Genomic DNA, 288,358 nt, shown 5'->3' with positions numbered 1-288,358 from the left:
TAGAGCACACGATCTGTGAGGGGCCCCGTGGGATGCGTCTTTCTGTTCCCATCATACGCAGCTGAGGGTCCCATCAGACCTGGCATTTCAATCCATCTTTGTTAACTGAACTCTACCTACATTCCTGCCTACAGTCATGGGCTGGGTACAAGGACCTCTGAGAGGACACTCAGTGGCAGCCACATGCCAGCCTCCATACCAGTATGAGAGAGTTCATGAGGGTCCTTCCCAGGTCTTACTTCATATCTGTAATTCAGCTCGCTTCCTCTGGCGCTGGTGGTCTCTGCTCTCTCCGAAGAACGACACTGCCATCTGCTGGCAGAACACACAGGAGGCCTCAGATGCAGCTGTGCCCACCCTGCAGGGGTTTGCTGGAAAGTCCCAATGCCTGACTCCCAGAGTAACGCCCTCCTAACCCCTGGCATGTGACAGTGTCAGCTGTGGGAAGACTAGGATCTCTCCATTGTGGTTTCTCAAGCATCTCCCTGCATTCATCATTCTTGTCTTCAAAAATCTGTCTCTTGTTCAGAAACACATGTCTTCCACCACCGTACCTGGGCATATTGCAGACTCTTCTGACCCTCAGAGGAAAGAAAAAGAGCATGGGATGGTGGAGAGAGCCAGACCCCTTCCACTCAGTCCTTCTCCAAGGAGCCTCACTGCAGCCCCAGACCACAACACCCAAGCTGGTTTGGTCAGTTTTTCTGTAACAAGGTAGGTTTCACATTTTACTGACTCAGAAATGAAGATGCTTCTTAGAGTCGTAATGTCTCTGTGTGAAAACCTTTGACACCTTCTGGAGAGATCAAGAAAGCACCAGCATCAACGTGTCTCACTTTAAATAGATGAATGGTATGGTATATGAATTATATCTTAATAAAGCTGCAATTTAAAAAACAAGCATCCCAGGTTGGGTTGGAAGACATGGGCATACGTGCCGAGCTAATGTTCAGGGACACACTCTGCAGGAGCTGTCTCATTCGGTCGTCATGACCAGATGGCAGGGAGAGGCCACTACTAACCTCACTTTACAGAGAGCGAAACAAGGGCTCGGAAAGGTTGTAATCTTGCCCAAGGACTCACAGCTAGTACACAGTGCCATCTGCTTTGGAACGATGTTCCTAACCACTACAGTACCCTGCCTTTCACGTGCTACTTCTATAAATAAAAACAAAATTTTCCTTAGAAAAAAAAGTTCCTATTTAAAAAAAATTATGATACGAAGCAACCAAGATGTCTTTCAATAGGAGAATGGGCAAACAAACTGGTGAGTCTATACAATGGAATATTATTCAGTGATAAAAAGAAATAAGCTAGCAAGCCACAAAAAGACATGGACAAATCTTTTTGTTGTTCTTTTTTTAAGGTTTAGTTTTTTCCTTTTCTCCCCAACGCCCCCTGGTACATAGCTGTATATTCCTACTTGTGGGTCCTTCTAGTTGTGGCATGTGGGACGCCGCCTCAGCATGGCCCGATGAGTGGTGCTATGTCTGTGCCCAGGATCCGAACCGGTGAAACCCTGAGCCACCGAAGTGGAGCACGAACTTAACCACTTGGCCACGGGGCCGGCCCCAGACATGGACAAATCTTAAATACATATTGCTAAGTTAGAGAAGACAGTCTGAAAAACCTAGATACTCTATGATTCCAATTATTTAACATTCTAGAAAAGGCAAAGCTTTATAAGAGACAATAAAAAGGTAAGCATTGCCAGGAGCTTGGGGCAGAGGAGGGAAGTCCGAACAGGTGAAGCACAGGGCATCTCTTCCAGGGTGGTGGAGCGATTCTGTATGATACTGTAAATGTGGATACCCGACACTGTGCACTCCACCTTACAGGACAGAGGGAACCTTAACATATGCAAATTGAAAAAACCCATTTAGGAGTTCAGGGAATCCCAGGAGGGAATGCAGAATGTGACAAAACAATCTAACTGCATTAAAATGTACGAAGCGACCTCACTGAAGGGAGTGGGAGGAAAGGGCGCTGACTTAAGTAACTTTGGAAATGAGTGGAGTCTCTGAAACCAAAGCAAAAGGAACTGCACGTAAACATTGTACTGGAATTGACGCAGTCGTTTCCCCCTGGGGTACAGGTTAACAGTCCTAATACTGCTACACATGGGCACCGCAACTGAACAACTAAGGGAACGGAGGGGGATGGTGGGAGCCGGGTTTCTCACTAGTGGAGTGGGAGATAAGCAGGGGGAAGGGAAAATGGATTCCAGTTGGAGACATCAGTATGAACTCATGTTTAGCTTAATATAGATACAGATGGTTACATAGAGAAATACATATATGTTAGTATACATACATATACTTCCTTGCTCTCAGCTGAGAGGGCCTAGGAGCAATGGCAATCCAGTAACAAAGAACACACGTAATGCCCAAATAGTGGTTTTAAATACCTTTCTCCAATAAAAGCAACTAAAGCTCCTTGGAGAAATGGCTCATTCCAGAACTGGGGCAAGGTATATACAAAATGAGCCTGGAGCATCTTCTAGTGCCAGAAAGTAAAGAAGTGCTTAACACACACACACTCACACACACGATGATACATAGGAGTGTGTCAAAGGGACACAGAAGTCAACTGAAAGAGTTCCCAATGGCCAAAGCTCGAACAATTTGAGCAACAAAATACATAAAATGGTATTAATTATACTGCAAACTCTAAGATAAATATCTCTAAGTCTATACAGACATAAAGAAATGATTGAATAAATAAACAAATGTGGGAAGAGAGAGACGTCTCCTGTGCAAGAGAATTCCAAATAATTTCTGTACACAGTCCACCCTCGAGAAAATTGAGCATAGCTTCCCACTCCTTAAGTGTGGGTACACACGGTGACTTCCTTCCAAAGACTACGCTTTGCAAATGGAGGATTAAAAGAGTAACTTTACAGTACAGAGACCTGACGAACACCACCTCAGCCGGGTCACCAAGGTCAACAGCAGGAGGAAAAATCATGTTGATAGTCTGTACCCTTGATAAGATGTAATGAAAACGACACTTTCCCTCTGTAATCTTCCTCTTCAAAACTTATAACTGTACTCAAAGCATGAGAAAAATTCCAATAAAGAGAAATTCCACAAAATATTTGACCAGTACTCCTCAAAAACTATCAAGTTACCAAAGACAAAAAGCCCAAAAGCTGTCACAGCTAAGAGGAGCCTAAGGAGACATGACAACCAAATGTGATGTGACATCCTGGATGGGCTCCTGGAACAGAAAAAGGACATTAGGTAAAAACTAAGGAAATCTGAATGAAGTATGGCCTTTTTAGTTACTAATAATGCATCAGCATTTGTTCAGTATCGTGACAAACGTACCATACCAGTATGAGATGTTAATACTAGAGGAAACTAGGTGCAGGGTATAAAGGAACTCTCTATACTCTCTTCACAGTAAATCTAAAACTGTTCTAAACAATAAAGTTTATTTTAACCAATAACGATATGGGATAATTGGGGAGTATTTGGGAAGGAAGAAATTAAGGGACAATAATTAAGAAATTCGGGGACAATAAGCAGAGAATTTAAAACAGAATGGGCACCCTTCCTTCCTGTTTAAAAATATAGGTGCCCCATCATAAGAAGAAACAGCTAATTGAGTGCTTCCTACTTGTCCGGAAGTGGGCTGAGAAATTTGTGTACATCTTTTCATTTAACCCTCACAAATATGCTATCAGTAGATATCATTATTACACTTATTTTACAGATGATGAAACTGGAGGTCAGAGAATATAAGCAACTTGTCCAAGGTCACCAGCTAATAAGTGATGGGACTGGATTCAATTCTGCCCGCATTATCCACTCTGCTGTAAACGTGTTTGGAATGCCTTCATCCATTATATCAATCAATAAATGTTTATTTAGTACCTACTGTGTGCCCAGTCCTGAGCAATAGCTAGTGTTGGACCACAAGGAGCTACAAGTCTAGTAGGAGAGACACGGGAAAAGTTCACTTTTAAGAAGGGAATATCTATCACGGTTGGTGAAGAAAGTAAAGGCAAAAGAAATTTAGAGCAAGGACTTTCAGTTGGAGCAATTGGGAAACACTTCATGGAGAAACATGGGAACTTGAACTAGACTCTAAGAAGGGAAGGAATTAGAAGGATGAAGGACAGGAGGGGACCCTCAGGCAGGGAGGTTGGAGCCAGGGGCTCTCCCTGCTCCTGGGGCTGGCACTGGGGAAGAAGCCCTCCCTGGGGGAAAGAGCCCTGGCCTGAGAGCCAGGAGACCAGGAAATGGTGCACGTCGGTCTGGGCCTTCAATCTGGACCTCACTTTCCTCATATGGTCCCTTCCAAATCTTTAAACACACACACACACACACACACAAGTCCTCCCTAACAATTAGAATACAGAGCATTCTGGACTGAGAAAGAGATTCTCAACTATGTGACCTGGTGTGTCTTTTGCAGCATCTCCTTTCAAAGAGAGCACAGTGGGCACACCTAAGCCTTAGGTGTCTGAGTGCTGCTGGCAGTCGTCCCTTCATTCAGCAGCAGACACCTGGCCTCAAGGCTGCTGGGAGAGGGTGGTGGCTACGTGCCTGCCCTCAAGGAGCTTACGTTCCAATGAGACACAACTGCTGCCCAAGAACCAATTTCAGGTCACACATGTGTTTTGTTGGACCCACACATGTTTTTGTTTTGTTCAGTGTTAAACTGGCTGGAAATGTTTAAAAACGGGGATATGTCCCACACAAGGAGTTTCAGCTCCTCTTTAAAATCACGTTTTTATGCTTCTCCTGTGAGCCCTCTTCATCACATCGTTACACATTTGCCTCACTCCTGTGGGACTCTGACCCACATTGGGAGAGGCTCCGAGGAGGGGCCCACAGGCACGCCTCAGACCCACCATCTGCCCCTTCCTCAGAGTGTTCTTTCGGGTTCAGTGTCACAGAGTTGAAATGAAACCGAAGCGGAGTGTCCACCAGCACGAGCTTTATTAAATGGCCAAAGAATGGAGAAGCGGCAACAAAGGTCACAAATCAACCTCTCAGCTCTTGGGGCAATCAAGCAGCTGTTATAAGGGGTCAAGGTAATGAAGGAGAGGAATATTCATAGCTATTCAGGGAACTGGGCAGGCTTTTTGGGGGAATAGGATGCCACCTCTTTTCCTTCCTTATTTGGGCTGGTGTTTCCTGCCATGGCCATGAGTAGGTGTGTCATTTAGTATGGTAGTGTATTACAATGAACACATAATGAGCTGGGGTCCACATCAGGTCAAGTCAGACCACCGTGTTGCCTTCAACTGGTTTAAACTGGTCCTGACCATAGGTCTCAGCCATCTTCTTCTTCCTCCCTTTGTGGTTTCCCATAAGCCGAAGGTAAGACGTAAGGCTCGTTCTGAGCAGGTGGTGGTTAGTATCTTCTGGGGCCGGGTCTGGACTAACAACATGGCAAATCAGCTGCACATGGGCAGCTCCCGCCTCCTTCACACAGGGCACTTGCTGTCTCCTCCATCACACCCAATCTCACCGGCTCTAACTCAGTTAACTTGCCCACCTGAACACCATTGGTATTTTAACTTTGTTTTGTTAAATTTAGCACAAAGAACCGCAAAACAAATGTGAGGCTTAACAAATTATAATGAACACCCTTGTAACCACAACCCACATTATTTCATTTTCTTCTGACCTAAAATGTTGCTGTGAAAAATTCCAAGGGCAGTCTAGTATTTTTTCTACCGTAAGTTACTGGATCATTTGTCTGAATACTAAAGGATTTTTTCTTTTTCAAGTACAATAATTTTATCATATGTTCTGTTGGTCACTCTGGGCTTATTTATTCAGTTACATGGTGTTTCCCTTCAATGAGTAGTTTCAAACTGTTTCTTGTTTTTTTAGTCTCACAAATATTTTCTAGAATTACCGTTTTTAATATTTGTTCTATTTCCTTGCTTTAGTTTTCTTCCTTGAGGAAACCTACTATATAAATGTTAAATTTTTATCTATCTGTCACTTTCTCTTAAATCTTTTACTCATTTTGTTTTGATTTTTTTCAATGTTCCTCTTATTCATCTTCTATTTAAGACATTGTCTCGTGTTTATTTGTTCTCGTGTTTCTTCCGGTTTAGTCCTCATATTTACAATGATTGCTGTTTTCTAATTCTTTCCTAAGTTCACTCACTTAATTTCTCAGCTTTTCTAATTGTTTTATGTCATTCTTGTATATATTATCTTTAAATTTGTAAATGTGTTTTGGAATATTGTTTTCATCTGTTTTATGGGCACGTCTTTATGATGTGCTTTCATTGTGGGCGTGTCATTCTGCACCTTATTTTCCTCAAGTTTGTATAGCATTTTATCTCTTTTTCTGTTACTTATTTTTATGTGAAATTAATTTTCCTGACCTTCTGAAAGAGAGACTCGAACCAGGATATTTTTTCTTATAGGGTTCTAGAACCCCTTTTCTGTTGAGTTTGTAAAGTGTTCAGAAACACAGCACTTACTTTCTGCAATCTCCTGGCTCTGTTCCCTCTGACTGAACATCCTCTTTCCTTTGTGTCTACTGCACCTGCCCTGCTCCCGCTTGGATCCTATTCCCAGCAGCTTGTCCTCAGTTTGTCCTAGGAGTTCCTGGGACATTGACTGCTCCAGCCCCTGCGCGTCTTACCACACATCTTTCCCACTCACCTACTGGAGAAGGCAAACCATTCCCAGTTTCAGTTGCCATATCAAATTGGCTCACTGAGATTTTGAGTTCCTGATGGTTATTTTGGGGTTCTCAGGTCCATCACACACCCCATTGCTTCCTTTGACTTCCTCCTGCACAGACGCTAACACGCTTGTTACCCTGCACCTGCTCATATTAAGGGTTTTAGGGGATACTTGTCACCTGTGTTTGGGGTAGATCTCATCCATGAGTTTTAGTTTTGCTATCCCAGTTTCTCTGTGGTTTTGGTTTTGGTGAGGAAGATTGGCCCTGAGCTAACATCTATTGCCAATCTTCCTCCTTTTGCCCAAGGAAGACTGTCCCCAAGCTAACATGCGTGCCAAACTGCCTCCATTTTGCATGTGGGATGCCACCACAGCATGGCTTGATGAGCAGTGTGTAGGTCTGTTCCCAGGATCTGAACCTGTGAACCCTGGGCCACCAATGGGAGCTCACAAACCCAACCACTATGCCACCAGGCTGGCCCCTTCTCTGTGTTTTTGTAGTGATTAGGAGAAATTCAAAAAACTATGACACAACTGCCACCACCTTGCCAGAATCTGCAATTTTGTTTTTAAACTCTGATCCTATGAATTTAATTCTGCTGTGTTCCAACTACTTTCAGTAACTAGCAACCAGCGCAAACATTAAAATTGCCATGCTTCCCTCCTCCACTCTCCCATCTTCCTATTGCTCCCTGCCATCTCCCCCTAGAAGCCAAGTGTGCTCCAGCTGTTGCCTGAAAGGTGTCACAAAGTGCTGCATGTTGAGTCTCCATGTCACTGCAGGTATAAATCTCCCAGCTGTTGGGAAACACCAAGGGCAAAACTTCCCTCATGGCTGCAAGTATAGCCTTGGTTCCTTTCACAATAGGCACTCCTATCTGATGAGAAATGACTGTTAGTGCCGGACAGCTAGATGCCAGGATGGACCCCAGGGAGACAAGTGCTGAGAGCTGGCATGGTGGGGCAGGCCACTCTCCCAGCACAAGCGTCACAAATGGATTTTTTACGAGAAGGTGAACAAGCTTCCGGAAGTCAGCCCCTCAGTGTTCACAGCCAGGGCCCCTCATCTTATACTCTTCCTTGAATCCTATCTTGCACATAAAATGTCTCGAAGGGATAAAGTGAGCAAGACAAAGAAACAAGATCCACTTCCCTGGAGTTACTTCATAAATTTAGCATAACGCCTATTTTGCACCCCAATTTTTTTTTATCATTTATTTAAAACAGTGATTCTTTTGATCCACATTTTTATCTCCCCATCTTCCCACTGCACTCTTGCACACTAGTCTTATTCTAGTCCTCAATCTTTCTGGGGCGATCTCACCTGGTGTACGTCTCTTGGACGTAAGGCCCAGACATGCAGGTCTGAGCAGGAAGCTCCAGGCACCAGGAGACTTCGCTTCTTGGGCTTGAGCCAATTAAAACTTGGCTCAGAGGCTGCCTGGGGAAGTGACAGGCTTAACAGCCTGATGAACAAACAGTGGAGTTGCCATCACACTTAAGTCACGGTCTGTTTAAACTTCAAATCAACTGAAATTCACGGCTCCCACTTCCTGAGAGGGAAACCTTCAAGCTATCACAGGAGAGACTGCGGTCTGAGTCCGAAAGGGGAGGACTTCTGACTTTTAGAGGGATAAGAGATGAGAAACATGACTAATATAGCCTATCATTTGGGGAGAAACGTCTCTTTTCAGGCCTATCTTATGAAACATGTTAGAAATGGGAGCAAGCGTGAACCAAAGGCATTCAAGAATTGATCTATCTTCAGTGGATCAAAATATATCCCGTTATTGTGAGGCTGCGTTACAAATATAACCTGAGAACCAGCCATGTATCTTGCTTTCTCCTGCAGAGCAAGTTGGAATCAATGATCCTTGAGCAAAAAGGAGGCAGGAAGGGCAGTGGAAATGTTGGCAAGTTTGTTTTTAAGCTGACAATTTAGACTCACTCTATTAGTAAAATTTTCTTTGCTGCCATCCTGGTTCTGTATGGTAAATATGGATTGGTTCATTTTGTGCTTCCCCACTGGAGAAAGCAATGGACGCTGCCAGCCATGCTTTGGTGAATGGCCAAAGTCTGCTTATATTTATTCATCTTTCAAAGCCATCCAAATCCAAGAGATAGCTTATGATTTAATGAGACTAGTTTTAAAAACATAGCCATACAACAGAACAGTCTACAGTCAGTAAAAAATAATTACATCTATATGTACCAATATGGAAAAACAAGTTGGATATATTGCCAAGAAAGCATACTGCATATACATAAAATGACCCAATGTTTATGCAAGTGATGTGTGTGCGTGCATATATATTCTTTTATACACACACATACATACTCATTCTATGTTACCGAATATTGAATATGAAGAAAGAAATCAGCAAAAATAGATAGCAGATAATAGTGGTTATATCTACAGGGTATGTCTCAGGTTGTGTTCCTAAAGAAACAGACCCTATAAGACAAAGATTTGCATGTAAACGGTTTATTGGGAGATGGCACCAGGAAATACTGGTAGGAGAAAGGGAAAGTGGGACACAAAAGGGTAGGAAGAAAATAAAGGGTGTGTTATTGAACGAGTTACGAGGTGGGCAAGTGGGGCTCAGTACCCCTGGGAAACCCTGGGACACAATGCAGATCACACCTCAGACATCCCAGCCAAGAGGTGAGGAAGTGTTGTCCCCTCTCCAACCATGATGGTCTGAAGTCACAGGGACACTAGCTTTGCTGACCCCTGGTGTTGCCCAACATGCAAGCAGAGAGAAAGGCCCAGGACAGGGAGTCGCAGGCACGCGCCGTTCCTAGCAGGTTGTCTACAGTAGGGAAACGGTGAGTGCTGTGGTGCGGGTGCGACATCTGCAAGGTCTACGGTGCGGTGGATCACGGAGGACTGTCACTTTCAACATTTATGACTTTTTGTTGTTTTTAGTACATCAATGACATTTTAAAATCAGAAAAAAACACTCACCAAAATATTAGGTTTTCTAGAGAAAAGCAAAAAAGGCCTACAACTGATTCAGAAAATAGGGAGGGAGGGCAGGGATCTCTTCTCAAAGGGGGCCTTCCACCCAAAAAACGTCTCCCCCAAGGCCACCTGCCCTGGAGACGAGCATGCCTGACCCGCACGGTGGGCAGGGCCATGAGGAAAGACGCTGAGACAATGCTGCTTCGACACTTTATTCACTGAGCATAAATACAGTCCCATGAGCATGAAGGCGAGCATGAATAATGCACTAGCACCTGGAACCTGACCGTCACAGAGCGCTCACTGTTCCATCACTGGCCAGAGTCACTGCAGCTGCCTGGGGCGTCGCCCCGACCGAGTGCTCAGCTTTGCGGGGACCTTCCTTCCGGTACAGCAATTTTATTCTTGGCTTGTTCTCAACAATTAAAAAAAAATCATAAAAGATCAAGTGTTTGCAAGAAAATATCAAAGAGGATGAGAAGATTGTCAGTTCTTCTTAGAGTCTAAAAGTAAAAAGGGGAGGTAAGAAAGGAGGAGAGAAAAGGGGCAAGATGTCAGGGGTCTGCCAGGCTTCTGCCTCTCCCCAGAGCATTTTACAAAAACAAAAACCAGGGAGGCATTAATGCTGTCTGGAGATGGGCTGCGTCTCTCTGATGAGCCACTCGAGAGCTTCCTGGCGGCCCTGCTTCTGTAGCTCCTTCCCAACCACGTCCCTGCAGGTGAGGTGGTAGTTGTTGAGCCAGTCGCACTGCAAGAGGGAAGACAGACGGATGGGTATCCAGCACCACATCTTCACCAGAGGCTACACAGGCCAACGGGGAGGGCCCCACACGCTGAGACCACAAGATGAGAGCAAAGGAGCACAAAACCCTTTCTCCCTGCTCATGGACAAGTGACTTCCTTGTGTTCTATTCCCCTGGAAACAGCTGGGACCAGGCCACATCACTTATGGTGACAATGCTCCCAGAACAGTCTACTGCATGTGGGCTGGCGATGACTATGAGGGAACTGAAATACCTGACAGCAAGCCAGGGCTTTGGGCTTCCCTGAGGGCAGAGTAACTCGTAACCAGGTGTTCTCCTTGACAGGACATATCAAGAGAGATGGGGCAGGGGGTCTCAGAGTGACTGCACCTACCCGTGTGGCTCATCTGCTGTGAAGACTCCTGCTGAGAGACACGTCTGAAGCTGTCCTGCCAATGCGCTGAGTTTCCTACCCCATATCCACTAACAAAGCTAAGTAAACCAAGATGTGGGTCCTGTGAGTGTGGCTGTCTAAATGAATCCAAAACCTTTGGTGGTCAAGGACTGTGGCCCTGCAGAGATGGGTAGGGAGTAAGCTTGACTTTCAGACCCTCAACTGAATGCGGCCACCACACCAAGAGAGAAAAAGGAAGGAAGCCTGACAGGACTTGGTGCCTGGGGTGGGCACTGATCTATTGGACCTGATGGTGAAAGTCCTGCAGTCATAAAAGGGTGAAATCTCCCCCTTGGGTTTGGGAGCTGAAGGATGGAGTGAAGTGAGTTCTACCAAGAGGACAACCCACTCCCTTTACTGTCTATGAAGTAGGCCTGACCAGACACCCAGCTGCAGCAAAGCTGGCAACACTGACACACAGTCTGGACCAGGTAACAAAGGCGAGATGGGCACAGAGGGCAAACAGATGGTGTGGTGTTGCCAACCAGCTTTGACACAGCCAGGGCTCCACTCCCCACTGGTAAGAGCCTACTAGCCCCTGTGGGGCTTCGGGGACAGGGACAGAGTCAAAAGGACAGCAAAAGGCCTTGCTATGGATCAGCAGCAAGGCCAGGCAGGGCCACAAGGCAGGCTGCCGTTCAAAGCAGCTCAACAGTGAGGGTGACAGCAGCAGCTAACCCTGGGGTCAGAGTGAAATTCCCAAGGCCCTTTTGGGTTGGGGGAGCAGAGGTGGGGGCAGCCTCAGGGAGCCTGAGCAAAATCCCAAAGGCGCTGACAGTCGACTTGGAGCTGCCCATGTTCACATCCGACCAAAGTCCTCTGCTGCCATCTGGTGACAAATGATGGGAATGCTGACCCAACCCAAAAAGTCCCTGAAGCGACTGATGAGAGTCTGTCTGAGATGGTAAAAGGCAATGACCAGGCATTTTAAAAGCCCAATGAACAGAATCTTGTTGTGGGTTATTACTGTGCCTTCAGACAGAATGAAGCCCCAGATTTATTAAGTGGTATTTGGAAAGGGACCATTTCACTAAAAGAGATAATAAATTTACTCTACTTGGTATATTAAATACTGTCATCTACTGTTATTTGTGGAAAATGTTTATGATCCCCAGGGTAAGAAGATATTATCTGCCCTATAAAAACTAATTGGCCAGAAGAATAGTTGAGTGATTTGGGTATGCAAAGAACAGTAATGAACCGCTGCATACAACAGAGCCCACTGGTCTACAGCCAATGCCCTGGGATGGACTGTGGGTCCACAGGTTAACCAAACTCTTTCTCCCTCAAGGAAAAATGGCTTCACTTAATCTTCCTCATGCACTGTTTCCCTGGATAAAGTGAAATGTCATACGGGAGAAATGCCTCCTGATAGTACACTTTATGTGGACAGCAAGGACCATGTGACCTAGAATTATTTGGTAGGAAGCCTTAACCTTGGGCTTTCAAGAATGTGGAATGACTTATTGCTGGAGAGCCCCTTGCCAAGACCCTGGAACTGTGCCCAAGGGCCATTACAAAAGATACTGGTTCCTGTGGAGCACAAGGCTTCTAAGCAGGGTGGCCCCCATGCCCACTTACGTGTTCCTGTCCCCTTCACCTAAGCCATCCCCTACAGGCACTGGAGAGAAGCCCTGGGAGCCCTGGAGGGACTCTTCCCATTGAAGAGACACACCTGGCACTGTGCTGCTGACAGGCTGAACTTCCTGTGCTGTGTCCATCTACAAGCTGAATAAACCCACACTGGCGGGGCCCGTTTAAGTCCTGTGAGTGGGGATGTTGAGCTGAGCCAAGGGCACTGATGGTCAAGAAGAAGTGCCCAAGCAGAGAGGAAAGCTAAGCAGGAAGTGGATAACCTTCTTCTGTCACCCATCTGCGAGCTGGGTAAGGTGGAAGAGGCTTCTAGCTGGGAGAATCCTGTTCCACAGTCCTGTAGAAGGGGGCTCCATCAGGCCTGAGAGGCTCTTTCCATTAGCGCCAAGCACGAGGCCCAAGTGGGCCCCACTGAGGATGCATTCCTGCCTCAAGAGGGCCCTGGGATGAAGCCAGCAGCTGCCTCAGGTAACAGAAACTTCTTATTCCTCAAGTAACCACCACGACTCTCCTGCTTTTGGCTCCTGCCAATCATCTGCTTTTTGCTGGGACTTCTGACCACCTGCCTTGCTCTGGAATTTGTGTCCCTCTGGCCTCTGTCCTCCTGGCTCGGGGACTATTTTGTCTGTCCAGTGCTATTACTGCCCTGTTTCTGACTCTTGTCTCTGCTCTGACCTTGATCACCTGCCTGATCCTCAAAGCCTTACTCCAGGTCCCCAGGCCTGCCACCTCACCTGGCCTCATGAGCCTGGGGACCCACCCTAGAATTTACAGGGGTTTCAAGACCTGTAACGCTCTGTGCTTGACAGGTGAGCACTGTTGTGCTCCCGCTTTGTGAAGGCTTTCACAGCCCGGAGTGATCAGAACAGCAGGGACTACCTCTCTCCTTGTCTGTTTGAAAACTAGGCATATGATAATAGATTTTCCTTCTCATTTCCTTAATGTTTCATGCAACACAAGAAACAATCTGGCATGTGCAATGGCCAACAGGCCCCACCACCCATCTGGCTTTCCGTAGGGAAGACACATGGCCCATTGTTTGCTAAACGCGCCTCAGTACAGCTATGACTCCTGCCCTCCTGGAAAGCAATGGCACACTGTTCCCACCCATGAAACCCCACAGCCCCACCATGGCAGCGGGGACAGGACTATCTCTAGGCGGAGGCCCAGCGAATACAGGACAAGCGCCTACAGTCCTCAGGAGACCTAGGATATTCAGACTAGGCTAGCCCAGACCTCCAGCTCAAAAAGTGAGAATGGAGTGGAGAACATGGGGTAGCTCTCCACACAGCCCCCTACACACACACATGCTTCTGCCTCCCCCTAGACTCCCTCTTTACCTCTTTGTCTGTAAGAGAATCCACATCTATCATTTTGGTCTGTATTGGAACTAAAGTTAGAGGTTCAAAGGTCAGGCTTCCCCGGTTATTGAAGTTATACTGTGGGAGAAGAAAGAAAACTAAGTTTTCACTCTCTTTACCACAATGAACCACCACGAGGTCACTCCCACCAGACATGATCACCCCTCAGAGACAGGTGTAACTAGGAATCAAGAAGTGGTTAGCTGGTCACCATTTTTAATAGGCAGAGGAGGCACAATGAACACAGCTGGTGTCACTTTCCAAGAGCTGCTCTGCTGTGAAAACAGCCCATGCCATCAGAAAACCCAAACAAAGGCTGCTGAGGGGCTCCGAGCAGCAGGTCCACAAAGCTGACATTTACTGTGATGAAGAGGAAGTAGGGGCAGGGCATGGATGTATCTGGGCTCAGCGGCATCTCTGGTTTTGGTCTTTAAGACTCTGCTGGGTATAAGTCCCAAAAATCACTTTAACAGTCAATTATGTGGCCTGCCTTGACCCAGCCAGGCCCATCAAGTGACAGATAACAGGTCTGTCCACTCTATGCAGTATAGAACGGCCAGGGCACACAACAGCATGTTGGGTCCTTGTTCTTGGCGGGGCCTTTGGGAATGAGGTGAGAGGCCACTCTCAAGAACAGTGATTTCAATATGGGAACAGAGAGCAGACTCCCCCGCAGTCAATCGGTTTGCAAGCTTAGGGAGCCACTGCCCTCCAACTGCAATTTCCATAATCCCCAGTGGAGGGGAAGGAAACAGGTCTTTCTCGGTAAAGCCCAGCACCTACAGCTCTGCAAACTCTTGGCAATAAGACAGGTGGTTCAGCCTCTCCCTCATAGGATAACTCGGGATTCCTTAGCTTTACCTGACAAAAATCACCTGGGGTATTTGTAGAAAATACGGTCTCCAGGTTCCAGCCTTAGAGATTCTGCTTCAGGGTCTCGGAGGAGCATTTAAGAGGTGTCAGGACAAGAAGCTGCCTCTAGTAAACTCAGAGCCCCAAAGCACAGCGAGCAAGGGCCTGTCTGTGGCTCCGTGAGGTCCAGCTCTGGGTTCCGGTTCATTAAGGATTTTCCTTCTGGCTTTACAGAGAGTGAACTCCAGGAAAGTCCCTGATAACAGGGGAAGGAGGCTCCATTTTGGCCCCAGAAAGGCACAGTCTTGGGTCCAAACACAAAAGTCTTCATCTTACCCCATTAAAGAATAAGGAAATTTTTTAAATAAATAAATAGAAAATTACTGACCTTGGTCTTCACAGGAACCACCAGGACAACATTCTCAATGCGAATTCCAAAAGCCCCGTCTTCATAATACCCTGGCTCTAAAACAAACCAGATCCCCAATGAGAAGCCACCAACAATGAGGATGTTTGCACAGAGAGCTTTCACTCAAGGGATGACAGCCCTGCCTCCTACCGCCAGATGAAGGGCCTACGCAATCCGGGTGCAAGAGTCAGAGATGCCTCCTCCTCCCACATGGCCACATTTAACAGGCACTTGAGGTACAGAGAGAAAGGCTCTAAAGTTCCTGAAAGTTGGCTGCAGGGTAGGGAGGCCAACAACAGGGGACCCACATGGTGCCTATCCCTAAGTCATGATGATGCAGGCATTAAAATATATTCACGAGGACTTGGTAATAGCATAGGAAAGGGCAATACATTAAGAAAGAATATAGACAATATGTCCAGTATGATCTCAGTGATAAGAAAAAGATGCATACATATATGACAGACCAAAAGCTAACAAATCAAAATATTAAGTCATGTTTCCCCTGGGTGGTTGGATTACAAATGATTTTCATTTTCTTCTTTATACTGTTCTATAGTCTCACTTTTTCCACAATGAGCATGTATTACATTTATAATTATAAAAGGTTGTTGTTGTTGTTTAATTCCAGGTGACAGGAGGAGGAAATTATTTCCAATTTACTTTAAAAATACAAAATAAGAAACAAAGAGCTTTCAAAACAGCAGGAGGATCTATGCACACCCTCTATGTGAGGGACACCAACCGTCAGTGACAATCATGCCCGCCTCCAAGGGCTCATCAGAGAACGTCTTATAACTGATGCCGCAAGGACCCTCGTGAACATTCAGAAAAGACCCAACACCGTGTCCTGTTCCATGTAGGTAATCCAGGCCTGAATCCCATAAAGCTGAGCGGGCAAAAGAGTCAAGAAGGTGGCCTGAAAGACATATAAAGAACCACTTGATGATGTTTGCACAGTCCTTTTCAATTTGCAAAGCACTTTAGAGATTAGATTTGTTATGTTTGGCTCCAGAGGTGAAACAGAAACCAGTGGGTAAAAGTTACTGGAGGGTTGAGATTTCAGCGGGCACAAGGAAGAACTTTCCAACAATCAGAGCTCCTGAGGAGGGCAGCTCAGAGCTCACTCTGAAACTGGAGGATCATTTGTCCAGGATGCCAGTGAGGGGCTGGTCACCTACAGCAGGGAAAGCCTGCATTAGATGACGTGGACATTCCTTTCCCAGCTCTGGGATCCTATGGTTTCAGAATTACAAAGATGAGACTCTAACCAGACTGCAAGCAGGCAGACAGGCATGAGAGGTGAGGAAACTGATGCCCAGAAAGATGAGTGCAGGCCCCATCTAAGCAGATTCAAGGCTCGGATCTTGTCAACTCCCTGCCTGATGCCCCATCCACCAGTCCTCAAAGAGGTACATACCTGAAGTCAGGTTTCCAGTAAAATAAATTCCAAGGGTCCTGAAAGGAGACACTGGCCAAGCGCTTAAGGGCAGACAGGAGGTTGCACCAACTTCACTCAGGCCCTAAAGACTTCACGCCCTGCTGCCCTCTCCTCAGAGCCACCCACATGTGTCATCCAACACCATAAGTGGTCAGGAGAGAGGCATGCAGCCAACACGGGGCCCCATCCTAAGCCTGGCTCCCTGGGAGGCCCTCTGAGCTCAGTCAGCGGGTCCAGGAGACTCACTCCATGCAGCACCCTCGCTTGCCCAGGCTGGGAAGGACATGTTCCTCCACTCAGACTTACACATGTTTGATGCCTGATCAAGAAAAAGCCTGCCATATGACAGGAGGAACCACCTACCTTTGGTTCCGGTCGGGAAAACGGCTGCGCTCACAGCTATGTGGCCCTTGAGCACATATGTGAAGCATTCCTGCCAAAAAAAACCCAGGGGGCATGTTGCAGAACAGGCACAGATGCTCCAATCCTGTAGTTTTCTGGTAGTTCAGAAAACCTTGCCTCTGAAGGCTTCTTAGCAATGCCACTGAGAAAATCGGAGTAAAAAGAAAAAAACTCTGGTGGGAAACAAGCTTGGCCTTGGGGCCAATTTTCCAGAAAATCTTGAAATTAACGTTAGCAAAAGAGAACTGTCAGAGAGACGACCCCACAGGTGTCTCCCTTGTAATGAACATTCTGACACATTCGATGTCCTCTGAGCCCCAGAAAGGAAAGAGTGGGGAAAGCAAGAGTACTGATGACACTGGCCAGCATTTACTGAGCCACTCTGTGCCGGGAACACTAAGCCCTGTACGCTTCACCCCACACTGCATGACGGAGGCACTCCCGTCACCCTCACTGTACAGAGACATGAAGGGGCGCTCCGGCTCACACAGTGCTTCAGTGGCAGCATCTGACCTGGGAGCCAGCAGTCCTCCTTCACCCTCTGTGCTCCTCGCCACCATGCTACACTCAGAGGCTATCCCTACTGCTCAGACAAGAAAAGTGCTGTTTGGAAGGTTAGTGGCTTGCCAGTAAGGTGCAGAGTCAGGACTAAACTCCACACTCTTCACTCCGGTCTGGGGCTCTTTCCACAGCCCAAAAAGAGTCCCACACCAAAGGTATCCGGACCCAAAGTCAAAACTCTTCTAAGGTGCTGGCACCTACAAATGGACGAGGCAAGAGACCAAAACTATGAAATCTGCCACCTGCACTGCATAAAATCCTCTCCCTTGGATAAACTTGCTGAAGGCACTCCCTGGAAAAACAGATTCAGAGACTCAACCACCATTCACTGGGCAGCGTCTATGCCTGGGAGCTTGCTGGTTCACGGAACCTTCACAACCAGCCTTGGAGACGGGTATTTTTATCCTTGTTTTCACGGAGGGTCTCAGTGCTTCACTCAAGGTCATGGAGCCAGTAAACGGCAAAAAAGAAGCCCAGTCTCCAGACTCCTGGTACACATCTCTCTATCTCACAGCTGTTTCCTCCTTTCCATGCCAGAGAGACTGGAAACTGAGCAGGGTATGTCATTTCAGAGGGCTCCTAGAGAGTTGAGCCTATAAATAGGACACTGAACTTGAAAAAGGAAGGGAAGTGGCTTTCAGAATCAAATCTAGACATTGTTTGCAAAAAGCATACATTTCACTACCCGACTCCCATCCCCAAAGAGACTTCCTGACTCAAGAGAAGGCCAACTGTTTAAATTTGAATCTGAGCTGCTTTGACCTTAGCAGACAGAATGCTTTTAAATTTCTCCAATAATTAATTACATGGATGTCACAAAGCAGATAAGCCTGCCTCCACAGTAACGAGCTATTTTACTATCCCACATATAATTTTTACTTATTTATACAATCCCTTTTCAAAAAGCAATGCTGTTCTTAACAAAGTAGAGAGGGCATCTCGAGTTTTCTGCTCCTACCTTCTCGTAGGCCTTAGGGGTCCCAAAATGCATGGTCCGGGTCACATCTGTGGTTCCATCTCTTTCCAAAAGAAAAGACAAATTAGTTTTCAGTCAAAATAAGCTTTTGCTGAAATACGAGATAGGCAAGGATGTGGAGAAATCAGAACCCTCATACACTACTGGTGAACATGTAAAACAGTGCAGTCATTTTGGAAACAGTTTGCAGTTCCTTAAAAGGTTAAACATTGAGTCACCCTATGACCTACCGTTCCACACCTAGGTCAATACCCAAGAGAACTGAAAACATATGTCCACACAAAAACTTGTACATGGATGTTCATAGCAGCATTATTCATAATACCCAAAAGGTAGAAACAACCTCAATGTCCATCAACTGATGAAAGGATAAACAAAATGTGGTATTATCCATACAATGGAATATTATCCAGCAAAGGAACAAAGCACTCATACATGCTACAACATGGATGAACCCTGAAAACATGCTAAGTGATAGAAGCCAGATACAGAAGGCCATATAATTCCACTTATGTGAAATGTCCAGAATAGGAAAATCCATAGAGCTAGAAAGTATAGCAATGGTTCCTAGGTAGGGGAAAAGGGGAAGTGACTGCTACTGGCACTGGAGTTTGTTTTTTGGGGTGATGAAAATGTTCTAAAATTGGCTATGGTAATGGCAGCACAACTCTGTGAAGATACTAAAAACCATTCATCGTACACTTTAAGTGAGTAAATTATATGGTATGTGAATTATATCTCAGTGAAGTTGTTATAAAAAATAAAATGAGACAAAGTGTAAATGCAAGGATGGTCCAATGTAGTGGGAGTGAACTCAGGCCCTGACACACACACTCTTGGTCTACCACATGAGGACTGTTTCACAAGAGACACTATCACTGGGGTTAAGAACGAGAGAGAGGAGGACAAAGGAAACAACAAAACAGAGCCAAGCTCCAATTCCTCCTGTCAGGATGGCAAGAAGTTTACTAGACCCTAAAAATACCCAGGCAAATCTCTTAGAACACCTTAATCCACACCCAATATAGAAAGGATAACTTCCAGAATCCTGATAAAATTTAGAAGTGACCCAAAGTTTATACCATTCCCCAAGCAATCCTGATACCCTTAGCTCTAGGTTGTTATTATTAACTCCCACGGCTAGGTTGTGGTTTCCTACTTGGCTGAGCTCATCTAATAATTAGGTTCTCCATCAGCCCCAGACCCAACTGCAGAGGGGAATGGAGCATTAAAAGGCCTTGCTCCTGCCCTCTTAATGCAGAAAACACCTATTTCAGCTCCTTCCATGAGTTTCACATCAAGACCCAATGAAATCTGGGGTTCTCCTCTGAGGAAACTATTCTAGAGGTTGATTGTGAAAGCAGGAAGACATGAAGAAGGAAATTCGGATATTCAGGGGCATCTCTCGTTTCTCATTCATTCATTCAAAATTAAGCCCTCCCTTCACAAGGCCCTGGGGTCGCTACAAGTTCAGGGAGTGAGCAGGCAGTTTACGGGCTGAGGCAGAAGACTTTCCAATGGTTCTAAAAGCTTACTTTCAGTTATTTATTTAGTATTTGAAACTTCCGGCCAAGGTCTAAACATTTCTGTCAAAGAGTCTTTTGTGGGAATAGTCACAACTGGGCTATTTCAACTAGGGGTGAAAAAAAGGACAAGACACGAGAATGATTCTATTAGTAGCAGGCGCAGAATGAGATCACCAGCTGAGCGCTCCTGGCTGCAGCCTGGCTGGTCCACCTACTCAACTGTCTTGACTCAACGGAGTCAAGTTCCGTGGCAGCCCAAGCTCACTTACTTGTATTGAGCACCCGAGTCAATGAGGTACACCTCATCTAGCGACAAGGTCCTATTCGTCTCAGGGACTGGCCTAAGGAAGTAATTAAAAATTAATTATTCCACAAATGTAAACACTTGCTGAATCCAGAAGGAGGGCACACAAGAGTTTTTTGTACTATTCTTATGTAAGTCTGAAATAATACCAAAATAAAGTCACCCAATAAGTTAATTATTTCAACTAATATTGACCTACTACTAAAGAGCTCAAGAGAAGGAAGAATAACATATTTCTTTATACTTCCATTTGTATCTGGAACAAAACACGTGTTCATGAGATCATTGTAAGAGCTACAAAAGTAATAATCAACAGAAGCAATAGGACCAAGCTAGAGCTCTGGGAATTGGGAAGAGCAGCCTGGAGTCACTTGTCTTCTGAAGGGGGCTCCCAGGCCCCTGCCTTAGCCTCCACATCCCTCCCACAGTCCTGACCCCATCAGGTGTCTCCCCACTTGATTCCCAGAACACCAGATAGCCAGGAGGTGAATGTCTCAATTTGGGAAAAAAACTAAAGGGATTTTTGCTGGGAAAAGGAGTAGATTATGATGCTCTTATACTACAGCACTTTTTTCAAATGAACATGAGGTATTTTTATAAAGTGATCTGATCTCCCCATGCCTTTTTCCAGACTTTATCACTGTGCTGTGAAATGTTACAAGGGATGAGAGCATTCCACGTCTCTGTTCTGCAGCTGAGAGAGGTTCTCCTTCATTTCCAGGCACCACCCCCTCTTCAGCAACAGGACGACCAGTGGGCACTCAAGCCGAATGATTGAACTGACAACCAGGCATGGCCCAGCTCCAGCGCCCTGCCTCTCAACAGGCTTCCAACAGCCACAATGAAGAAACACCAAAGAGAAGCAAATTTCTCCCCTCTTGGTCTGAAATTATTCAATGTGTTAATTATATGCAAAATTCTAGGATAGTATCCAGCCAGGAAATTCATCACCTGAGTTAAATATAAGACAAAAACTGAAGTCCTTTTGCTGTTCTAATGTTGGAACAGAAGCATTAATGTAAAAGAACTGTACAGTGACATCTGTGACTGTCTCCCACACACGGCTTCAAAATTTGCCCCAAGACTGAAAACTCCAAAAGCAATTATTTAAAAAGGGAGAAAAATATGTGTGTCCAAGCACAGCACAGTGAGATAGACCACATGTTCTTTTACTGTGCACATCACAGATGGGAGCAAAGAACTCAAAATGCCCAACACAAGGCAAAACCATTTGAGTTGGGTGAAGCTGAAGCCCAATGGCCAAGCCTAGCTTCATTTCCCGCTATCTCCACAGGCAGATCTATCAGTACTAAACTTATCAGTGCCCCTTTTGTTTCACAGGGCAGGGATGCTTGGCTGTGTGGGTCCATGGGCTCTTCTAGGTCATCTGGTAAAAATCCCCATAAACTAAGGTGCCAGGCTTCAAGCCTATGGGGAGGTTAAGATAGGGTGCCAATCATCTTCCTAACCATAACAGGGTGCTCTACAACCTAGTGATAAGTTTTTTTGGCATGGAGGTGATGGAGTTCACAAGATGTTTGGACTAGTGCATCAAGAAGGCTGCCATTATCAGGAAAGAAAATCACTAAAAATTTCTAATCATCAAGATTCAAGGGTTCTAAATACAAATACTGCAACCTCAGAAGGAAAGAGAGACAACCCATTTGACTACATCATGGAGAATGTCAATGCCACACATCTGACCCTAAGAGGAGGCTCCCAAAAGGCAGAGACTTGAGAATTTAGAGAAAACAAGACCTCAAAGGTCTCATTTCCCATATAAGAACAATCTCAACAGATACATGGAGGTGGTGCTGGGGCCTCTGGCAAAATAATGTCTCTCCCCTGCTCAGGCTCCTGTGCAGAAGCAGCAGCAAAGCCAGGTGTTCCTCCGCATGCCTTACGCGTAGTGAATGATGGCGCCGTTGGGTCCCATACTGGAAATTGTTGGGAAGCTCAGATCCACAAAGTCAGCCTGTTGCCTGGAACAGAAAGACACACAGAGCAGAGTGGCTTAAAGGGTCTTCTTGTGCTGAGAATCAGGGCCCTTCCAGCCTCGTTTAACTCACCACGGAAATGAGTACAAGGTTCATGGGCCCCCAGATGGATCTTTACCTGCGGAATTCCTCAGCTTTGTCAGCAGCTGAGATCTCCGTCACACCACCTTTGGGGACCTGTAAGAAAGTTGCTTATAAATCATCTGGTGTGATGAATTCATGTGTCTCCTACATGTTAAAGAAAGTACATTAAAAGCTGACTTTTTCCTCAATTCCCATGTCCCAACTGTCCAACCTACAGGACACAGCTTACGTCTCATCTTTAACATGTAGGGAATTTCCAAAGGCTCTCACCAAAGTTATCTAAAGTACAAGAGTTTCTATCTATTTAATTTTTCACTCAACTATTTTGCCTCAGTATTATATCCTGAGACGTCCCAAACTTAATAAATCTAAGCTTAAACAGTCAAAAGCATCCCCTCCTAGGATATCATCCTAAGAAAGTCATCCTAAATAAATAAAAAAGATAAATGCAAAAATATTATTACAGGGTTACTGATAAGTGGAAAAAAATTAAAAACAATCTAAAAATTTCCAAATAGGAGAAATGAGTAAATAAATCAGTCTAGCCACTAAACATAGTCTGCATTTGGATCATTTTTTTAAGGCCTCAAAGCACACAGAGAATGCTCACACTATGACACTAAGTGAATAAAATAAACAAAATACAAAATCCTATCTGTACACTGAAAGACATGTAACAATTAAAAAAATCATTGAAAACATGATTTACACAAATGGGAAACATATATCTCAGATGAATAATAGCCAGAGGGGAAAATATCATTACACTGATGGGAATAAGTGTGATATTTTCTTTTTCCAATTTAAGCTACTTTTAAAGAGTTGTTTACATAACATTTAAAGGGAATATAATGTTGTTTACTAACAGCACAAAGAAATCACCCTGCTGTCAGATACAAGAAATGAAAGGGCAAGAAACTAATGACCAAGAGTCAATGTAATATAAAAAGTTTTATGCCTTAAATTGAAGTTCAAAATGTACACAAAGATCTTTTTCTCTTAATACAATCAGCTTGCCTATAATATCATGAAAATAATTTTTTCCTTATAATGACATTACACTTAGTTACAATTCTTTAACCCAAAAAGGATCTACTCTGTTAAGGAATTCCTTCATCCATGTTACTATTTTCCAAATTAAAAAATTTTTAAATGCATGCACACCAAATTTCCACAAAGAACTATTAAACAGAGAATAGTAAAATTAGATCAAGATCTTGGACCTCGTGGTTATCAGAGCACGGAAGATGCCATGGTTAGAATCACATGTAGATAATTTCTGAATCATCTATTTCCATGTGTTAAAGACTAAGAACCAACCTCTTTTTCCAGCCAGTTAAAGAGTTCACAGAGGGCAACGGCATCTTTAATCTGTGCAAACAATGGAGACATTTTTTAAAGTTATTACTGAAAATCAGGTGGACAGACTCAGAACCCATTCCTACCTAGTGTGATACTGAGAGGGCTGCACCTATAGGGCATCAGCAATCAGGGCTTCACCATCCAGGCGTTTCCTGCAAACAAGTCTGCAGCAATTCCCATAACAGAGAAAGGGCTCCTCTGCTGTTTAGTCATTCAAGCATGATCAGAAAGGGGCCCGCCATGGAGCACACACAGCTCCCTCAAAGGGTTTATGCCTACCCTACAGCAGCAGGAAAACAGGCCAATATCAAAACCTCTCTCTGGGCCCCAAATCTTTCTAGATCCACTGCTTGCCTTGAAACACAATCTGGGCTTCTAAGAGGCTTCATCTTCGTCATTTTCATCATTATCAACATCATCACCCTCATCTACACTATCATCATCAATATCTCTTTTGGTGTTGTATGTCATATTTTGTAAAGATCTAGCCCATTGAGTACATTATTTCATTCTCATTAACTCTCTCCAGAAGGCTCAGAGAGGTTCCGACGTTGTGCCAGGCTTAAGGGCACACAGCAGGTGAGCAACCCAGGCCTCCCGACCACCATACATCCCCCTCTTCTGCACAGGCTGCTTTACTCACGTGAGCTCGCCTCATGCCTTCTGATTCAGCAGAATTTTTCACAGCTTTGGCAATGCAGATGGGGGTGTAAGGCATACAGCAGCGATGATCCTAGGGCAAAGGGCAGTAGCATGAGAAAGAAAGCCTGGCCCCACTCGCAATCACCTCTTCACTCAGCTTACCATCACACTTAGGACAAATCATTTGAAGAGCTCCCACTCAGGACACACCCAGCTGTCCCCTGGGGCCTGAAGATCTGCCCCTTTTGTTGATAACTCTGAACATGAGAAAAAGAGTTTGAGCTCATCCAAAAAGATAAAGTACATTAAACAAGGTATTTCTCTTCTAACCCCATCCCGTTAGCTCTTTGAGACTGCTGGCTGCCAGCCATCAGCAAGATATTGTTTTTCAAGCCTTCATGGTCATGGTTAGAGTTCACTAACGGATCAAAGCTTGACCGAAATAACCCCGTTCTTGCTACACAAAGGAGGCTTTTTCCCACCGTATGGGGATGCACATGACTGATGAGGCAGGGCTCCTGCTCCTTCCCCCGTCTCGCTCAGGACTCACGCATCAGCTACTATTTATTAACGGTCTCATCTGCAAGGGCTGGGGAAGACCCTTCCCAATCTGAGAACAGTCAGAATCCAGCCCTGCATACAGGGAGGGGGATTTAGCACCATCCTGCACTTGTACAGAGCTTCTCAAAGGGCTCATCCTCTCTCCACCCTCCCTATTCTCTCTCTCACATAAGAAACAAAGGCAGCAAACATAATCCCCACTCAGGTCACGGAAGTAAAGCTCTGAGTAACTGAGTGTCACACAGTGTGACAGTCACAGGGGTGCAATGGTAAGCCAGGTCTAGAGGGCCAGGCCGGGGCTCCTCCCAGGATGGTCCACTGCTTAGTGGAGTAGACAACGATGGCCTTGCCAAAAGTCAGTTGGCAGCCAGAGGCCCAGGGCAGGACAGTTGAAAAGGTTACATCTAGGGTGGTTGGATTCCAGCCCTGCCTGAAGCCCTAATTAATACGAGGGGACAGGTGTCAGCTGCTTAGCACCACCTGGTAGGGGCTCAGTCAAGGGCAGGGCTATCACTACCATTTGACCTTTGACAAATCCCCTACTCCCGAAGCCTTTTCTGGGCCTCAGGTCTCCTTAGCTATAAAATGTGGTGAGGGAGGTGGGTGTGGAGCAGCGTTTCCCAGACTTCAGACATCCTCTTACCAGCTCCTACCTAGCTGCCTACCCCTGGACCCTTATTTACTTAATACTTTTCTTTAGGCTATCTTTAAATCAACTTAGTGTATTAAATTCAACTTCTTCTTAAGAAACAATTTTTATAATATATGGTTTCATATGCTAGTTGTATTGTTTCTTGTATACACAAACACTTTTAAAATAGATATATTTAAATAAACCTGGTTATTAATGTGTACCACCTAAAATCGTCTCTCATGCCACATTTTGCAAAACACAGGACTCAATGGGTTCTCAGAGTCCCTCAGACTCTCAATACGGCTCCAGCCCAAAGGGCTTATCCAGGGAGACAACATCTCTGATACAACAGCCATCCTGGAGATCTGCCTGAACAAGATCTGCCTTTAAGACGAAGCTGAAGAGCCTGGCAGCTGGAGGGCGCCAGGGTTTAGATGGGCCTCAGTGGGGATACCAACCTTGGGGATGGCTTCACTCACAGCATAGCTGGCCTTGTCGCTGACCCACACCTTCTCCCTCGGGGAGAGGTCAGCACATAGGGCCTTGAGCTTGCTCAGGATGGACTTGTAGGGAAGCACTTGGATTCTGTATTCGGCTTCCAGGCCCAAGTCCAGAAGCAGGTGTTCCTTCACACTGGGGGTGTCTATGCGGTCACCATCAATGAAGAGCCTGCAGAGGGGCCAGAGGTGAGGTGACAGAAAAAGGAAGGCAGGAGTGAGAGGGTGAGAACATGGACCCACACATACACAACAGGCTCTATCTTCTGGCAATCAAAACCAAGCAGCTTTTCCTTCTTTCCCATTTATTTCCCAAATCCTGCTCTCCAAACTGGGTTCCCTGTCCCTGTGTATGCTGTCAACAGCACCCAATCCCCCAAGCCAGGACCTGGACACTGTCCTCCTTGATGGCCCTTCTTCCCTCCTTCATTAAGATCTTTGGACTGATAGCCTAAATCCCCCTCAAATCTCTCCAGCTTTAGCGGTAGCCTTGCCCAGGTTCAAGCCACTACCATCTCAGACGTAGATTAGTGCCACAACCTCCTAACTGGCCTCCCTGCCTCCAGTCTTCCCTAGCCATCCTTTTATTCACAACCATAACATTCTTTATGACTCACAAACCTGATCATATGGTTCCCTGTGAAAAATTCATTCAATAGCTCCCCAGTATCCTTAGGATAAGCCCAAGCTCCTGAACCTGGCTCACAAGGCCTTCCTTTAGATGGCCTCAGCTCATATTCTGGCCTCAGACTCCATGTCCCGACCACACTGAACCATTCCGGGTTCTCCAGACACACTGTGCTCGCTCCTGCCCAGAGCCTCTGAAAATGCTGTACCCTCCGCTGAGATCACCATTCCCCCGCCTCCTCATCCCCCATTCACCTAGCTGACTCATACGCACCCTTAATCTCTAGTTCAATGTTACTTTCCCTGAGAGGCTCCTATGACCAAGTCTAGGGAGGCCCCTCCTATAACCCAGTACCCATCCCACTGACACTTAGTGCCCACTTATGTGTCCGAATCCCCCGAGGAGACACTCATCTCCCCAACTCTAACCTGGAACCCTGTCTGTCTCATTCACATCAACACCCAACAGAGACCCTAGCACACAACAGGCACTCAATAAATGCGTTGTCTGAATGCAGAAAGCCACCCAAATAGAATAACAATGACAGAAAGGCCCCAAGCAACACTTTAAAAGATAAAGTGACAGTTCAATAAGGCATGACTCGGGGTTTTCCTGTGTAATTTCCAACGACCTTTGAAACAACTGGGTTTATTTGCATTGTGAACCCAAGACTGAATAACTGAACCTATATACCCCTCTGCACTGGCTGCTAGAAAACTTGGAATCAAATGTGTGACCTGAACAAGGCTTTGCAGCAGGAATTTTGTGAACTAACCTCACTTTCTCCTCTTTTGTTCTGATGTCCTCACCTACTTATTGTTTTATCTTATAGAACTATAGACACTTTCATAGATTTCATATAATTTGGGGGATCAAAAGAGAAACAGGATATAAATAAATACCTACTGTTAAGGAAGACAAGAAGGGGAAGGAAAAAAGGCAGGAAAGGGAAAGAGCAGGAAGAGAGCAGCACATCAGTCAGGCAGTGACTGGCAGACCTGGACCAGAAAGGGGAGCCCAGGGCCCCGAGGAGCTATGGGCAAGGACTTTTAGGTGTGGGGCGAACACTCACATGATCGTCTCTAGTCCTATGACTGCGTAGGAGAAAAATACTGGATTGTGCTCGACATCTGATCCTCGGAGATTGAACAGCCCTAAAATAAAAAAACAAACAAGAAAAAAACAAGTCCTTGTCACCTGCCTGACTTGAGATTTTAAGGGGTACCTGGTAGGGGGAGGGATGAGCTTGCTATGGAAAGATCTGGTGTCATCTCTCAGAAGAGCAGGGAGCCTTACTTCATGGTTCCACCTCTGAGCTGCAGTTGCTCATGTCGGCCAAATGATGGCATCAGAACTGTTTCTTTTGCCTCCATATCACTGTCCCAAGAAGGGAATGGGAGAGTTATTAGTCAGAAAACACCAGAAACGCTCTCCAAACAAAGAGTTGAAATGGTCCGCCTGGTGGTGACCTGCCAGGCCTGAGCTTGCAGCAGAAAAACCTCTGGTGCTCCCAAATAAAGGGAAAGGAGCCAAGCACTCTCTCTTCTGAGACAAATGATCCAGAGTAGAAAAACGGAGACCCACCCACGAGGGAGGCCAAATGAGGCCCTCTCAGTAAGAGTCAAAGCGCCCACGGAGGCGGAGCTTCCCGGCAGAGGAACAAAAGCCGTGAGTCAGTGGAGCTTTGGCCCATGAATGAAACTCGAGCCTGCGGCCCACCCTTGGGTCGGCTGTGGTACCAGGGCTGGGTGGAGGACCCACCTACAGCCAGTGTCAGGGCCTCTGGTGAGGTCACTGTATGTTTGAGAAAGTAGAGGGGCCAGCAGAGAGCACAGCTCTGGTCCCAGGGCTTCCAGCTGCCTAACGCTTGCTCTCCAGTGAGGATCAGAGTGTGAAAAAGACCCTGGTGTAAAAAGTACAAGCTCTATTTTCAAATAATGGCTTCTCAAAGTAAAGCAATGAGGCAACATCTTTAACCCATCAGACTAGCACTTTTTTAAAAATGATAGTACCTGGGGTTGGTGGCGGTGTGGCAAGATGGGCACATTCATATACCACTGAACAACTTTTCTGGCAGGTAAATGGCAAGAAGGTCAAAACCCCTACTACATTCATACCCTTTAACTCATAATACCACCCCTAAAAACCAACAAGAAATAGGAAGAAGAAAATCATCAGAAACTAAGACACAGATTTTGATGCACCAAGATTTGTAACAAAATCATGAGAAAATTGGAAATGACCCAAAAGTCATCCTCAGGGGAATGGTTAAGTAAATTTTGGCATAACCATATGATGGGATTTTTACTATTCACTTTAAATTATGCTTATATATGTTTAGAGTATACTAATACATTTAAAAAAATCAAACTACAAAATTATATATGCACAGAACATTAACAGTGGGTAACAGGATTATAGGTGATTTTTTTTCTTCTTACTACTTCCTCTGCATTTTACAGATTTTCCACGATGGAAATGTGTTTTTTCAATAATCAAAGAGAGAAATTAACTTTATATGTTATTTTCTCTGATGCTGAGGTTATTAAGTTAATTAGGGATATAAATCACTGACATATGTGACAAAGCTTTGGGGCTGGAGATTGGAGAAATAGGACACTGTGTGGTAGAGTCTCTTTCTCCAGTGAGAAAATAAAAAGATAAGGCAGTCCCTCTTCTCAGTAACCCTGCGTCAAACCCGGTCAGAAACAGTAAACAGAATAGGAAGGTTCAACCAGATTCCTTTAGATTCTAGAAGATGACAAAAGGTACTGAATAACTGCATGAGGGTGGTTTAAGGTCTAAAGATTGAGAAACTGCTATTGTATCAAAAGGCTTGGTGAAGAACTTCCAGTTGCTGAGTTTTCTGTGGTAGAAATATTTCTAGAACATTCTCACTGTGAAGAACTTGGGGAAAGGTATAAAGAAAAAGAATAAAGAAAGAAAAAGAATCTCCTATGATCCCACTTCTACATCTATAGACAAGAATGCTGACAGACACAAAATAGAGGAAATGTCCTTCCTCAGAGATGTCACAGTCCTGAAGAGACTGGCTAGAGGAAGACATCACCACAGATTTAACATCAACTACTCCAGGCCAGGCTACATTCCCTTCCCCTTTTCCCCAAAATTCTGTCTCTATCCTCTATCTATATATCGTATACCTATTTGGTGCCACAGTCTTTGGCTTATTCTCTGGCCACTCAAAAAGCTGAATGGCACGACCACACAGATTCCCAGAGCACCAAAAGAGAGACTGGGTAACATGCCCAAACAGAGAAACCAGAGCACTCACACGCAATCTCATCCAGGGCAGTGACCACAAACCACACGACATTCCTCTCGGCCATTTTCAACCGAAGGTCTGCAACCTTGTCCTTCCAGGAGATGCCTGCAAGAAACAAATGTGCTTGTGACTCCAGCCCTGGGTCTCAGGGGCCTGCGGGAGCCAAGTGAAAGAACCCATCCCAAACATTCTTAACCAGCACCACATCTTAAAAGAAACATGCTACTTGAGCAGACAGGAGGCCTGGATTCAAACCCTACACAAGAGGTGTGACTCTCCCTAAGCCAGTTGACTTTTGAGAGTCCTGACTGCCTCACCAGAAAAATTAATTCATTTGTTCACCCAACAAATATCTATGAAGCATCTAGACTTCGCAGGCAGAGATATCTGCCAGGCACTGTGCTGGTCACTGCAATTACAGCTCTGAGTGATACCCAGTCCCTGCTCTCATGGGGCTTACTATCTAGAAAGGAAGACAGACAATTAAACCAACAATTGTTTACACTTTTATATAAAGACTGATGCAACAGAGGAAGCACAGGGAGCTTTGAGAACATACTACCCAGAAGAGAAAACTCACCTGGCCTTAGAGGTCAGGGGAATATCACTTACTACTTTACATTCTGGGAGTCATAAGACTCCTCTTTCAGTGCTAAGACCTAGGAATTCCCAGCAGTCTGACTCACTGTGACTACTACTTCCAAATCACACTTGCCCTGTCAGACACAGCTGGGCCTCCCTGCTGCTCCCCAGGATGAAATTGTGGCCCTAGAGCAGCTCACCCCAACACCATCCCAGCCCACCACGAAATAGCACCTGTGATTCAGGTTATAGCCACCCGTGAACAGGGTAGGCATCTATCTTATTCACCCAGCACCTAGCACGGTATCCTGCATGTAGCAGGCGCTCAAGTGTTTGCCGAACAGAAGTCTTACCAGCAATATGTGCTCGCCTCTCTCCTACAAACAATAGGTCAGAGCCTCTGCTTCAGTTAAAAAGAATTCAAAACATGGTGATGGAAAATGTGTAGCTGACCCTGGGCCACTCACTGGACCTACCCCCCTAATTTGCGATACCCTCCAGTGAGGGTGCCACAAGGAAGGCAAGCTGGGGACTGCCCTGACAAGCAAATGCTGCTTTGAAGATCAGCTCAGGAATGCTGTTTCAAACTTGGCTGAGAGTCTGGGCTGTAATGCTTTCTTCCCAGGATCCCTCCGGGCAATCTGCCTACATTCCAGACATCCCCATCCACCTCTCCTCTTCTGTTTCTACAGCAAGGCTCCCTCCCCTGCAGCCCCATCTCCCAGGCCTCTCTCTGCACCCCTCACTGTTCCATAAATCCTCACTTTGGTCTCCTGCAAATGGGTCACAGAACTTGCTCCTCACCTACCACTATCACACAGGCCAAAGAAACCCACCCACGCCCCAAAGCCTCTAAAGCAGAACGTACAAAAGGGAGGGCAGGACGCCTCGGAAGGTAAACCTACAAAAACTTGCAGAAGAAAATGAAATGCAACCTAGAAAACTCTAGGCTCTGTTTCCATACCAGACATGTCACAGGGGCAGTTAGCAACTAAGTGGTAAAAAAGCCTCTCAGCAGCACTAAAGGTCTGCCCGAAAGAACAGTGCAACAATCAACTATGCCAACGGCAGTGGAGAAGTGGCCTGCTTTCATCAAATGCCCCACCTTGCCGGGGGGGGGGGGGGGGGGGGGCGGAATGGGGGGCAGGGAGGTGCATGGCAAAATCCTCCCATCAGCTCAAGCATGGCTGACTCACAGGTCTGGGATGGAGACCATGGCGACAGGTGGAGGGGACGATGGCTGGGGGCCCCACTGGGTGCAGCACAGTTCTGACCTGTGTAATCCAGGCCCAGCGTAAGGAGGGGCTTGCATGGGCGCTCAGGACGGTCTGTCCAGATTTTGTCCACAAGATTCTCCTTGACAGGAATGAGGTGGTGGCCGGCGCTTCTCAGAACCTTGGCCATCTTCTTCCAGTAATCTGGGAAGAAACACGTGGCCCAGCCACACATGAACTGAATGCCCATTTCAGCTGAGGCAGGCAGCAGAGCCTTGAGAGCCTGGCGCCTTCTGAAAGCATCCTCCTGTGGCCCAGAGCTGGCTGTGCAGGATGAGTAACTGTAAAAGGACATCACCACCAACGACCTTCTCCGGCCTCTAGGTCAGAACTCTTCTCCTCACTTTGACCTTTATCGTGACATCAAGTCATGCTGAGCCCCCAAATGTTTCACACCCCACAAGCAAACAAGGAGGATGGAAAGGTGTCTAGAAGCCATTTCCTCACCCAAGCTGGAAGGACCCAAGCTCACTCACCTGTAGGAATGATCAGTGGGTCCACACCAACCCTGGATCCTTCAGGAAGTACACTCACCAGCCAGTCTTCCTGAGTTGGTGTGTCCTTCAGACCTACGGAGGGAGGAACTGATAAGAAACAACTCCCAGAGGGCCCAAGCTCCTTGTCCTGCCCAGGAAGAAGCAATTCACTGAGATCCTGATAGTGGGGTCTTTATTAAGCACCTTCTTTAAGGTAGACTGGCAGCACCTGGAAAGACTGAATCTCCCTTAATCCTGGAAGGCTCCAAGAACTGTAAAACGGTGTATAAGGAAAGCATAAGGTAAAGGTTAAGACAGAAGAAAAAAAAAAAGGAAAGATTTTCATTTGACTCCTGATAAAAACGACATCCTACGAATCAACGAAGCATAGGTACATGGTGTCATCTCGAAGATCATCTCACCAGCCTTTGGTCACTTTACTACTACTCACTTGACGACAATTTCGGGGGTGATTTGGTGAAGGCTGGAATTGGGGGCCTCCCTCACATCTCACACCAGGTAAGGGGAACACACGCCAGGGTACCCTCCCCTCATTGAAAGGCACAGCAGCAGAGAGAAGGCCCCTGCCCCACCACCAGCCTGTCTGGAAGACTCAACAGAAGTCTTGGCGGCAAAGAAATCTTCCCAAAGATTTTAAGGACACACAGGCAGCCGCAATTACCATCTTTAACATGGCTCCCTGCACTCCCCAACTCCCAAGAGCAAACAGCCCTTCTGTTTCTAAGAGCCTAGTCATAGGACACCAAACAAGCTTCAAGGAAGGAACTCAAGTTATTTTTTATATTCCAGTTTTTTCTTTAATCTAAGCCAACATCTTCTATGTTTGGGATATATACTTTTTACCTAATCAGATTTTTACTAAACAATTAATATCTTGGTGTGGGGGCTGGCCCTGAGGCCAAGTGGTTAAGTTTGTGTACTGTGCTTTGGAGGCCCGGGGTTCACCGGTTCAGATCCTGGACGCGGACCTAGCACTACTCATGAAGCCATGCTGAGGCAGCATCCCACATAGAGGAAGTAGAAGAACCTGCAACTGGGATATATAGGTATGTACCGGGGTGCTTTGAAAAAGAGGAAGACTGGTAACAGATGTTAGCTCGGGGCCAATCTTCACACACACACACACACACAAAAATTCCTCCTTAGCAATACTTGGTGTTGGCCAATGCCATGGGTTCTTTAAAAAAGAAAAAAATCCTGGTGAAATACATGTATATTTAGAGTGAAAGTTCAAATATTCTAAAATAGTACTTATCATTACTATTTTCTCTACTGACTACTACTGATAACCACATAACCAGAGAAGGGAAGTGCCAAGGTTTATAAAGAAATGATCTCATGAATCTCAGTTCTAAAAACCTGCCCAAAAGCTGGCACTGAGTTGTTATTTTGCTATTTGATTCTTTCATCTTTTTTTTCAAACCACTAAATAAAGCCATTTATTAATGATGCTTCTCTTAATGTCCCTTGTACAACTTTCACAGGTTGAAGTCATGTCTTTTCCTCGCAGACAGATATTTGGCTGTCAACCCCAGGGATGAATCACTCACCAACCAAACCCACCAGAATCTCCCCACACAGGAGAGATGCCTGAAGAAAGGCGGGCCTAGGGAAGAGACAGCAAACTAGGGAGGGGCTTCAAGGGAGGAGGACTCACCCTCCGGGGCTGCCACATACCACTTTAGGGAACAGGCTGACTGACAGTATTTGCTCCTCTGACGCTCTGACCCCCAAAGAGCAAACAGACCTGACAGCCAGAGATGTGGGCCCCAAAGAGGGACTCCGACACCCCAGGGGCACACTAAATGATCCACTGGGGTACAAGCAGAAAGCATTAGAACATTTATCTGTATTTATTTTTTCTTTGTTCATATTTGAAATACAGATGGACACTAGCACATATATATAACATATAAACAAATATACATATATGTTGAGGATGTATAGGCCATTAACAGAGGCATGCAATCAAAAAGTTTAAAGGCCACAAGCCTATCCATTTATAACAGCCCCACAGCCCCAAATGCCTCTGCATGTATGTGTGTGTGTGTGTGTGTGTGTGTGAGACAGTGAGTGAGCAAGTAGGGGGGACAATTTAGTTGTGGCAATAATCCACCTGTAGCTTTGGTATTTTGTATTTCTAAAAAGATTTTTGAGAAATAAAAATTTAAAATCAGTCCACTGCCAGGACAAAAACATTCCAAATTCCTCCCTGAGACAAACAACAGATATCTACGTATACGGAGAGTGTGGGGTGCACACACACCCTGTCGGCTAGCTGCTTGCATCTCCGTCTCAATTCATCTCAGTGTCAACAGTCCTCTGTCCCCGAACTGAGAGTCTAGTGACAACCTGCTTTCCTCATTACTTCCTACAACAAAGAAGACACATGAGGTGCTTTGCCTCATCTCCTCTTCCTCCCTCAGCCTAGTAGCCCCCTTTTTTCCCTCCTCATCTTCTGTTCCTCAAGTTCAAAATTCAGGAAGAAGAGACCTTTGTACAATCACTAAAACCAAGTATCTAAAGACTATCTTAAAGACAAGGAAAAATACACACAGCACAAAATTAAACGAAAAACCAGAGTACACACACACACTTATTAGTTTATAAACACTGAGCTCTATGCTTTCCAAATATTACTTCTTTAATCCTCACCACTTTATGTGCTACTTACTGTTATCACCTCATTTTATAGATGAGGAAACTGAAGCACTGAAAGTGAAGTAACTTACCCAAGAAAGTTCCAGACCCCTGCTCTTGTCCTGCGCACTGCTCTTCGCCAAAGCTGAGCTGCCAGAAGCGAGTCCTGACCTCACAGAGATCCTCAGGGGGACAAGTTCCTAGCTTCTGTTGCCAGTGGCCCCTCATTTTTATCTAACTCGGAAACGAGGCAGGAAAGAGCAGTGGAAAGGCCCCCAGCGCACAAGTCAAATGCCCTCCAAACTGTGCGACCTGCAGCACATCAACTGTCCTCTCTGGCCCTAGGCTTCCCCTCACTAAAATGAGTATCTTGAACCAGGACCTTCCAAAATTGAACACACAGTGGTGTGTATATACAAGCATGCACACCATTTTCTTGGTTTTCCTTGTGCCACGAACTGCCTCGTGTCCCCTCAAAATTCATATGTTGAAATTCTAATCCCCAAAGTGACTCTCTTTGGAAACAAGGGTTTTGGGAGATAAAGTTAAACGAAGTCACAAGGTCGAGTTCTAATTCCACATGACTGGTGGCCTTCTAAAAAGAGAAAGAGAGATCCCTCTCTCTCTCTGCAACGTAAGGACACAGTGAGAAGGCAGCTGTCTGCAAGCCAGAAAGAAAACTCTCACCAGAACCTGATGATGGGAGCACCTTGATCTTGGACTTCAGCCTCCAGAACTGAGAAAATAAATTTCTGTTGTTTAAGCCACCCAGCCAGTGTTATTTTGTTATGGCAGCCCAAGCACACTAAGACACCTTGGATTCTTAAAAGGGTCCATGACCTCACACAAGGGTTACGATCCAGACACCCTGAGGAGCTCTAGGGTCCCTTCCTAAAGCTGCCCAACTAAGGTTGGGCTGGCCATGCCTCTACACACCCATCTTCATGAGCGTCCAGTTGCTGTCCATCTGCTTGGCAGCCTGGAGAAAGTAGCGTCCATCAGTCCACATGGCTGCATGCTCTTCTGTGATGATGGCCGTGCCTGGAGCAGGGGACCAAAAAAAAAGAGAAAAGTTTCAGACAATCACCCAGAAGCTGCACAAAATGGCAGCAGGCGGGCAAGCACAGTGAGAGGCACCAGGTCCTGTGTGGTTCCAAGCCTCCTACCACTACTCTAGTGGGGCAGATGGGGCCTTGACTCCAAGGAAACCTCCAGGCAAGAAAAGACACCACCACTGAGAACCGGGTGTGGGTCAAGCTCTGAAGAAAACAGTCCTGAGACAGCCTAGTACCCAACTTGTACAGCATGAGTCAAGGCCAGAACAGAGGACTGCAGACGTATGGCCAAAATGGCCTCATAATCAGCAAGACAGAGGTGGAAATGGTTCCTGTGCAGTGATCACAGTGATCTGCTCCACCAGACACCCTAAAGGGGCTCTTTCGCCTTTCCCAAAACAGACCAACCAGACCCTGTGAGAGTTCACGGTGAGTCTGCAGTCACCAGCAGGAAGTTCATGCCTCCCACATCTGCCTGCCTTCAGTTCCCAGGGACCTGGCAGAACTCAGGGCTCTCAGCAGAGGTGTCAGGCAAAACCAATCCTGACGGGCCAACCAACAAAACCACTTACATCAAAGGAAGCAGTGGGCTAACTGTGAGAGAGAGGAGCACTCACCAAGCCTACCTAGCTTCAGGGATGGGAGTCTGAGGGGAGAAAGTGACCCTAAATCTCAAGGGCACAAGAGTTTTGGAAAAGTTAGGATGGGGCACCAGTGTAGGCCAACGTTAACCTTTGTCATCTAAACTGAAAGTGAAACCAGAAAAACCAAAGCCAAGCACTTGGAGAATTACACAGGACCAGTAAGCTAAGGTGGGTGTTACGGGGTGCTGCTAGTGTCCCATTTCTTATTTGGAATGCTAGTTACACAGGTATATTCAGTTTATTTGATATGATTTTCTGTATGTATGTTATATCCAACAAAAAGTTCAAAAACATTTTTTTAAATAAAAATTTTTTAAAACCTTAAAAGCAAAGGCATAGAGAAAAGAGTCACTAAAAGGTGACCTTAGGGAGATGGGGGATGCTGGGAACTCACACCTTTCTGCAGAGGCTCAATGGGGAACGTCTCGTTTGCATTTTCTTTTCGGTTCAAATCACAGGCTGAAACTCAGGACAGTTATTTTTGGGAGTTGAACAAAAGTATATAAAGAACAGAGAGCGAATTTAGCGACTCACCCGCAGAGCCATCAAATCCGGAAACGAAGGCCCGTCGACAGTCACACGGAGCAATGTACTCACTCTGGAAAACAAACAGGACGACAAATTGGACCTTAATCAGTCACGTGTCAACTATAGGCCCAGGAGGGACTAAGAAGGCTGGTGAATCCTTGGCACCTGCCTTCAAGGAACTGACAGTCTAGCTGAAAAGGCAAGCTGAACATTTAGAAAACAAAAATTAGTGCACACAGCAGAAGACCCTATTAATTACAAGCTAAAAGAGCTGAGCCTTTAGCCTCTATTTCCTCACTGGGATCTTACTCAAAAAACAAACCAAGAGCCTTCTCCCTTCTTTGCCACTGACATTTAGGCATCTGTTATTTTTCTGAAAAGTAAGGCTGTATTTCTGTTTTAAGTGTCAATAATTCTCTAATCAGGTATTAGCTTGTTTCTGAACTTCCTGTTTGTCTCCATCCAAAGCAGCATCACCAATTGCTCCCACACTGATCCTGTCCCTTCCTGTTAGGGAACCAGGGGAAACACTTCCTCCAACCCAGGAGGCTTCAGCAAAATTAAACGTCATGTCCAAATCCAGGTCCTTCCCAGCTGATAATCCCTGGCCTCTGAATGGAAGGGGGTTAGGGACTAAAGAAAGTAGGAGGTTCTCATTCCTGGGCAGAGGTAGGAGGCCCAGGCGTGCAGCTTTTGGTAACAGCCAGTGAGGCACAGCAAGTTGAGTAACTTGCCCAAAGTCATAAGCTAGTAAGCAGCAGAGGCAGGATTTGGATCTGGGCAGTTAGCTCCAAAGCCTCGAGTCTGAAGCCCTAGGCCATGCTGCCCCCATGTGACAAATCATCTCTCATTGTCATAACGCCTCTCCAGGACAATGAGAAAACCAAGGTGTGAAGACAGAATCAGTAAGTAACTTGCCCTCTGACAGGCGAATAGCAGGGCCAGGATCTGGTCTGATTAGACCAGAGCCACTGCTCTTTCTACTGTTAGCAGGTTTCTCCCGAGCTATAAGATTAAGAATGTTTCATAGAGAATGACACTGCTATAGACCCCAAGGCATTTGGCCAACATGATATAGGAATACAAAGGTGCCCAAGTTTCATTCCTGCCGTGTAGGTGAGAAATGCCCCTTTTACCAAGGCAGCTGCAATCACAGCCTCACACCAGCCACAGGACCAGTAACCTTGGAGATGCTAAAAGAGCCAGGAAAGAATCTTGACAGGGCTCTGGACCACACCTGCCCTCTAGGAGCCCAGCTATGTGGTCTGAAACAACTCTCATTACCTCTCTCAGCCTCAGTTCCTCGTTTCTAAAACAGGTCATTTCAGATTGCTAAAAGCAACAGCAGGTACACGTTTTATCCCCAAAACATACAGGGACATTTAATGGACAGCACTAAGGACACAGAAAGAAATGGTCACCAGCATCATTTATGAACTGTAGAATCCTCATTTGGTTATTAACCCAAGAATCACTGGGAGCAAGACTGAAAAAAAAGGCAAAAATGGGCGGGAGGAGGGTTCTCACCCTTCTCTTAGGATAGTTGTGAGGAACAGTAGGTTAATGTTTAAAACAGCTCACCAGAAACCTGAAAGTGCTGTGTACACGCAATGGAAGAGAGCTTATTAACCTCTCCTTCCCGAATGGTGAAAAAGCATCAAAGAGGCTGGGAAAAAACAAGTAAAAATAAGTCTTGTGCTAAAAATCATAGTGCACAATGGGAAAGACACAGAGATAACACTCGCAACCAACAAGGAGGTTGCTCCCCTGGCTTGGGGCTCTCCCACCTGTGACACACAGCAAGGACGCTGGCAAACGGCCAGCAGAGAAGATACTGCTGATCTTGGCCCAGTTGGACTCTTCCACTCAGGGACACAGTTCTTGGGGAATGCCCCACCCCTATCTGGGCAAGCCTGAGCAGAGGCAAAGGGCACCCACAGGGATTTACCTAGAGCTGCCCATCAGCAAAGGCAGGAGGCGGGTTTCTCCAAAGGGAGGTGGAATTAACAGCAGGTGGACATGTCTGGTTTGGGATCAAGATGAGGTCAGGGGCAAGAATGTCTAGACATGACCTAAAGTGGTCAACATGCCAGAAAGACATCGCTGACTGAAGCTGTCACCTCCACACCAACAGGCTCAGCAGAAGCCAAACAAGCACTGGGCCCAGGCCTCCCACTCTTCTTCCCCCAGCCATGAAGCTGGCAAAGCCCAGGAATATTCTCTCTAAAGAAGAGCAAAAGGTCTAAAATGAACCAAAGTTGTAGCATGACAGGAAAAAGGCATAAAGAAGCACAGCTGTTGGCTTTTTCTCCAAAACCATCCATTTCTCTCCATCTCTAATACCAGCACTCAGTCCAAGCTTCCACATCTCTACCTGGACCACTGCCCCTACAATCCATTCTTCACATTCACTCAGAGGGAGCTTTTCAAAATATCTGTCTCTCTCATATCATGTTAGCATTCTGCTCAAAACCCACCAATGGCTTCCCATCATATTTAGGATAAAATCCAAACCCCACTCCAGTCTCCAAGGCACCACTTGATCTGGCCTTGCTGTCCTCTCAGAACTCTCCTCCCACTCTCCTGCCACTCCCAATGCTCCAGCTACACCACCCACTTTCCAAGTTCATTCCTGCTTCAGGGCCTTTGCACATCTCTTCCTGTGCCTATAAAAGTCTCTCTTGGAACGTGGCATGGCTCCTTCTCAACATTACATTTCAGATCAAATATCAACTTTGCAGTGAGATATGCCTGGACTACCCAACCAAGTAGCCACCTGGCCTCTTTCACCTCTCTGTATAGCATATTTTTCTAGATGCTTCTCTTCTTGATGAACTTTTTGACATTGTTATTGTATTGCCCTGCCTCCTCCCACTCCCCAGAATGTAAGTTCCATGAGATCAGGGTGTTTGTCTGTCTTGTTTGTCACTGTCCCTGTACACAGCACAGTTAACACAAAGTAGGTCCTCGACCAATATTTGCTGAATAAATGAACAAGCAGAAGGAGAGATGAGCCTTTTTCCTGCAACCTAGTTAAAACCTTAGCCATCTCTTTGAAGATGGAGGACAGGCTACAAGCCTAGAAACCACAAAAGGGAAGGAAATGGCTTCTCCCCCTGGAGCCTTCAGAAGTAACGAAGCCCTGCTGACCCACTGTAGACTCCAAGCCTCCAGAACCATAAGATGATAAACTTGTGCTGTCATAAGCCACTAAGTTTATTACAGCAGCAATAAGAAACTAATACATTATCCAATAGGAAAGGACCAGAAGGGATTATAACCGAGGTTTCAAACTTAAATGACTTAGCATACAGGCAGGTAAACCGAACAAGCAAAGCAGGACAAGGGGGTATCTTTCCTAGAGAGCTGCTCCTACTCAGCTATGATTCCTGTCATGCTGGAATGCAGGCCACACACTGCCAACCTTCAGTATTTCAGGAGCAGCTAAAAATATGTGTGTTATGAGAGATGACCCAGCTTTTAAATGCTGGCATCTAATTCAAACAATCAATAATACACAGCCAAATAAAGCACATCTGTAAACTTTGGGGGGAAAGAAAAGCCTTAGCTACCTCTCAAAACCCAGCTCAAACGCGCCCTCTTCCACAAAGCTTTCTAACCCACTCCAGCTTTCAGAGACATCCCACATCTCTGAATTTTACAGGGCCATCCACACTGGCACTTATCCATGCCCTGCCTTCGATGATGATAACCAATTATATTGGCTAAGATGTGTTAAACATCTATGAGTTGCCAGTAACTATATTCATTTCCTCTAATTCTAATCCTAACAGCAGATCTGGAAGGTATCATCCTCCCCACTTACAGATTGAAAAAAAATGAAGCTCAGAGTAAATTACTTACTTCCCCAAGGCACCAGTGCTCCAAGTGGCAGAGTCGAGATTTGATCTCTCAGGTCTGACTTTCAAAAGCCCAGGCCCTTGCCATGCTGCCAAGCAACCTGTTATTCTGTACAGAGACTGTGCACATCTGGTCTGCACAACTGGATTATGAACTCTGAGAGAACAAGCAACACAAGTATGCTCCGTATCTACCTCTACCTGCGTCAACCACAAAATAGACTCTCCTAGACTCAAGAGTCAAACCTATGTTCAAGCCTGGCTCCCCCCATTACCAGCTGGGTAAATCTAGGGCTCAACTTCCTCATCTGTAAAATGGGGATGATAATAATGCCCACGTTGGAGGGTTGAGTTGTGACATAAAGCAATTAGCACACACTAAGCTTTTGATAAACTGCAGCACTTATTAGTAATGCACCAGGCAATGAGTTAGATTCCACAGGAAACATAAGAAAGTTTTCTTCTCAGAGTAGACAATCAGCCAGCAAAATAAGTCAGATATCCATGAAACGTTAGCCCTAATAAAGAGTCACATAAACTATGCTGAATATGCAATACGGTATTTGCTATCGTTTCAAGGATGCTCAGATCTGCCTTGAATCCATGGATAGGCTGAGCTCAGAGCTTTGACCTGGGCCACCACAGATAGGAGAGGAGAAGCAGGAGGCAATCCAGAGAAGGGAAAGGTGTGAGAAAGTGCAGAAGCAAGAGGTCTGTAGGGAGACAGGGAGCTAATAAGCCTGATTACTGGGGCAGAAAGTTGAAGGGAGTGGCCGCAGAGATTCTTGCCAAAGGCAGGCTGAAGACAATGGTCAAGGACCTCACACATCACAACTAAGAGGCTTGAACTTTATCCTGCAAGTTCTAGAGACAGAATAAAACTTCAAGAGGGGGTGATGACACGACCAGAGCTGGATTTTAAGAAGAGTGGGCCAACATGGCCACACGCAGATGGAATAGGGCAAGCAAGGATGATGGCTGAGTGTCAAAATAAGCGTGTCTAAAGTTATTAGGGCCCATGCTGGCGTGACATCTTTCCACCTCTCCAACCCTTCACCCCTGTAAGCCATGAGCCTGGCACAGGGCCTCAGACATATTGGGTTCTTAACAAAAACAAAACCAAATGACTAAATGGCTGTGTGTCCACAGGAAGTCCCAGAGGTTAGACTGTGAATGAAGACAAGGGCTACCTGTTTCTAAATATCAGGTAACTCCCAGTCTTTGGTATTTTCTTCTGTCTTAAATGAAACCTAGTCAAGGTATGTGGGAAAAACAGACAGCTGTCCAAACATTCACACCAAACATTTCCTTAGTGTACAGTTACTAGAAAATGGTTTCCCATCCAGAACTTCATTTCCCAGGCTTCCTTACATCTAGCTGAGGTCACACGACTCATTCTGACCAATGGAATGTGGGTGGGAGATGATTTCTGAGTCACGGCAAGTTAAAAATGGGTATGCCCTCTCCATACTCCTTCCCCTTCCTCCTGCTGGAATGGTGGCACCAAAGGATGGAAAGAGCCTGGATCCCTGAATCACCTTCTTCCTAGTAGAAGAAAGTCACCCACCAATCAGGAACACCTACTCTAGACTGCTACATGAACAAGAAATAAGGCTCCATGATACCAGGCCACTGAAACTTTGAGCTGTGTTAACACACTTAGCATTACTCTAATTAATACAATAGATAAAATCACTCTGGGATAAAAATCACTACTCTACCCCAGGAGAGAGCCTGTTAAAGAAATACAAAACAAAACAGGAAGCCGACTCCAGGAGGAATGGGAGTAGGATCCAAAGAGTTTGGGAAAATCTGACTCATGTCTTCCAGTAGGAGGAACCATAAACAGCCAAAAACTCAAGTTGGCAGAGTCACCCCTGACAGAGCGTGACCCTTTGACTAAGCTGAGCCTAAGAGTGGAAATATGGGGCCTTACAGATGGGAGGATGAAGAATTCAGATTTCTGCAAGTTGGTGCTGGCAAAGCTCTAGCCCCAACCAACGATTCTCCTGGTTTGAGGCCAGTGGTACCCACACATCTCAACATTTGATTTAGATGATATATGAAAGTATCCAGATTCCCAGAGAGAATGGACAAATCCTCACTGTAAAAGTCCCCCTGGGCCCAGACTCATTAATACCACAACACTTGTGCTGAGTTTACAAAGAAAAAACCCTTAGAGTTGCAGAGGACAAAGAGAAGCAGACCCCTGAAGTGCCAAGTCATTGCGCAATTATGCATTTGGGGTGCGTTTTCTCTGTAGCATGGAACACTGTGTGGGTGTGTGTATTTGTGTTTTGGAAAGTACACAAAGGAAAGAATTCAAGATTCCCCTTCATTTCTCCAACTCCCTCCCTCCCCTATCCATAGGAGAAATTCCATCAGCCCTGAATCTAGCCTGAAATGAAACAATTAGGAACAAGAGCCACAGAGAACAGCAGCCTCTCTATTACTGAGGAGGCTGCTGTGGCAGGTCACACATGAAGCCTTCCTCTTTGTCCTCAGAGTACTGGCAGAAACTCACTTAACAGTCACCCCAACTATGCCCCTCCTCTCCACAGGAATCAAAACAAGGAATGGAGACTTCTCATTCCTTTCTGTAGACGGCAGCACAAACACTCTCAGGTTCCAAACCTCCCAATCCCCTCTGCCATCTGCCTGCAGGATCCACACTCCATCTGTGTTCTACTGCTTCTCCTCCAAACCCTTCTCTTCTTCTCTGCTCCTTAGGTCAGCACCCAAGTCCAGGCCCTCTGTACCCTGACTCTGGGACCCCAAAATGGTCTCCTAAAGGTTTCTCAGTTCCCAGTGTCTCCCTTCCCCAAGCCATACTAAACACTGCTCCCTCTGACTGATCATGTCACTCTCTTGTTCCAAGACCCTCAATGAGTCCCTACTATCTGACAAAAACCTAAACTCCTGACTCCGGTGGTCAAGGCCACCCATGACCAGTCACGGGTCACTCATGAGTGGCCTTAACCAGGCCCTTATTTTTCTTTCTTTTTCAAGGTATCATTATTCCTATTCTCCTATTACCATGGATTTGCTCATGGTATTTCTTGTACCTTTCTATCTACAAGCATCTAACTTCTACCTTTCCACATTCAGTTTAAACAGAGTTCTTCCATGAAGCCTTCCTTGATCCTGCCAGCTTAAAATGTGCCCTCTCACCTATGAATTCTGTCCACACATTAACTAAATCTGTGCTGTCCGTTACAGAAGCTACCAACCACGTGGCTACTCAACACTCAAAATGTGGGTAATGTGACCAAGAAATTGAATGTTTAATTTTATTTTAATTAATTTAAATGTGAATTTTAAAACTGTGCTCAAATTCAGTTATTAGAAAAGTTTTAAGTATGTTTAGAACACCTTGGGTATGTAAGTCCATTTTTTCAACTATAAATTTTGTGAAATCTAAATACAGATCAAATATTTCCAATGAACATTTCATATTTAACTTGAGATGTGTAAATGCAAAATATACATCAGATTTAAAGACCTAGTATAAAAAAGAAGAAAGTAGGGGCTGGCCTCAAGACCAAGTGGTTAAGTTCACGCACTCAGCTTCACCAGTGTTTGTCAATTCAGACCCTGGGCGTGGACCTACACACCACTCATCAAGCCATGCTGTGGCGGCATCCCACACAGAAGAACTGCAACGACCTACAACTAGGATATACAACTATGTACTGGGGCTTTGGGGAGAAAAAAAAAGAATGTAAAATCTCTCATTAATTTTTTATATTGATGATATATTAAAACGATAATTTTGGACATATTGGGGTAAATAAGATATATTACGAAAATTAACTACACTGTTTCTTTTTGCTTTTTTTAATACGGCTATGAGAATATTTAAAATCACATGTGTGCCTCACGTATTTCTACTGGACAGCGCTGATCTAGTCCTTTCCTATGACAATTACCAGTTTCCATTTTGTATTAGAATTTGTGACGTGGCTTATCTACTCTTTAATCTCTTTAAGGGGATGCTTTCCCTCATTCACCTCTATAATAGTAATAATAACTATAATAGCGGCTAATATAATGAGCTTTATTCGGTAAAAGACATGCTTTAAGCATTTACATCTATTAACTCATTTAACCTGACAAAAGCCCAAGGGGGTGGATATGTCACTATCTCCTTTTTGCAGATGAGAAAAGGAGACTCAGAGAGTTTAACCGTCACTTAGGAATTTGAGATAACTTGCCTGAGGTCAAGCAGCTAGTTAAGCAGCAAATCTGGCATCTGAACCCAGAGAGTCTTCAGAGCACATGTTTACCTATATGCTAACCGCCTGCCCTCTGCATTTGCCCCAGTACTTAGCCCGGAGCAGGTAGTCATGAAACACGCGCCAGTCAAACACAACACAACTTCTCCTACCTTGCAAGGCAGATGGCTAAACTACACCAATAGAAATGACAGTTAAAGATTAAAAAGAAAAATGATGGGGGTGAAGGGATGGAGGACAGCAAGAGTACAATAATATAAGTTTGTGAAGCCTAAACAGTGACTTCTGCTATAAGAGTGACAGCTAATATGAAGCAAGCTTAACTTTTTGTGTTTTCAGGATGTTGCTGGAAAAGATTTTTCTGGGATTAGAGCCTCAGTTTCCTCGTCTAGGGAGGAGCCATCCAACTCTGATATTCCAGGATCATTACCAGGAGATGAAGCACTGAGGGAAAGCCTGGAACATCACCTGTGGTTTGGCCAGCCTCACTGCCATTCCCAAAGTTTAACAAGGAACTGCTGTGGGTGGGTGTATTAGGCCCCACCCGAATGTCAAAGACAGGGAATTCTTAAAAATCAATCAGGAGATTGGACCAAAAACCAGTCTTATGATGAGGAAAAAAACGTTGGCTCAGGAACAGCACCCAGGACCAATATCAAGATAAGCTTGGCTTGGCTTGGCTTGGGTACAAGAACTCCCCTACTAGTAAACAGATAGACTGTAGCCTGACTCCTCACAAAAGAAAACTGAAACTGAAATTCAACACTACAAAGCTTCTAACACACCCTTAACGGGAAACCTTTAACTTATAATTCAAGCAATACTCACAGGTCAAATCTTCCTGTACAATGAGGCCTCCGCTGGAGGTGAAGGGTCATAAGTAAAGCAGAACTATGAGGAATCTTTGGCTGGGGCTCCAAGACAGCCTGTGAGACCCCTTTCAGAGGAGAGACTCAATTTCAGTCAACAGTGTGCTAGCGGGCTGTGATGGTTAATTTTAAGTGTCAACTTGACTGGACTGAGGGATTCCCCAGATAGCTAGCTGGTAAAACATTATTTCTGGACGTGTCTGTGAGGTTGTTTCTGGAAGAGATTAACATTTGAATGGGTAGACTGAGTAAAAGTCACCTTTACCACCTGGGTAGAAATGATTCAATCCACTGAGGGCCTAAATAGAACAAAAAGACGCTGGAAGAGCGAATTTGTTCTCTCCTGTTTGAGCTGCGACATCCATCTTCTCCTGCCCTCGGTTATCAGCATTCTTGGTTCTCAAGCCTTCAGACTCAGATGGAGACTTACATCACTGGCACCATCTGCAAGCTGGAGAACCAGGAGAGCCAGCGGTGTAGTTCCAGTCCAAACCCCAAGGCCTGAGAACCAGGGCAACTGATGCTGCAGTGGCCAATACCTCAGAATAAATCTCTCTCTATATATAGATATCCATCTGTATATCCTATTGGTTCTGTCTCTCTGGAGAACCATGACCAATCAGGGACTAGGAGAAGACCCCAAACCAACTGCTCCATAAGGTGCTCCAGCCACAGGAACCACCATTCTGCTCAATAATGAGATAGGACAGCTGCAATCAAATCAGCCCAGGGCAACTGCCTGATGCTTGAAAAGCGAAAAATGAAAAGCACCACTGGTGAATCCAACAGAGAATCCACGTAACATGGAGCACAAGTCCAAAGACTGAGGCCTGGGACTGACAGGAGGTGGGGAAGAGCCCATCAGAGGGGCTCAGGCAGGAGAAGAAAAATGGAGTTCCTTGAGGACAAGGCCAGGGTCTGCCCTTCTTAAATGGGGGGTAGGCAGGGGTGCCCAGCTCCTCTGCTACCTATGCCTCCTACTACGACTCAGGCCCAAGTTGTGTGGGCCAACCTACTTACTCATCCAGTCCTTAATGGAGGTGAAATTTTGTTCCTATGAAGATGGTGAACCTTGTTCGTTTATTCTAGAGAATAGAGGTGAACGAAAGAATTCCATTATCAGCTTGACCCTAAACCTCACCAGTCTCTCCTCACCTTCCCCCTGCCTACTAAATCTAATATTAATGTACTCAGCCCTCACAGCTTCTTCATGTGCCACAAACCTCTTTTCCAGCTCAATCTTCTAATTCTCCTATACCCACACCTCATACTCTCTCACCTCCCCCTTCACCCACTTTTATAAGCAAAACCCTCATTTCTAGTGGTCTGTCCTCTCCACACACTGATCACTCCTTCCTCTCACCTCTTTGAGGAGCAAGTTCTAACCCATCATGATATGAAAAGCACAATTGTGGATCAATAGACCAAGGAATTCCATGGAACACTGAGTCCCCTAGACGACCTCTGAGATGACTACGGAATTCTATGGACATTTGAGTCTGGAAAATGCTGAATACTACATCCTCTCCTTGGAGTTGTACAGAGCACTTTAGTATATTAAAGGTCCTGAGAAGTCCCGCAGTTAAGAAACTGTTCAAATGAGCAAAGAATAGACATTTGAATAGTCCTATCTCCAAAGATATACAAATGGCCAAGAAACATATAAAACATGTTCAACATCACTAATCATCAGGGAAATGCAAATCAAAACCACAATGAGCTACTACCTCATACCTGTTAGGATGGCACTATCAAAAACAAAAACAAAAAAAACAGAAAATAAGCGTTGGCAAGGATGTGAAGAAGTTCGAACCCTTGTGCAATGTTGGTGGGAAAACAGCATGGTGATTCCTCAAAAAATTAAAAATAGAATTATTATATGATCCAGCAATTCCACTTCTGGGTAAATATTCAAAAGAATCAAAAACAGGATCTCAAAGAGATATTTACACACCCATCTTCACTGCATCATTATTCACAAGAGCTAAGAGGTGGAAGCAACCTAAATGTTCTCAACAGATGAATGGATAAAGAGAATGTAGTATATACACACAATGAAATATTATTCAGCCTTAAAAAAGAAGGAAATCCAGAGGCCAGCCTGGTGGTGTAGCGGTTAAGTTAGCATGCTCACTTCAGTAGCCCAGGGTTTGCCAGTCTGGATCCCAGGCATGGACCTATGCACCACTTATAAGGCCATGCTGTGGCAGGCGTCCTACATATAAAATAGAGAGAGAAGGGCACAGATTTTAGCTCAGGGCCAATCTTCCTCAGCAAAAAGAGGAGGATTGGCCGCAGACGTTAGCTCAGGGCTAATCTTCTTCCAAAAAGAAAAAAAGAGGGGCTGGCTCCGTGGTCGAGTGGTTAAGTTCATGCGCTCTGCTGCGGCAGTCCAGGGTTCAGATCCTGGGCACGGACACGGCACCGCTTGTCAGGCCACGTTGAGGCGGCGTCCCACATCCCACAACTAGAAGGACCTGCAACTAAGATACACAACTATGTGGGGGGGGGGGGGGCAGGGAAATAAAGAAAAAAAAAAGATTGGCCACAGTTGTTAGCCCAGGTGCCAATCCTTAAAAAGAAAGAAAAGGAAGATTGGCAACAGTTGTTAGCCTAGATGCCAATCTTTAAAAAAAAAAAAAAGAAAAAAAGAAAGTAAAAGAAGGAAATTCTATCATAAGCTAAAACATAGATGAAGCTTGAGGACATTATGTTCAGTGAAATAAGCCAGTCACAAAAAGACAATACTACATGATTTCACTTACATGAGGTACCCAAAGTAGTCAAATTTTTAGAAATAGAAAGTAGAATGGTGATTGGCCGGGGAGGTGGGGGGGGGGGGTTGTTCAATGGGTACAGGGTTTCCATTTTGTGAAATGAAAAAGTTCTAGAGATCTGTTACACAACAACATGGATACAGTTTACTGTACTAAACACTTAAAATAGTTAAGATAATAAATTTTATGTTAAACTTTCTTACCACACAAAAAAAGGGCTCAACTCATTTCACTATTTTCTTGACTACTGAATACATTTTTTGCAAAAGAGCTTACAAGACCCAACAGGAATGCTGTAGAATACAATTTGGGGAACATCGTTCTAAACATCATAGCATCCTGAACTTCATGCTGTTGACTCAAATCACCCAATCCCTTTGGTTATCCATTTTGGCCCTTCATTTGCCCTTAAGGCCAGGCAATCTCATGTCTCCAGGCAGGAGTCCAATCTTGATGCTGTCCCCAGGTTAACAATAGCCTGATATTGTCACTACCATGTGGTCTGGCACCTTTAGGGAAGGGCAGAAAGGAGGCCAAGTGAAGTGGACATCTTTTGGGAACTTCGCTCAACTTATAGTGATACTCTTATCTGCTACCCTCTTCATCAGGGTGGACCCTCATCAGTCACATCTGCGCCACAGGCTATCTCATATACCGTATGCACAGACACACAGACACACACACACATGCTAACCAGGACCAAGGGTAAACACCAAGCTAGTATGCCAATCAAGTCCTCATCCAGGCCTCTGGATTTGGGATTAAGGTTCTAGCTCAACCTAGTATCTTGAAAGTAAGAAATAAAGAGATATACATGTGGGAACTGTTGGGTGGCCAGCAATTTACAATCTACCTTGTTGCCTGAGAAAGAGAGAAACTGATCTGCAGCAAAAGATGAAACTCCTCCCATCCAAGTTCTTCATAAGAGCCAGCTGCACTCCAGCCCTCGGGTTCCATGAGACACCCTATCTGAGGCCCTGACATTGCACAACTCAAGGGACCACCATTCACAACCTAGAGTTGTGCCAGTGCAGTGGCCCTGCCCCTAAACCCTCATAAACCATTTTTATTGCTCAAAGTACCTTCAGGTGGTTTCTGTTACCTGCAACTAAAGAATCCTAGAACACCAACCATATTTCCCACTATTGCTCTTTATTTCCCGGGCTTTTGCCAGGGGAACTTGCCATGTTGTTTCTGAAAAGCACTCCAAGCTTCCCTGCTTCTCTGCCTTTGCCCTTACTAATCCTCCTGTCTAGAATCCCTTCCCCCTCCTCTAATTATCAACTCTACTCATCCTTCAAGGTCCAGTTCAAATGCCTCTCCTGCCCATGGAGCCCTCATCATCCTCCGCTCTCACCCTCGAAGTTTCACACCTCTGTCCAGATTTCACTGATCCCATTTCCACATTCCACTTTGCAATAGAGACGTGTTTGCACATCTTAACTGCATTACTACACTGTACGCTTTGAGACCAGGACCATTTTCATCTTTGTGTCATGTACCATATCTAAGGCATACGCAAAGGCTGTAAAAAAAAAATACATGTACAGATGATGACTCTTTGGAAGAACAGCACTTCGTATACTGTCTCATCTCTCTACTAAACATAAGCACAGTGAAGGCAGAATTCAATCTTAAATTCATCTTTGTAACCCTGCAGTACCATGACCATGGTGTAGGCATTCAAACACCTGCTGACACAACATCCTAAAAGAGTAGACTAGAATTCTTTCATCCTTCTGCCCCTCAGCCCCATCACATGCAGTCTCCACCTCTCCAAACCCAACTCTCCCACATTTCGATCACTAGTGTTCTCAGAGGTAAAAAGGCACTTACTGAGTTGCTTCCATCAAAGGTGGCAGTTGGGGGAAAGGTGGGAGTGATACACAGAATCATCCCTAAATCCTGCTAGGATGGAGATCCATGATGACTTTCTGGCTGCTCTTCTGGCCATGTCCCAGAGGGATGAGACAGTAGGGATGGGGAGAAGGGAAGCAGGACAGACAATTCTGCTGGGGGTAGGATGTGACAGAAAAGATGAGGTAAAGTATGTCAACGACAGAAAGGTCCAGACTTCTGTCCCTTTATTTGTCCATTAATTCTCCCACAATTTACTGAAAGCTGGCTATATTTACTGGAAACAAGGAAGCCAGGGCCAAATCAACAAGTACTGTGTGAGAATCTACCAGACAAGGTCCCTGTGCCAAGCCCTGGAGGACATGCTTAGTTGTGGACTGACAACTAGAATCCTATGAACACACTGGGGCTGGAGGAAAAGAATGAAAAGAGAGGAGAGGACGATGAGTTCCATAAGTGACCCATCTCCACTCAGTACCTGGTGGGCATCTCCAGATGGGATGATGTAGGCCTGGATAGGTTCTGTCACATACTCCAAGTTTCTCATAGCTTGTCTCAGTTGCCGAAGCAGCTCCGAAGTTACCTTTGGAGCCATTCTGCTGTCTGAAACAACAGGAAAGTTTATTCCAAAACCAGCCTGCCCCATGCAACTCAATGACTACTTTAAAGGGAGCCCTAGAGAAGCATCTGCGATGTTCTACACCACCCCCAGCTGGGTCTTCAAACTGACCACGCCACCACCAGACCAAAAGCAAAGCTGCCAGAAACTCTGAAGTTCACAGTTCTTAAATATCACTTCCAAACAGCCATTTGTGGCAAGAAAAGTTGAGCTATTAATAATCATTTCCAAATATCAGTTACCTCTTTCACTTCTAGGATTTTATCTAAGGAGATAAACAGATGCACAAAGGTATGTGTTCATCTTTGTTTATAGTAATAAAAAATGGGGAAAAACACATAAATTGGTTAAATGAACTACAATACAAGCAAGAGTACACTATGAAAACATTAAAAATTACACAGACCTCTATTTAACTAGCAAGAAAACCAAAACACTGGTGGGTGATTAAAAACAGATTACAAAAGAACATGCATAGATTGTTCTTACTTACTGAAAATTCTGTATGTGTATACGCAGAGGGAACTTTCTGAAGGCCAGTCACCCAAGTGTTAATTAGTGGTTACCTTTGGTTACAGGGATTTGGAGTGATTTTTATTTTCTTCTTGTGCTTTACTGCTTCAGTTTGACTGCTTTAAAAAATGTTTTATATTTTTTGTTAAACAGCTAACCACAGATTAGTGATTAGCAGAAAGGTCAGTCTACTAGAAGTCAAAAGTCTAAGTCATGTGCTCTAGTGAATACCTACTATCAATGGGCTGTGCAACCTCATGGAGAAGGGGACCAGGTCCTCAGTGCTCTGTGTTCTCCTCTAAAATTCACTAAGAGCAGAGGAGATCCAGGGTTTTCAAACTGAGCCCCCAAGAAGTCCCAGGGGTCCCAAGGAGCCTATCATCCCAATAAAACTAGCGCTGGAGTCACCAGCTCTAGAAAATACAAAATAGGAACAGAAATACAAAAATCATTAAAAAGAAAATGTTAGGGACATTAATGTAGTCCTACTAGAAATCCTTAAACTTTTACTAATTTCTAAGTAGTCAAAATCAAAAGAGAAAAAGTACAAAAGACAGCTTCTAGGTGATGAAGGCACAGATGATGCAAGCTGACTATCAAATCACTTTAGCTGGTTCTTCCAAAAAAACCAGTTCTCAAAAAATATTGATATCAGTGAACATTTCCAGTAAATCATACTATGTGATAACTACAGATATATGACATAGATAGGTAGGTAGATAGATGACTAGATCATAGCTATAGTCCCATGGGTACATAACAACTTCACAAAAAGCCAATTATAGAACAATGATCATACATATTTTACTACATCTCATATACTATTAGAATTCAAGTAGAACGAGCTTTTCCAGCTCATTTTTCTAATAGATTTTATTTTTTACAGCAGTTATAGGTTCACAGCAAAAGTGAGCAGAAAGTGTCAAGCGTTCCCACATACCCCTCTGTACACACAGCCGCCCCTACTATCAAGATTCCCCACCAGACTGCTACCTTTGTTATAATCTACATGAACCTACGTTAACACATCATTATCCCCCATGGTTTATATTAGGGTTCACTCTTGGTGCTGTACATTCTACGGGTTTTGATGAATGTATAATGACATGTATCCATCATTGTGGTATCATACAGAACAGTTTAACAGTTTTTATTGTCCTAAAAATCCTCTCTGCTCAGCCTATTTATCTCTCCTCCCACCACCTCAACCCCCAGCAATGACGAATCTTTTTTACTGTCTCCACAGTTTTGCCTTTCCAGAAAACCATACAGTTGGAATCATATGGTATACAGCCTCTTCAGACCAGCTTCTTTCACTTAGCAATGTGCATTTAATGTTCCTCCATGTCTTTTCAGGGCTCAATAGCTCAATTTTTTAGTGCTGAATAATATTGCACTGTCTGGATGTATCCAAGTTTATTTATCCAGTCACCTACTGAAGAGCATTTTGGTTGCTTCCAAGCTTTGGCCATTATGAATAAAGCTGCTATAAACATCCATGTGCAGGTTTTTGTGTGGACGCAAGTTTTCAACTCCTTTGGGTAAATTCCAAGGAGCATGATTGCTGGATCATATGGTAAAAGTATATTTAGTTTTGTAAGAAACTGCCAAACTGTCTTCCAAAGTGGCTGTACCATTTTGCATTGCCAGCATTAATGAATGAAAGTTCCTATTGGTCCACATCCTCACCAGTATTTGGTGTTATCAGTGTTTTGAATTTGCCAGCCCATTTTTTAAACAAATAAATAATACTTTTCTTAACCAAAAACATCCTAATGCACAATGCTGTAAGAAATGGAGAGTTACATTGAGACCATTATACTACAAGTTATCTTCAAGGACTGACACCCTGACTCACTGTGGCTTGTACTCTGTTAGGTACAGATCCTTTTTTGGTTCTTTTTCTTTAACATTTTCATCTGCTGCTTCTCCATCACCACCAGCACCTTAAGCTACAGAAGCCTCAGTCATTATGGTTATCTCCAACAGATTCCCCTATAAGGTACCATACTGATCCTAGGACTCATTGAAAAAGTGCCCCAATCATAATCTGCAAGAGCAGCTGTAGCTGCCAGCCTCAGGGCCCTACCTCAGGAGTCTCTGAAGGATAGAAGTACTCAAAGAGAGAGTCACTGGAAACGGTCCTATTCACAACTCAAACGCGTCCATGTTCCTTGCATTACAGCTGCTGCTGAATACTTTTCAGAGGGGCACCCTTTCCTTTTGTCTGATCTACTGAACCTGTAATTTCTTGCCTATTTTAGAAAGAGGGATCAGAAGTATCTGATCTGACTGAAGTTTGTAGGTCAACATCTCCAGTGGGTTCAAAATGAAGCCTATTGTGACCTCATAAGCTTGCCAGCATCTGAAAACTTTATTATGACATCTTTCAGGAGCTTCAGAATAGACTTGTATTTCCAAACCACATTTCTGAGCAAGTTAACATTAAAAAGAATCAAGCCAAAATGTAGACGCACTTTGGAGCAGTATTTCAACCTTGACTGCACATTAGAACTACCTGGGGAACTTATGATTTAATTAGTCTGGAGTGCAGCCTGAGCATCTGGAATTTTCAAAAGCAAATATATGGTAGAAGCCAATATATTTTCTTTCAAGATCATTAATTTCCTTATAGAATTTGGCTTCTATTTGAGCACATTCTGACTTAAGGATTTTGATGGCACTGACTGGGTGTTTACAGCACTGACTGTAGTATGTATCAACATTATCAGTCACTGACTTCATCAATACAGTCAACAGAACCAATGGCAAGCACAAAACCTTCAATTACAAACGGAAAACCACCAAACGCAAACAGAGCCAGGCAAAGACATCCTCTGCCTCCTGGTCACCATAACCTGCCTCCTCATCACCACATTCCGACCTTCGTCACCATCTCCTGCCTCATTATCACATTCCTCCTCTTGACTGGCCTCCTCAGAATCACCAGCATCATCAGCTTCACTCTACTACAGTGGCATTTTCACACTTCCCTCCACAATGCGACGTGACCCAATCAACACTCTTAACACTTTCCCTGGCTCCTTCTGCCTCATCTCATGCTCTTCACATTTGGTCGGTGACCTTGGTCAAATGCAGCCACTTCTTTGTCATCATTATCAGATACAATGAAAGAACTCCCAATACCACAACCAACAGCTAGGATGTGGTAAGGGGCAGTGGCAGCAACAGCAAAGGCAGAGAAGACAGCAACAGGCAGTGGCTGAGGCAATGGGCTGTGGCAGTGGAGACAACTACTAGTGAGGTGGATATAATGGGCAAAAGTGGCTGAGGCAGCTGTAGCCACAAGGACAACAAGCCTTGAAAATGACTGAATGGGTGGGCAGCAAGCGCTGAGGAGGGGACAACGTGGAAGCAATTACAAGACCCAGTCATTGAGGTAGCGGTGGTTGAAAAGGCAGCCAAGATGGAGAAGATGAAAGCTGAAGCTGGCAACCCTCAGTAGGGTAATTTTTATGAGGATTAAATAAGTTATTATATGTAAAGAACTTAGAAACAGTAAACACAAATTAAATGTTATATGCTTGCAATTATTAGAGTTAGATATACAATCAACTAACCATGAAAGCAATGTGATAAATAGTGCAACAGGTGTATATATTGCTTTTCCTTAAGACAGGGACCATGTCATCCTCATCTCTAAATCCACGTATGTAGCCCAGCACCTGACACACATATGCTCATACAAAGACGGCTGAATGAATGTCACAATTTTATGTCTATGACCTTTTCAGACTCAACATAATAAACTGTAATGACTCTTCAGTGAAAGAAGCAAGCTAGAATTTTAGAAGATGCCATATTATAGCATCTGCTCATTCCCATTACTTTCCAGATACGTTAGAAGCAGCCAAGAGCTAATCAGGGTGTGCAGGAAAATGGGAAGCCAAGAGCAACAAGCCTAGTCCATGATGTAACATTAGCCCATACACTGCCAGGTATTTTTAAATCATGCTTTAAAGAGAATGACTCATTTAAAAGTCTCTTGCATATGTGGGTCTGCTTTTAGAAATAAGTTCCTAAACTTCCTAAACAATAAAGATTTTTTTCACTGCTTAAAAGTACATGAAAAGCACACCCTATTTACCTCATTGGGTGGGCTAGGAAAATTTAACATGACAACATGTGAAAGCACCAGACACAGCATCTAGCACTTTGGAGGAGCTCAAGAAATAGTCTTTGAATCTGGATCTGAAGCACCAGCTGAGATTCCTACATGCCTTGCTATAAGAATAGAAGGGGCTGGTTTACTCCAATTTCAGCATCTTAACACATGCACAGATGCCAAGCTGCTCTTCCAGCAACAATAGCTTTAGTGGTGGTGAGCAAGTGCCAAAAGCTTTATATATATTAGTGGTTAATTCTCACAATAATCCTCCAAAGGAAGTTTCACCATTCCCATTTTACAGACAAAGGAACAGGAGTTAAATACTCGCCCAAGTCAACTGGATCATCAGGAACCAGGACCCAAAGTCTATCCAATTCCCAAGTCCATGCTCTATCACACCTTACTATCTAGGGGACATAACATAAAGGGGACATAACACTCTCTTAAAGGCTTCTAAGGTCTATGGAATCAAAATAAGTGGGCTCCAGTTTCTGGCTAGGATGCAATCTCAGACAGCTGAAGCTCCCCGAACCTCTATTTCTTCATATATAATAAAAAGAAAGAGAAGTTCTCTTCAAACTCTAAATGTAACGATTCTACTACTTTTGCCTTTTCCTTACTTTCTCTTTTTCCCACTCCTTCTTCCTTCTTCTTCTCCTCCCACCTAATATGGCCCAAAATGTGTTGGATACATCTATAATTTTAAGGGAAAAGGACCTAAAATTGCATGTAATGATAGCACTGATCTTCCAAAGGGAGATCAGTCATGGCTTCTTATGTGCTTCAAGGGATCAATTTTTTCAGTCAGCTAAAAGGAAACGCTGTGGTTCTCCTGTGTAATCCATAGAAAAGCACTGGCTTAAGAGGGGTAGAAATACAGTAATACACCACTTTTCAGAATTCAGGTTTCTGGCAACCCAATGAGACAACTAACCAGTTCTGGGAAAAGGGTATGATTCCAGAAAGGTCCCCCAAAAAGATTTTCCTGAATGCACATTCAACTTACAAAGCACAATAATACATTATAAACTTTTCTCATTTCATAATCTTATGATGCAAATTGAAAGCTAATCTCTAAGGTAGCCAATAAAAGGATTATATTAGAGATTTAAAAAGCTGGAATAGGACTTTTTCAATAATAACCTATTGCCACCACCACCACCCCAGGAGTAGGAAGTGCAAAAAGTATAATTCTCTAACATACCACCTAAAAAAAGTGGTAAATATACAGAAATGGTAACCAACTACCCAGGAAGCCAAAGGACAAAATAGTTTTTAATTCCAGATATACCCCTAGCCATGATCAATTATTAATCCCTTACCCTCTTTTCTCTTCCAGTTTGGGGTTGGGTGGGGGGACCTACAATCCTTTTGAGATGTTCCATCTAATTAATAGGCAAAATTATTACCTGTTTCCACACCTGGGTCTCCTGTATGTGTCACCTCGTTAGGTTCAATTATTCTTAAATTTTTCAGCAGAAAATCCTGGTGATTCGCCCTTAAGAAGAGGAAAAAACAGGATATTGCAGACTTTGACCACAGCAAACGTGGCAAGATTTAGTCAGAGAGGACATCGACTTGACTTAGCAGTTTTCCTTGTGAGTCGGAAGACCTCTCACCCCAGCGTCAGTAACAAAATAAAAAAAAAACGTTTCACATAAAACATCAGCATGGCACATAAATCCTCTCAGGCCTAGTCTCTAATTCATGAATTAGCTATGCCTAATCTCCTGTTTAGTCTAAAAAGATTTTATTTGCAATGACTACAGTTTCCACATGTACAAGTTCTATTTGGTCCTTTTTCAAACTAGTCTCTTCTTTCTTCCTGGTGTCCTATTCTTTCACTATGGCTCCCATTCCTTCTCTTAGCTTTAATTATTTGAGGCCCTTATTTTATAATTCATTTCAGAGTTTCCATTAGAAGGTCTTGGGATAGTAATCCTCAACTTTGCTCGGTCTGCTGGCTCCATCTTGGTGGGTCATTCCTTGTGTTCTGTAATCTTTTATTAAAAGCTTATCTTTAGTAGAGACTTTTACCTATGAGAATGAGATGCGTCCTGGAATGTACAAGAACTAGTGTCACTACTATTTGTTTCTGAGACTAATTTTCACTTTAATTTCTTAGCTAGGAGATTTGCCCACAAATTTCTTGTCCTCATACGGGGATAATCTGATGTCCTGGACCCAGGTATGAAGACCTATAGTGTCTGATAACCTCCCCAGGCTCAGCTTACCAGCTACCAATTAGGCTTTAAGTTCCCCTAAATTTCTGGCACAAACCTGTCTTTCTTTCAGGTCCATTCAGTCAACAAATATTTATTGAGAATCTTCTATAATCCAGGCCCCATTCTAGACAAAACAGGGAACAAAACCTCAAGAGGTTTACGTTGGGGAGGGCAGGGAGGGATGCTGGGAGGGAAGGATACAGGAAGAGAGGCAAGAGACACAAAACAAGAATACAGTCTGTCAGAGAGTGAGTATGTGCTCCATGAAATGAAGTAAAGCAGGGCAAGGGGAAGAGAGTGTCAGAGAGGTAAGGGGAAAGGTTATTTTATATGAGGTTGCCAGGCAGAGACCTTAAAAAAACTGAAGGACCAAGCCATATGGATGTCTAGGGGAAGAACATTCCAGAAAAGAGGAAGAGCAAGTGCAAAGGCCCAAAGGCAGGAGTATGTGTGGTATACCTGAGGGAAAGCAAAGAGGCCAGTGTGACACAGTTGCATGTATTGGGAGATGTGAAGGTAAGTGGTTAGGAGACAAAATTAGAGAGATAATAAGGAGCCTGTTGTAGGCTACAGAAAGGGTCTTGGATTTTATTCAGCCATGAACTTAAAGATAATTTTGTTATAATTTTACCACATTGTTATGAGTTAGTAGGTGGTGAGGGGTCCACATTAGCTCAGTCTACCACATAGCCAAAACCAGAATACGAGACATTTTCACCAATCACTCCAGTCCTGCTCTCAGAAGGCTGCTACTTTAATTTCACTGGACAGAAGAAGATATTCTTTACTAGGGGAATCACATATTCTTTCATTGAAAAGCAAAACACTTTAATATCTCTTATAAATATAAATGCATATATCCTCAACAAAATACTAGCAAACTGAATCCAGTAATATATAAAAAGGATCATACACCATCACTATGTGGCATTTATCCCAGGAACGAAAGATTGGTTTAATATACAAAAATTAATGTAACACACAATACCAAGAGAATAAAGAACAAAAACTACACAATCTTCTCAACAGGCACAGAAAAAGCATTTGACAAAATCCAACATCTCTTCATGACAAAAGTACTCAAACTATAAGAAGAGAAATTCCTCAATCTGACCAAGAATATGACAAAACCCATAGCAAACATCATCCTTAAAGCTTTCCCCCTAAGATCAGGAACAAGACAGAGATGTCCACTCTTGCTACTTCTAGTCAACATTGTACTGGAGGTTCTATTCAGGGCAATTAGGCAAGAAAGTGAAATAAAAGGCATCCAGATTAGAAAAGAAGCAGTAAAACTATATCAATTACAAATGGCATTATCTTGAATACAGATAATCCCAAAGAAGCCACACAAAAAAATTTCAACTAACAAACAAGCTCATCAAGAATGCAGGATACAAAATCAATATACAAAAATCAACTGTATTTCTATAAACTTGCAATGAACAACCCAAAAGTGAAATTAAGAAAAGTTCATTTACAATAGCATCAAAACAACAAACACCTAGGGATAAATTTAACAAAAGAAGTATAAAACTTACACTCTAAAAACTACAAAAAATTGTTGAAAGAAATTAAAGAAGACCTAAATAAACGGAAGGACATTCCATGTTCATGGATTAAAGGACTTAACATTGCTAAAATGGCAATACTCTCCAAAATAATCTACAAATTCAATAGGATCCCTACCAAATTCCAGCTAGTTTCTCCGCAGAAGTTGACAGGGAGATCCTAAAATTCATATGGAAATGCAAGGAATCCAGAATGGCCAAAACAATCTTGAAAAAGAACAGTTGGAGGATTCACGCTTCCTGATTTTAAAACTAATAAAACTACAGTAATCAAAAGAGTGTGGTACTGGCATAAGGAAAGACTTATAGATCAATAAAAGAGAATTGACAGTTCAGAGATAAACCTTCAGATCTGCTGTCAACTAATTTTTGACAAAGCTGCCAAAACCCTTCAGTGGAGGAAAAAATAGTCTCTTCAACAAGCGATGCTGGGACAAATGAATAACCACATGCAAAAGAATGAAGTTGAACCTCTATCCTCCACCATATATAAAAATTAACTCATGGATCATAGACATAAATATTTCTTAGAAGAAAACATAGGCATAAAACTGCCTGACCTTGGATTAGGCAACGATTTCTTAAACATGACATCGAAAGCACAAGCAACAAAAGAAAATAGATACACTGGACTGCATTAAATTAAAGACTTGTGCTTCAAAGGATATCATTAAGAAAGAGAAAAAACCCAGAAAATGAGAGAAAAGGGGCCGGCCCGGTGGCACAGCGGTTAAGTTTGCACGTTCCGCTTCTTGGCGGCCCGGGGTTCGCCGGTTCGGATCCCGGATGCGGACATGGCACGACTTGGCACACCATGCTGTGGTAGGCGTCCCACATATAAAGTGGAGGAAGATGGGCACGATCTTAGCTCAGGGCCAGGCTTCCTCAGCAAAAAGAGGACTGGCAGTAGTTAGCTCAGGACTAATCTTCCTCAAAAAAATTTAAAAAAACACAATAACAAGTATGGGCAAGGATGTGGAAAAATGGAACCCTCAGACATTGCTGGTGGGAATATAAAATGGTGTAGTGGCTTTGGAAAACAGTCCAGTGTTCCTCAAAACATTAAATATAGAGTTACCATATGACCTAGCAATTCTACTCCTAGGTATGGAAAACTGAAAACATAAGTCCACATAGAAACTTGTACACAAATGTTTATAGCAGCATTATTCACAATATCCAAAAAGTAGAAACAATCCAAATGTTCATCAACTGATGGAAGGATAAATAAAAGTGGTCTATCCAAACAATGGAAAATTATTTGGCAACAAAAAGAAATCAAGTACTGATACATGCTACAACATGTTATGCTAAGTAAAAAAAAGCCAGCCACAAAGGACCATATATTCTATGATTCCATATGGAATGTCCAGAATAGGCAAATCCACAGAGACAGAAAGTAGATTAGTGGTTGCCCAGAGCTGAGGTGGTGTAGGGGGAAATGAGGAGTGACTGCTAATGCGCACAGTGTTCCCTTGTGGGTAATGAGAATGTTCTAATATTGACTGTGGTCATGGTTGTACAACTCTGTGAATATTCTAAAAACCCCTGGATTGCATATTTTAATAGGTGAATCGTGTGATATATAAACTGTATCTCAATAAAGCTGTTACAACATTTTACAAAATGAGAAAACTTTTTCTTGGACAGAGAAACAAATCACATTTTCACCTGATTTCCCTCAACTTCATATGCACGTTTATAAGCCAAGGAAGTCATTTTCTGTATATATTCAAATTTAACTGGCCCCAGTGACTAGTTCAGACATAGGACAAGAGAGCTGGAGGGAGATTATTCAGACGTAGCTCTATTTGTTCCCTTTACAAGAGAAGAAATAAAGATAACTTGCCACAGCCCATACTCCTCAGTAGCTGCAAAGTCAAGACCAGAAATCAGGGCTGACAGGTGATGCTCCCAGAGAATGTGAGTTCAAGCTCTCTCTGCAAGCATCACCACCTTCCCCTCCTGTCAGGATCAAAGGAGCCAGGAAGCAGCTAAACATCAGCTGTCCTGCCTCTGTCATAACCTAGTCTCTAGAGTCCAAGATCCATCCACCCTTCACTTACTTGGACAGATACATTCTCAGGCTCTCAGTTGAAGCAGAGCTGTCATAAAATGTTAGCGCTAGAATGTACCTCAGGGACCATCCAACTCAGCTCCCTCCTTTAGACAAAGAAACTGAGATCAAACAACTTGCTCAAGGCCTCACAGCTATTTGGTGACAGAGCTGGTCTAGAACTAGAGTCTAGGCCTCCCAACGGCCAGCTCCGTGCTCTTCCCCTTCCCAGGGCCTCTCTAGCCTATACCTTCTCAAGGTCATGATGTGCCATGAGGTGGTGAAGAGGAAAGAAGTGTGCAGAGAACCTCCTGTTCAATCTTTGCATAAAACAGTTAAGGCGTATTTTTCTCCCTCTCTCTTTTTTAAAGAAATCCCATGAGGGTTCTGGTTATCCTCTACCCTCCCCCAGTCCAAGATGAGAATCACACATGTCTATTGCTCCAGATGGGGCAAAACAAGGACTAAGATGTTCAATCACACCTCATGAGGTGAGACAAGGGTAGAATGGAACAAGTTCTAAGGTGGGGAAGTGGGCGATGTTGTATTTGCCTAGCCAGAATACATCCCTCCTCCTTTTGATCAGTTTGCCTTTTGAGAATGTCTCTTCTCCATTTTCAGTCCACAGAGTTGAGATGAGTCTCACGCATTCACCCATCAAGTTCTGGGACCCAGACCTGGTCAATCCATCCCTCCAGCCACAATGACTGGCTCAGGGATAGACATAAGGATCAAGTCAGCCCAGTGAGAATGAAATGTGGGATTTCTGCTCCAACCACTAGGTAAGAAGGCTCTATTTCTGCTGGGGCTGTCAGCCTAGAACTATCATAACCTGCCATGAGGAGAAAGTCTGTCTGAGAATGAAGCCAACACTAAAGAAATCACAGCCAAGAGAGGCCAAATCTGATGCCAATGTCAGTCTCCTGGACTCAGCTGCACTAGCCAGCTCAACCCCTTTTTACTTGTCAATTTTGAGTTCAGTTCCCATCACCTAAACTGAGTCATTTTACATTGAATAGCACTCAAAGTCCGCCACTAGGGGAGATGCCTGGGGCAAACAGGCTCTCTTCTCTCAGTCTTTCAGGGGGCTGTTGTGTGAGGTTAGGGAGGCTCTACCTGCTGATGTTGAAGGACCCTTCTGCCCCTAAAATGTTGTGATTCTATAAATCCAGCAAAGATCACCTTGGTCCTCAAAGGGTTCATCTCCACCTAGGGCCTAACTCATCATTATCCACATGCCTGGCTCCATTTCCAGCATTTAACATACAGGCAGCTCCTTCTACATGCAGGTTTGCCATACTTCACACCCTTCCACAGGGCAGGTTTGGTTCTGTACTCATCCCTAACATGTGTAGCAAGGTCAAGTCCAGGTCAAGGTCAGCTTGGGATCTGTCCACTCACAAACAAAGGGACAAGCCATGGTCTGTGTTCAGTAAGTGAGCTGGCCATGCTGCCAAGCGTGTTCATTCAAGTCTGAAGCGGTCAGAGGATGGCTGAGCCCGTGTGGATCACCGGGGAGTTTGGCTTCTGGCCTTTGTAAACTCAGAACGTCTCTCTCAGTCTCCCACTTTGTTAGCTGCTCTGATAAGTATATCGTGGTTGTGGGGGTTGAAGAGACTGAAACGTGTTTAAATGTGAGGCCGGGCATTATCCTTTTGACCTCTCTGTAGCCAGGGAGAACCCAGGACAGGTTACCGGGGAGATTTTCCTGGAGATTATGCCCAAGTATTTCTTTACACAGCCTCTGAAACCATTTGAGTACGGAGAGGCCCGCGGTTGCCTGGTTCTGTGGCGGTAACAGATGAGTAAAGCAAATTGCACGTGTCAGTACTGTCCGGGTCGCAATGTGAGGGTTAGATTCCCGGGGAAGTGGAGCGAGGGCAAGGGCTCACCCACCTCCCCGGACCCCGGCACTTGCGAGCAGGGGCCGACTTCCTGCAACGGCAGGGCCTTCCAGCCGGGCCGGGGGCGGCGACGGCCGCTCCGCGGACACTCGCCCGGGAGGCGGGCTCTGGCTGCCGGGGGTGCCCGCGGCCCCGCCGGAAACGCACCGGAACTTGCCGGGCTGCGTGGCTCCCTTCCCTGCTCCCGCTCCGGGGGCTCGGGCAAGCAGGGGCCCTCGCCCAACAGCTGGCGGCCGCCCGCCGCTCCTCACCCGCTCGTCCCTACCCTCCGGGGTGCAACACGCGCGCCCGGGCCGGGAGCCGCGCGCTGCCCGGAAGCCGGCTCCCCGGCAGAGTCCCCTCACCTTACTCGCGGTGCCTTTCTGGAGGCTGCCATTCGGCGGTGACGTGCAGAGGCTCACGTCAGGGGAGCACAGACCAGCTGATCACCGCGGAGGGGCAGGAGGGAGGGAGCCGCTGCGCAGGGAGCATGCGCTCGAGGAGCCGGCCACGCCCCCCTCTGTAGCGCGCGCTCGAGCCGCAGCCCCGCCCCCATCAGGCCCCGCCCACCGCCCGAGCTAGTGCGGCGCGGGGCGGGAGGCAGGGAGTCGGTTTCCCCTTCGACCCTAACGGGCGTCGTTTCCCTACAGCGAGTTGGGGGGTGGCCTTGCTGCGGCACGTCGTTTCTGTTCATTTTTCTCGCCATTCCCTAAAGAGGAAAATGAAGGGCTTTGCCGGCTGAAGGGGATGCTGCCCGACGAGCTGCCCTCCAGGGATGTTCTGTCCTTGGGGAGAGCGGAAGGGAGGGGAACGTGGCTACTTCTAGAAGTACCTCCGCAGGGTCTCACTTTCTGAGGCTTTAGAGATGTGCACAAAGTCACTTCTCCAGGCAGCTTCGAAAAACGGCTGCCCACCCCACCTGGATAACTAATAAGCACCGCAAACTTTAACATGTCCCAACCGGGCTCCCGGTCCAACGTAAAACAAAACAAAAGCATGCTCCACCAAACAGTGTTCGCCATCTCATTAAGGGTCTACCCCGTGCTTTGAGATGCTCAGGCCAAAATCCCGGAGTCATCCTTGCCTCTTCTTTCACACCCTATATTCAGTGTGTCAAAAAATCGTGTTGGCCTTGGCGTCAGAATCCATCCCTAGTCCTATGGCTTCTCACCACCCGACCTGTCCTCACTGTGGTCTGCAGTCACTACTGCCTTACCCGCGTGATTGATTACACTGGCCTCCCTGCTGCCCCTTGGCACTTCACAGTCTAGCCTGAATACACTTCGCTCCTTTGAAGTCTGAGATCACGTCCCTGCTGTTTAGCACTTTCCAATGGTTCATTTCACTCAGGCTAAAAGCGCTACTTGATCTGCCCCTAACCCATTTCCTTCTGTTGCTCACTCTGCTCCAGCTAAACTGGTCTCCTTGCTGTCCTTGAAAAAGCTGGGCATGCTCATGCCCCAAGGCCTTTGGACTTGCTCTACCGCCAAATATCCCAGCTCCCTTGTTCACCTTTCCCTCACCTTGCCTTGAAGTCTTTGCTCAAGCATCACCTTCTCAATGAAACCTATCCTGACCACCCTATCTAAAATTGTAAATCTCCAAGAATATACAGGGGAGAAAGGAAAGTCTCTCCAATAAATAATGTTGGGAAAATTGGATAGCCACATGACAAAAGATGAAAACAGACTGCTATCTGACACAATACACAAAAATTAACTCAAAATGAATTAAAGACTTGAATGTAAGACCGGAAACCATCAAACTCCTAGAAGAAAACATAGGATGTATGGTTTTTAACATCAGTCTTAGCAGTATTTTTTTGACTATGTCTCCTCAGGCAGAGGAAACAAGAAAAAAATAAACAAATGAGATTACATCAAACTAAACGGCTTCTGCACAGCAAAAGAAACCATCAACAAAACAAAAAGACAACCTACCAATTGGGAGAAGATATTTGCAAATCATATATCCGATAAGAGGTTAGTATCTAAAATACATAAAGAATTCATACAACTCAACAACAACAAAAAAAACCCAATTAAAAAATGAGAAGAGGATCTGAACAGATGTTTTTCCAAAGAAGATATAAAGATGGCCAACGGGCACACGAAAAGATGTTCAGCATCACTAATTGTTAGGGAAATGCAAATCAAAACCACAATGAGATATCACCTCACACCTGCCAGAATGGCTATTATTAAAAGGACAAGAAATAACAAGTGTCAGAGAGGATGTGGAGAAAAGTGAACCCTCTTACATTGCTGGTGCTAATGTAAATTGGTGCAGCCACTATGGAAAACAGTATGGAGATTCCTCAAAAAATTAAAAAAGCAACTACCATATGATCCAGCAATTTCACTTCTGTGTATTTATTCAAAGAACAAGAAAACACTAATTCAAAAACAATCTATGCACCCCTACATTCATTGCAGCATTATTCACAATAGCCAAGACTTGGAAACAACCTAAGTGCCTATTGACAGAGGAATGGATAAAGAAGATGTAATATATATGTATACACACACACACGGTGGAATACTACTCAGCTGTTAAAAAAAAAAAAACAGACGAAATCTTGCCATTAGCAACAACATAGATGGACCTTGAGGCCATTATGCTAAGTGAAATAAGTCAGAGAAAGCCAAATACTATATGATTTCACTCATATGTGGAAGATAAAACAACAACAACAACAAACAAACACATACGTACAGAAGATAGATTGGTGGTTACCAGAGGGGAAGGGGGGTCAGGAGGAGGGTGAAAGAGGTAAAGGGGCACATTTGTGTGGTGACAGATGGCAACCAGACTTTTGGTGGTGGACACATGCAGTTGATACATAAGTTGAAATATAATGATGTACACTTGAAATTTACATAATGTTATAAACCAATGTGACCTCAATAACAAATAAAGTTAGAAACAAAAAAATTTGTAAACCTCTGCCAACATTCCTAATCCCTCTTACCTTCTTTATTCTTTTCATAGCACTTATCACCTTTTAACGTGATAAAAATTTATTTATATGTATTGTATTCTGCACCCCCCCACACGCACACACACAACATGGCCATCAGTGCAGGAATTGTGTCTGTTTTGTTTAATGATGAACAATACTTGACATGTAGTAAGTGCTCATTATATATTTTCTGCATGAATGAATGTCCAGAATGTGCAGTCCTCGAGGGTAGGGACAGTGATTCTCTTGTTCATTGTTATGTCCCTGGTGCTTAGAACAGCACCTGGCAGGGTCAGCACTGAAGAAATATTTGCTAATGAAAATGAGCACATTTTTAAAGGTGACCTACAGCTCTCGCTTTGACTTTGGTGAATGTCTAATACACCTGTATCAAATACATTCTGTTGCCTCGAAGAGCTCAAAGTTCTGGTTGTTATTCAATAAGCATTTGGACAAGCTAAATTAGGCCTGGTAGAAAAAGTATGGAAGAACTAAAAGATGTGGTGCCTTGGAAAGCAGGAGACGTCTGTTTCATTTCCTCAAATTTATGGAGCCAAAAAGAGAGGTTGTAAATAAAATGATTGGTTCCAGCCCACAACTTGATGGGAAAGATCAAGTTGTAAGAGAAAAAAGGAGATGTCAGACAGATAGATAAAGTGGGACCTAAAGGGAACAGGTATTTCGTAATCACACTGCTTGGGAGGAGTCTCAGAATTTATAGCATCTGGCTTTAGGAGAGAAAGAGAAATACTCTGTGTTCCCTGAACCGGATTTGAATTCCTGTTTGCAGGATGACAAAGCACTTCTCCCCGTCTTGAACTTCTTTCTGCAGAACCTCGGGGAGAAGTTGAGTTGAATTATCACCAGAGAGTGAGAACACCGGGGTTATGTCAGGCTCTTCTCCTGGCTCTGCAGCCCTCACGTGTTTGAGAAAGTGGAGCAGCACGTTGACTAATAGTTACTGAGCACCATGTGCCTAGCCCACAACAACCCGATGAGTGAAGGACTAGTATCCTCATTTTACTATTTGAGACGATGGGTTTGCAGAGGGTAAGTGAATTGCCCAAAGTCGACAAGCTAGTGAGTGGTGGGACTGTGGTGGACACTCAGGCAGCAGGATGGATTCCCAGCCCCAAACACTTAATCACTAAGTCATAAGGAAAGAACGCCAAAGGTCACGTCATCCATGCAGTGGAAAGAGGGAGGCAACCTGATTCATCATTCAAACTCAGACTGGATGGGTTTTAAATGTAGCCAGAAATATTAAGTGTGTGAAAACATGTTATGGGTATAATTATGTCCTCCCAAAATTCATATGGTGAAACCCCAACCCCCAGTACCTCAAAACATGGTCTTATTTTGAAATAGGGTTGTTTAGATGTAATTATTTAAGATGAGGTCATACTAGTGTAGGATGGACCCCTAATGCAATATGACGGGTGTACTTATAAAAAAGAGAGATTTGGAAACAGAGAAAAGGCCATGTGAAGATGAAAGCAGAGATCAGTGTGATGCATCTGCAAGCCAAGGAATGCGAAAGATTGCCAGCAACCACAGGAAGCTAGGAGAGAGGTGTGGAACAGATTTCCCTTCATGGCCCTTACAAGGAACCAAATCTGAGGATCCCTTGATTTTGGATGTCAGCCTCCAGAGCTGTGAGACAATAAATTTCAGTTTAAGCTACCCAGTTTGCGGTATTTTTTACGAAAGCCCTAGGAAACACTGTAAAATGAGTTCTAAATGTCCAAGTATTTGAATTGTGGAACTGTTATTTTGGTCACACAACATTCATCCATTCTCCTTCTGGTAACCATCCTCCTATTTCCATCAGAGGACCCATCTTCTCCTCCTTCCCTCTCGCCCTCATTTTCAGTCTATGTTGTCTTGGTGAAACACTTGGATTCCAGGAATCTATTGTGACCCAGGCATAAGCCACAGTGATAGGCTCAGAGATTGCTATGGGACCAGTACAGTGAAATTTTCACAGTGAGTGCTGGAACAGAGGCTTGCTTCCCTCTGCCAGGCAAGAACTTGGATGCATATATTCTGGAATAGCTGCCTCTACATGCAACATGTTGATGGCACCAAAACAGCAGACGGCAGAGCAAAAAGAAAGGAAGAGAAGCAGGAATCTCAGAACATTATTTGAACCCTGAATCCTGCCATGCCTAAAACCAGATCTCCCGCTGGACTTTTCAGATGTCAGCCAAAAAATTTCCTTTTGTGTTTAAGTCAGTTTGACACGGATTTTCTGTCACTTGCAATCAAAAGACTCCCAATGAATCATTTAAGTAAGTTATGTTCCATCTGTACAACTGAATTTCATGCATGAAGTAGATATAAATTTATTAATATTGATAATTAATCATGAACTAAGAAATGGAAAAGTAGATTATGAAACAATGTAATATTCTATTTTTGTAATTATATATATATATACATACCTATACTGATAGATACAGTTTTTAGAATAAAAGGAAAATGATCCACAAAAGATTAACAATGCTTATCTCAAGGTGGCAGAATTTAAGGCGATCTTAATTTTGCTCTGCATTGTTGGCTTTTTTCAAGATTTGTTTTGTTTACTTAAAGGAAACTCAAAGTACTAATCATTTCTCTGACCCTTTCTCCTTTGAAGACAGAATGAAGGACCTGTTCCATCCTCCAAATGTGAGCACCACGAGCAATAGTAGTCTTCCAGTATTCAACTTGCTAACTGGTTGATGGCCTGACCATTGATTGGGAGAGGGGCAACATCTCTTGATAAACCTCTAGATGAGAAGACTTAAAAAGCACAAATTCTCGTTGGATAGCAAACAAAACTACAACTTCAGGGGAGACTTTTAACCTTTTCAAACATTTTCATTTGTTCTAATAAAATTGATAGCTATAGAAACAGTGATGAGTGAGGCTCTCATAAATTGTTAAATATGGCCATATTTTTTGTAAAGTTAACTGAAAGATAGGCTTGTGGTTACACCCTAGAAAGGAATGGGAGAAGAAAAGCCAACTTTCAGGATTGTAGAGTCTGCCAAAACAATGTACTGTAAATTAAGGGTGGGAGAATGCATTTGGCTCAGTTCAGAATCCACTCACCCTTTGTATTCAATGAAAACTGAACTCAGACCTTTTGATATCTGAGTTCCATTTACTCTTGGCAAAGTTCAGTTCTCTGATTCAAATTTTTGAAAAACCTTAAAGAGGCCCAGAGGGTTTCTTGGACATCAAATGATTCTTGCACAAACAACATACTGATGAGCTGAGTGTAAATGAATAAGAAACATACAAAGTGACTCTGAAACACAAAGACCCTCCCATGCTATAGGAAGAAAGACTCAGGGAAGCCCTATGTTTGTCTCTTCCTTTAAGGAATATTCCTTTTTACCATATTTTATCCTTTTCTCAAGAAGTCTTTGAAGGACCTTTGTAAAATGTGGGAAAGGGAAGAGAGTGTATCCAGCTGTTCCTGATGTTGACTTCTCACAATCCCTTCCTGATTATGTCTTAAAAGCTGGGCTTTGGATAGAGGTAGCATGGCCTAGAGGTCAAGGTCAACAAGCAAGTTCCAGGGGCCGGCCCGGTGGCGCAGCGGTTAAGTTCGCACGTTCCGCTCCTCGGCGGCCCGGGGTTCGCTGGTTCGGATCCCGGGTGCGGACATGGCACTGCTTGGCAGCCATTCTGTGGTAGGCGTCCCACGTATAAACTAGAGGAAGATAGGCACGGATGTTAGCTCAGAGCCAGGCTTTCTCAGCAAAAAGAGGAGGACTGGCAGTAGTTAGCTGAGGGCTAATCTTCCTCAAAAAAAAAAAAAAAATAGACAAGTTCCAGCCCTGGCTCTATCACTAAATAGACACGTGACTTTAGAACCTGCATATCACCCTTTTCTCTGGTTTCCTAAGAATTCAGCTTTGATCAGCCCCTTCCAGACCTCGCATGCATTTGATCAAGTCCTCATCAGAGAACCTGAAGTTGGCAACCTCACAGATATATTTTGTGTGGCCCTTACTATATTCTTTTTTCATAACAGCTTTATTGGGATATAATTCACATACCATTACAATTCACTCCTTTAAAGTATGCAATTCAATGGTATTTAGTATATTCACAGAATTGTGAATTGTGCAACCATTACCTGAATCAATTTTAGAACATTTTCATCACCCCAAAAAGAAACCCACAACCTTTAGCAGTCACTTCTCATTTCCCTCCATCCTCCTCACTCTAGGCAACCACTAATCTATTCTCTATCACCACAGATTTGCCTCTTCTGGACATGTCATATAAATGGAATCAAAATACGTGGTCTTTAGTGACTTGCCTCTTTCACTTAGCATAACATTTTCAAGGCTTATCCATGTTGGAGCATGTATCAGTACTTGATTCCTTTTTTTTTTTTTTTTTGAGCAAGATTAGCCCTGAGCTAACATCTGCTGCCAATCCTCCTCTTTTTTCTGAGGAAGCCTAGCCCTGAACTAACATCCGCGCCCATCTTCCTCTACTTTATACATGGGATGCCTACCACAGCATGGCTTGCCAAGTGGTGCCATGTCCGCACCCGGGATCCGAACCAGCAAACCCCGGGCCACCAAAGCAGAATGTGCGCACTTAACCGCTGCACCACCGGGCTGGCCCCACTTGATTCCATTTTACTGCCACTAATTCCATTATGTGGAATATTATTTTGTTTATTCATTCATCGGTTGATGGACATTTGTGTTATTTCCACTTTTGGATATTGTGATTAATGCTGCTTTGAACATTCTTGTATAGGTTCTTATGTGGACATATGTTTTCATTTCTCTTGAATGTGTACCTAGGCATGGAAATCTTGAGTCATGCAGACACTCTATGTTTAATCTTTTGAGGAACTGCTGAACTGTTTTCCAAAGTGGCTGCACCATTTCACATTCCCACCAGCAGTGTATGAGGTTCAATTTCTCCACATCCTCTCCACCACTTGTTATTATCTTCCTTTTTGATTCTAGTCATCCTAGTGAATATGAAATGGTACCTCATTGTGGTTTTGATTTGCATTTCCCTGATAACTAAAGGTATTGAGCTTCTTTTCACGTCGTTATTTGCCATTTGTATATCTTCATTGGAGAAATGTCTATTCAGATCCTTTGCCCATTTTAAAATTGAGAGGTTTTTTTAATTATTGGATTGTAAGCATTCTTTATATATTTTAGATGCAAGTCCCTCATCAAATATATGATTTGCAAATATTTTCTCCCATTCTGTGGGTGGTTGTATTTTTTATTCTAATTAGATAGAAACACTTAGAAAGGAAAAGTTAGTTATTTAAAAATGCATGTCTTCAGCTTCCTTTGGAAAATCAGAAGGTTGGTTGGGCAACCCTAGTCCTTCCTTATATGCTGCAAGAAGCAACATGAATGGAGCAGACGCTGCTCCCCCTTCATGTGGGACAGGGAGTCCTCCATTTGACCAGGTAGGCTCCTCTATTTTACCTGCCAGACCTCTGTAGACGTCCCAGTTTGCGACTCCTCCTCCTAGAGAATTTGACAAAGCATGGCCTGGATTTGGGTTCCACTGAAATTGCCCTTACAATTGAATTAAATCAACTGCTTCTGGCCAGAATATTTTCACCTTTGGCACTTGAACACAGAATCCCCCAAACGGAGCACCAGCTAGCAAGTCCTCCACTCTTCCTGTTTTGCGATTTGGATTTTGCAAGGCATGGGGCAACTCACTGGGGCTTGGCAAGGCCTCCGGAATTTTGACAGCCCTGTTGGTACTGATGTCATGAGTGTCCCTTGCCATAATGCATCCTCATTACTAACTCAAATCAGCCAAACTCAAACAAATGGAGTTGAAAAACAGAGTATCAGGCTGCTTGAGCTTCAAAACACTGCCTAAAAATACTCAGAAAAACAATGCTGTGTGCAGGAGCATAGCCAAGAATGAAAGTCACAATTTCTGATTGCTAACCATCCCTTTCCCTAATCATAATTTGCCTGCTAAAAGCAGCCTCTTCTCAGAATAAAATGAGGCTCTCTAAAAAGATATATTACTAACTTAACCTGGTTATATAACATTCTTTTCTCCTGTTTCTAATTAATCTTTGTTTAACTTTTTATTCATCCATCGCTTCATTTAAATCTCTTTTAGCTTTATTATTCTTTTTAAAAACAACTTTATTGAGAGATAATTTACATACCATACAACTCATCCATGTAAAGTGGACAAGTAAGCGGTTTTTAGTATATTCACAGAGTTGTGCTATCGTCACCACTATCTAATTTCATAATTTTTTTTTTTAAAGATTGGCACCTGAGCTAACATCTGTTGCTAATCTCCTTTTTTTCTTCTTCTTCTTCTTCTCCCTAAAGCCCCCCCCCGTAAGTAGTTGTATATTCTAGTTGTAGGTCCTTTGGGTTGTGCTGTGTGGGACGCCGCCTCAGTATGGCTTGATGAGCGGTCCCACATCCGCGCCCAGGATCCGAACCTGCGAAATCCTGGGCCACCAAAGCGGAGTGCGCGAACTTAACCACTCGGCCATGGGGCAGGCCCCCAGAATATTTTCATCAGCCCTAAAAGAAAGCTCATCTCTCTTAGCATCACTTGTCATTTCCCCCATCCTCCCCAGCCCTAGGAAATCACTAATCTGTTTTCTGTCCCTATAGAATTGCCTCTTCTGACATTTCATATAAATAAAATCATACAATACGTCACCTTTTGTGTCTGGCTTCTTTCACTTAACATAATATTTTCAAGGTTCATCCATGTTGTAGCGTGTATGAGGGTTTCATTCCTTTTAATTGGAGAATAATATTCCATTGTATGGCTATGCTACATTTTTTATTTATCCACTCAAATGGATATTTAGGGTATATAAGGAACTCATATATATATCAATAGCAAAAAACAAAATCCGATTAAAAAATGGGCAACATTTTTCCAAGGAAGACATGCAAATAGCCAACAGCTATGTGAAAAGGTACTCAGCATCACTAATCATCGGGGGAATGCAAAACAAAACTACACTGAGGTATCACCTCACACCTATTAGGATGGTTATTATTTGAAAAAAGGTAAGTGTTGGCTAGGATGTGGTGAAAATGGAATTCTGTTCGCTGTTGGTGGGAATATAATTGGTGCAGTCATTATGGAAAACAGTATGGAGGTTCCTCAAAAAATTAAAAATAGAACTATTATATGATCCAGCAATCCCACTTCTGGGTAGATATCCAAAGGAAATGAAATCACTATCTCAAAGAGATATCTGCTCTCCTATGTTCATTGCAGCTTTATTCACGATGACCAAAATATAGAAACAACCTAGTATTCATCAATGGGTGGATGGATAAAGAAAATGTGATATATACACATAATGGAATATTATTCAACCTTTAAAAAAAGAAAATCCTGCTATTTGAGACAAGATGGGAGAACTTGGAGGACATTAGGCTAAGTGAAATAAGCCAGACACAGAAGGACAAATACTGCGTGATCTCACTTATATGTGGAATCTCAAAAAAAGGTTGAACTCATAGTAATATAGAGTAGAATGGTGGTTATCAGAGGCTGGGAGGTGGAAGAAAAGAGAAGTTATTGATCAAAGAGTACAAACTTTCAGTTATAAGATAAATAAGTTCTGGAGACCTAATGCACAGCATGATGAACATAGTTAATAATGTATTATATACTTGAAATTTACTGAAAGAGTAGATCTCAAGTGTTCTCACCACACACAAGAAAAAGTAACCATGGGATGTGATGGATATGTTAATTAGTTTGATTGTGATAATCATTTCACAATGTATACATATATCAAAACATCACATTACACACCTTAAATATATATAATTTTTATTTGTCAAAAATAAATTTTAAAAATTTTTAATGGACATTTGGATTATTTCCACTTTGGGGCTATTATAAATAATGTTGCTATGAACATTCATGTATAAGTGTTTTTGTGGATATCTGTTTTCATTTCTCGTGGATGTATACCTAGGAATGAAATTGCTGGGTCCTATGGTAACTCTATGTCTAATATTTTGAGGAACTGCCAAACTAGTTTCTAAAGGGACTGCACCATTTTACATGCCCACCAGCAATGAATCCGGGCTCTAATTCCTTCGCATCCTTACTCCTTACCTGTTCTTACTATTCTTTATTGATACATTTGTCCTTCTTCCTCCATCGGCTCTCCCCAGATTTCAAATGAAATTCGCAATTAATTTTGCAACAGGGGAAGTGAGGTGGCACTTCATTGTAGAGTGAACTCTTTCTTAGCCTCTCCTTTTAGGGGAGCCATTTGAAAAAATTGTACTTTAAAGTTCCCCCTTACTCTAATAAATCAGATTTTTCTCCATAGTGCACCATAAACCTGAGTCTCTAAGCACCTATTCTGGATATTTTAGATACAAACAAAAGGAAGTAATTCAATCACTGAAATTAAAGTCATAGATGCATGGAATTTTGGAGCTGGAAGGAACCTAAGGATCCCTTCACCAATGCTTCCTTTTTATAAGTGAGGATGCTCAAACCAAGAGATTCAGGTGAGTGAGGCCACACAACTGGTTTCTTGCAAAATAAGCCTGGAACCCAGGTCTTGGGATACCCCTCTATCGCTCTTGTCAATTCAACCCAGCTTACCAAACACTGGGCAGTTATAATTTGAAGAGCAAGGTCTGCATCCATACACACACCAAGTGAAGTGAAGAATTGAGTGATTCCCTGGATAATTCCTACCGCTAAAACCCACACAAGTGAAAACCTCTGTCACAGGTTGTGAATCGGGTGTCCGAGGGCTGAGTCTAGCCCGCAGTTATGTTTAGCTTATCCTACATGGTATTTTACAATTTTCTTAAAATAGTTGCCAACTCGTAAAAATGAAGAGATTTCTCCCAAAAAAAAATCAATTACCATTGGGCCAGTGGTTCCTGCTTAAATTTTACAAACACAGACTAGAGTTGAGCAGTACCACCCAGGGCCCACCCGGTGGGTCTCGCTCATCACGCTACCTGGTTAGTTCCTTAAAGTATCTGAATTTAGGACTCTCAGTCCAGATAACTGAGACATATGTGAGGTGGTGGTGCATTTGCTGTCTGCAGGAGTACTCCTACTCTAGATGGCCCTGGTTAAAAGAGAGAAAAACAGGTACCAGACAGACAGACAAATGCTGGTCCACAACTGGGCTTTTGCAGGCTTGGAGGGCTTGTCAGGAGAGCAGATGATCAAAACAGGAACACCAGGGTGCTGCAAAAAGTAGAGTGAGGAGGAGGCTGTGGGGCCTCTGTGGGGCCTCCCTTTGGCCTAAGTTCACAGAATAAGCAGCAGATGCTGCAAGTCCTCTGCAGATTTCAAAGAGAAATAAAGACAGTGTGTTGCCTCAGAGCACAAGTCCCCACAAGGAAAGGTCTGGGAACAGCATGTAGTCTTGTGAGCTGGGGCCCTTCACCCCTCCAGGTGCAAGGAGCTGAGTTTTGGTCCTTTCCAGAAAGTACCGTCTACTGTGCTCCGCGGTGCAGCACATCAGCTCTTCTAATCAATTGCTAACTGGTGACTCTAAAGCTTATTCTGAAGACTAAACAAAAGAACACAAGAAAAGCATTTTGCACTGTGTCTGGAGCCCAGAATGAATACAATAAATGTTAGCTCTGTTATTACTGGTGAGCTCCCACAGCGCGTTTTACAAATCTGATATCTACACATCTTCAGAAACTCATGACTGTCAAAACTGGAGGAGCCCTTGGAGACCATCTAGTTCACTAGGCTTATGAGAAAAGCAGTTTCCTCCTCCATAAGATGTGGTGGTGACCCTGACCAGTGTGTGGTCCCATCAGTCTAGGGTTTTGTCAATGCCCTTATTGTCTAAAGCAAGGCACACCTGTAGACACTAGCGTAGATTTGCCCATGGGGTAGCCCTTACTGTTATGCTAGAGTCACCTTTCCTGGCAATTTCTGCTCACTGCTTAATAGTCAGAACTTAAGAGGCCCCTGGGTGAGGCTCAGAGACAAATGAGCTCAGAACACGTGTGGGAGGGCGTGATTTACATCCTTTCGCTCTTCACTGGAGTTGCCCAAGTGTGTGAGGAGTGGGATGGACAGCTCTCGGGTTGGAGTTCAGCGCAGCTGTAAAAACAGCCTGTCCCCAGGGCTTCCCTCACCTCTCTGGCACAAAGAAGCCATGGAGTGGCTTCAGGAAGTAAGAGCAGAGGAGGAACTGCTCTTAAATGGAGAGAGAGTAAAACAAAACGTTTCTATTGAATGACCTCATCACCACCAGGTCTTTCTTCCTTTCTTTGAAGTTAGGTGGAATTGGAATCATGTGGGTGTTAAGCAATAAAAAAAAATGTAATAGATTAAAAATCTCTAAAGCAGATTTTGTTATTTGCCATGATCACCAGTTCTCAGGGCCTGTCAATGGCAAAAAGGCTTTAAACATCTAAAAGCCTTAAGCTGCTGTGCTGGGCAAGGCTCTGGCCAACCCTCCACCTCATCAGTGCCCCTCTGTCTAGGCTCCAGCCTCACCTGCCAGTTGCTCAAAGGGACCTTCCTTTGTGCCTCAAGACCTTTGCATATTGTAAGTGCCCTAAGGGCCTGCAGTTTCGCTGGAATGGGAATGGGGGCGGGGGAGACTGGCACAGAGCTTAAAGAAAAGCAGGTCCAGCCCATCTCTCAGAGAAGCAGTAGGATGAACTGGAAGGAGAAGGAATCCTGGCTTTTAGGAGATCTGGTTCTGCTAACTGCTGAGCTGTGTGACCTTGGGGTCACTGTCCCCATTGGGCCATAATCCCTTTATCTGTAATAGGGAAGACTGGATGTGCTCCAAGCTCTGTTCTGCTCTAGTATTTGGTGATTCTAATATCGAGTGAAGAAAGACCAGGTCCAGATTCCCATCCTAGTCCATCCCCAGCAGTGTTTTCAAACAGAGCAAATAACTAGTTATGATGCCAAGCTGCCGCTCCCCTGAGATGAGGAGCCCAAGGTCCAGTCGGAACTCTCTCCTCCCCATGGGGTAGAGTAAGTATGAAGGATGGGATGTGGGACTGAGAAGTGAGAGGAAGAGGATGGGCTTCTCCCTTTTACTGCCTGCGCCTGTTAGCAGAGTGATGATGGCTTTCACAGTTCCTCAGAAGGAACTCTGCTCCAGCTAGTCCTCTCCCTGGGTGTGGCCCCAACATTCCAGGTTCATCCCAACCTCTGAACATCATTTCACAGTTTCTCCCCTTGGAAGACCATTCCCCTCCTCTTCCATCTAATTCTACTATCTTTCCAGGCCCAGCCAGAGCCATAGCTGTTCTCTGAGTCGGCCTCTGTCACTCTAGGCTAGCGGTACCCAATAGAACTTTCTGCAAAGTAAAAACATTAATTTTACACTGTCCTATATGGTGGCCACTAGCCACATGTGGCCAGAGAGCACTTACTACGGCTAATATGACTGAGAAACTGAGTTTTAAATTTTATTTAATTTTACTTAATTTGCATTTGAATAGCCATTTGTGGGTAGTGGCTGCCATATTGGATAGCACAGCTCTAGACTATGCTGACTCCCTGTATTGCCTTGATTTTATTCGTCCCAGAACTGAATACAAAGTTGATTGGTTCTCTAAATATTTTATTTGCTAAGTCTTGCCTTTGGAGCTGGACTATTACCCTCAGGAGGGAGGTAAAGGTAGGAAAAAATCTACTTTTGTGTCCCTACTGTTGGGACACAGTGCTGAGCACAGAGCAAGCTCGTCTCATGCTAAAATCAGTTGTTACTCAGAACAGGCAGAGGTGGAATGCAAAGCCTGGAGCACTTGGAACCCGAGGTAGCTGATGCTTCACTATAGAGAGGAGATGTGGGGTGGGATATGACTCCACAGAAGAAGCTCATAGCTCCCGTGTTGCAGAAGCCAGTGCCTGGCACCCAGATGAGGGCAGCTTTAGCCCCAGCCAAGGGCTTAAACTCCTCCGAGGCCTCCCGCATTTCCTGGAATCCTCCTCTGGCACCTCAGAAGTGGTTCACGCTTCCAGTGAATGCCCAGGTCTGAGGCAGAGTGATGAGACAATTACAGTGCACAGGCCAAAGGGAGCTGGAGCGCCTCTGGGTGCTAATTAGAGGCGTTAATTAGAGCATTCCTGTGAAGCCGTGAACTCTCCCTTCCCTTCTCCAAGCCTCGGAAACACCCTCATTGAGATTTCCTCTCTGAGGTGCTGACTAAACAGCAGAGGTAGAAAGAGAAGGATCTAGGCTGGGGACAACTTGGCATGGGCCCAGTCACGGCAGCTTGTCCTTAGGCTCTGCCCATCAGTATAGGGTGTTTCCCAAGGGGACAGGTAGAGAGGGAGGGGGTCAGCAGGGACACTATCAGCAAGAGATAGAAAGGAGAAGGGTCTGTGAGTCCATTGAGGCAGAAAGATGGAAGACAGAAAGGGGCTAACGCCTCGTAAAGAATGTTCTTCCATCCTCCCAAGGCACAGGTGCTCCCGCAGGTCAAATAGGGATTTTGAAACAGATGAAGACTGAGTTGCAAGATGAGGACAGGAGTGAAAGGGAGAGGACTTGGAGAGCCTGGATGTTGTGGCATGGAGTCTGCAGATTAGGCAGTCTGGGGCATCCTTGTATGAAGTTTGAAGGGGACCCAGTACCTTCCTTTTTAGGGTGAAGTGGGAAGTGGAGAGGAGTGGAGATACTCGCCATCACTCAGAGTGCCCAAGCTACCCTGGAAGATGCCCTTGGGCTGGCCCAGGTAGAGGAGCAGAGCAAGAAGGTACCTGGGTACCTGGGTGCATTATAGATGGGGGCCCTGGGGTGCCATCAGTCCTTACTAGTCTAGGGGAAGGAAGAATTTGGGGTTTATATGCTGTGGTTCACAATCTGTAGTAGACCCCAGCCCCTACCTGCTATGCCCGCATCTTCCCTCCCCATCCAGGGAAAGGAGCGTCAACCAGTTAAACACCCCAATACAAAAATGACTTAACCTCTTTCAGGCCCTGTCGAGAAAGAGAGCCTTCTCTTTCTTCTCTGAATTCTGCTCTCTCTCCCCTTGACCTGGAGAGACAGGCTCTGCGGGGTGAGGTCCCCTGTCACTGCCTCCACCACCTCACTTCACCTCTTTCCTCACTGACTCTCCTTCACCCACTGCATCCCTCCGCAGGGGCCACCAGTGACCTCCCGGCTGCCGGACTGAACAGATTCTGCTGAGGCCTCATGTCACTTGGCCTCTGAGACAACCCCTCCGTCATGAGCTGCTCTTCCTGTCGGCCTTCTTGACACAGTGTTCTCCTCACTTTCTCCAGCCCCCTAAGCCCCCTTCCTTTTCCCACTTTTGTAGGAGTCAGGGCTCCTTCTCACTCACCCTGCACTGCCCCTGGGACTCACCCTGAATCTACTTATCTCCACTGTCACGTCTTTAACTACCACATCCATGTCTCCAGCCCAAAACTGATTTCCATTGAGGCAAAACCTCTGCCCCCCACATCCAGCCCATGTGCATCTAGGGAAGATGGTGCAGGTATGGTCCTTGTTTACCAGCATATTCCATCCTCCTGGCCACAAAGTTAGGTCTAGGAATAGGCTGTACATGGCCCAGTTTGAGCTAGTGAGATATGAGAAGATATTCTCTGGGAAAAAACTGCCTCACCCTCATACACTCATTGGACAACTGCTTTTCTCCTGATGGATGTAAATAAGGAAGCATGTAGCTCTCAGAACATTCTGGCAGCCATCCTGTGATCATAAGGCAACCAGTCTTAGGATGAAGCAGACAGCCTGAAAATCTGAGAAGAAAGAGAGAAGAAACTGGGTCTTTGGTGAACTTCCAGATCAAGCCTCACCTGAGGGCCACCTTACCACTGGGCTTGTCAATAAATTCCTTTTATATTTTAAGACTGTTGGAACTGGATTTTCTGTTACTTGCAAACAAAATCACCCTACATGATACAACTAGTAATAAGTACTCAATAACGATTTGTTAAATTGAACTGACCCCTAAAAATGCATTAATTATGTGTTGGCCTCCAGCCAACATAACGTCTTGATGCAGTTAAACTACACACCTCTCATTAAGAAAGCATTTCAATGGCAGAGACTGTTTTAGAGCTTTCCAGAAATAGTAAGCCTTGTGAAGCTCCTCAAGTCATATCAAGGAGGTAGCTAGTCATGCTGCCTACACGTGAGCCTGGTTTTCTTTCTCTATTTCAATTTCCTTGCCTCTAAATCCAGGTGATAAAACTTGCACTTCCCTCTACTACCCCTGAGTCATGAAAAAGTTAGGAAATCAGAGGTGTTAAATTTTGTAAGTTTGTTTTCTACAGAAAGAAGTACGGATGCTATCTATATAAAGCAGGCCTTAGAAATCTCCTTACCTTTGGAGTGGCAATTTCTTTCTTGGAAGACTCATGAGAAGAGCCCTTAGGCTGGCTCCTGACATTTAGAAAACCTCTAATGAGGTACCAAAATTACAAACAAAACTTCAACTCGTTATGCCCAAAACAAACTCATCAAGCTCCAAGGAAATCTGGAAAATGAGAGGGTTGAAAGGTTTCAATCACACTGTTCTAACACACTGGCAAATCACAACCCATTTGCAATGTGTGTTGTAAGTAATTTCTTACTAATAATTGTCTAAGTATCTTGTTCACTGTAGTGAACATCTGTTGGTTTTGCCCACCCAGCTTCCATTCTCCTAGTTTTTGTAACAGCCCTTCAATTTTCCTTTGGGAAATACTCCACACCCACTCTTAGTGTATATGGTTCAGATGAGGCTGACCACACCTCCATTCTCCATTTCCCCCATGGTGCAGAGAGAGAGAGAAAACACAGTCCTAGCCAATTAGCATACCTCATTAACCCAAACCCGGTGGCTGATTCAAGGATAGCAGACAGTGCTTCCAAGTCCGTCCAATGAGTCTTAATCTTAAGATGTATGCTGGAACTATGGGGAAAATAAAGTTCTTTTTTCATGAAGGGTGCTTGGCTTTGAGGATACAAGCCTAAGGCTGCCACAAGCCATTTATCCCTCATGAAGACACTCTGTCTGAAACTGTCAATACAAAGAAAAGCAGAACCTAGAGATGGATAAATAGTCTAGGTCTTGATGAAACCATATGAGCTCCTGGATCCAACCATGACTGAAGCATCTGCCCCTGGATGTTCTTTTATTACACAAGTGAGTAAATTTTATCCTTTGCTCAAGTCAGTTTGGGTCAGCATTTTTTTACCTATAAGGATCCTGAGTTTGCATTTTTGGAAAATAAATTGAGTGAAATCAAGTTTACCCTTACAATAATATCTCTCTCACTTGCAGCCTGATATGCTTTCTTGTGTGAGAGAGAAGGGGGTGGAGAAAGAGCCAACACTAACAATGGCATTCAAACTACAGTTTAAATGTCTCTTGAAAGGACAGACCAAAAATCTGAGCCTCCCAAAGTCGTATGTCGTGTCCATGCCTATGATCATCTGTGGGTCTTCACAAAATAAAGGTTGAAAACCTTTTTTTCTCCTGATGGATGTAAATAAGGAAGCATGTAGCTCTCAGAACATTCTGGCAGCCATCCTGTGATCATAAGGCAACCAGTCTTAGGATGAAACAGACAGCCTGAAAATCTGAGTTTCTTAAGTTCCTTTCAGTTCTTCAAGGTCCAGAGTATGTAAATGACTTTTATTATCACAGCACATTTCTGTCTACAGCTTTTTGGATTTCCCAAAGTACTTCCCCGCTCAGCTCACGGGCACACTTGCATTATACAACCATGAGCACCCAACAGCAATTACAATACAGATGGAGAAACTGAACCTAAGAAAGGTGAAGCGACTTGCTGAGCCCCAAAGCAGGGGAAACTCAGGTTTGCTCATCCGAACCAGTTCCCTTTCCTCCTCCTGTGAGGGCAAAATGAGATCATAAATAGGAAAGCACTTTGAAAAGAAGGAAACTCTATCGATGCCAGATGTATTATTATAAAGCCAAACCTAAGTACAGAGTGACCTTGTTATCACCCCTGGAGTGAGGATGCTTACAGATCAGGCCTGCTTAATCTCCTGGTACCCTGGGGAGAGCATCTGGGGCTTTTTCCAGCAGAGTTAAGTCTTGTGTGTTCCTGAGATCACTTTCTCCAGGGGAGACGAAACAGGAAGAAAAGAGTGACATCCCCTTCATTCTTTAAAAACATCGCCCCCCAATTATGCCCAACTCAGGCCAATCCAAACGTCAGAGGGTAACAGCATAGATGTCAGGATTCAGAATTTACAGACAGTGTGGACATACGCGATGGTTCGTTTGGGGAAATAGATTCGTCATGTGCAAGATATATGGCACCAGATAAAACATCCTGACAATATTACACACTTGGGGGTGGGGGTGCATGAGCATATTATTTTGAAAGCACACTGTTATGACATTTTAAAAATTCCAGAGTGAATGCTGAGCAGAACCAGAGGCTAATGCGACGCGGGAACATGCAGCTGTGCAGGACCGTGCAAAATCATCCATTTTACATCACAATGTGCATTTTTCATTTTCTTCTCTCACAAATCATTGAGTTTGGTGCATTTTAAGCAAATTTGATTGGGGTATATTTAAAAATGTGTAATATAAAAGTAATAATAAAGACATTTTTTGAAATTTTGAAAATACAAACACTCTAAAATTTAAAATTTGTTCAAAATTGCAAAATTTTCAACCTGAGAGCCCAGTGAATTGGAAACTCTGCTTATTCTCTTGCCAGCTGGCCAACATAAATGGCTGCCCTCCTTTGCCAGGAGGAGTCTGGCATTGTGACATTTGTTTGTTTTTTACTTACATGAGGTCTTATAAAGCGCAACCTTCATATAAAATGTGACTTTCCGTACTCAGATGCACTAAATGTTTTCAGAGGGCTTATTCTGTATAGGCTTTCACACATCTGCTGTTTTAAACTTCACAGCAGCCTAAGAGTTAGATAATACCACCCTCACTGTACAGAAGAGAACATGGAGGCTTCGAGGACTCAAGTGACTTGCCCAAGGTTACGTAGACAGGAGGATGCAGAGCCAGAACTGAGGCAGAGCTTCTAACTCCTTATACCACAACCACCTCAACCCGAAAGACGTGGCCGACATTCATGCATGCATCCATTCACCTCCAGGCATGTGCCAGGCACTGTGCTAGAACTAGGTCAATGAGGATGAGAAGATGCTGGAATGGGGATTTCGGAGGGGCAGGCAGTGGCACAAGATACAGGCTGCGAAGTTCCAGGCTGGTTCCAGAAGGCTCCAGTGTCTGGAGATTCGCATGGCAGCAAGAGATGGGAGGCGGGGGGGTGCTCCTCCTACCAACTGACTCTCTCACTTTCTCTTACTGAGGTCAAAGCCCTGAGAGGCCAGCCCGGTGGCACAGCACTTAAGTTCATACGTTATACTTCGGCAGCCCAGGGTTCGCTGGTTCGGATCCCGGGTGTGGACAAGGCACTGCTTGGCAAGCCATGGTGTGGTAGGTGTCCCACATATAAAGTAGAGGAAGATGGGCACAGATGTTAGCTAAGGGCCAGTCTTCCTCAGCAAAAAAGAGGAGGATTGGCAGCAGATGTTAGCTCAGTGCTAATCTTCATCAAAAAAAAAAAAAAGCCCTGAGAGAGAACATCTGATTGGTTCACTTGATCACTATTAACCCTCTTGTGCAAAACCTTTTTGTACAAGTCTACCTTGTAGCTTCAGGCCAGCCTATGGACTAGCTGCCCTTAAGACAAGTGCTCATCCCTGATCCACTCAGCTACAACTTTGGGGTGGAGTACAGCTGGGGTCCTATGGTACAGAATCACCCACCTGCGCTTAAGGAAGAACTTAAGATCACTCCTTCAGCAAGGAACTGTAGGTGTAGGGTTGCCAAATAAAATACAAGACGCACAGCTAGATTTGAATTTCAGATAAACAATGAATAAATTTTTGGTATGTCCCCAATATTACAAGGGACTTGCAAATATTATTCATTGCTTATCTGAAATTTAAATTTAACAGGATACCCTGTATTCTTGTTTGTTAAATCTGGCAACTCAATGTGAGGAGGACCATTGAAAGAGTGGTGGATGTCCTTCCAAGGCTTCCAGTTCAAAAGACAGAGGAAAGGGGCCGGCCCTGTAGCCGAGTGGTTAAGTTCGTGCACTCCGCTTCAGCGGTCCGGGGTTTCACCCATTCGAATCCTGGGTGTGAACGTGACATCGCTCATGAGGCCATGCTAAGGCAGCATCCCACATGCCACAAAGAAGGACCCACAAGTAAAATATACAACTATGTACCAGGGAGCTTTGGGGAGAAAAAGGAAAAATAAAATCTTTAAAAAAAAAAAAAAAAAGACAAAGGAGATAAGCGAGCTAAGGCCACAGATGTAGAGAAGGACCTCCAAACTAGTAATGAAATCAAAGATCAGAAGGCAGGGATCAGGGATTGTAAGCTCAAGACTCCAGAGAAGAAATCTACAAGTGGGCGAAGTCGTAGGAGGGTAGTCCTGGGTACATACATGATGTAGAAAACTGTTGTCCTCAGCTGGCTTCTAAGTGACTTCCTTGGGCAGTGTGAGGGAAGAGACACTGGAAGACAGGCAGGCAATAGGGTTGTGATCCTGGTGATCAGTTCACTCAGACAGAGGGCCCAACCAGTGCCTATCAATAGGAAGAGGGAGATGTTAGGGATATTGTCCAGTTCCAAGGACAAGTTAGCTTACAAGATCCAGGCAGCATGCAGAACCCCAGCACAGAGAGTACAGAGCAAAAAGTTTAAGCAAAGCCCCATTGTTTCAATTAGGCAAAGGTAGCCATGGGCTGCAGTTCAGGGAACAAGTGAGTCTCTGGGATTTACCCCCTGCCATTGGGTACTGGCCCCTGATGAGCACAACTAACTAGAAGCCCTATGTCTGCAGGATAAAGATTCTGACCAACTGTCTGCCAAGATAACAGTGGGTTCAGGAACCAAAGAATGCTTGGAGCTACTGGTAAGTGGACCAGAGACGGCTGGGCTTGGAGACTCTGACTGCTGTCATTTGTCCAACTTTCCTTTCCTGGGGATGCAAGGGAGTCTAACCAGGCTGGAGTCCCAGAACTGGGCCTGGGCATGGAGCTGAGAGGAAGAAAGTCTGAGACCTGGATGGATGGAGATCAAGAACCAGATATAAAACAGGGGGCCGGCCTGGTGGCGCAGTGCAGAGTTCGCACACTCTGCTTCACTGGCCCGAGGATCACAGGTTCAGATCCCAGGCGTGGACCTATGTAGTGCTTATCAAGCCATGCTGAGGCAGGCATCCCACATATAAAATAGAGGAAGATGGGCATGGATGTTACCTCAGGGCCAGTCTTCCTCAAAAAAATAAAAGAGACAAAACAAAGGATCAGCTAAGAAGTTCAGATGAGATGGCTGGAGCATCTGGGGAAGAAGGCCCAGAGATACCTCCTGAGATAAATGTCCCCAGGGTGCCTGCATCCAATCTGTGGGCTGGCAGGTGGGAGAGAGTGTCACTGTCTGGTCTGGACTTTGATTTGGTTTTTGATCTTTTTGCACCACAATCCTCACTCCATATACTGATCCAGTACATACAAATAAATAACTAAAACATAATTTCACAAAACAATGTTTATCTTTATTAGCTGCCTCATATACTGATATTTTCTAATCTCTTTTGTTTCATTTTTATGTCTTTAAAAAGTATGACCCACTAAATTGATTTCACAGCTCATTAATGGGTCACAGCTCACAGTTTAAAAACATTGGCTTGATTATATTTATGTGCATCCTCTGGCTATTCATCTTATCTATCACTGGCCCTTGGCAATGCCAATGCCAAATTCTTTCAGTAGATGCCATTTTTGGAGATGTCTACCCTTCCCATACAACCCGTTCTCTCAGAATCGTTGCCCATACTCTCCATATAACCTCCTAAAAAAAGAGTGGAACTCTGGATCCATGTGTCTTTAACATGTTTCCAACCTGGGCATATCTGATTGGGCAGGAATGGACAACTGACCCAAAATGGATGTCCATTTCTCCCAGGAATTTGAAATTAGGCCATTGAGATAATAGCCAGTTATGTGGTGGGTGGTCCTTAAGGGAAGGCTGTAACATATGGTTGTACAGGTTGTGGACTACATAACTCTAGCAATTACCAATCACACAGACTATAGTATAAAAGGTACTCTTAGAGTTGCTTGGCGTACAACCCATAAAATTATACATGACTACTCTGCTGGAGCTGGAAGTTAATTAAGTTCCAGGGCTAAAATGGCCACATTCCATCATGTCCATGTAAAACAAAATGAAAAACATTTTTATGATATCGCCAGCTGGAACCATAATTCATTGTAGGAAAAGAATTATCTTTGTTTGGGAAGGTACCTTGATAAGTTACTTAGGAAATCCTTCAACAACAAACATCAGTTGGTGCTGAGACATCAGAGGAGTGGGGAAGTCACACTGCTTGAGACAAAGGGAAATATTTCTTGGTTTTTCTCCTAAAATGGAGAGAGAATAGTTGAGCAATGCTGTATCAGGAGGAAGCTAGTAGGCCACTGTCTGGAATGCCAATCTGTAAGCAGCACTGAAACCTCACTAGGATAATAAAAACGCCACTGGAAACATGAAGGAAATGGGAAATTTGAGTTTACCAAAACTTCTCTCAGAAAGAGAAGGGCCAGTAACAGATAGTTGTAACAGATAGTTTCATATGCTGCATGGACTGGCATGAGCCACCAGGGACATGATTGGGCAAAATCAGATAATTGGTTTTAAAACAACAACTTCCTAGGAGGGTGGGTTGAGCTAAACAATTCTCCTATTTAACTCAGTGAGCTGTGCACGTTTGGGGCCAGAGCTGAATTGCTCAGGATAACAGAGCAGAGGCTCACTGAGACGCTCCCATGCACCCCAAGCAGGGCACTGCCTCCCCTCAAATATTGATTTGAAAAGACATCTGGTTATTAGTCTTCCCAGGGCCCAAACCGTTAATCTGTACATAGTGTCCAAGAGCTTTTGTCGGCCTCTTGGTATAAGCAAAGAGGAAAGAGAGAGATAGAGGGAGAGATGAGTAAACAACAAGAAGATAATTTCAGACTAGGTGAAATGAAGGGCCAGCGAACCTCACCAGTGGTGGATGTTTTAAGAATGGTAACACCTACTGTTTCATTTAAGATTTGCACTACCATGATTATAAGCTCTTCCTCCATTTCTTCCTCACCCATTTCTCAGTACAATCTCTTATGCTCATAAATAATTAGTGTGAGTGAGAGGGGTGTGTGTGTGTGAGTCAGAAGTGTTTGAGTTTCATGTCTGGTCCCTGTGGAACAGAGACCATATGAGCTGAAGAACTCAAGAGGGAAAGCAATCCATAAGAACAGAAGCTCCACTGGGAATTCAGAGACGTCTTGGAAACAGCTTTGGAAACCCATAGTGATGCAGGGTCAGTGAGCCGAGGAGTCGAATGAAAGATTTCTTGGACTCTCAAGATCTGGCAGTAGTGCTCTTTTATTTAGAGAATAGTGTGGAATAGCATGGGGACAGGACCCATGGGCAGTCAGAGCTGCTGCTGCCAGCATGGGGACAGGACTCATGGGCAGTCAGGCTGCTGCGTGGGGACAGGGCCCACGGGCAAGAGGAGCCACTGCTGCTGCCAGCATGGGGACAGGACCCATGGGCAGGCAGAGCTGGTGCCGGCATGCTGCTGCTACTGCTGCAAACATGGGTGGAGAGTAAAGCTAAATTTAAGGCATAGGTATGTGAGCCATCTCTTTACAAGACAAAGGAAAGAACATGTAAAAAAGTTAAAATGGTATCAGTGCAGGTGGGGTCTGGCCATTGGGTGGTCCCACAACTTTCAGATAAGAATCAAATCGGATTAAGTAAAGGCCAGAAGCCACCACCCTAAATCAGTTACATGAGGTTGCCAGACAGTAACCAACTTAAGTCCTTGCCATCCCCATTAAGAGTTTCCAGAGATAAGGCCATCCCCCTTTCCTCCTGGGGCAGAGAGGGAGGCATGGAGATTTCCTTCACAAATGCAAATGTCTCTCAAAGGGCAAGCAAACTGTGCTCCTTGGAGCCTGCTGCTCATCTGCAGTTTTAGAATTAACCGGCCTAAAATCCCCATCAATAGGACAAGGAATTGAGAGTTCACTCAAGTTTCACCTAGAACTCAAGGAAAAGGGAAGCTCCAGCTAAGATCTGGGTTATACTCAGAGGAGCAATGAAATCCAGTCTTTAGAGAGAGAAAAGGGTAAGCAGACACAGGGACAGACCATGTTGCTTCTTGTCTTGATTAAGCAGGCTGAGCTGTGGTAAGAAGTACAGAAGTACAAAGAAATTTTATAATTACTTAAAAACAGTAAGAGTTTATTTTTTGATTACTCAACAGTCTGAAGACAGCTCTTTTCCATGGGATGATTCAGAATCCCAGGCTCCTTCCAGCTTGCTGCTGCACTATCCCCTAGGGTCTAGGACCTCATCATTGTCCGTATCCAGCCAGCAGAAGGGGAATGAAGCAAGGAGAAGACACATGACCTTCCTGGCCTGGAAATGGCCTGTATCACTTCCACTCACATTCTGTTGGCTAGTACTCACTCATGTAGCCACATCTAACTACATGTGTAGCCTGGGAAGTATGGTCCAGCTGTGCATTCAAGAAGAGCGGGGACCGGCCCTGTGGCTGAGTGGTTAAGTTTGCGCTCCGCTTCAGCGGCCCAGGGTTTCGTTCGTTTGGATCCTGGGTGTGGACATGGCACCACTCATCATGCCATGTTGAGGAGGCGTCCTACATGCCACAACTAGAAGGACCCACAACTAAAAAATATATGCATACAACTATATACTGGGGGGATTTGGGAAGAAAAAGCAGGAAACAAAAAAAGATTGGCAACAACAGTTGTTAGCTCAGGTGCCAATCTTTAAAAAAAAAAAAGAAGAGGAAGAAGAAGAGGAAATGGATTCCTAGTAAATAGCTGACAATCTATCACAGTCAACCCTTTCAGACACTAACTATCGGTTTGCACTCTTCTTCCCACATAGAGAGCCAACATTCATGCCTTCCTCCAAGAAGACAAGTCAAAGCTCCATTTAGTCACTATATCCACCTCAAAGCCTGGGATTCTTGAGGATGCACCATCTTCTCAGCTAGGTGTATATGTGGTTCCTCATGGTCCAACCATTTGTTAACTAAAAAACCAGTTATCTGCCCCTCTAATACACATCCACTGTACCATGGTAGGATAGGGAGTTGATAACTGCATTGACTCCTGTTCAGAAAAAAGAAGAATGGGAAAAACAAAATCCTTGGTTAACAGCATGATGGAACCCTTCTAGGCGGGCAGTGTGAAGACCCTCTGCTTGATAAGAGGGGTAAATTCCTTGCTCAGTCTCTTAATCTGCTCTCTGGGAAAAATTTCTTGTCTATTTTTTTCTAAGGCCCCTTATTCCACCCTCTTAGACATCCTTCCTTGTCCATTATCCTTTTTGGCCTCTTCTGAATTGCCCTCCTCGAAGACTCTACAGCCTTCATAGTCTACTTTCTGCTGGTGCAAATTTAGGACCAAAGGGTAAGGCTTGACTAATCAAAGATTATTTCATCCAGGCTTGTGACTTCCCTGCTAACAAAATTCCCTCAAAAATTTTGTAAGCTTCTCATTCATTTGCTTCCAGTAAATTCCAAGTGCCAGTAACCACACGCAAAATTCTTTCCTGGACATAGTTCTGAAGCCTAATTATTTGCTTCCTTGTCTCCATAGCTTTCTCTTAAGTTAATGGCAGCTACCTTGAGGCCATCTGAACAATAGACTTGTGTGGAAAGGCTACACCCTTAATCTGATCTTTGCTGCAGGGGTTGAGTTGCTATATTTAACCGAGAATTCCTAATGGGGTTTTGTCCTTTCCAAGTCTGGGGTTTTAATTTTTTTTCTTCCAGTCTTATCTCTTACCAGTTGGGATCCAGAGTCAACAGGCTTTTCCACATTTGGGGGCTCTCTTCATTCCCTTTTATTTCTGCTTATAAACTAGTCAATTAGTGCCAGGGATCATATTTTTCTAGTAATAACTTGTTATAAGTAGCAAGGAACTCAACTCTAACACACACTAACATTCTGTCTCTTTCTATTGGCTTCCCCTGGAGCTACAGGTTCGTCTTGGTCTGCCTTTCAAATGACCGCTGGTAACAGTTTTAACAAATACTTTGCTACTGCATAACATGGACCGACGTTTTCACAGCCTACTCTACTTTCTTGTCTCTCATTGCACAACTACGTATTTTAGGTGTTTCTTACATTAGCACTTCCTTTCTGACACCAATTTCTGTATTACTTAAGGTACATGAATGCTGTTAAAAATAGACCCAGAATGTATAATGAGTCGAGAAAAATAGAAATTTATTTCCCACTCACCTAACAATCCAAGGTAGCTGTTCCTTGTCATTGGGTGACTCCCCTCCCCTCCACATGGTGATTCAGGAATCGGACTCCTTTATCCCGTGGCTCTACCACTTCTAAAACTTCCTCATCAGCTGCATCCAGTCTCAGAAGCTAAAGAGAGCGTGAAGGAGCATACGTGCTTATTAAAAGCTTTGACCCAGAAATGGTCCATATAGCTTCCACTCATGTTCCATTAGCTAGAACTCAGTCATATGGCCATACCTAACTGCTAAGGAAGCTGGGAGATTAGTCCCTGCCTGGGCAGCCATTTTCCAACAATAGCTCTGTAGTTCCAATCATCTGCAAAGTATAGCCCACAGACCAAATTCAGCCCACTGCCTTCTTATTTATTTATTTTTTTAAGATTTTATTTTTCCTTTTTCTCCCAAAGCCCCCCGGTACATAGTTGTGTATTTTTAGTTGTGGGTCCTTCTAGTTGTGGCATGTGGGATGCCGCCTCAGCATGGCTTGATGAGCAGTGCCATCTCCTCACCCAGGATTCCAACTGGTGAAACCCTGGGCTGCCGAAGTGGAGCACACAAACCTAACCACTCGGCCACAGGGCTGGCACCACCCCCCCACTGCCTTTTTAAATAAAACTTTTTAAATAAAGTTTTATTGGAACACAGTCATTCTCATTAATTTACATATATGTGTCTGCTTTTGCACTCTAACAGCACAGTTGAGTAGCTGCAACAGGAATTGTATGGCCCATAATGTCTAAAGTATTTCCTATCGGGCACCTTTACAGAAAAAGTTTGCTGACCTCTGCTTTATACTCTAGAGGCTGAAACTATTGTAGCCATCTTGCTACCACAAGGGGGAGTCTGGAACTGCTGGGGCCCACCACCTGACAGCTGAAAATGAAGCCAATCAAACAGAAGGCAGAGCCTAGAGATGGAGAGAAACCAAGTCCTGATGACCTCATTTGACCATGAAGCCAGCCACTCCTGAAGCCAGCCCAGCCTTGGCCATTTCAGTCAGTCGATCCAATACATTTCATTTCACCTAAACCAATTTGAATTGAGTTTCTATCTCAACAGAAAGGGCTCTAACTGATAACCTCTCCCACCCTAGCAGTGGCAGGCAATGGAGGAGAGAGTGGTGCTTATCCTGAACTTAATAATAGTGACAAAACTTCATTCTGACTTAGCACACCAATGGGTCAGACTTGAACTGTGGACAAGTGCTACTGAGGCGTAACCAACATGTGACACTTTCCCATTTTAACCCTGCAGGCTATCAAGACACTGATTGCTGGGAGCTTCCTTTGCATATTTCATGTCTCTGTCTGAGTTGATCAAATTTCTCAAAGCAGGTGAAGTGAAAGGCAGGGGTTCAGCAAGGCAGCTGCTTAATGAGCCCTCAGCCCTAGGAGACCTTGGATAAAACCTGGCCAAGAAACAAAGCAGAAATTTTTTCAGCCCAGCCTGTCCTAGAAAGGCCCTGTGTCATCTACACAATGAAACATAATAAGCAGTCTCTCTTCCAGGCCGAGCCCTCAGAGCTCTCTGCAGGTGCACTGGCAGAGCATGGAGGAGTTGGCAAAGGGCAGGTGGCTTTGTTCCCCCTGCTGCCTCCTCCTTAGAAGTTGCTAGTTACACAGTGAAACGGTGGTGTTATATAACACGAACTCAGCCTGATTCCACTAGAGTCCAAGGGAGAGCAAAATATCTAAATGTCTTCAACACATAGCAGACTGAGACCATGTATAGGACCCTTTAGACCGCAACAGATGGGCAATGCATTGAAGTCATAATATGCCCTAGACTTCCTGTGAGGTGCCCCTTATGAAAGCAAACACTTAGTATGTGATAAGAGTCTTCTAGAGTAAGGTCAATAATAGCAAAGCCTGTGCTTCTAATAATTCTTGGCATTGGCCAAGCAACCTCCCTCCATGGATCTCCAAGAGCTTTGCAAACATTTGCTGTAAAATAACTTTACACACTCACCCACAACTATACTTACTCTTAAAAATCTCCCTGACGGATGAGCAAAAAGTAATTATACACACTCCCTTTTAATTAACAAACAAGTCCTCCTATAACCACATATCTCCTGTGACATGAATAAGAAATACAACACCCAGGAGACGGAAATGAGTCCAGCTGCTTTTTAACCCTTCGTAAAAATATGAGAACACTGTGTAAAGAATGTGGTTTCCGAGCAGGAGTACGTGGAGCAAAAGTGCTATAAGCCGCTGAAGCACGAAAAGCCGTGGAGGCGGTGGGTGTGTGGAGAGTTGGGTGTGTTCAGTCATACCTGTCCAGGTCCCTCAGGGTCAGTCTGTGAGGCCTCAGGGTTGGAGGCAGATCAAAGGAAGTTTGATTTCAGGAAATAAACAGTAACTGGGGCCAAAAAGAAAGTTTAAATCATGGTCATCTAGGAGAGAAACACAAGATTGAAGCTAGAAATGTAGAAGTGAGGGGTGAGGCAAGTTCATGCGTAGAAAAATAATCCAGAAACGGAGAAGGTCAGGTAGGAAGGTCAAGTGCAAGATGAGTCAGGGCAGATGGTCCAGCAGGAAACATATATATTGAGAAAAAGAGAAGAGAGAGAGATTTATTTTCAGAAATTGGCTGATGCGATTACGGGAGCTGGCAACTCTGAAATCCATAGGGAAAGCCAGCAGGCTGGAAATTCAAGTAAGAGCTGGTGTTGCAGGCTTGAGTATGAAATATGTAGGGCAGGCCAACAGGATTTCAACTCAGACAAGATTTCTATGTTACCGTCTTGAGGCAAAATTCTTTCTTTTCCAGGAAACCTCAGTCTTTGCTCTTAAGACCTTCAACTGATTGAACAAGGCCCACTCACGTTATGGAGGGTACTCTGCTTTACTTAAAATCAACTGATTGTAAATGTTGACCATGTCTACAAAGTACCTTCACAGCAACATCTAGCCTAGTAGTCAACCAAAGGTCTGGGCACCGTAGGCTAGCCAGTTAACACATAAAATTAACCGTCATGTGGTGTTTAAAGGTGCTCAACAGAACCAAGCTCCTTTCATTATAGAGATTTAAGGCTAAGAGAGACTCTATAGATGAAGACTCTAAGAACCAGACAACGGTGAAGAGCAAACCTTGGGTCATCCAAAAGAGAGGCCAGGACTTAGGTCCCCTAAACCCCAGCCCAGTGCTTTTTCTCAAACTCTGGAGTCAGGCATCCTAAGCCTCAGAGCCAACTTCCACATAGTTTCTTTTTTTGATCAAACTTGGTTGGGTGTAAAAACAGACGTGTGCCTTTAAATTAGTGCCAGCTAGATTACATTCTAATCATCCAAGTATCTGTTTCTTCAATGACCTCAGGAAGAAGTTAGGAATAGCAGAAGGCTAAGGACAACAACAAAATGCAAGAGTTTCCAAGAGTCTGGAAAACATATGTGGACTTGGAGCCCTGCCCTTCTGGGGTTTAACTCTGAGTCAACTACACTGGAGCGGCAACTGCTTTGGGAACTCTCATCTGCACCTATGTTCATTTATTTGCAAAAATGGTTTACATCAACATGGGCCTATATATCATGATACAGTTGTTCACTTTTCCATTTGTTAGGGCCAAAATGGCGAAATCAGCTTGTTTCTGACTTTTTGTGAATGAAGGAACAGTGCTTGCTGTGTGGAACCATCTGGCCCAGGCAGACCACGAATTGTTTGCATCAAACCCTGTCTGGCATCCCTCTGAGGTCGGAATCCTCCTATGACTGAGGTGCCTCCAGGAAGTGCTTGGAGCAACAAAAAACTTGGCAAAAGGAATCCACAAGAGCATCATGAATGCAGAAACTGTTCCCACAGCCGAACAATTACCAGACAAGCCAGGCGCTTTTTCTGTGGGAACCAGGGTGTACTTGAAGAAATCACCCAGAGACCACGGCAGAGAGGAACGATCTGTTACCATTCTCTCAATTTGGCCTGCTTTTATTTCTCTAAGATCTCAGTTTGCAATGCGGGGGTGTTACCCTGCTGTTTTTCCCCCTGGCAGAAATGACAGCCATGAAAATCTCCAGGCTGCATTTGAGCAGGTATTTGTCAATTTGAGCAGCATATATTGAATAATAATGATAGTTAATTCAGTGCTAATTATGTGCCAAGGAACATTCTGAGTATTTTACAGGAATCAACTCACTGAATCCTCACAACAACCCTATGAGGTAGGTGCCATTATTATTTTCACTTTTTAAGTGGGAAGATGAAACAGAGAGAGGTTCAGTTAGAGAAAGATTAAATTTCCTAAACAAGTGCCAAAATTCACCAATTATAAGACAAATTTTTGTCACAGTTTGATGTCACTGAAATTAGGATATACCCTAGAATCAATGGCATATCAGCATTGTGTCATAATTTAGTAGGTAGCTTTTTTTTCCTTCTTAGTGATGCTTAAAATAATGATGTGTTTTACAGTCAGTGGCATCTTGAATTTGATGAGACACAGAAGGTGGGAGAGCCGGGGTAGAAACCAGACAGTTGGTCCTGGTGTCTATGTTCTCAGGCCACGCTGTGAGAAATTGCCGCTGCCCCAGTGAGACGGGACGGGAAAAACAGGCTTTGATTTCAACCATGAGTTCAGAAAGTGCTGTGAATAGGATTTCCAAGAAGGCCACACTATTTACCTAGTTCTTAAATTGGTCATTAAAAAGCAAAACTTTACTTACTTGGATTTGAAATGGAAAAAAAGGCTAAGGCGGCCTAAGCCAGTATCTCAGTCTTTTTTTTTTAATCTTCAATGCTTTTTGATAAACAAAAATCTCATCCTGGTTCCCTCCCTCTGACACCCCTAGGAATTCTGATATGCTGACCGTACCATCACCCCATTCAGAGTGAGAATAGCCCAAGATTCTCTTGTTCTGAGTACAATTATGCATGGGATTTGATCTGCCTTTCTCTTTCCCTATCTTCTCAAACACAATAATATTCACACAGCAGTAAACTTAAAATTTTTAAAAAGAGTGAGGCTGAGTCAAAAGATGAAGAAGGAGAGTTTAGTTTGTGTGTGTGGGTGTGGGTGTGTGCACACGTGTGCTGTGTGTGTTGTTTGAATTTTTTGTTTGCTTTTTGTTTTGTTTTATATTTTGGTTGGTGGGAAGAAAATCTTTATTTTTAAAAAAAAAAGGAAAGAAAATCTGTTATTTAAACCAATTTATTATTCCCTGTTTCTCTATGCAACAACACATTGATTTTGTTGCCCAGGAAACCGGAAGGAGTTTCTGGAGAATTAATTACCTCATTCCAAACCAAGGGATCACTAAACACTCTTTTCAACTCTGTTTTCGTAGGAAACAAAGGCCGTTCCTTGTAGCTCACCTGAGTCTCTCAGAGCCTGAAACCTGAGCCTCTGCTCATTCCTGGGATTTCGCACTTCCTGCTGCAAACCATATGTTAGGTTACAACGGGAAAACCCTATAGTTACAGTTGAGGGGGGTGGGGGAGAAGGGATGAGGTCACAAATCCCTGCAGGAGGCAATCACAGCTCTAACTCGTAGCTGCTAGAAAAACATGTTCCAATAAATTAGAGAGATTGTTTTCATAGCCCTTCAACTTCAACATTTGGCTCTTAATGGTTGGAAGTTTCTTTCCCTCTACTTCGTGTCATAAGTGGGCCCTTTCTAGACATCTGCAAAAGCTAGTGGTTAGCCTGCCCTGGCCTGGAATCTGCCTGGATTTTGTTCCCTGCACCTGGAAAGTTATTTTAATTAGATGCATTTTTATTCCTCTCCTTTCTTTGGTGGAGACACCGTATAGAGAGAGTCTCGGGGGAGGTGGGGCTTCCAGAGTCACTAACTCAGATTGAGGCCTCTTAGGGGGCTTCAGAGGTGTGGAGGATCCGCCTAGGACTCCAGGAGAAGATGCCTGAGGGATCTGAATGACGGCACTCGAGGAGAATTTTCTCTCCCAAGGGCACAAGGATGGGAATGAAGGCTCACCCACATGCACCACTGTTGGAAGGAAAACCTGAGTCCGCAGGAGGACGCTGGTTACCAATCTGAGCCCAAAGAAACGCACCACCAGGGGTAACAACATAGTCATTGTCCCGTAAGTGGAAGACAACAGGAGTTTTTCCTTAAAAATGGCTGGCAGAAAACTGACTCACGTCAGGGTAGTGGAGGAGAAAGGGAATAGGATTTGAAATCTGGCAGACTTAAATTTGAACCCTGGCTCTGCCGCTTGCCAGCTGGGTGATCTGCAGTGAATTATCTGAGCACTCTGAACCTCTGTTTCCTCCTCCATGCAATGAGGATTACAATATAAAATAGGATTCTTACGAGAATTATATCATGTATTTCCAGTGCGCGACACCTAAAGGCACTGAACCCAGCTCTGCAGCTGCACAATGCATCATCCGGATCTTTATAACTGTGCGTCTGCACATGGGATGATTAGGGCAGCCCCTTTGCTTCTGAGGGAGTGTCTCTAAGATAGTAGTTATGCTCTTTTGTCTTTTCCCCAACAAAGTTCAGACTCTCCCATTTCTTTTCTTTTTTTTTTTTCTTTTGAGGAAGATTAGCCCTGAGCTAACATCTGCCAATCCTCCTCTTTTCTCTGAGGAAGACTGGCCCTGGGCTAACATCCGTGCCCATCTTCCTCTACTTTATATGTGGGATGCCTACCACAGCATGGCGTGCCATGCGGTGCCGTGTCTGCACCCGGGATCTGAACCAGTGATCCCCAGGCCACCAAAGCAGAACGTGCACACTTGACCACTGCGCCACCGGGCCAGCTGCCAGACTCTCCCACTTCTTAGCACATCTCAACTGCCTTTCTCTGGGGCCTAGTGGGTCTCAGAAGTAGATCTGTGTTTCTTCCACTTCTCCTAACGAGAGAGCAGGAATGCGGATACCTCAGGCCTTTCAGGAACTGTGCTGCTCAGACCCATCTGGGTTAACGTCTTGGACAACTTACTGTCTCATGCACTTTCAAAAGCACCTTAAAGGGGTATCCTCGCTTTCTTCCAGCTCTGTTTTGTGAATTTACCTCCATAATAGACACATTTTAGAAGCCACTTTGTCTATTGCTGCTTCCATTAATCCTTTCTACGGCCTAGAAGCCTTTAAAATCCCCCATTCTGCCTGATTCAAGAGCCCCACCTCCTCTGTGAAGCCCTCTCTGGTTGCCCAGCGCCCCTCACTGTGCCCTCCCTTCTCAGAACTCCTGCAACAAAGTTAATCAGCACCATATGGCTGAGCAGAGAACGCCCCTCTTGCTCAGTAGTGCTGTGGTCATCTCTCTTGATGCTGTTAAGTCCCTCAGCTAGGGCTGCCAGATAAAATACAGGATGCTCAGTTAAATTTGAATTTCAGAGAAGCAACAAATAACTTCTTAGTATGAGTGTGTCCCAAGAATTGCAGCCTACATTTTTATTTGCTACATCTGGCGACAATAAGGCCAGACGCTTATGCTTCTGCATCTACAACAGCACTCAGCATGGAAATGAGACTGTTCTGGGCCACACAGCAAAAAATTGCGGGTAACAACAATGATAATAGCTAACATTTATCAAGATTAAGCAGCTATATTTGCCAGATACTGTGCTAATGATTTTACATAGACTACGTCAAGGAGACGGCACATACGCATAAACATGTTGTTGACAACCCAGGTAGAAGATGACTTCTTCAAAGGCAATACAGCTAAAAGATTGATGGGAGGTCCTCTGAGCCTTATAACCCAGTTCTGTCATTTATTGTCCCTGCGACCTTCGGTATTTACCTAATCTTTCCTTATTCTTCTCAGTTATAAAATTATGTCTCTCCTCCTGGAGCTGTTTAATTGAGATAATACACTAGGAGGTAAATGAGATAGTGCACTAAGGACAAAACGCATTGCCCAGCACATAGTAAGTTCTCAGGAAGTGTTAAAGGCGTCGTGGTGATGGAGATGGTGTCACTCTTGTTGGAATTTAGAGAAGGAAGCTCTTTAACCTGAATAGTCAACAGAGCCTTCAAGGACTGGGAACTTTGACAAGTCAGGTGCGATTCCCAGGACAGGAAAAAAGTGGGAGGCAATTTCAGAAATTGGCAAGTAAACTTATTTGCTAGAAATCAGCAACCTAGTTTTTCGGTTTGCATGGGATTGATTAAAAACTCTCATTACCATCAAAAATGCTCTGTTAATCTAAATAACGTTTAAGTCCTCATAGCTAAAAAATTTGCTGTCTTGACTGGAGAGATCTATCTTTAGGTCTAAAGATGCAAGTTGAATATTCAATGATATGATGGATTAAAAAAAAGGAACCACCAGGTACAGTTCTAACACTTGATTTCTAAGTTTATCATTGTGAGGTGACATTCTCCAAGGCACTGAGAAATTTATTGACTGTGAACCTATCAGTTGACAATGGAGAGATTTGTACTCTTTTGGTAATGAACCTTGAAAATCCTCTCCAAAAATACCTTTTGCCTCCTTCTTTCCTGCAGGGAAACTAGGGTACAGAAGCCTGGGTCCAGTGCTCAGGACCTTTTGCAGGATCTGGGCTTCCGCTGAGGTCTTCGCTCAGAGCCGGGGCTGTGGGAATGAAACCAGAGAGGGTGCCAGATGGCAGAGTGTGGGAAGTCTCGGGCTGGAAAGGGATGGCCAAGATAAACAAGCGACTGGAGGTCTGAAAAATGAATGGATAAACATCCAGACCAAAGTCAACAGTGCCGGAGAATCCAAGCCGGTCTCTGCAGCCGGGGAGGTTTTGACACATGAGTTCAGTCTCAAGTCCTTGAAAGAACTTTTGTGCATCTGATTCTTAAGCATCCCTGCCTTGGGGCATTAGGTGGGAGGAGATCCACAGTTCCTGTAGAAAGGCGGGAATTGTGAGATTTTCATCAGTATGACTTTCTGTAAGATTTCTGCTTAAAAATCAGTGGAGGACTGGATACTGGTTGATATTAAAGAGATAATATTAATTTTTAAAGGATGATGATGGCATTGTGTTTATGTTTTTAAAAGAACCTTTATCTTTTAGAGCTACATGCTGAACATTGACAGATGAAATGATATGATGTGTATTTGCTTCAAAATACTCTAGAGGTAGAAGCAGGGATTGGCCGTAAATTGATAAATGTTTAAACTTGGAGAACATTTTATTATTCTCTCTACTTTTATATATGATCTTTGAAACTTTCCATAATACAAAGGTTTAAATAAAAGTTGTCAAAGACACATTTATTTTGTATCATAAAAAAAATCCAAACCGGAAGCTAATAGAAAATATTTCTGGTTTTTTTTTTTTAGCATGAAGGACATTGGTTTCAGGTCTACACAGAACAAAATGTAATGGCACACTGGCAAAACTGAGCCACTTGGAGCTATGGAATAAACATCTTACATATCTGAATATTTCACAGCAGAATGCCTACACTTTGCTGTAAATTCACGGATAACGTGTATAGGACTGTTGGTATTCTCACTTTTCTGAATAACTGGAATGTGCAGACTTAATCTTGGAGGAACAGTGAATTTAAGGAGTAGACTTTATGGCGTGAATCTAAGAGGTGCTCCAGACTGGCCGTTGTTACTTGGTTGGCTTGTGGCCCATGTGCAGTTCAGCGGGGTCTTGACACAGACTGGGGCAAAAAGAGGAAATAACTACTTGAAAGTAAGGATTCTAACCCACTGACCAAAAAGTCCCCGCTGGAATTCTTCTCTGACTCAACTCATTTCCTCCCAGCTTTCTGGTACGATGGGTTTTTTTGTTTATTTGGTTTTGCCTTTCAATCTCTGATAAATCTGAATTATAGTCACTCTGTGATGTGTGCTATAGAAAAAAACAAAAAAGTAGATTGTTTAGAATCCTTGTTTAAACTGGAATAACTGATTCAGCTTTGAAAGTAATACATGATCATTTCCTGACCGGCAAAAGACCCCAAATCCTGTGTGACCAGCGTTCGCATTTATGCAACTAAAATGCCTCGAGTTTGTTTGCTGTCGTTGGGGGCTGGATAGAAACGCCCTGCTGATTGTCTAAAATACGGTTGGCAGAGTCACTGACTAGATAATCTTACTTAGCTTGCAAACGTTGTTAGAAAACCAGCACATGTCATATCATATTGTTTTTAATGCAGTAAAGAGTCAGATGATACTGCACAGCTTGCACTGCGCGGGAAGGCCATGTGCAGGCCTGGCTGCTCTGCTCGCCAAGTCCAAATCAATTATGCTCTAATCAAGACTGTTTCCGGAACTGGTCGGATGGAAGTTCAGAGTGAAAAGGAAAAATTGCTATTTCTCTCCAGATCCTGTTTGCATCAGCAGACTCCATCTGAGACACATCCTGTGTGACCCCTGGCGTAGTGGGGGAGGGAGACTCTTCTGTTTGACTTTTGACTGTCACTAATCTGAAGGCCTTCACTTTTTTTTTTTTCAGGAAAAGTTTGAATTAGTATTAAAACCCAGTCATCATCCTCAGTCCATAAGGATACAGAGTCTGGGCTATTCATTTTCTCAAATAGTGCATCAGAATCCCCAGGAAACTTATTTAACATGCAGATTTCCAGCCCTACTTTGAGACACACTCTCTAGGAAGGTGCTGTTCTTGCAAACTACCCAGATGACTCTGAAGTGCAATCAAATTCAAGAACTTGCATCAGGACGAGGACTGCTCAAATCCAGCTTCCTAATCTTACGCCGTGGAGCCCAGCCGGGCCCAACTTCCCCACTGATGCTCTATTCCTGGGAAAATTGTTTTGAATTTGGGACACTTAAAAGGGACCTCCAAGATATGGCCCTGCCTGTGTGTGCAGGAAGACTTCAGGACATCACCTGCATGCATTCCCAGGGAGGGGTGAGTGAGCCTGTCGTAAGGGGGGGTCTCCCATCCGACTCTCACCAAATTTTCACCAACACATGTCAAAAAGAAAAATAAGGGTAGAGGTAAATTTATTCAAATTATTTTGTGATTCATTAGCCATATCTTTCTGGAGATGTTAAAATGCCTGTCTTACTCTGTTCGGGCTGCTATAACAAAATACCACAGACTGGGTAGCTATGAACAGAAATTTATTCTTCACAGTTCTGGAGACTAGGAAGTCCAAGATGAAGGTTCCAGCATGGGCAGTGGCTGCTGAGGAGCCCCTTCCTGATTCATCGCCACCACCTTCCCCTGTTCCTCACATGGGGCAAGGAGCTAGGAATCCAGAGGGAGCCTCTTTTATAAATCCCTAGTCCCATTGTTCAGCACCTCCCAAAGGCCCCACCTCCTAATATCATCGCCTTTTGGGCTAGGGTTTCAACATACGAATTTCGAGGGGACACAAACATTTAGACCCTAGCAACATCTGTTCTTTTAGAGATTTATTTTCAATTTACTTACTTATGTTTTGAATCATTGATATATGATGCCCCTTGCACAAAATTCAAAATGTACAAAAATTTCCTACATTGACAATATGGGAAATCTCCCTCCTACCCCAGAATTCTTGTTCCCAAACCCAGAAGCAGCGACTGTTACCAATTTCTCATTCTTCAAGAAATGCTCTATGCATATACAAGCAGATAGATTTACAGAAACTTTTTTTTTTTTTTGGTTAGGAAGATTGGCCCTCAGCTAAGATCTGTGCCAATCTTCCTCTATTTTGTATGTGGGTTGCTGTCACAGCATGGCTTGATGAGCAGTGTATATGTTTGTGCCCAGAACCCAAACCTGGGAACCCTGGGCTGCTGAAATGTGTGTGAGTGTGTGAATTTAACCACTACACCACTGGGCCAGCAGGGAAACTCATTTTTAATACATCAGGTAGCATCTTGCATCTTGCTTTATTCACTTAACAATATATTTTGGAGATACTTCCATGTCAGTACATTTGGGGAATCTTTTTTTTAATTAAATGATAGTGATGATATATTGTAGCTAGGCATTTTTTAAATGTCCTAAAGACTATACACACACACACACACACACATATTTGGAGCCCCTAAAAGGTTTTTAAATTTTTTCTAGTTAGTGAAATCTGAAAGCTGAAGCCAGTGGCATAATACTAATAAATAACAATAATTTAATAATTACAGTATTATAATTAACATTATATAATAAAATATTTATATAATAATGATTTATTAAACCATTTATTAAATAATAATAATAACAAACATTTCAGAGTTAAATAATTCTGGACTCAAGTTCTACTTCTCTTATCTTCTAGCTCTAAGAACTTAGATAAGTTACTAATTTCTCTGAGCCAGCTTCCTCATTTAGCAAAACTGAGGGTGGGGTGGGAAATAAACCTCCCTCCTAAAGTCGTGAAGATTAAGTAAATAATGACTAGAAAGCACCTGGAGCCTTGAACCCAAGGGATTATCATCAGTTCACAGGACATGGCTATAGAGGGTTGGCAACCAACAAATGTTGCAGAGAGGTTACGTAAGCAAGGGCTGGAAGTGTGCATTGACTTGGTGGTTGGAAGATCTATGAAGACTCAGGCAGAGCTCAGCAGAGTATTACCTGCAGAAATCAGAGCTGGCGGAAGGGGAGTGGCGGCTGGTGGGGAGAGAAGGAGGTTGGTGGTGAGTACATGCATCCTTGTTGAAGCTGGGCACTATTTGGTCCAGTCTCAGAGCAGGCAGGGACTTGGCCAAAGAAAGACTGTCTGGCAACCAAAAAGAAAGTCCAGCCCTCTGGTCCTTTATCTGCATTTTGCTGAATACCTAGAAGGAAAAAACAGTGTCAAGTGATATTTCTTTTCTTTATTTTTTTTTCCCCACCCAAATCCTGTCTTTGAATGGGAAGAAATGGAGAATGGGTCCCTTATGCAACTCTGCTAAGACTAAAAAGTTGGATAAGTACTACTGAAATAAGTTTTAAGAAGTGGCTTATACCATCTTGAAAAGTGAGACGTGGGTTTTTTTAAACAACAGTGACAGAAGTGATGTTCTCTTGTTTAGTTCGTATTTTATGGAGAATTTCAAACATACTAAAGTAGAAAGCACCATGAGCCCTGTGATCATCTTCAACACTTACGTCGTGGTCAATTTCCCTGCAGATTCCCTGCACCTTCCCCTGATATTATTTGAAACAAATACTGGAAACCATATCATTTCATCTCTAACTATTTCAGCATGTATCTCCAAAAGATAAAGATTCTTTTAAAAACAAAACTGCAATACAGTTATCACCCCTAAAAAATTAATAGGAATCCTTTAACATCGTCAGATATCCAATAAGTGTTCAAATTACCAATGGTCTCATGAATGTCTACGTTCTTGTAATAGATTGTTTGAATTGGGATCCAGATAAGATCCACACATGGCAATAACAGCCTTTTTAAAAAGTCAATAGGATCTCCCTCCATTTTCCTTTTTTCCCCCATGCAACTTTTTTATTGAAGAAACGTCTTTCTTTCCTTCAGAGTTTCCTCGGTCTGGATTTCGCTGATTGCAGCCCTGTGGCATGGTGTGAAGTATTCCTCTCACTGCTTCCTAACTCCCATATTTCCTAAAAATTGGAACTTACCATTGAAGGCTTAGTCAGATTCGGGTTTTATTTTTTTTTAGTCAAAACTATTTCATAGTGTTTGCTTCCATCAGAGGAGACTTAATGCCTAGTTTTCTCTTTTTTGTGCTGTTAGCAGCCATTGATGTTCAATGCCAAGTCTCTCAACGTTTTTAGTTTTCCCATTTCTTTTGTTCACTGTCATCCTGTGAGCTCTTGCTTCTGGGCAAGGTCGAGTCACAGGTTAAGGGCTCCCAGCATTGGACCACTAAGAATTTTCAGAGATCCATCATCCCCGAGTTATCCTGTTTCAGAATGATTTTTTTTTCACTTTTATTGAGAGATAATCGACATATAACATTGTATTAGTTTAAAGTGTACAACATAATTATTTGATATATGTATATATTTGGAAACCATCACCACAGTAAGTTTTGTGAACATTCATCACCTAACATAGTTACAATATTTTTTCCTATCATGAGAACTTTTACAATCTACTCTCTCAGCAACTTTCAAATATACAATATAGTATTGTTAACTATAATCACCATACTGTGCATTACATCCCCAGAATTTATTTTTCTTACAACTGGAAGTTTGTACCTTTTGACCACCTTCACCCATTTCCCACCCACCGCCCATCCCCTGCCTCTGGCAACTGCTGATCTATTCTCTCTTTCTATGAGTTCAGTTTTTTTAGAATCCACACATAAGTGAGATCATTTAGTATTTGTCTTTCTCTGTCTGACTTATCTCACTTAGCAGAATGCCCTCAAGGTCCATCCATGTTGTCACAGGCAGAATTTCCTTCTTTTTTATGGCTGAATAATATTTCATTATATATACATATATCCATTCATCTGTCAATGGACACTTAGGTTGTTTCTATGTCTTGGCTATTGTAAATAATGCTGCAATCAACATGAGGGTGCAGACATCTTTTCTAGATAGTGATTTCATTTCCTTCAAATATATATACAGAAGTAAAATTGCCAGATCATATGGTAGTTCTATTTTTAATTTTTTTGAGGAACCTCCATACTGTTTTCCACAACAGCTGCACCATTTTACGTTCCTATCAACAGTTCACAAGGGTTCCCTTAACTCTGCATCCTTGCCATCACTTGTTATTTCTTGTCTTTTTGATAGTAGCCATTCTAATAATAGGTGTGAGGTGATATCTCATTGTGGTTTTGATTTGAATTTCTCCGATGATTAGCGATGTTGAGCACCTTTTCATGTACCTGTTGGCCATCTGTATGTCTTCTTTGGAAAAGTGTCTATTTAGTTCCTCTGTCCATTTTTTAATTGGATTACTTGATTTTTTGTTATTGAGTTGTACGAGTTCTTTATATATTTTGGATATTAACCTGTTATCAGCTATATCATTTGCAAATATTTTCTCCTATTCCGTAGGTTGCCTTTTCATTTTGTTGGTTTCCTTTGCTGTGCAGAAGCTTTTTAATTTGATGTAGTCCTACTTGTTTATTTTTACTTTTGTTGCTTTTTGTTGTGGTGTCAAATCCAAAAAATCATTGCCAAGACCAACGTCAAGGAGCTTACTGCCTGTGTTTTCTTCTAAGAGTTTTATAGTTTCAGGTATGTTCAAGTCTTTAATCCTTTCAAGACTTGTTCTTTATCTACATTTTTCTGAATATCTAGATGAGAAAAATAGTGTAGAGTGACATTCCTTTAAGCTCCACTTCTCCTTATGGACCTCGCCCTGTTCTTGTGTTTCTTTCACTAAAACTGCCCCCACCCCACAATCTTCTCCAAAAGATATCCTGCTGGTTAATGTGTCTCTTCCCCTTCTCCTGCTTCCCTTCTGATTCTGTATCAAGAAAGCCCAAAGAGGGGCTGGCCCTGTGGCTGAGTGGTTAAGTTCACGCGCTCCGCTGCAGGCGGCCCAGTGTTTTGTTGGTTCGAATCCTGGGCGCGGACATGGCACTGCTCATCAAACCACGCTGAGGCAGCGTCCCACATGCCACAACTAGAAGGACCCACAACAAAGAATATACAACTATGTACTGGGGGGCTTTGGGGTGAAAAAGGAAAAAAATAAAATCTTTAAAAAAAAAAAAAAAAGAAAGAAAGCCAGAAGAACCATTTGTCTGGCAATGACAAAATCCTTCTCAAAGGGCAAAATGATTCACGAATATGCGATCCTCTTTGGCTGTCAAGAGGGGGAAAGAGTGGGAACTCTGACGTGTAATCATTTTTGTCCTTTCACAAATGAATGAATGATGGATTAAGCCAGGCCAAACTCCCCCTAGGAGACAGAGACCCGTGGAATGTGCCAAGGGGTGTACCTGGGCAAAACCAGGAGGTGCTGTGAGAAGAATCTATGTCCATGACAAATGGTGCACTGCATTTAACACGAATTGGTTAATCACAGGCACCTTGCTAGACCAGGAGTGATATTTGGAGACAGAGGCCATTCTAGCGCATCTCCAGTAACTGTGTTAAGGGAGCCAGTTATTGTCTCTACATACAGAGCTGGCATGCTTGACCCTGGACAACATACTGTGCCATGGCATGCTACATTTTTCCATTTCTGAGCAAGCCATCCATGGCCAAAGCCCGACTGGAAATTGCTGGGAGAATCCTGGGCATTGGGCCCAGCATCCCAAGGTGAGCACGTGATGGGCAAAAGAAGACAGGAGCCATGGGGGAAGAGCCAGTTGCCTGGCTCCGAAAGCCTTCCAAGCTCCTTGGAAGAGATGCCTCTTTCAGCCTCTCCTCCCTGCTCCCTGCTCCAGGAAACTTAGAGCCCAGTTTAACAAAGCAGAAAGGTAAAGGACTTGACCTTGTGTTAAACTTGGTTACTTTCAAAATGATACTCTTCTTAAAGATGCAGAGCAGATCATTGTGTTTCACCAATTCAATTAAAAGATGAGTGTGAATGTGAATAAGTGATAACTCTCTTTTACACAGAGAAATTCAAACTAGGAGAGGCACAACAGTGGAGTTGTGGAGTTGCTGAGAGCCCAGGCTTTGGGATCACACAGAACTTGTCATATCCCAGCTCCATCAATTTTTATCTGTGGGTCTTTGGGCAAGTTGCTCAATCTCTCTGAACAGTTTTCCTTACCTGTAAAATGAGGATAACTAACAATACCTACTTTACAACGTTGTTGTGAGCACATGTGTAGGGCACTTGGCACTGTGCCAACCAGAGTATGGGTTCAATAAATAGTTTCTGTTGTTGCTACTAGGAGTTCTTAAAGAATCAGACTTCATGAATGTGCAAGACTTTTTTTAATAAATTTTAAATTTTGGAATAATTTTATATTTATGGAAAATTTGTAAAGATAGTCTAGAGAATTCCCATATACGCTTCGCTCAGATTTTTTTGTATCTTTTTATTGAGATCATGATAGTTTACAAACTTGTGAAATTTTCAGTTGTACATTATTGTTTGTCAGTCATGTTGTAGGTGCACCACTTCACCCTTTGTGCCCACCCTCAACCCCCTTTCCCCGGTAGTCACTAATCTGTTCTCTTTGTCTACATGTTTAACTTCCACATGTGAGTGAAGTCGTACAGAGATTGTCTTTCTCTATCTGGTTCATTTCACATAACATAATATTCTCAAGGTCCATCCATGTTGTTGTGAATAGGACGATTTTATCCTTTTTTATGGCTGAGTAGTATTCCATTGTGTGTGTGTACATATATACCATATCTTCTTTATCCAATCATCAGTTGATGGGCACTTAGGTTGCTTCCATGTCTTGGCTATTGTAAGTAACGCTGCAAAGAACGTAGGGGTGCATGGGACTTTTGGAATTGCTGATTTCAAGTTCTTTAGATAGATAGCTAGTAGTAGGATGGCTGGGTCATATGGTATTTCTATTTTTAATTTTTTGAGAAATCTCCATACTGTTTTCCATAGTGGCTGCACCAGTTTGCATTCCTACCAGCAGTGTATGAGAGTTCCTTTTTCTCCACAACCTCTCCAACACTTGTTACTTTTTGTTTTGGTTATTTTTGCCCTTCTAATGGAGATAAGGTGATATCTTAGTGTAGTTTTGATTTGCATTTCCCTGATGATCCGTGATGATGAACATCTTTTCATGTGCCTATTGGCCATTCATTCACCCAGATTTTTTAATGTTAACGTTTTACATTACTATGGTACATTTGCCAAAACTGAGAAGCCTACATTGGCACATTACTATTACTATTAACTATTAATATTAATATTACTATTATTATTAAACTTGACACTTCATCCAGATTTCATAGTTTCTTATTCCAGGATATAAGCTAGGATATCACATTATATTTAGAAGAATGCTTTTAATTAGCACAACAATCCACATTATTAATCAATTAGTGACTCTATGGTTAAAATCTATTAAAAATCAGTTATTCTCTTAGTTTTTTGCAAACTTATTGACCTATTAATTGGCATAATAAATACTTTTTGCATGGTTAATGAAAAAATAGTCAAATGTAGTTAGCATCTGCCCAAATTATCACAATATTCAATTTATTCAGATTTGAAATTAGTAAGATTTCACTATGAACATGATCATGGCATGCAAAGAGATACCATGTCTGGCACTTAGTAGGTGTTCAAAAAGTGTGGGTTGCTAAATGTGAAAGGGAATTCGGGTCTCTTGACAGCTTGATCTACTTTCAGCACAGTTAAGTGTACTTTGCCTTAAGCTGGGTCTTGTTTTGAATGAGCCCTTAGAGCTTGACTTTGCCCGTAAACCTGTTTGTGCAAGACTATACAGAATCTGAGCAAATAAGACTTACTGTTTGGCAAACCATGAATTTCTCTACCATCTTTCACTCAGCAAGGATTATCCCTTGGGGGATCAATTCTGATGCTGAAGATAAATTTTCAGTTTTACTTTTCTCTCTGAAGAACAAAATATATTCATGTGTGTGAATTCAGTTTTGGCTGGGGATAGTTGTGGTAGTTGCCGTTTTTAATAAACGGCATTAACCAGGGTTGATGAGAATCACCAAGCTTGCTCTGGCAATGAGAAAGACAAGGATAAGGACGTCCAGCCGGCTGTGAGCTTCATGGTATGACCAGGTGGGCTGCTGCAGCCACACTGGGACCTCAGGGGTAAGTTATTACAAGACAAGTGTGGCAAGGGCACGCTTCCTTCACCAATGTTGACAAATGCAGCATTGCATCTGAGCCATTCATTTAAGCATTCTTTTATTCAACTTAAAATACCTATCAAATGACAACTGTAGACCACCTATTAGATTTCTGCTACTGAAAGTGTGGCCTGTGGAGCATCCATTTACTTGGGGGGCTTGTTAGAAATGCAGACTATCAGGGCCCATCCCAGTTCTCTGAATCAGAATCTGCATTTGAACAAGATTTGTAGGTGATTCTCACGTGAGAAGCACTGGACCAGATGACAGATGTAAGAGCCAGGATCCCGTTAGGGACTATCAGTAAAAGTTCAGGGGCCAGCCCCGTGGTCTAGTTGTTCAAGTTCCGCATGATCCACTTTGGCAGTGTAGGTTTGCAGGTTCAGAACCTGGGCATGGACCTACACCACTTGTCGGCTATGCTGTGGCAGCGGCTCACGTACAAAATAAAGGAAGATTGGCACAGATGTGAGCTCAGGGCTAATTTTCCTCAAGCGGAAAAAAAAAAAAAAGGAAGATTGGCAGTGGGTGTTAGCTCAGGGCGAATCTTCCTGCACAAAAAAAAAAAGTTCAGTTACAGAACAGAAATAAAGAATGGTGAAGCACCCTGGAACCAGTACTAGCAGAGAGCTAGTACTCTACATCCTAGCAAGACCTGTAGCTGTACGAGAGAGCTGCTCAACAGAACCAATGGTCTTTGGTAGAGGGAAGCAAACACTACCAACAGTGCCTTAGCAAGGAGTGAGCTAGGGAATAAATACCCCAAGCTTTCTCTCATTCTGCTGGTGCCACCCAACCCAACACAAAGCCAGAGGGCAAGAGAGGCTGGCTGGTGTGGTCTGTAAAAGCCACGTGTCCTGGGCAGAGAGCACAGTTGGAAAGGCTGGGAAGTGTCTCTAGTGGCCAACAGAGAACATCCATCACAGCATGAAACACAGCCTCTGTTCTCAACAAGTTTGGTCTCTATAAGACTTTAGGTATCTGCAGGTTGAGGTCAGGATAGCCTCTGTTTTTCTAACTTAAAAACGATATTTTCAAAGTGGCCTTGAATTTGATACTCTAAGGGTCTCCTAGATCACTCTTTAACAAGCTAACTATATTTCTGAGTAACTATTATGTGAAAGGCACTCAACTGGACACTAAGAAGGAGATAGAGGTGTTAGATATGGTCCCTGCCTTCAAGAAGTTTGTGATTTTAGATAATCAATGCTTCCTACATAAAACTTTGCAAAGAGGTTCAAACAATCAGCAGAATCCAGTGAAGCCATATATGGAGTTGAGACTCTTGAACCAGACTGCTGGGTTCAAACCTCAGTCCTGACGCTTCCTGGCTGTGGGTCTGTGGACTTGCTGCCTAAATTCTCCGTGTCTCCATTTCTTCCTCGGTGAACTTGGGATGATAAAAATACTTGCTGTGATGGTGGCAGTGAGGTTTAAGTGAGTTAGTACATGAAAAGCATTTTCAGTGGTGCCTAGCACATGGTCAACACTCTATGTGTTAGTTATTGAAAGCTAAGAATAACCATGTCCCCAGTGGCAGAGAGTCTAGAAGACTAGAGTAGCAGGTCCATGATATAAAGTTCCCTTCTAAATTTATGTATTTAAATAAGTCAATTAAAGGAGAAAAACAATAAGTAAATAATTGTACAGTTGGCACAAGGAAAAGGAAGGAAGTATTGAAATAAGTAAGTTTGAGGAACCCTGACCCCCGGTTACTTGTCGCCCCTTAGCTCCATGCAGTGTCTTGTCTGAGTGTCCTTAGGGGATTAAGAGACTTTCTAATGGCACAGGTTGCTACAAAACTTTCTGGTTTAGAGAAAAATGAAATTCAAGTATAAAAAAATTCTAGGCTGGTCTGGTGGCATAGTGGTTAAGGTCATGCACTTCGCTTCAGTGGCTCAGGGTTTGCAGGTTCAGATCCTGGGCGTGGACCTGGCACCATTCATCAAGCCAAGCTGTGGTGGCATCCCACATAAAATAGAGGAAGATTGGCACAGATGTTAGCTCATGCCCAATCTTCCTCAAAAAACAAAAACAAACAAATCTAAATACGTAAGGGGTACAGCTACTCGGGTTATCAAATATTCCAGTGGAAGTCACATACATACATCCGAGGGCAGAAGTCAGCTCTTGAGAGTTTGTTTAGTTGTCTCTTTGTCAGGAATCCCAAAATTGCAGGCTCCTTTTGTTAGATCCAGCACTGGTCTTCTTTGCTTTTTGATGAACTTTTGACCTAAATTGTATTTCCAATCTCCAGTCATTTAGTGGAAGGCCATTAGTGACTGGTTAAACACACAAGTGCACGCACACACGCACACATTCGTATATTACATTTTCAGACCAATCGAATTTACAGAAGGAACCAATTTGAAAAGTTATTGAATTAAAACCCCAGAAGAGAGAGATGGGTATTATTGTTAGCGGTTGGCACGACAACTAGATATGCTAAAGAGTAGTATGTGCTGAATTCACGTCGTTGGAGACTCTGACAAGTTCAGGGCTGGGCCTTTGCCTCTAAATCTTGTTGCCAAGGTAATGCAGCATGAGGCCAGAGTCCACCGAAATGAATACCCCTGACAGCTCATGCCAGCAGGAGCTATCTGATTAAAAGGGATCTTTTTAAAAAAGAAACAGTATTTTAATAAGAGCAGGAGGAGAATGCAAAGGCGGGATATTGAAATTTGGGGAACAGAAAATCTGAAAGGAAAGCAGATAGTGTATGCCAAGAAGTAACTAAATAAAAGGGTCTGTTTCATAGCAAGCGGGTGGTGAAGTGTGAAGGTCTGAAAGCAGGGACTCCGGGCCATTTTGTAAGTGAAATGACACTGCCCCAGTTTGGTTCCATGGCTCAAGTTCAGCAGAATGATTTCACTTGATTTGCGGCACTGCAGATTTTAATTTGACAGATTTTCTTCTCTGATAATACATTAAAGAAAATGGTTTCTGAGGGACTTTATAGGTCACACATACGTCCCAAGATGAAAAGGGAATCCACAAAAACCTCAATCCAGAATAGAGGCCACCAAAATGACACAGCCTTCAGCCACTTGTATGGCCTTTCGGATATTTGCTGGATTCAAGTCCCAGTGATTCGTTAGTTGATGATTTACAGAATAACATTCTTAGGTTCATGATCTTATCGGATCCTCATTTCCCCAGCTTTATGTGCCAGTTAATCTTGGATTTGTTCATGATGAAACTGTGGTCCCTGGAGTTTCTTATGCTCTAAGAATGGAGAAGAAGAAAGAATCCTCAAGTTCATGATCATAATTCCCATAGGGATTTGATCCAGGCGCCACATGAGCTGTCTCTCCTTGACACTTCCAGGGATTTAAAGGGAATGATCAGTAAACGGGGATGTGAGGGTAAGAGGGGAAAAGATGGAATCGGAATCCCAGATCAGCAGTTCTAATTTAAAGTTCCTATGAATCCAGATCAGACTACTATTTCATAAGCAAATGAGGGACTGAAAATGTACCATGCCTATCCCGCCCTGTACCAGTAACGTCTACAGTGAGAGATGTAATGGAGAGGATATTACTGGCCTTAGAATTACTGACCAAAATCCAACTCCTGCCTCTGTGAATGATTTGCTGAGTGACCTTGGCATTGGTATTTAACATGTTTAAGTCTCTGTTTCTTAAGCTGTAAAACGAGGTGGATTACCTTTGCCTTCACCTAAAACAGTAATTCTCTACCTGGAATGTACAATCAAATCACAGAGAGAACTTTTTAGAAATTCAGACTCCCTGGGCCCCACCTAATCTCTACTGAGTCAAAATCTGTACTTTACAAGAGCTCTACACGTGGTTCTGATTTGCATCTCTGTTTAAGAATCACTGAAGATTATACGTAACTTGTAAAGATGAACGAGCTAATAGATGTGATTATCTTAAGCTCCTCAATCAGTCAAAGAGAAGGGTACTGCTAAATTCAGCTTATTTTTTTTTTCAGCTTATATTTTTAATATCTAAAACAGGGCAAAGAAATTAAGATGTAGGAAACTTGGGGTACATAAAGTGGTTACATTTCCCTCTACCATTTGAAGTATTTGGAGATGTCCAAGCTTTAAATGAAAAGCTCTTTGAAGTAACTCTCTTTGTTCACGGTTTGCAATATTCCCCTCAGTTTTTATTGATCTGGACGGAATGATAACTGATGTTTATCTAATGCTGACTGACACTATTCTGAGTGTTTCCTAAGTGTTCACTCATTTCATCTTACTCCCTCTTACACAGATTCTGTGGAGAGATTAAGTAACCTCTCTCAGATCTCATGGGTAATAGGAGGCGGAGGTGGGCTTTGAACCCAGGAACTCCACTCCAGAGCCCTACTCTTTATCACTGTGCTATTCAACCACTTGGTAGGGCAAACATTTCCAATGAGTACGTAAATTGTTCTGCTTTCCCAGTGAAAACAAAAGCCCACATATGAGTTTTTCTAAGCCTAGATCATCATTTCTTAAAGTGTGGTCCTTAGATTTCCTGCCTTAGTTACCTGAGGTTCTTATTCAAAATGTAGTTTCCAGGGACCATTCCCAGACCTATTATACTAGAATCTCAGGTATGAGTACAGGCTGGGAACTGGCATTTAGAAAATATACCACTTAGGTGATTCTTTTTTTTTTCCAGCTTCATTGAGGTATGATTGACAAGTAAAAATTGTATATATTTAGGTTGTACAATGTGATAGTTTGATGATTTATTGTACATATACATTGTGAAATGATTACTACAATCACATTAACACATCCATCACTTCACATAGTTACCTTTTGTGTGTGTGTCTGTGGGTGTGTGGTGAGAACTCTTACTCTTTTAGCAAGTTCGGTGATTCTTGAGCCCAGTAAAGTTCAAAAACCCCTGGCTTGGCTCAACACTTGTGGGCCATCATTGTTGGGAACGAGTGTGGCTAGACTATCTTGGGAGCCACTGAACTGAAGCTGTTTTCCAGAATGAGACAGAGGGTGCTTCCTGGGATGGAACGTTCAGTATTGTGGCTAATGGATAGTTTGGGTAAGGAACAGCTTCTGCCCAGGAATAACTGGTTGTTGTCTTTCACAGAGGGAAGCCAGCAAACTGACAGTAGGAATCTGCCTTCAGGGCCCAGATCTCATTTCCCCTCAAGGGGTTCCCGCTAACACTGGCCTGGAACTTTGATGTTTTCCTTTTCGACAACCAAATGCCGGGAGGCTCCGTGTCACTGCACACACCCTCTCGGGCACAATGGCAGAGTCAGGGAGCGGACTGTTTGGAATGTGGTCTGGCCCTGTTGGGGCTTTGAATTGAGCTGGAACTTGCAGACTCTCGCAAGAGTTCATCGTGGTATCTTTTTCAGATGAGTGAAGAAAAAGAGGCCAAGAGGCTGACCCAGAAGGGTTGAGGCTTTATACTTGGGAAGAAGCCCATGGTGATTCTTTAAGGAATTGAAAACATTTTATGTGAGGCTTCTTGAGGGATAATTTATATTCAGTAAATTTCACCTCTTTTGGGGGTACAGTTTGATGCCTTTGGGAAGGGAGCTATAGTAAACATCATACCACCAATGGCAGATCTGTGAGTTTTGACTAATAGGTACAGTCAGGTAACCAACAACAAATAAGATATAAACATTTTCATCTCCCCAGAAAGCTCCCTTGGACCTCTTTGCAGCCAATCTCACCTCCCTTTCCCCCAGCCCTTGGCTACTATTGATCTGATTTGTGCCAGTATTCCAGAATGTCACATAAATGGAATCTTGTAACATGCAGCCCTTTGTTGGTACATATGGCCGTAGTTCTTTCCTGTTTATTGCTAAGTAATATTCCATTGTATGGATTACCACAATTTACTGAGTCACCAGATGATGGGCATTTGGATTATTTCCACTTTTTGTCAGGAATTGAGATTTAAATGAACACCAATTCAGCAAGCAATTTTGAACACACGTATAAGTAGATTCCAGAAAATGAGATCGTTTATGCCTACAGCCTCTGATAAAAATAATTGTCACACTGAAAATTTGAACAAACACCTAAAAAAGAAGGAGCTTCATTTGTGGACTTGGAAACAAATGGGAAGGAAGGGCATGCCATTAAATGGTGGCAGAGTGATTAGAAGAGCACTTTATGCCCTTTGAAAGCCCTAAAATGATACTGCCACGCTGAGAACACATGAGGGCGCTCTAACCAGCCAGCATTAGCAAACACTTTTTTTCATTCTAACAAAGGTTGTTTGTTTTTTAATTTATTAGAATGCTTTGTTGAAAACCCTGGTGAATTCTCACTCCCACCCTTGGTCTCATTGGCCACTCTTGGATGACAGAAAAGAATTTGGCATCAAGTGAATCCGTCTTTGACTAGTCCTCAGGGGTTTATTGTACCCAACCACAGTTTTATGGTGAGGCTCCAGTTGCCTTCCCCACTTAAACTCACATGGAAAGCCTTCCAAAGGAACTCTAGATTAGAATACCCCATAAATCACAAAGAGAATTGAGATTGTCCCTAAAGTTCCTTTTTTATTATTGTTGTTTTCAGGCCGTCCCGGAACGCAGCACGCAAGTGTTAAAAAATAATTGCTGGGCAACATTTTAGAAAGACTTGTGAGACACACATTTGGCTGGCTGAGAGTTGTTCATTCTTGTCAAAGGAACCACTGTGATCCATATAGAGGAAAGCTATCTTTATAGCAAAGCAGCAGCGAGAGAGGACAGGGTTACTGGTTTTGGCTGAGTGGTTGTTCAAAACAAAAACCAAAAAAAAAGGTTCTGGATACATTTAAAAATTTTTGAAAATCAATGACTCATTTATTACAGAGGAACCAAGTACAAAATAAAAGACACTTCATAAAAATTGCATTAGAGTGCTCTGGGACTCTAAATGGGAGTCTAAACGAATTTAATGCTGTGGGTGCACGATTTTGTTGCAAGGTATAGGAAGTCTTAGGAATCCCTGTCTTAGGGGAAGGGTTTTATTCCATCATTTGCAAAGAGATCTCTGTAAGAGCTTTCTACAATTAACAGAATAAAATGCTCACTTGAAGAAAGAAGTCTTTTACTCAGTCAAACCCATCCAATATAAAATATGATGATTGTTCCAAGCAGAAAATTATCTTTGGCTATTATATCCAAATTATATAATAGCATTGCCTTAAAATTAGGAAGAAGATAGTAAAGAGATGATTCTAAGGACAAGGTGTGGCCCTGCCCTGGATCTATGGATGCTCGGCATCAATCAGGAGGAGTACCCTGGGGTGCTCTCTCTCCCATTTGGGTAAAATCCTGAACGACTCAACCAGACCTGGGCCTGCCACACAGTCGCACTGCAGATCTTCTCAATCGTCCCTTCAAAAGGCATTCTCCCAGGGGCTGGCCCCGTGGCCGAGTGGTTAAGTTCGCGAGCTTCGCTGCAGGCGGCCCAGTGTTTCGTCAGTTCGAATCCTGGGCGCGGACATGGCACTGCTCATCAGACCACGCTGAGGCAGCGTCCCACATGCCACAACTAGAAGAACCCACAACGAAGAATATACAACTATGTACCGGGGGGCTTTGGGGAGAAAAAGGAAAAAATAAAAATCTTAAAAAAAAAAAACAAAAACAAAAAAAAAAACAAAAGGCATTCTCCCATTCTATCCTTACGTAACCCTTGGATCCGAAGCTCACTGTGAGCATGGTGGTTAAAAGGATGGACCAGTGAGTCATAGTTGGCTATGTGATCTTAAGTAAACTGCTTCTCTAAGCCTCAATTTCCTCCACTATAAAATGGAGATTGTAATAGTATCTATTTCAGGTCTCCATAATAGTACCTATGTGAAGTTGTTGAGAAGATTAAATAAGATAATTCATACCAAGCAATATAATCCAGTGTCTCATATGTAGAAAGCCCTCAATAGAGATTCATATTATTATCATCATCATCATCAACGTTATTATTATTATTTCTAGTGTGGCCCCTCTCAACTATGATCCAACCTCTCCATTCTAGTAATCCATCTTCAGACTCCCAGAATCTTCCTGGCCAACCAAGCCCTTAACCTCTCCTGTCCTTGCATCTCCCATGAGGATTATCCTCCCCTCCCATGAGGGCTCACAAACAAAATGCCTCCAATGCTAACAATCTTGTCCCATCACATATCAGAGTTGTGCTAAGAATGCCAGGAATGTCAAATGGCCTTCACTTTAGCTAACCATCAATTTGTGATGGATGTACCTTAAAGGTGACACACATTCCATTCTCTTATAAATTCCTACACCATTCATCCATCCAAGGGAGAAACGCGACTTCAAGAGCATATTCTGCCCATCAACAACCATCTTTTCATAAATGAGATGTAGAAAGAGTACAATGGGAGTGGAAAGGTGTTCTGTTTAAGGAGGGGAAATACTATTTTCTATCATTCCAATTATGTCCCATCAAGCAATAGAGTCAAGACCCAAGCTGACAATTCTATCTCCAAGTTTTGCAAGAAAAATGGAAGAGAGGATAAGAAAATCCAAAGAGATGGTGATCCCAGTTTTACAAAACTGCCTCTGGTAAGAGAGGAATGAGGAGAAGAAAAGTGCTTCAAAACAGATCTGTTAATATTTCTTTTGAAGAATAGGAGGGGGAGTTTCTTACATGTAATTCAGAATAACTTAGAGACAACTAGTATTTTAAACAAGGTTTCTTGATTAGATAGTGTAAGAGGATCTAGATCTTTCTGGCCAGCCCTCGTGGTCTCGTGGTTAAGATTCGGTGTTCTCACCACGACGGCCCTGGTTCTTTCCTATTCAGAGAACCACACCACCCATCTATCTGTCAGTTGTCACACTGTGGTGGCTGCATGTTGCTGTGATGCTGAAAGCTATGCTACCAGTATTTCAAGCATCAGCAGGGGCACCCATCGTGGACAGGTTTCAAAGGAGCTTCCAGACTAAGACAGACTAAAAAGAACAATCTTATCATTCACTTCCAAAAAAATTAGTCATGAAAACCCTATGAATAGCAGCAGAGTATTGTCTAATATAGCACCAGAAGGTGAGAGGATGGCGTGAAAAGACCAGGCAGGGTTCTGCTTTGCTGTACATAGGGAGTCAACTTGATGGCACTAACGACAACTGACTAGCTGGATCGAAATTCTTCCTCTGGCCCCCTCAACCTCCCTAAGGGTTTCCCCATATGTAAAATGGGGAGAACACCCTACCTTATTGCATTAGAATTAATACAATAGATCATTTACCACCTGGAAATGAGAAAGGGTGAGAAACGGGATAAGAGATGAAGGAGAAGAAAATAATTAAATGATAGATTTTATATAATAAATGATAAATAATAGATATAAATAATACATATAATAATAAATATAACAAATAATAGATAGATAATAAGATTAAGCTGAGAAGGGCCTTGTCCAGACAAGTGATAAAAGACTATGTGGATCCACAAGTGTGATTAACCCAACCCCCTGCACCTGAGGTCTCAGGAAAGCAATAAGGTGAAGGAGCTTTAGCACATGGACTTTGACGTTGTGTTTGTCTGTTCAGCACCTTTTGGCTTTTTTCCTCATTTTCCACTGTCTGATTAGGTGAATTTACTGGATAGCCAAGTTCCAGAGAAAATGAGTAGCAAACAAAAAGGACCTGAAGCAATTATATACATATGCATACAAGTAAATCCACAAACTGAAGGTACTCTAAGAGGCTCTTTAGGTCGACCCTCTGAGATTGGAGAAGTTAAGTGGCCTGCTCAAAGTCATGCAGCTAAGGAGTAGCCAAGCCTGGAGTAGACTCTGACGATGTCTTGGGGTTCTCCCTAGTACATCAGACTGCAAGAGAAATGGGCATAAGAATAATAATGCTATTTTATTTCATATCACATGTCCAATGAAAAATGAAAAAGAAGCTTCTATACAGGCATCTTTTGAAGTCCAACTTACAATAGTCCTTACACTTTAAATGGGTCACTCTGTATCACCATGGTGATTCTTCCAAGTTTTCCTGGAACCATCAGCTGTTTTCTAATGGAGGCACACCCCAGAACTTGCAGATCCACCAAACAGATAAATATCTCCCAGTAGAAAATACTTAGCTCCTTAAGCAGCTTGGTCAGCAATTGCTTTTCCTTTTCCACTTCTCAGGGAAACAGCCTAAAGCATGCTCCTGCATTGGCTTTAGATGTCATAAAGTTCTTTAAAAAAACCTCTTGATTCTACTAGGGGTAAGGTGACCTCCCTGGGTTTTTTGTGGTTTATATATTGAGAAACAACCATTTTCTTGCTTTCTGTTTTTCTAACCAAGCAGTAAGTAATTCGAAAGCCTTGTAACAGTATAGCTGCTCCTCAAAAAATTAAAAAAGAATTACAAATGATTCAGCAATTCCACTTCTGGGTACATATCCAAAAGAACTGAAAGCAGAGTCTTGAACAGATATTTGTACACCCACGATCATAGTAGCGATATTCACAATAGCAAAAAGCTGAAAGCAACTCAAGCTTCCGTTGATGGATGAATGGACAAACAAAATGTGAGAGAGATAGATATACATACAAAGTAGAATGTTATTCAGCCTTAAAAAGGAAGGAAATTCTGACACGTGCCACAACATGGATGAATCTTGAAGACATTATGCTAAGCGAAATAAGCCAGGCACAAAATAACAAATACTGTGTGATTCCACTTAGATGAGGTGTTTAGAGTAGTCAAATTCAGAGAGACGGAAAGTAGAACGGCGGTTGCCAGGGGCTGGGTGGAGGGGGAAACGGGGAGTTGTTGTTTGATGGGTGCCCAGTTTCAGTTTCGCAACATGAAAAAGCTCTGGAGCTTGGTTGCGAACAATGTGAATATTCTGAACAATACTGAACTGTACACTTAAACAAAGGTTAAAATGGTAAATGTTATGTAATATGTATTTTACCGCAGTTAAAAAATTTTAAAAATAAAAAAAATAAGAGAGGAGAGAGAGAGATGGGAAGTGGCGAAGTCCTGTACAGTTTGTTATAAGCATAGGTACAGTTATTTTAAATAGTCTCATTCGTCTCATTATACTTCTCAGTCCTGATTGTGACAGTTCACTGGTAAAATCTCAGGGCATTGAGGCAGCCAAAACCATCAGCTTAAAGCAGCATAAGTAGACAGCAAATGAGGGGCTGGCCTGGTGGTTAAGTGCACACATTCTGCTTTGGCAGCCCGGGGTTCACCAGCTCAGATCCCGGGTGTGGACATGGCATCGCTTGGCAAGCCATGCTGTAGTAGGCGTCCCACGTATAAAAGTAGAGGAAGATGGGCACAGATGTTAGTTCAGGGCCAGTCTTCCTCAGGAAAAAAAAAAAGAAAGAGGAGGATTGGCAGATGGTAGCTCAGGGCTAATCTTCCTTAAAAGAAAAAAAGTAAACAGCAAATGAAAGAACAACCAAGACCAAGTATTTATGTACTGTTCGTCTGAATTTCTCAACTTCCACTCAGCTCATACTGATCTCCAGTCAGCTAGAGATACCTCTTCTTCCAGTCCTGTCAATATTCCCAGAGTTCCTTTGCAGAAAATATGATTTTCACCAAAACTTAGAAATTAGTACATTGATTATTTCATGGGAAATATTTGGTTTATCTCTAAATAGACAAACCAAAAATCCTGAACTTCAAGTCTTTGCACATGACACAGTTCACAAAAATTTTTACACCTACTTTTATAGGTTGAATTGTGTCTTCTCCCCACCCAAGAGAAAAAATTTATATGTTGAAGTCCTAACCCCCAGTACCTCGGAACACGACCTTATTCGGGAATAGGATCTTTGCAGATATAATTCATTAAGATGAGCTCATAGTGGAGCAGGGCAGGTCTCCAATCCAAAATGACGGGTGTCCTTATAAAAAGGGGAAATTTAGACACAGACAGACACACATGGAGAACACCATGTAAACACAAAGGCAGAGATTTACAAGCCAAGGAATGCCAAAGATTGCCAGCAAACCATCAGAAGATGGGGCAGAGGCATGGAACAGAGTCTTCCTCACAGCCCCGAGAAGAAACAAACCCTACTGACACCTTGATCTTGGACCCCAGAACTGTGAGACAATTGATTTCTGTTGTGTAAGCCAATAACAAATAAAAATAAAGCCTTGGCATGAGCTTCACTAACATCACCATTTCCCTTTACCTTGATTCTTTTGCCTCTTAGCTCCTTCTGCATTTTTTAAACTCTCTTCCCTCCAGTTTCTCTGCCTCTTGGAGCTTTTACTTACTCCATGCATCATGGTGTGTTAAAAAATGCCCAGGCTGTATTTTTATTTAACTTTATTAACTTGTTTCCTTTTATTATAAAAGTAATACATAGTCATGTTTAAAATTTTACTTTCACGTAATTCATGAAGGAAATAAAGTGAAAAGAGACCTCTTTCTTCATCCCCACCTGAGCAGAGCTCCTCATCACCAATCCGGAAGTAATCTCTGTTAAAGTTGAGTATGTAGTCCGCTAGAATTTTTGGTGCCTATACATGCATACAGACATGATTTATGCATCTGTTTTTATTTTTTTTATTTATTCATTTTTAAAGATTTTATTTTTCCTTTTTCTCCCCAAAGCCCCCTGGTACATAGTTGTATATATATATATTTTTTAGTTGTGGGTCCTTCTAGTTGTGGCATGTGGGATGCCACCTCAGCATGGCTTGATGAGCGGTGCCATGTCCAAGCCCAGGATCCAAACCAGCGAAACCCTGGGCCGCCGAAGCGGAGGGCGAGAACTTGACCACTCGGCCACGGGGCCGGCCCCTATGAATCTGTTTTTAAAAAGATAACATGTAATTAAATAATATATGCTACTCTACAACTTGCTTTTCTTCAATTAACAATATATCCTGGAACAGCTTTCCATATCAGTATACATAGGTATGCCTCTTTCTGTACAGATGTTCCTTAAGTTTTTTAACTAATTCTCCAATAAAGTATATTTTGATTATTTCTACTTCACTGCTATTGTAATCAGCAATGAAATGAACATTCTGTTGTTTGTATCTTTGAGCACGTTTTTGAGTATATCTACAGGATTGATGATTCTGCACCCAATTTATAATGCAGGGGTGGTTTTCCCCACACCACCAAGCAATTCTTTGACACCAGCTGGATGGCCTATAATTCAACTCAATTCTGACACCATCTACTCTGAGATAATGTCAGATCCCACAGGTTAAGAGCTCAGTCCTACAAGACTGCCCATCACTTCCAACACCAATCACAATCCCAGGTTATCACCTGTGCTTCTGACCAACTGGCTATAGATCCAAGGTTCCAACAACTCCCTCCTTGGGTTCGATTAATGTACTAAAGCAGCTCACAGAACTCAGAGAAACACTTACTTACTAGATTACCAGTTTATTATAAAAGGCTATAACTCAGGAACAGCCAGATGGAAGAGATGCACAGGGCAAGGTATGGTGAGGAGTTTCCACGTTCTTGGAGCACACCACTTTCCCCAAATCTCCACATGTTCACCAACCCAGAAGCTCTCTGAATCCATGCTTGTGAGTTTTTATGGAGGCTTCATTACATGGGCGTGATTGATTAAATCATTGACCATTGGTAATTGAACTCAGTCTTCAGTTTCTCTCCTGTCCCAGGAGATCAGGGCATGGGACTGAAAGTTCCAACTCTCTAATCACGAGGTTGGCTCCACTGGCAACCATTCCCGTCATTGAGCACTGTCCAAAAACCACCTCATTAACATAACAAAAGACGCCTTTATCTCTCTCATCGCTTAGGAAATCCCAAGAGTTTTAGGAGCTCTGCCAGAACGGGGATAAAGACTAAATATATATTTCTTAAAATAAATCACAATAGCACAAGGATAAATACCTAAAAGTAGAATTACTGGGTCAGAGGTATATGCATCTTACATTTCCATAGATATTCTCCATGGACCTTAGTATCAGACAAAGCTGGGACTGAATTTGTGCTCTGTCACTTACTAGCTGTGTTCCTTCAAACAAGTTACTTTATTCATTCTCAACCTCAATTTCCTTAGCTATAAAATGGATATAATTTAAAGTCTATTCAGAGTTGTTTGTGGATGAAACAATATATTTAATTTATAATGGCTAGCAGTAGCTCACATACATTCATCTCTTTTTTCCTCTCCTTTATTATCCCTTGCCTAAATCCTCCTTGGGTTTTGGGGTTTTTTGTTTGTTTGTTTGTTTGTTTGTTTTTGGTGAGGAAGATTGGCCCTGAGCTAACAACTGCGCCAATCTTCCTCTATGTTGCATGTGGGACACCACCACAGCAGGGTTTGATGAGCGATATGTAGGTCCATGGCCAGGATCCCAGCCTGCAAACCCCAGGCCACTGAAGCGGAGTGCTTGAACTTAACCACTATGCCCCTGGACCAGCCCCCTCCTTGGGTTTTTGCAAAGTTTCCATTTCATTTCATGTCAACAAATATTTATAGAATATCTAATACATGCAAGGTTTGACAAATGCTCAGGGGATTCTGAATTTTCTTTTTTTCCAAAGCACAGCCCTTTTTGGAGCTTATAATACCAAACACGAGAAAAAGATCTCTCAGTTCCTAGTATATGGTAGGCCCTTACTTAATATTGTTGGAATGAATAAGCAAAGGAAGGAATGAATGTTGTTGAATGAGCAACACCACCCAGTCTGGAAAGGAGCACAGCAGAGGCTCTAGCATCATAGAGTGGCACATGGAGTCAGGAGTAATTGAGATGAAGCTTCTCAAAACTTTTCCTCTGAATTTCACCCAGCGGCAAGGGAGGCACTGGAGCTGAAGGCCAAACCATTTGGCTAGAAAAATATTTGAAGTCTTGTGTCTTATCTTGTATTATCACATAAAATTTGTATCCTACTCCGTAACACATTGTTTGCTTCCATTATAAACAGCATCCTTCTCCCTAATCCTAGGATAAAATGGACACTCCAGTAAGATGTACCATATTTATCAGGCGACTCAAGTTCCTCCTGACATGCTCTCAGGGGTGTACATACCTGAGTTTGAGAAGCATGAAATTAAGATGGATGCTGAATGAGCTCTCACTTCATGCTCCACCAACTATCTCCCATCTGTCTGCTCTACACACCCATCTCACACCCTCAGCAGCCTCATTCCTCCCAACTTTCTGCTAAAACTCTCCCCTACTCCTGTTGTCTCTTCAATCCTGGTTTAGTTTTTCTAACTAATCTAAATTTTATTTTGAAACTCCATTACTCAAAAAATATTTAAGAAAAATAACTCAACTGCAAAACTCCTCCAACAACCATTTGAGGTCATTAAAGTCTCATGGAACACTCTTTGTTTATCCACATTGTGTTGGCTTTTTGGTCTGTCTCATCCCTGTCATCTATGACCATAGACTCTTAGCAGGATGTAGCTCATTTCATTTAAATCTTGAAAAGCACCCAAACTAATGCCATAGTCAATTAAGGTTGTTCTGATTCTGAGCACCCATTTAAGTACTCTCCTCTGTGTTTGAAGGACACAGTAAATGGAACATATGTTTTAAATTGCTTCTCCAGAGCTCAGGGTGACTCTGATCTCTTCGCCCACTGCCTGGGCTCTGGGTCAGGCCGTCATCATTTCTCACTTAGATTATTGCTCTAGCTCCCTGCATTAGACTTCTTGTCCTTCCACTCCACAGCTCCCGAAAGCTGGTAGAGTGATTTTTCTAACACAGAGGTCAGCTCATGTCATTCCCCTGCTTAAAATTTAGGTGGCAATGATCTACAACTACATGCAATGACATTGTTTCACTTATCCACATGAGTGAAAAAGCCAAAGGCAAAACAGTACATATGTTAAATAAAGCACGAAACCCGGCAAAACCAACCTATGGTGTTAGAAGTCAGGAGAGTGGCCAACAGGTACATGAAAAGGTGCTTAACCTAACTAATCATCAGGGAAATGCAAATCAAAACCACAGTGAGATATCATCTCATCCCTGTTAGGATGGATATTACTAAAAAAACAAAAGATAACAAATGTTGGTGAGGATGTGGAGAAAAGGGAGCCCTGAAACACTAATGGTGGGAAGGTAAATTGGTGCAGCCACTATGGAAAACAGTATGACGCTTCTTCAAAAAATTAAAAATAGAACTACCATATCCCACTTCTAAGTATTTATCCAAAGGAATTGAAATCAGGATCTTGAAGAGTACTGCACTCCCATGTTCATTATAGCGTTATTCGCAATAGCTGAGATACAGAAACAACCTCAGTGCCTGTGGACAGATGAATGGATAAATAAAATATGGTATTTACATACCACGGTATATTGTCCAGCCTTAAAAAAGAAGAAAGTCTTGCCATTTGCGACAACATGGAGGGACCTGGAGAACATTGTGCTAAATGAAATAAGCTAGACGCAGAAAGATAAATACTGCATGACCTCACTTATATGTAGAAGATAAAATAAACTCATAGAAGCAGAGAGCAGAATGGTGGTTGTCGGGGAAGGGGAGGTGGGGAGGTGATGGTCAAAGGGTACAAACATTCAGTTTTGGAAGATATATAAGTTCTGGAGTTCTACTGTACAGCATGGTGACTATAGCTAACAATACTGTATTGCATACTTAAAATTTGTTGAGGGTATATATTATGGTGTCTTTACCACACACACACACACAAACGATAATTATAATACAGGAGGTGAAAGGAAAATTTGGGAGGTGATGGATATGCCTATGGCCTTGGTGGTGATGGTTTCATGGGTGTATACTTATCCCCCAAACTCATCAAGTTGTATAGATTAAATACGTACAACTTTTTACATGTCAATCATACCTCAATAAAGTGGTTAAAAGAAAAAAGTCAGGATAGCACTTACACTTGGCAGGGGTGGAGAGCAGTAGTGATTGGTAGGGATCATGAAAGGGGTTTCTGCGATGTTGTTAGTGTCCCATTTCTTGATCTGGATGCTAGTAAAATAGATGTGCTCAGTTCGTGAAAATCCGTCAAGCTGTACACTCATGTTCTGGGCATTCTTCTCTACGTCTCTTCCTTCAATAAAAAGTAAAAACAAACAAACAGGACTGTTTGCTTCCCTTTAGCATGACACATAGCCTTTCACATATCTCCCTCTTGTCCACCCCGCCTATCATCTTCCCTGATCAAGCCACACCAGATGACTCAATGTTCTCTAAACACAGCATGCTGCCTATTTTTTCTGATGCTGCTCACTTTGAAGGAAGCCCTTCATTGAAAGTCGATCTACCATTTGAGGCTACACTCAAATATCGTCTCCTCCATGAAATTTCCTCTTGACCACCCTTGGCAAAATTAATGGTTTCCTTCTCTGTGCATTCACAGTAATTCCTTTCCTATGGCTGCAGTGACCATACTTTCAATATAAAAGAAACAGGATTCTTGGTCATAAAAGTATGAGTTATACTTAAGGAGTCATTAGGATAGAATACTGGGATCAGGAATGGCCTGGAAAATCCAAGCTGGTATAACACATTGTATTGTATTATATTATAATAATTGTAATTACATTGTATTGTATTATAGTAATTTCTCTGGATTTGTGTTTCCACCTAGACCAGGGGTTCTTAATCTTTCCTGTGCCATAAATCCCTTTGGCAGACTGGTAAAGCCTATGGACCCCTCTTTTTATTTTAATTTTATTTTATTTCATTTTTTTAAGATTGGCACCTGAGCTAACATCTGTTGCCAATCTTCTTTTTTTTTCCCCCCCTTTTCTCCCCAAAGCCCCCCAGTCCACAGTTGTATATTCTAGTTGTAGGTCCTTCTGGTTGTGCTATATAGGACACCACCTCATCATGGCTTGATGAGTGGTGCCATGTCCATGCCCAGGATCCAAACTGGTGAAACCCTGGGCCGCTGAGGCTGAGCGCACGAACTTAACCACTTGGCCCCGGGGCCAGCCCCCTGGACTCCTTTGTTTAAAGTAAATTTTTACTGAAGTGAAACAACTATAGGTGCACAAAATATAGATGGATAGCTCAATGAATTTGTACAAAGTGAACACATTCATATTACTAGAATCTTGATCGATAAGTAACCCAAAAGCTCCACACACCTTTGTCAGCCTCCACCCGACAAAAGGGTAAATACCATCCTGACTTCTAACACCAGAGATTAGTTAGCCTGTCGTTAAACTTTATATAAACCGAATCATACAGTATGTTCCCTTTTGTGTCTGTTTTTTTTGTCTGAATCTTATGTTTGTGAAATTCACTCATGTTACTCAATGTAGCGATTGTTTATTCATTCTCTTTGCTGGGTGGTATTTCGTTGTATGAATATACCATTACTGATCTATCCATTCTTCTATTGATGAGTATGTAGTTTGTTTTCAGTTTTTCATTGCAATGAATAGTGCTCGTGTGGATATCCTCATACACGGTAAATACATGTTATGTACTCATTTCAGAACACTATATTTAAATGTGTAAAATAAAATACATTACGAACACAAAAGAAATAATTAATATACAGTTTTAAAACTATAAAACAAAATTTGAGATGTAGTTCTATATGTGTTTCTTTATTAACCCAATTCCAAGATCTTGCAGTGGGTCTAATAACTATTATAATTTTGAAGTAATGTTGTACGTTAATGAAATTTCAGAATTTCTGCAAAACTGCAATTTGCTATGAAACTGTCTGTGATTTCTGTTGGTGACAAATTCGCATATATTGTGAATACCTCTGTGATTTGTTGTGTACATTCATAATTGAAGGAACGTTAAATCTCAGTTAGAGGTTAGTGGAAAATAGAGATGTGATTCCCCCTCCCAGTTCAGGAAGTCCCTGAATTTACCTCTGATCTAAACTTAACCGCCTTAAAAGCAAGGATCATATCCTAATCATGTTGAAAATTTGGAATCTGACACAAAAATTGGCAAAAATAAGTGCTCGGTAAGTGATTTTTTTTTACATGACAAACTCGTGAATGGCAATAGCAGACTGTGACTGGGCACGTATTCTGTGCCAGGCACTGTGCTAGGCTCTTTAAATGTTCTTCTGGAAATCCTCACAGGAACTTTTTAATTACCGCCCCCATTTTACAGATGAGGAATGGAGGCTTGGATAGTTTATGTAACTTTTCAAGATTTTACAACCAGTAAGTGGCAGGCCAGGAATTCAAACTCAAGTGTTTCTGACCCAAAGCCCCCCAGCTGACTGCTAACTTCTATGTTTTACCACTGACAGTTGAATGAAGAGCTGGATGAATAAGTGAATGAACAAATGGATGAACTTAGCCAATCACACTCTCTCCTCCCCCAATCCTTACAACCAGTGGAACAATTTCAAGAAGCAACTGGCTGGAAATAGTGATGCAGTCTGGTTGCTGAAGAACATTTTATTGTGTGAGACAGTTTGGCCACTTGAAAAAATCAAACCCAAGTGCTCATCAACATCGTTCTTTAATCAACTGAACTGGCGCCTGTCAAATGTTAGATGACAGACGTGTACAGTGCTGGGCTCTAGAAGGCAAGCTCCTGGCCACAGAGCTTTCTTCACAGAATCAGCACTTAACCCCAAGTGCACATATCAGGTTGTTTGTGGAAAATTATCTGGTGACAAAATCCCATCTCTTTTCAAGGAAAGAGCTCATAACAGTCACTCTCCACTTAAAACAAGTCCAAAGGAAGCAGTGGGGTGGTATGAAGGAACCCTGGGTTGCCAGGAGTTCCAGATTCTCCCCTTGTCTTGAGGGCTTGGATAGGTGGGTGTCTTTCTAGGGAATTAAACAAGATGGTCTTTCAATTCTGAGATTCTTTTTATCCAAGGGAAACAAATTAACTTTATTCATTTCTCTTGAAAAGGTATTCTCCAAGTGTGAATTTAGGAAAAGGTAACTAAGTGCTTAAACGTGTGTTTCTGAACTTAGATATTCTCATTTCATTGTTCTTAAAAATTATACAAATAATATTTACACATGTAAAAGCATTCAAATACACAAGCATTTAAAGTAAAAAAATCAAAGCATCCCTCCCCTTCTCATGCCACTTCTCTAAAGAAAATACTGTTAACATTCACAGTTTCGTGTATAGATTTACAAACTTTTTTCTACATACATACAACATATGTATATCTATATATGCACACACAAATATATATGCATATATATAGACAAATATGGCATTACCTTCGCACATTGTTCTACATCCTACTTTCTTCCTAAACAATGTATCACAGACGTATGCCAGGTTAGCATATCAAAGTCAGCAGCATGTTCCATTAAGGCTGCATAGTGTTCTATTTTATGGATCCATTTTAATTGTTTTTATTATTCTTCTATTAAAAGATTTAGATAGTTGTTTCTTTTGTTGCTATTGCAAATCACATGGCAGTGAACATCCCTGTAGCTATCTTGTTTAACTGCTCATACAAGGATTTTTATAAAGTAGCTTCTCTTAAGTAGATTTGGCTTGATCAAAGGGTCACATGTTTAATTTTTGAAAGTTACGGTCAATTCAAGAGGAGACACTTTCAAGCTTCCGTTCCTAAGGAAACTTTCTATGAGGTTCCAGCTGACTGTGAGATCGGCAGCTGTGGGTTACCTCATTCCTAAACTCACAGAATTCCTTTCACTCCAGTAAAGTTAACATGTTCTCTGAATTGCCAAAATCTCTCCTCTCAGTGCACATTTCAGCTCCTACCCAAACTATCCTTTATTTCAGAAGCAAATGATTTCTTTGTAGCAAAACTCAGAAGCTTCTCATGCTTCAGGGTAAAGAGTAAAATCAATCTCCACTGTGGACTTTTTCCTAATTGGTCAGCATGCAGTCACCTACTTCATTCAGTTCATGTGCAAGCTTCCTCCTCCTTTTCTAATTGTACAAGCAAAAGAATATGTGAATTTATTGGGAAGGGAAATGCAGGGAAGTATATAGGAAGCAATTATTTAGGACAGGAACAATGGGAAAAGATAAGAAAATTTCAGAAAAAAATCATTGTAACAAGAAACTGAAATCATGCCATAAACTCCTCAGGCCTCAAAAATATCGATTTTATTATACTCTAAGAAAAAGAATCCTCTTAACAGTCTTTTCATTAAGCAATCTCTACATGAAAGCATTTTACATAAATTATTTCTAACTCTCCTAACAAACTTGCGGGGTAGGTCACAATTTCTCCATTAGACAGATAAGGAAACTGAGCCTGATCGAACTGACACAATTTGGTGAAGATTTCACAGCTAGTTAAGTGCTTGAGATAGAGTCCAGATTCAGATTCACCTGATTCTCTTTCCACTGTACTATATTATCTCTCTTGCCATCCACGTTGCTAACTCAGAACTTCATAGGAAAGAAGCAAAACCAATGAATGGAGGTCCTGAGTTAGAGAATTTAGCTCAGGATAAGGAGCTTAAAGAAATAATGAATGCTCTTTCATCAGAGGTTGGGTGATTGGTTATCTGTCAGGAATATTGTAAACAAAATTCCGGTGGTGGATCAGAGGCTGGATCAAACGACTTCCAAGTCCCCTTCCAAGTCTACAAACATGTAATTTGTCTCCCACATCCATTTTATAGGTAGGGAAACAGAAGGTCACTATCTTTTGAGACATTTGCTCAAGTTCATAGCTAACTAGTGCAGAACCCAAGCATTGTGGTGACTCTTCCACTGACCTTTCCTCTAGAACACACCTACTTCCAAGATGGAAGACTTCCTAGCACTGCGTCTACATAATTTTGAATCCCTTTTCTCATTAGTTTGTGACTTTGGCTAACCTGGGTTCCATACCTTGAAACCCTACAACAAACACATGATGAGGGCCAGGGAGAGTCATGCCTTTGCTTTCCCTTACGGTCTCTTCTAAGAGCAAAGGCACAAGGGGCAGCATCATTTGGTGTCACCCTACATTCTCTTTTCTTTTTATGCCTTGGATTCCTAATCCAGTGACAAAAGTATTAATGTTGTATATAAAAAACTAATGGCATGAGAGAAAAGGGGCTGGCGTACTCCCAGAAAATACAAAAGCCAAGCCCAACCAGAGGTATATCCTAAAAAACTGGCAATCTTTTGAAAAGCAGTCAGGGTTGGATCAATTCTACACTCCATTTCACAGAAAAGAAAAAGAAAAAAGACTAAGAAGAGTCTTCAAGAAACGCCCACCTTCTGGGCTGAAGCCTATTGTGTCACAGCCAGATCGCGGGGAGACTGGCTCAGAAAATCCACACGGTATTTGAGGAGTCCCTGAATGTTTGAGAACAGGCTGTTTGAGGCATGTGCCATTCTCTCTCCATACACAGGTTGCTCCGGGATGCCAGTCCCAGACTAGTCTTTCAATTTCCTCCTTGGCAAAGTAAAAACCACCTGTCAGAAAAAGAACCCGCTTTTCCGTGGGTTCCACTCATGCTCCCATCCCAAATCCAGTGGAACAAAGTATAAATCCTTCAAGGGAATTTGAAAACCAACGGACTTGCTCATGCATTTGGAGACTTGACTCAGATTAGATCCCTAAATTCTTACTACTTTACTTAATGTAAAATCTGGGTGAGTAAATTTCTGTTAAGGCTGCTCGAAAGGCTCACTGTTTAGTTAACAATTAACGTCCAAGCAATTTGGTTTCAGGAAAGCTTATTTATTTTGATTACCTGGTTCAGGTGTTTTTCAAAATGCAGTTTTAAACATTCAAAGTGAGCATTAGAAGGGCCTCAAGACCAGGCAGAAAGAAAACCCAAGTGCTGTTTCATTAATTTTCCAAGCAATGTTGGAAGGTGGTAGGAGAATGGGTTGAGAGCCCAGATTCTCGAGCCATTTTATCACCTGGATTAAAAACCCAACCTCAGCCATTTACCAGCTCTTTGGGCAAATTACTTAATTTCTCAGTGCCTCAGTTTCCTTGTTCCTAAACAGAGAAAATAGGATAATACCACACAGGGCTGTTGTAAAGATTAAATGAGATATTTACATGATAAAGCACTTTGAACAGTGCCAGGCACCCAGTAAGAGCTCAGCAAATGTTAGTAATACTGTTTTATATTTTATTGATGAGAATGACCCCCTCACATTTGAAATGAAAATGATTGGCCATGCAAACTCTATATAGATTTATATCCACATTTTGTTGTTTAATTTTCACAAATAGCAACCACATTAAGAATAAAAAATTTAAAAATTAACTAGACTGGTTTTTACAGTCGATCTCCATTTATACTGCATATGATCTGCAAATGATTAGATTTCATTTTTATTACTCCTGTTAAACTATAACGTGCTCCTTATCTCTCCCTGGGTGTGGTTCACACTCAGTGTACTATCTGTTGTGACTTAATTTCAGTAATCACTATGAATGAGATTGTGAGAAACTGGTCTTGTTCAAAGAATATCGCCTATAAGGCATGGATTAAGTCACTAATTTCTCAGAGTCTTAAAGAGTTATAGGTCTTTTTTAAAATGGGGGGAAGGAAGAGGTCAACAAATGACTAGGATTTAACCCAAATGATTAAAAGGACAGGATGTTCTTTTTTCCCCTAGGGGCCACAGAAGGAAATGAGAACTAAATTTAATATTATGAGTTCTCATGCTCATAAATTGATGTCTTAGGTTTATGTGTCCCAGTAATTACGCCCTGCTTTGGAAAGGCTTACCCTGAACGTTTTGTCTGAAGATAGAAATTCAGGAGCTGGGAGTGCTAAGTAGAAACTATGAAATAAGTGTTGAGAGTTTTCATCAAGGTATTTATCTCATGTGTAAACTCAGGTCAAATTTGTGAAGTGGGATTTATGTGTCATGTCCCAGTCACCCTTTTACTTCCTACCTCAGTGGTGAAATTGATGTCAAGGCATGGAATGGAGCCCTTTCACTCTCCTCTGCCTGATGAAGTGTGCTGTTCAGGCTTTGCTATCAGACATTTACACTTTCGTGAAAACTTAGGTTACTGTGTTACTGCTCCCAGGAAGGATTTGTTTTGAAAGCTTTACCTCTAATTATAGATTGCAAGGTTTTTATTGCTATGTCATAGATTATATTGCAAGCAACTGAGACCACTCCAATTAACTTAAGCAAAACAGGGACTTATTGGAAGAATAAGGTTCACAGCTCATAGAACTGAAGGAAAAGATGAAGAATCAGATCTTGGAAAGGACAGGAGCCAAGTCAGTTCTGTGAGATCCTTTCAGCAGTATCTAATCACATACTCCTCAGGGACCTCCCTCAAGATGAACTCTGATCTTCTTAAGTCTTTGTGTCACCCCATCAAGATTCAAATGCTAGGGAGAGAACAAATGTTTGGTCCAGCTAGGGGCCAACCTCATTCACTGGGAGAGCGGAACACCAAGACTGCAGCCATGGGGTGAAAAAAGAATCCACAAAGGAATACTGAAGCACTCTTACAAGAAAAGGAATGCTGCTCAAACTAGAACAGACATTTACATTTACTATAATCAGCAAGTAAAGAATTTCACACACCTATAAACACGTGCGGGACACATACACTTTGGAGATGTGGAAAGAGGGGGACTGTCCCAGCACTTAGGTAGCCATCTTTCTTCACATTAAGCATCCTTCTAAGAGACCTCTTCCTGGTCTCCAATGATAGCATGTGTCAAATGAGATAGGAGGGATGCCAGGATTCTTTCAATGGTTTTCTCTCAAAAGCTTTTAAATCAACACCTGATGATTTGACTGTATTTGAAGCTACTAGAATTCTTAAAGCCACACTTTGCAGTCTTTTGGGATGGTGCTGAAATGTGGCTTCTAAGGTAAATATTTGAATGAACACTAATAGATCTAAACCAGTGGTTTAGACTGTAGACCACTGCCCATCTACAGTGCCCGCTAAAAATGCAGTTTCCTGAGTGCAACCCCAGACCCACTAAAGCAGAGTTCTGGTGGGGAGGAGTTTGGGTGGCAGCTGATTCTAAACTGAATAATTTGCCCAGGTGCTTTTGATGTACACTTAAGTTTGAGACCCACTGAATCAGACACAGCAAATCTCAATATTTTTTGAGCACACACTCTGTGCCAGTCGGTGTTCTAGACTCTGGGGATACAACAATGAACAAGACAAACAAAGTTTCTTGCTCTTTTGAAGATTCTTAGGGGGAAGAAATTGATGAACAAGTACAAAAACATAAATTAGCAAGATAGAGTGGACTAAGTACTCTGGAGAAAAAAAAGAAAGTAATCTCAAGCTTAATATGACCAAACAGAAGTGTTCACTTCTACCTGCCATTCTATTTCTTCTCAAGTCTTCTCTGTCTCAGATAATTGTGTCCCCTTTCACCCAGATGTTCAGACCAAAGGCCTGGAGATCATTCTAGGTTGATTTCACTCTTTCTCTCCTTTCCCTTACCTTCCATGTGTACTCTGTCAGTAAGTCATGTCAGCTCTCCCTCCAAAATATACCCCAAGTCCATTCACTTCTCCTTTCCACAGCCACGCCCACAGCAAGAGCTGTGATGGATGACTTTAATGGCTTCCTGACTGGCTTCTCTGTCTCTGACCCCATCTCTCTAGAGCTCATTCTCCACACAGCAGCCAGAATAAAATTTCAAAAATAGAAATGAGACCCTCCCCCTCCTTTGCTTAAAACCTCCCCAAATCAAGGTCTCACCCTGATCTACCAGACCTCCCTGATTTAGCCCCCACCCTGCTCTCTAGCAAATCGAGGGCCTCTCTGTCCCTTGCTTTCAGTGCTCAACCACCATGCCCTTCTGTTAGGCCCTCAGACATACCAAGCTTGTCCCTGCCTCATGACCTTTGAACTTGCTTTTCTCTCCAGCTAATGACTTCAGATCATTCAGATCTCAGCTCAAATGTCACCTCCTCAAAGAGGCCTTCTTTGTCCATCCTAACTAAAGTAGCACCTCACCCCCACCCTAGTCACTGTCAATGGGCTGTTTTATTTTCTTCATAGCTCTTAGCATCTGAAATAATCTTATTTATTGTTTGTTTATATATGTTAACATCTGTGTTTTCCCAGTACAATAAAAGCCTCATGAGTGTGAGGATTTTTGTCGGTTTTATTCACTGCGCTGTCGCTAGCACCCAGAACAGTGGCTGGCACATGGTAGCAGTTCAATAAATACCGTTGTCTCAGTGAATGAAAATAAGTAAGTGAATTAATGGAAAGTAACTGGAGGTGGGGCTACTTAAACAAGCTATCAGTAAATGAAAGCTGAATTTTCAGAGTTATGGGTTTGGGAACTATATAAATTCTAACTTTGCCGTTCACAAACTCTGCATTCCATGCAAAAAGGTCTACTTGCTTTTCTACCAACACACCTCATACTTTGCTGTCTCTGTTCATTGAAGAGACCTAGGTCATCCACTCACCATGAGCACAGCCCTGAGCAAAGTGCTGAGGGACCTGTCTCAGAAACTCACATAGATACTTTTGCTTCTGCCACTTCCATCATCAAAGACCTTCTCTGTCTTTCCTCATCACAATTTTGCTCTTCCTACTCAGAGATGTCATCTTTGTTTTCTCCAGCAGAAGTTGACCTCTCTCTTCCCTGACTCCTTTTGGACTCTTTGTATATACTATTTACCCTGACTCTGGTGTACTTATTAAATGTGTGGCTTGGGAAAGTTATTTAACCTCTTTGAGCCTTAGTTTCTTCATTTGAAAAATAGTTTTAATAACTATTAAACTATTCAACAGGATTGATAAGATAATTAAAGATAATATATATAAAATGCCAACCACAATGCTTGGCACATAATCACTCATTAAACGGTAGCTATAACAACTACTATTTCTTCTTATTGTTAATAAAATAATAATTATTAAAATAGAAAATAATATTATTGATTATAAGGTAGATATTTATTGAACGTTTACCATTTACTAGGAGCTTCACACTTATTATCTCATATGTGGTGATTTTGCAATCCAATTGCTTCATACATTTGTGTTTTATTTCCCAACCAGATGTTTAGGGCATAGGCTACATCTTAAGGCTTTTTTAATAATCTTCTCAGTGCCAGACTAGTTCATGATTCATAGCAAGCGCCTAAGAACTATTTGTTGCAAATGATACGATGATCTGTAGCTCTGAAATTTAGTGACTTGCGTTATGTCAGAATATAAGCTGATCTGGAAAATCAGATCAATTTGGTTTGCAATTTAAAACTTGGGTTTAGATATGTCAGCTGGTGAAAGCTCTGCCTTGCGTTCAATCAATAAATACTTTTGAACACCTACTATGTGCCACATTCTCTTTTAGGCAACTAGCAAAGTCCCCTAAGATAGGGAAATGATGGCATTCATTTGTGTGTATTTCTGGCATGTTTATAATCTCCATTTTTGCAGTTGCTTATTCCTTCCAAGAGACTGGCTCACATGTTGGAATCTAAGCACTTAGAGAGTATACCAAACATATGGCTTTGGAGTCAGAAAATCTGGGTTTGACTCCCAGCTCTGCTAATTCTTTACTCTGAGATCCTGGGCAAGATACTTATGCTCTCTAAGCCTCAGTCCTTCATCTCTAAAATGAAGGATTTAAGGATCATTATAGGTATGAAGTGAAATAATGCATATGAAGCACTCAGTACTGGCATATTATAAGAATACAAAATATTAGCTATTATTAGATTGCTAGTTCATATTCCTCTACTGAGCATACTAAGGATGCTGGACAAGAAGAAAGCACCTGGAAACTCATTTTTGAACAAGGAGAGAAGGAATGAACTTAAGTCCCATTCTGTGTCAGGCCTTAGAGTATAAGCTCTCCATGGGTTATATCATTTAATCCTCAAAGGGGTTTTATCTTACAGATGAGGATACTAGGACCCAGAGAGGTTAAGTATTTTGCCCAAGGTTATACCATAGAAATAGTAGAGACAGGGTTAGTCCTCTGAATCTCTCTCACATAATGAAAAAGGAGCCACCTGCGTTGCACTCTTCTTGTCTCTGAGATTCTAAAAACACTGCATTGTTTCCGTGGGACAGCAGCGTCCACATTGTGGTGTACATGAGAATCACTTGGGGTGCTTAAAAAATCCTCAATCCAGGGCTCTCTTAAAAGATTCTAATTCAAGGAGAAGGCCCAGGAATTAGCGTTTTAGGAAACACCCCAAGTAATTCTGTTGCAGGTAGTTCCTGATCACATTCTAGAAATAGTGCCATGAGGAGTAAAACAGCTGGTTTCAAGATCATGTAATTTAGATATATACATATATTAAAGACTAGCAGCTGAAATCTTAAGGTATATGACCATGTGATGAAAAGGTATATAGGTAAACTGACGTATTTTAGGTTTCATATAGCACTTGCATACTTTGTATTCATTTTACAGTTTGTCTATAGAGAAACTGATAACTCTTAAAATGATTTTGTATGCGTTTTTATGTTCTACCTATGAGTGGGCCTCTAATTCAGAGTATCTTATTTATAGCAGTTGTTTCTTTTATTTTTAATTTTTTTAAAGATTTTATTTTTTTCCTTTTTCTCCCCAAAGCCCCGTAGTACATAGTTGTGTAGTCTTCGTTGTGGGTCCTTCTAGTTGTGGCATGTGGGACGCTGCCTCAGCGTGGTTTGATGAGCAGTGCCATGTCCGCGCCCAGGATTCGAACCAACGAAACACTGGGCCACTTGCAGCGGGAGCGCGCGAACTTAACCACTTGGCCACGGGGCCAGCCCCAAGCAGTTGTTTCTTTATTAGCAGTTATTTATTTAGCTACAATGATTTAAAAGACTCGCTAAATGAAAAATGAATAAATGAGGATAAACATCTTTAAGAAAAAAAAAAAGAGGAGGACCCTAAGGGTGATATTCCTTTAATGTTGCAGAAATTTATCAGGCCTGATTACTTAAACAGTTGTATAAGGACCTCTCAGATATTTAGCTGAGGAAATTCCTTTAAAATAAACCATATAGGTCACATAGTGCTAATAAAATATGTTGATGAATCCTTGAGTGTTGCCCTGATTATGTCTCCTTAGGGAATGGAGAACTCATTAGCATGAGTTCCATGTCAGTCCTTCCTGTTCTGTTCCCCAAGTACTTTCCAGACAGGCTTGGCATAAAAGGGTGAGCAAAATGTATGTAGCATGGCCAAGTTTCAAATGAATGGCTCATCTAACCCCACTGATTAGATACATGACATTACGTAGTATGAAAAGGCTGTTGTGCTTGAATGAGTTTACTTTTCTGTCCCAGAGCTTTAAAAAGGTAAATTTGGGGGAAGAGATGGAGAAGGACTCTGTATACAAATTCTTAGCTCTTCATACTGACGATGCATATTTCCCAACCCATGGGAAAAGCCTCAGAGCTGAGTTGTTAAATTGGGAGCAGCAGGGTGTGTGTGTGTGTGTGTGTGTGTGTGTGTGTCGTGTGTGCCCAAACACACACAGGGAGAGAAAGAGAAACCTGTTTGCTTTTTGAAACAATAAGCAGTAAAACAGGTTATTTAGGGTAAAGTCCCTTGAACTAGATAATTGATTTTAAATACATCTGACTATAATAATATCTTATATTTAGATAGTGCTTTGAAAAGTTCAAAGCATTTTTATGTTTATTACCTCATTTGAACTTCACAACCACTTGTGAAGTAGGTAAAGCAGGTATTATAATCCACCACCACCACTTAAAAGATGGATGAACTGAGGCACAAGCATGTCAAAAAACTTGTTTTAGGTCACCTAACCAGTTGGTGTCACCACTGGAAGCAGAGCACCAGAATTTTGAAACTTCAGCTTGTGTTTTCTTGGCAAACAGTGTCTCAGCTACTGCTTGATCTGCCCAGAGTTCATGTGGAGATTTGTGGCTACAATTTAATCAGAGAATACAAATCAGGCATGCCTAAAGAGCTCTACAGAAAAGAGATTGTTTCTCTTAGATCATGACTGTGTTAGAAAAGGGAGGTAGAGAATGGAGTCAGTTGTTTTAGACAATGCAAATTACAAACAAACAAAAACACTTTGTAATCAGTTTCTGGATATTTTGGGGGCTATTCATTCATTAATTCGTGTATTCATTTTTTAAAGTATCTATTGAGTGCCTTTATATAAGAGACTGTGCTCAGTGCTTTCAGGAAGGTACAAAGAAATGCTTTTAATTTGGGGGGGGTTGCTTTGAATTATACAGATAATTGCCATTTTTTCATTGTCCATTACCACCTGGTAGATGAAATGATATGCCTTCTTTGCAGAAGAGCAAGATAAACAAAAACAGATGAAGAAACTGGGCAATGAATTTTCTTCAATTCTCTCCCTGAGGGAGGCTTTTTAAAAAATTTTCAATCTAGGTAATAAATTGTCCCGCCAGGTAGACAAAACACCAAGTTTGCTATGTCATCTAACATAACAGACTTTAACTGTAATATCCCCTTGAAACTAGGGAAAATGGGCTTAGGTTAGTGCCAGCTTCCTTATTAGGAACACCAGATCAGGATTTAAGGGAAAATCTTAGTGTCCAGCCCAAGAAGCAACTTCCAAAAAGCATCTCTGAAGGCCAGAATTAGGTCTCTGTACAATACTTTCCCCTGTCTGGCTCCAAAATGAACTTTTCCTCTTGGCAGGCATGCTTGAGGATGTAGACAAAAGGGAACAGAGGCACCAATGGGTGCAAGGAAACAAGTGACAGAGTTGAAGGCCCTGTCAATTGGGTGGAAGATAAGCAAGAGTTTGCAAAGGAATGTTGTGAGTCTCCTTGGAGGTTACTTTTCTTTTTTTTAAATATGTCCCTGGACAAATTTCTTTACTTTCTAGCATAAACACCTCCAAACCCGAAGGAAAAATTTGTGCTAATGTTTACCCACACTATAAGTACTTGTTTGATATATTTCTTTAGTTTATACTACATGTACACAAATAGTGTCACTGAGTGAAACAACCTTTTTTTGTTGTGACAGGTCCTGTAGCCCCCACATGCGTATGTGAAACCCACATGTGTTATTTATTTGCCTTGTGTGTGTATGAATAATGAAGACTCAGAGTTAACCCTAGCTCTGTCTCTGTGTCCCCATTCTGCTTCTGTGGGTTTCCGTTTTTTCTGCTTGTGAAATTTCAGGGTTGGAGTTGGTGAGCTCTAAACTCTGTTCCAATTCTACCATCCAACGATGCTCCAGTTTTAAAATGTTTTTGTTGCTATTAAACATACGTTATGCACTCCAGTCAATCCATATCCTTAGCCACATAGTAGGCTACTGCTTCAGGAAAATTGGTCACAGTTATCTACAAAATCATAAATCAGATAAAGTTAAGTTTATTCACTTTACAAAAATGATTATTTTATTTGCAAAATAATTTCCGAATAGTGGTAAATCACAAACTCTAGTTATATATTTAAAATAAAAATTTATCTTTAATCCAAGATTTCAGGAAAAGTAATTGAGAGGGAGACATACATGCATTAAATAACAAAAAATATAAATGTATAAATATCATAAAACCATAGTATTTTTGAACGCTAAAGGAAAATTTCAATCCAACTTTCTCATTTTACAAAATAGGGAACTATGGCTCAGAAAGGTTACTTACTTGCTCAAGATCACAGAGGTAGTTAACAAAGGCTGGGCAAAGAAAATCAGTTGCAGAATATTTTCTGTATTTTTCTTTATTCATATTTTGAGACCACACCTCTTCATTTACCTATGAAGAAAAAAATCACAGATGCTCAGCGCTTACATGAAAGAATATTATTAAAAATAAAGTTTAGGGGGGCTGGCCCCGTGGCGGAGTGGTTAAGTTCGCGCGCTCTGCTGCAGGCAGCCCAGTGTTTCGTTGGTTCGAATCCTGGGCGCGGACATGGCACTGCTCATCAAGCCACGCTGAGGAGGCATCCCACATGCCACAACTAGAAGGACCCACAACGAAGAATATACAACTATGTACCGGGGGGCTTTGGGGAGAAAAAGGAAAAAATAAAATCTTAAAAAAAAATAAAATTTAGGTGCTGGCCCGCTGGCACAGTGGTTAAGTTCCCATGTTCGGCTTCTTGGCGGCCTGGGGTTCGCTGTTTCGGATCCCGGTTGGGGACATTGCACTGCTTGACACGCCATGCTGTGGTAGGCATCCCACATATAAAGCAGAGGAAGATAGGCACGGATCTTACCTCAGGGCCAAGCTTCCTCAGAAAAAGAGGAGGACTGGCAGTAGTTAGCTCAGGGCTAATCTTCCTCAAATAAATAAATAAATAAAAATAAAATAAAATAAAATGTAAAGTTATAATGCAGACTCTCAAGTTCCTCATGTGTGCACACATCAGATTTTAATAGTCTAAATGGTAGATTCACATGCATTTGAGGTAAATTAATCTACTTAGAAGTTTTTGAATTTTTCTAAACTTTGAATTGCCACTGAAATAGTATAGTATTCTGCTATTATTTTCTAAATTATTTTAGATATTATTTTTTTGATTTTTCTATAAGTAACATTGTGATTTTTATAACATGAGTACATATTGACCCCTATCAATAATATATTTTCTAATACTGACATTCACTCAAATTCCAGGTATGCTTATAAGTGTTAGTAGGACTTGACTCCATTGCTCCTAGTCACATAAATAAGTTTTATTATATTATTCCTTTCACATTCTTGTATTAAATACTAAATAATCTTCTTTCATGTAGTTATCATTTTAGTGCAACGATTGAAAATTAAATACGAACACAAAATACCAATCAACTTGAAGGCACACCGCTTTATTTTTGCCTTGGACCCCAATGTTTGAAGTTAGCAGGGCTCTTTAAAACCAATGCTTCTAGCATTTCATTGACTCACACTGAATCGGATCACCCAGTTAATTTTAACCTTGACCTCCCACAGCTGTACCGCTTTACTCAGTCCAAAAAAACTCCCTGCTTCCACCCTTTCTGCCTCTTATGAAGCAACAGTGGAGAGGAAAAACAAAACCCATTCCTTTAAGAAAGATTCCGCCTCTTCTGTTAGAAGCAAGCGCCTAATGGTAATTGTGGAGTCTCGAAGTCACACACTTTACTACTCAGCTTTGGGAGAAGCTGCTGCTGCTGCAGCCGCCGCCGCCGCCGCCGCCGCGGCCGCCGCCGCGTCCACCGCCGCCGGTCTGAGGCTGCAGTGGGTTTCTGTGCAGCACTGCAGAATCCACACCTAGAAGACACACACGTCTACTACCCTGGACACAAGAAAGCCTTGGATCTTCAGCGGGTAAGCAGATCTTTTATCCATGTTGTCCGGAAACTGTGGGAAAGGGAATGATCGTGGAAAAGATTGCTCATCAGACATGCCTAAAACGGATTATGTTAATTTGTCTTCCTTTGGGGGGGTGGGGGGTCTAGATTTGTGACTGGCAAATGCCCTGTACAGCAGAGACTATTGTCTGATATGTGCGCTTAACATACTTTTTTTTCTGCTATTCATAAAAAAGCTAACGATGCATGCAAAGCTTGTCATTTTTTGCTTTTTAAATGCAAGAAAACATCCAGCCACTCCCAATATCTCTCTCGAATACTGCAGATATTTTAAAATGCCAAATAAAACGACAGGCTGAGCATTTTCTAAATATTTTCTCCCCAAAACCAGGAAGCCTTCCCCAGATCCTTTAGGGGTATTTAAAAATCATAAGGCATGGCTAGATTTTGAACAGATGGGAGATGGTGGTAGACTGAAATTTCTATCGCCTTAGTCCAGTGGGGAGAGAAAACGAGGATAAACGAATCACAGTTTGTGCCAAGACAAGATTCATTTTCCACACTTCATATGTGGGAAGAGGAAACTACATTTTAATTAGCACATTTTTAGGGAAGAGGGAGGAGATGAAGATGAGGGGGATGGCGTGAAGTATTTGAGGGGGAAGAGAAGAGTCTGCAGAGGAGGAAGGAAATGAAGTGGACTGTCGCCAGTGCCTTGGAAACGAAGGCAGATAAGGGTGGGGAGTGAAGTTTGCTGTGTGTATTAGGGTGAGGTTGACCCAGGGGACCATGAATAACCAGAATGGCGCTCGGAGGGGTGTGCTTGCGAGGGGATTCGTGCCGTGGAGGACATGTGTGCGGGAGGGATGTGCAAGTCGTGGGTGGCAGAGAAAGATTTGCGTTACTGGGAGGTCTATTTCGAGAATAGGTTGGGGTGAGAAACGCGTCTGGGCGGCGGGGGTGGGCGGCCCAGTGTCACCTGTGGATGGATCCACATCCCTGCAATTGCGTGTTGCAAAGTTTACTCTGCCTGGATTCATTTTGAAGGCTGGTGGCGCCTTGACTTTTCAATCCTGAGAGATCGGCTCTCATAAGGTCACAAGCCCAGAGGCCAAAGTAGGGGTGGAGACCCTCGACGGGTCCCAGTGGAGCAAGACTGAGAGAGCCCCTGCCCTGTCCCTCTGCGGAGATAAGAAGGCGTAGGAGGCGCCCCCACAAGCAAACGCTTTAAGAAGAATATCCAGGCCCCTCCTATGGGGGGCGTGCGGAGGTTGAAGCTTAGTAGCGGCCTCCCCCTAAAGACCCAGCAGCCAGTGTGGGAGGCAGAGGCTGCCCCCAAAAGCGGTGCCTCAGCTTCGGGAGCGGGGGGCTCGCTCAGGTTAGGGCAGGCGACATTTCCGAGGAGCCCCTCCTCCCCCCCGCAGTCGGGTTTCCGTCGGGGTCGTTTCCCCCTCCGACCCTCATGGGACGCCGCGGATCGGAGATGCATAGCTGGAGAAGGACGTTGAAAAGGTGCCAGGCGGCCACCCTGCGGCAGGCCCTCCCCGAGGCGCGACCAGTGGACCCCCGGGGCCCGGTCTTCATACGCTGGGTGCTAGCGGGCGGGGAGGGGGCCGCAGGGGGCGGGGCCGAGGCTCCGAGGGTAGCGTGGGGCCGCGAGGGGCGGGGCCTCGAGGAGGCTGGGCGAAGAGCGTCCTGTGATTCCGAGGGGCGTGGCCAGGACGCTTGGGGGCTCGAGAGGCGGGACCAGAGGCGCTCGGGGGCTGCGAGGGGCGGGCCTGTAGGGGGTGGAGCCAGGGGGGGCGCTTGGGGGCCTAAGGGCGGGGCTTTAGGAGGCGGGGCCGGGGGGACGCTCGGGGCTCGTTCGGCCAGTCCCGCCAGAGCGCGAGCCGCCTGCCCGTAACGGTCGCCAGGGCCGGGGGCGGGAGGGGACGGAAAGGGGTTTAAAGTATCTTTTCAAGAACTGAGAGCGAGAGCTAGAGGCATCGGCGACCCAGGTGTCGCCGCTTCCTGCTCCACAGGGCTCGGCCCCAGGTCCCTCCCTCCTCACGCCCGCTCCCCTTCTGCTCTCTCCTCTGGAGCCTTTCGGAGCTTAAGAGGCGGCGGCGGCGGTTCGGGCGGCCCTGCAGCCCCCGCGGCCGCGGAGAAGGAGGAAGGGCGGCACAAAGCCGGCTGCGCGCTGCGAGGTAATCCTGAGGGGAGAGAAGGCGCCGCCGTTCCGCCCCTCCTCCCAGCGGGGACGGCGGGCGCCCGCGCGGGCTGGGCTGCGGGGACCGTTCCAGGGGGTCTTGCGGGGCCGAGGGGACTTCCTATTGGCTGCCCTTGCGGCCCCAGGTGAACCCACCCTCCCCAGACCCCGCCAGAGGCGAGAATGGGAGGCTTGGGCTGGTCCGAGGGGAGTGGACTCGCGGGGGGCGCCGCCGGTTTCCCCGGGAGGGCGGGCAGTGCTAAAAGCGTCGAGCTAGCTGAGGCTTCGCAGATCCGGGGCCCTTAAGCTCTGAAGGTGCGCTCCAGGAGGCTGGGAGGTTCCCGCGCTTGGAAAGGTGGACGGAAGGGAGGGAGCGCGGTTTGTTTTATTTTCCTCATTTAAAAAAACTTTTGTTACGAGTCGAAAGTGTTCAACCACCTTTCTCCCGTAATGCGCGTCCCCATCCCCCCAACACACACACCAGACACACACACCCCACCCCTACAAACGTATACACGTTAGGTTGCGCTTCCTGCCCGGGGTGACAAGCAGAGTTGGCGGCAGGTCCTCTTTGCTGCTGTTTGGGGCACGTCCATCCTCTTTGGAGGTATGCTAATATAGCTGAGGCAAGACCACAGAGATAGGAAGAATAAGCTAGGCCTCTATTAAAACAGCATGAATGGCCTCAGGTGAACTTTTTTTGTTGCAGAGATTTAATTGCAAGTAGGTGCCTGTTTAAAAGGGGAACGTAAGTAAAACCACTAATTTCTTTGGCACATGTGCTGTTTCAATTAACCTGCTTAGAGTAGTATGGAGAGAAATGGAATTTAACTCAAGCAAGAGGCTTTGAGTGGGGATTATATGTAAATTTGGTGGAGTTGATAAGATTCTGGGAGTTGGAACCAGCTACATAAACGTGTGTGCACGTTTATGTTCAATTACACGACATTTTAGATTTAGCGGTATGAAATGGTTGCTTTTCTTGGAATGGAGTGCGTCTACATCATGCCGAATACATCCTAATTTTGCCTTTAGAAGACTTCTAATGAGGGTGATGTTAAAGACAATAAGAGTACAGCGTAATTTGTCGTTTTTAAGTTAAGATGCTTGACTATTAAAAAAGTTTATGTAATTAGGGTATGAGACTGACTCATTTATAGGGTTAAATTACTTTTGGAGCATATGCATAAAGATTTTATATCTAGGTCTCAATTGTATTATAATTGTATTGTAACTCATTTTCCTTTGCTTAAATTGAGCAGATTAACTTTGCAGAGGAAAGACCAGAAAAAAATGGCCACTGTTGCTACGTTTAACTCTTCATCTTTGCAAAGAGTTCCCTCTGTGCTAACTTGTAAAATAGATCTCAAGTGCTGGCATGTTGGTAATCGTTGCTTTTAAACCAAAAAAAGGGGGATGGGGTTGTATCCATTTTGACTGTTAAACATAATTTAAGAGTTCTTGAGATGGTTATGAGGCATTCAGTATGTTGCAGCTTTTTACATGTATGATATCAGGAAATGTTTGTTGGTAAACATTTGACATATGACATAGGTGAGCATATGATACCTGGGAAATATTTTGCACAATAGAAGGATTATATTTTCAGAATATAAGTTTTATGTTCTGAAAATGAATGAGAAAGTTATATTGTACACTTTGCTATTTCTGACCCCTTTTTAATAATGTTATACTGGGATGAATGTGAGTTTTGCTTAATGATGTTTAAAGTGTGGATTTGATCTTTGTGAAACCAGAATGTCATTTGAGACTTTGAGGACATAGCATCAGCATCAGCCCACCTCCTACACACAATCCTAAAACTAGTTACAGGGTGGAGCCCAACTTCTGAGGTTGTGAGGCTTCCTGAAGTAGGTTTATCATGTGTGAGTGTTTTTGTCACACCCAAGGAAATATAGATTATTAGCTGTTTAAACTCGCCTATCTCAAAACAGTTAACAGTTCTGGGCAGCACTTATACATATCATCGGGGTATGAGAAGCACTTCTATTGAGGGAAGAAATCACATAAAAGCATAGACCCCCAACTCTGAACAAATTGAATTTGTAGCATGTTGGGGAGTGATAATATCAGAACCTTAACTGAGTTGTTGCATGTAAAGTGCTTAGAGTATAGTCTGGTACTCAGTAAGTGCTTTGTGTGTTTATCATCATCATTATATAAAATGAAATTTTTTGAAGACAGTTGTGTCATGCTACCCAGCAAGTGAAGACTCAGCAAGTATTTGTAACAGCCAATATTTATTTGCTCAACCTCTATGCCAGGCACAGAGTTTTATATGATTTAATTTACCTAATCTTCATGACAACCCAATGACTAAACAGACGTAGAGAGGTTAAGTATTTTGCCCAAGGCGTAGAGCTGCTAGGTGGCACAGGCTGGTTCTGAACCCAGAGTCTGGCTCAAGAGTGAGCCCATGTAACTAGTGGGCCCTGCTGCTGTTACACTTATGGTAGTAGTTTCAAATTAATGAAAGGTCTTCACAGTATCCCCAAGACTACAGGTGTGCATGTGTCTTGTTTAGCCACACCCTCCTGTGTTAATACTATCAAGAGGTTGTATTTAAATCTGAAGGGTGGTGATTAATCTGCATTGAGTAGAATCACCTTTTGACTTTGGAAGAGGATTCTCTTTTGATTTACACAACATATGCTTAGGTACAATGCTAGAATTTGGGCTGGAGTATGTTATCTTTTTAATTACTGAAGATATTAAAGTCTTTCTTGTTTTTTTAAGCTTGCCAGGTGTGTAGGGTTCCCACTGGCCCAATAGGCACTAACACCCGTTGGAGATACTCTGGTTCTGAGCTAAATCAATGGGCCGGATCATCTCCTTACCAATACCATATCAACCTGAGATGGATTTTAACTTCCGTTTGTTCTAAATTCCACCTGAGTTGCCTCTTAAAATTAGCCTTACGTAAAAAGATGTAACTTGTGGCTTATACTGTGTCACTCACATGTTTAGAGGAACTGTGTTGCTGCCTCATCAGCGTAGTTGATAGGTAAAGCAAATTAATTGTAACCTAAATTAGGAGCTATGTTAAGTAATGTTTAGAATTATTGTAGAGAGCTGATATGTCCTTTGTTGACAATTTAGTGAAATGTAATGTTAGGACAAATTGTTCAAAAACAAGCATGCGTTGGGCCAGCCCTGGTGGCCTAGTGCTTAAGTTCAGTGTGCTTCACTTCTCTGGCCTGGGTTTGGTTCCCGGGTATGGACCTACACTGCTCTGTTAGCAGCCATTCTGTGCTGGTGGCTCATGTACTGAAAAATAGAGGGAGATTGGCACTGGTGTTAGCTCAGGGCGAATCTTCCTCAGCACTCCCCCGCAAAAAAACCCGAAAAAACCAAGCATATGTTGAATTAAGAAGGCTCAAGCTGTATTGAAGACACAGGTGACTAATCTGTTTCTCACACTAAATAAACACTAATTTTTTTTGCTATAATTAATATTCAGTGCTGTTTCAGATTCCTTTGGAAATATTAAATATGTAGAGTTTGAATAGAAAAAATTTTAAATATTTAATCAAGAGTGCTATTCTTCCTTTTAATCTTAGACACCCTATTTGAAATTAATTGTGTTCATAGACTGTGTCATGTCATTGAGATTCAAAATGAGTGCCCTAATACTTTATTTCATATCTTCTATGTTAATGTTTCATCATTTGATCTTGGGGTCCATGCCAGAGTATTTATAGATGAGATTGTTATAAAGCCTTTCTGGTTCTACCAGTGACTAAATTCTCTTGGTCAAAAGCCAAGACAATCTCAAATTTTTACTCTAATGGGTTGTATATATTAAGAATTTTCTCTAAATCATAGAGGTTAGAAGTCTTTCATTGTGTCTTGAAAGAAAGTTTATCTCTTATATATAATAATTAGATGAATTTAGTTATTTTTTTTCTTCTAGCAGTAGGTAGTTATGGACACACATGCGTGTAACTTGGGGGATATCCTTCTTTTTAGGTAAAGTTAGAAATTATTCACCTGGCTTCACGCAATAAATATTTGAGTACCAACAGTATGCATAGAACAACAACCTAATTGAAAATTAACTGAAAATGTTGGAGAAAAAAAGGTTTGTGGACTTTTTGTTTATTTATTTCACCTGTATTTTAATAATGTTGATCTTTTATATCTGGACAGGTGTCAAAATAAAGTTCAAAATTAAGTGAATTGGGCAGTTGAAAACATATTTCAGTGTTAAGAAAGTACTGTTTAACTTTCCCTAAAGACTTAAATGATAACATAGATAATGAGAATCAGAGTCTCTTGTTTCCTTAAACTGTTCGGTATCTTTGAAAAGCTGCGGTAATAAACTCTTTCAAGTTTCTAGGACATTACTTACTATGCTGAAGGAGCAATTCAATTTAGAGTATCCTAGAAACCTTAAAGAATCAATGTGGCTTTCAGTGTTGTGTAGCATAATCCAAAAAGTAGTAGCATTTTTATATTAAAAGGCATAAAATGGATGAAACCCATCTTTGATATTAAAAGGCTTACCATTCCTATAAATTTTCTTCTTAGGATGATAGTGTAGACTAGTTTTTAACTATGCCAAAGCTGAACTATTATTGTAAAAGATGTATAGGCTTTGACACATAGTTATGTCTTTATACTGAATTTAGATCTCAGTTGAGCTTTTGCCTGTCAAACTGATCTGAATCACCACCATATTCTTTACATTTACTTTTTTTAAAAGTTGGCTCTAGTTAAAGCTTAGTTGGAAATGGTAAAACTCCCTGATATACAATGAACTTTGAACCTCTTTGTTTCAAGTTGCCTGAAACTGGGCCTGAGGATGTTGATGTCTAGGCAGTACATTAACCAGCATTTAAGATTGCTACCTCCTCAAACAAGGCTACTGTTTGAACCTCGGGTTATGAACTCACTTTTTCTGCAGTTAGGCGTTACGTGATTTTTATAGGATAAGTTTCCCCCAACTGGCAAGCGAGGAGGTAGAAACATTTTTTAGAAACTTAAGAGCAATACCGACATAATGTTATTAAAACCAATGTGTCAAGAAGTATACTGTATGTATTAATAAAACAGAATAAAAAAATTTAGTGCTCACAATTTGCATTAAGGCAAGCAATGGATTAAGCAAGATGAAAACCTAACTCTAAGTAACATATGTGAAATTATTTTATTCTTTTTACTAACTCTCATGTCCCTTTAAATTTATTCTTGTAATTTTTTACTCCCCCATCTCCCACCAAGAAAGTGCTCACTCCTTGGATGAAAGAGGAAAGGACAGTGCAGGTGTGAGTTCAGAAGCCTGTTTAATTCAGTTCCCATGGCTGTTGATGGTTGCCTGCTAGAGGAGCTGGAATTCCAACAATGTGGAAAGTAATCAGGTTGGAGAAGTGCTGTTTTTCAGTATCTTAGGGGCTTGGTGTATGCCTTTAATTTGTCACCATCAGCAATGTTTCTCTGAACTTCTTCCACAATGGCTCAGCCCATCCTGTGCAAGGACAGCATTTCCTTTTTCCTTTTCCATACAATATTCTCATCCTGTCATCTTTTGATCTGCTGGAATGACTAATGTCATAGCAAAAAGACAGGTTTACTCAATATCCTCATGGAGAAGGTAATTAGGCTTACTTGGTATGTCTAAAGAAGTATATTTGGGAATCAAGGCTTCCCCAGGGACTCTTTAAGAACACTCTAGTTTTAATCCTTCAGAAATTAGAGCCATCAACTATTAGCTGCATTGTCACTTCTAATCTTATTTGTCTTATTAGTACATAAGAAAAAGATTCTGTAAGGTCAGCCTTTTAATATCTAAGGAAGTGGTTGGGGAAGGGTGATGGTCAGAACTCAAGTGGTTTTGTTGAATGAGCTTAAGTGTATACCATGAACGGCACGGATGAGAGGTGAAAGAGGGAAAGAGATTAGCAGTGAAGTTGATATATTGGTCTTATTCCTTATCCCCACTTCCTACTTTTTTTTTTTTAACTTTAAAATGGTGTTCCTCTTACCATGCCTTCTGTGATTTTCATTGCCAGGCCTGAGTTATATCTCTCCTAGAGAAAGGTGGAATTTTTAAGGTTTCCTAGCTGATTGCTGAAAAGTTTGCCATTCAACCGGAGGTTGCACCAAAAGAAATTTCCTTCCATCTCTCTCCATACTGTCTGCTTTTTAAATTTCAAAAAAAATCTCTGAAACAGGAATGTGAGAAACCTTACTCATCACGTAATAGTTGGGAGCTATTATGTATTAAAGTAATACATATCGTTAATGAATCAGAAATCCATAAGACTTTAAACACTTGCTTTTTTTTCAAAACTAGATCTACAGTAATTTTATTTTAGGATGTTTGATTCTTTTTAAGTGGATATCAAATTATTTCTAACCAAAAAATGTTGAAAGTAATATGAAAGTAATACATCTTTCATTGGTCTTAATGAATGTTGAGAATGACAAAATCATAGTTCTCTAAACACTTTGCTGTCATTAAATACCCTAATGAAGCAGTTGATAGATAAACAAGGATTTGGTCACTAGCCACTGAAAGGCTGTCACCTGTATAGCAGAATGTAATAAGGCAGGAACATTTTATTACTGAATAAGAACAGTGTATCTGCTTGACATAGTAAAGGCTCTGAGAAGCTGATTACTTGGTAATCACTTGAGTTAGGTGATTTTATATAGTGTTTGATGTTTTATAATCTGAACTTCCCCAGGCTCTTTAAAAGTGTCTAGTTGGACCATCAGCTTTTGATGAATGCATTTCTGGAGGGGTTGTGACTCTAAGTGCTTTGAAGAGAGAATTCCTGCTTTGTATCACACCTGAATGTCACAGGACATGCTTCTTGGCGCTTGTTTGATTTGGGCTCAAAGGGAAGAGTACCATCTACTGAGTGGCCAGCATCAAGTTGAGCAGCTCCAAGTTTTTCTTACAGAACTCTCAGCTGGCTACTGGAGAAATCAGACTCAGCTCATTGAAGGATTTGACAGGATCTTAGTACCAAGTGGAATTGTTGCTTGCTTAGTTTTAATTATGCTTCCCAGCAGGAGGCCTAAACACATGGAGAAGAACTAATTCACCACTAGTTGGAATGCATAGGAAAGGAGAACCTTTAAGAAGTTGTTGAGACTTTATATCAAAAAATAGTCTACCAGTGGTGAAATCATTAAATAATTTTCTTTACCACTTTTAATTTAATGAGGCATGTTTCATTAGTTCTGGTTATTGAGGGCTCTTGCAGACAATAATGATGTTGTTTAGAATTTGTTTGGGCTTAAAATCATCAAACAAATCATTTGCTTAACTGGAGGTAAGGGTTTTAAGAGTACTTGAATACTTTGATTTTTTTTTCTCTTACCCTTTTTCTCTGTTTCAGTTTCTAAGGCAGTGATTCCTACTTGAGTGAATTCACTGTTTCAAAGTGGATTTTATTGTTTTGGTTTACTCAAGAGGCCTCCTGTTTTGTTCTGATTTTTGTCAAGTTTTTCCTAACTTCCAGAAACTGCCTATGGTAGTAGCCATGGGTAGAACTGGAAGTAGTAGAACCAGTTATAGGTCAGTGGAGGTCACGATACCTGGAATAGGCCTGTCAGAGCCAGACAAGAAGGAACTGACAATATGAGTTGAAAGGAGGGTTTGAAAATGTTATGATAAGACTATCTTTGTTGTTATATATCTGTTATATATAATTACTTAATTAATCATTAACCATTTTTCTCAGCCCTTAAAACCTGCCAAAGATCTTGTTAAGCACTTTACCTAAATTATCTGAAGTTTAGTTGAGTAATTTGCCCGAGATCATACAGTTAATAAGTGGCAGAGCCAAGATTTGAGCCCAGGGCTAATTCCTTTAAACCCTATGCTATGCTGCTGATTTATTTAAGCTCGTTCTTGTTGGTGACTGTACAAAAGACTTGAACGAAGATTAGAATGATATTTCTGCCTTTGCTGGAAAATATTGGTGGTTTTTTCTTTGTTTTTTGGTGAGGAAGATTGACTCTGAGCTAACATCTGCTGCCAATCTTCTTCTTTTTGCTTGAGGAAGATTGTCCCTGAGCTAATGTCTGTCTCAGTCTTCCTCTGTTTTTGTATGTGGGACGCTGCCACAGCATGGCTTGATGAGCAGTGTGTAGGTCCACACCCAGGATCCGACCTGTGAACCCCAGGCTGCTGAAGCAGAGCCCAAGAACTTAACCACTACGCCACCAGGCAGCCTGTTTGTTTTGTTTTAAGAGAGTGATGAAATGGGTAAATAGGATTGAGATTTCACTAGAATGAGGAAGTATATGTGAGATGGACCTTTAAATATTTGCTATTTGGTTTTATCTGTAATGTTCATTTCTTTGTTCCTTTTGCTATATTATTTATTAATTTAAAACCATAAGAAAAGTGTAGTATTGAAACATTGAAATGAATTGTTTCTTATTACGTAAAATATGCTACTTGATGGGAGGAGGGGTTGAATTACTGAAGGGTTTTATGCCCTGTTTTTTGGGGGTAGGGTGGGGATTTGCTGGTTGTATTTCTATATTTTTTTTGCTCCTAAATATTTTTAGGTAGCAGTACTTTTTGATATGGCAGTAATATCCCATGTCCACAGCACAATAAAATTCAACCATGTGCCAGTTTGAGGTCCTAGGGGAACCTCAACTTCTTGTGTACACTAAGTATGCTCTGTAGAGCAAATGAAGACCATACCTTACATATATTTTTTAATACTTTTGAATGCATGTATCCTCTCCATTAAGAGAGATTGAATACTTAAGTACTATTTGAGTTTTTGTTTTTTTAAAACATATTTTGACCTCAAAAGGCATCCTTATTATTTTAAAAGGGTGGGAATCATTGTTTTGGTATAACCAAAAGCTTCTAAAATTGCAATTCAGTGATGGTTGGTGCTCTGTATTCTAAACTGAATCACTCTTTTAGGGCTTCTGATTCTTCCCCTTCATATATAAGAGAATTACGCTTTACCTTCCAGAAAACCCCTATAGAAATATCAATTACATAACTCCTTGGGATTCTGACTCTACTTTCCTGTCAAACATAGAAAAGGTCAGCAACAACTGAGACGATAATACAAAAGATGTTACTTGCCAGTGTGTAATGAATGCTAAATGACAGGTACAGATAACAAATGCCATATAGGTCATCTGGTCAAAAAAAAAGTACCATAGATGGAGTGGTCAGAAAAAGATCCCCAGGAAAGAGGAACAAGGGTGGGCCTTGAAAGACAGGGTAGAATTTCACTAGGTGCAAGCTCTGGAAAGGGTTTTGGTGAGAAATTATTGTCCATGAAAATAATTCTTTTTCTGTAGCATGATGGGACGTAGTTTATAACAGTAATTCTCAATCTCTTCCCACTGTAAGGCACTTGAAGGCTACAACATACTCTTAATTGGTAACAGTGCCAAGGACACATCTCCCTACAAGGTATATTAGAGTATTGTGGCAGGGGTGAGGGAGGGTGGTGGTGGTGGTGAAGATCATGTAGATTTTAACAACGTTCCCTCTGAACCCCACGTGAAAATGGCTGGTTCATAGAATACTCCTTGTACTGCTGTTCTGAAGCTAGTAATGCTTAGGAAAGTTGGTACTTGCAAAAAGACTTTAGAAAGCCTCATCACTTCCAACACTGGACAATGAAAGCCTCCTTTTGGGAAGAGGTGTACGTTTTTTAAAAATCTGAATTTGTCCATCATTTACTTTATTTGCTGAATGCTAGAGTATAGTTCTGTTGATGACCCTGTTGTAACTTTTAAATCTAATGTGTGAATAGATAGAGTTATTGATATTATGAGGTCTAACCATTTCTACTTAATTTTTGTAAATAACATTGTCTGGTTTTGGATTTTAGAGGATTTGTTCCAAACTGTCTGAATTCTTTTAGATTTTGTAATGCTTATCAGTTACTATTTGAAAAATACTTAGTGTAACTCTTCAAGATATTTTGAGCAAGTCACTTTATTTCTTTTTTACTTTAGTTTTCTATATATAAAATATGTGAGGGTTGGGCTAGATCATTTTAAGATCCGTTTTAGTTTGAAGATGCTGTGATTGTACTTCCAAGGATGGTGAATTCACCAGTTAGTGGTTTTAGTGGGAAGGTGCCCAAGAAATCTATGATTATACTGTGTGAAGATCCTGGGAGTGGGTCTAGTAGAAGCCAAGGCCGTGAAAGTCTTTGGCGCTCTCTATCTATGTGGCAATTGAGAAAAGAGCATCATCTCTCCAGGAATTTGTCAACTCCCAGAGTTTATTTCAGTTCTCCAGAAGCTAAGGCCCTTGGCAGTGGGCAATGGACAAATCTTTTCCAAAAAACAATGAAATGAGCAAGGATAGCAACTTTTCCTAAAGCAAACTGTAGAAACATTGTGGCATATTTTTCTAGAAATCGTGTCTTCCATTCCCATTCCCTGACTTTATTATGTTAAGTATATTAGTTCCTCATAAATATTTCTCTGACCTCTGTTTAGCTCTTCTCGTCTTTTCTGGGCAGCTTTATGCTTCCTTTCATTTGTTCATTTTATTCTGTAAGCAGATGTTTATTGAGCACTTATTGTGTGTCAGGTCCTGTTCTAAGTGCTGGGAATTTAGCAGTAAGCAACACAGACAACCTTTCCTGCCCTAATGGAGGTTATATTCTTGGAAGTAAATAGAAACAAACAAGTAAAATATGTGTTGTGTTAGTGTAAATGTTATGGAGAAATGTAGAACACGAAAGGAAGGTAAAGGGAGTGTTTGGAGGTAATGGCAAATTTAAGTAGAATGGCTAGGTGAAGTCCTCACTGGGAAGGTGACATGTGAACAAAGACTTGAAGAAGGTGAGGTAGCATGTATGTGATATCAAGTGGAAGATCATGGCAGGCAGAGGGAACAACAACGTCAAAGGCCCTGAGGTCCAAGATTATCTGGCATGGATGAAATAGAACGAAGGAGGGATGTTGGGAAGCCACTGGATAACTTTGACCAGAAGTGGGGCATGATCTAACATATGGTTTGAAAGTATTGTTTTGGATGTTTTGAGTCTAGTCCAAGGCAGTGCAATAGTCTTGGTGAGAGATGATGTATCTGGTAGAGGTGGTGAGATTTGATTGGATTGTGCATATATTTGGAAGATAAAGCCAACAGAATTTATTAACTGGGATGTGGGGTATATGTGAGAGAGAGAGAGGAGTCAAACTTGACATCAATGATTTGGGCCTGGCAAAAGTTTGCAGGAGGAACAGGTTTGGCGGGGTGAGAGAGGATAGGTGTTTAATTTTGAGCATGTTAAGTTTGAAATGTCTATTAGACATCTATTTGGAGATGTTGAGTAGGAAGTTGCTATGAGTGGAGATCAGTGCATAGTTTTTGGCAGAGTATATAAACTTGAGAGTTGTCATTATTTTCCTTTTTCATTTTTTAATATTTGCATATTTAATCTCTTTGATGACTAGAATGAACTTTGCTCTAGTAAGCTTTTGATGTATTGCTATACATTTTGATGCTTCAAAGGGGTTTAATCTATCTTGTAAAACCTCGGATTTATTTTAACTTCTAAAAACACTGGGTGCCACTGGAAATCTTTTTCTCTAGGGATAGAACAATTTGTTTTTAATCAAAATGTGAAAATAAAAATAGTGTTGTTATTCCCCTTTAAAACTGTATGTGTGGATGTAAAATGGAACAGTTTGGCTCTTCCTCAAAAAGTTAATATGGTTTAATGGTTAAAAATAGTAACACATAGTTATCATTATGACCCAGCAGTTCTACTCCTAGGTATATGTTTAAGAGAATTGAAAACGTATGTTCACACATAAAACTTGTACACCTGTGTTGATAGCAGCATTATTTGTAATAGCCAAAAAGTGGAAACAGTTCAAATGTGTAGCAACTGATGAATGGATAAATGAATGTGGTATATCCATGCAGTGGAATATTATTCAGTCATAAAAAGGAGTGAAGTACTGATACCTTCTATAACATGGATGAACCTTAAAAACATTATGCTAAGTGAAAGAAGCCAGACACAAAAGACCGCATATTATATGATTTCATTTATATGAAATGTACATAATAGGAATATCCATAAAGACAGCATATTTATATATGTAACATAGAGAAAGATTAATGGTTGCCAGGGCGGAGGATAGGGGAAATAGGGAGTGACTGCTTAATGGGGACCAAGTTTCCTTTTAGGGTGATGAAAAAGTTCTAGAACTAGATAGTGTTAGTGGTTGGACAACATTGTGAATATACTAAAAACCGCTGAATTTTACAGTTTGAGAGTGAATTTTATGTATGTAAATTATGTATCAATTTTTTTAAAAGATAGTAGGAAAAAAAGTGTGTGTGTGTACTCCTGTACACAAGAACAACTGAAACAACTAATGTGGGCTTTATTTCTAAAATAGAACTGGCTTTCCTGGTAGAAAGTTGATGAAACAAGCATTACCAAAGTAAGCCTGTTTTAGCTTGGTTTGCTTCAAGAGGCGGAGTTAAGATACTTGGATCATTCAGGTAGAAATCAAAAGGCAGTTTGTGATCCTATCCTTGGCAAGTCATGGGTGAATCTAATTGTGTTTTTAAATACCCAGTTTCACGGAGATGACCTAGATAAGCAAAAGAAGGCTCTGTGATGATCATTTTTTGTGAATTTGAGAGAGCAGGAACCGATTTATAAATAGGTTTATTAGTTCCTGAGTCAATAGGTAGTTTAATTTTTTTGTCTATACCTATAATTTAAAAAGATGGAGAACTCAATTCTCAACAATTTTTTTAGCCAAACCAAGATGGTATTTACCTTCTTAAAAACATTATTATCATTAAAGAGTTGCCTGTTGAGGAAGTACATGAGAGGATTATCTTTCTTTCATGTACCACTTACCCTGAAGTTATTTTTTTATTGATATAATTTGCATACCATAAAATCTGCCCCCTAACTTTATTATGCATATATCTATATACATTCATATATTTCTTTATTAGAATGAAAACTTCTGGAGAACAGAGGTCCATGTTATTTGAATGGCTTGATATGTTTTCAGCATTTTAAGGGAAGCATATGTGACCCAGACAAGAACTGTAGTGGGGAAGAGAGACACTTATGTAACTGATGCCAGCACCAGCCTGAGAGCTATACTATAGCAATGATTTAAAGAGGAAGTGCAGGTGGGCACAGAGAAGGGAAATATTTCTTTTCACGGAGGAGAAATAATTCATGGAGGAGGATGGCATTTGAGTTGAGCTTTAGAGGGTCTCTCAAATGTTGAAGAGGAGAGTAAATTACAAACCAAGATGATAGAATATACAAAGGCATGTAGGTCTGTGGGATGGATGTAGTGGGGGGAGGAAGCAAGAAAGGTGAGTTGAGAGTATCAGATTATGAAGGCTGTGGGTGCTATTTTAAGAAATTTAGTTTTTATTCTGTGGCACTTACTTTAGCTGATGAGAGGCGTTATCAGGTATGTCTGAGCTTTGGTGGTGTGAAGAATGTTGTGATGGAGAGAGTGTTGGCAAAGAGACAAGTTAGGAGACATTTAGAGATAAGCAAATGGACTAAGGCAATGTCTGAGATTAGAAAGAGGAGAATGGGACATTTTAGAAGCAGAAATCCATAAAACTTGCTGAACAATGCAGAGGTTGAAGGAATGTTTGATCACCAGGGGTAGAAATTTAAATGTTGCGTTTTACTCCATTTCCAATATTCTGATTTATGACCAAGGGAAGATACACCTGTACTGCTAAAAGTTGGGTTGATTCAGCAAGTCTTGAAGGTATTGTTTCCTTACCATACATAAAAGACTTTAGAAACCTGACTATTGATTGATTTTCTTTAATTTTTACTGCCTGTCAACTATTACCCAATTGTCCAGTCTTTGGATTTGCTTTCATTTGTGCATTTGGAAATGGTTGAATAGTTGTCATTTTTGGCTAAAGAATAGTCTTATTTACAAATGAAGCCTCCCTATGCTGTGTTTTTGTGTTTCATTTTAAGCTTTTGTGTAATGGAATAATAAAAAAAGAAAGAAAGGCATTGAGCATTGCAGTATGTGCGTATCGCATGCTGTCATTACAGGAAGTCATTGTACCATCTTGAAGTTTCCCCCTAGTAACATTTAGTGGTTTCTTTTGGAACTTCAGAAGTAAACATAATGGTAGCACCTATACCAAACAATTAGAAATGTCAAAAGAAGCACATGAAAATCATTTTTTTTTGCTGTGTAAATTTAGTGGAGACTCCAATCCAGTGAGACTTTTTGTACATTTGTATAATGAAACAACTAATATAACATTTAGCTCCTCTGATGTTTCTCATAGCTTATTTTTCAGGCATGATTGGCTAGTTTTGTTTGTTTATAACTCCCTTTAAGAAGATATGTAACAAAGAGGATGTTATGTTAGGACATAGTGATTTTATAAATGGGTAGAAGAAAATAACAGATTTGACAGAACTAACTTATAAAATATTGCAGTGTAAAACTTGCTTTCATGCTTAAAAATTGTAAGTATTAAATAATGTTTAAAATAACTTATTCAAAAGCAACTCTTAATAAAATTAAAAATACTTCATGGACATAAACAATGAAGAGTTTAAAAATCAGAGAAGTAAGAAGCACTCTCACTGAGTTTTTTAAAAGCAAGAATGATTTTACTAGTTTCTAGGGTAAACTTACTATTTGAGTCATGTTTTTATAAAATCAATTTCATTTTTAAATATTTGAAATTAATTTTTGAATAAGAAATATAAAGACATGGAACAAAATCCAAAAAGCACAAAAGGGTATATAGCGAAAAGTAGTCATTCCGTCCCCAAACCACTCAGGTCTCCTACTTTCTTGTATGTTATTCCAGAGATATTTTTCATTGTTTGTTTTTAAATTCCTGAATCAAGACCTCGTCTGCCTACACCTGGTGGGTGAATCGCTGCATAAGAAATATAGCTTTAGGCTCAGAACAACCTGTCGAAATAGCCAGGCCTGTTCTTTTCCTAGGTGTGGTTTCCAGATCCATTGTCTCTTTTTATTAAAGAGTGTGCTTTCCTAACTTCCCCTCCACTTAACACAGAGGTATGGAAAGTGGGAGATGGTAATTGTAATCATCTTTCACTAGTATTTTACCCTAGGCAATGACAAATAATTTTTATGAAATGATACATGCTGACAAAGCAAATTCCAGTTGAGAAGTGCTCCCACAGAAAAACATCCTCTAGTAGGGAGGGCAAAGATGGGTCAGGAATGGTCAGCCTTTACCATCTTTGTGCATCTACCTCATTAGGCCAGCTGAAACTGGACCTCTTCTAAAATTTTTAGTTGTTAGTACTTGGCATTATTTTGTTGACTCTGTCTTTGGCCACCCAGCAGGACATAAGATTTTCTCCCAAGCCTTGGGATTGATTACCTGACTCTAAATTTACTGTTACTAGACTTGATTTCTTTTCTTCTTTTGGATGTTATTTAATAGAATGTCATTCCTATGCAGACACTATAAATAATACTAGTATATTCTTCTTTTGCGGGGGAGAGTCCTTTTAAAAAAATTTCCAGTCTGTTTATTTTTTTTTCCGAGGAAGGTTAGTCCGGAGCTAACATCTGCCAATCCTCCACTTTTTTCTGAGGAAGACTGACCCTGAGCTAGCATCCATGCCCATCTTCCTCTGCTTTATATGTGGGACGCCTACCACAGCATGGCTTGCCAAGCAGTGCCATGTCCGTGCCCAGGATCCGAACCGGGGAACCCCAGGCCTCCGAAGCGGAACGTGTGCACTCAACTGCTGCGCCACCGGGCTGGCCCCTCCAGTCTTTTATTTTTGTATCAGTCCTCTTTTATTGGGCATTGGTTCTCTATTAGGATATGAAAGCATTCAGCAGTGATCCAGTTCCTCAGGGAGGAATGCAGAGCAAAGAAGGTCATGATCAGGAAGGCACAGTGCACCCTTTACACCAGGCCCTCTTCAATGATTCTTGCATAGCTGCTCATGTTTGAGTTCCTTGTAAGAAAGGCAATATGTAGTTGAAAAGCACATAAACTGCCAGCACCATAGATACCCCAGTGAGGCTCCCTTTCTTGTTGACATTTGTTGTAATACCGGTAGGAACCTCTTTGAAACACTCCAGTGATGCCTTTTGGGATGAAATCCCACATCAGTATTGATCTTGGCAGCTCCTCTATTTTCACATTCATGAATTTCTTCTCTTCCACTGGTACAACTGATGCCATTTTGGAGTCATGGGTGTTGGCTGTCTTCCAATATTTTTTATTGTGGTAAAATATGTATAGCAAAATTTACAGTCTTAGCTGTTTTTAAGTGTGCAGTTTAATGGTATTAAATGTGTTCATAATATTGTGTAACCATCACCACCATCCATTTCTAGACTCCTTCATCTTGTAACACTGGAACTCTATACCTATTAAACAGTAACTCCCCATCCCCCCTCCCTATATTCTTAGATCACAAAAATTGTTTTAAAATCAAGGTTTCAGGTGATACAAAATCTATTATTCCTATACTTAAGATTGTAATTTGAAACTCTCTATACGGGTCTGTATTTTATGCAGTAAAGGCTATGACTGACATACAAGCCCCTAGAGTTGAGATAAGGGGCACAGAACCTGTAGCCTTCGACTCCCATTTTAAAGTGAAGAACCATAGCCTCATTATAATTGGAAGGGACCACACCTCACAGGTGTGCAAATTCTATGTTAGTGGGTCAGAGAGGGAGTTTGATAATTATGGGAGAAGTGGGAATTAGCAAAGTGGTGCTAGCTGACCTCTGCCTCCATGACCCAATAAAAAGGAAGTTTCCCCAGTAAAAGAAGTGGGAGCTCTTCAGGTTTGCAAGTCTCTTTGGATGCTAAAATTCTGCCCTTGTGTGAATCATTTAGGCTTTCTATTATATGAGTGGAAATGGGAATTCTCTGTTAAAGTTTGCAGAGTCAAATGGGAGTAAAGGTGGGGATGAAATTTAGACTCATAGTTTTGGAAACCGCCACCTCATTTTATGCATGAAAGACCTATTATGGTTGAGTGAGGTGACATGTTCAAGGTAACATCATCTGGATTCACAATTATGGTTCCTGACTCTTCGTCCAGTGCCTTTTCTACTTTATCACATTATCAGTCAACTTAACCCATTCATACAATTCTAGGGTGAGAGAGTTCACCAGAATTCCACTTGACCTTCCCTACAGCAGGGTTTAGACAAGATGAGAGACTTCAATCTCTTAGGGATTTGAAGCTGCTCCTCAAGAAATAGTTGTTACCTGTCTTTGTTTTTGTTTTTTTAATCTTTCGTTGAATAGGGAAAGTTTTGAGGGAAAATCTGGAATGTGTTACGAACTTTCTTGTTATCTTGACAAAAAGCTATGCTGATCTTCTGTATATTGTTCCAGTTTTAGCATACTCACCACTGAAGCAAGTCGTGTACATGGTAAATGTTTCTGACATGTTTAGGAACATTATATTGAAAATTCAAACTAGATGTATTTGGCTGCCTTGATTTTTTTTTTCTTTTGGAAAAGAATGTGTTTAAATGAGAAACAGGTCCATCCTGCAGTGAAAAGGAAAAGTTTTAGGTCATTTATTTGAGTAAAATAGATTATAGGACTTAAGTCCTCAATTTTTTCATTATTTTCAACTAAGTGGGCCATTACATAAGGTTCAGTGAAGGAAGAAATCTGTCATATTAGAATGTTAGTGTTTTAATCCAATTTTGTGATTAAACTCATTTATCAAAAAGATTTTTAGCCATGAAGAGTACAATTTATTTATGTTGCATCATATCAAGGACTTTGAATGGAATCTGTCATATTTGTTTTTATTTTTTTCATATTTTGCTATGGATTTTGGTTTCATGACAACGATTTTAGAAGGCAATTTTCAAGATAGCCTGGTCTTTTCAAAGTATGGCTTCCAATAATACGTCCTTCTGAGGAACTGAAAAGATTTATTATTATGGTTGGGGTCTAAATAATATGATTGCTTTTGATTTTACTACGAGTAAAGAAGTTGTCTTTCAATCTGTTTTTAAATCGTTTTTAACAGGAATAGGTGCAAGGTCAAGGTATTTACTGGAGAACTTTGAATTCAGTGCTTTATTAAGTTGACTTAAACTGCTTGGAAACTAGCTATGTTTCTTGGTAACAATATTTGTATTTAAAACCTTGTAGGTCAATTTTTCTGTAAACTAGGTAATATATGTCTTTTAAATTAATTATTGATTTTTTTAAAGCTTCTGTTGTTGCTTTTTCCTGAGATTTTATTGTATAGAGAATAAAGTGTTGATTAAATGGAAACTTTAGTTACCTGAAATTCCTTGGCTCCTCTACTTTGAGAGGACCAAATGATTAAGAATACAAATGGGTTATGATAAAAACTCTCAATAAAATAGGTATAGAAGGAAAGTAATTCAACAGAATGAAGGCCGTATATCACAAACCCACGGTTGACATCATACTCAACGATGAAAAACTGAAAGCTATCCCTCTAAGAACAGGAATAAGACAAGGATATGCCCACTCTCACCACTCTTGTTCAACATAGTACTAGAAATCCTAGTGAGAGCAGTTAGGCAAGAAAAAGAAATAAAAGTTATCCAAATTGGAAAGGAAGAACTAAAACTGTCACTGTTTGTGGATGACATGATTTTATATATAGAAACCCCTAAAGAATCCACCAAAAAACTACTAGAAGTAATAAACAAATACAGTAAAGTTGCAGGGTACAAAATCAATGTACAAAAAAATCACTTGCATTTCTATACACTAACAATGAACTAGCAGAAGCAGAAATCAAGAATACAATCCCATTTACAATCACAAGAAAAAGAATAAAATACCTAGGAATAAATTTAACCAAGGAGATGAAAGACCTGTACACTGAAAACTATAAGACATTGTTGAAAGAAATTGAAGGACACATAAAGAAATGGAAAGATATTCTGTGCTCATGGACTGGAAGAATTAACATAGTTAAAATGTCCGTATTACCTAAAGCAATCTACAGATTGAGTGCAGTCCCTATCAAAATCCCAATGACATTTTTCATGGAAATAGAACCAAGAATCCTAACATTTATATGGAACAACGAAAGACCCTGATTAGCCAAAGAATTCCTGAGAAAAAAAGAACAAAGCTGAACACTCCCTGATTTCAAAGTAATCTATAGTAATCAAAACATCCTGGTACTGGCAGAAAAAGACACACAGACCAGTGGAACAGAATTGAGAACCCAGAAATAAACCTACACATTTATGGACAACTAATTTTCAGTGAAGGAGCCAAGAACATAAGATGGAGAAAGGAAAGTCTCTTCAATAAATGGTGTTGGGAAAACTGGACAGCCACATGCAAAAGAGTGAAAGTAGACAATTATTTCACACCATACACAAAAATTAACTCAAAATAGATTAAAGACTTCAATGTAAGACCCCAAACCATAAAACTCCTCGAGGAAAACATAGGCAGTATGTTCTTTGATATCAGTCTTAGCAGTATCTTTTTGGATATGTCTTCTCAGGCAAGGGAAACAAAAGAAAAAGTAAACAAATGGGACCACATCAAACTAAAAAGCTTCTGTATAGCAAGGGAAATCATCAACAAAACAAAAGCACAACCTGCTGATCGGGAAGCAATATTTGCAAATCATATATCCAATCAGTGGTTAATATCCAAAATGTATAAAGAACTCATACAACTTAACAGCAAAAAAGCAAACAACCCAATTAAAAAATGAGAAGAGAATCTGAATAGACATTTTTCCAAAGAAAATATACATGTGGCCAACAGGCACATATGATGTTTAACATCACTGTTTATAGAAATGCAAATCAAAACCACAATGAGATACCACCTCACGCCCGTCAGAATGGCTGTTAGGAAAAAGACAAGAGACAACAAATGTTGGAGAGGATGTGGAGTAAAGGGAACCCTCATACACTGCTGGTGGGAATGTAAATTGGTGCTGCCACTATGAAAAACGGTATGGAGATTCCTCAAAAAATTAAAAATAGAACTCCCATGTGATCTAGCTGTTCCACTTCTGGATATTTATCCAAAGAACATGAAAACACTAATTTGAAAGATATTAAGTACCCCTATGCTCACTGCAGCATTGTTCACAATAGCTAAGATTCGGAAACAACCTAAATGCCCATTGACTGATGAATGGATAAAGGTATGTGTGTGTGTGTACACGTACATACATATACACATATATATACATATACGTATACGTGCATACATATACATATATATACACATGTATACATATAGTTGTGTGTATACATATGTACACACACGTAGACACAATGGAATACTACTCAGCCATAAAAAAGATGAAATCTTGCCATTTGCGACAACATGGTTGGACCTTGAGGGTATTATGCTAAGTAAAATAAGTCAGACAAAGAAAGACAAATACTGTATGATTTCATTCATGTGGAAGATAAACTCATAGCTACAGAGAACAGATTGGTGGTTACCAAGAGGGAAGGAGGGGAGTGGGGAGGGCAAAAGGGGTAAAGGGGGGCATTTTTACAGGGACGGTTGGAAACTAGACTTTTGGTTATGTATACAGAAGTCGAGATATAATGATGTATACCTGGAATTTATATAATGTTATAAACCAGTGTTATAAACTAGCATTACCTCAATAAAAAAAAATACAAATGGGTTTCAGGGATGTATTGGATTCAGTAACTTCTAGGTGGGTCCTAAAGTTGATGCACTTTGACTCCTATATCTTCTTTAGTCTAGTGTACTTAGAGTCAATATTTGGAATGAAGGCCCAATCTAGGACAATTCTTAAGCAATAAAGATAAATATGTTCATGAAAGTATATGAAACCAAAAGTTGGAAAAATGAAAACTGTCCTTGTAAGATTTGGGAGGGTGGTATGGAAGAGAAGGCTACATTTGTTTGGCTTTTTACTGCAAGAATTGACATTTACTTGCATTTCTGATCAAAATACTTATTTATATGGGTTTCCCGAGGTGTTTTTCTTTTGGTAGCCCACTACATTTTCTTTTAAGAGGTCCAGTCATAAGAGTTTGGGCCTTCTGTTCAGGAATGGCTTTTGTACAAACTACCTGCATAGTTTGATTTGAAGTCTCATAGGAAGGCTATAGAATACTGCTGTCCCCTCCCCCAAAATACATATGTAACTTTAAATTTTCTAGTAGCCACGTTAAAAAAGACATATTTGTGAAATTAGTGTTAATAATATATTTTATTTTACTCAATATATTTAAAATATTACTTTTTCACATGTCATCACTATAAAAAATTAATGAAATATTTTCCTCTTTTTTATACACCAAGTCTTTGAAATCCTGTGTGTATTTTATACTATAGCACATCTCAATTCAGACTAGCCACTTCAAGTACTCAGTAGTCACATGTAGCTAGTGACTAACAAATTGGACAGCACAGCCCTAGAACATCTCTCTTTTGTCCCACATCAGTGTTAAGGATTCTTCCACTAAAAGTTTATTTGGGGGGGGGTGCTAAAGTCTTGCTATCTCTATGTATACTCTTCTATAATTGGATGGAAAACAAAACACTTCAGAGAGGAAAAAAAAACATTAAGCCAGTCTTGGTCATGTTAGTTTTCACCATTTTTCCCCATTATAATGTGATAACCAAACAGTAGTACTGCTGAAGAAGTACAAGTGTTACTGAGTGAGAACTTTAGAGGGCAGGTTTAGTTGGCTGTGCTCAAGTGAGGAGAGCTGGGATGGAAGGAGAGTCAGCACTGGGTAATGCAAATAGGATAAGTTTTGCCGTCAGACAGATCTGACTAAGAATCCTACTGGCTGTGAGTACGTTACTTCTCTGAGCCTTTTTACTTTATTTATATGTAGAATTGGGATAAAAATACCTCTCTCTTAAGTTACTTTGAAGATTAAATAAGATGACATATTTAAAGTATGTCATGTGTATCTGGTACATATGAAGTGCCTGGTAAATTTGTTCTGACTACATGATTGTTGCTTACTTACATCCTCCACTCCTGAATTTTTGCTTGTGAGAAAGGAAGAGGAAGGAGGCATGCCTAAAATGAATTTAGCCCATTTACAAAATTGACTAGGATTCAGTGTTTGTCCAGAACAAACTAATTCCTAAGCATTATGGTTGAGATTTTAATTCAGAACCATTATCTGAAAGGTTCGGAAGGTAATGATATAGTTCATGTTCTATGTTTAAATAGTACGAAATGAATTTTGGCCATTTTATTTCAGTATAGTTATTCCATTAATCAGTAAAAATAGTATCTGTGTTTCTAAATTTGTCCCAATTATTTAAAAGAAAAATCTCAATTATTAAAGATACTTTTCATCTTTTCCTAGGTATGATACAAACGCATCATTTTACATTTTTTTAAAGTTTTATCACAAGAGTTATGCAATTGAAATTTAAATTATGTTTTCATTTACTTCAGAAGGCTAGTATACAGAGTTCATAGTTTACTGATGTTGGTAAACATGTAGTAATCGGAACTAAGGAAAACTATTCTAAATGGAAGAAAAACTGTCACTTGGTAACTAAGCTTTACATTATAACGCATGTGACCTGTTGTTCTTGTTCAGGCATTAACATCAGTTCTGAATTTTAGATAGAATGAGGATTAGCTGTGTGGTGTGTTCTGAATCTATTTAGAAGGAGGGAGTTTTCAATCATACACATATTTCTGATTTGCTATGCCTTTTGAGAAACTTACTTTATTTGAAAATTTGAAACATCATTGAAATGTGGGAAAGCATGGAGAGTTCTGAATAGATGATTAGATTAGATATCAACTTTTCAAAGCTTTATACTCACCAAATGTGTAGGCAACATCTGTGGTAATGTTCATGGAAATCGGTCACATTTTAAAATCCAGTTCTTTGCCAACAGCATCTGGTTGCACTTTCCATTACATACTTTGAAAGTACTTTTGAACTGCAAAAGAGCAAACCGTATGACACAGACTGTGCTTACCTGATTGAAAGTTGTTTACAGTTATAATTGACCTTCAATAAACAACATAACTAAAGGCATAATTGTCCAAATACATGGATTATTATGACACCTCAGAGATGAAGGATTCCTATATTTATCAGCTTTTTAAAATTGTCTAGACTTTTACAATTTTCTAGTGACCCCTTACAGAGGTCTTATTTACTAAAAGTTTATTCAGGTTTGTGGAATTTTCAAGGTGCTGACCTGATTAGAATATACTTTACTAATGGACAATCAAGAAATGGTGTTGATTGATGTGATTGTCATACCTCCTCCAATTTCTTACATTTCCTAACAGCTGTTATTAGTTATATACTTGTGTATATGTTTGTCATAGCTGACTGTGAGCTTTTGATATACAGATGTCTTATTGTTGTGGTAATCTAAGGTTTGGCAATCTAGAGAAGATTTGTGATATTATTTTAAATGGCATGGATCTAGGCTATCCTGTGAACTAGGCAAAATATGTCTGGTTTTCTTAAGATTACCTTCTCCACACCCCCTTTTAAACTTTCCTTTGCTTTCTTCCTCTTGACTTCCCAGGTGCCTAACCTGTTTCAGATAATCCCTGTTGAAATGTTAGCTGATTAATTCACTGCTTTTCCAGAGATGTTTGCATTTTAAAAGTGAGATCTTTTTTTTTCTTTTTAAAGATTGGCACCTGAGCTAACATCTGTTGCCAATCTTTGTTTGTTTTTTTTCCTTCTTCTTCTCCCAAAGCTCCCCAGTACATAGTTGTACATCTTAGTTTTAGGTCCTCTGGTTGTGCTATGTGGGATGGCTCCTCAGCATGGCTTGATGAGCGGTGCCATGTCTACGCACGAGATCTGAACTGGTGAAACCCTGGGCTGCCACAGTGGAGCGCGCAAACTTAACCACTCGGCCACAGGGCCCGCCCAAAAGTGAGATCTTTTAATAACAAGGCTTTTAGGCTTCCTAGTAGGATAGTGGAATACAAGGTATTAGGGTAGATTCTTTAGACTGGGCCCAGGCTTGGTGCCAGGATTATAGAGCCCCACTGTCCAATATGGTAGCCACTGGCTGCTTGGTGGCTATTTACCACTTTAAATGTAGCTAGACTTAATTGAGATATGCTGTTAAGTGTAAAATATACACTAGATTTTTCAGACTTAGTATGAGAAAAAGAAAGTAAATTAACTCAATTTTTTATATTTTTTACATGTTGAAATATTTTGATATATTGGGTTAAATAAAATTTGTTAATTTCACGTGTTTCTTTTTTTAATGTGGCTACTAGAGAATTTAAAAGCATTTGTGGCCCACATCATATTTTTATTGGACAATACTCTTACAAAGACAAGAGGGTTTGTGTTGTGTTCTTACTGTTGGGAGCTTACATAGGTTTAGGGATGCCCCAGGATGCCTTAGCTATAGCTATTCCAGCTGACTTGGCTGGGCCACTTTGTATTACAGTGCTGTTTTAAGAGTTAGTGCTGTTTTGGGAGCTATTGCCTTCAAGCAGCCACTACCCCTCCTTCTCTGACTCTCCCAATTCATGAGGTATTTAAACAAACAGTTACTCTGCCCACCACCTGTAATTGTTGCTAACTCCTGACCAGCTTCTTGAAGACAGGGGATTAAAAAAAACCCAAATTCATAGCTATTTATTGGGCACCTGCCATGTGCTGGATACTGTGCCAGATACTTTATGTAAAATCTCGAATCCTCATATCAGTTCTGCAAGATTGATATTATAAGATAAAAAGATTCAGATACATTATAACTTTGCACTAGGTCAGCTAGTAAATGGCAGAATCAGGATTCCAACCCAAGTCTGTCTGATTCTAGAGCTATTGTGCTTTCTGCTGTGTTATGCTCTCCTCATTGTGTTTTCTGTTAACTGTGTCCTTTAGCATAAAGCAGAGTGCTGTATATAAAGGGATGCCCTGTCAAATGGTGTTGACTGATCCTTGAGGGTTTTTTCTTTGTTTTGGTGAATGACTTCAGTGCACCTCACTTTGGGCCACCCTCCTCCCCTGTCTGGTACCTAGTGAGTGACCCAGACATTAATGAAGAGACTTAAGCTTATTGACAGCCTGTTGAGCAGGTTAAGTAATCTAAAAGCCTCGTGTGAAAGAGCATCTTTCCCACCTTGAAAATCAATCAACAAAGAATGTTTTAGATGCCTCCAGGAAGAGATACAGGAAGAATCTCCTTCTCTAAATGCCAGGAATGTCAAATCTTGGACTTCAGAGACTGGCCATATAAGGAAAGGGCTTTTTATAGACAAAGAGGGTTGAAGTGAAATAATGAGATAGAATAAGTGTGTTGAGCTGGATAAGTCTTATATAATCCTAGGTCATCTCTTAATGGCTGTGTCCTTGACATTGTTGCTTTAAGAATGAGAGCAAGGGGGAAACAGTCCATGTGTTGGCATGCTAATCTGCAAATTATAGAGTAGATGTAATAATCACAACTCATTAAGTGCTCTCGAAGGCTGGATACTGCATTTGCTCACTGCTACCTTCACTTAGGCTCAAGCAAGTGTTGGTAACTCTGGAAAGACAAGGAGAGACGAGGAAGAACAGAGTTCAAGGAGTGAAACTAGACTGGATGTGGCCTGCAGGGAGATTTGGGCAAGGTCAGCCTGCAAAGCCCTTTTATACATATGCATGCACATTATATTTATAATACTAAAAGCTATGTAAACTGTAAAATACTATTATTTCGGGCAAGAAACTGGTATACGAGAGAGAAAATAAAATTTCTGACTAGGTGGTGTGGATTCAGTTTTCGCAGTTCTACCATTATTACCCTGTATGACCTTAGGAAATTATAGAATCTGGGAGAATCATTGTCTTTCTACTTCTCTGGCTTTCCTTCATGATTTAATAAGATCATGATGAGTTTGAAAACACTTTTGTGCAAACTCGTATGCTGTCTGCATGTTGTTACTGTTTTTGTACTGTTAGTTATTTTCTCTTCTTCGGAAGTATTGCTTACCTGAAACTTTATTGAGAGGAAAAAATGCGTACCTGAGAATACCCACATGATTAAGGGAAGTTAGAGCTAAATGGCCAATTTAAGTAGGGCTAATTTGGCTCTCGTCCTTAGGCTTTATAAAAGAGACACTGGCAGCCTTGTGGGTGAAAAGAATGTGGACCTAATTGCTTATTTCATTTAATCATTCATCCTTTAACCCCTTTTAAAATTTGACTTTTGTAGGTTGGTTATATAATGCACGAGTGTGCAAGCACACACATGGTGTATCTCTTTAAGTGAAAAGCCCTATTGAATGGCTATTTTTAAAAGATTTTGATATATTCATAGTAATAAACCTGGTTTGCATTTCTTTGAGGCTCATGGTCTTCAGCTTCTGACCAAGTTAGTAAAGGGTTGCTATAACTACCAGATGGCAGTCTTTCTTAATCCAGTGTTAGATGCCAACAGACTAATACAGAATAAATGTAAGCAGAATTCAAGCACAGAATTTGAAGTATTAAACTGCTCATCTAATAAATTTTGCCTAAAGAGGATAAGTTGAATATATTGATGTTACCATACAATTGTTTGGTTCTCAGGGAAATCCTGCAATGTATCTTTAATTTGTGTTCCATGTAAAATGCTGAGTACAGGGATATTTTGCCATGTGCCAGTTTGAAATTTACTTGGGATTCATTCACCTGGCAGATCACTTGTGATAATCAGATGATCCCATTTCTGGGGAATGGGATTTCATAGCAGGAGCAGTGTTCTTGATGTATAGTTACTTAAAAAATAAGTTAATTTTTAATTTTAAAATTCTCATGTGCTATAAAATTTATATAGTATAAACATTGTAATATATATAGTACAAATACTTCATGCATTTTGTAAATAAATAGCAGGGACAATAAATTCATTGTACTGTACTATTTGTTTTTCATTTCTATTTTGAGTTCCTGGGGTCATAACTTGCTTCCCCCTTAATCTCTATGAACAAGAAAGATACTGAGGTGCACATGGGTTAAACCTAATAACTGTAGGCAGCTAACTTTCTATGTAGAATGAACTCTAACTAATACTCTATTTAAGGTAAGAAGGTAGATAGGCCACTTAGCACAAATGAAAAGGAACTGAAACATCATAGATAGGGATTAGACCTGAAGAACTAATATGGATCCTTTTTAACCTCAAGATTAACCCTGTATAAGTGTAATACATTGTCATTTTCATATTAGAAACCTCATACCCCAGCGTAGCATTTCTCACGGTGTGTTCTGTAGATCATTAAGTTTAAGAGATTTCCTAGGAAAAATAGTTGCAGATATGTTTGGGAAACTACTTTCTGCACACTTTCTCTTAAAGGTTCATAATGCCCACTAGCGTAACAAAGACTGAGAAGTATTGCCAAGTGCTGGGTTTACCTTTAAGAAAAAAACTTAGTGTATCTCAAATTAAATATGTCACATAGACCAGGGAAATCTATCAATCTCTTTAGTAAAATCTATTAATATCCCATGGAACTCTTGTTTCTTAGAACACACTTGGGGGGAACAGTGCCCTTAAGTAATGTTTTAGCAGGTCTCAGAATTTATTTTTGTGATTGCTCTTTTTTTAAAAAAAATCTAAATTAAAATTATATTTGGCAGTTACAGGTATCTTGGCCTGGGGGATATAGTGCTTGTGTTTAAAAATTTTGTGTTAAAATCAGTATTATAAGGCAGTTTTACATAGGAATGTTCATTTCAATGGGTTATGTCTTTAAATTGATATTACTGTTATCTTTTGGGGGCATTTTGCAAAAAGCATCAAATACAAAAAGTAAATGCACGTAGATTTACAAAAGAAAATGATAGAAAAATATAATTTTCTTTGTATTTAAAAATTTACGTTTACTTTTGATAGGCCAGATAATTTCTTTAACATGCTATTTTCTAATTTGTTATATATTTTTTCAAGAATAAAATAAAATGTAATTGTTTTAAACTCAACTATTAGGTAAAGAGATGTTTTAGTAGCAATTAAACTTACTGTAATTGTTTTCATTTGAACTGGAAGGAAAACCAAAGATTTCAATAACCAAATATTAGTAGGTAATTCTGTGAAATGAGATTTTGAGATTGTCAATTTAGACAATGAGACTCTAAGAATAAACAAATTGCTTATCTATACCTAAGCCTACTATTTAGATTCTCTAACCTGAATATACATCAAGAATTTTAAGCATTTCTTTGCTTTTCATGAATTTCTTAAAAATGACGTCTGAGAATATTTAAAAAAATATTACAGCTAAATGTGGACCTTGAGTCATCCCCAGGTTGGAAAACTCTGAAGTTGTGTTGCATTGTAATAGCAAATACTAAATATATTCAGGCTTCAAAGTATGAGCCAGTGCATAAATTAAATTAAACCAAAAAAGCTTAACCAGCCATGTTTCAGGTTTTGGAACATGTAACGTAGAAATGTAACCTCCTACCAGAGAAGAAATAGCTCTCTTACCATTTACTACCAAACCATACCATGAGACAATGTTTTATTTTCAGTTGTATTTAGAAGACCATGTTTCTGTTAGCTTTGGCTTGCTGTTTGCTGAATAACTAAAAATGGCATATTTAATGCCAAGTAGTATTTATGACTAGACCATCAAACCGCAAATGGAATTGAGGAGAGATTTTTTCATACTGAAATATAAAATAAACATTTTTTTCCTTACTGTTATGTTAGATACTACGAGATCTTTAAACTTGTGGAACTTAAGGTAATTATCTCATCCATATGATTTTCTTTCTTCAGTGGATCCATCCACTCAGCACCTCCTTGCTGCTAATCACTCTTCTTCATTGATATTCCCTTTCCACTTCCATCCCCAACCTCACTCCATCAACATCCCATATTTTGAAGAAATACAGCTAGCAGGGAGTAGACTTACTAGAACCATCTTTATTCTGAGGGATACTGCTTGGTTGAGGAAGCCTAAAATGAAAACCAACTCCACCACAAAGGAACTGCTCAGCAACGGAAGTGGGATCAAAAGCTTTAAAGCCGAGCTAGACTAGCTGACTAAAGAGAATTTGCACTTGTGGAGCTCTCTCTTACCTGTAGTGGGACCTGCTCTCTTACCACTAGGGATAGCATGAATCCTTTTAGACTAGTGGTTCTCAGACTTGAGCATGCATTGGAAGCACCAGGTGGGCTTGCTAAACCATGGATTGATTACTGGGCCCCACCCGCACACTTTCTGATTCATTAGGTCTAGAGTAAGGCCCAATAATTTGCATTTCTAACAAATTTCCAGGTGATGCTGCTGCTGCTGCTAGTCTGATACCAATTTTGAGAACCACTGTATCTTTTAGACTAGGAAATCTTTTTGAATCTTCTCTTTTTCTTTCTGTCCTTTTCTGCTGTCATGCCACCGTCTCCATCAAAGCCTGCCATCTACTGCAGATTGTCCCAGAAGCCTTCTTTGCTTATTAACTTTTCCTACTTTTTTAAGTAGGAAACTATCTGCAGTGAGACAGCATTGTACAGTAGAGTCCATTTTTATTATTATAACTGGACAGTACTTTTACCAGTCTTGGAATTCTTTATACTTTCTCCAAGTTTTGATATTTCTCATGTCAGCATCCCCTTTCATAGTTTAGAAAGTACATGTTCCTTTTAAAGTTGCCATGTTTCAATTTTTAAATAGATGCTTCCCACTCTCTGGGGTACAGTCATATATGTGATCTTCTAAATTCATTTTGGCATTTTAAAGCAGGAGGAGAGTGTTTCATAGAAGGGTGTGTAGATCATTGCCCAGCAATAGAAAGCAGTTTCATGACTAGTCAGCTGGAGTTAGAAGTTAGGTGAGGAGAAATAGACTATCCTTCTCCAAGCAACTGTTGCTTTAGCCATAAACAGTACAGCTTCTTTTTGTTATCTCAGTCCCTACCTGGGCCATGGTTAACCAGACTAGTGCTTTTTGCTTCCCAGAAATGGCCAGGTGCTGAGTTCTGAGGACAAGCAGGTGGGTTTTCTGGGGGATGGAGAGCTATAGGAGTACCAGGGGCATCGTGAGAAAGTAAGAAAATGCTAGGTGAAAAGAACTATGTGTAAACCTTGGAGGTCATCTAGTTCAGCTTTCTCATTTTACGTAGTAGGAGATGGAACATTTCCCGGACTTGCCCGAGGTCATGTAGCTGGTCATTTACAGATCACTTGACCACCATTTTCATCTTCCCTCAGGGCTTCTGCTGCCCTTTGACACTGGCATGAAGGGAAATGTTGTGGCACACTCAGGTAGTGATTAGCCACATAGTTCAGCTTCTTAACAAATTAATGGTATGCAATATTGATTTTTGAAATCATAATGTTCTTAGTGATTTAAAATTTATATAGATCCAAAGAAATTGCTGCCATATGTCATAACGCTGTGTGCATGTGTGTATTCAGCACTATTTTTAGAAAGATAGTGTTTGTTTCTGACTGTAAAAATAACACAAGCTCATTATAAAATATTTGGAAAATACAGATACAAGTTAGTAAATAAAAACCAGGAATAAACCACTGCCCAGATATAGCCTATTATATTAGGATAGGCTTTCTGTGCTTTACCTATCTCCAAAATTCGGTGACTTCATGCAGTGGTTTACTTTTCACTATGTGCAGTTCAGCGTAGATGGCGGGTGGGGGGCCCGTAGTGGGTTGTTCTGAAACCCAGGCTCATCCATCTAGTGGCACCGTCCCCCAGGCCTTTGAATCCTGCACTGGATGTTGAATCTTTTGCAACCAGCCAGTAAGTGAGGGGAGAAAGAGACAATGAGGGAATCCATAGTAGTTTTTAAGAACCAGCATTCAAACTTGGGACAGCAGTGTAAAAACAATTTTGTGTCTTGCTTTATGAAAACATTTACTTATCTTTTGCCCCTGATCATTAACTACTGTTGGAATATTATGCAGCCCTTACAACTTCTCATTATTAACCATATTGTTTTTAAACGGATATGAAAGATAGCTTCTCTACTCTAGCTGCTCTTTAAAAGAACATTGTCTTGATGCGCTCTTTCTGAAGGTTTGTGTGTATGTTAAAATGTTTTATACTCTTTGACTCAGTCCTACTCCGGAGAATTCACCAGCAGAACACAAATGTGAAAAGTATGCATAAGGATGAAAATTATATTTGTAAAATAGGAAGAAACTAGAAAAAAATGAATATCTTTGAAAGGGATTAGTCAAATAACTTTTGGTAACTTCATACGACATTGGAATACAATGCAGCTATTAATGATGATTTTTATTTGCTTAGAAAGATGTCACAACTAGTGAGGCAGGTAGATTACAGAGTAGCATATATAGTATGTAAAATCAAATACACAAATGTATGTGTTTGTATGAGGAGATAGATGTCTTTATCTGTGTATGAAGGCTGTTCACCAAAATGTTAGCAGAGATTGTCTCTGAGTTGTTAGATGTGTTGTGATTTCTTTCAACTTTTCAAAAATGTTTCAGTAGTTTTAAATTTTAACAATGAGCATGAATCATTTTTATAAAATTAATAAAACTATTATTAGAAGATACGATATGTTCAGGGTTTTTTAATATATTGATTTACTCAGATATTCTCTGTAGTGTGTTTTTAGCCTCAAAGTTACACATTCTTCTGATTATTATGGGGCAAATTATAAAGTCAATATGACTTGTAGAGGAAGTCCCAATGTAGTAAGAGCTCAAAACCTTGCATGTGATGATCCTTTGCCAATAAGGAGCAAGCTTCAGTGCTGAACTATAAACCTCACACATGGGAACCATGTTCATTTAGAGATTGGGGGCCCTATTTTAAAATACATTCTTGGGCTATTATTGTATTCTCCAGGAGCCCATAGTCATATCCCTTCCCTTGGCTGTCTCCCTTCTTTCCATTTCCCCAGCCCTTCCTCGCCTTCCATAGATACCAGGTACCAATATACCATTTATGGTTCTGTTTTTTGTGTTTCGTTTTTTTCCTTTAAAAGTTGGCATATAACTCAAGTTTGAGAAATACTGCTTTGAGGAATTTCTGGCTATACGTGGGAGATGGAAGAATTTCTGTGCCTCCTTGTTTCCAAGAGGAAAGCATACATGAGTGCACTGATGTTAAAATAAGCAAAACCCAAAATACTATATTGGTTAGTTATTATTGTTTAACAGATCACTTTAAAACTTAACAGTTCAAGACAATGAACATTTCTTATTTCACAGTTTCTGTAGATCAGGAATCCAAGAGCAGCTTAGCTGGGTGGTTCTGGGTCAGGATCTTTCTTGAGGTTGCAGTCAAGCTCCTGGCAGGGGCTTCAGTCATCTCAAGGCTTGACTGGGGCTGGTGAATCTGCTTCCAAGCTCACACACTTTGTTATTGGCACACCTTAGTTCCTCATGAACTAGAGAGCCTCAGTTCCTTGCCACATGAGCCTTGCCACAGGGCTGTCGGAGTGTCCTTAAGACATGGTGGCTGGCTTCCCCCAGAACAAGTGGATGGCATGTGTGCGAGTTAGTGAGAGAGACGATCAAGATGGAAGCCACAGTCTTTCTAGAACCTAATATTGCAGACATACGATTACTTCTCTCATATGCTGTTGCTCCCACAGACCAATCATGATACAGTGTGAGAAAGGACTGCACAAGACGGTGGATAACAGGAGAGTGGAGTCGTTGGGGACTATCTTAGAGGCTGCCTACCCAAATACCAATGCTATTTTTAGGTAAATTATTAGGAAAGTTAATTTTTTCAGATTTCCCACCTTTATCTTATAAAGAGATGTTAGACATTGCCAGCAATGCTTAATTGAGTGACGCTGCGTGAGAATTCACTCAGTGGAAAATGTGATGGGTCTTTTTTTTCAACCTAGTATAAAGATAACGTAAAACTTTTGCCAAGATTGAGAGGTGATTAATGGGCCAGCTTACCTGAAACATGATTGAACAAATTGACATTGGCAGGATCACACAGCACACATCCACGTTAACTAATTAGGATATGTAAACATGTACAGTAATTTTTGGTGATTTTCATCCATAATTAACAGTTAATTGCAAACTTAAGTATTAAGTATTGAAAGTAGATTGAGGGATGACAGGTTGAAGGCAAAGAGGTTATTAAAGTATTACAGAAGAGAGAGAATGTGTGTCTTAAGTAAATCAGTAGTCTCAGGGATGGAGAGGAAGAGGCTGGCCTGAGACGAAAAATGGTAAAATCAAAAGCGATTGGTTACTACCTAGATGTGGAAGGTGAAGGTCAAATTAAAGACAGTCCTAGGTTTCTGGCCTGGAGAAAGAAAACTGGGACAAAGATCTCTCTCTGTCTCTCTCTCTCTCTCTCTCTGTAGGAGAATGTGTGGGTAATGTGAGTTTGATTTTTTCAACATATGAAGATTGAGAGACTTGGACAGCAGTAGGAGATATAAAGTGAGGAGTTGGGCATATAGATCTGGAGCAAAAGTAAGAAATTTGACAGGAAATATAGATTTGTGAATTGAAAGGAGAAATGATATTTGAAGTTGCGGGAGGCAAATGAGATTGTACAAGCTGAATGTGCAGAGTGAGAGAAGTATGCCAAGGATGGAACTTTGTTGAATACCAAGGTATAAAATTATTCTTTTTATAGCCACAATCCAGACTAAGAAAATACCAGTGTAGGGATCCATTCTAATCCCAGCCCTGCTTGAGATTACATTGATTGAACTCCTGTGTAACTTTGCACAAATCACTTAAAATCTCTGAGCCTAAGTTTCCTCATCTATATAAAGTGAGGGGATTGGTTCAAATCAGTGATTTTCAAGCTTTTTTTCTGCTGGATTATGAGTAAGATAGGATGTTCACATGCATAGCACATTTCCACAGATGTGCTCAGAATTATGGGCAATTTCATTGCTCTTTCTCTGTCATAATAAGAAATGCAAGTAAATGAGAGTTATGTTACTATAAAGATAACTTTGGGTCTGCTCCATTTTATATATAATCATGCATTGCTTAACGACGGGAATATGTTCTGAGAAATGCATCGTTAGATGATTTCATCATTTTGCGAACATCATGGAGTGTACTGAAGGGAAAGAAAATTTGCCACCCCATATAAAATGTGTCTCTTGAACATGAGGATTATTTTTAAGAAACAGAAGACTCAAATTTTTCTTGTTACTTCCTCCCTGTTGCCCGCAGCTGCAAAGGGCAAGGAATGACAGGTACCGCCAAGGCTACTTGGTTGTTGAAGCAATCAAAGTTTATTGATAAAGGGAAATAGAACAAGGAGCAGGGTTAAAGGGGAACAACAAATCGGTGCTTACAACATCCACACCACAATCAGCCGGGGAAGTCTCACTGTGGAAAGGACGCTTTGCCTCAGACCTGGACAATTGGCACTCCCACCTGCCATGCAAACTATTGGGACTTCCCTGGCTGATTGTGGTGTGGATGTTGTAAGTACCGATTTGTTGTTCCCCTTTATCCCTGCTCCTTGTTCTATTTCCCTTTATCAATAAACTTTGATTGCTTCAACAACCAAGTAGCTTTGTCAGTACCTGTCATTCCTTGCCCTTTGCGGCTGTGGGCAACACCCCTTACCTGCCTAAAAGAAGTCAGATAAAAAAATCTGTCTCAGGAAGAAAGTTATCACCTTAGCATGACATGAACTAGGTGGTAGACAGGGAGGAACCTAGAAAAGCCTCTTTGTTGAGCTCCCCTCTGTGTTCTTCTGTTTCTGTGTGGCCAAACACTTGTTTGCCAAACATTTGCTCCTTTTCACCTGCCTGTGAATCGCTTTCCTCCCTTTGAAGTCCTTGACTCGCCCTTCCCCCAACATCTTTTGTATTTAGCTGAGGATGGTATTTAAAATGAGGGCTTCAGCCATTTTGGCAAGTTACACAATTTTCCTGGGTTTCTCTCATGTATATGTGTTATTAAATTTTTGTTTGGTTTTCTCCTGTTAATCTGTTTCATGTCAATTTAATTCTTAGACCAGCCAGAAAGAACCTAGAAGCATAAAGGAAAATTTCTTCCTCCTCCGTAGTACTTACACAAACCTAGATAGTATAGCCTATTACGCACCTAGGCTATGTGGTACTAATCTTATGGGACCATCGTTGTGTATGTGCTCCGTTGTTGACTGAAACATGGTTATGTGGCACCTGACTATATTTCAAAAAGCAAGTATTTTACAAACTTGAGTACTTAATCAGCAACAAGTAACTTGTGATAGATACCTCACAGCTGATAGACATGTACCAATGAAGCCATACCTAAAACTCCAATCTAGTTATATCACTTCCCTAACTCTGTTGGGGTCATAAACACCTCCAAGTCACTTGGGCAAGACCAACTTTGATAAACGTGCTCCCATGAACAAGCAGAATACTTTTGCACAAGTCAGACCTCCTGAACGCCTGGGCGCTTTGTCACCTCTGGCTGCCTTACTACCACTGCCTTCACTGCCTCCCTCTCAAGAAGATAGTACAGAAGGTTAGTTTAAAATAACTGTTGGAATTTCAATTAAAATAATGCTATTTTTAATTAGGAAATATTCTGGAATAATATGGAATGTGGGTTTTAGTTTAGTATTAGTATGCTAGTACAATATTAATAGTAATAATTTTACTCATAACTGAATTTTGTCTGATACTTTTTTCCATTAATTTTTTCACTTCTCAGACTCAGGAACCAAATCTAATTCTCCTGATAGTTACAAATAAGTACTTCTTCAACAATTCCCATCATCCAGTTATTTCATAAGAAAGCTTCCACTGCTGGTGAAAGAATTTGATTTTGTTCTTTGTCTAAAATTATACACATACCAAAGAAAATTTAAATCAGTTTTCATCTAAATTAGTTATTAAAACTTTGAGAAAAAAGTAGAGTGCGTATTTTTTTACTTCAGGGTTTTAATGGGTCACTTTTATTTTATTTTTCATGAATTATCTTGTATTTCAGCTTTTCTGCAAATTGCGTGCACTGGGCCAGTAATGATTAATCCTGGTTCAGTGGTCAAGAATGTTGATTTAAAAAACTTATTTCCAGGCTGTGGAGTAGCCTAGGGAGGACACAGTAATTTTGTTTGCATTTGAATTGCTTGCTGGAGACCTTGGTCTGTGTGGTTGTTGGGCCAGTCCAATTTTCAGTCAATCTGCCTGTAAAGACAGGTAGACTTCTTTTCCTGCCCTTCTTCCTTTCTCTCTTTTGTAGTTGTAACTTTACTTGAGGTTCTCTTAGCCTTTAAATCCAGATTAGTTGTGTTTTTCCTGAAATAATTTTAAGCATTAAAAAATAGGATTAATATATCTGTCAACCTTTTTTTGATATTTTAAAACTGTATAATAGAAGCTTTTCAAATCTGCACATGTATATTTTTGAGAGAATATTTCAGCTGTATCTGAATTAATGTTCCTAGAGAAAACTATAACATTATCATGTAAAGTAATTGATCACCTCTTCAGTTTTTCCTAACAACCCTATTTTTAAAGTACAGCTAGCTAGTCTTTTCTTACGACTTTCTACCTTTACTATGTAAGTTGCGTTTGAATGTTTCTAGATATTTCACTTGCCCATTGCTGTTACTCCATTTTTATGGTTAACTTACCCAGTTTGGCTTTTTTATTTCTATGTTTCAGCCAAGGATGAAAATCTCAGGATGAATGACATGGTAAAAAGAACATAGCATTCTTGGAGCAGGGCAAAAATTGTCACCATTGGAGCCACATTTTTCCGTTGAATAAGTTCTCCCAAGAGTAGATTGGGAAATTTTAAAAGCTACATTAATCCCTTGAAACTAAGATGCTATGTTCAAATTATCACATTGGGGTTCTAAATTCTTCAGTCAGTCAGTATTTTAATTCTTGGTGGTGCTAACAGGAGAGAAGATACAAAAATAAATCAGGAGTAGATCCTTTCCTCAAGGAATATCAAGTTGCTTGGGGAAGATATGTTGTGTACTCGAGTAAATACAGTATAAAGTACAAAGTGGTAAGAAGGTACAGATAAAGGGCTGTGATAGCTTAAAGGAAGAATTGATTGTTTTTGGTTTGGGAAGAATGAGAGAATTAGGGAAGATATTCTTATGAGTCTTTTATGATAAAATTTGTTAAACACTTAGTAGAAAAAGGAAACTTATGACTATATAATTGAGACTTTATAGTTTGAGTATATGCTATGGGAAACCTTATACAAGAATTTATCATTTTGTATTATTATGTCTTCTCGCCTATTAGACCACTGGCTCCTTCACAGTAAGAACCATATATTTTTATCTTTGTGTTTCCAGAACTTTATGCTTGATTGATGTTTATTATTTTTGAGAGTGAATCAACTAGGAGCCTAGAAATTTCCACACTGAGTCAGACAAGCATTTCGTATGTGTTCTACGTTTTAGTCTAGTATAGATGCTGCACTCTATAACATGAGCTTCAAAACATTAAAACTCTTCACAGAACATACCTAGTCCATAAGTAACACTAATGAAATTTTTTTTGTGTGTGTGTGTGTGTGTATACATATATATAAGTTATTTTATTGAGGTCATATCAGCTTATAACATTGTATAAATTTCAGTTGTACGTGATTATATTTAGTTTCTGTGTAGACTGCATTGTGTTCACCACCAATGATCCAGTTTTATCTACTAATTAAATTTTTATTCTAGGGATAGCTAGTGATGTTATGGGGAAGGAAACAAATATACTCCTTCACAACACGTAATAATGTGTCAGAAGATTAGGTAATGGAGGCTTCAGATTTTTTCCCATGAAGTTAAAAAATAATGACCTTTTAATTCAAAATGGAAAACTGTTGTTATTTATACTTTGGAACTAAGTAACTTTACAGTCTTATCAAATGCTGTTTCTAAAAATGCTGTGCTGATAGTAAATATATGTATTTATATATAGTAAATATGCATAGTCACGCCTCAAAATAGATTGCTGTATGTATTTGGCAAGGTTTGGATTTTGACTGCAGTCTTAACCAGTGGAGTCTTACTGTAAAGCACTCCCTGGCCTGAAAGCATCGATTCAGGGCACAGGAAGGTAGCTGTTTGCTTTCTTTGAGTACTTTTCCCTGCACACATAGCTTGAAATAGAGTACTGATGATACCTCCACCAGGACTTTGTTCCTGATGGTGAAACAATAGATTGTTTTAGGGTCCTTCATTGCTATTTAGCATTTTTGAACTATTATATCAAGAATTTGTATAACTTTTTTTTTTTAAAGATTTTATTTTTTTCCTTTTTCTCTCCAAAGCCCCTCAGTACATAGTTGTATATTCTTCATTGTGGGTCCTTCTGGTTGTGGCATGTGGGACGCCGCCTCAGCGTGGTTTGATAAGCAGTGCCATGTCTGCGCCCAGGATTCGGACCAACGAAACACTGGGCCGCCTGCAGTGGAGTGCGCGAACTTAACCACTCGGCCACAGGGCCAGCCCCGAATTTGTATAACTTTTATCAATTTATATAATTCTGGAGACAGGGAGGATCAAAAGCTTTGAAGACCATGAAATCCCATCTAAAGTGAAATTTTTATATAATGTACGTAAATGTATAGGTTAATTGGAAAGCAGTAGTTATAAGAGTATATGATTCAAATCCAGCTACTTACTGTTGTGACTTTGGGGAAGTTGCTAAATCTTTCTAGGCTTTGTTTTCCTCATCTACAAGACAGAGATAATAGTTGCCTCTTTAAGTTAGTGGTAAGCCTTAAATAAAATATACAGTAGTCCCCCCTTATCTGTGATTTGCTTTCTACTACTTCAGTTACCTATGGTTAACTGCGGTCTGAAAATAATAAATGTAAAATTCCAGAAATAAACAGTTTATAAATTTTAAATTGTGCCCTGTTCTGAGTAGCGTGATGAAATCTTGAGCCATCCCGTTCCATCCCACTTGGGATGTGAATCATCCTTTTGTCCAGCATATCAACACTGTATCCACTGATCTGCCATTAGTCGTTTAGTAGCCCTCTCAGGAATCTGCAACTATTGCAGTATCACAATGCTTGTGTTCAAGTAACCCTTATTTTACTTACTATGGCCCCAAAGTGCAAGAGTAGTGATGCCGGCAATTTGGATATGCCAAAGAGAATCTGTAAAGTGCTGCTTTTAAATGGAAAGATAATAGTTCTTCACTTAATAAGGGAAGAAAAACAATCATATGCTGAGGTCTCTAAGATCTACGGTAACTTTTATTGCAGTGTATTGTTATAATTGTTCAATTTTATTATTAGTTATCGTTGTCAATCTCTTACTGTACCTAATTTATAAATTAAACTTTACCATAGATAGGTATGTTTAGGAAAAAACATAGTATTTATAGAGTTTGGTACTATCCGTGGTTTCAGGCACCCACTGGAGGTCTTAGAATGTATTCCGGGTGGGTAAGGGGGGGGACTACTGCACATGTAAGTCACTTAGCATGGTGCCTTGTACATAATAAGTGCTCAAAAACAGAATTGCTAATGTAGCATTATAAAATGCTGATTTGAAATTGAAAAAGAGTAAAACCTGAAATACTGTAATAATCCAGGATAATTTATCCCTTTTTTCATTTGTTTTATGGAGTTTGTATTGAAGCAGCTGTGAGATCCAGTGTGGTTCTGAAATAATACAGTAAGCCATGAGGTTTGTCCATAGGTCACAAGTGCTGACTATTGAGAGGAAGTATTTGTCTTTGTAAAAACAATGGAATGAAATTTTCACCAGGTTACTTGGTGATGTGTGTTTTAAGGGTCATGCTTTGCTAGCATACCCTGAATAATAAGGAGCGCTAGTTCAAAGTAGTTAAATATATGTTATTCATTATTCTTTAATATTTACATTTAGGGCAGTTGTAAGAGTCCTTCTATTGATAGATCGTTTATATCTTTAAAACTTATATATAAGGGCAGTCCCTGTGGCCCAGTGATTAAGATCTCATGCTCCACTTCTGCAGCCCAGGGTTTTGCCGGTTCGGATCCTGGGCACAGACATGGCACTGCTCATCAAGCCGTGCTGAGGTGGCGTCCTACATAGCACAACCAGAGGCACTCACAACTAGAATATACAACTATGTACTGGGGGGCTTTGGGGAGAAGAAGAGGAAGAAAGAAGATTGGCAACAGATGTTAGCTCAGGTGGCAATCTTTGAAAAAAAAAATAAATAACTTACAATATAAAAAGTAGATTTACCAAATTAACGCACTTTTATCAGCCGTATGGGTAATATTGGGCTTAGATAGTTTTGTGTAATGCACTTATAGTTGGAGGACTTGGATTCTGTTACATGACCTTGGGAAAGTCACTTGGCTAACTCAGCCTCAGTTTGCTCATCTATAAATGCACACTATAATGCAGAATTGTCATTACATAGAAATGTCATAATGGTCAAGTGAGTTCTAGTGGTTCTTAAGCAGGGATGCATTAGAATCACATGCTAGCATTTTATAAGTATATGTGTCTGGATCCCATTCCTGGTCTTCTCAATCAGAATCTCAGATGTTTGAGGCCTAGATAATTTTTATGTGGATCCATGGTTAAGAACCCTTTTTCAAATGAAAATTTGTGCAAATTTTGTAACATCTTGTAATATTTATTCTTCTTTGAATCTTAAATGAGTATTTTGGGGCCAACGAAGAGACACTTCTCATGTTACTTTATCATGGTCTTTGAGGAAAATAAGAAAAACAACCATAGGAAAAAGACTTAGTTGCAGAACAAAAAGTGAGTGAGATAGCTTCTTAGAAGCAGAAATGAAAAAAGAATTTAAATCCAGTGATTTCTCGCCAAAAAAATGTATCATGTGATTTCCAATTAAAGAACATCTTGGGGTATCTTGGGGTGGTAAGGTAAAAATGAGTATATTTTAAAATCATAACCAACTAATGAGAACTACCAGCCCATTTGAAACAAACATGTTGCAAAAAGATTTACCTAAGTATGATGTTTATAGACATAGTATTAAAAAGATTTACCTGTGAAATATATCCTATCTCAAGCCATAGTATATTGCTCTCAAAAATGTGTTTATATGATATGGAAAATGGATCCTCTCATATATCAGCAGGAGTATATATTGGTATATCCTCTTTGGAGGGCAATTTGGCACTATCAAATTAATATTGCCCTAGAAATTAACCCTCACATGTATGGTCAGTTGATTTTTGACAAGCGTGTGAACACTATTCAATAGGGAAAGGAAAATCTTTTTCAACAAATTATACTGGGAAAACTGTCCTTATACGAAAGAATGAAGTAAACCCTTATAACATGTACAGAGATTAACTCAAAATGAATCGAAGACCTAAACTAAGAGCTAAAACTGTTTAACTCTCAGGAGAAAACATAGGGTAAAACATTCATGACACTGGATTTAGTGATATGACACCAAACGCACAGGCGGCAAAAGGAAAACAGATAAATTGGACTTCATCAAAATTAAAAACTTTTGTACGTTTCACACTATCGGAAGTTTGAAATCTTTGCAAATTATATATCTGATAAAGGGTTAGTAGCCAGAATATATAAAGAACTTTAACAACTTAACAACAAGAGAGACAATCCAATTCAAAAATGGATAAAAATGAGATGTGAATAGACATTTCTCCAAAGAAGGTTTAAAATTGGCCAATAAACACATGAAAAGATGCTCAACATCATTAGTCATTAGGGAAGATCAAATCAAAACCTTGAGATACTTCATGCCCCTTAGGATGACTGTTATCAAAAATGATAAAGGTGTTGGTGAGGATGTAGAGAAATTAGAAATTGCTGGTGGGAATGTAAAATGGCACAGCTGCTGTCGGAAACAGTTTGGCAGTTCCTCAACAAGTTAAACATAGAATTACCATGTGATTCAGTAATTCCACTTCTAGGTATACACTCAAAAGAATTTAAAACAAGACTCAGATACTTGTACACCAATGCTCACAGCAGCAGTATTCACAATAGACAAAGGATGGAAGCAACCGGAATGTCCATTGACAGAAAAATGGATAAACAAAATGTGATATATACATAGAATGGAATATTACTCAACCTTTAAAAGGAATGAAATTTTGATACATACTACAACATAGATGAACCTTGAAAACATTATGCTAAGAGAAGTAAGCCAGATATAGAAGGACAAATATTGTACAATTCTATATGAGGTACCTAGAATAGGCGAATTCAGAGACAGAAAGTAATAGAGGTTACCAGGGACTGGAGGGAGTAGGGCATAGGAGTTATAATTTAATGTGTATAGAGTTTCTATTTAGGATGATGAAAAGGTTCTGGAAATCACTAGTAGTGATAGTTGCACATAGTTTTACATTCAACATTGTGAATGTACTTAATGTCGCTGAATTGTACTCTTAAGTGGTTAAAATGATTTTACCACAATAAAAATTACTATTTCATATAATCTGATGATCCTGCTTCTGGGAATTTATTTTACAGATAGACTAACAAATATGTGCAAAGAAGTATATACAAAGATAATCAATGCATCATTATAAAAGAAAAAGATTAGGAAAAATCTGAATGCCTGTTATAGAGAATTTTAAAAATAATATCCATAAAATGGGATACTGTGCAACCATTTAAAAATAGGTGGGTCTTTATATTCTGAAATAGAATAGACTCTAAGATATATCATTAAGTGGAACAAAGCAAGCTGTAGAAAGTGTGCATTCTATAATTTTTGTGAAAATGGGCAAGAGGAGATAGAATCACAAGAAAGTGGCAAAAGTAACTTCTTCTAGAAAGTGGTTCAAAGTTGGGACAAAGACTATAACTTCATGTGTAGACTCCTTCGTGTAGTTTAACTGTTTTTGTACCTTTGAATTTTTTACCATGTGCTGATATTACTTATTTTATAAGTAAATTGAAAAAAAGTTTAAAATATGCAAACAATATGCTTTTTTGGGGGGGTGAGGAAGATTGGCCTCGAGCCAACATCTGTGCCAGTCTTCCTCTATCTTGTGTATGGGATGCTGCCACATCATGGCTTGATGAGCAGTGTGTAGATCCACCCCCGAGAACCGAACCTGTGAACCCCAGCTGCCAAAGTGGAGCGTGTGAACCCAACCACTATGCCACTGGGCTGGCCCCAACAATGTGCTTTTATGGAGGAATATGTTATGTGACTTCTTTATCAGCCTGGAAAATGAGTAAGAGGTAGGACCACCTCCCTCTTGAGGAAAACACCAAAGAACTGCTGCTCATAAGATGTCTGCTTCGTTCTAATGGTCTGTGCTACCAAATGTTTAGGGTAAAACATTAGCTTCCTTAGGCAAGTTAAAGTGTAGACCCCTCTTGTGCATGAATATACCCTGTTATTTTGACAAATAACTTACATTAAAAACATCAATAAGTGAGGGGCCGGCCCAGTGGCGCAGTGGTTAAGCTCGCATGTTCCGCTTCTCGGTGGCCTGGGGTTCACCAGTTCGGATACCTGGTGCGGACGTGGCACCGCTTGGCATGCCATGCTGTGGTAGGCGTCCCACATATAAAGTAGAGGAAGATGGGCACGGATGTTAGCTCAGGGCCAGGCCTCCTCAGCAAAAAGAGGATTGGCAGCAGTTAGCTCAGGGCTAATCTTCCTCAAAAACAAAATAAAACAAAACAAAAACATCAATAAGTGAAATGAATAGTTTTCTCTTTAAGTTTATAAACCATTTCAAAGGTTATATATATGTTTGATAGTAAAGAAAGTGACAGTGATACAGATGAAAGGTATTGCGTTAGGGTCCTCCAGAGAAACAGAACCGATGGATTATCTATCTATCTAACTATCTTTCAAGGAGATTTACTATGAGGAATTGGCTCATGGGATTATGGATGCTGAGAATTCCCATGATCTGCCATCTGCAAGCTGGGGACCCAGGAAAACTGGTGGTGTAATTTAGTCTAAATCTGAAGTCCTGAGAACCTTGGGAGCCAAAGATGTAAATCCCACTCCGAGGGCAGGGGATGAAATGAGATGACTGCTCAAACAGTAAGGCGGAAAAAAAAACCCAAAACGAATTCTTCCTTCCTCTATGTTTTGTTCTATTCATGCCTTCAAAGGACTGGATGATGCCCATCCACATTGGGGACAGCAATCTACTTTACTGAGTCTGCCGATTCAAATGCTAATCACATCCAGAAGCATCCTCACAGACACACCCAGAAATAACGTTTAATCTAGGCACTCTGTGGCTCATCAAGTTGACCCACAAAATTAACTGTTACAGGCACTAAGGCCCTTTCAGAGACAAAGTTGCTGGAGAAGTTGGAGTAGAAAAGAGAAATTTCCTTGGAGCTTAAAGTGTTCTTCAAATATAGTGTAACAACCATATTGTAAGGAAGTATGGAATATTCTGTTGAGTTAGTAAATAATAATGAGGCCTTCAGGAATCTATTCTGAGGCGGGAAAAATACCTGGTTTAGAAAATGAAAGAAGCACATGAGAGTAACTATGCAAACACAATAGGAAAGATAGAGCTTTTACTTTTGTTGGTGAGCAAATACAGCTTCCCAGTAGTACAGTAAATACAATCCAGATGGCTGAAAGCAAAAGATCATAGCAGAAAGGGGAAAAATAAAGTCAACAATTTACCACAGTGATCTTTCTACATTTTCACTTTCACTGTAGTAATAGAAAGGATGCTCTTAGATTCACTTTGAAGTAGGTGAATTTAAATAATGCCAGTTTCTGCTTGGGCTTAGTGCGAGTGTTTCTTTTTTGTGGCAAATTATAATGGGATATGAAATAACTTTTTGCTTTTCCATGGGCATTACTGGATGTATCATCTTTTTGGTTATTACTATTAGAAACTATCTGTCAGGATTCTATAAGGTCACTGTTGGGTATTTAGATAGATTTTATGTCGGTGTTTCTAGTAATACTCTATTAGAATCTAGTGCATGTGTTCTAATACCTGACTATTCTTTTTCTATGTATAAACTTAAAGTTTACATCATAAGATGTACTTGAATTATTCATTTGTTTTTATAGCCTGCTTTTTTTGGTTTTGTTTTGTTCTTGGCTTAAAAAAAAAGCACTTAGTAATTGGAAGCTTCATTGACCATCAGCAGTCTAATCTTTACTGGGAACTTAATAGAACCACTGATTCCTTTTCTTTGAGCATTATTGTTTTCATTGATCATAGAAGTAAGAGTGGGTGAGATCCCCCTGGAACAGAAATTTTAAATTCTAATTTATACACTGGTGATGAGACTGTTAAGTTCAACTTTCATGGAAGGCAGTTTGTCGATATTTCTCAGAGGTTAAATGTGCCTACCCCTTGACCCATCAATTACATTTCTAGGTATTTACCTTAAATTTTACTTCCAAAAAATGTGCAAGGTTGTATTTACAGGGTTGTTTGTTATAGCAGAGTTGGGTATGATAAAAAAAAAAACAACCCTGAAAATGGGGGATGACTGTGATATAATCATACACTGCCACCATTGAAGAATGACATCCTTCTATGTATACTGAATTAAATGTTCATTATATACTTGCTAATTTAAAAAAACTAAGGTGTAAAACAATATACATTATGAGTTTTTTTTTAAGTGTGAGTGAGAAATTTTCAAATTTTCAAAGTCTTTATAAATATTTGCAATGTTAATAACTTGTTATTTTTCCTTGAATTTTGTAAATCTAAGAAAAACCCAAATTTAAACTTTCTGTTTATATATGCTGAGAAAATGTGTGAAAGAATACCTGACAAACTGTGATTAAAATTTCCTTTGGGGAATGGTATGTAAATATGAGTATGTATTACTCTTATAATAATGTATTTTCAAAAATTGAGAGTGTAGTATAAAGATTAAGAACTGTAACATTTAGTCATAAAATATTTTAGGGCTATCAGTTAATGGTAATGTTATTTGTGTGTAATGGATGGAACACTGGGTTTAGAGTTAAAAGTCCTAGGTTCATATGCTGGAACTACCCCCCAACTAGCCCCAAGACCTTGGAAGAAAGCAATTTTTAGGAGCCAGTTTTCTCATTCTTAAATGAAACCCATGTAAAGTGTTTAGCATCTAGTAAGTGTCCAATAATGTTATCATAATGCTCAAATCTTCCTTGATGGACATGATGTCAAACTAGAAAAAGTGCCAGAAGGACAAGAAACAGGAATAAGCTATGATGATAAAACATCCACGCAGAGCCAGCCCTGATAGCATAGTGGTTAAAAGTTCGATGCACTCTGCTTCAGTGTCCTGAGTTTGGTTCCCAGGCGAGGAACCACACCCTTTCTCTGTCAGTAGCCATGCTGTGATGGCAGCTCACATAGAACCATTAGAAGTGCTTAAAACCAGAGTATACAACTATGTACTGGGGCTTTGGGGAGACAAAAAGGAGGGAGATTGGCAGTAGGTGTTAGTTGAGGGTGAATCTTTCCCAGGGGGGAAAAAAAATCCAGGCCAGATGTGTTCACAATATTTGATTGAACTGCTTAACTTCTTGCCCAGGTGTTTTGAATTATTTTGGCATTCTGTGGATGTAGAAAATAGTAAATTAATATCGTTACATAGACCACTCAGCTGCTTATCACTATTATCCTTAATTTCAGAAATACTGCATAAAGTACTTATTGAACACTACTTTGCTTTAAAATATAGTCATGCACTGCATAATGATGTTTTGGTCAACAGTAGTCCCATAAGATTGATACTATATAGCCTAGGTGAGTAGTAGGCTGTACCATCTAGGTTTGTGTAAGCACACACTCTGTGATGCAGGCAATGATGAAATTGCCTAATGACACGTTTCTCAGACCATATCCCTGTCATTAAGTGACACATGACCGTGTATTTTGGGTTAAATGCTGAGTACAGTGTTTCATATTTGGCAGGGTCAATCAGAAATCTGGGTTGCCCCCAGGTGTCCATCAGTGGACAAATGGATAAGCAAAATGTGAAATATGTATTCAATGGAAATATTATTCAGCCTTTAAAAGGAAAGAAATTCTGACATCTGCTGCAACATGGATGAAGCTTGAGGACATTATGCTAAGTGAAATAAGTCAGTCACAAAAAGACAAATACTGTATGATTCCACTTACATGAGATTCTACAATTTTGATTACTCTAAGTGACAGAAAGTAGAATGGTGGTTGCCAGGGGCTGGGGGAGGGCAAATGAGAAGTTATTGTTTAATAGGTCTAGAGTTTCAGTTTTACAAGATGAAAAGAGCTATGGAGATGGATGGTGGTGAAACATTATGAATTTATTTAATACCAGTGAACTGTACACTTAAAAGTAGTTAAGATGGTGAATTTTATATGTCTTTTATCACAGTCAAACAAAATTGAAAAAAATGGGTTGCCAAATTTCACAATGTAAGTTATTAGGGTAATTGTATTATCTAAGGTTCAAAGTCTTTATAAATATTTGCAATGTTAATAACTTGTTATTTTTCCTTGAATTTTGTAAATCTAAGAAAAACCCAAATTTAAAAAACTGATAAGCTAAAAGTTTTAAGTGACTGAAGTATGGCAGCTCGCCTGTCTAAGAATAAAGAGGCAGGCATCAGAAGACTTGAATTCCAGTCCTAATTCCATCATTTACTGACTGTGTCATTGATGCGTTTTAGTCTGTGTAATGGAGCCATAATTTTACAGAGTTGTTTTGAGCATAAAATGAAACAATAGAAATGAAAGTGTATTGTAAACTAGAAGTCACTATGCATGTAGGAGCTCACTTCGTCTTTTTTCTAATCTAGCCTTTCTTTGCATAGTATGTTTTATTAGATGACATAAAAGCCCGTCATGGGGGCCGGCCCCATGGCCGAGTGGTTAAGTTCACGCACTCTGCTTCATCGGCCCAGGGTTTCACTAATTCAACTCCTGGGCGCGAACACGGCACCACTCGTCAGGCCATGCTGAGGCGACATCCCACAGGCCACAACTAACTAGAAGGACTCACAACTAAAAATACGCAACTATGTACCAGGGGGCTTTGGGAGAAAAAGGAAAAATAAAATCTTAAAAAAAAGCAAAAGCAAGTCCATCATGCCAATTTTATGAATGGAATGAAATAGTAATGGTAAAATGGAACACTTCTTGTAAATCCATGCTAACCACCATGAAATCTTTTGGCCTAGCTAAACATGCAGACTAATATAGTGCCTATGATAGCATATATGAGCTTATGACCTGAAGACTGTTGAATTGCAAACAGATTTTTCTAAGTTAATAAAGACATTAATCCAAAATCATATCACAGTTCCAGTTGTTCTTAATGAGATGACCAGCTGTGTAACTATCTCCCTCCCTCAGTTCCAAGGTTTAGCCTTGGAGGGGAAGCCTTAATCCTTGAGCTGACATAGTTCACAAAGAGTTCTGATGAGCCTCAAATATATGTAATTTAGTTCCATGAATAAACTGCATACCAGAGTTACTCACTTCCATTTTGTATTTGCAGACTGTTCGTTCCTGGATTGAATGGTATATTTTCTAATCACTTTGTTCCTTTAATGATCAATTTTAGGCCTGTACAGTAATATTTATAAAAAGCAGGAAAGTGCAAGTGAGAACCAGCAAGGATTAAAAAAATTAGCCTTGATCTTGTTTTATATTGGGAATTAAAATTATTTTGAAGGTGACAGCCCAGCTAAAGTTGAGGGTTTTTTCCCCCATCACAAACAATAATAGACATACTTTTTAGAACTAGGAGAATACCTTTCCTTGTGCTTTCAGAAGAAATGGAATATTTTGCAAAATAATTCCAGGATTTGGAGTAGAAAGTGAAAAATTAACTTTGTGGTTTAGAGTGTTAATTTGCTCTGACCAAGAGTTATCAGAAGGGAATGGGAGATGGACAAATCAGAGTTTTCGTCTAGTCAAGACTGAGTTGATTGATAGAAGTATTGAATTTGGAACCACTAGCATAAATTTAAAATCCCAGATGCCTACATCCAGCCCCTATTGAGTGAAACTTGATGAAGTTAGTTTATAGCCCACCTTCCCTCAGAAGTACACTCACCATGCATCTAGAGCAAATAGGGAACTCTCTCAATTGATCTTATGCAGCCCCCAAAGGGACTATTTGGACAGTGGCTGTGTTAGGGGGAGGATGACATTATAATTAGATTATTTTGGTTCTTTCCAGACCCATGTCTTTATTAGAAAGTTGTTTGGATTCCTGTGGTCAGTGGTATAAGGAAACACTAGGTTATTAACAGTTTCCAATGATTTCCTCAAGAGTTCCTTTGCTTGCAAAATCTTTTGATGGCTTTGTTGATAAGGGGTGGGGTAAGGGTAGTGACTCAGTGACATAGATTCTTAGGAAATCTGTGATACTCGCATGTTCTTCCCTCACACCCCCAATTCTCCCCTTCTATGCCCCATTCCACCTCACACTTCTCTAACTGGATACTATGTGGCAGTTAACTTTTCTCTGTATTGAATATATTGCAGGGCTGTTACGTATCCAAAAATAACTGCTGGTAATTTTCCCTAATAGTTGCTTTGGAAAATTCTCCTTCCTTTGAAAAGATGCAGGGAAACATTTTTACTTAACCAGGAGGTGTTTTTGCTTTTCACCACTAGGTCTTTTTTCACTCTGTTCATAGATTAGAGACAGATGTCTTAAACTTGCAAAATATTGTTATTTTTTAATTGTGGACTATACTTTTACCAAGCACATTTTTGGGACATACTATTGGAACATGCTTAAAGCATTTAGGATATTCACTTTGAAGAGAAAAGATGCATACTAAAAACTTATTATGGTGGATATTACAACACATGATATAGATACTGAGAAATACTTGTGACTCATCTGTGAGATGAAAATAATCAGGAAGAGATCAGTGACATGCCTGAAAGATTTGGCCATAAAATCTGATGGCAGAAGGTTTTGGATCTGGTGAACTGGAAGAGCACAAGGGTTTGTAAACTAGGGAATGGCAAACTTTCTAGATGCAACTTTTAAGATAGCATCAAGTATATTATCTAGAAGATCTGTGCAGGTCCAGAATGGGAACTCTTTAGAATTTTGTAAATCAACTTTTAACTTTTTTTGATGAAGAAGATTGGCCCTGAGCCGACATGCGTTGCCAGTCTTCCTATTTTTGCTTGAGGAAGATTGTCCCTGAGCTAACATCTGTGCCAGTCTTCCTCTGCAGCATGGCTTAATGAGCAGTGCGTAGGTCTGTGCTGGGGAGCCAAACCTGCGAATCCCGGACCGCTGAAGCAGAGCATGCGAACTCAACCACTATGCCACTGGGCTGACCCCTCAACCTTTAATTTTTAATGAGATATTTAAATGCAGGGAATGCCCTTTCATGGGGAAAAATTTAATTGTTCTGTTTTGCTCTTACCAGCTGATTTAAGTTGCTTTTTAAATAAACTGATATAGAAATATAGAATTTAAAGGGACTATATTTTCCTTTATAAAGGACTTTAATTTTGCTTGTTTTTGGCTTTTGTTCCCTTTAATTCTACAACATAACTAATAATACCTACCTTCAGATTGGGGCGTCTCCTAATGATTTTGCTGGTTTTCTTCTCATTGAGAACCAAAGCATCTTGATTTTGGATTATTTGATTTTTCCCAAACGTATACTTGAAGTAATGGCACCTAACGCCTTCTTGCTAATTTGAGCTCCAGTGTGACTTTTTGGACCTAAGATTTAAAAAGTAATACAATAAGCAGAATTTTTTTCCCAAAGATTTTATTTTATTTTTTTCCTTTTTCTCCCCAAAGCCCCCCGGTACATAGTTGTGTATTCTTCGTTGTGGGTCCTTCTAGTTGTGGCATGTGGGACGCTGCCTCAGCGTGGTTTGATGAGCAGTGCCATGTCCGCGCCCAGGATTCGAACCAACGAAACACTGGGCTGCCTGCAGCAGAGCGCGCAAACTTAACCACTCCGCCATGGGGCCAGCCCCAGTAAGCAGAATTTTTTAAAACAAACTTGTGCTATGATTATCGTATTATAGAAGCACCCCTATATGCTTCATTTGCTGACACATGACTTTTCTCTTCCCACTTTGTGTATTCCAAATGCCCAAGCAGGAGGCAGAAATGGCACGCTTGATAATCTCCTCTGCAGGGATGATATTTTGACTAGGGCAAGGGATGGGGTAGGTGCCATTGGGGCTTGTAAGTAGATCTCACCTTCCCACTGAGAAAATGGTCTTGTACCCCAAGTGAGCCTTCTTACTTTGGATTAGTAGGCTTGGGAGAGCATGGAGGAATCTATTTCTAGGGATTCTTTATTTTTATCCTCCCTTTCTTCAGAGACCCAAAGTTGAGAACCAGTGTCTCGTTCACTAATACTCGAATATGACTGTTCTTTGGAATCATCTAGGAACCTTAAAAAAATACCGATGTCTGAGTCTTCAAGATTCTGATTTAAATGGTATGAGGTACCTGGGTATTGGGATTTTTTTAAGCTCCTAATATGATTCTGTTTTGCAGTAAAGTTTGAAAACCACTACTCTCGTCAGTAAAACAAAACTAGGCAAAGCTGTTTTTAAAATATATCCTTTGCAATTGTGAATAATGTAAGCTCCTTCAGGACAGGAAGCTTGTTCTCTACTATGTCCCCAACATGTAAACTGGTATCTAGTACATGGTAGACACTCAGAGAATACTTTTTGTTGAATGAACGAATGTGCTTGTTAAGAGTCAATATAGTTTATTTAAAGAATAAACCATTCAAGCATCAATTCTTTGAAATAATCTAGACTATAAGAACTAGTGATAAGTTAGTGATGAGACATGGATCCTTTTTGGGTGTATGTGGAAGAAAAACTGAAACTAGATATTCATGAAAAATATATATCGATAAAAATCCTTTCAAGAATATAAAGTGCAAATATGTTCTTATCATTCCCCTTAAGTGTATCTTCACTTGAGATAACCCACTGGGACAGAATGATTATCCCACTGAGGCTAATTCCTACCATGAAACATTTCCTTGACTTAGTTATTTTCTCTTCTGTCTTGAAAAAGATTTTTCTGCTTGCTGTATGCATGGACTTTGCTTTTTCCTTTGTATGGGGGGGGGCGGCGGTGTGTGTGTGTTTTAAATAAAGGCAGTGCTCTGTCTCCTTCCTTCAGGAAACACCTTTTTTCTGTGTGATGCAGTCAGTTTTTGTCATTTCCACTCATGTGAACTAAGAAGTCATCCTTTTCCTGTGAAAAGGAAATTTCCCAGCTGTTCATAAATTGTGGAGCCTGCTGTGGGAGAGGGCAAAATCTCGGAAAGAGTTGTTTCTCTCTCTTCCATGTGTCCTTTTATTGCTTTTTCCGTACAGCTGATCTTTTCATTTCTAATGTATATTGACAAGATGGTGACTTTCTGTTTGAGAGTTAGCTCTGTTTTTGTGTATCAGACCCATGGTGATAGTACTTTGTGAGGACTGTGGCAACACTGCTGTGCTTTCCTTCGATTGATTTAAAAGGTAAGCTAGGAAAATCGAGAGATTGAAAGGGTACTATTGTGAAAGTAATTCTATAGTGTTTTCTTGGTTAGAATGCTCACCACTTCCTCTCTTCTCTAAACACACCCATTTGAGCATATCACTATTTTCTTTGTTTTGAGCCTCTCTTATTTATGTATGTAGAACTACCCTTTGGAAGCTGTTGATTCACCTGAGCACCTCTAATCAGTGTCTAAGTGTCAAGCTTCAGTATCAAAAACCCATTCTAAAGTGCAGCTATAGGAAGGATCTGCCACACTACTGTTAAATTATCATTGGTCCCAAATATACCATTGCTTTTGCTCATGGTGCTCCTAGTGCTTAGAACACTCTCTGCTTTTTGCTTGGCTCTTATCCTTTTAAGTTATAATTTATAAATCATTTCTAAGTCACATATTAGCTCCATTATGAAATGCTCCCTTTCTACCTCCATTGCCTTGGGCCTGGGTTAGGTGGCTTGGTTGTGAGCTCACATACTATCCTGCAAAGTATATAAAAGGAAATTCTATTTTTTTAGTTACATTTTGGTGCCATGGAAACAACTTTCAGAAATGGGAAACTAAAGATCATCCATACAAGTATGAATTCCTTAAGAGCCAAGGCTGGTTTTGTCATTCTTGCTACAACCTGTTTCTTCTGAAGAGTACAACCAACACAGGTTTTTTATTTGGGGACATTAAGATTAAAGGTTATTCTCTGGACTCTCAAAAATACTTGTCATCCATAGGCTTACTGACACTTCAAGGCTCTTTGAATATGGGTGTATTATAAAGGCCTGGTCAAAGGGTTAGTTTGTGCTGGAAATGTGAAGTGAAGGGAATAAAATTGGGGCTTGGGAACATTTATATTTTTTAGATAGTTACTTCCTGTTCGGTTAAGGATAGTCCTGTAACTTTGCTGTTAGCTGAGGAGATAGTCCTGTAAGCTTGACAGATCACAGCTGTATCCTATACTTTGTGTGAAAATGTATTTGCTTTTCCTCTTGTTCATTTAATTTTCCTAATTTCCTAATATATTAAAGTTTATTTCAGTGTTTCATGGAGCAAGATGTTGGCTATTTGCCCAGATGAGAATATGAACAATGGTTAAATACAGGTTATAGGCAGAGAGTGAATTAAATGTCGGGTATGTGGGCTGCAAAAACTGAATGACAAGGAGAAACCCCCTCTGAATAAATTTTTAAAAGAAGGTCCCAAGAACATTTGGACGTTTTAAACTAGTGCTATAATTGAAGCAGTTCTGTTTCTTTTATAAACCACACAGTTCCTTTACAAAGAAACAAATATGTGCTCTGTAGTCGAACTGTTCTAGCATTTTATTCTCTCTCAAAGCTTTAGAACAACCTCAGGGTGTTGTTGCTTTCATCTTACCATCCTAAACATCTTTAACTGCCACTGGAACAATATTAATTACCCGAGCTCCTTCTTTCCTGGGGATTTTATACTCGGATGTCTGTTTAAGTCTAATATACTAGTAGGTTGCTCATATCAGCTCAAATTCATTTCTTGACATTGGACAGATAGCTTGGAAATGTTTTTCAGTATCTCATCTCAGTTGAGGTGGAATGTTTCATTGATGATACAGAGAAATGACAATTAACATGTTCCGTAGGAGAGAGGATTCCAACGTAAGCATTTTTTCCTGAGCGGCAACTTTAGCTTTGATAGAATGGAAAGGGTACTGGCCTGAAGTCAGGAGATAAGTATTCTATGTGACCTTAGGTAGTGGCCTTAGGCACCTCTGAATTCTCACAAGTGAAGAGAATTTGACTATATAACCCTTAAGGTTCTTTCAGCTGTATTTGACATTCACAGAGCCTGAACTCTCTGCTAGGACAAAATACAGTTGTGTCTCTCACTATATTAGTGTCCATTATTTCCAGAGACTCACTATACAATATGAAAGGTGAAAAGAAGGTAAGCCAGCTGAGCTGTTTGATTTAGAAGGATGAAGCCACAGTGTTCCAGATGGCGAGCCTCCTCCAGCAGAGCCACAAACTACAGCCAAAGTAGATGCAGGTAATGCTATGGCCTCCTGATAGTGTAAGTAGTAGACAGAGGCTTATGGATTGACTTATTCAATGACACTCACATTGTATTTTTCTTTGACTGCTAGTTGGTCTTGGGGAAGCCTAAGTGAGAGGATTGACCAGAGTCAAGCCTTCCTTTGGGAACATAGAACAAGAGCATCTTCAAAAAGTATTTTTGTAAGGGGTGAAGCAAATTGGTACTGTACTTCACACAAGGTAAACTCTTCCTAGAGTTCACGTGAATGCTGAAATAGCAGGTGAAATCCAGGTGCTTGTAGAGGAATGAGGAATATCCATTTGCATGGAGACCTACCATAACAAATGGACTGGCTAATGAAGGATTAACTATTTGCTTTTTCTTTTGTGTTGCTTTGTTGTCTTTATCTGCATAGTATAATCATCCATGTAAATTTTTAGTCTGAGATACATTCTTCAGTAGACTCATCATAAAGTGTTAGCATTGTATGAAATCTTCAAGGGCATCTAGTTCAGTGCCCTCATTTGCAGTTGGAGAAATGAAAGCCTAGAGTGAGTGAGTAACTTGGTCAAAATCATGCTGTGACTTAGAATCAGAGTTAGAACTTGAAGTAGAACCCAGTTCTGCTTACTCCTGGATTTTTACTATTGAGAATACAAACCTATCCTTTATATATTTGAAAGTATGAAGTGTACCCACAAAAATTTTCAAAGTGATAAGCAATTTTAGTAAGTTAGCAAATAAGACTAAATCTTCCTTTTGTTTTTTCTAGGAATCCTCCCCCCAAGACTTTGCTCTTCAGTAACATCAGAAAGTAGCATTCTCCCAACAGATAGATTTCTATATCACACCATCAGATTCTTGTACTGTGAGCTAAAACAGTGTTAGGCAAAAGTAGGATAACATGAATGTAAAGTTTCTGTACAGTAAAAATCCGGAAAATTATCTTATGACAGGGCAAGGTTGTATAACACTGAAATGTGTTGGTTTTGAACAGAGATTTCAGGATCTTAACCCAGCAGAGAGAATGTGATAAAAGAAAAAAAAGAATTCCTGATTATTTGCTGTGCATTAGTGATTACATGCAGTTTTTTGTTTTCATTTTACATAATTATTTAGTTTTGAACAATGTCTTAACTTTTTTAATGACTATGAGGCCTAATTTATATTTAAATGTTTTGTGAACATGTTAGGAATGTTTCTAATCACTGAAAACTGGTATCAGGTTCTGAAGATGGGAGAAGCTGTTGAATACATTCAAACAATGGAATGTAATAATACTATAATATTGCTGTTGGCCACAATGATTGAACATTGTGAGAATTTCACATTGTACTGTACATTGCAATCCATTCCTTGTATTGTTAATGTGGAGAAGTGGTGTATGTAGTATGCTGATTTCAGACATGAATTTTCTTAATTTATTATCCCTCCATGCTGAGTAACTAAAATTATATGGATTACTTTGTTCTTATTTTTATAGGAAATATACAATTTAACATGTAAGAGAGCTTGAATTACTTTTTATAAGAGTTTAGATTAGGAAAATACTTTGGTTTTGTGAGAAAGAGGATTTAAGACTGTTTCTGGAGAGCTAATCTAACCAACAGAAAAGATGGCATCAAGTTATAAGCTCTTGCTACAGAAAGAGGGGAAGCTTTTCTCTCTATATTAAATTATCTTAATTTTAATGTTTTTAGATAAACCTTTAAATATACGTACCTATAGAAATAAACATACCTATAGAAGAGTGTGCAAATCATAAGGTACAGCTTGATAAATATGTACCAAGTGAACACTCTGTGTAGCCCCACCTAGATCATGAAGTGGAACGCGGGAAACACCCTGATGCGTCTTCTCAGGCATTGCTGCCTCCCCACAAGGTAGCCACAATCCTGACACATCATAGGTTAGTGTTGCCTGCTTCTGAGTTTTTTATAAATGGAATCGTTCAATACCTACTATTCTCTATCTGGCTTCTTTTGCTTAACATTTTTTCTGTGAAATTCATCCATGTTGTTTCATCTGCAATAGTTCATTCTCATTTATTGTGTGTATTCCATTTTATGAACATACAATAATCTGTCCATTTTGTTGATGGACATTCAGATTATTTCTGGTTTGAGGCTATTGAAAAGAATTCTTCCATGAACATCTTTGTGTATGTTTTTGGTGTTCGTATGTATGTCTTTCTGTTGGGTGTATTCCTGGGAGAGGAGTAGCTAGATTACAGGGCACGTGTGTGTCCAGCTTTTGTAGATAATGCCAAACAGTTTTCCAAAATATTTGTACTAATTGACACCAGGACTCATAGTGTTTAAGAGTTCCAGATGTTCCACGTCCTTGCCAAAACTTGATATTAACAGTTTTTTGTTTTTGTTTTCGTTTTAACTATACTGGTGGGTAGATAGCAGTATCTCAGTGTGGTTTTAATTTGTATTCCCCTGATGACTGATGGTGATGGGCACTGCTTCATGTATTTATTGGTCGTTTGGATATTCCCTTTTGTGAAGTGCCTGTTCAGATCTTTTACTAATAGGCAAAATTAAGTGACTTTTTAAAAAATTGTTTGGGGTCCTTTTAAAAATATATTCTAGGGCCTGGCCTGGTGGTGCAGCAGTTAAGTTCGCACGTTCCTCTTTGGTGGCCTGGGGTTTGCTGGTTTGGATCCTGGGTGTGGACCTACATACCGCTTGTCAAGCCACGCTGTAGCAGGCATCCCACATATAAAAAGTAGAGGAAGATGGGCACGGATGTTAGCTCAGGGCCAATCTTCCTCAGGGGGAGAAAAAATAAAGAGGGGGATTGGTGGATGTTAGCTCAGGGCTAATCTTCCACAAAAAATGAAAATAAAAATATATTCTGGATATCTTTTATCGGATTAAAGTTTTATCAGTCTAAAGTTAATAGCTCACTCTCTTCTGAACAATGCAAGGATCTTAAAACACTGTAACTTATTTTCTATTCCCATCTTATATTATTGACCAGGATTTTAGTTCCGCCTTGTTTTACACCCCCTACAATTGTTATTGCTATTATTGTTTCATTTAGTGTTTTAAAAATTACTCACTTGTTTACCACTTTCTTAACTCACTCTTCTGTCTCAATTCTTCCTTCCAGTTTTAATTTCTTTCTGAATTTCATCCTTTGAATGTTCCTTTAATGAGTTTGTAGAACTTTTTAGTGAGACATGTTTTATTTTACTTACTCTTGAAAGATAGTTTTGTTTGATATACAATTCTAAGCTGACAGTTTGAAGATAACTGCACTTTGAAAAAAGTCATATGTCTTATGACTTTTATTTTTTGTTTTGATGTCTACTGCAAATCTAATTGTCAGAGACGAATCACCTATAAAGAATTGGACAGCTCTGGAAAATTTCTAGTCACGATGGCCTCAAATATGCCCTCTCCCCCATTCCTTCTATTTCCTCTTTAGGAACTGGAGTATGTTAGACTTCTTTACTTTCCATGTCTCTTAGCCTCTCTTACGTGTTGCATTTCTTTCTCTCTCTCTGTTTCATTCTGGCTAGTTTCTTCAAATCTATATTCCAATTTATTCTCTTTCCACTGGGTCCAGTCTACTGTTTAATTCATTCGTTAAGTTTTTTCAACTATTGTATTGAGTAGTTTTTCAAATTTATTGGTCTTTCTTCATAACATCTTGTTTCTCATGCTTCCAATTCTATCTTTAAGGATCTTGAACATTGTAAAAATACTTATTTTATATTCTATTTCTCAGTATTCCATTGTCTGCAGTTCTTAGGGGGAGGTGTCAAATTCTACTCTCTGTTGTTTCTCCCGACTTTTGTTTAATGTGGTTTGTTTGCTCGTGTGCTTTGTAATTCTGAATTTTGAACTTGGCAGGATTTTATTTGTGGGAATCCTTAGGCAGTCTGCTTTGAGAGCACCTTTCTACAGACAGGATGTATGTTTCTTTTTTGCCAGGTGTCTGGGAGTGCTACCAACCTAAGACCACCTTATGTTACTCTCTTGGCTTGCGTTTTTCTGGACCACCCTGGTGTATAAATTCAAATCCTAAATTCTTGGGAGGGTAGCCTACTGTTACAGATTCTCAAGGTAGACTTTCTTTTCCCACTCAGCATTCTGGAAGATATATAAGGTTTTTGGTGTTATTTATTTATTTTTCATTCCCTTTGTTGGTGGACAGATTTTTTTTATCTACCTTTTAACTGAGGGTATTATCTTTCAAGATTTTGGCTTTATGCGTGTGTGTTTGGGGTCTATAACAACTCCCTACCTTGTAGAAAGAACTCTCTGTCTACCCCCGTAACTTGTGATTTGAAGAAAACCGGGTTTCTTACTTAACAATTTTATTTCCACAACATTGAGCTCATTATTTACAGAAGACCAGGCAATGTTTTTTTACTTCTGATCCTACTCAGTATTTGACTATGACTATGATTAGGAATTTTTTCATAAGTTTTAAGCTGTTCATGTTGTTTTGTGATATAATTAAATGCCTAGGGTGTTTTTGTTTTTTGGAAGTTACTGAAATAAGAGTATTTCCATGACTATTTCTTCATAATGATATGATCTATATGATGACTTTATATTGAAAGAGGTATGCCTGTTTAGATTCCTCTTTGAGCCCTAGCTACAAGTTTTTGTTTTTAAACCGGTGAGCCAAAATGCTAAAGCTGCAGCTGGTTGCTCTCTTTTGACTGTACTAAAACACTGGTCTAGGTGCTCCGGGCTCGACAAGCCAAGGAGTCGAAAGAAAGATTTCTTGGACTCAAGGTCTGATAGTAGTGCTCCTTTATTCAGATAATAGCGTGGGGACAGGACCCCTGGGCAGTGAAGGGCTGCAATATGTTGATTGGGGCTAAATTTTTAAAGCATGGGTACATGATTTATTTTTACTAGACAAAGGAAAGATGATGTAAAAAGTCATTAAAATGGTATCAGTGCAGATGGGGTCTGGTTATTGTGTAGTCATATAACTTTAGATATGAATTGAGTCATATAGATCGGCATGTAGGCCAGGATGCCTTGGGCTTCTCTCCCTGAGGCAGCCTTGATCCACATCATAGGCGCACTGAATGCTTACTGGTTTATCAAGTACATCTTGACTTGTGTGTCATGGCAAAGGGAAACACTTGTTGAATGTGCAACATCCTTTATCCAGTTCCTGTAGGAAGGCATTAATGAACGCTTAGAAGAATGAACAGATTTGATTAATGTTGTAAATCATCTGCAAAAAGGTTGAAATACCTCTTGGGTTTTTTTTCGGCTTTCATTTCTGGAGGTGTAGCAAAGGTAATGACTGTTAAGCTTGAGCTTGAAGAAAGTAATTTGCTCCTGGCAGAAGGCCTTTCCAAAATCCTTTGTGTAGTTTCCAGCCACGTGTTTGAAAAATATACTAGTAAATGTATATTATCTTATTGCTTCCCACTTCCAGTTTTTGGTTTTTTTTTTAACTTAAAAGCAGCTCCAAAGGTACTAGTTTGGATCTTCTTTCTCCCCTCACGCTCCCCTTTTTATTTAAAACATCACATCATTTATTATATTGGACCAGCAGGAATCGGTTTAAAGGGGTTATGAGCTGTTTTAGATTAATAACTTGGCAACTTGGAAATAGCCCACAGGAGTCACAGTCCTGCTTATCTTGGAGTAAGTTTTAAAAACTCAGCCATTGAGAATTGTTTCTGTAAGCTGCCAAATTGAAAGTTGGAGTGAAGAAAAACTTTTCACTGATCCACACACCCCAAAATTCTTGTCAGTATGCTTTATGGGGATTTTGTTGTTAGAAGGATGGCATAGTCTGTAGGATAAAAAGCTTTTATCATCACAGTCAATAAATAATGCAGCTCTGGTTTACATGGACTTTATATTGCTTTTCTTTAAAGCCCTCAATTTTTCATTTTCATATATAAGGTATTACTTCTCTTTTTTAATATATTTTTTAAAGTGATAGCCATTTATTGCATCCTAACTTTTTCTGTAGTATTAGAAAAGCACCTCTTCTTTTTCCATCTCCTATTTGTAGGATTGCACAACCTTTCAGTTAAACGAAACCAAAGTTCTCACTTGCTCATAGTGTTCCACCCCCTTGAAATAAGCCACAAAGCTCCCTGTGGGTGTGCCGGCCTCTCACTGCTGCTGCATTTACTTGATCCTTCTTATCTCCTGTCACTCTTGGCTCTTTACTTGTCTCTTCATCTGCTTCCTTAGCTCCTCCTTTTCCTCTTCCACACAGTTTTTGTACTGCTCTAGTCACCTCCCTTCTCAAAGACCCAGAAGCGGTTCTCACGAGTTTGGGTTTTTTTTTTTTTCCTTTTCCCTAAATATTCTGAGGAAGTTACTTATACATTGTCCAAAGATAATGTTTCATTGAGGGATTTCTACTCCAGGATTAAACCTCCCAGTGTGAACATTTTACAAGAGATTTTGTCTTCTTTTTTCTTTTTTGTCAGAGCTTAGGTATTATAGGTGTGAATTCATGAATATGAAGTACAGATGGCTCTTGCTTTATGTAAAATATGTGCTCTAAAAAGTTGGCTGTTCCCAATGTAAGATGTTAAATGCAGGGGAGATTACTATTTAAAAGAACCTGGCGAGGAACCTTTAGGGTAAAGAAGTCACCTAATATAAATAATCCTACCTTAATTCTCTGTTTTAGAAGGTTTTTTTCACTCAGGTTGTCATTTAATGTGTTTGTAAATGATCTTCATATTGTTCGTCATAAAAATGAGAGATTTGTTGTTTACGTGTACTTTGATGTGGAAACATATCTTAAACATTAACCTTATGGCATTTTCACATCAGTAGTAACCTGACCAAAATGGATGATCTATTTGCAGCAATTTAACATGGCATCCCTTTCACCTTTTGTCAGATTAGTCCAGTTTTCCAGTCCATAAGAGTATCCTTTCTCATGTGTATCAATATCTTTCTGGAGCAGTGAATTTGAGAGTTTAAGTGCCTTACAAACACAATGCTTGTGATCAGTTTCTTGTTTCTTCCCAGTCCCTCCCATTAAATCTACCATGCTTATGCTTGATACTTTTAAAGATTTGAGCCCATAGGGTATGGTACACCTGTGCCAGGTTGACCATGTCTTTATTGACCTTGGTATTAACCTAGAATGTTCTTAATGCCTCCTTCCATGATGATGTGATGGCAGATTACAGTTTGACTGGCTTCAAGATAATTAGTCTTAATTATTTCTAAGTCATTGGTTAGAGCAGTGTAAGAACAAGCATTGTTCTAAGAAGGGATATAAATGGCTTTTGAGTTTCTTTTCTTAGCATGCAAGTCAAAAGATTAGGGTGAAAGCAAAAGCACATGACACAAAACTGTGGTTTGCTAGTAGATTGTAGGGTTCCTGCAGCTTAAATTATACAAATCACTGTAAACCGTTAACTAGTGACAATTTTGATTTCCCTTTTGTATTAGTTCCTATCTGTGATACTTTTGTTTAAAGTAAAGCCAGGTGTTAAAGTACAGGTTTATTAAGAAGTATGTTGTCTTTGCATATCTTTCTGCCAGGGTTGTACAGATACCCGCCCCCTCCTCCCCCCCAATACCTGTTTATCCTTTTAAGACGAATCTCCAATGCAACTTTCCAGGAACTTTTCAAATTGGATCCTTTCTCTAAGTCTGTAATATCTATTATAACACAATAATACAGTGCTGTATAGTTGTTTAAGAATCTGTCTCTCCCTTCTTCCTCCCCCAACCCACTAAGTTGCTAGAATTTCAGAACCAGGGATAAATGTCTCATTCATTTCTTGCAGTTTCCACCATCCTCCCTCCTCAATTGTAGCACATAATAGGTGTTGAATGAATTGTTGTGAAAAGAATGAATGAATTTAAGCAGAAAGTAGAAAGATTTGTTAATGAATTGGCTTGCTAACTTAGAATTTAAAGGTAAAATTTTAAAATCTAAAAGAGTAGATTAAAATCAGTATAGCTATAAGTTTAGCACAGAATAAGTTGATTTTCTCCAACTTTAGTACTACTTGGAGGCAGAAAGTATGATGCGGTAAACCAAAATGCCTCTAAAATGCCAAGAAGAGATGTGTTATATAGGCCAGTTTTGTTTTTGTTTTAATTAAACCTCCTGTCATGCTACCAGTTTGTCTAAGGTGGTAAATCTACCAACCATCCCAAGAGACTTTCACCAAGGGCAGGCAGAACTGGAGGGGTTGAGGAATGAAAGTGAAGATGGGGAGAAAATTTCTAAACATGTCTCTAGCCCTGTCTTAGAAAGAGCTTATGATGGTATTGGGGGACTTGAAGCTTTAGTTTTAGAAGATGAGATGTGGTTCTTGTCATGGATAGGCAGCACGTGTTCTAGAGCTTGATCTTGGAGAAGTAAGATTGTTAGTCCTGTAAGTTATGTGATTTGTCAGCTTGGCCACCTATCGTATAGCAGTGTTCAAAGCCAAGTACTTGAATTTTTTTTGGATGAGAATACTTAAATTTCCCAAGATAAAAAAATTTTGGTATGGCTTTTTTTAATGAGTGAATTATTTGAAACATGAAAGATAGTTTTTTCTTTTTTTTTTTTTGAGGAAGATTAGCTCTGAGCTAACATCTGCCACCAATCCTCCTCTTTTTGCTGAGGAAGATTGGCCCTGAGATAACATCCGTGCCCATCTTCCTCTACTTTATATGTGGGACGCCTACGACAGCATGACTGGCCAAGCGGTGCCATGTCCGCACCAGGGATCCGAACTGGCAAACCCCAGGCCGCCGAAGAGGAACGTGCGAACTTAACCACTGTGCCGCTGGGCCAGCCCCAAAATGTGAAAGATATTTTTCCAACTAAAGATATTTTGTCTCATGTTTTGAAAAAGCAAAAATTTTAAAACGTCTGCATAATTCCATACCCTTAGATGGAGCAGATCAAAGCAAAAGTAATGTTTTTAACAAGAAATTGCATGTGTCATGAACATTTCATATGTTGTGTGGACATAACACATTTTAGTTTTACTTGTTTTCTGTTCTGTTTGGGGGCTTTTCCCCAAAGCAGAGATTATCTGTGAATGCAGGTTTTTTAATAGCACGTATGTATTTACTCTTCACTTTTTATTCTGCACAGGTTTTTTTCCACGTAGTCTTTGTCTTCCTCTAAGAGATGGTTAATAAAATGTGTTGTTTTTGGAAGCATTATGCCATGGTAGAGTCAAAACCTCATATTGTTTTTCCACTTCAGGTTGGCAACCTTCAGATACAGGCAAGCTTACTAGTTTGGTTAATTTTTGTTTTAAATGGGGATCATGCCTAATCTTTAGACCTAATGATTTACTGAATTTCAGTCTCAGCTTCATTAGGCTTAACTCACCAATCATTGTAGGTTATGTTGTATATTTTTTTTATCCATAAAAAAACCCATTTTGAAGATTAACCATATTTCATTTATCCTTAACCTTGCCTTTTCTATAGTTGCTTCCTCTTTAAATCCTGTATTACCTGTTTTAACAAATAACTGTCTATCAAATATTAAGTAGGCAAAGGGCATTATTCATTTACCATTCATAATATTTTTTGAACTTGCCCTGTGCTAGGTCCTGAGGGTCTCGGCCCTCCACTTGCTCACAGCACGTGTGAGAGCTGTACCAGTGAACAGACAACAGTGAGTCTGTGTAATGAGTGCTTTGTTGGAGATAAGCCAGAGGGCTGTGGAACTTGAGGCTTTAAACTTCAAGGTGGAGGCTTCTAGGAGTCTCCTTCACAAATTCATCCTTGCTAGGGAGGCAAAACTAGGATATTCCTAAATGGGAAATTACAGACTGTAGCCAGAGATGCCCGCAGACGAGAGTTGCATTTCACCAACTTGGTGAGGCTCTCATTATCTTCTGAAGCATGAACACCATGGTCAGCATTTTTATCAAGGAGTTATAAATTTTATATTATTACTTCTGAGAAGAATTAATTTGGGGGAGTGGAAGCCATGGGAGAGTAAGGGCTATCTTGCACTCGTACGGTTCTAGGGCCACCTCTGACTTAGGTTTCATGACTCCAGGGTGGCAGACTGTTTCATGAAGATAACTCCTACCTAGAACTCACACACAGCTTGCCGCCTCAGCTTTGGTTTCTTTTTTGTCCAGGCCTTTTCTTTCCTCTTGAGTTTTGCTCCCTCAGCTAAATCTCTTGTACTATTTGGTTGCTGCACAACTATCTGGGTTTTCTTTAATCCAGAGCCTCCGCACACTGTGTGTGAAATTAGCCTATTATGAAAATCGCTTGTGATGAAAAATCACCTCTACTTTTTATCTTCATTGCCACTAGTTGTGTGACCTTCTTTGCTTAACCTCTTTGAGTCTCGGTATTCTCATCCATAAAAGGGGTGTAATAGTACTGCCTGATAGGGTTGTTGAAAGGTGGTACATGGGACAAGTATGTAAAGCACAGAGCAGCGTGAAGTATTCCAGCAGTGCACTAACTGCTTAGCAGCAGTCACTTCTCTGAGGACACAAAAGTTTGCACACAGTTGGCTTTTAATCTCAGTTTAATATTTCATGCATTTTAGTATGCCCTATGATCATCTCCCTGCTCCCCATTTGTCTAGCAGTTTGCTTTCCTTTTTGGTGAGTGTTCAGACTTATTTATTTATTTTTTTGCTACTTTGATCATAACTGATCAACTGCTTCCGGGGGAAACCCATGGAAGCAGCCAGCTGGTATGAGGAGTTCTGTAACGCTATTATTTAAAGCATTATGGAAACACAGATGAAGGAGCTTTAAATTTGTTCTGAGTAGATGAGGAAAGTAGATTAAATTTTAACTGGACTTTGGATTCTCACTTGGTGAAAAAATGAAGATCGTGCTAGGTAAAAGGAGTTGTTTATACAAAGACAGATAAAGATAATCAGTATACGGTAGTCCCCCCTTATCCGGGGCATACATTCAAGACCCCCAGTGGATGCCTGAAACAAGGATAGTACCAAACCTTTATATATACTGTGCTTTCTCCTATACATATACACCTATGATAAAATTTAATTTATAAATTAGGCAGAGTAAGAGGTTAACAACAATAATAATAAAATAGAACAATTATAACATTATGCTGTAGTAAAAGTTACCATAGGGACCGGCCTGGTGGCGCAGCGGTTAAGTTCGCATGTTCCGCTTCTCAGCGGCCCAGGGTTCGCCGGTTCGGATCCCGGGTGCAATCATGGCACCGCTTGGCACGCCATGCTATGGTAGGCATCCCACATATAAAGTAGAGGAAGGTGGGCATGGATGTTAGCTCAGGGCCAGGCTTCCTCAGCAAAAAGAGGAGGACTGGCAGTAGTTAGCTGAGGGCTAATCTTCCTCAAAAAAAAAAAAAAAGTTACCATAGATCTTAACAACCTTGGCATACGATTTGTTTTCTTTCCTTATTAAGTTAAGAATCTTTTCACTTAAAGGAAGCACTTTACGGCTTCTCTCTCTCTCTCTTTTTTTTGGTATATCCAAATTGCCAGCATCACTCCTTTTATGCTCTGGGCCATTATTGAACGCAAGCTCTGTGATACCTCAACAGTCAGTCTGATAACCAAGATGGCTACTAAGTGACTAACAGGCTGGTGGCATATACAGTGTGGATATGCTGGACAAAGAAAGAGATGACACACATCCTGGGTGGGATGAAGCAGGAAGGCATGAGATTTCATCACACTACTCAGAAAGGCATGCAATTGAAAACTTATGAATGTTTATTTCTGGAATTTTGCATTTAATATTTTCAGACTGGTCGATCGTGGGTGACTGAAACCGCAGGAAGAAAAACCACAGATAAGGAGGTACTACCGTTTAAGGTAGCAGTAGTCGCTACAGAGTCAAACGTCTTTTAATCTGTATGTTTATGAGTTAAGATTTTCCTTGTTTTACAGATGAGAAAACTGAGACTCAAAGGAATTTAAAAAACCAAAACCAAGAAACTTGTTTAAGATGCGTAGCTGATAAGTGGCAGAGAACTTCCTCTGAGGCAGCATTGTCTCCAAAGCTTCTGTTCTCTTCATCCTAAAATGAGGTATGGAGCTGCTGCCTAAGAGCCCAGTCAATAAATTACAGTTGGCCCTCCTTGTCTGTGGGCTCCACGTTCACAGACTCAACCAACCACGGATTGAAAGGCCCATGATGGTTGCATCTGTAGTGCACACGTACAGATTTTTTCTTGTCATTATTCGCTAACAATACAGTATAACTGTTTACATAGCATTTACATTGTATTAGGTATTTTAAGTAATCTAGAGATGATTTAAAATATACAGGAGAATGTTCTAATGCACAGGTTTCAAAGGCATGACTATTTGGAGTTGTTTAAAATTACTTTTAAAATCAAAATAGTGATTGCCCCCGGGGAAGTGGGAGAGGGGATTGTGTGGTAAAAGGCATGACAAAACTTTCTGGGGTGAAGGTAATGTTCTATCTCTTAATTGGAGTTTGGGTTATACAAGTGTACACTTAATTTCTGCATTTCATTGTATGCAACTTTTACATTGAAAGGAAAAAGCCATAAGCAAATATTGAACTCTAGATAATGATATGCATGCTGAAGTATTTAGGGGAAGTATACTGATGTCTGTAATTTACTTTAAAATGCACTAAAAATAAGATTAATGGATAGAGGAATGGGTAGATGAAGAGATGTGATAAAATGTATAGTACAATGTTAATGGTAGAATCTAGGTACTCCTTGTATGTTCTTTCAGATTTGCTGTATATTTGAAATTCTTAATAATAAAATAACAAATACATGTAAATATCAATGTTAAAATATTATAAATTGTTGGAGGGAAAAAAATCACTTTTTTTTTTTGAGGAAGGTTAGTTCTGAGCTACCTACTGCCAATCCTCTTTTTGCTGAGGAAGACTGGTCCTGAGCTAACATCCGTGCCCATCTTCGTCTACTTTATATGTGGGACGCCTACCACAGCATGGCTTTTGCCAAGTGGTGCCATGTCCGCACCCAGGATCTGAACCAGCGAACCCCGGGCCACCGAGAAGCAGAACGTGTGAACTTAACCACTGTGCCACTGGGCCGGCCCCAAAAAATCACTTTTAAAATGACTCAACAATTTTATATCAACAACCTCCTCACTGGAAGTGTCTCTGTTAATGCCACCCCAGGCTCTAGTTAGACTATCGTGAGTTTAAGTGGCTTTATTTAAATAACTCAGAAAAACCTTTTCTTTCCTTAGTCAACCTTATAGGTGTGGAGGTTCCTGCCCTTAGACATTTCAAGGTAGTCTGAATGTCCCACAAAGCTGAAGCTTGCCAAGCAAAGCTCATCCCTATGATGATTTGAGTCACTCACTAATACTTATACCATATTTCTAGAAGTTAGTGTCACTATCAGCCAAAGATTAAACTTTTCCTTTCCACCTCCCCCCAATATATCCTTGATCAGATGATGTTTGTTAAGGAAAAAGCTTTTTTTTTTTTTTTTTTTGCTTCTGTGCTTTGTTTTCAGTCTACCACATGTTTGAGATGCCTTGTATTTCTTTAACAAATCACACTTCGTGCTTTCACAGCACTTTAGTTAGAAACAACTTCTCATTGTGCTGGTTTGAGTTCTGGCACTTGAGAGCATCTTCATTCTGAAGCTTATGGAATGTTGCTCTTGTATCTGGAGCAGAGAGCTTATCTTCTCTTTGTTGATTAAGCTGCAGCCCCTATTGGTGCCCAAAATGAGGTTCCCATCCAAGTTACATTTGAGAATGTATGGGCATTAGGAGTACATGAACTGTTATGCAACAGAAGGGGAATGGGGAGGTCCTTAGAACCATGAATTCAATTATGGAAATACCTAGTTTCATATAAAAAATCAGTAAGGATAGCTAAAATATGTTTTGAATTATTTTGTTCTAAATATGTCATCTTTCTCTTTTCTCTAACATTCATAACAATAATTAATCACAAGTCATTTTACGTACTGACAGCACAAGTTATTTTACGTACTGCATGTTTGAAAATAGAATATAACAAAATGGCATTTTATAAGATTTAAATGAAACAAATATTTGAAATAAAATTGGAGTTGGCAGGCAGGGAGAGAGGGGTATAGAATACTTCTTGAATTGCACATGAGCCCATACTATAGTTGTTAAGATCTGACACGCAGTAGAGAGTATTTTTATTTAAAATCCACAAAACTGATGGGGAGAGGGAAGAAGAAATTTGATTGCTTGAGAGTTATCCTAGAAGATTGGATCTGTAAATTTACGTAAATCCCTGAGACAGGCAGGTGTATATGAGTGCCAGATAATGTCTGAACTAACCAAGAAATACTTGCTTTTCTGCATGACTGTGGTGAAAGCTGTTGGGAACCAACAGCTTTCACATTTATAAGGATTTTTTTATAGGGGTCTTACTACACATTGGGCAGGCAGCTGTTTAGTCCAAAAATTATTGGCTGGATTTAACGTACTGGGGGCATGTGGATTTCTAAGAATGTCACACCTTGTCTATGCCAGTAAATCAGTGTCTATTCTTGATACTAAATCTGATGTCATCGGCAAATTTTCCTCTTTATTGGAAGGATGATATTGAGAGGGGATAATATTTTTTCGTGCATTTTGCTCTCTCTGTGATTGGGATGTTTTTATGTTTTGTTTTTTTTTTTAAGCTATGAAATAATACTGGCAAATCCCAAGAAAACTAGATCTGGATTTCATTTTGTCTCTTCAACTCTGTGTGATCTTGTGCACATTCCTGACATGTTACAAACAGCTTGTGTCTCTGAATGTGCAGTATCAATTTTCAGTGGTGAAAGCCCCAAAAGGAAACAGATTGATTCTTCCATGCACAAACAGCTGGGCAATTGTGGATGGAATTAATTGCTGATATATATTGGCTGTGTTTTTCTTCTCTTGTCATTTCCTTTGCAGCTGTGAAAGTGAAGTTTGACTTGAAAACAGACATTTCCAGCAGTGCGTATCTGAAAAGTATCAAGATGGGATTCTTCAAACCTCATATCCAACTGCTACCTTTGAGTTGTTCAGCTTAGGGGTGAGATAGGAAAGAACAAGGGGTGGAGCAAGGGATTCATAATAACATATATGGTTGAAAAAAATAATTGTCAGGCACTTCGACAATGAAAGGAGTATTTTGGAGGGGGTTAAGTTATATGGCAAGAGTGACTTCATTAGTCCAACAAGAGGCTAGGTCAGTCAGCAGCCCCTCCCTAGGATCCTGAAAGAGGGTGTTCTAGGTGGTCCTCTCTCAAAATATTGAAATGTTCAATACTCCAGACTGATTTGTTGTTCCAGTGTGAGGGAGTAGCAGTTGGTGAGGGTAATGTGACAACCTGTATCATTAAAAATAATATTTTCCTGGTCGTTCCCACCTTTTCCAATTGTTTGTTTTAAATTCTATGTAAATAACTATATAGCTTATTTTTTACATGCTTGGGTGTTTTACTGAGAAACCTGTTTTTTATTTCATGAGTTATAGGAGTTTAAGTAAAAGTAACTGTTGGTTGTGTCTCTGAATGTGCATATACAGAAAGTACTATTGATTAAAATCACTTTGAACAGTAATCGGGGGTTTGGTAACAGTTTCAATAACTGGTAAATTATTTTAGACACTATTGAAGATTTTTAGATGGTAGGTATTCATCCTATCAAGTATCTTGTTTGGAAATCAGAAATTTTTTTAAAAATCAAAACTCTTATTAAATTATTTGGAAAAGTGGGTGATTTCAGATTAAAGAGCTTCTTCCAGGCAAATGAAAACAGGATTGAAACAAAAAAACAACCCACTAACTGGGAAAAAATATTTGCAAGTCATATATCTGACAAAGGCTTAATATCCATAATATATAAAGAAGTCTCGCAACTCAACAACAAAACATCAAACAACCCAATCAAAAAATGGGCTGGAGACATAAACAGACATTTCTCCAAAGAAGATATACTGATGGCCAATAGGCACATGAAAAGATGCTCATCATCGCTGATCATCAGGGAAATGCAAATCAAAACTACACTAAGATATCACCTTACACCCGTTAGAATGACAAAAATATCTAAAACTAATAGCAACAAATGTTGGAGAGGTTGTGGAGAAAAAGGAACCCTCATAGACTGCTGGTGGGAATGCAAGCTGGTGCAGCCACTATGGAAAACAGTATGGAGATTCCTCAAAAAATTAAAAATAGAACTACCATACGATCCAGCCATCCCGCTACTGGGTATTTATCCAAAGAGCTTGAAGTCAGCAATCCTAAAAGTCCTGTGCATCCCAATGTTTATTGCAGCACTGTTTACAATAGCCAAGACATGGAAGCAACCTAAGTGTCCAGCAACAGACGAATGGATAAAGAAGATGTGGTACATATATACAATGGAATACTACTCAGCCGTAAAAAAAAGAACAAAATCATTCCATTTGCAATAACTTGGAAGGACCTTGAGGGAATTATGTTAAGTGAAATAAGCCAGCAAGAGAAGGATAATCTGTGTATGACTCCACTCATATGAGGAATTTAAAATTATGGACTAAGAACAGTTTAGTGGATACCAGGGGAAAGGTGGGGTGGGGGGTGGGCACAAAGGGTGAAGTGGTGCACCTGCAACACAAATGACAAACATTAATGTACAACTGAAATTTCACAAGATTGTAACCTATCATTAACTCAATAAAAAAAAAGTGGGTGATTGTAAAATTTAAGGTACAGTATGCATATTAGTGATTTTCATCAAAATAATTTTCCGTTTTATTTGTTCATTTCAGTATCCAACCAAAGCATGTCCATAAATCAAATCTCTTATTTTTGAAGTCAAACTCTTGCTAGTTAGTTGATAAGAAAATGCTTTTCTTGTTTCTGCATTGCCAGGAGAACTAGAACATTGGAAGAAAGGGTAGGTAATGTTTATTATGTTCATGTTTGGATCCCCTATTTTGGCCAAATAGACCAAAGTAAAGTTCTAGAGTGAGCAATGTTGCTGACACCTTGAGATGTGTAGAAGCTGCTGTTGCTAAACTTAGAAGTTGGCATGGTTGGACTTCCTCTATAGTAGTCCACTTCCACCTAACATTCTGTTGGTTGATCTGCATGATCTATCTTGCATTTTATCTTTACTTCCCTCACAAAAAAGAAATGAGTCTATATTTCATTTCATGGCAGGAAAGCTGATCTATAAACATGAACTTTTCCCCCGTTTCTTTGAAGAGGATTAACCAATTAATTTTGACTCCGAGGCCCTGAAAAATGTAGCAATATTAACGTGCAGTTTGCTCTCTCTGAAGTCTGCCTGGGTGTGTTGTTTCCCCTAGAGTGGGCTCCACCCTTGCTCTAACCGCACCGAGTGTGGATATCTCACTGTTTAAAACAAAGTTCATTTTTAGGGCAGCATTGCATCAGAATTGCCACACAAAAACCGGCTTAAGAAATGTACAACAGCTTCAATTTTTTTTTGTAAGTAATGGATTGTATATTGTAATGCTGATAGTGCACAGCTTAGGGGGAAGCATAGATAAGATAGATGGTTAATTTGTGCCAGCTGCTAGTAACATGTAATATTCTTCTTGGGGAGGGGCCTGTGGCTTTATCACTCAGCCAAATTTTTTCCTATTAGCTTGCTCTTCAGCTTTTTTTCCCTTAAACAGTTTACTGAATTGTTATTGTTTTTAATTGTTTGAGGGATGACACTATTTAAACTAAGAAAAATACTGATACTGTCCCAAATGTGCTAATTATTTAACATAAAAATGCTTGAAGTAGTGTTTTGCACTGAATTTATTGGACCCATTAATAGCATAATTTGGCAATACTGTATTTTGAGACATCATGGCATGAACTTTGTGTGTAAGAGTGGGTTCATTGAATTAAAAAAAGGCAGCATCTAAAGAGCCTTTATTTCTGTTATAATGATGCTTTGTCCTGCTGCTGTTGAGTATTTGTCAGAAGAGCTGGGGAAGACTGCAGCCCAAAGTTCTGTTCCATGCCTGGTCTGTGCCTCTGTGTTCTTTCTAGAGTTTGTGACGTGAACAGTAAGTTGAACTAGAGGAGAATTATTGTTATTCAGTGAGGTCCATGTTCAGCAATTTTTCTTTGCAAATGGGGTCTGACTTTTTTCCCCCTCACATATTGGGGTTCTTTTGGTAGCTGAGGTTTAAATGCCTGTGAAGTGTTTAATTATGCACTGACCAAAGTGGGCATGCTGAGAGAGAGGCTGTGCTTTGTGATGTCTATACTGACTGTTGTCTTCCTCTGTGTGTGTGTTCATTGTGTACCCTTGTCGGGTAGACACACTCATTCAGTACAAGCAAGTTGAACCACTTGCCTCAGTTGAAATCAAAGCTGAATGTTGAAAGCAGCAGATTTCTGTAAAGCTTGCAGGAGTAACATTGTGTCATCCTTTTTGGACTTGACTTCCTAGCATTTCCTTGCTTCAGCTTCCTCTTTGTAACTTGATAGTAATTGTGTTTAGCTATTTTCTAATATCCAAGCATGTAAGAATAAAGTAAAAGCATGATATCATAGAAAAAAGCACTAGCCTGGGAATCAAGAGGCTATTTCTTTGGACATGAGTTTCTTCACCTGTAAAACTAGGAATTTGGGTTAGTTCTCTTAAGATCTTTTCCAGCTTAGACTACCCTAATTCTCTTTATAAAAACACATGCCTATTCCAGAAATGCTAAAGGGAATGTATTGGAATTGAGAAACAATGTTTAGATGTTAATGTAGAATCATTCCTATAAATGACAGGAAGACTAAAGTTTTGCTTTAAATAGTGTATATCAGAAATTTTGGAAATTTTCTTTTTAATACCTGAGCAGTAGAATTAGCTGTATAAATCATCTCCTCGACAAGAAAATATATTTTCAAGTTGAAACTAGGTGAATGTCTTGCCACAAGTATTGTGTGGACATTTCATTAAACATTGCTGTACTCAGTGTACAGTTTTTACTTGCGTACTCTTGGGTAAGTGACTTTCAAACTTTTTTTCAATATATTTTGCATCATGACCCAATACACACACTACCTACACACCACTTAATCTCTGAAATAAGTTTTTCTTAAAGCACAGAAAACACTGCTGTTTTCTGTTCTATTTCGTTTAAAAAAAATGTTGGTTTCAATCCACTGAGCTAGATGATTTCTACTATCCCTTTAAACTCTAGGAGAATATAGTCACTCAGACTTTTATAGTTGGTCGAGAGCAAAGCTTTGCCAACCAGTTTGCTGTTAAATATTGAAATTAGAAGATTTTCTAAATAGTTTATGGAACTTTTATAGATAGTCAATAGTTAATATTCTTAATACTTTTTTTCTTGTAATAATTATGTACTGCAAAGAAAACAGAGTGAATTTTTCTTGCCAAGCCCTATATAGCTGCCCCCAAATCCCCTCTTGTTTACACTAGTATGCTGTACAAGTTTTATCTTATTTATCCATACTGCATTAGTGAAAATTAATCCACCTACCGTGACGTGAAAAGGGTTGGGAAGTCTTTTCTAGACCACTAGATAATGTGTCAAGTAGGTTAGATGTAGAGGATCAAATTACCATTGATAGACCTCATCTTTATCTTCCTCACCAGAGTCTTCCCGGGGCTCTACAGAAGTTCCCTTCTCTGCTTTAATATACTTCTAAAAAGTATTAATTTTATAACTTAAAAAATGCACATGGTAAAAGGACAAAACAATACAAAGAGCATATGACAAAATGTCTCTTTCCCACCCTAATCCCTGAATCCTGTTCCCCAGGGGGGAGTTTCTTCTCTATTTTTCCAGAAAATCTCTATGAAAGTGAGTGGATATCTTTTTACTAAATCCAAATTAGATTATATTACTCATACCATTATATATCTACCTCATTCTTTTTAATGACTGTATGGTACTTCAGTATGTGGATGAGTGTACTATAATTCATTTAATCATTTATCTTTTGATAGATATTTGTATTATTTCTAAGTTTTTCCATTTCTCCCCATCAGATATACTTATGCTATCAGTCTTTTCTCTTACCTCCATTTTGGGACAGAACCAAGAACCCAGGTGCTATAGGAAAGAGGTGATATTGTTGTGTGAAAATGGAGAAACCCCTCACCAACTTCTCTGGCTAGAACACCAAAGGTGGGTCCTACTGTCCCAGCCATTCATGAGTGGGTAAGAACTGCCCTGGAAATCATTTTTCAGTAGATTAATGAAGTAACATTGGGTTCAAAATCTGGTAACTTGAGTGTGAGATCGTGGGCAGGTCACCTAACTTCCTTGATCCTCAGTTTTACCATCTATAAAATGAGAATTTGGAATAGATGAGTTTTAAGGTCCCTTCCAACTATAATATTTACATAGTATTTTTGTTGGAATGTTGATTTAAGCTATATACCCCAAATTAGATGAAGTTTCTGTTATTTAAATTAAGCACATCTTTTGTGTATGTTGTGTGGTCTGTAATTTATTTGACCTGCCTTATGGCCTAAGCTATTTGAAAATCTAAGAATGTAAAAAAGAGAAGTTTAATATTATACTATATTTTACATAAACTCTCTTTTTCTAAAAAATCAATTTCAAAAGTATAAAACCTATTCCAGAAGTGAAGGGACATCCTTTTATCAAGCTTGAATACTTGAGGAAAAGATTCTAAGTAAGGTGATGTTTGTTTCTAAAATGGATCCTTGTAATTTTCAATGAATCCAACCATTTAAAGCTAATCCTAAGGGCTTTGAAACTTGGCTTCAGCCCTCTTGTTTAAATTGTTTTCACATTCTAGTCTTCTAATCCATCTCCTTGTTTCATTGAATGCTACAATTGATATTGCTTGACATAGCTAAAGTTTTCTGATTTGATGCTGAGGAAGCAGCCTTAGAGGTGAATTGTACATTGTCATCCTGCCAGCAAAGTTATCAAGTTACACAGCAAAGTTATAAAGTAACAGAAGGAGGAATTTTTGCTGTATCACACATAGGATGTTTAGCATTGCCTGTTTCACAGTTTTATTCGTGTAATTCTGTCAAGTGACAGCTGTCCTGAAAGCAAGATGGTACAAGAACTTCATCGTTTGATTTGTGTAATTACAACAGAAAGATAAAAAGACGTTTTCTTGGCCTGGAGGTAGGAGAGTCTGTGTGTGATTGTGTGCTGGTTACCCTAGCTTCTTGGCAGAAGGCTTGGCTTACCTTGAGTATGTATACTTCTCTAAAACCTGAGTTATTATTTATTATCCAAGTAATGCTACATAATTATACTACTGGTATTCCATGTTAATTTTCATATCAGTTGTTTGACGTATGGTTCAGTTTAGCAAAATGTATTGAAGGCCTTCTAGGAGCCAAGTACTGCATTAAATGGTGGGAATACCCAGATGACAGAGACAGTATTGCTGGAATCTACTAAAATGACAACTGTTCCTATTTCTTCCATTGTTGATATTTTCAGATATCCACTGGTAAGTGGAGCTGAGCAGAGAAAGTCTTCAAATAGAGTCTTTGAAAGTAGAGGAAAACAAAGTATATTTTCAGTATTTAAAAAGGGGGTCTTAAGGTCTCATTAGGGTAGTGTCAGTTACTGTGAAGGCTTACTCTTCTGTATGTGCATCTGCTAGTGACATCAGTTTCTCACTAATCAAATTATAAATGAAATAAACAAAGTTGTGATGCTTGAACTAATTGAGCCTCCATTTTTCCCTGCTAAAATGTATCTGAGATATATAAACCTGTTTCTGGGGCCGGCCTGGTGGCATAGTGGTTAAGTTCATGTGCTCTGCTTCAGTGGCCTGGGGTTCTTGGGTTCGGATCTTGGGTGCAGACCTACACACCACTCATCAAGCCATGCTGTGGTCACATCCCACATACAAAATAGAGGAAGATTGGCACTGCTCAGGGCAGTCTTCCTCATCTAGAAAAAAAAAAACCCTGTGCAATTATTGTAGTTCATATAACTTAAACAATTGCTTGTATGAAACTAACCCTGAAAATGGTCACACGATGTCTTGGAGACGTATTCTGATATCTTTTTTGTCAGGTTACCCCATCTATTGTGGCATTTACGACTAGGGAAATTCTCTGTAGTTAGAAATATACAGGATACTGCTGTCTACAGGATGTTGTACAAACTTTATCTGAAACATTTGAAACTATTTTAGAAAAACAGTCCTATTCTAGCAGAATCAGTCAAATAGATTGTACTTTGAGCTGAAGCAGAAAGCCATTTTGAACAAGAGAGAGAGAAGAAAGTCTAGTCATTACTCTGGTCTGTTATGCAATCCCAGAGGGGACTGCTGTTTCTCCTTTGGAGCCCAGCTTTTGGCTCGGGTCCTGTGACACACAGTGGGAATTCACTTCCTATTCAGGAAACGCTGTTTTTCAATGTATTATCTTGTTGAGACAACCACAGTGAACAATGGGCTATTAATGTATTAGAACAACAAGTGTCATAACTAAGCCAATATTTGCTTTGTTTTGAGTGTTACCCTAAAAAAAACAAGCTTTGACCAAGCTTCAGAATACATTTGACTGTCAGTGACTGCTGGGCATAAAAGCCGTGACAGTTAAAAAAGAACAAAGAAGAAAAAGTGCTTTAATAATGGTGATGAACTTTTGCAGGTTTACTCACTTCCTGTCCACAAAGAGACAAGAATAAATTAAATGATTTCAATACATCTTTCAGGTATGAAAAATATCCACTTAGAAGCCTGTTTTGAATTTTGAAAGCCACACCAAGAAACTGGTATAAAGAAAAACAGCCTCAAACTCAAGTTATCTTATGAAATATCAAACCCTCTTATGGGATATGTCGCATTCAGTTTTTAGATATTTATATTTAAAATAATTTGAAAATACTGCTTATTTGGGGGCTGACAGCTTTTATTAAAGCTTCTACTTTGATAATGATTAGGAAAAAAAACTCCATTTGGGCATGATCAGTTAATATCAAGTGACTGCTATAAATTTTTTCTTTTACTGTTGGTTGTCTTTCCCTGTGGTCATGTTTTAGTCCTCTCTATGATTAAACTGGGAAGTCCTTAAGGGCAGGACCTAGACCTGTGCCTTATATTTCTAATACCCTTTATCTAACAGCTGAATTAGTGTTTGCTAATTGATCGGATTAGTAGTTTTTTTGGTGAAGATGACATTTTTGTAGCATTATTTGTACCTGGTCTCAAAACACAGCAGTATAGATTTTTAAAAATTTCTCTTTTTATACCTTCACACTTCTTTGTGATTACTTGTCAGTAGGCTTAAGACATTTCATATGCAGGTCACAATATTCATTACCTCAACCAACTTGGATACCTGGCCATTCTGATCAAACCACAATTAGCCCAGTTTTCAAGGGTTGCTCTAGATCTTTGCCCTAGTTTATTCAAAGACAAGTAGAGAATGGGATATTATGAGTCAATAGCCCTACTCACCTCACTGAATTTAATAAACCCTTCTTGAGTAACTGTAAGTGAACAATGAAGAAAGGAAAAAGATGTCGACCCAGTTACTGGGACAGACAGACATACTCGATTTAAAAGCAACACAGACTATGACAAAGTGCTTTGGAAACACTAAGGGAAAAAAAGGCTAATTCTGATGGAGGAGATTGGAGAAGCCATCATGGAAGTAGTTGGCTTTTGAATCAAACCTCAGAGTGTGGATTAAGATTTGGATGAATGGAGATGAGAGGGGAAAACAGTCCAAGTGTGTGAGAAATAAGGTGAGCAAAGCATCAATCTGGGAAATGGCTTTTGTTTGGGAGAATCATCATTTTCCTCTAAGTCTCTGGGCGATAGACTTGAGCCTGGAGCCATCCTATTTTCAGAGCCTGAATTTTACAACCCCCCAGGCTAACTCCTAGGTATTTTTTTAAGATGAGACTCCAGGGGAGCCACTAAGAAAACGATGTTTTTGGGAAATTATGGTTCATAGCTTTGTGCTTCTCAGTTGTAACCATGAACCCCGAGGATTGGTATCCATACTATCTTTTAGATGTTTAAAATAATACTTTCCAACACTTTATAACTCTACCTTCCTTGACAGTAAAGATCAAAAGTAGACATAAAATATTTACCAAACCCTAGAGAGCTACTTAAATTACTAAGCTCCATAAAGACTGCTTTTTCTCTGACAAACTACTTGATGTGGGCTTTAAGTCCAGCTAAATAGGCACTATAGAACTGAGCTAGTCTTTCTGAGCCTCCAAAAAACAAGGATTCTACTCCAAGCCTGAATTTAAAATATAGCAAGCAGTTTAAGTGAACCCTTCAGGCATGTGTGAGTGGACACAAAAAGCTGAGTCATAAAGTTTGCTCTCTCTAGTGAATTACCATGAAAGCTTAGAAGCATTTTCATTATTAAAGAATAGTATAAATGGCTCTAAATTCTTATGAAAACAGACAAAAAAGTCTGTTTTTTGTGTTAACCCTGAGTACATACCTACAAACCCCTTAAAACCAAGAAATTGGAGCTTGAGGCATTAGATGACTTTTCTTTTTCATAAAAGTTAACATTTATTGTACAGTAGCTTCTGAAATTAATTTATAGCCAAAACCTGTAGTTAAAGGAAATTTTTTAAATGCAATTTGTATTTTAAATCTTATATTGACAGATCACATGATCTGCATTCTGTGTATTATATGCTACTCTGGATAATGTCAAAAGTCTTGAGAGAGATAAATTGAGGGACTTCAGCAAGTCACATTCTCTCTTGGGACTTGTTTATTCATATGGAGAAATGAGGGGGTAGGACTAGATGTAATAATATTTTATATCTTATTAAGTTCTAACACCTTTAAGTTCTAAAGATACTATTTCTCTTTTGGTTCTAATTAGGTAATATTAGGGAAGACTTTATTTCTTGGAAGAGTTGTTATTTGCATTTATAAATGTTTGTTTCTGTTTTCCTTACAAAGGTATTATTCATCCTTTTAAAATTTGCATTTCTGTTTTTGATTAATTTTCTTTCATAAATTAAATGATGAATTAGTTTAATGCTTTCTGTTTTTCCCTGAACTTGACATTAGACTTTTTAGATCTTCTTTCAGATTTTCTTACTTTTTACTAAGACTTCAGTTTTCAGCTGTGAATTAGAGACTTGGGTTGTTGTCTCTCTATCTTCCTATCATCTCCAGGCTCTTCACTGTCTCTTCTTGTTGGAAAAGAATCTCAATCTCTTTTCTCTTATGTGATTTAATTGTCATAAAATATCAAAATGTGTGCACACATTTTCAAGATTCTTATTCATATTGATTAGGCCTACTTTTCAAGGCTAAATTTTGTTTTATACCAGGTCAGAGCCTATGTAGCCAGCCCTCCTTCGTGGTCTAGTGGTTAAGATTCAGCACTCTCACCACAGTGGCCTGAGTTCCTTTCATGGTAAAGGAACCAGCCACACCACCCATCTGTCAGTTGTTGTTCTGTGGTGGCTACATGTTGCTGTGATGCTGAAAGCTGTGCTACCAAGTATCAGCAGGGCCACCTGTGGTGGAGATGTTTCAGCGGAGCTTCCAGACTAAGACAGACTAGGAAGAAGGACCTGGCCACTTACTTCTGAAAAAATTGGCCATGAAAACCCTATGAATAGCAGTGGAGCATTGTCTGATGTAGCACCAGAAGGTGAGAGCATGGCGCAAAAAGACTGGGCAGGGTTCCACTCTGCTGTACACAGGGTTCCTAGGAACTGGAATGAACTTCATTGCACTGATGACAACAGAGCCTAGACTCTTTAAATGAATCAGTAAGCCTATATGGCAATAAATGACCACCACAGTTATAGATGAAATAATGGGGCATACATAGTCTAGGATCCAGCAGTCTCCCATCCATCTCTTTGTAAAGCTCACAATTATAGTTTAGTTTACACTTTGTGGAAGATTATATCTGGTGAATGACCGGGGGATTTTACTTATTTATTGTTGACTTAATAATCAAATTCCTGAGTGTCAAGCCCTGTACTTCCTGCTTTTATGTTCAGGTAAACTTCATTGTAAGAAAATCCAATCTATGAAAATATATGTTTTGCCAAAGAGTTCACATTAGCAGTAGGGACTTAGATTTGGGGCAGTGGTAGGAGAGGAGTTGGAAATATTTACCAAAGGATCTTAAACAGGTATAAATTTGAAATTACTCAAAATTTGAAAAGGTCATTGGGAAGTAGGAGTGGCAACGGGGGTAGGGGAAGGTAGAGATGCATGGGATAGTGATTAAGAATACAGGTTCTGGAGCAAGTCTGCTTGAATTTATATCTCAGCTCCTCACATATTCGTGTGTGACCCTGGACAAGTAACTTCTCTCTGCTGTTTTTTCATCTGTAAAGCAAGTATGATAATAGTGCCTACTTCTCTAGGGTTATTATGAGGATTAAATGAATTAAAACATGCTGCATTCTTAAAACAATGTTAGACAATAGTAGATGCTCAGGAAATGTTGACTACTTTACTGGCCATTACCCCTCTCTCCACGTAGAAGCTTGTTTTCATCAAAAATTGTGTGTAAAAAAATTCCAATGTAATCTGTTTAATGAAAAAGAACAGCTAAATTACCAAGAAGAGTAGTGTCAGTGATGAAATTAGAGTGGCTGAACATGCCTGACAAGGATTTGGAATCCAGGCCCTTGACAACAGGGCAAATTCCTACAACAGGCAATAGAAAAGAGCCCAGGTGTGCAGACAGTTTGTGAGAGGTTTAACGGTGGGTGTCACAACCTGGGATGTAGGCAGCACAGGGACAGGGTATTTTGGCAAAAGGCAGTAATTGGTAGAAGTCTAGATGGAGAATCAGTATCAGGGAGATCTGCTTGACCTCAAAGATTCTGTACTGTAAGCTGAGGTGTGAGCTATCTGGTGACCTCAGCAAACAGTAGAAACTGATAGAAGGGTGTAAGACTGAGACCTGGGAAATAAGATTCAGGCACAGACCTTCACTTTTGAAAGTATTTGGAGTTACCTGATAGAGAAACAAGACAGAGATTTAGGTTTAAGTGATTTAGATTAAGTGGAGGGGCTGAGAGATTAACAGAATTTGATTATTAAGAATCAGATGAAAGTATTGCTAAAGTGAAAGTCAACAATCAGAATGGGAGCAGCAGTAAGACTAACTTGATGCTGAGCTGCTAAGCTAGTTTCTTATGGTTTCTTGTAAACCTCGGGACCCAGACCTGGCATGATGCCAATCTGCAGGTTAGGGTTTAATGTTCTTTAATGTGGGGAGAAGGGCAGAAATGCAGCAAGTATGTACACATGACAAGAAACTGGCTAACCTGAGCAAGTGACCTTTTTAATCCACCCTTTCTTAAATGAAAAGACATTCTATCAGACTGTAATATTCTGTAATTTGATAATTGCTTTAACAATGGTTCAGCTATGATAGAAAGCAGTAGAGCCCACTGCATTTTTAATTTGTGCTTGGTGTTCATTGTGAATCTTCATAGAGTTTTAACAAGAAATTTCTGTTGAGAGAATCTCATGTGACAAGAACATTCATGTCTTCTTGCTTCAGATTTGCTTGGTAACATTGTTTCTAGGTCTAACATTGTAGTTTTCCAAAGTCATGCCATTGTAGAAGACATCTTTGTTGCATGCCATTACGTATATCAAATGTTGTTCAGGTTGCTAGTTTGATTTCTGTTATCTTTAAAGAGCTGACTGATTCTGCAAAGGTGCGCTATCTATCCACTCTGTTATGAGGATAAGATGCCTCCTAAAATTTAGGATGGAAATTCCACTGGAACAGTATGTGTGTTAGTTTCCTAGGGCTACCATAACAAAATACCACAAAATGAGTGACTGAAAACAATAGAAATGTATTCTCTTGTTCTTGAAGCCAAAAGTCCAAAATCAGGGCATCAGCAGGGTGAGGCTCTGAGGGAAAATCTATTTTATGTCTCTCTCCTAGCTTCTAGTAAGTAGTTGCCAGCAATCCTTGGTGTTCCTAGGCTTGCAGCTGCTTTAGTCCAACCTCTACTCCCATCATCACATGGCTTTATCTCCCTGTGTGTCTCCTCTGTGTCTCGGTGTCCACTTTTCTTTTATAAAGACACTAAACTCTGGATTTGGAACCTGCCCTAATCCTGTATGACCTCATCTTAATTTGATTACAAATTAAGACCCTGTTTTCAAATAAGGTCACATTCTGAGGTAATGACATGAATTTTAGGAGACACTATTCAATCCAGTACAATATGTAATACCAAACTTTAGATCTAAGGGATGATTCATTTGAAAAAACTAGTTTCACAAAAGTAGATTTTTTTTTTTTTTTTTTTACAAAAACAAGTTTCTGAGGTTGATAAACATCTCTTTTCATGGACTTACACTTTAAAACCATTATCAGATTTATAAAATGGCAGGTTATGACCAAGTATTTTTTTTTTGCCTTCACTTTTTTTGACCAATTATTTTATTGAAGTTTTAATGGTTTATAACATTGTGTAATTTAAGATGTACATTATTATATATCAGTTTCTGTATAGACTGCATTGTGCTCACCACCAACAGTCTAATTTTTACCTGTCACCATCGATATGTGCCCCTTTATAGCCCTTTCACCCACCCCTAACCCTCTTCCCCTCTGTTAACCACTTGTTCTCTTTGTCCATGTGTTTGTTTATCTTCCACATATGAATGAAATCATGTGGTGTTTCTTTCTCTGTCTGGCTTATTTCACTTAACATAATACCCTTCCATCCATGTTGTTGCAAATGGGACCATTTTGTCTTTTTTTGTGGCTGAGTACTAATCCATTGTATATATATACCACATCTTCCTTATCCAGTCATCCGTAGATGGGCACTTGAATTGCTTCCACATCCTGACTATTGTGAATAATGCTGCAATAAACATAGGGGTGCATAAATCTCTTTGAATTGTTGATTTCAAGTTCTTTGGATAAATACCCAATAGTGGGATAGCTTTATCCTATGGTATTTCTATTTTTAATTTTTTAAGAAATCTCCATACTGTTTTCCATAGTGGCTGCACCAGTTTGCATTCCCACCAGCAGTATATGAGGGTTCCCTTTGCTCCACGTCCTCTCCAACATTTGTTATTTTTTGTCTTGGTAATAATTATAGCAATTCTGACAGGTGTAAGGTGATTTCTCATTGTACTTTTGATTTGCATTTCCCTAATAATTAGTGACATTGAACATCTTTCATGTGCCTGTTGGCCATCTGTATATCTTCTTTGGGAAAACATCTGTTCTAATCCTCTGCCTTTTTTGTTTTTTGAGGAAGATTAGCCCTGAGCTAACATCTGCTATGAATCCTCCACTTTTTGCTGAGGAAGACTGGCCCTGAGCTAACATCCATGCCCATCTTCCTCTATTTTATATGTAGGATACCTGCTACAGCATGGCTTGACAAGTGGTGCGTAGGTCCACACGTGGGATCCGAACTGGCGAACCTCAGCTACCAAAGCAGAAAGTGTGAACTTAACCAGGGCGCCCCTGGGCCACTCTGCCAATTTTTTGATCAGGTTGTTTTGTTGTTGTTGTTGAGTTGTATGAATTCTTTATATGTTTTGGAAATTAATCTGTCATTGGAGATATGATTTGCAAATATTTTCTCCTGATTGGCGAGTTGTCTTTTCATTTTGTTCATAGTTTGCTTTGCCTTGCAGAAGCTTTTTAGTCTGATGTAGTCCCATTTGGTTTTTTTCTTTTGTTTCTCTTGCCTGAGTAGACGTGGTATTCAAAAAACTGCTGCTAAGACCCATGTCAATGTGTACTGCCTATATTTTCTTCTAAGAGTTTTATGGTTTCAGGTATTACAGTCAAGTCTTTAATCCATTTTGATTTAATTTTTGTATATGATGACCAAGTATTTTTTAAAGTGATTTTCAATGCTGTTACCTGTGCTTAATAAGTTGCATTTCATAGCTCAATATTAGACTTTCCCGACAGGAACCAGATGAGGTTGTAATGATCTTGAAATCCTCCTTACTAGCCAAAATCTGAAGGTAGAGCTCCTTCAAATCGGACTTCTTTGCAGTAACAACGTATTGAGTTACCTATAGCTTTTGGATTGACTTTTGCAGCTGTATTTTGTAAGTTATAGCCATAAAAGCCAAAAATCTTTAGCTGGAATACCTGAAATAGTAGATCAAAATGAGCTTTTGGGACTTACTCATACCCTGTGTTCTCTAACATTTTTTTTCTTATATTTCCCTCCAATTTTTAAAATAAGGAACTTTGCCTCATATTTTTTGAGCCCTTCCAGCCTCCTGCCTGTCCCTCACTGGTTCCAATGACAATGTTAGGAATAGACCTTTAGAAGTATCATTCACAGTAACAAATCAATTTTCTACACTAGCCTTTTAGGTGAATATTTTATTTTGCAAATTCAGCTTATTTTTAGTAATGAGCGTTGTAGGATTGTTCGCATTTCTTCAGAATGAGGAAGTAGGATTTCTTGAATTCAAAATCCTTGAGAAATAGATGTAAGATTAGAATTTGGGGGAGTTAAGTCTTCTAAATTACTTGTATTCTAATATTCACTTTGGAAAGTTTCCTGAGGCTTCTAGAGTGTCTGTAGTAATAGGTAAGAGTGAATTTGACCTCAAACATTGCTGTCAAGAAAATGTCAAAAGCAAGGGCTTTAAATCTTTCAAGTTCAGTGCTGCACAAATAATTAAATAGACTGTAGTCCATGAAGTATGTGAGAGTTGATGTTTCTTTACCAAAGGAAAAAAAGCTTTTTGCCCAGAAGGACTACCAAATAGTAAAGAGGCAAAGATTTAAGATATCTCCAGAAATTGAGAGCAATGAATCTTTCATTAAAAATTATAATCTCCGGTGATTCCACTTTTTAAAACCTCTCATTTATCATGAGCTGTCAAGTTCTGGATAGTTTCCTGGATCTCAATTTTAAAAGTTTCACTGATACCAGGGGACTTAATAACAGAAACTAAATGTCTGAGAGGCACCGTTGAGTAATCAATCCACTAGTCTCTCAGCTTTCTCTTAGGGAGAAAAAAAAAATCCTCCTTTTGTTTTTTTCCCCAACATTTCCAAAAACTTCATGTTGAAGACAAATGATGACTGAGGGAATATATATAAAACATTCATCATATTTTGTAGAAATGAGGGTAAAGGCAGTGAGGCCATGTGTTTTTAGAGTCTGCAAGATACTTGAGGGATTGCCTCTCTGTGGTTGATTGTTTTACTCATCATTTTACAAGACTATATATATATTTATTTAAAAATCAGTTTCATATTTTCTATTCCAAATGATTCATGTTGGGAACAATTTGAGCTAAATCTAGGTAATGACTGAGTTTGGACTTCAAGAAAATACACTTTCTCTGAACTTTTTGTACATGTTTTCAGGTTTATAACTCCGCCCCTTGCATGGCCATTATAATTGGTAAATTTGACCTATTTATAATGAAAGATTTTTTTTCAAGTTACCAGGGAATATTATTTCCACTCCTATCGGTGTCAAAGCAGGTAACTGCCTCTCTTTTCCCCAGGCCTCACTCTTTAAATACAGAAGTCCAGCTCATTGTTTTTTGCAACAGGTAATGTTGATCAATAAAATATTCTTCCTCAAGTATTGATACCTTAGTGAGAAAGAGGTTACATTCAGCCTTTACTTTGTCCAGCAGTAAATGCCTTTAGTCTTTGGATCACCCTGAATGTTGATCTAGCAAGCACCTACTTGAAACTTTTGTACTTACTACTTGACACTTACATTTTGAGCAATGTATATTATGATTACAACTAGCTACTACTGTGTTCCAGTTGTACAAGCACAGGATGTATTTTTTGTTTGTTTGCTAGAATAGTTTATCTTAATTAGCAGTATTACTTTTGTTTATAAAACAAAGTTTGAAACCAAAATACTCTTGTTGTTGTGCCCTCCAGTTGACAGGGTTTAAAAAAAATATTTTTGAGGAATACCAAGCCAGCTATCAACTTTCATTCAGTACAGGACACTTAGTAATACAATGGGTTGCAATTACTGTTACTAGTTTATTTTGTTATTGTTGGTATTTTTTTTACTTGACTTTAAGTTGCATTTTTAGCTAAGGCTCAGATTAACAGTATCTTTTACTAATCAACTATAGATTCATTGTTTCCTAGACTTTTATGTTGAACTTTAGAATTTATAGTTTTATTTTAAAGATATACTCAATAGAAGTCATTTCAAAAGAATTTTAAAAGATTCAAAAATTTAAGGATGGTTTGGACCAGTCTTAAGTTTCTGACAATGGGCATAAGTTCCTACATTTATATCAGTTTGATAGCCATATAGACTTTTTAATTTTACTACTTTGAGAACATTTACTGTTTCTATTTCAGTGCTGGATATTGTGATTCTATATGTTTCTAGGCACCACAATAAACAAAGGCAGTAATCAAGGTTGTAAGAGCTGTATATACTTCTAGAAAATGACAGTCCCTTGAGCCAGTCCTTTCTATCTTTTTTGGTCAACTCTGCCACACCTATTCAGATCTGTAACCATGAATAATTCCTTATTTGGTGAAGAATATTTGGTAATCTGAGGCAAATTATTAAACCTCTGTTTCCTTATCTATGAAGTGGAGATACTGCCAACATAATCTTTTTCTGAGTGTCAGTGTATTTCATTATAGTTAAAGGCCCTCAACTCTTTGAAAATGATGCTGGATTAACTTTAGAGGTAAAAGTGTAAACTTGAACTTAATTTATTTTTACCCAGGGCGCAGTCAATGTCATTTTGATAACCTGTAATTGAGATATAGTAGTCACCTGTTAGGTTAACAGTTATAACTCCTAAAATACTGATCACTGCCCATGTGGTGGTCTTTTCTGATGGACTTGAGCCTTGTTTAAGAGCCCTTACCCTGCGTGTAGTTCCTTTTTGTTTGGAAGTCAAAATTGTGTGGAATGTTCCATGATATTTTATGATACCATTCATCTTTGCCTACTTCATTAAGCTTCTAGGTCTACCCATCTCCTAATAGTTCATGTTCTTCTGCATCTTATTTATATGGCTTGCTAAGTATTGATGGAAAAGAAGACCAAGTATATAGGGTGATGAATTAAGAGAAAGCAATATCGTGTCATGGAAAGAGCCCTGGACTAGGAGAACTTAGATCACCCCTGATGATGCTAGGTGTATGACCTTGGGCACATCTCTTTGTGAACACTTCTTTCATTAGTTATCTAATCTAGAAAACACAAGATTTGGACTAGATGTTCTCTTAATTTTTGCTTCAAAGCCTTCAAGGAATTTAAGTGATAAGGCAGATCCTTGACTTACTGGTGATATGTTAGTGGATACTTCTTAATGTTTAAAAATCTAGTTACTTAAATGTGTTCCTTAGGTATTTAGGTCTAGCAAACCACCACTATACAAATACCTCATTTGTACATCTACTTTTCTGTGCATGCTAGACAATCATACCATTAATCCATTTAGAAGCACTAGAATTTTTAGCCCTTCCTTATAGTCTGTTCCTCTCAGTGGTATTTATAAAATACTTGCATGAACTATATGTGAGGGACCTGGTTTTCTTCTTATATTTCATTGAAGTAGTAGATTTTGACCATGGGGCAATCCGTGAATGACATGGCAATGCTAATAAATGTCATTATGATGACTTTATAGCAATATCTGATATTTGAGCTTTGGAGCTTTAGAAAAATCACTCAACACCTCTGAGTATAGTTTCCTTTCATCTGTATGTGATCCTTGATCTAGTCTGAAATATTCCAAGAGAGCTCTCAGAGAATCAGTAGCCATTACAGCAGTGAGATCCTAGTGCTTTTGGGATAATTTAATCTTCTTCCATTTGGGCACTTAGAAAATGTCATCTCTTTTACTCGGTGCTACTGAATGCTAGTTTTTGGTGTTTGTTTCATTTTTCTTAACTTGTATCTACATCTAGTTCAGTTTTCTAGATCTGTTGATTTCCATGCTAGTTGTATATAAAATGTTGGCTAGCAGTTGAAACTAGTTTACATCTTTTATACTTTAAAATAAGTTTCACTGGTCGATCTGAGGATGTGGCTTGTCATAGTTTGTGCAGAGTCCAAGTTGTTTTCTAAAGCTTTAATATAGTAACTTTATCATCAAGAAAAACTCTAATTCAATAAAGCAGCAGTTGTTGTTGTTGTTTTAACCAAATTTGCTACTTTGAAGTCCTGTCATATTGGTTATTGTTTTGAATATGGAACAATAGCCCTGGTACTTGAAAATACAGCCATTGTTTTGCTTATGTTCTAAAGAAAGCTATTAAAACTGCCAAGAATTTTAAGTTGGAAAGACTTTTTATAAGTAATAACTTCATAAGATTGTTTTTACCATTCCCAGCCTAGAAATAATACAAACCAGATTGATTTGGAAGGAGTTGTGATATAGTAAAATAATTCAATTCAGCTGCCGCTTATGGGGACTACATTGTGGGGACTACAAACATAAGCAAAGAGATTGAGTAATACAGATATTGAGTAATACAGATGGCACTTTCTAAGTTGTCAAATGGAGGAAAATTTAATTATCCCACAAATCACTAGGATCTTATTGCTATAACCTGCCATAAACATTTCTTTTGAAAAAAATATCAAGGAATCATTTCTTATTCCCTTCCACCTCTCTAGCACATATTCATTTCCCCCTCTTGCCCATCTCTCTCTCTCTCTCTCACACACACACATACATACGCTTCTTTTCACTTCTGTTTCCCATCTGACTGTGACTTAGAGTTTCTAGGATAGTGTTTTTTCAACCTGTGGATCACAAGCAATTAGTAGATCATGAATCAATTTGGCCAGCATTTTTTTAAAAAATGAAATAGATTAACATAGAAAATACCAGAAATATCAGAATATACCACAGAGTAAGGGAAAGTATCTGTCATGAATTTATTTCAGGTATATATCTCAACTATTTGTATGTGATTACAGTATAAAATATATTTCTTACCATTTCTAAAAAGTTTGAAACCCACCATTCTACAGTATTTCATCTATTTGTGTCTTGAACCTAACGTTCTTTAAACATACGTATTGGATAGTTACTGCATAAATATTTGGATAAGATTTTTAAAACTAGAATTTGTTTATGCCTGATATCTTGTTTCTAATCTGCATGGCCAGAGAAAAACCCAGAGTGTTGACAACGAGTTTTATAACATTACTTTTTTTAAAAAGCTGTTTTCTGCATTATTGTCTATTCTAAGAACACTGTTAAAAGACTAGTCTTTTTTTTCCCCCTGATGGAATTCATACTGGTTTGCATTGGTTTATATTGCTCTGAAGTACTAGAAAGTGTGACTGCATATACGTGGTATTAAACATAGGGTTGGTGAATTTTAAAGAGAAGGAACCCTGGAACCGAGTTGTTTCAGATATCACTTGGAAGCAGAAAGATGTATGCTAACGTTAGTTGTTCAGGGTTAAGAGAATCTAGAATCTACCACTAACTTCCCTTAAAAACATCCCTCCTTGGGAGGCAATATAGTGAAGATGCATGACTCCCTTCCGAGCCACGGCAATTCTGGTTTTTTGTTTGTTTTTTGAGCCTGGGTAAAAGCCTTTCCAATCAATCAATACTACTAAATAGCTGGAAGTGGCATTTGAAAAGGAATTACTACCTACCCCTAGATCTGGGTTGTGGATTAAAACCATGGGCTTTAGAGATCTACAGTCTAGATTTAAATCCCTAGGCTCCACTTGCTAGCTCTTTGGCCTGAGACAAGTTGCTTCTCAGTGACTTTATTTTCTCATCTGTAAAATGGAGATAACCCCTATCTGATAGGATTATGAGGAGTAAATGAGCTAATATATGTAAAGTCCAGTAACTAGCACATAGTAAGAGCTCAGTAACTGATAGTTGTTTTCGAATAATATGATAACCCATCACTAAAATAAGGAACACCTAGTTATTGTTAGAAAATCTCTAGCTCTTATGCATACTAAGCCATATCAAGGTTCTTTATCTGCCTTATTAGGGACTATATCAAAGGACACCAGTAGGATCATGAGATATAAGAACTGGAAAAATCTGAAGGGCTTTTTGAGATAGTCCTTTTGTTTTACAGTTGATCACGGCACCTTTATGATGTAATTGCCTATTTAGTTGTTTGTATTTCTCACTAGACTTCAAACCTCAAGAAGAACTGTTTTATTTGCCATTGTATCCCCACATAATAGGAGCTTGGCACATAGTAGGTGCTCAGACACTTGTTGAATGAATATTCCATGGCGATTCTAAGGTCACACAACATTTGGTGGAAATGCAAAGACTTGAGTCCTGGTCCCTTTATCTTCAATTCAGTACTCTGCACCACTCTGCTTTCTGCTTGAAAGGATTACATAGAAGTAAATTTTTAGAATATAGCAGACCGCCTTATCCATGGTTTCAATTTCCACAGTTTCAGTTAACCCACAGTCAACTGCGGTATGAAAATGGTAAATGGAAAATTCCAGAAAATAATTCATAAGTTTTAAATTGCCCATCATTCTGAGTAGCATGATGAAATCTCGTTTATCCCATGCCATCCTGCATGGGACATGAAATATCCCTTTGTCCAGTGTATCCGCTCTGTTTATACTACCCACCCATTAGTCGCTTAGTAGCTGTCTGGGTTATCTGTCACGGTATTGCAGGGCTCATGTTCAAGTAATCCTTATTTACTTACTAATGGCCCCAAAGCACAAGAGTAGTGATGCTGGCAATTGAGATGTGCCAAAGAGAAGCCATAAAGTGCTTCCTTTAAGAGAAAAGGTGAAAATTGTCAACTTAATAAAGAAAAAAAAAACATATTCTGAGGTTGCTAAGACCTACAGTAACTTCTATTACAGTATATTGTTATAATTGTCCTATTTTATTACTAGTTATTGTTGTTAATCTCTTACTGTGCCTAATTTGTAAATTAAACTTTATCATAGGTGTGTATGTATAGGAAAAAATAGTATATGTAGGGTTCGCTACTATCTGCGGTTGCAGGCATCCACTTTGGGTCTTGGAACATGTCCCCTGCAGATAAAGAGGGACTACTGTATAATTAAAAATTTTTCAGTCTAATAATCACATAAAATTCCTAGTAGAACATTTTAACTATATTTAACTAAGTGAAAATATCTTATAGAGAACAAATTTAAACTGATCTGACCACAGCCAGATTTTTAAAAATTTCTTAACAAAGCCAACCATTGAGGTAATATTTCTCTTTGCTGTGTCTTATAAAGACTAGTACTGAAATCCAAAGAGTATCCATTAAATGCTTTTTTGCAATATTTTTTTTTGTCTCCCAGGTGCTTTATATTTTAACTGTTTTTAACTTGAGTAAACTGTTATGTAACCAGATTTAAATTCCAAAGCTGCTCTAGACTGATCATCATGAGAAATATTTTGCAGTGACCAGTTGATGCTAATAGGATCAATGCATTTTTATTCAGATGCAATTTAGTTATATTGACTAAACTGCTTTAAAATACATTCTGGTACAGAAAATATCTAAAAATAACTACAATTTAAGCTTTACCCTGCTTCAGAGTTGATTACGTTCTTCAGTGAAATAGAAACTAGCAATTTGACTTTTTCCATTATTATGGAATGGCCTTTTTATAAAATTAAACTTTTTTATTTTGAGATAATTGTAGATTTACATGTAATTCTAAGAATTAACACAGAGAGATCCTGTGTACCCCTCATGCACTTTCCCCCAGTGAGAACATCTTGTTAAACTATAGTATAACATCATAGTCAGGATGTCAACATTGGTATAATCCACTGGTCTTAACTCAGTTTTTCTCAGTTTTGCTTGTAATCATGTGTGTGTGTGTGTGTGTATGTATAAGTATGTGAGTTTAGTTCTGTGCAATTTTATCACATGTATGTTCTTGTATCTGCCACCACACTCAAAATACAGAATGGTTCCATCACCACAAGGATCCATCCTGTTGCCTTCTTATAATCACACCCATGTCCTTCCTCCTCAGTACACCTCCGTCCCTCTTGAGCATAGCCCTCCCCAACCCCTGGCAACCACTAATCTGTTCCCCACTTCTATAATTTTGTCATTTAAAGCATATTATATAAGTGGAATCATGCTGTATGTAACCTTTTGAGATTGGCTTTTTTTGCTGAGCATAATTCACTGGAGATTTATTCAGGCTGTTGTGTGTATCAGTGATTCATTCCTTTTTATTGTATTTATAATGTTCCATATTATGGATATACCATAGTTTGTTTAATCATTGATGTATTGAAGGACATCTAGATTATTTTCAGTCTTTGATTGTTACAAATAAAGCTACTATAAACATTTGTATATAGACTTCTGTGTGAACATGTTTTCCTTTTTCTGAGTTAAAAGACCAGAAATGCAATTGCTGGGTCATACGTAGTTGCATATTTAGTTTTTTAAGAAAATGTCAAACTGTTTTCTGTCCCATTGCTGTGCCATTTTACGTTCCCACCAGCAACGTATGAGAGATCCAGTTTCTCTACATCTTCTCCAGCATTTGAGGCTGTCAATATTTTTTTATTCTAGACATTCTGCTGCTTGCATAGTGACTTCTCTTGATTTTAATTTGCATTTTCCTCATGTCTAATGATGTGAAATATCTTCTCTTGTCCTTATTTACCATATGTATACTATATCTTCTCTGGTGAGGTGTCTATTCATGTCTTTTCCCATTTTCTAATTGAATCGTTTGATTTTTTTTCCCCTTTACTCTTGAGTTTTGAGAGTTTGTTGTATATTATGCATACTAGTCCTTTGTTGGATATGTGGTTTGCAGATATTTTCTTGAGATCTGTAGCTTGTCATATCATCCTCTTCACAAGGTCTTTGCAGACAAACATTTAAAATTTTGATGAAGTCCAACATATCAGTTTTCTTTTATAGATCATGTTTTGGTGTCAAGTCTAAGAACTCTTTGCCTGGCCCTATGTCCTGAAGATATTCCCCTACGTTTTTTTCCTAAAAGTTTTATAGTTTTACAATTAAGTCTGTGATCCATTTCGAGTTAACTTTTTTGTGTGTGGTAAAATACATACGACATAAAATTTACCACTTTAACCATTTTAAAGTGTATAATTCAGTAGCATTAAGAATATTTACAATGCTCGGCAGCCATCACCACTATGTAGATCCAGAACTTTTTATCACCCCAAACAGAAACCTATAATCCATTAAGCAGTCGCTTCCTGTTTCTCCTTCCCCCTAGCCCCTGACAACCACTAGTCTGCTTTCTGTCTCCATAGATTTGCCTATTCTGTGTATTTTATGTAAGTGGACTCATATAATAGGTTGCCTTTTGTACTTGGCTTCTTTTCTTAGCATGAGGTTTTTGAGGTTCATCCATGTTGTAGTTGTATCAGTACTTCATTCCTTTTATGGCTGAATAATATTCCATAATGTGGATATACCACATTTATTGTTTATCCATTCATTAGTTGATGGACATTTTGGTTGTTTCTACCTTTTGGATATTGTAAATAGTACAGCTGTGAACATATCATGTAAAAGTTTTTGTTTGAATACCTAGAAGTGAATTAATTTTCAAATAAGGTGTAAGACTTATGTCAAGGTTCTCCGCCCCCGACCCTGTTTGCTTATGTATGTGTAATGCTTCAGCACCATGATTTTTTGTGTGTGTGAAGAGGATTGACCCTGAGCTAACATCTGTTCCAGTCTTCCTCTATTTTGTATGTGGGTTGCTGCCACAGCGTGGTTTGATGAACAGTGTGTAAGTCCATGCCCAGGATCCAAACCCGCAAACCCTGGGTCACCAAAGTAGAATGCACAAACTTAACCACTACGCCACTGGTATGCACGATTTTTTGAAAGAGCCATTTTAAAGAATATTTTTAGGCTTTTGGAGAATCACTAGAATGTATATAGTATGTATATAATAGTTTTGAAGAAAAGCAAAAGAATTTGTAATGGAGCACTGTAAGGATAATTTGATGTGTTTTACTGGGATTTTCTTTTTATTAAAGTTTAGGCTTGGATGTTTCTATTATAGGTAAAGCAATTCTCTGTGAAAGAAATATTGAGGGGATGATGGAAATATAAATAAGTGAGCAATGAAGAGTTTTATCCTATGGATGATGGAAAGCTATTTAAGATTTTAAGAAAGAGAAGTTATCAGAACAAACGTCAAAAGATGGAATTTAAGAACAATAGCTCTTGTTAGGATGGAAGATGGGCTCTGGTCAGGTGAAACAGGATGCAAAGGTGTGGAAAGGTTTTCACACCTGTTCTAGATGAACTCACATGTATTTCCTATGACACTGACTCAATCTTGGAAAACGACATCAGAAAAATCAACTTCAGATTAATAAAACTAGGGCCATTTTATATAACTTCCTTAAGTCCTTGAGCTTGAGGAAACTAACTTGAGGAGAAAACTGTTTATTTAAAGAAGTCTATTTAGCTGCTAGCTTTAGGAATCTATTTAGTATTGCTGTTTTCCCTAGACTACTTTTTTCCCAGCTCCAAGAAAAGAATATATATGTTTTACCATGAGTGGGTGACATAGGCTTGATTTCCTAGTCTTATTAAAACAGTTAACTTCATTACAAAATACCTTGAGAAAACCTCTGGGTAAACTTTTAGTGGAGGAGAACAGAGTATATATATATGCATTAAGAAGTAATGATTACTAATATCTCTTTAAAGTATCACTTTGAAAACCCAATTGTTCAGACAGCTGATACAGTACAACCTGCTGAGAAATGGTAGGAAATAACTACTTCACTTGCCTTGTAGGTCAGTTGGTAAGCTTGCATCACCTTCTAAGCAAGCATGAAATTCACCTTTTTAAAACTCATGTAGCTTTTTATTATAAAAATAATTTATTAAAATGCTTTTAAGTTACCAGTAGGACTAATTCAATTTTTAACACCAAATCTTTAAGCAACATTGATCATATATGGTGTGCTACGTTTATCCCATTGCTCACTGTATTCCCTGGCACATTACCGTTTCCCTGGGAGCGTACCTTCCTTAGTGTAAGAAAATGTTATGTCCTTGGGGAAGCTTCCCCTTGTGATGGGTAGAATCCTCTTCACTGGGTTATAGAAGCCTCTGAATTAGACTAGGAGCTGCCAGAGGGATTTGATTCAACATCCATCCATACCTCTAATACAAGGCCTGGAATGTAGTAGATGCTCAGTAAATATTTTTTTTGGAAGGAAGGAAGGAAGACCCTGAAATATATTTATTACAGCAAGTTATGTTACTGTGGGTACTCTGCAGGGGGGCTCATTTATCATTATTTCAGACTAATTTAGGGACTTTCTCTAAGCGTAGAAATCTCATTTTTATATTGTATAAGCAAATTTATTAGGTTGAATAAAAATTCTTTAGTGTTTTCTATTTGCTAGCATAATCTTCCAGAAAGGTATTTGGTAATAGGTGTCCTGTGGGTAACTGTACATATTTGTCTAGTTTATCTTGCTTCTCTCATTTTTTTCAGCTTTATCAAGGTATAATTGACATAGCATTGCGTGCATTTGAAGTGTACAGTGTGATGATTTGAAATATGTATATATTGTGAAATACTTAACCACGATAATGTTAGTTAACACACCCTTTACCTCTCATAATTACTATTTTCTGGTTGTTCTTGTTGTTATGGTGAGAATATTAAAGCTCTGCCCTCCCAGCAGCTTTCACATAGGCCATGCAGTGTTGTTAACTATCGTCACCGTGCTGTACATTGGATCCCTGGAACTTACTCACTTTATAACTGAAAGTGTGTGCCCTTTGATCAACATCTCCCCATTTCCCCCACCCCTCAGCCCCTGACAACCACCATTCTACTCTGTTTCTATGAACTTGATGTTTTTAGATTCCACATATAAGTGAGATCATACAGTATTTGTCTTTCTCTCTCCGACTTATTTCACTTAGCATAATGCCCTCAAGGTTCATACATGTTGTCACAAATGGCAAGATTTGCTACTTTCTTAAAGCTGAATAATCTTTGATTATTGTATGTATACATACCACATTTTTTTAATCCATTCATTCGTCCATTGACATGTAGGTTGTTTCCATTAATTTGGCTATTGTGAATAATGTTGCAAGCTTCTCTCATATTTTTCTGAATTGTTAATGTTCAGATAATCTTGTGGACCCTAAATTTTTTCAAGGCTTGAAATAACAGTTGAACCTGTAGTAGTTGGTTTCTTACTCTTCTTTTTTTTGGAGGAAGATCAGCCCTAAGCTAACTACTGCCAATCCTCCTCTTTTTGCTGAGGAAGGCTGGCCCTCAGCTAACATCCATGCCCATCTTCCTCTACTTTATACGTGGGACGCCTACCACAGCATGGCTTTTTGCCAAGCGGTGCCATGTCCTCACCCGGGATCTGAACCGGAGAACCCCAAGCCGCTGAGAAGCGGAATGTGCGAACTTAACCACTGCGCCACTGGGCTGGCTCCCCAGTTTCTTGTTCTTTATTTCTATATCCTTAATATAAATTCCAAGTTCTTATTCTAAGTACATAAAACTTTGAAACTTCTTGTATTAAAAAGCCAAGTTAAATGATGAGCTTTTGAAATTTTAAAAAGGACAGTGTTTTGAGTCATTTCTAATCTTATGTCCCTTGTTTTGTGTCATTTCCTCATTTTTTTTTTCAAATTCCGGTCATAATAGTTTATAACATTGTGAAATTTCAGTTGTACCTTATTATTTGTCAGTCACTGTGTAAATGTGCCCCTCCAACCGTTGTTCCCACCTCCCAACCCCCTTCTCCTCTGATAACCACTAAACTGTTCTCTTTGTCCGTGTGTTAGTTTGTCTTCCACGTATGAGTGAAATCATACAGTGTTTGTCTTTCTCTGTCTGGCCTATTTCACTTAACATAATACCCTCCAGGTCTATCCATGTTGTTGCAAATGGGACAGTTTTGTCTTTTTTTGTGGCTGAGTATTATTCCATTATATATATATACCACATCTTCTTTATCCAGTCATCAGTCAGTAGGTACTTAGTTGCTTCCACTTCTTGGCTATTGTGAATAATGCTGCAGTGAACATAGGGGTGCATAAGTCTCTTTGAATTGTTGATTTCTAGTTCTTTGGATAAATACCTAGTAGTGAGATAGCTGGGTCATACGGTATTTCTATTTTTAATTTTTTGAGAAATCTCCATACTGTTTTCCATAGTGGCTGCACCAGTTTGCATTCCTTCCAACAGTGTATGAGGGTTCCCTTTGCTCCACATCCTCTGCAACATTTGTTATTTTTTGTCTTGATGATTATATCCATTCTGACAGGTGTAAGGTGATATCTTAGTGTACTTTTGATTTGCATTTCCCTAATAGTGATGTTGAACATCTTTTCATGTGCCTGTGGCCATCTGTATATCTTCTTTGGAAAAATGTCTAATCATATCCTCTGCCCATTTTTCAATTGGGTTGTTTGTTTGTTTGTTTTGTTCTTCAGCTGTGTGAGTTCTTTATATATTTTGGAGATTAGCCCCTTGTTGGATATGTGATTTGCAAATATTTTCTTCCAGTTGGTGGGTTGTCTTTTCATTTTGTTCCTGGTTTCCTTTGCCTTGCAGAAGTTCTTTAGTCTGATGAAGTCCCACTTGTTTATTTTGTTTTGTCTCCCTTGTCCAAAAGTAGACATGGTATTTGAAAAGATAATTCTAAGACTGATGTCAAAGAGTGTATTGCCTGTATTTTCTTCTAGGAGTTTTGTGATTTCAGTCAAGTCTTACCTTCAAGTCTTTGATCCATTTTGAGTTAATTTTTGTGTATGGTACAAGATAATGGTCTACTTTCATTCTTTTGCATGTGGCTGTCCAGTTTTCCCAGCACCATTTATTGAAGAGACTTTCCTTTCTCCAGTCTATGTTCTTAGCTCCTTTGTTGAAGATTTGCTGTCTGTAGATGTGTGGTTTTACTTCTGGGCTTTAAGTTCTGTTCCATTGATCTCGCGTCTGTTTTTGTGCCAGTACCATGCCGTTTTGATTACTATAGGTTTGTAGTATATTTTGAAGTCAGGGATAGTGGTACCTCCAGCTTTGTTCTTTTTTCTCAGGATTGCTTTAGCTGTTCAGGGTCTTTTGTTGCCCCATATGAATTTTAGGATTCTTTGTTCTATTTCCATGAAGAATGTCATTGGGATTCTGAATGGGATTGCGTTGCATCTGTAGATTGCTTTAGGTTATATGGACATTTTAACTATATTTATTCTTCCAGTCCATATGCAGGGAATATCTTTCCATTTCTTTATGTCATCATCAATTTCTTTCAGTGATGTCTTATAGTTTTAATTTGTATAGGTCTTTCACCTCCTTGGTTAAATGTATTCCTAGATATTTTCTTCTTTTTGTTGCGATTGTAAATGGGATTGTATCCTTGAGTTCTCTTTCTGTTAGTTCATTATTAGAGTATAGAAATGCAACTGATTTTTTTTTTTTTAAGATTTTATTTTTTCCTTTTTCTCCCCAAAGCCCCCCGGTACATAGTTGTGTATTCTTCGTTGTGGGTTCTTCTAGTTGTGGCATGTGGGACGCTGCCTCAGCGTGGTCTGATGAGCAGTGCCATGTCCGCGCCCAGGATTCGGACCAACGAAACACTGGGCCGCCTGCAGCGGAGCGCGCAAACTTAACCACTCGGCCACGGGGCCAGCCCCCGAAATGCAACTGATTTTTCTAACGATTTTGTACCCTGCAACTTTGTTGTAGTTGTTGATTATTTCTAATAGTTTTCTGATGGGTTCTTTAGGGTTTTCTATATATAAAATCATGTCCTTCTGCAAACAGTGAGAATTTCACTTCTTCGTTGTCTATTTGGACTCCTTTTATTTCTTTTTCTTGCCTAATTGCTCTGGCCAAAACTCCAGTACTATGTTGAATAAGAGTGGTGAGAGTGGGCACCCTTGTCTTGGTCCTGTTCTCAGAGGGATGGCTTTCAGTTTTTCCCAGTTGAGTATGATGTTGGTTGTGGTTTGTCATATATGGCCTTTATTATGTTGAGGTACTTTCCATCTATACGCATTTTGTTTATAGTTTTTATCATAAATGGATGTTGGATCTGGTCAAATGCTTTCTCTGCATCTGATCATGTGGTTTTTAGTCCTCATTTTGTTAATGTGGTGTATCACATTGATTGATTTGCAGCTGTTGAACCATCCCTGTGTCCCTGGTATAAATTCCACTTGATCGTGGTATATGATCTTCTTAATGTATTGCTGTATTTGGTTTGCCTGTTTTTTGTTGAGGAGTTTTGCATCTATGTTCATCAGCTATATTGGTCTGTAATTCTCCTTCTTCGTGTTGTCCTTGTCTGACTTTGGTATCAGGGTGATGTTGGCTTCATAGAAAGTGTTAGGAAGTGTTCCATCTTCCTCACTTTTTGGAATAGTTTGAGAAGAATAGGTATTAAATCTTCTTTGAATGTTTGGTAGAATTCTCCAGAGAAGCTGTCTGTCTGGTCCTGGACTTTTATTTTTGGGGAGGTTTTTGATTACTATTTCAATCTCTTTACCTGTGATTGGTCTATTCAGATTCTCTATTTCTTACTGGTTCAGTCTTGGGAGGTTGTATGGGTCTAAGAATATATCCATAGATTCATAGATTGTCCAATTTGTTGGTGTATAGTTTTTCATAGTATTCTTTTATAATCCTTTGTATTTCTTTAGTACCACTGTAATTTCTCCTGTTTCATTTTTAATTTTGTTTATTTGAGCCTTCTCTTTTATTCTTAGTCTGGCTAAGGGTTTGTAAATTTTGTTTATCTTCTCAAAGAACCAGCTCTTTGTTTCATTGATCCTTTCTACTGTTTTTGTTTGTTTCAGTTTCATTTATTTCTGCTCTAATTTTTATTGTTTCCCTCCTCCTGTTGACTTTTGGCTTTGTTTGTTCATCTTTTTCTGATTCTGTTAGGTGTAGTTTGATTACTTATTTGAGATTTTTCCTGTTTGTTAAGGTGGGCCTGTATTGCTATGAATTTCCCTCTCAGAACCACTTTTGCTACATTCCATATGAGTTAGTATGGTGTATTTTCATTCTTATTTGTCTCCAAATACTTTTTTATTTCTCCTTTAATTTCTTCAATGATTCATTGGTTATTAAGTAGCATGTCGTTTAGTCTCCACATGTTTGTCACTTTCCCAGCTTTTTTCTTGTAGTTGATTTCTAGTTTCATAGCATTATGGTTGGAAAAGGTACTTGATATGATTTCAGTCTTCTTAAATTTATTGAGGCTTGTCTTGTTTCCCAACATATGATCTATCCTTGAGAATGTTCCATGTGCACTTGAGAGAATGTGTATCCTTAATAGATAATATATATCTATTAAGTACATCTGGTCTAGTTTTTTTGTTTAAATCCACTATTTCTTTGTTAATTTTCTTTCTAGATGACCTATCCATTGATGTAAGTGGGGTGTTAAGGTCCCCTACTCTTATTGTGTTGTTGTTAATATCTCCTTTTAGGTTTATTAATAGTTGCTTTATGTACTTTGGTGCTCCTGTGTTGGTGCATGTATATTTATAAGTGTTATGTCTTCTTGATGGAGTGTCCCTTTTATCATTATATGCTGCCCCTCTTTGTCTCTCATTACCTGTTTTATCTTGAAGTGTACTCTGTGTGATATAAGTATGGCAACACCTGCTTTCGTTTGTTTGCCATTAGCTTGGAGTGTTATCTTCAGTCCTTTCACTCTGAACCTCTGTTTGTGTTCAGAGCTGAGATGTGTTGCTGGAGGCAGCATATTGTTGGGTCTTGTTTTTTTAATCCTTCCTGCCACTCCGTGTCTTTTGATTTTAGAATTCAATCTGTCATTTAGAATGATTACTGATATATGAGGGCTTAATGCTGCCATTTTATCACTCATTTTCTGGTTCTTCAGCATTTCTCTTCTTTCTCATCCCATTTACTTCAGACTACCATTCAGTTTGGTAGTTCTCTATGGTGATTTTCTCAGTTTCCTCTTTATCACTTGTGTCTCTGTTCCAGTTATTTGTTTAGTGGTTACCTTGAGGTTTGTATAAAACATCTCGTAGATGAGATAGTCCATTTTCTGATAGCCACTTATTTCCTTAGACTAAGACGATTTCATCCCTTTTCTCTTCCCCTAAGTTATTATTATCACAGTTTATTCCATCTTGTATGTGAGTTTGTGATTAAAATGATGAGGTTATATATATATTTTTTGATATTTTCCTTCCCTTTATCTTAAATGTTACAATTAAGTGTTTGCTAACCTGTTCTGATAGCTGCAATTTTCGGATTTTGTCTACCTATTTATCTCCTTGTTCAAGGCTTTGGAAACTTTCTCCTTTTTTTCAAGTATGAGGGCCTTCTTGAGCATTTCTTGTAGGGGAGGTCTTGTGGTGATGAACTCCGTTAGCTTTTGTTTATGTGGGAAAGTTTTTATTTCTCCATCATATCTGAAGGATATTTTTGCTGAATAGAATATTCTTGGCTGAAAGTTTTTGTCTTCCAGAGTTTTGAATATATCATTCCACTCTCTCCTAGCATGCAAGGTTTCTGCTGAGAAATCTGCTGAAAGCCTGATGCTGGTTCCTTTGTAAGATACTTTCTTCTGCTTTGCTGCCTGTAATATTTTTTCTTTGTCATTGTCTTTTGCTAGCTTTACTACTGTATGCCTTGGAGAATGTCTTTTTACCTTGATGTAATTAGGAGTTATATTAGCTTCTTTTACATGTATTTCCAGCTTCTTTCCCAGGATTGGAAAGTTCTCAGCTATTATTTCTTTGAACAAACTTTCTGCTCCATTTTCCTTCTCTTCTCCCTCTGGAATACCTATAATCCTTGGGTTGCATTTCCTGGTTGAGTCAAATATTTCTCAGAGAATTTCTTCATTACTTTTTAGTCTTAGTTCTCCCTTTTCCTTGTGAAGCATTTCTGTATTTCTGTCCTCCAGACTGCTGATTCTCTCCTCCATAATATCAGCTCTGTGTTATTCAGGGAGTCCAGATTTTTCTTTATCTCATTGATTGTGTTTTTCAACTCCAACACTTCTAATTGTTTTTTCTTTATAGTTTCAATCTCTTTTGAGAAGAAAGTCCTGACTTCATTGACCTATCTATATTTTCTTGTAACTCATGGAGTTTTTTTATGATAGTTATTTTGAATTCTCTGTCACTTAGATTATAAATTGCTGTGCCTTCAGGTTTGATTTATGAGTGCTTGTCATTTTCCTTCTGGTCTGGAGTATTAATAAATTTTTTCATACTGTTTGGTGTGGATTTGTACCTCTGCATAGTCATAGTATATGATTGCAGGTTCCACCTGCCACCACTGGGTGGGGGTCAAGAGCTGTGTATTCTGAGCCTGTCCTCACCCCTGCTTGCTCCCTCAAATCTGCTGCTTTTCTGTTGTATGTATGGGTGCTCTGGCAGACCAGCTGAGCTGGAGTGCCAGGAGGGGGAAGGGGCACTTTCTTTCACCTGCACAATCCCAGGGCTATTCTTGCTCTGCGCTTGCTCTGCCCTCACTTTCTGCTCTCCTGGAGTGCTGGCTTGATGAATTTACCCCTGCAATAGCTTTGTCACTTCTGTGTGAGACTTTCCCACTGGCTGTGAAGGATCTTGGAGAGTGAAGGTGTTCCCATGGAGAGCCACCCCTCTCCCCTTGCCTCTTGTAGCTGCACATGGTCCTGGGCCCTGGATCGCTGCCATTGGCAGAGGGAGAGGAGATCCTTTCACCTCCTTCAACTTCGTCCGGGGAGTCCAGCACCTCCACCTTCAGATGTATGGCTGCATGGGACTCTCAGGCATCTTTTGTGTTGTGTGAATGTCCCCTGTTGGTATATGAATGTCCTTTTCATTGTATCTTAGTGGTGAGAGTCTAAGGGAAGAGCTCAATCTGCCATGTTGCTCACTCCTCGTTTCTTGACGATTCTGTAAGTTCTGATTGTTAAATATTCAGGAAAGGATGGAAACTAAAAGTCTCAAAATTGTTTAGTCCTCTTATGTTTTAGGATATGTGAAATAGTATGTGTCATTGTAACGTGAACTAGGAGACAGAAATTGTGGCTTTGGATATTGCCTAAGACATAAGCAGTTTAATTTTTGGCAGGATGTTTAATCCACTGAACCTCCAGATTATCAACGTCTATATTCTTGTGTAGTTGCAAAGGTAAGATAGAAAGGTATAAACGCATGGTATAAACTATAAAGTGTTATATGTATATGAAATATTCTTTTATTATTAAAATCGATGGTTAAATGTATCTTCCTCTTTACCTTACTCATCTAAAAATGTATTCATCAGGGGCCAGCTCAGTGGCACAGCGGTTAAGTTCACACATTCCGCTTCGGCAGCTTGAGGTTTGCTGCTTCGGATCCCAGGTGCAGACATGGCACCGCATGGCAAGCCATGCTGTGGTAGGCGTCCCACGTATAAAGTAGAGGAAGATGGGCATGGATGTTAGCTGAGGGCCAGCCCTCCTCAGGAAAAAGAGGAGGATTGGCAGTAGTTAGCTCAGGGCTAATCTTCCTTGGAAAAAAAATAAATAAATAAAAATGTATTCATCATAAAGCTTTCTTCAAAGTATAAGCTTTTACTTATCAGTGTTTCACTTATCAGTTTCTTAAACCATTGCTAGGACAGTGAATCCACTACCACAGTTGCTTGTTTTTTTCTGTATTTTCATAAAATTATAAGCCCCAGCAAATTTAGTTAGACACAAACTTGTTATCTAACTTTATTCTCTGTTAGGCTAAATAGGGCTTTTGGGGTTGAGGAATTGGTAAAATCCAATTGAAGGCAATATTTGTGGACTGTCTTTTAAAAAATGACTCACAAAGCCAGTGGCCTACTGTGGTAAACTAAAACAGAACTGATTGTTGGTCAAGTGGTATCCCAATTATTCATTGAGTGCCCAGTTAGTCTGTAATTGGCCATTAAAAGGCAGCATGGTATTTACCAATATATGTGAGTTTATTTGCTTTTTTTACCTTTAATTCTTCTTGAAATCCCTATCTGCTAGCAGTAAGCTGTTTTAAGGAGTTTAAGTGGACCCATTATAAACAGCTTCTAAGAAAATTAGGTTCCAAAGATTGGTTAGACCTCTAGACTTCTGATAACCCAGCTGCATATGAAAAAAGAAAAGTTTTTTACAGTTGGTACTCTGTGTACCACATTTATGGATAATAGCAAGATGAAGGTAAGTACCATAGGTTGGTAAACCAAGCTAATAACAATACAGCAAAACCTGGGTTTTGAAGAGTATAATATGGCCAGAGTCATTCCATTAGTATTGGTTTTGTATAAAAATGGGGAAAAAACCTGGCCATTTATCCTGTGAAGAACACATTTAATGATTACACATTCAGTCTTTAGTTGAATGTTTTCTCCCAATTTTTAAATTAATGAATTAGGATGTGGAAGACTCAATGATATAAAAGCTCAGTTTTTTGTTTTTTTACATTTCCTTCCCTGATTAGTTGCTTTCTAGTCACAAAATCAGGATTTTAGTTAAGTGGTTTGATATAAAGTGTTTTAAACCATTTTGCATGGATTTTCTGTGGAGTACACTAAAGTAATTTATGTAACTTTATAGAATGTTGTGTATGTGATTGATGTTGGCAAGTAGAAGAAAACGGAGTTTTAACATGTTTTGCAAAAATTCTTTTAACAGAATGAGTTTACATTTCCAGGACCAGAATTAATGCCGGAATTTTTAATGTTGTATAATTAGCTTGCTTGGGCTAAGTTGGATCCAGGCAGCTTTAGAGATGAAGTCAATCAGAGAAAACTTTTTATTAGAGACAAATACAGTAACTCTATCTAGAAAAGTGTTCTGCTGGGACTTGAAGGCTGTGCAGAATCTGCAGAGTTGCAGATCTGCAGGAACTTCTCTCTCCCCTTAGTTTTCTACATAAATAGAAAAAGAATACTTGGATGTTTTACATTTAACTCCCTTTATTATGAAGTGATTCTTCCCACCAGGCAAATAATCACTTGAAAAAATACCATTGTGTAGTTAGTCAGAATGGTTTTTCTGTTACTCAGTCATTTATGTTGAACAAGTTGTATTTGAATGGAAGTCACTACCTGTAGAGAACATTGTGTTAAGCAAAACCATCTTTACAGTTTCTTTTTTTGTTTCCTTTTCTTCTTCCTTGTTGCACATTTTTGCATTTTCTTTATTCAGTTCAAAGGAACGACCAGGGAAAGGGATACACTAATCAGTGGTCTTCCTTTCCCTTGATCTAGGCTTATGCCCAGTCACTTCTTCTGAAAGTTGGAGGAAGCATTCCTTTAGTTGGCAGTGATGGTTATTCTCTGCTGGGTCACTGCTACCCACTACCCTAAGTGTGGTCCAGGATCCAGTGCCAGTCTGCAGACTGTCTACTAGCAGTCTGTGACAAGTATAGAATGTGATATTAAGTGTTTAGAAACTTCTTGCAGTTTGACGTTGTCATGACATGTAAATGCATAATTTTGTATTTTACAAAAATATTGGTCCACAGCAAATTAGAGAAAGTCTTTCACCATAGGCAACTTGAGAAGCACTGAGCTAGATGACTTCATCCGTTTCTAACGCAGAGATCACAGGCGGGGGCATAAAGGAGGAATGTTAAATGACTGTCCTGTTGATCTAGCTATAGTTGGTTAGGTGCTCAGCTATGGCAAAGCCCAAATGAATTTGTTTCCCTAACATAAAATCAGGGATTTTCCTAAGTATCAGTGATAATCATGAGAATTAAGTGAATCAGCTGTTTATGTGGTATCTGAATAGCTTTTTATTGTTTCTTTCTTGGATTTGAAAAAATATCTGCTAAAGTTATATAGTCTAGCAACCTTAATAATTCCCACATTTTCCTTGGGAAGTTGTTGAATCAGTTGAAAACCTTAAATTACATTCACTATAAAATGTAGTGGTCATTAAATATGGCCAAAGGTTGGTCTAACATAAAAGCGTGAGTAAGAGAGAAAAGAGAAGCTCTGCTGACATTAATTGTGAAAATTGCCATCTCAGATCTGAAAATTTGCCATCTTAGATGTGATGTTTTACTTTTGGATATTTTGATCATTGCGCTTTAAAAAAGTTCAATTAGTATGATGACATTATTATTAATTGAACCACAAGTTTCCATTAGCTCTGAAAATATCAATTTCTAATTTAGCATTACAATCTAAGATACTTTTACTTTAATAAAAAATTGTTCTACTATTTTTTAAGAAGCTACTTTTTAAAGAAAGTTGCCGCCATTATTCTGGAGGCAAAAGAAAAGTTCTGCTTGATTCATGTAAAATTTGCATTTAATAATGAATTTATCATGAATGTCCTCCTTTGTGTTTGTTAATGCAGATAGCAAGGTGAATCGGCAGACTTGAAGCATGAGTTCAGATGCCAGCCAAGGCGTGGTCACTACTCCTCCTCCTCCCAGCATGCCTCACAAAGAGAGGTATTTTGACCGCATCAATGAAAATGACCCTGAATACATTAGGGAGAGGAACATGTCTCCTGATCTACGACAAGACTTCAATATGATGGAGCAGAGGAAACGAGTTACTCAGATCTTGCAAAGTCCTGTGAGTTGAAATAATTAGAAGGCTGTACTGTTTCTTCCTCTTTGGAGACCTTGATATAGTAGGTAGGAGGTATCTTAAACTACTCTCAGTTTGGAAGAGGGGTAGAGGAAGAGTGACTAATTGCCCCCAGTCTTTCAGAGGCAAAATGAACACCTAATTTATATATTTAAATACTGCAAAGCTTTTATAACAAACTAGTATTGTCTTGGTGGTATAAATTTTCTTTGTGTGATTTCTGAGTGTAATGCTTCATTAAAGTAGGACAAAAGATGCTACCAATTCAAACTGAATATCCGTGAAGAAAAGAAAGGCATGACTGAAGTATTAGGAACCAAGAAATGAGTTGGGTACATCCCATACACGTATTTTCTTCTTCCTTTGGGTACCTTGACACTCAGAGCAGCATAGGAAGACTTAAGGTTTCTGAGGAGGTCTGTGATGTGACCGCCTAATGTTACATACACGTAATGCAAGCACACATATATGCATATACACCAAACTAACTAGATTAAAAGTGGATTATAAACTCATCTCAAGCTTGAAAATTCTGTCTGCACAGTAATACCCAGACTTTGTAAATCACACTTAAGTGATTTGTTAGTTTTTTTACAAACCCTTAGTGGAATTGCAAAGGTCACATATAAGTGATGGAAAAATGAGAAAACAGCTTGATTTAAGATGCAAAATGTATTCGTAACTTTATGCATAATGAAGATCATGGGCCCCTTAAGGCAGAGTTTAGCACACATAAGCACATAATGCCCATGTTAGGGTTATGTTAGGTTTCCAACTTAGGGACTCAAGGAAGCACCAAGGCGTAGTTCTGCCTGAGGTGGCCCCGGTAAATCATTTTGTTGTGCCCTTGTGAATTTAGTCACAGAGGTTGAGTCCAAAGCCAAAGGGGAATTCCACTCTGAGTAATTCTCCTATACTAGTGGCCTAGATAAAAGCAATTGCAAGTTATAAAGGCAATACAAGCTCTGAGGAATTTAAGTATAGCTTAAATTTAAAGCTGTCCTTTAAAGAAACCCTTTCCCAGTGGAAAGGAGATTAACCAGAGAATTCATCATGAGGGAGTAAATGTTCAGTGCCTTCTTTTATGCCAACCTGAGTTTCTGTGTTTATAAATAGTTGAAAAGCATGTTAATTATTTGGATCAAATAAATATACTTCCTCCTGTAAAGAAACCCCACTTTTAAGAACTAACTTATTAGCCAGATGATTACAGTAACATATAGTATAAAGTAACTGTAAGAATGAGATGAAGTTCAGATTTTGTTCAAGGTTGTTGAATATTGAGATTTCTTTGCAAAGTGCTCCAGGGAGAACCATTCAATTCTAACCATAAAGTTTAAAAGGAAAAACTACTATACTACATTTCCATGCCAAAGTTTTTGTTTTATAATTTCCCCACTAGACTAAAGACAGCATAACTTTGAGTAGATTACCTAATTTTTTTATAGAGGCATCCCTCTGAAATATTACAGGTTTGGTTCCAGACCACTGCAGTAAAGTAAGTCACGTGAATGTTTTGGCTTCCTAGTGCATATAAAAGTTATGTTTACCCTATACTGTAGTTCATTAAGTGTACAATAACATTATGTCTAAAAAAGTAATGTACATACTTTAATTAAAAAATACTTTATTGCTGAAAAGTGCTGACCATCATCTGAGCCTTCAGGGAGTTGTAATCTTTTTGCTGGTGGAAGGTCTTGCCTTCAATTTGTAAAAAATGCAGTATCTGTGAAGGGCAATAAAGCAAAGCACAATAGAATGAGTTATACCTGTGCTTATGTATTTCCATTTGTAAATTGGCTTAAAAGTGTCACTTTTTTTTTTACTCGTGCCCTGGGGAACTTAATGAACTCATGGGAAAGGGCAGACATGTAGATTGTCACTTCTATATTCATGTAGCAAAGGTGGTAATTTTCAGCCCAGAGAGGAACAAAGAAGGTTTAAAAAAATTGTGGATTGATCATGTTTTTTCCTAGATCTTTCCTAGTGAATTTTAAATCTTATTTGTGAAAGACTCAGAAAATCATAAATTTTGTCTTCCTGACAAGTTTTAGGACAGCTGTTTTCAATACAACAAACTTTTCACCAAAGGAAATGATACTTGGTGCCCTGTATTAGTTATCTATTGCTATATAACAAATTATCCCAAGACTTAGCTTAAAACAACAAGGTTTTATTATCTCATTGTTTCTGTGGGTCAGGAATTCAGGAGCAGTTTAGCTAATGATTCTAGCTCAAGGTCTCTCATGAAGTTGCAGTCAAGACATCAGCCAGGACTGCTGTCATCTGAAAGCTTGACTGGGCTGGAGGTTTCTGCTCTTAAAGTGGGTCACTCACATGGCTGTTGGCAAAAGGCCACAGTTCCTTGCCACATGGACCTTTACCTGAGGCTGTTTGAGTGTTCTCCCCCAGAGCAAGTACCTGAGAAAGAGCACAGAGGAGCCTGCAGTGCCTTTTATGACCTAATCTCAGACATTAAACACCACCACTTCCACCATATTTGTTAGTTAGAAGTGAGTCACTAAGTTCAGCCTATACTCAAGGAGAGAGGAATTAAGCTCCATCTTTTGAGAGGAGGATTGTTCACTCTGATCACAGTTTATTTTAAAAGTACCACAGTCTTCCACAATTTCCTTACCTTCCTCCCACATGCAAAATACACTCAGCCTCTCCTAACACCCCTGCAAAAGTCTTATTCCATTACAACATTAGCCTTAACCAGAATTTCATCATCTAAATCTGGGCCAGGTGCAGATAATGCTCCTCAGGTGTAATTCCTTAAGTATGCTCCTCAAGTACAGTTCCTCTCAGTCTATAGACCTAAGAACTGATGAAACAAGTTATCTGCTGAGGTGACCCCCCCCCCCCAACATCCAGTGGTGGGGCAGACAAAGATAATTGCTATAGGTATTCCTGCTCAAAAAGGGGAAAAATTGAGGGTACATAGGAGTAACTGGTCCATAGCAATTTTGAAATCCATCTAGGCAAATGTTCAGAAGTTCCCTTGATGAGGACTCAGTCCTTCTACTTACTAGGGATGGGTCTCCCTAGCTCGTGGCTCCGCCCTCTGGGCTTTTGGTTCCACCCTCTGAATCATCCTTTGTTTTCCTTGAAAGATAGACTGTGTTTGCAACTATGTGTTTTTCTCAGCCAGATTCCTTCTTGTATAAGTTTTTGGTTTCAAAGACCTCTTTTCTTTTTGTACTGTCTTTGTTCCATTAAGTCTAGTCTTGCAGTGCTTCTGCCAATATAATTCTCTTAAAACCTTTGTGGGTCTCTATGAATATTGGGGTTCACCTTGTTAGACAAACCTATAACCAATAAAGATCAAAATCAAACACATTACTAATTCGTGTTTGTAAGAAACAAATTTGTAAGCCCTCTATTTAAAATACTGGGTTCATTTGGGAAGAAAGGAAATTGGGAGAGAAACTAATAAAAGCAAACTTAGCACCTTACTGCCTTGAGCTGAGAAAATAAGAGAGGAGCAAAGAATTTGTCTCACTCTGACTCTGGGTATTACTTCTTTCTCACAATTTCATGATCTTTTGTCATATATATATTTTTTAATTTAAGAAAGTATTTGTCTTAGAAATCAAGCACTGGTGAGTAAATTGGTTTAGCTAGAGATTTTGTTAATGCAGTAGAGGGAATCCACAAGTTTTCTTTGGCCAATATACTCCTCCTTTATATGTCTATGGAGACCCTAGATTGTCACTTACCCCCTTCTCTCAGAATGAAGTGTCCATGACAAACTGTTGGAATTAAATAATACCTCATCAAAGTTAAACATGAAAGTTGAAAAACTAACAGCACTTTCTGTGTAGTAGATATTCAATAAATTCCAAATACATGGATGGATGGATGGATGAATAGCTGTATGGGCTTTGAGTCATTCAACACTTGAATGTTGCCCAGCAAGCTCGTACCAAACTTGACAGCTCAATACGGAAAACAGTTGGTGGGTTTCAAAAAAAAAGGAAAGTTCTTAAACTTTACCACTATAGGAAGCAATTTAGACTGGTTGACAGAAGTGTGCAACATTACTCCAAAAGATAGGACAACAGGCATGTAGGTGGTGATAGCTCAGGCGCATGACATACTAACATTTCTTAATAGCAAGGCAGTGTGTAATGCTCCAAGCTTATTTTGAAGAGGAGAAACTTCAAAGCTGTATACAGTTTAGAATATCTTTGTAATTAAGGCCTAAATTATTAACAGGTTGCCTTAATTAGAAGCGTTGGTCAAAATCACCCTGATTGGGGACTGGCCCCGTGGCCGAGTGGTTAAGTTATCGTGCACTCCGCTGCAGGTGGCCCAGTGTTTCGTTGGTTCGAATCCTGGGTGCGGACGTGGCACTGCTCGTCAAACCACGCTGAGGCAGCGTCCCACATGCCACAACTAGAAGGATCCACAATGAAGAATATACAACTATGTACCGGGGTGCTTTGGGGAGAAAAAGGAAAAAATGAAATCTTAAAAAAAAAAATCACCCTGATTTATCTAGTCACTTTGGAAGTTTAAGATGCAAGTACTCTTTCTTAATTTTGTTTGCATTCTTATTATATATAAGCTTCAAGCAAAGATATTATTCTAACCTTTAGCTTCATATTAACTAAGACTTAGACACAGGAGAAAGATCATCCAGAAGAAAATTTGGTTTATTTGTTTTTTCTGCTTTCAACAGGACGAGTGATAATCTAGTTCCAAATAAATACATTTCTTAATGGAGAAATTCTAAGTAAGTTTGTTATGCTCCTAATCCCACTTTAGGAGAGATCTAATAATATAATTGCAAGGTGCCTTGGGAGCAGCAAGTCTGTAATCTTTTTTTCTTTTTGCTCCAGTTTTTCTCTCTAGTAATTATTATGAGGTAGAATATCCAGATGTGGATATTTCAAATCCATCTCTGATATTTATCAGTATTCTGTTACCTGATTTCCATAAGTTAGACATTACTTATAAATCACCTGATAAGATTATTTTTTTTAGCCGTAAATGAAATAATTTCATCAGGTCAATTTCTTTTATCAAATTGGTCCTCTTTTCTTTGATTTAAAAGATCCTTCGTCTATTGCCACTTTCTCCTGAAAGTTCTGACCTTAGATACAGAAGCCTTAAGATCTGATATTTCAAGTTAATTCTACTTTTGGTTTATAGTATACATGAACATATCTGTACTTAAAGTATACTATTGCCCTATATGAATCTTAAATCTCTGGATCTGTCATGTTTTTACAAGTTTATTTTTATCCATACCTTATGAATTCAGAGTTTACAGGATCACTCCTTCAGCATTGACAGATGATGTATAAAATAAAAAGGGTATGAGATGCAGATAAGGCTTTTAAGGCACCCTCTTTCTAACTTAAACATTTTGTTTTTCACCTAGTGATGTTTTTTTACCATACTTTTTTGGACATGTTTGATGAGAGAACTGTCCAAACCATAACACTGTGGGGATAAAACCAAGTTTCCAAGTAGGATTTTGTTTGAGTTGAAGAATTAAATGACTTTTAAAAATTTATAACATTCAGTGAAGATTCATTTCTTATATAAAAAAGAAACAGATGTATTTCTTCTTTTAGATGATGGACAAGCCTAATTACACAGGAAGAATTTCTCATTCAAGTAGTGGATTGATAAAACTGTTTTCTAGGGCCTCAGATTCCAGTGCTAATAACCTATGAAATGGATATTTGCTATATTAACTCAATCAAACTTGCAATCAGATTCTTTACTTTCTTTCCTTATATCTAGGAAAATAAAAGGCAAGAAACTCTAACTTACTATTTAATTAATTGAGCGTGGAGCTAGACACTCAGGGAGACTCTAGAAATGTGAAAGACACAGCTCCAGCCATCAGATATAATATATATATATATAATATATAATATAGTAGAGTAGGAAGATAAATCGCAATCATATGATGGTACCCTAAGTGTAGTATAGGCAAGTGTTAAAAGAATTCAGAGTGGGATGGGAAGAGAAAAAACATAGAGATCCCTCCTAACGAGTGATTAAAGGAGAAGCTTTAAGGAAAACGTGGCATTTAAGACATGTATTTTGAATAAAGTATAAGAATTCATTAGGTGGAGGAACAGTGGAAGCTACCATTTGCATTTGATGAAATATAGTGAGCAACAATAGAAAAGTACAAGTTGTGATCAGAGAATGCTGAGCGAACCTCATAGGCTAGACCAGAGCATGAGGTAGTAATGGTAGATATGGCCAAAAAATTGTATAACAGATTATAGAGATCCTGGAGTACCAGACTGTTTTGACCTAAGTTAGGGGTCAGCCCATTTTCTCATTGTTTGCAGTCTTAATCTGTTTATACAAAAATTTTTATACATACATATATGCATATAGTGCTTGTTTTGGATCTGGCTTCATCACCACTTATTAGCTATGTGGCATTAGGAAACTCACTTAACTTGAGCTTCAGTTTCTTTGTTGGTAAAATAGACCTTATGCAGTTGTGCCAATTAAATGAAATAACATAAAAGCATATAGCGCAGTGCCTAGCATGTAGTAGGCAAGTATTTGTGGAAATTGTATACATAAAGTTATATACAATATTGCTAATTTAAAGCATTTTATGCCTTTGTGGCAACACTTTGAAGATTATAAGCATAATTCCTTAGACTGTATTTTGGGTTTTTGAAAGTGTCAAAGAATCTATCACCCTGATAGGACTCTGGCTTATTCATGTTCCTGTATTCATGTATTCAAGGAGTAACAACCCCCACCACCTCCTCTTCTCTGCTCATTTGTATCTGGAATGAAAGACATGGTTTATGCTGTGGTTTTGTGTGTGAGTTGTTTGATCTTTTAACCTGACTCTTCTCTCTTGGAGACCCTAGGGAATTGTTGGCTTAATCTGACTTCAGAAGCCCAGCATATGACCTTGCTGCCCTCCTTGTAAGTTAGTTTCTCATTCTGCTTTGATGGGAGAATTCCTAGCTGTAAGAGGACAAGTACTTTGGTACTCCAGGGTCATCATAATCTGCTGATATATAATTTTTTCCCCTTTATCTATCATTACAATTTATCGCTCTAATCTAGCCTAAGAGGTTTTCTCTGTATTTCTGATCACAACATGCCTGCTGCCTTATTAATTGTATTTAGTTTGAGGGATACAACATATCCCTGATAAAATTGGGAAAAGATCCTGTGCCCAACTGAGTGTTCCAGATTTGAATCTTTATTCCACTTACTTACTAGCTATGCAGCCTTGAGCAAATCATTGCCTATCTTAGGACTTTTGTTGTGAGATTTAAATGAATCAACTATAAATGACTGTTTTATTAACATTGGATTTTAATAGGAATATGATTAACTATCCATCATAAAGATAAGTAAAAATTTTTGTTAATATATTTTAATGAAATCTTAATAAGTTTATTGATAGATTTTAAAAACCAGGTGAAACCGTTTCATATCATTAGTAATTTTTATACTAACTGTTTTATGACTTAGGTAATTATCTGAACAACATTTCAAAAATATTGGAAACATTTAAAAATGAGTTATAAATAAATGTTCATGACAAAAAATATTAAATCTTTTGGAATAGAAGAATTCTTATCTGTTGAAGCACTGTCAACTATATAAAAAGGCTGAGGAAATTTCATTTACTGTGAAAATTTTCTTTTCTTATACTGCAAAGAAACTATTCACTAGCCTTAAAGGGGAAATATTTTTCACCTATTTTTTTTCTCTTGATTTCAGAAGGGCTTATTCATCCCTCTATGACACCATGGATCATCCCAAAGCTTTAGGATGGTACTCACCATATTGGGGGATATATGGAAGTGAAAAAAGCGTTTTCCCTAATGAAAAAAAGCATTTAACTTGAGTCCTTGCCTCTGACATTTACTAGCTGTGTGACCTTGTACAAAGTTTTCAACCTTTCTTATTTAGCTTTCTCATCTCACTCAGCAGAAGTTTCTCATCAGTTTCATAAATTGTGATTCTCTTGACCAACTGATTGGTTTTTAATCTTAACACCATTGTAAATCAGCATACTGAGCAGATCGTCTTGATTTGTGTTGAGTGCTAGAGAGTTTAGATAAAGTTTGGCCCATCTCTGGCAAATGCTTACAATTTTATAGCATGTACTTTGTATGTTAACCTCATTCCTGGCTCTGTCTAATCTCCTTATGCTTATTTTCTCTTAAGCTTGACTTTTCTTACCTATATTTAATTTATTTTTATATCATTTCAAACAATAGAATCCACCTTAAATACTTCCTGGAACAATATGAGGCGGGACATTCAATAAAATAAATAATGCCTACTTCTCAGAGTTTCATAATGTAAATAATGAGTGATACACATAGTAGGTGTCATTAATTTTTTTTTTTGCTTAATTAGAGGATATTGGTTATAGCTGCTTTGAACTGAGGAAAGTTTAAATAGAATTTGGTTTTGAAGAATAGCAGATTGGACCGTTGCCAGGTATCCAGAAGTTTTTCTGTAGTTTATGTAAGATAAATGAGTGTATCTGGAAGATTCTTTTCAGCCTTAAACATGGTAAAATACTCATGTTAGTCATCTGTGTGGAGGCATCCATCCATCTTATATACAACTCACAACCATTTTGTGTTCATAAGGTCTTAGAAATGTATTAATGGAGTTTTCTGACAAATGTAATATGTCTTTGTAGAGGATATTTTATAGGATAGTTTCTCTGGTTTAAATCATGTATTTAAATGAACTAGATACAGTCAATAGAATTAGGTTTTAGAATTTTTGTAATTTACATTATAATGATTTACATTTAACAAACCTTGAATTTGTAAAACAGAAACCATGTTTAACTGGTATAAACTGCTCCATGAACTCAGAATTCCAATATGGTCACTAGTATTTTTTAAATTAATCACTAAAACATCCACCTGCTGTATCAGCAGAAAGTACAGCATCTTTCTCTTGGAATTTCTACTTTCCCCTGACTTGTCCCAAGAACTTCAGTGCCTTACATAGTCCAAAAGAGTTCAGCAGTGGCTTCCATATCCAAGATGTGGTGTATGGTGTGCACATGTGTCTGCATCTGTGTATGTGAAAGAATCACACTAGAGTCTGTTCAGTCCACCACTGCCACTGTACCTCCCTGCCGCATGGTGGTGCTGTTGAAAACTAGTCTTACCCTGCCCAGCAGAAGATTCAGGTTCACTGTTGACCCAGATTCCTGTGCAGGCCACCGTGGTGCATCAGGGAAGGATGACCTCCTTCTCCCTCTCCCTCTTCCTGGGCTAAACTCAGGGTGTTCCATGATGCCCCATGGTTGACCTCCCAAGATTACAGCTATTAGCACTCACCTTTTTCAGTTCATATCACAGATGCCTCTCAACTGTTGTTCTAAAAGCAGCACAACCATTGAGTCGGGACTGGTCCTAATATCTACCACCTCATAGCTCAGAACCGCATTTCCCCTTCCAGCCATGGGCTCCTATGCCATTATTTTAAAAAAAAAAGAAAGTCCTTCTTTCTGAAAACCTCTGAGTTCTTCAGCCATCCTCTAAGCAAGGCTACATCTAAGCAGGAACTCCAGGAGATCTTATTTGCAGCCTTCTGAGGAAGGCTACTGTCAGTGACTCAAAGGAGATTCACCCTTCTAAGGAAGCGTTCCCCAGTCATCTCCAAGGTTTTCATACCTGCCTCTCTTGGAGGTAGTGATTCCAAAGCAGTTTTCTGCCTTCTCCCTCTTAGGTGAAGTGGGAAAAAATTTCTTGCTGGGCATTTTTCTGCACATGTAACCAGTCTCAAATGGAAGAGCAAGGTTTAGGTGATTTATATAGCAAGAGCCTTCATGTTTAAAATGACTGAAAACAGACGTGAGCAAGAGAACAAATGAGGAATGTAGTAAAATAAGTGTTGGTTTGATGTGATGGAGCTAGAAAACCAGCCATTTCAACTAATATGAAGAGTTAGAAGAGATTTCAAATGATGAATCATATTAGCAACTCAAGGGTTACTGGGAGAGAGATTTTTCTCTTAATAGTCAGGATTTTTATTTATATATAAACACTGTTTCTACCACATACACACCCTCCCTCCCAAAAAAAGATACAGCAGAACTCCAGGAACATATAGTACTCAAAGTTGGAAAAAAAATGTTCTTTCTTTAGCACAGTGTTACAGTAGGGGAGTAGTCAGTTCTCAACTCTTCTTATCAGTCTGCCTTCAAAGTTTATGGAGCTAAGGAATTGCCGTGGAAATCAATAAAATGGAAGCCATGATTTAGCATGTCGTAGTAAACACTTTTGCTCTAAGTCACTCTGTAGTTGGAGTTGTGCTGCATTCAAATAGGGAGTCTTTCCCAACCCAGATAATGAGGCTGCTAGGCAAGGAATGAGTCTCTTTTTGTATCGGTCTATACTTGGTGCCCTAGTTGAATATTATTAATAGAATTGTTTTATCTATATTTGTCTGTTGTAAATGTTATAATAGCTCATTTTCTTTGAGATTAAGAGTGTCTAATGATTTTTTCCTCTCATGAAAGTAAGCTTCTTGCTTCTTCTTCCAGTGTTTTAATTTTATTGTTTTTTGTTTTATATTTGTTTTAAAGTAGTATAGATGAAAGCTATTCAAAAGAGGGATGGGGGAAAGATTGATTATATCAGAGCAAGTTATGTTTGGGTCGTTCTGCTCCAAGTGAGGTGTATGTGCTCAATGGTTGTTCTTGTGTATTACAGGCCTTTCGGGAAGACCTGGAATGTCTTATTCAAGAACAGATGAAGAAAGGCCACAACCCAACTGGATTACTAGCATTACAACAGATTGCAGATTACATCATGACCAATTCTTTTTCAGGCTTTACTTCACCTCCCCTCAGTACGTCAGTTTTGGAAAGTTTAAAAAATTATAATTTTATCTTTACTTTGAACACTTTACATCTCTAGCAGCATACTCTGTTCTGGTTCAGTCCTTAAATTCATAACATCTAATACTTAGAGTAGCATAGTGTTAGAATCTCTTACTTTTTCATATCAACCAGGCATTTACTAGACTTTATGCGGATTACAAAAAAGTTATAAGATTTGGTCCCTGCCCTAGGTAAATATATGTTTTAGTTGAGAAGACATACCATGAATGCACAAAAGATTAAAACTGCAAGATAACTATAGAGGAAACAAATTGCAAAGCAGTCCATAAGAAATTGTCTAATGACCTTGTATATGTCATCATTCCACGAACTCAGAATTGGAATTGATTTTGGCTGAAGTGGACTGAGAAAACTTTATGGAAGAAGTGAAGCCTGAACTAACCAGGCTTTAAGAGATGGAGTAATTAGAACTTGGTGTAAAAGAGGGGTTAGGACATTTTATTCATTCAACAGCTCTTTAGTGAGAGCACAAATTTGGTGAGCTGAACAGTGAAAGGATACCAGGAATCATAAGGCACTGAGTTCAAGCACTTTGCATCTCAGTGAGATATGTACAGAGCTCATTGCAATACCGGGGAAGGTACCCAGAGTATCAGAGGTGACTGGCAGGGACTGCTTCACATCAGATTCAAGGGATGAGGCTTCATGTCAGAGTCAAGGGACTTTGTTTTCATCTCTTTTATTTTCCTTCTTTTCCTTCCTTTGTTTCTTCCTTCCTTTTTTTCTTTTTGGTTAAAGATTTATAAGAAAGAATGCAATGAGTTCAAGTACTTTCCAATAGAGGGATGGCATACAAAATGACTTGATGGTGGGAACATGCAAGGTGTACATACATACGGCTAAAGAATCTTTCAAAGAGTTCCAACATGAGGTATAAGTGCTTGAACTAATGTAGTGGTTGTGGATTCAAGAAGGAAGAGATCAATGAGAAAGACATAACCAAGGGAGAATAGAGAAGATATAGCAGCAGGTTCGATGTGGTGATGTGGAGCAGGTGGAGGGGAGAGTGTGGGAAGAATAGTGAGTTCCAAAATCACTCTTCCAGCTTGGGAGAAACGTTCTATCAGAAGAAACAGAAAAACTCAAAGGTTAAGCTAGTTTGGTTCGCTCTTTGTATAATTTTGAGTATCTACCATTGTGCTGTTATAGTCCCTGTTAGGGATGGGGGATACAGTGATAAACAATACAGACAAGATTCCTGTGCTTGTGGAGACAGAAAATAGAGTAATAAAGAAAATGGTCAGATAATAGGAAGTGCTATGCAGAGAATTAATATATGGTGATTTGATAGGAGTAACTAGGTGACTACTTTAGATGGGGTGATGAAAGAAAACCTCTCTGAGGAGGTGACATTTAAACTGAAATCTTAATTGCAAGAAGGAGCAAACCATACCAAGACTGAGAGTAAGCATTCCAGGTAGAAGGAACAGGTACAGGTGTTAGGAGGGAATAAGGTGAGAATGAGTTTGACAGCCTCTTCAGAGGACAAAAATAAAGATTATGGTCTGGAGCATGGTTTTTGAGGGGACAAGTAGAACAAAGTGACGTCAGAAACATAGGCAGAGACTAAATCATATAGGGCTTCACAAGCAGAGTTGAAAGTTTGGATTTTATTCTAACTTTGGAAAGCCATTTTAAGAAGGAGGATGATGTAGAAAGACCACTATAGTTTCTGTGTGAAGAATTAACTGGGAGATTTCATGATATTATTAGACAAAAATAGGAATGTCCAGAGTTGGGGATCTAGTTTGGGTTGGGAAATGGAGGAAGTTCAAACTGTAGGCATACCAAAGCCACCAAGAGAGAATTACCAAGACATTGCAGCAGTTGGAAAAGCAGTCCTAGAGCTTAAGAATGGCTTGGCAGATGGACATAGAGAAGTATTACTCAAAGCTGTGTATGTTGATTAAATAATCATGCACGAGGGTATAGAGGAGAAAAGGGTCTAAAAGAAAATTTCAAAAGTTGGAAGAGGAAGACTAGTCATGGAAGTCAGAAATAATAAGAGGAGCTATCTTATGAGTGACCTAGATACCATGGTAGGAAAGGGGAGCTGCAGGGGTTACTGGGTGGAATGGACAAAGGCCTGGCAGCAGGAAAGCCATGTCCCAGTGCTCAGAGGTCAGGGAATAGAAATCAACCAGTTTGGCTGGAATATTTATGTTGTGTTGTGAAAAGAGAAAGTCAAAGTTGGAAGGGCAGGGAGAGGAGGAGATAGGTTAATGGCTGACTCTGAAATTTTGTCAGAAATTATACTGTTTTGCGTGGTTTACGTGTTAAAACTTCTTCTTTGAGTTGGTTCATAATGTTTCAGAATTAGAAGATCTCACATTAGAGTGTTGACTGGGGACTTCTCTTTAACTGTTCTCGTAGCCCTAGACTCAGAAACTCACATGATAACAGCTGACTGGTGAATTGAGCTGCCTCTTCAAACCAGGCGTGTGCTCTCTAATCGCCTGCAGGCTGCACCAGGCCTAGTTTATGCATTTACACTAATTTCCTGGCCCCTCTTGGCCTTCAGGTTTGGGGCTCCTGCACAACTTTGAGCAGTGGAATAGTGAAGTTAAAGGAAACTCAATCTGGTGGGTTTATGCAGAATGGATTTATGAAGAGAAGGGCTACAGGCAAGGACAAGAAGGAGAAGGCTTATTGCAAGGGTTACATGTGAGGTAAGGCCTGAACTCGAATATGAAAAATGCAGGACCTTCTGAAGAAAAGAGTGATGGACTATGTGATAAATTACATATGGGGCCTAGGAAAGATAAGAGGTAAAGGTCACCCAGTGTTCAAGCCTGCAGGAATTGCAGTACTGTCAATATTAGAAGAGTAAGGAAAAGAGAGAAAATAAGAAAAATTAGGGGAGATAAAATCACTTTTAGACCCTGTTAATTTTTATGTTGCTGTGTTACAGGCAGTTAGAAACAGCAGGCTGAAGAAAGGGCAGGAAGGCCTGGTCAGAGATGAAGATCAGGGTGTCATCGCACAGAAGTGACAGCTGGAGGCCTGAGAGTATATGGTGTTTTCATGGAGAAAAGTAAAATGAGAAAAGCGTGTAGTGGAGGCCTGAGCTTTGGGAAAGAGCCACAGTTGGGGAAAAGAAAGAGAAAAGAACTTGTTGAGGGAGAAAGAAGCAGCAGTGGAAAGGGAACAAGATCCAGGAAAGTATCCCTGAGGTCTGGAGGAGAATCTAGGAAAGAGGTGGTAAAGGTGTCGGGGGAACAAAGACTGAGCCAAGGTTGAACTTAGCAGTTGGGTCATTAGAGACCAAGACTAGTTTTTGTTGCTTCGTGAGGGCAGAAGCCAGACTACTGTTTGAATGCATTCTTTTCCAGCTTAAATGTGTTTTGTTTGAGTAAAAGTCAAAAGTGATATTTTAAAAGTAGCTTTCTGTTGAGATCTTTTCATCATAAAATTAGCAGTAACCTCAGTATTGATAACACTTTCACTGTAAGGATCATGTGATCATTTTTCCCGGTGGTGTGAGCCTAACTTCCTAATAAGTACTAGATGAAACTGCAAAGAAGATTGCTGATACGTATTTTTACTCGCAGTGTACTTCTCTAAAGGAAGATAAGCTAGTGAAACATTGTGTGGGCTGGTTTCAGATCCTTATTTACAAGGCTGGGACACTCCCAGACTCAGGCTGCTTCCTGGCAGCTAATTTCCAGGTAAGGGATTACTTGACCTCAATCCCTCTCCACAATTTTCCCTCTTTTAGGTCTCGGCATGGTCACACCTATCAATGACCTTCCTGGGGCAGATACATCCTCATACGTGAAGGGAGAAAAACTTACTCGCTGTAAACTTGCCAGCCTGTACAGACTTGCGGACTTGTTTGGATGGGCACACCTGGCAAATACCTACATCTCAGTGAGTTCTTTGGCTTTTAATTCCTGTTCTTAAAAATTCCAATTAGATGGCAACTGTACTCTTCTTACCTTTCCTCAAAAGTCCAGTTTTTGAGACTTTATTCTCTGAACTAGCATGCTGGATCACAACCTAATCCCGATTTAAACCTTATCTCCAGTGGAGAGGCTGCAGTTACCCCAGTTTTCTTGTCTATTTGCTATCTGTCTTATTCCTTTAATTCAGACCAGTTGTAGAATCTATCCAGGAAGAAATCCTTCTGGCAGAATTTTCTCTCTCTGTTAATTATATCTGAGCATCAGTGACATTAAAAAGCATTTGGGGCAGGAAAAATAGAGCAGGTCAGGGAAGTTTCCTCCCTGGTCTTTATTTTCTAAATATATTTTTCCCCATTCATCGTCATCTTGTTCTCATGTTGCCACACTTGGAAGCAAGATAATATTTGGAAGCAAAAACGTATGAAAATATGGAAATGGCACGGATGCAAGGTGCAGCCTTCCTACAACTTTTCTTCTCTTCCTTCTGGCCATTCCTTAATTTCCCTTTCTATCTCAACCTTAATTCCTTCCTAGAAAGAGACTCTCTTTCCTTTGCCCATTTTCCCTTAATTTCCATGTTGTAAACCAAGATTATAGTCGTTGCTGCATTCAGTTGAATAATATTGGCTTTTGTTTCTCATGAATGTAGCTGACCCTAAGCAATCTTAGAACCCCCGTAATAACAGTTGAGGTAAGTCCAGTAAATGAGAAACTAATGTCAGAATTTTTTGCAAGTACTTGAGGGTTGAGGGAAGAAAACCTTTCAAGGAAACTTTCATATTGCTTTAGTTTCTGCTTTGTTGTGGTGGTGGTGTTTTTCCCAGATCTCTAACAATTATTCATTGTAAATATATTTCTAGTCATGTTTACATTGCAAAATATGAATACCTCATAGTAATTTCCTATTGCTTTTTTTTTTTCTTTCTCAGGTAAGAATAAGTAAGGAGCAAGACCACATTATAATAATTCCCAGAGGTCTGTCTTTTTCTGAAGCCACAGCCTCCAATTTGGTATAATTTTCATTCCTATGTTATTTTTTCTGTGCTTCCTTGTGCTTTTTTGACAGTTTTTAGCTTTTGGGACGGGACAAAACAAGAAAAGGTATGGATGGAAAAACATTTACTAGTCAACAGGGAAGAGTTTAGAAAATTATGGTGATTTTTAAAAAAAGTTTTAGGGAAAAACAAGGTAGTTGAAGAGACTAATAAATGAGTTGGTCTTATCAGTTAACCTATCCTTGTTTTGAAGGGAACCTTGAATTTTTTTACACCCTTTACACTCTGGAATTTGGAATTTGTTTAAAAAACAAACTGAAAAAACACCCACACAAAATCTGAGTATTTTATAGACAGATTTAAACAAAGTTCAGTTGGTGTGAGTATAGGGTCTGACCTTCTAGCATTTTCTTTTTCCATGATTGTACTCCTACACACTGTTATCGGCCTCTAGAACAGCAGGAGCTACATTGGTTCTAGTTACTACAATGTTAGCAAATGGAAATTTTCCAGCCAGTTCCATAAATGCCAGACTTGTCCAGACCTTGGTGAAGAGCTTAAGTTATTTAGTTTCTTGAAAACTGTGCTTCTTGCTAAATACCAAGTTTTGTTGCAGACTGGCTGTTTTTGTAAATAAAGTTTTGCAGGGATACTGCAATAACCGTTCTTTTACAGTTGTTTATGGCTGCTTTTGTACTACAGTGGCAGAGTTGAATAGTTGCAACAGAGGCCCACAAAGTCTAAAATATTTACTGTCTGGCCTTTGACACAATGGTTGCCACCTCCTGGTTTAGCTTGTGGAACACAGGCGAACTTTGATACATATGTACCAATTAAATGTGTCTTTCTGCTTTTTCCAGGTGAAAGTCAACATAATAGGAGAAGTGGTTGATCAGGGAAGTACTAATTTGAAAATTGACCATACAGGATTCAGTCCCCATGCTGCAATCTATTCAACACGACCTGATGTTAAGTGTGTGATACACATCCATACCCTTGCAACAGCAGCTGTAAGTCCCTGAAGGGCCAAGACCAGCAGTGACTCTGGGCTGTGTATTATTTTCATGGCTTTCTTTACATGATACTATCTGCATTCTTTCAGGCCCCACCATTCAAAATCATGTTTGAAGTATTATCTTCTCCATACCCAGAAAGCAAAAGGCTCTTTGAATCAAATGCTACCATTCTAGGAAACAACTGGAGAGATAGCATTTTGCATTTTTGAACTAATCAGTTTAATAATTGGGTCACTGAGTTCTTTGGAGCAAAGCTTCTTTCATAATATTTGGCACAGCATTTAAATTGAGTTATATCCTCTAAGTCCCTTTTTTTTTTTTCCTGGAAGAAGTAAAGAGCTAATTGGGAGGTGGGCTTAGAATGGTGAGCACAGTGAATAGGCCAGTGCTTCCTGAGCTGGCTGAAGCATCAGGTTCCTATAAAAGAGTAATTAGTAACTAAGTGTGTTATCTTGGCATGGACCAAATCAAATAGGTATCCTCCATGAAGTGCGGCATCCTTCCAATTTCTCAAGAGTCCCTGATCCTGGGAGATGTTGCCTATTACGACTACCAAGGGTCGCTTGATGAACAGGAGGAGAGAATTCAACTGCAGAAAGTTCTGGGGCCAAGTTGCAAGGTACGTAGTAGAGTTTCTATCTAAGGAGCTATTTTTATTGCTGTTGCTGTTGATGAAAACAGTGTGAGCTATGCCAGTTATTTAAAGTGATTGCTTTGGGATTCTATTTTAGGTGCTGGTACTCAGAAATCATGGTGTGGTGGCACTTGGAGAAACAGTTGAGGAGGCGTTTCATTATATTTTTAATGTGCAGATAGCCTGTGAGATTCAGGTAGGAAAAATTATCGCTCCTCTCCCACTTTTTTTGGCTTTGCTTTTTGCTTGTTGAGTTGGATTTTGTGTTTACTTATTTACAAAGTCCTGTTGGTTAGTGGCTTTTTGTTTTGTCTTTTAAGAGAACTTCTGCTTTACTTGAGTAAAAAGGGTCAACTCGGTTATCTCTTGACTTGAAAGTAGGAGGAAGGAGAACTAAAATTTACATGTGGGGACACACGCACAAGTCTAAGTGCCTCATAAACATCATTTTCCCTATAATCCTGCTTTTTAAGATAGTATAATCACACGTTTCTCCATTTTCGGCCTCTAGTGATGGTGGTGCTAATTGAGAAACAGAGGCAACCTCCAGTCATCAAAGATCAGATGTGTTGTGGCCACTTTCATAATAAGTGTAAGAGCAGGGCCAGAAGTTTTATGAACTTATGTAGTTTCCAACAATTCCACAGCCTCAGCCTCATTATTATAATAGGTTGGATATTTATTAACCACTTTTTTCCTCAGAGAAGCTGATTTCCCTCTTCAGGAAAATCAAGCAGATTCTGTTGAAGCAAATGGTAATAATCTTAATTTATTGGAAGGGCCACAAAAAAGGGGGAAAAAACTTTTTCTGCCAACTTTAACTTGTTTTAACGACCACCATTTTTTTTTTCTTGAACATCTCAAATGAGGCTATGAAAGGCTTAATTAAATTAAGATAACGAGATGTCTTCTGCCTACATATCCTTGAATTCACAATCTAGTGTCTGTATTCCTTTAAAATTATAACTTTCAGCAAAAGTATTAACTGGATAGCCATGGGAAAACTGCAAGAAAAGAACTTTAAAATTTGGCAAGAGCATTCAGTTTCTTGAAATATGTTAAAAGGTATGGCTCTAAATGTGTTTTCCATCAGGCAGGATCAGAGTCCTAGAAGGTATCTTTTTCAGATAGATGGAAAAGATACTTAAGCTTCCTACTTTCACAAGTGTCTTGCTTTTTTTTGTTGTTAGTAGCCTGAACAAGTATTATGGATATTTGCTGAATCAAAATTGTGCCATTTTAAAAGATATACTCGTAATTGTCCTTACAGTCTTGTGCCTTTGTATATATCGCCATTGATCACAGGTGCGGGCATTAGCAGGGGCAGGTGGAGTGGACAATCTACTTGTACTGGATCTTCAGAAGTATAAAGCTTTCACTTGCACTATAGCAGCATCTGGAGGAGGAGGAGTGAATATGGGTTCCCACCAAAAATGGAAAGTTGGCGAGATTGAGTTTGAAGGGCTGATGAGGACTCTGGACAATTTGGTAGGTAAAAAATTGAACATAAACTTGGATTTCATGTCTTTGGATTCAAGAGCAGATGCTTTTATCTCCCTTTGGTTTTGGAACATGCTCCCGACTCCTCCAGGAGCAGAGTTTGACCTTAGAAAGGCATTCCACTCTAATTTTACCATTTTAAAGAATTAAACAGTGAAGCATGCAAATGTCATCTTAGAATTTACCCTCTTCCACTAAGGGTCAAAAGGTAGATTGCCTTTAGACCCCAGAGCAAAGACTTAACTGAGCACTGAAATTTGGCCTCCAGAAAGCCGGTTTATAGCTAGGAAAATGTTTCTGGTCAGCAGTTTTGAAATTACCTTTGTCAGGAACAGTTGTGTGAGTGGAAATTGCACTGTCAGCTGGAATCAGTTTTAACCAGATCTTGAAATTTGCTTAATTTCAAGTCTAGTGTTATGTGGAGGTTATGTGAGATTTGGATGGATGTTTTCCCTTTTGTTTTTCAACAAAGGAGTCTTTTTGAATCATTTGTTTAAAGAATTAGAATCCAAATGCTGTGTTTGGTACAGGTCTGATTGCTTCAAGTGTGGCTTTTCCCTCCCTTAGGGGTATAGAACAGGCTATGCTTACCGGCATCCTCTCATTCGAGAGAAGCCTAGGCACAAGAGTGACGTGGAAATCCCAGCGACTGTGACTGCATTTTCCTTTGAAGACGATACAGTGCCACTCTCTCCTCTCAAATACATGGCTCAGAGACAGCAGCGTGAAAAAACAAGATGGCTGAACTCACCAAATACTTACATGAAAGTCAATGTGCCTGAGGAGTCTCGGAATGGGGAAACCAGTCCCAGGACCAAAATCACAGTATGCCACTATTTTACATGGTTTGCCTTTACCAAATATTTTGCCTAGTTACTCATGAATTGAATGTTCTATGTTGAAAATATTGGGAAAGTAAAATATAACGTTAACAGTAATAATATCACTGTCATTTTATCCGGTATTAACTTTCTGCAAGACACTTTGTTCTAAGTGCCGTACATGAATTATCTCATTTAATTCTCTTAATATGGAGAGGATGCTATTTTTCTCCCCCATTTTGTAGCTGAGAAAACAGGCAGAGGGGTTAACTAATCATCTGTGAATGATAAAGTTAGGATTTGAATGCAAACAATCTGACTCTGGAACCCAGTTTTTACCTTCTACATGATACTGCTTTGTAGTTTATATTGTACCAGTGAATCAGAACTATAAAAGTTGTCAACACCTAATGGTGCCAAAGTTTCTACTGCACATGGCTACGCAAGATCTTGTAGATAGAAATAGGTTATCTTTTTCAGCATTTTGCTTCGGATTTGGTGTAATTTTGGAGTTCTTATCCCCAAGTATTCTCTGGATACTCAAAATTAGTTCATCCTATCATATAAATCAGAAACATTCAATATGGAAATGCCTAGGCATCAAAGTGATTTTTTCCTAGTCTATAAGATTTCTCAACTTCTAGTGAAAGAACATAATTAAATTCATAAGTTTTCCAGAATTAATTTTACTGACAGAGACTGATGGCCAGCTATCATTAATCTTAATGAATATTAGCCTTCTTTAAGGGATATAGTGTGGGGTAGATAAGAAGAATTATATAAGGCTCTTCCAACTCTGTAGTTCTGTTATACTATAGACTACTACCAGATTATCCCCTTTGAAAAATGCTGGTCAGGGGCTTGGCCTTTTCTGTCAGCCAAAAATAAAAAATGAAGTCTGGAAAACTAAATCTTAAGAGATTCCTTGAGTCCTTTTTGGTGACTTCTTAGCCATCTTCAGTTGGTGAAACTTCAATGCAAGCAACAGCTCTGAATGTGAGTTAGTGTGAGATCAAACTCTACGTCTATGCTTGAATTATTTTCAGCATCATATTTAAAAGTGCCAAAAGGAGAGAATTTAAATAGCAGTATAACTGAGTATTCATGTGAATAGTAATGACATTTGTGGGTTTTCTTTTAAGTGATTGCTGATTGTGAGCCTTTTTCTAACTAGTATGGGATACACACTAATTGACGAATACTGCATAGTGAATTCTTTAAAATACTGGCAGTTATCCCCCTCCTTAAGTCAGTAAACAGTTGTCAAGAACCTTCCATATGTCCTTAACACAAAGCTTCATTCTAGAAAATTTTTGATTCTTTAGTGGATGAAAGCAGAAGATTCTTCTAAAGTTAGTAGTGGAACACCTATCAAAATTGAAGATCCAAATCAGTTTGTTCCTTTAAACACAAACCCGAATGAGGTACTGGAAAAGAGAAATAAGGTAAGACGGGGTGTTCTGTGGCCAGGGGAGGCAATATTATGCTGTTTTATGTTTAAATCACTAATGATTGAATCTGATTAATACCAAGCTTAGAGGTTTGAATACAGAAGAATTTGACATTCAATTCAGTATAATTTTAGCTTGTATTGAATACCTCCAGCTCTGTGCTAGTCACGGGTGAGCAGGCTCCATGGGGAAGAAGTGCTAAACATATTTCTGCTGTTAAGATCCCTGGTATTAGTGAAAAATGTGGTTCTCTAACAATGTAAGACGGTGGCAAATCACATGTGAATAAGCGTGGAGGAGATTAGTGTGAGTTGTTAGGGTGGTAAAAGAGGGCTGCATGGAGGTGGGAATTAGAGAGGCCCTTATTCTGGGCTGGTCAAATAGCATGCCTTTAGGAAAAGAGAAAGTAAAGGTCATCTGCATAGATGCCCCCAAGAACATGTTGTTGTTTTTCAATTCAGATTCGAGAACAAAACCGATATGACTTGAAAACAGCAGGACCACAATCTCAGTTGCTTGCTGGAATTGTTGTGGATAAGCCTCCTTCTGTAAGTCCATGAAGCAATATGATTTTGTTGTTGATCTACCACATTAATTTCTTTGCTTTTTAAAGATACTTCTTATTTTTACTGAAGTTAATATAAGCACAAGTTAAAAAGTCAAATAATCCACAAGACTTAACATGTCACCTTCAATTCCCTGTTTCCAGGGGCAAGGACTTTCTTCTAGCATTTACCTTCATGTTTCTAAAGAGCATCTTCATTCTGCTTTTCCTTGGTTTACTGATTTTAGACTTCAGCTGTATTTCATCAAATCTGTGTCATCGATTGTAAGAAGTACCATTATTTTATGTATCACTAAAAGAGAAAAAACCCTAACAATTATAATTGCAGGAAGCCATCAATTATTAGATAAGTCCTAATTTCAGAGATGGGAAAATGTGGGGGGAAAAGTGCATCTTAGAATTAATGAAAGACAGTAGTGACTTCTTTTATGGAAGATGAGGATTTAGCCTGTTTACACAACACTTTTTCATTCCCCCAATAAGGTTATATCACAAATTTTTTTTGTTGAATCAGCTTTCAGTGTTTATATTATTAAACGTTTACTGCTGAGCCAGATAGTATCCCAGGATTACATTTCCTTTCTTATACAACTTGCCTCCCCCTGGAGTTAAGAATTTTCCTCCTTTTCTTATTGGCTTAGTTCTTCCCAAACTTTTCAACAGAATTATAAAGTCCATCTTACTATTATTTTCCATAGGATCAAAGGTAACAGGTAATCTCTCAGTTCTAGCCCTCTGTCATTCCAGTCCACATCTGGACCATTTGCTCTTCAGGCTAGCTACCCCGGCTCATCCTGAGGATTCCTGTGTTTCTCTCCTGTGTAATGTCCCCTGTTTCCTGCATTGTGTGACTTCTACCCTCTTGATTTATTCCTGTATCACTGAGCACGTCGTCTAATAGCTTTCTGAGAAAGGATACATAGGAGGTGGAAGTATGAAATCCTGTATTCTATCTTCAGATGTGCATATAATGGACATAGAATATTAGTTTAGAAATAGTTTTCCCCCAAAATGAAAATCATTGCTCCATGTTGAGAAGTAGGAGAGCATTGTGATCCATGTACCCCTGTTTAGGACCCTTTTTTTTTTCTTTTAGACCTTTTCTACGTCCGTGCCATTCTGAAATGTTACGATGCTGTGCTTTGTAGTAGATTTCTTGTTAGTCTTTGTTCGTAGCATTTGATAACCCTTTTCAGTGTACAAAGTCATATCCTTCAGTTCTGGGAATTTTTTTAAGTTTTTCCTCAATAGTTTTTCCCCTCCAATTTCTTTTTCTGTCAGGATACACTGTTAGTTGGACCTCTTTGAGCCTCTGATTATTTCTTTCCTACTTTCCATCTCTGTCTCTTTATCATACTTTCTGGGAGATTTGCTTGACTTTATTTTCTAACCCTTCTATTTAATTTTCTATTTTGATTTTTTTTAATTTTTAAGACCTCTTATTCCCTGAATGTTCCCCTTTTTTGTTTAAATAACATCTTGGTCTTTCATGGGTACAGTATTTTCTATTATTGCTCTAAGGGAATCAATTTTAATTTTCTTCAGCTGCCTTTATTGTGTTTGTTTCTTCTGAGTTCCCTTTTTCTTGTTTATTCTGGTCCCTCTCTTCCATGTTGGAAGCTTTTCTCAAGTGTCTGGTAATCCATAGTAGTCTGTTATGTATTTAAGAATGAGATGCTGAAAGCTAGTCAGAAGCTCTGGGTGTGTGCAGAGGTTCCGAGTAGGTGAGTTTCACTGTAGGATGATTGGATGTGGACCAGGTTGTTTCTCTGGGGAATCCCCAAATGTTAGTATCTGTAGTTTTCATCTGGGGCCATTTCATTTATCTGGAGAGTTCTCCATTCTCCTGCCAGTCTCCCACCATCGTTCTGAGAGCCCTTAGCTGTGTTTTATGCCCCTGATCAGTTCTGAATAATAAGCCTCTGATCTTCTGCAGAGATGGGAGAGAAGTAAATGCCTGGCTGTGTGGAATAGGAAAGGGGACCTTAGAATTTATGTTTCTTATTCAGACTTTTGACATGTCCCCCCTTTTCAGCTTTTCTTTATCCCACCTTCCCTGATGCCTCTGGTTTCTGAGCCTTACCAGACTCTACGGGGCAAGTGAGCATGGTTCTCGTTTGCAGCCTTCCTTGAGCTCTGCTACCCACTCTTTCACCCAATTTCCATCTTCCAAAAATGTGTTAACATTTCTCATCCTCTGTTGTCTCTTCTCCCGTTCTTTGTCCTTAAAAGTTTATACCATTTTTTTGCTCTTCCTTTATTGTCATTTTAGTGGGGTTTTGGGAGGGATTAAAAAAATGCATAAATTCAATCTGCCAGGTTTAACTGAAAGTCTCATTAATCCCTTTCCTAGAACAAATAGCTACAAGTTTATTTTCATGGCAAATTTAAAGAAATTCTTTTGGTACAATTTCATTTTTCTAAGTCTTTTTTACAAAGGCTTTTTGAAATGGAGGATTTCTTGTTTTTTAAGATATTTCTAAGTTATGTGAAGGTTATTAGAACTTGGCTTAGTTTTGTTTTTTTTTAAAAAGAGTTATTAAAATTGACCTATAAAGGCATATTGAGGAAACATCCCTGGCAATTTTAGCCCATTGGATCATTAGTATTTTAAAGCATGTTGCTTTATCATTTCTTACGATTATTGTGAGGTGGGGTGTCACAAACATCATATATACATTTATGTATGTGTGAATGTATGAAGTTCTGTGTATATATATATAAACAAATACATAGATATAAGTAAAGCTCTTGGTAATGAGTTGATGTTTTTCTTTGTAAGACCATGCAGTTTGAAGATGACGATCAAGCCCCACCAGCTCCTCCCAACCCCTTCAGTCATCTCACAGAAGGAGAACTTGAAGAGTATAAGAAGACAATCGAACGTAAACAGCAAGGCCTGGAAGGTTAGTTCATGTTAGATTAAGTCTAGTTTAACCATACTGCTAACAGCGGAGCACCTTGAGTTAGATAGAAAGCAGTCAATGTTGTTTTAAAAAGTTCCTTTTACAATCGATGGTTCTGTGTCATCTTTCCCAGCCCTTATTGCATATATATGTGGGCTGAAATGCAAAGAGCTACCACAGACTGTGTATGTCAACCTGTAGAGAAAACTGTTTTCCTCAGAAAGCAATCTGATTGCTAGCAAAAAGTCTTGTGTAGTCAAGTGAAATCCCCAGATGAATAAAGAATTACCAGCCAAAGTAAACGTAGATACATTAATAGATTTAAAAATATCAGAGTATGTGGCTTTTTAAAAACTCTTTACATTGACATAATTATAGATTCACAAGTATGTGACTTTAATGCTTTGTAAAATCTCTCTCATTCCTAGGTATTTCAAGGTGCCAAAAGTGTAGTTTCAAAATCAAAACATAAAGCAAAGTGCTAGAATTTTGATGTGACTTTCTGTAACCTTATGGGCAGTCTAGTGAGGCTGAGTTTTTCTGACTTCAGAACCCTAAGTAAGGATTATATTTAAGAATTGTTAATGAAAATACTTTAGCTGATTGAATACTAGCTCCCTTTTTCTCAAGAATAAGCGATTCTCTATAGTAGGAGTTCTCAGTCTTGGGTTTTGGATAAGCTTCAGACAGTCCAGGAGCCATCTGAAAAATATATGCTTTATTTTATCTGATATACATGTCGGGGGAGGAGGTTCAGCATGAGGGACAAGAAGTCTGTGATGCCAAAAGAGGGTAAGAGCCTCTGCTTTAGAGCATCCATAAAATACAGTTGAAATTTTTTACACAGTGCAGAACAGAACCAATAGTTAAAGAATTTTTGTTTATATTAGATATCATGTAGGAAAAACTAATGACATCCTGGTCATCCAGGGAACAGTTTTTATCAGTGTGTTAGTGCCTCTGTCACAAAAGGGAGTCATCCTGACTCATTAATGTAATTACACTAAATGTTCTAAGTGGTATTATTGAATTTGTTTATTCTAACATAAGGTTGGAAACTTCCTCTGTTTCTGTATTTTGTAAAATGTCCCTCTTTAATCTCTCATTTTTTGAAAGCCTAAAGATGCCAGGTAACAAATATTGCACTCTAGAACCATCACCTTTTATATATAACTTTATAAATAGTTTCACATTCATTATGACCTTCTGAATTAGCTCGCTAATATTGCTCTGACAGGAATCACTAATTGGATATTGTTCAAAAATTCAGTGAAGCATTCTGCCTCATTAATGTAGCATCATTGGTGAGGCTTCATAATTCTTTTCATCTGGCTGCTCAATATATTTTGGTTTTCTAACTCTCTAGCAAAAGCTAAATGCACACATATTATTTGCCTGGGCTGCCAGTAGCTATGCTTCCTTAGTAAGTATGTATGTAGAATTGCTATTAGCCGCCCGAATTTTAACATATTAACCTCCTCTTAGTGCATAATTATTGATATATGGGATAACTGTTAGCATGCTCAGCTCACTGCTGAAGAGTTTATCATCTCTGTGTGTGCAGGTATTTGATGTATGCGCTAACCTCCCTGAAATCTTATGCTTCTTTGTTTTGCATGGCTTTTAACTAAACTCTTATCCAACAGATGCTGAGCAGGAATTACTCTCAGATGACGCTTCATCTATTTCACAAATTCAGTCTCAAACTCAGTCACCGCAAAATATCCCTGAAAAATTAGAAGGTATTCAATGTAATTTCCCATAGCAGTCACTGAGTTAGTCTTCAGAGTCTGTCCCTGTGTCAATTGTTTCATGTAAGGAAATTGAACACCTGATTGCAGTAAGTTTGCCATGGATTTTACTTAAAGCTCCTAATAATTTTATATTTTTTATTAAATAGAGTGCTACTTTTGTTCAGTGTTTATACTGACTTATCTTAATCTGGATATTGGCAACCCATAGTTCTTAAGAATTTGTGAAATTAAAATTGGTTTGTCATACGCCTTTCAATCAGAAGCATGGAATCTTTTTCAATTTTGATTGCCAAATGACCCCAAAAATAAAGAAAAATATATGTTGTCTTCCTCATTTATACTGACTTGATTTACAATGAAACTGTCAAGTCATTAAACTGGACTTATCTAGCCTTGATTCTGTGGTCTAACAACTTTGTCCCCTTCCACTTTACACCATTTAAGAAAATTAGCTTCATGCTAATAGATCCATGGTCTATTAAAATAATGATCTATCTTGATTGGAATTAAAGTAATGCCTTAGTACATTGCTAAAACATTTCGGTTTTGTAAAATAAAGTCACGATATTAACTATATAAAATAATAAAAAAAACCCTCCCTTTTTGTAGAAAACCATGAGCTATTTTCCAAGAGTTTCATCTCCATGGAAGTGCCTGTCATGGTAGTAAATGGCAAGGATGATATGCATGATGTTGAAGATGAGCTTGCTAAACGAGTGAGTAGATTAACTACAAGCACGACCATAGAAAACATCGAGATTACCATTAAGTCTCCAGAAAAAATTGAAGAAGTCCTGTCACCTGAAGGTTCGCCTTCAAAATCACCATCGAAGAAAAAGAAGAAATTCCGCACTCCTTCTTTTCTGAAAAAGAACAAAAAAAAGGAGAAAGTTGAAGCCTAAATAAAGTCTTTTTATAATTATTATTATTCCAATGTGACATTGCACATTTAAATATCACATTTAAGTTGGTCATTAATATGCAGTGGTAGATCAGAGTGGGGGTATGTAGCAAACTGGACTTTAAGAACTGGAAAGAGATCTTACTAAAAGAAAAACATATTATGAAAGAAATTCAAATTCATCTCTCATTTTATATGTTCAAAAGATCTTTGAATCTTTGAACAATTGTTAGTTTTAATTAGCTCTGCCCTCATGAAGTGTTATTATAATTCACCACAAACAGATCTCTGTCTGAATTACTTCAGGCCTTCTCCATAATATCCGTTGGAAAGAAATTACCAGTGAACCAGCGAGAGAATTATTTCTCAACACCTGCTTCACTTGGTGATCAGATTATAATTTTTTATCATGATTATTGACTGTACCTTTTGGGTTCCCATTGTTTCAATGGGCATTACCAGAATGCTTTAAAAGCTTCTAAGATAAGAATCTACAGCATTAGTATACACTGGCACATAATTTTTTTAAAAAATTTAAGAAAAAATTTGTTTGGAATTTTATTCATAGTATAAAATTTCCTCACCTGAAGTAACTTTGTTTGCCAAAAAAGATCATTTTAGTAAACTATAATTTTTGAAAACTTCCTTTTTTATTAGTTTAGAAAGCCCCTTATTTTTCAACAAAGGGGATTTTGTACACATAACATGGGTTATTTAGTTTAACTCTGGCAAAAATGATTTTTGTATGTTGAGATGTTTGTATACCATTCAGTATAAAAAAGTCTCATAAGCATATTATCCAATCATTTAACAGTAGAGCATATATGAGGCCGCTTGGTACTAAGTCTACTTACATATAATTCAAGAATCCAAGAATGTGGTATCAAAGGGGGATTAGAGCATTTAAAGGTATAACTAGATTCATATTTGAACCTTATAATGTCTTTTTCTCTTAGTATTGTTAATGAATGAAGAAGCTCTCATGTGGTAACCGTATGAAAAGGAAAAGAATGAGAGGGGAAGGGAAAAGTGAAGGGAACAAAAGGGGTATCGTGAAAAGAAGAATCCTAGTTTGATAGTGACTCATAGTCACAATAGGATTTAAAGAATAATGTATTCAATGTCACAAATTTCTAAAATTCTGCTTCTCTGTCAAATCATATTTCTTGGTTGATATCTGAGTTTTAAAGGGGTCACATCCTTTTACGCATCTTTAGAAGGCAGCACTAGAGGAAATCAGTGTGTCTAATCCCCCCAGTGAGAAGACTACCACGTCTTGATTTTTACAAATTTTTCTTATCTTTTCAGTTAACTTTCTATCTAATGTAAATACAAATTTAAACCTAGGCTTAACATAGTTTTTTCCCTCCCTTCGCCCAAGTGATGTCACAAGTCAATGTAAAATCAATGATCTAATGGTCAGTGGGTAAAAATAATCCAAAGTGTATCTGGAGGGTGAGTTGGCATGTAAACAATTACATTGATTACAGTGTGTTCTGGGGCTGGTTCTGTTTGGCGTATGTGTATGATGATGCCAAGTTGAAACAGAGCCTGGAAATTTCATTTTAGATCTCACTAACTACTGGAATCAGTGTTTTAATCTCTTAGTGGAAACTCTCAGTTGCTTAATTCTGTATGTGAGAATTTTTTTATGTTCTACATCATTTATGTTGTATTACAACGTATGTAGAAACAGTAACCTGTGAACTATGCTTTTCCATAACTTTTTAAAAATATATATATCTTAAATGAATGCAATGTGCATAAATATTTTTTAAACGCAACAGTGAACTATTTGCACCTTTTGCTAATGCCTCTATTTACTTGCTTTGGCATAAAGAATGAGCCAATGAACCTCTGTGTCCTGTGGAAAATGTATAAATGTTATCTGATATTGCTCTTAGATGTAATGCTAATTAATGTTAAATCACAAATAAACAGTATTTTAAATAGATGGATTTGGTATCATGAGCTTTCAATTCAAGGATGGTTACTTAGCCTGAATTACTTTGTATACCATTGAGTTTTATACTTTAGGGGTATACTGCAGTTGAGTAAAGATGGATGCTTCTGAATAAGGGATGTCCTGATAAATTTATTTTCAAATTAGTTGAAAATGTACTATATAAAACCCTTCTTGTTTCAGCTCATATTGAAGAAATATTCCCCAAGTGACCTACTTTTTGTCTTGAATAGGTATAGTGACCTTACTATATCTCTGAGATCTAAAAATGTTTGAAAGACTTAGGATTCTGATTCTCATCTCGATTCTGCTGTTCAGATCTATGGATGTAGAAGAGAAAGTGTTGCAGAATGTGTCCTGAGTTGATACGTTACCCTTCTCTCTGATTTTTATTTATGTAACAAGGTAACACTAAACAAAGTAGCAAAAAGAATAGAAAATATGTTACAATTCCACCACATTAACATTCAAAAAAATTTTATCCTCTTCCAGCTCTTGTTCAGTTATATATATATTTCCTATATATTGGTTATCATGGTATGAATGTAATTTTATTCTGGGTTTTTTTCTACTTAGCATAATCCATTCTAGAAGATTTTAAAACTAAATCCCTCATATAAATGGTTTCTTGTGATTTTTTTTCCACTTTGTCCTAAAAATAGAGTGCAAGAGGGGAAATCATGTTAATTGAGGGTTCTGGTTAATTGAAGTTTTTGCTATAATTACCCATTATAAAAATGAAGGGTTTGGGCAGAGAAGAATAGATTCATAGTCTTGGGCATATTTAATTATTACCTTGACTTGTAAATAACCCTGTGGTGAAAAATTGCTGTTTTAGAAAGATGCTTATTTCAGAATTCCCTTCCATAAAGCAACAAAGACGATTATATAAACCTCAGTCCTCACTTGAGAATTGATATAGCGTGAAAGGTAGTGTTGCCTATGCCTTTCCTTATATTGATCAGTATTTTCATTCAGCAAATGGATCAAATTGTGACCACATTGGTTTCTCTTAACATTAGCTCTTTTTTTGGTATAGGCAGAAAACACATAAAGGCAAGCTAGTTATTTTTGAAACTGAAATGTGATATATACACATCCAAGTTGCAGTCTTGGCTAAACCAGGATTTTAGAAAGAACTCTGTTCTTTGTGGCCACTAGAGGGTGTAACAGACCTACCAATCGGGTGTGTTGCTAGTCCTTGCGCTTAACTTCCCTTTTCTTAGTCTGTAGGCACCACCATGTTTATTGTGAAATACTCAGAACTTGGAAGAGAGGACATTTCCTTTGTTGCTTATCATTCTCCTCACTACACTGTTCTCAACTCTGTCGTCTTAGCAGGTCCCATTTCACCGATATAAAACCACCCACAGGGGGCCGCCCTGGGCTGAGTGGTTAAGTTTGTGCACTCTGCTTCCACAGCACAGGGTTTTGCTGGTTCAGATCCTGGGCGTGGACATGGCACCGCTAGTCAGGCCGTGCGGAGGCAGCATCCCACATGGCACAACCAGAGGCACTCACAACTAGAATATACAACTATGTACTGGAGGGCTTTGGGGAGAAGAAGAAGAAAAATTGGCAACAGATGTTAGCTCAGGTGCCAATCTTTAAAAAACAAAAACAAAACAAACCAACCAACAGCAGTGACTCTAATGCCTATTTGATGCCTTCTGTGTATCAAAGATTATGCTAAGTGCTTTTCGTATATTACCTCATTTGGCCTTCCCAACATCCCAACAAAGTAGGTGATGTTATTCACATTTTGTAGATAATGAGATTAAAGCTTGTGGAAAACAAAAAAAGAGGTGCTGGTAGTTTAGCCATAGAGATTCTGATTTCTAAAATGACTGGTGCCATCTGTGTCCCAGGCCCTATGTGGGTCTGGTGTACGTTTCTGTGGGTTTTTTTCAGAGAGAGTTTCCTTAGTTTGGATTATAAACCCAGCCATGGTGAATTCATGTTTTGATATAAGATGGAATATAGATTTGGGATAAAAGATTAATTTTTATTTGGAAGACTTTTTTTTTTCTCAGCACATCATGCCAAGAATGAAAAATTAATGAAACCTGGAAAGTGGGAACAATCTGTGTTGGTACCATCCTTTAGAATAAAGAACCGGCTCTTGAATCTTCACCATGACACCTGGAAAAGGTATCTGTACCTTTGCTTAAGATGCAAAAAAGACTTGGATAGAAGCCCTTTATCCTTCCCTCTTTTTGTTTTTTTTTTTTTTTTTTTCCTGAGGAAGATTACCCTGAGCTAACATCCACTGCCAATCCTCTTTTTGCTGAGGAAGACTGGCCCTGAGCTAACATCCGTGCCCATCTTCCTCTCCTTTGTGTGTGGGACGCCTGCCACAGCATGGCTTGACGTGCCTGGGATCTGAACCAGTGAACCCCAGGCTGCTGAAGCGGAGCGTGTGAACTTAACCACTGTACCACCAGGCTGGCCTCCCTTTTTTTCTTTTTGATTTCCAATATTGGGGGCAGGGAGACACAATCTAAGGAAAATAGCGTTTTAAAAACCTGAAAAGACCACTTAATCTAGTTATAGAAATAGTTTTAAAGATAAGAAATGTACCACGTCTACTTGCAACTTTATTTAAATGAATATACCTGGAGATGATCTTGCTTGGAGAAGAATCTGGTGTACGTGCTGGAGATAAGCCTTTTGAGGAACTTTTGATAGAAAAAAACTGAATTTGCAAATTCGGTAGTTTTCAGAGGGATTTCCTTTCTAAGAGATGACCATTAGGGGGCAATCCTGGGTCTAAATTTAGTTTTAGTTGAGGGAACTTCCTTCAAAATATCTTCGAGCTTGGATTTAGAACTTTATTCTGATTACGCTTTGCTAGATGCAGTTTAAGCTTGAGGGAAGTTTATAGATACCAAATTACTTGGTTCATTCCTTAGAGCTTAGTTATCTTGTTCTGACTTACGAAGAATCAGTCCTCCAGAGAAGTTGTGCTTGCCTAGCATAATACGGCTGGGAGAGGGCTGAGCCGGGACTCCAGCGAAGGCCTTCCAGTCTGCGTCTCATGCTGTCTGCTGCACCACGGTCTCCCTTGGAAGCCCATCGGATCGTAACCTAGAAATAGATAAATACACAGTTTCCTAAAGTTTTCTGCAAATTAATGTTTAGAGCTTTATTTAGGGAATAGTTAGAAACATATTACAGAGCCAAGCGTGAATATTGTTTATCAAGAACTGTTTTTCCTAAAATTTCAAGTCTGTTAGATGCTCTGTGAGAGTCTTTTAGGTATTCTCTCAATCCAGATGCTGATTTCTTTACTCCTACAACCTATAATATTTTAAATGTTTATACTTTAAAGGACAAACTGATGCCTTTTGATATTCCTTCCATAGCGAAAAATGTTATATGTTTTATCTAGCAGAAAGATAGATGGATATATATCCAGCCCACAATTTTATTTATTTATTTATTTGGTTTTTGGTGAGAAAGATGGTCCCTGAGCTAACATCCGTGCCATTCTTCCTCTACTTTGTATATGGGGCGCTGCCACAGCATGGCTTGATGAGCGGTGTGTAGGTCCACACCTACAATCTGAACCTGTGAGCCCTAAGCCACCCATGTGGAGCACATGAACTTAACCGCTGCACCACCAGGCCAGCCCCCTATAAGGGGCTACATAAACTATATAGCCCGTTAAGGCCTATATAATTTCCGATTGGGTAAGTCTTGATACTGAAGCAATGATGAAGGTTGTTGATTAAGCTAGCTTTTATTTTATTCCTACGCAAACTACTTTAGGTTTTGTCATTCTCCAGGGCCAGCTGTGATCTTGCTTTTTATGGCCAAAAAAAAACCTCATTTTCAGTCTCAGGTAATTCCTATCACTAAACAAAATGCTAGTTCCTTGCTAAACTTCATACTTTAAAATCAATAGCATTGATTTTATTAATCTAATTTGGATGTACACTGAAGAATATTAAATTTCTAAGAAATTCTAAAATTGTTTAAATGTGCTTTTGAAATAGCAAATAAAAATCAATAGTACAAAAGCTTGTAGACAAGATTTTTCTTCATTGTCCGCTTATATTAGACTGCCCCTTAAAAAGCCAATAAATATATGGGCCCTATGAAACCACCAATTTTGAGTGTTGATTAGGTGGACTTCTTAGACCAAACAGGATCAGGTTGGTATTGAGACTTGAGATTTTTCAAGAGAAAACTTGGGTTTCCCAAAGCAGTAATGTCTTAGCAGATGGGGATGGAAATAAAATGGATGAGTTAAGAGGTACACTCATCTGTGGACTTCCCACTGACGCTCTTGACTTAAATGATCTTTTGGGGGTTAAAAAAAAAAGTTGGTAATGAGAGTCCCAGTGGGACCTGGAGCTGCACTGCTGCTAGACACTTTTCAGTGATATGCCAGACAAGGGTCTGTCCTCACCTAAGGGCATTTTCTTTCATAAACAGGATCGAAACTTGTTTTTTCCAAAAGCAATAGCTTCAGAAGCTTCTTATTGAGCAGGAGCTGTGGAGGAAGTCGTTGTTCACTCCATGTTCACTCCCCCCTTTCCTGTTGAGTAATGCTTGAGGGGCTGGGTTTCACCGCTGACTGGTTTGATAGACTTTGACTTCAGAATAAATGACCTCCTCAGTTTTATGAGAGAACGTGTAGATACAGCCAACTTGTTGGCAGACATGGGCACACTCTTCCAAAGTTGTTTACTGGACTAACAGGTTAAGGTTAAACATTACTTCCTACCTGATTTCTGTTTTGGAAGTGTTGGCTTCAATTGTTTCAGCTGAAAGAAAGGTCATTTGAGGCTATTAAGACAACCAAAAATGCATTCCAAATATTATCTACTCACCCGGGGAGGGGTGAGGTTCCCACTGCACCTGGATATTTGGGTGTGTTAGGCCTTTGAAAATATGTTGGGGGGCCAGCTCCGCGGCCGAGTGGTTAAATTTGCGTGCTCTGCTGTGGAGGCCCAGGATTCGGATCCTGGGCACGGACATGGCACCGCTCATCAGGCCACGTTGAGACGGCGTCCCACGTCCCACAACTAAAAGGACATGCAACTAAGATATACAACTGTGTACAGGGGAGGGGGTTGGGGAGATAAAGCAGAAAAAAAAAATACGTTGGGTGGAAATTGAGATGTCTTGTTTTTTAAGTATCTTTTAAATAGTTTTATATTTTAGAACCATGTATATGAAATGATTTTGATATAGGTATAGTCTCCTGTCTCCATTTTGACCTTTAATATGAGGTTAATATTGAGCAAGAGTACGTGCGCATCTACTTCCTAAAGTCACGCTGAGCATGGCTCAATTAGCTACAGAGGAACAGGGCAGACTGGGTGGGGCAAGCTCTGGAATTCTACCCACTCACTGAGCAAAGTCGGGCGTTAGGAGAACAGCTTGAACTGAAGCAGCTAGTAGGAAGTCCAGCCCAGCAGGTGAAACGTGGAATCTGGAGGACGTGGCAATCCACCAAAAGCACAATCTGGTAAAGTGGTCTGTGTCAGGCAAGTCTAAGTCCCCATCGGGAACCCGGAGCAGGAAAGCAGGACTGCAAAAGGCTCAAAGCATGTGTAGGAACCCCAGCCATAGGCCAGGCTTCAAGAGCAGCGCTTCCTCTACTTCCTGTGGGGCAATGGCAAGATCAAGGCAGGACCTCAGGCTTAAAGGGCCTGAATGTAGTTAGCACTTCTTCAGGACGGGAACTCAGATGAAAGGAGAATTGACAGATGGGGATCCTGTTATCAGAGCTGAGGTACATGATACCGCTCAGAATCCCCAAGCAAGGCAGTACTCAGAGCCAAGCCACAAGGTCATGATTAGCCTAGAGACAGGCGTGGCTTGATGCTGAGTGAGTCTCAGAGCCTGAAGCTAGAGCTACCTCAGCAGGACTAGTCCTGAAGATCACAGCCACGCGAAGGGGGCAAATGGCCCCAGCTGTTGGGGAAGAGGAGTGCTGCAGGGACAGGGGAAGGGGCCTGCCCTGACTTTCACAACGGAAGCAGTCCCATGTGACGACAGACTCAGCCATGGAGGAGTGCTACGGGGCAGCGGGAATGGGTTATTAATATTTCACACCAGAACCTAGCAATGACCAACAGACAAGGGCCAAGCGCTACCAAACGCTAGCTGTGAAGAGGGCCATAGGTTCCTGGCAAACTGATTTTCCCTGTCTGAAGGCACAGTTTCACCGTAGAAAAATTAGCTCTAGTGATGACTCTAGCCTCCCTACTGGGAACCACTATAAGATGCCCCTCAAGCGGACTAATTGGGTAGGAGAGAATCAAGGTGTTTCCTCTTCCTGGAAGAAAGGAGGCTATGATTTTAGACTAGCAAAACAGCTGTCATTCTACATGGCACATCCGCCATAATCCTCTGGTTGTAGTAATAGCTTTTTGCCACTGAGTCAGAAGGCCTCTCTGATTTGTCTTTCCACACTTGCCCAAGTAATGACCTCTCAGTTTACTCCTCCAGCCTGCTACTAGAAAGAATGGCCTCCTTAGGTCCTCACCTGTAAGAGCTCAGATCTCTCATCATCATCTGTTCAAATCATTCATTCCTCTACTCCAGCTTGTCTGCAGAACACCCCTTCCTACCCGCTGGCAAGCAGAACGTCTTTACACCCACCTCCCCTAAGCTACGTACCTGCAGAGGGCTTGCACCCTCTCAGATTCCTTCCTCACTCTCCAGGCATCTTCCTCCACCTGGCCCACTGATGGAGGACGTTTCTCTCATCAAAATGACTTTCTTCTTTTACCAAACTCCTGTAGCACCTCAGGATCGTACTTATCACAGCCTGTCTTAAGTTAACATTATTGATTATGTATCTCTCTCCCCTACAGGACTGTGAGCTCTGGGTGTGTGGAAACTGTGCCTTGTTCATCCTTTTGTCCCCTACTATGCTTGTCCAAACATTCTTCATTTTTGTTGCCAAGATTCTGCATTTTTGTTGCTCGTGATGGACAACACTCTTCATGTTGATGACGTGTTAATAATATGTACATAGCAAAAAGCTGTTCTCATATATCTTAAATGTGAAAGTTAGGAAATGGCTTGGAGTGAAAATTCTACTTAGAGCCAGTAGTCTGATCTGTAACGCAAATAATAGTAATTGCTACAGTTTATCAAGTGCCTATCACGTATAGGCATTATACCACATGTTTGAATTGCATTATCTCATTTCATTCCCAATCCTGCACTGTAGGGTTATGTCTACTGAAGGGAAACTGAGGTTTAGAGAGAAGCTAGGTAATTTGTCTCATATCACCTAGTAGGTGGTAGATCCAGGATTCAGACGCCAAGTCTATTTCTTACTGTTGTGCCGGGTTATTCACCGAACACAGGTATTAGAACTGGCAGCAGTGTCAGAGAAGCCTTCCCCAACCTGTCTCTCTCAGCTAAAGTGGCTTCCAGGTGAGGAAGACTTTACCCCAAGGCGGACTGCCTGGGTTGTCCCACTGGCGCTCACTAATCCAGACTGGGAGGGGCTTCCAGTGCAAGCACACAGTGTGGTTTTGCTTAGGAACCCAAGGACAACTTGTGGGATTTACAAGGGATAGAAGCCTGGATGTTGGTCTTTTCTTAGCAAACTCTACTGC

At 40.1% G+C, this 288,358-nt stretch overlaps 2 protein-coding genes, 2 long non-coding RNA genes and 1 pseudogene across 56 annotated transcripts; 1 reads left to right on the top strand and 4 right to left on the bottom strand.

Moving 5' to 3' along the window:
• Positions 1-9,828: 9,828 nt before the first annotated feature.
• Positions 9,829-64,386, bottom strand: XPNPEP1 (X-prolyl aminopeptidase 1). 4 transcript variants are annotated; one of them, XM_070633547.1, is made up of 22 exons: positions 64,123-64,386; positions 57,432-57,520; positions 51,240-51,364; positions 37,170-37,233; positions 35,873-35,977; positions 32,276-32,368; positions 31,800-31,943; positions 29,953-30,048; positions 27,730-27,811; positions 25,991-26,201; positions 24,339-24,428; positions 23,654-23,704; positions 22,368-22,426; positions 22,157-22,234; positions 20,218-20,289; positions 18,405-18,465; positions 16,847-16,916; positions 15,788-15,961; positions 15,022-15,098; positions 13,761-13,859; positions 12,716-12,770; positions 9,829-10,393 (listed from the first exon to the last, which is right to left on the bottom strand). In XM_070633547.1, exons 1-22 carry the CDS (start codon positions 64,152-64,154, stop codon positions 10,224-10,226), a joined length of 2,097 nt encoding a protein of 698 aa, XP_070489648.1. In that variant the 5' UTR covers positions 64,155-64,386; the 3' UTR covers positions 9,829-10,223. The 4 variants fall into 4 exon arrangements, with proteins under 4 accessions (XP_070489648.1, XP_070489631.1, XP_070489636.1 ...); XM_070633530.1 differs by lacking the exon at positions 12,716-12,770 and having other exon boundaries at positions 9,829-10,378; XM_070633535.1 differs by lacking the exons at positions 12,716-12,770; positions 57,432-57,520 and having other exon boundaries at positions 9,829-10,378; positions 64,123-64,279.
• On the bottom strand, positions 45,238-47,496 carry LOC139085552 (uncharacterized). The gene is made up of 4 exons (XR_011543911.1): positions 47,351-47,496; positions 47,148-47,212; positions 46,087-46,195; positions 45,238-45,431 (listed from the first exon to the last, which is right to left on the bottom strand). It is a non-coding gene; the product is annotated as an uncharacterized lncRNA (long non-coding RNA).
• Positions 64,387-94,887: 30,501 nt separating the features above from the next.
• Positions 94,888-280,760, top strand: ADD3 (adducin 3). Of its 50 annotated transcripts, none has more exons than XM_070633236.1 (18): positions 142,298-142,614; positions 198,963-199,098; positions 210,934-211,073; positions 219,036-219,127; positions 251,226-251,449; positions 262,168-262,306; positions 266,077-266,228; positions 267,193-267,273; positions 268,119-268,268; positions 268,750-268,893; positions 269,006-269,104; positions 270,214-270,396; positions 270,976-271,233; positions 272,555-272,674; positions 273,142-273,228; positions 276,028-276,151; positions 277,798-277,893; positions 278,515-280,760. In XM_070633236.1, the coding sequence occupies exons 5-18, from the start codon at positions 251,255-251,257 to the stop codon at positions 278,805-278,807; spliced, it is 2,121 nt and encodes a 706-aa protein (XP_070489337.1). In that variant the 5' UTR covers positions 142,298-142,614; positions 198,963-199,098; positions 210,934-211,073; positions 219,036-219,127; positions 251,226-251,254; the 3' UTR covers positions 278,808-280,760. The 50 variants fall into 50 exon arrangements, with proteins under 50 accessions (XP_070489455.1, XP_070489440.1, XP_070489241.1 ...); XM_070633273.1 differs by lacking the exon at positions 142,298-142,614 and adding an exon at positions 144,468-144,784; XM_070633246.1 differs by lacking the exons at positions 198,963-199,098; positions 210,934-211,073 and adding an exon at positions 94,990-95,226 and having other exon boundaries at positions 142,258-142,614.
• Positions 137,876-141,097, bottom strand: LOC139085538 (uncharacterized). The gene is made up of 2 exons (XR_011543897.1): positions 140,968-141,097; positions 137,876-140,661 (listed from the first exon to the last, which is right to left on the bottom strand). It is a non-coding gene; the product is annotated as an uncharacterized lncRNA (long non-coding RNA).
• Positions 160,716-160,981, bottom strand: LOC139085537 (ATP synthase subunit f, mitochondrial pseudogene; annotated as a pseudogene).
• Positions 280,761-288,358: the final 7,598 nt, after the last annotated feature.

Source organism: Equus przewalskii, chromosome 1, assembly GCF_037783145.1.
Source record: "Equus przewalskii isolate Varuska chromosome 1, EquPr2, whole genome shotgun sequence".
Lineage (NCBI taxonomy): Eukaryota > Metazoa > Chordata > Mammalia > Perissodactyla > Equidae > Equus > Equus przewalskii.
The sequence above is the reverse complement of the archived record's forward strand: the minus strand, read 5'-3'. Positions and strand labels throughout refer to the sequence as shown.

Excerpts from the sequence above, each read along its gene's own strand:
- XPNPEP1 (XM_070633547.1), bottom strand. The coding sequence starts at position 64,154 with ATGGCAGCCTCCAGAAAGGCACCGCGAGTAAG. Across the intron at positions 18,466-20,217 it reads GACTCGGGTGCTCAATACAA|AGATGGAACCACAGATGTGA; the intron begins GTAAGTGAGCTT and ends TCTTTTGGAAAG. Across the intron at positions 15,962-16,846 it reads TTTCCCGACCGGAACCAAAG|GCCACCTTCTTGACTCTTTT; the intron begins GTAGGTGGTTCC and ends TATGTCTTTCAG.
- ADD3 (XM_070633140.1), top strand. The coding sequence starts at position 251,255 with ATGAGTTCAGATGCCAGCCAAGGCGTGGTCACTACTCCTCCTCCTCCC. Across the intron at positions 267,274-268,118 it reads AAGCCACAGCCTCCAATTTG|GTGAAAGTCAACATAATAGG; the intron begins GTATAATTTTCA and ends TGCTTTTTCCAG. Across the intron at positions 277,894-278,514 it reads TATCCCTGAAAAATTAGAAG|AAAACCATGAGCTATTTTCC; the intron begins GTATTCAATGTA and ends CCCTTTTTGTAG.